Source organism: Aythya marila (assembly GCF_965140915.1).
Source record: "Aythya marila genome assembly, chromosome: 15".
Classification (NCBI taxonomy): Eukaryota; Metazoa; Chordata; class Aves; order Anseriformes; family Anatidae; genus Aythya; species Aythya marila.
The window spans coordinates 5484791-5735920 of record NC_139056.1 but is presented as its reverse complement, the minus strand read 5'-3'; the positions used below and the strand labels follow the sequence as shown (position 1 = coordinate 5735920).

At 59.2% G+C, this 251130-nt stretch overlaps 20 protein-coding genes across 26 annotated transcripts; 14 read left to right on the top strand and 6 right to left on the bottom strand.

Annotated features, from left to right (window-relative positions):
• Positions 1-15178: 15178 nt before the first annotated feature.
• Positions 15179-63074, top strand: LOC309883832 (rab11 family-interacting protein 3-like). 4 transcript variants are annotated; one of them, XM_082772225.1, is made up of 14 exons: positions 15179-15272; positions 26998-27089; positions 39897-40084; positions 43081-43254; positions 46651-46785; positions 49955-49990; positions 52494-52587; positions 54093-54196; positions 55348-55488; positions 56668-56749; positions 58351-58488; positions 59294-59449; positions 59931-60071; positions 60768-63074. In XM_082772225.1, the coding sequence occupies exons 2-14, from the start codon at positions 27021-27023 to the stop codon at positions 60879-60881; spliced, it is 1572 nt and encodes a 523-aa protein (XP_082628351.1). In that variant the 5' UTR covers positions 15179-15272; positions 26998-27020; the 3' UTR covers positions 60882-63074. The 4 variants fall into 4 exon arrangements, with proteins under 4 accessions (XP_082628351.1, XP_082628350.1, XP_082628349.1 ...); XM_082772224.1 differs by lacking the exon at positions 46651-46785 and having other exon boundaries at positions 15181-15272; XM_082772223.1 differs by lacking the exons at positions 15179-15272; positions 26998-27089 and adding an exon at positions 33261-33393.
• A 2640-nt stretch (positions 63075-65714) lies between these two features.
• On the top strand, positions 65715-76304 carry SEPTIN12 (septin 12). The gene is made up of 11 exons (XM_082772023.1): positions 65715-65833; positions 67999-68967; positions 73876-74061; positions 74370-74498; positions 74597-74678; positions 74777-74914; positions 74987-75104; positions 75192-75287; positions 75373-75469; positions 75639-75690; positions 75836-76304. The coding sequence occupies exons 1-11, from the start codon at positions 65779-65781 to the stop codon at positions 75978-75980; spliced, it is 2067 nt and encodes a 688-aa protein (XP_082628149.1). The 5' UTR covers positions 65715-65778; the 3' UTR covers positions 75981-76304.
• A 143-nt stretch (positions 76305-76447) lies between these two features.
• Positions 76448-78886, top strand: LOC309883730 (myeloid-associated differentiation marker-like). Its single transcript, XM_082772024.1, has one exon. It carries the CDS (start codon positions 76992-76994, stop codon positions 77856-77858), a length of 867 nt encoding a protein of 288 aa, XP_082628150.1. The 5' UTR covers positions 76448-76991; the 3' UTR covers positions 77859-78886.
• Positions 78838-85150, top strand: LOC309883731 (cytoplasmic phosphatidylinositol transfer protein 1-like). Its single transcript, XM_082772025.1, is given in 11 exon segments — positions 78838-78975; positions 80699-80790; positions 81519-81667; positions 82925-83025; positions 83028-83098; positions 83101-83139; positions 83246-83317; positions 83446-83541; positions 83630-83785; positions 83849-83912; positions 84295-85150. Coding segments are annotated over 10 exon segments (1062 nt in total). The 5' UTR covers positions 78838-78975; positions 80699-80742; the 3' UTR covers positions 84561-85150.
• A 35-nt stretch (positions 85151-85185) lies between these two features.
• MSS51 (MSS51 mitochondrial translational activator) lies at positions 85186-87758 on the bottom strand. The gene is made up of 6 exons (XM_082772190.1): positions 87484-87758; positions 87072-87227; positions 86808-86932; positions 86059-86622; positions 85651-85744; positions 85186-85547 (listed from the first exon to the last, which is right to left on the bottom strand). Exons 1-6 carry the CDS (start codon positions 87663-87665, stop codon positions 85337-85339), a joined length of 1332 nt encoding a protein of 443 aa, XP_082628316.1. The 5' UTR covers positions 87666-87758; the 3' UTR covers positions 85186-85336.
• A 1160-nt stretch (positions 87759-88918) lies between these two features.
• CFAP70 (cilia and flagella associated protein 70) lies at positions 88919-111631 on the top strand. The gene is made up of 28 exons (XM_082772136.1): positions 88919-88932; positions 89285-89429; positions 91441-91627; positions 91994-92092; positions 92353-92432; positions 93454-93630; positions 93850-94032; positions 94517-94608; positions 95748-95847; positions 96801-96935; positions 98388-98555; positions 98808-98891; positions 99394-99485; positions 102080-102140; positions 103197-103388; positions 104016-104147; positions 104726-104851; positions 105359-105492; positions 105585-105700; positions 105846-106028; positions 106957-107067; positions 107760-107848; positions 108520-108663; positions 109386-109547; positions 109944-110033; positions 110930-111031; positions 111347-111394; positions 111521-111631. Exons 2-28 carry the CDS (start codon positions 89304-89306, stop codon positions 111599-111601), a joined length of 3294 nt encoding a protein of 1097 aa, XP_082628262.1. The 5' UTR covers positions 88919-88932; positions 89285-89303; the 3' UTR covers positions 111602-111631.
• A 207-nt stretch (positions 111632-111838) lies between these two features.
• WDR90 (WD repeat domain 90) lies at positions 111839-142363 on the top strand (the record flags this gene model as incomplete). The annotated part of the gene is made up of 43 exons (XM_082772615.1): positions 111839-111857; positions 112409-112551; positions 112642-112818; positions 113360-113498; positions 114225-114395; positions 115369-115492; positions 116258-116325; positions 116929-117038; positions 117885-118091; positions 118655-118717; positions 119017-119085; positions 119636-119746; positions 119856-120001; positions 120295-120352; positions 121795-121913; positions 122108-122269; positions 122904-123016; positions 124151-124267; positions 124813-125048; positions 125505-125644; positions 126170-126300; positions 127432-127562; positions 128030-128191; positions 128815-128943; positions 129504-129637; positions 129716-129753; positions 130240-130359; positions 130782-130961; positions 131772-131872; positions 132799-132901; positions 133262-133383; positions 133751-133910; positions 135244-135434; positions 135720-135888; positions 136218-136329; positions 136864-137035; positions 137665-137787; positions 137984-138164; positions 138263-138393; positions 139390-139533; positions 140743-140862; positions 141436-141520; positions 141978-142363. 43 exons carry the CDS (start codon positions 111839-111841, stop codon positions 142133-142135), a joined length of 5589 nt encoding a protein of 1862 aa, XP_082628741.1. The 3' UTR covers positions 142136-142363.
• A 166-nt stretch (positions 142364-142529) lies between these two features.
• Positions 142530-154041, top strand: RHOT2 (ras homolog family member T2). The gene is made up of 19 exons (XM_082772012.1): positions 142530-142622; positions 142768-142826; positions 143454-143535; positions 143643-143686; positions 144803-144856; positions 145170-145222; positions 145752-145860; positions 146315-146416; positions 146845-146943; positions 147058-147166; positions 147395-147515; positions 148302-148386; positions 149615-149760; positions 149859-149959; positions 150034-150164; positions 150495-150575; positions 150730-150852; positions 151077-151279; positions 152513-154041. Exons 1-19 carry the CDS (start codon positions 142586-142588, stop codon positions 152628-152630), a joined length of 1857 nt encoding a protein of 618 aa, XP_082628138.1. The 5' UTR covers positions 142530-142585; the 3' UTR covers positions 152631-154041.
• A 1560-nt stretch (positions 154042-155601) lies between these two features.
• RHBDL1 (rhomboid like 1) lies at positions 155602-160178 on the top strand. Of its 2 annotated transcripts, none has more exons than XM_082772013.1 (8): positions 155602-155711; positions 157692-157853; positions 158039-158263; positions 158497-158645; positions 158757-158869; positions 158998-159098; positions 159721-159781; positions 159850-160178. In XM_082772013.1, the coding sequence occupies exons 1-8, from the start codon at positions 155673-155675 to the stop codon at positions 160119-160121; spliced, it is 1122 nt and encodes a 373-aa protein (XP_082628139.1). In that variant the 5' UTR covers positions 155602-155672; the 3' UTR covers positions 160122-160178. The 2 variants fall into 2 exon arrangements, with proteins under 2 accessions (XP_082628139.1, XP_082628140.1); XM_082772014.1 differs by having other exon boundaries at positions 155646-155711; positions 157695-157853.
• Positions 160179-161151: 973 nt separating this feature from the next.
• STUB1 (STIP1 homology and U-box containing protein 1) lies at positions 161152-164548 on the top strand. Its single transcript, XM_082772118.1, has 7 exons — positions 161152-161403; positions 161615-161813; positions 161899-162064; positions 162293-162383; positions 162933-162989; positions 163239-163355; positions 163528-164548. The coding sequence occupies exons 1-7, from the start codon at positions 161167-161169 to the stop codon at positions 163651-163653; spliced, it is 993 nt and encodes a 330-aa protein (XP_082628244.1). The 5' UTR covers positions 161152-161166; the 3' UTR covers positions 163654-164548.
• JMJD8 (jumonji domain containing 8) lies at positions 164297-167549 on the bottom strand (the record flags this gene model as incomplete). The annotated part of the gene is made up of 9 exons (XM_082772614.1): positions 164297-164851; positions 164943-165077; positions 165156-165223; positions 165309-165428; positions 165518-165586; positions 165690-165786; positions 165892-165940; positions 167313-167396; positions 167467-167549. 9 exons carry the CDS (start codon positions 167547-167549, stop codon positions 164771-164773), a joined length of 786 nt encoding a protein of 261 aa, XP_082628740.1. The 3' UTR covers positions 164297-164770.
• Positions 167550-168532: 983 nt separating this feature from the next.
• On the bottom strand, positions 168533-173907 carry WDR24 (WD repeat domain 24). The gene is made up of 9 exons (XM_082772804.1): positions 173184-173907; positions 172775-172952; positions 171730-172405; positions 171329-171444; positions 170173-170294; positions 169848-169952; positions 169420-169757; positions 169048-169232; positions 168533-168889 (listed from the first exon to the last, which is right to left on the bottom strand). The coding sequence occupies exons 1-9, from the start codon at positions 173731-173733 to the stop codon at positions 168721-168723; spliced, it is 2439 nt and encodes an 812-aa protein (XP_082628930.1). The 5' UTR covers positions 173734-173907; the 3' UTR covers positions 168533-168720.
• A 2157-nt stretch (positions 173908-176064) lies between these two features.
• FBXL16 (F-box and leucine rich repeat protein 16) lies at positions 176065-179027 on the bottom strand (the record flags this gene model as incomplete). Its single annotated transcript, XM_082772390.1, has 5 exons — positions 176065-176213; positions 176418-176481; positions 176990-177074; positions 177212-177720; positions 178323-179027. The coding sequence occupies 5 exons, from the start codon at positions 179025-179027 to the stop codon at positions 176065-176067; spliced, it is 1512 nt and encodes a 503-aa protein (XP_082628516.1).
• Positions 179028-192439: 13412 nt separating this feature from the next.
• On the top strand, positions 192440-195038 carry METRN (meteorin, glial cell differentiation regulator). The gene is made up of 4 exons (XM_082772794.1): positions 192440-192576; positions 193427-193857; positions 194053-194112; positions 194438-195038. Exons 1-4 carry the CDS (start codon positions 192491-192493, stop codon positions 194752-194754), a joined length of 894 nt encoding a protein of 297 aa, XP_082628920.1. The 5' UTR covers positions 192440-192490; the 3' UTR covers positions 194755-195038.
• Positions 195039-199578: 4540 nt separating this feature from the next.
• On the top strand, positions 199579-201646 carry ANTKMT (adenine nucleotide translocase lysine methyltransferase). Its single transcript, XM_082772135.1, has 5 exons — positions 199579-199741; positions 199852-199956; positions 200203-200343; positions 200693-200743; positions 201145-201646. The coding sequence occupies exons 1-5, from the start codon at positions 199580-199582 to the stop codon at positions 201379-201381; spliced, it is 696 nt and encodes a 231-aa protein (XP_082628261.1). The 5' UTR covers position 199579; the 3' UTR covers positions 201382-201646.
• A 678-nt stretch (positions 201647-202324) lies between these two features.
• On the bottom strand, positions 202325-215086 carry CCDC78 (coiled-coil domain containing 78; the record flags this gene model as incomplete). The annotated part of the gene is made up of 14 exons (XM_082772074.1): positions 202325-202451; positions 203187-203287; positions 204167-204258; positions 206309-206505; positions 207106-207308; positions 208313-208438; positions 208887-208965; positions 209358-209446; positions 210096-210146; positions 210235-210408; positions 213640-213819; positions 214037-214123; positions 214642-214773; positions 215009-215086. The coding sequence occupies 14 exons, from the start codon at positions 215084-215086 to the stop codon at positions 202325-202327; spliced, it is 1716 nt and encodes a 571-aa protein (XP_082628200.1).
• Positions 215087-219166: 4080 nt separating this feature from the next.
• Positions 219167-222692, top strand: IGFALS (insulin like growth factor binding protein acid labile subunit). Its single transcript, XM_082772063.1, has 2 exons — positions 219167-219722; positions 220299-222692. Exons 1-2 carry the CDS (start codon positions 219707-219709, stop codon positions 222107-222109), a joined length of 1827 nt encoding a protein of 608 aa, XP_082628189.1. The 5' UTR covers positions 219167-219706; the 3' UTR covers positions 222110-222692.
• An 857-nt stretch (positions 222693-223549) lies between these two features.
• Positions 223550-227277, bottom strand: NUBP2 (NUBP iron-sulfur cluster assembly factor 2, cytosolic). Its single transcript, XM_082772406.1, has 7 exons — positions 227239-227277; positions 226517-226635; positions 225744-225942; positions 225452-225606; positions 225097-225207; positions 224738-224807; positions 223550-224421 (listed from the first exon to the last, which is right to left on the bottom strand). Exons 1-7 carry the CDS (start codon positions 227258-227260, stop codon positions 224276-224278), a joined length of 822 nt encoding a protein of 273 aa, XP_082628532.1. The 5' UTR covers positions 227261-227277; the 3' UTR covers positions 223550-224275.
• SPSB3 (splA/ryanodine receptor domain and SOCS box containing 3) lies at positions 226630-233679 on the top strand. 3 transcript variants are annotated; one of them, XM_082772403.1, is made up of 7 exons: positions 226630-226956; positions 228096-228244; positions 229925-230102; positions 230902-231089; positions 231724-231826; positions 232359-232484; positions 232649-233679. In XM_082772403.1, exons 1-7 carry the CDS (start codon positions 226908-226910, stop codon positions 232990-232992), a joined length of 1137 nt encoding a protein of 378 aa, XP_082628529.1. In that variant the 5' UTR covers positions 226630-226907; the 3' UTR covers positions 232993-233679. The 3 variants fall into 3 exon arrangements, with proteins under 3 accessions (XP_082628529.1, XP_082628531.1, XP_082628530.1); XM_082772405.1 differs by lacking the exon at positions 226630-226956 and adding an exon at positions 227619-227637; XM_082772404.1 differs by lacking the exon at positions 226630-226956 and adding an exon at positions 227834-227970.
• Positions 233680-242331: 8652 nt separating this feature from the next.
• NME3 (NME/NM23 nucleoside diphosphate kinase 3) lies at positions 242332-245697 on the top strand. Its single transcript, XM_082772407.1, has 5 exons — positions 242332-242390; positions 243051-243181; positions 243271-243372; positions 243597-243709; positions 244577-245697. The coding sequence occupies exons 1-5, from the start codon at positions 242345-242347 to the stop codon at positions 244692-244694; spliced, it is 510 nt and encodes a 169-aa protein (XP_082628533.1). The 5' UTR covers positions 242332-242344; the 3' UTR covers positions 244695-245697.
• Positions 245698-251130: the final 5433 nt, after the last annotated feature.

The following is a 251130-nucleotide window of genomic DNA, read 5'->3' as shown; positions in this document are numbered from 1 at the left end:
GCTCACCCAGGAGCCGGGCTTTGCTCCTCTAGCCGGAGCTGCCGGGCGTGCACCGAAGTGCCATGACAAAGCAAATTATCACGTGTGAAGGAGGGCTTGGTGGCAGAGGGGCTTTTTCTTCCTCCTCGTGGTGAAAACCTCTCCCGGGAAGAGCCGGGAGGCATCTCTCTAAGGCAAGGCCTCTGCGAAGAGGGGCTGCGGAACTTCTTGGGCAGGTCCCCGCTGAGGGGCTGTGAGGGGCACGGTGCTGGCAGCCCCCCACCGTGATAACAGGCGGTGTCAGGAGCCTTATCTCGTCTTATCTCGCCTCGCTGCGGCTCCCCGCAGCCCCCGGAGCTGCTGCAGGTGGGGAAGCAGAAGCAGGCGCTGGGTTCCCGTTGGTGTGAGCTGCCTGCACCCCGTGCAGGCTCGCGGACCCCTTGTCACCGCCGCCTTTTGTCACCACCGTGGGGCACAGGGGGATGTGATGGGTGGCTTTCGGGGCACAGAGCTGCCCTCTGGCCCCGCTCGGCCTCTGGTGCTGCAGGAATTGTGCTGGCGCTTCAAAGGGGTGAAAACACGGCTGTGAAGGGCTTTGAGGTGTAGCCCGGAGGAGTGTCTGAAGCCCTTAAGGTCAGTCCCAAACCGAGCAGGGTGTCCGGGGAGGTTCCCTCTGCTGGAAGCTGCTGCCCTGGCTTAGCGGGGGTCTGGTGCTGGCTGTCCCTTTGCAGCCACTCGTTCCTTCCCCCGGAGCTATCAGCGATGCTGTCCATGGCCCAATGCTGCTGGGCCAAGGCAGCGGGCACCCCAGGGAGCACAGCCCGGCACCTTGGGCCAGGACAGAAGCAAGGAGGTGTGCTGCAGGAGCAGCCGGGGGCGGCAGTGGGGTCTGCGAGCTCCCAGGAGCTGTGTGGAGCAATGAAGGACGGGGTTCGGGGTGAGCTTCTTGACCCGTTTTGTTCCAAGGAGTTGGAGCTGAGGCCAGCGAGGGGTCCTCTGAGACACGGAGATCCAGCTCAGGTGGAAGCAAAAGGATGGGAACATCCACGGGTGGGCGAAAAGCTGTTAAGATGATGGAAAACCTGCGGGAACTATAAGAAGTCAAGGTACAAGCAAGGGCTGTGTCTATAGCTGGATCTGGGAAGCTCCTGGGGGGCTGGCGGCTCGGGAGGGTTTTGGAGGGGAGCAGCAGGAGCTGAGGAGCAGCGAATTCCCATCCGGGAGCTACCAGGAGCCCGCTGCTTCCTCCTGCTGCCCGCACGCACGGGGGGGGACGCGTGGAAGGTGCGCACGGGGCGGCGGTGGTGGAACAAGCTGCTAAATTTAAGCGCGGCAAGTCATCGCGGCCGGCTGAATCATCCGGGACTCGCGCAGGGCCGGAGGGTTACGGAGCCACACGCGCGCGGTGCCAGGAGCTGGGGAGCTGAGGGAAACACCAGGGGCATCGATGGGCCGCCGAGCTCAGTGCTGGCTGATTGCTTGGCTGGAACAATTAACAGCTAAACACCACGGAATAAATGGCCGTCGGGCTCTTTCCTTTGCAAGACGACACGGCCTGAGATTATTTTATCTCTGCCTGATGATATCTGCATAGGAAAAGTGTGCAGGGAAGGGGGTTGCTTGGTCGGTTGCTTGTTGGCTGTTGGCGAAGGCTGTTTTTGCTCTGTGGCCGTGGAACCGGCAGCATTTTGGGCTCGCCGAGATGAAGGCAGGGGAAGCTGCGGGCTGCCCTCCTCCAGGTCTGAGGGGCTGGGGCTCGGGGCAGCTCCTGGGGGTGCGTGGGGAGGGTGCTGCGGTCCCAGCACTGAGGGTGTGCCCTTGGGTGTCCGTGCCCGGGGGCTGAGAGTGAGGTGTAAAGGTCTGGAGGCCGGCTGGGCTCGCCAGCAGCGCCGTGCTTTTGTCTCCTTCCCCTCCCCGTTACCGCCGCTCGCAGCCGCTTTGTTCTCCCCGGCAGCAGGAGGGATTTCTGCTGGCTGGGACCCGGGGCAGGGCAGGGGACAGGGGACGGGTCCCACAGCCAGGCACTGGGACGTGCCGGGCATCGGGGTGTGCGTATGGGCACTGGCTTTGTCAGTGCAGGGTCGTGTAGGGGAGGAGGAGACCCGAGTGTTTGTAACGCATGGGGAGACACTGTCCTGCTGGCATCCTGGTATTTTTTATTTTTCTTTTTGGTTTTGATCTGGAAGAGGATTGGAGGTGGAGAAGCCTCCTGCACCACACGAGCCCCCCGCTTCTGCTCAATTACGAGGAGTCCCCAGGGTTTGCCCAGCTGATTTTTGCATCGCTCCCGGCACTGGGGCATCTTCGCCTTCTGTGCCCTGGCAGATCTTCGGCCTCTTTTTCTCGACGATCAGCTCAGGCTCCGTCTCAGCGTGCTCTTTTACTTTCCTTTTAATATTTACATCCTTCAGATGCCTGTCCTTGACTACCAGCCTTCCTCTGCCCCCACGCCAGCTGATCCCTAAGCCAAGCTCTCCGTGTTTAGCTTTTAACTTTAGCTTTTAACCTTCCCTGCGTGCTGCTTTCTGGAGCTTTTTGCCAGGTGTGCTGAGCTTTTCTGACCTCCCACCTCCTCGTGGTGCTCACAGCGGGCAGCACTGTGGGGTCAGGCTGTGGAGGAGCTCAGGTAAAAGCCCCCGTAGCCCTGCAGCCCTCAGGTTCTGTTTTCTCTCAAGCTGCAGGCTCCAGCACGGTGAATCCAGGCTCGCTTCCCCTGCTCCCCTCCGATGGATCCCTCGGGCATGGTGCACGGCCCCGGGTTAAGGCGCTTCGGCGCGGTGCTGTCCTGGAGGTGCTGTCAGTGCCTCTGGTCCCAAACATCCTCCCTCCATCCTCTCCCACTGTGAAATCTGCTATTTTGGAACCCCGTCGTGAGGAAACTTAAGTTTATTTTTTCCCCCCGGTCTCTGAAGTTTCTTACGCCCTTTGAGCAGAGGAAACGCTGGCTTCGCCTCTGGAGAGGCTCCTGCGAGCACCTAGCGTGGATTTGCAGAGCACAGAAGTGTGAGTGAAGCTGAGATTGCTTCCAGCTGTGCTGCTGCACCTCTCGCAGGCTGTCGTTGGGGCTCGGTTTTGGGGTCTGTGGAGTGGGAGCTGCTGCGGGTGCGGGACCGGCGTGAGCTCCCCCCGGGCGGTCACACTCACGGATGTGTGCTGAGGGAGGGAGCAGATCTCAAATACTCTGCCTGCCTTGATCAATGGCCCAGTCCTTCACCGTGGAGGTTCGTGGCCAAGCTCCCGCTCGCTGGCTCGGGTGTGAGCTCTGCTCACCTCGGGTACGGGGCCGATTTGGCCGTCCCTGCCCTGTCCCCGCTCAGAGGCAGCGGTGCTGACAGCCCGGCAGCGCCCTGCGGGACCTGAGGCCGTGAGGTTTCTCCTTCCCCATCCCAGCGGGAGAGGCTTCCAAGCCAAAATATTCCTTGCAGCGTGGCTGGGGCGAGGTGGCTCCCAGTTAGCTGAGAGTGGGATTTGCAGGTCTCTTTGATACCTGTTTCGTGCTCGCCTTTGTGGCCGTAGTGGGATTGATGCCTTCCCCGGGCTGGCGGGCCCACGAATGCTGAAAGGCGCCGTGTGGCTGTGGTGGTGACTCGAGCCCAGCTCCCAGCTTGGTTGAGAAACCTTTTCTATTCCTCCTTTCACCTTTGGGCTGAGAGCACAGCTGCTGCTGCACAGACCGTCAATTCCTCCTTTTAATTACCGCTCCTGATGAAAGCCCTCGGACGCGTTCCTCTGCCCACTGGGGGCACCTCTCCAAAAGAAGAGGTGCCGCTCCCTGAACGGATGCTGGAGGCTGACTGGGGAAAGGCTTCCTCCCCGCGGGGAGCAGCGTGTTTTGGGCTGTAACAACGTTGAATTGGGGTCATCACAACCACCCAGGCTGAGGCTGAGGCTGCAGCAGGACGCAGTCTGTGCTCTCTGAGTCACTCTGACCCGCTGCTGCTTCCAGATATAAACACTTCCCCGGCTTCAGAGTTGCTTCTCTCATTGTGTAACTCAGTGTAGCCAGTAATTGATACTCGTTACAACAATTGCCTACGTAATTTCTTTCCATTTTACTCCCGTTTTGACTTTCGCTTGCCGCTCGTCCTCAGATGAGCTTTGCTTGGAGCCCAGCAGCATCCCCTCACCCCCTGCCCCCAAACAGCTTTTGGTTTTGCAGAACAACGCCTTGTTTTCAGGCTGTGCTCGGCGGCTTCTCCCCAAAGACCATTTGGTTTCCAGCTCCGGGCTGCAGGTAGGGTGTCCCGGCTGCCCTGCGAGGAGCCGTGCCTTCCCCGTCCCTTCCTGCAGGTGGGTCCGGGCAGCTGCAGGGTGCTGGGCTGTGCTCGTGGTGTTCGGTGTGCCTGCTGACACAGTGAGTTTGGCCTCGGGGAATCGTGTAGTTTGTGCTCCCAACAGCTCCCACGTGCCGAAAGCGTTTCCTTCTCCGACTGCACCCCGTTTTGGCACAGCACTAGGTGTGCGGGGTGCTCCTGGTGCTGCTTTTCCCCCTGCAAGGCAGTGATTCCCTGTTGGGTGCTCAAGTCCCCCTGTCCAGCAGGACCCTGAAGCTCCTTTCAGTCCTCATTTGCCTTTCTGATACCTCCACATCCCTCACTCCCCTTTCACATCGATGCTCCCCGGGACGCGTACGCCCGCAGCGGAGCCACGCAGTGATGCTGCTGCTGGCAGCACGGCCCCCATGGCCCACGGGGTGCTGCCAAAGGCTGATGCTTGAGCTATTTTTGCGTCTCCAGAGGAAGGAGACGGGGCTCTAGCAGTGGGACAGAGCTGTTGGGGATGGCACACGGCGTAAAAGGTGGTTTTTTAGTGTGGGTGTGCTCCTGAGTGGTGGCGGGGAGGGACCCCTCTGGGCTGGCAGGGAGCTTGCTCTCCGTGTGAGCCGGGGAACTTTGGGTGATGTCTGTGCTGCAGCAGTGCCTGACGTGAGACTTGTTGTAGGAACCCAAAACATCCAAGTTACAGCCCCGGGGGTTAGTGTAGTGAGTGTCCCCGTGGGTGACGGGGGAGGAGGAAACGTGAGCGAGGGCAGTTTTGGAGGCTGCTTGCCCCCAGCTGCTGTTGTGGCCGGGCTGCAGCGCGTGGCACTCGCCCTGCAGGGAGGAAAGGAAAGGAAAAAGGAAAGGAAAGGAGCTCGAGAGCGAGCTGGAGCAGAACCGAAAGAAAATCACTGCGGTGTGCTCGTGGCTGCAGGTGCTTCCGCAGCAGGCTGCCCGGTGGTTTTGGGGTTTCTCTCAGAGGAGGTGAGGTCCCTGCTGGCATCGCTCTCGGGGAGCAGCCGCGCAGCCCCTCCTGCAAGCTATGGGTCCGCTGGAGAGCTTCAGGGCTGAGGCTTTGCTTGGCTGCTGCCGTCTTCAACCTTCGAGGTGACTACAGCTGGAGCGAGCGGCCGGGTGCTTGTGGTTCTCAACACAAATTTGAGCTCTTGCTTAAATGGCACCGATCCCGGTGCTAGCACCGTGGGTCCCGGCTCCGGCGCGGTGCCAGCGCTCGGGGTGCTGCTGAGCACTGTGCTGCTGGGGTGCTGGGTGCGTGGGGCAGGATGGGCACCCCGCTGAGGGGTCCCGTTTCGAGCAGCCTGGCAGTTGTCTGGTTATTAGTAGTGTTTTTAACAGCACGTTGTATCCTGCAGAGGAAGGAGCTGCTGCTCCATCCGCCCCGACGCCCCTTGGATGTGGGAGCCGTAGCGTTGAGCTGAGCTCGAGCCCTGCTGCTCCGGGAAGGGGTTTCCAGCCTGCAGGCTGCTGGCAGGGAGTCGAACCACGCGGGAGGACACGGCGCCCTGCGACCCGGTGGGGTTTGCCAGAGCTTGATAGGAAACTCAGCAAAATGTGCGAGGTGAAAGGAGCCCAGACCAACAGCTTTTAGAGAACAGAAGCTTTCAGGGGCAGGAAGCGGATGGTGTCACCACAGCAGCCTGGTACCCACACGGGCGCTCCGTGGTGCTGTGGGACCAGGGGCTGCTTGAGGAGCCCTCCTGCTCGGGAAAGGAGCACTTACAGCAGTGGATTTGCTGCTAGTTGGCAGTGAAACTCCTCACGGGCAAACGACGTTCAGTTCTGCTTTAAAGCTGATATCTGTTTAAAAATAAGAATCAGGACCTCGTGGCTTTCGCTCGTGCCTGTGGCTGCAGAGGGCTGAAGAGGCGTCTGTTGCCTCCCCTTTGCGTGGCCACGTTCCCTGTTTTTCCAGGGGGCAGCACCAGTTCTGTGCCCCGCTCGCTGGGGGGCAAATATGGATGGAGAAAAAACAAGCTGGAAATCCTTGTGGGATGTTTTTCCTACGGATTCAGCATCCAGCTCATCCCCTCCTGGTACCTGGGCTCCTGCTGAGAGCAGCGGCAGGGCTCCTGTCCCAGAAGGGCCAGGGGAGGATGCTGAGGCTGGTGGGCAGCAGGAGCATCTCCAGCTCTGCTCTGCGCCTCCTCCGGCTCTGGTGGCATCGTGGGGGCAGAGAGGTGGCCAACTGGAGAAGCATTAAGGTCACGGTGGCTCATTGCTCTTGTTGCTGTGATGCTTTTGGGGCTGGTGCTTGGGATCCCACCCTGAAGTCCTGGACCTCCCCGCGTTCCTCCTGCCCCCTGCTCCCCCCTGAGCACCCTCCTGCAGCCTGGAAGCCCCTCGGGGCTCTCCGCCCCGCCTGCCGCCTCTGCCTCCGCGCAGACTGCGCTTTCCGTAGGCTGGGCGAAGGGCTGCCAAAAGAGGGGGGGGGGTAATTTGTTGCGGTTCTGAAAAAGAAACGAGGCTTTGTGCTCTGAATCGCGCTTGTTTGTATTAAGATAAACTCGGTTTTGACAGCGTGGCAGGCGCAGCCTGGCCGGGCAGGAGGTAGCAGCCCGCATGGCTTCGCCTCCGTCGCCTGCTCGTGCCCGCGGAGCTCCAGGGTCTGTGGTTTGAGCTGCGGGATCCCCAGACCCGGGGGGCTCCACATGGTGATCCCGGTCCCATGTGCACCCCCAGTTCATGCCCAGCTCGCTGCAGGAGGGCTTCCCGGCCCCGCTCTTGTGGTTTGGTTTTGTGGGTCCGTGGGAAGAGCTCCCTCCTGTTTCCGATGCCCCTGCCTGTTTTATCGACCGCAGCACCTAACTTGGGGTTTGGAGAGGGCGGATGGACAAAAGCGAGTCCCATGCTAGCAGGAGGGCTTCTTCGGGGATACACTGTGGGTTTTTGGGTGCTGCTTGCCCTCCCTGAGGAGGGTGGAAAGGAGCCGCAGCTCAGGATGGAGCAGCCAGCTCTGCGACTGCAGCCCCAGAAGGGACCCCCAGGGGTCTTGTCCCAGGGGACTTCACACCGAGCTACACCAGGAGCTACAAAGCTGTCTCTTAAATGCTTCATCCTCGGCACGTGGCCCTGTGTGCTTAATCTGGCTCCAAAACCTGCCGGTGGGCTGTGGCCCTCCTGCCAGCACTGTGGCAGCTCCGGCTGCGCTCAGCTCTCCTCCGGGGTGGCCCCAGCCGATGTTAACGCGGACGTCTTGTGTGAGCGGTGACCGAGCACAAAACCTCTTTTTGTTTTTTCCCTTCTGGATCCAGTCCCCTGCCTCTGAGCTGTGCGTTGGGAAGGGTGAGAACAGGCTTCCTGTGTCATTAGGAGAACAAAGGCTGCAGACAAAGCCTCCCATGTCCTGGAGGGCGGAGGAAGAAGAGCCTTGCAAGTTTGCTTACACCGATGGTTGTGTTTGGAGTAGTGATGCTGCTGCTGAATCCTTTGAGTGCAGCGACAGGAAATCTGGAATGCTTGAGACAACTGTGATTAACGTGGATAAAACCATTTTGGTGTAACTTATGATCCTGTTGTTTTCACACCGCCCTTGAAGCAGTTCCTCTGAATGTTTTTATGCTTCAGCAGCAGCAAGTGATGGATGACTTAGTCCTACCTGAGTTTGGAGAATGCGTTTAAAAACACAACAAAGCCTGGCTCCTGGGGCTGTGGTGAGCACAGAGGCACTGAGGGAGGTCTTGCAGGTAAGCGTTGGAGGTGCTGGGGTTAGTCCAAAGGGTGCTGGGTGTCCAAAAACGCCTGCTGGGTGGTACGGCCCAGGGGAGCTTCTACTGGTGTGTAGGGTGAGCTCTGCCTGCACGTGCTGCCTTCTTCCCTCCCGTGAGGGTGGGCAGGAAGGGCCTGGCTCCTTGGGCTTGCTTGGCTGCAAGCTCTTTGGAGCATGTTCTTCGGCTTCTCTGCCTTCTGCCTGTTGAATTTGGAGCGTTGAAGGGGAAGCATTTCCCTCTCCATGCTCCCGATGCAGGGGAGTGCTCTGGGAGCGAAAGGCAGGAGCTGCTCATCAGCGTCAGCTCAGGGTGCCTTCTTGGCTCCCAGTTGACTTAGAAACTTCTTGCTTCCTCTCCCCAAAAGGGAAAATAATCATTTATTGGAGAGGGAGTTCTCTACAGATTGACCCTCTGCCATCTCGGGCACACGCTCCTGTTCGTTGTGTGCTCACAGCTCTGGTATGTCTGGTTTTGTGTACCCAAAATTGAAGGCAAGCCAAGCAGCTTTTATTTTCGATGAAACAGGAGGAAGGAGAACTTGTAGGTTTAAATCGAGGGTACCATCTTCCTGGGCAGGCAGGACAGGAGGGGAGGTCGTCCCGTTGGTGGACTCTCCCGGTGTGTTTCGAGGAAGCAGTTGCACTGCTGGGGCTCCTCACGCGTGGCTTGGGGATCCTCTCCTGTTCCAGTTCTTCGGGCACCTGCAGGCTGATGAAAACCTTCTGCCTTAAACAGTAGGCTTGATTATTTCTTCTGTAGCAGGAGGAGACGAGAATAAGACACACTGAATCTTTGCCTCCTTTCCAGAAGAACACCCTAATTTTGGGTTTCCAGCACGAGACCGAGAGCAGAGCCTCTAGGACTGAAGTGGCGACACGATGGCTGCACCGAGCTGTGCACAGGATTAGTGGGGTGAAAATTAGCTGCAGAAAGCACCTTCACCGAGTGCTGCTGGGGCTTGAGCTTTAATCGGGGACCTGGCCGGACAACACCCGCCTGCTGCTCTGCTCCTGGAGCTCCTGCTCAGGCCTGGGGAGCAGCGAGCTCGCAGCAGCCCTGGAGAGGTGCCACTGCTTGCAGAATAAATAATGCAGCCCTTGTGCTCCTTCCTCACAATTGACCATTGCCTCTCCCTGTAATGAGAGCTGCCCCTTGAGGGTGTTTCAGAGGTTAGTTAATTAGGTGTAATTGCAGCCGAACAGAAGCCTGCTCTGGGGTTCTGCCTGCTTTCTGTAGCGCCAGATTCTTTAACAAATGATGGAGTCGGCTCCTCTACATGTTGCTGGAACAAGTGCAATCCCGAGCCATCAGCCTTCCCCTCAGCTGGCGTGTTTATGCCGATGAAACCACAGAATTGGGCTCTGGAAAGGGGGTTTGGGTTTTGGGATCTGTGCGGCCGTGGTTGGGATCATGGCAGCACCCCGGGAAATGCCTCGCACGAAGCGACGCTGAGTTCTGCTCACACTGCTGGCACGTTGACGTGCTCTCAGCACCCCACGCAGGGGGATAGCTGCGGTCTCAGCCCGGACAAATGCTGTATTAAGAGAGCTCAGTTCATTTCAGCTGATCCACTGCAACCATTGATGCAGGGACTGCTCGGTCTGACGGGAGCGGCTGTCCGGGCACGGCGCTGTCTCTGCTGGCGGGGTCCAGCACTTCCAACACACTTGTACCTTTCCAAAGGCAAAGAACACAACTCCTAACTTCAATATAATCACATTTTAGTTTTTTTTTTCCCCTTGGAAGGATGGGTTTAGCCTCCAGAGGCCGGGTGGGTTTTCACAAATGAATGTGTTGGCTCATGCCCTGTGGATAACCGCAGCGTGGGGGTGCTGCCTCCACCTTTGCAGAAGCACAAGAGGTTCCTCAATAAATAAAAATCCCGGAGTTTGGCATGAGCAACAGGGTGGGACTCAGCTTGCTCTGTGCTGAAGTTGAGGCACTGTGACTGTTGCTATTTTTCTCCCTGGAGATAAAAGATGCCCAGAGCGGATTTGGGCTGCCTGTGGGCAGAAGGGCCCAGCGGGAGTTATGTGAGCAGTGCCTGGGGGTTTGTGTCCTGTCTCAGTGCTGCAGGTCCTACAGAGCACACCCAGATCTGGCCTGGGCCTCGTTATCCGATGGCTTGTTAAATGCCCGTTTCCCCTGTTCGGAGCAGGGCTGGCATCTAGCGTGAGGTGAGCACAGCATGACGTGATACAAAAACTGCGGGCTGTTCCTGCTTTCTGCTCCAAGACCCGGAGGCTTTTAGGATGTTTTTACTCCTTTGTTTTGCTCGCAGCTCCTGTAGGCGTGCGTGGGCAGGGCAGGGGCACGGGCACAGGCACCGTCTCCGTGGGTCTCCCTTCCCAAAACCTTGCTGGCCCTACAAGGCAGGCAGACCCAGAGTGCTGGGCACAGCAGGCTGCCTGCAGGCAGGGCCTTGTAAACCCAAATCTGGTGCAATCCGAAGGCTACAAATAAGGAGGGGTGGCCTGGAGAGGGCTTTTTAAGGCCAAGCAGGAGACCCGGGCTGGCTTTGGGCACGGTCAGCGTAGTGCCGAGCCGGGCAGAGCTCCAGCAGAGCGCGCAGGCAGTGAAGGGGAGCAGGAAACAAATGAAAAGAGGCTGATAGAAAAAAAAAATAATAAAAAATCTCAGCAGCTGGCTTAAAAGCCAAGTTTTCTTTTCTGTTGTCAGATGTTCTCTGAACATCCAGATGTGCCGGGAGCGGTGTCTGCGTGCGGTGTGACTTGCAGAGCCGATTAAGGAGCTGCGGCAATGTTTTTGGAAACCTTTCTGGCCCTGTAGCAGGGATGGTCATCTTTTTTGTGGCAGAGCAAGCTCCTATCAAGTCGGGTATAGCTGGAGAGGCAGCAACGAGCGCGTGGAGCTGACGGGGGTGCAGAGGTGCTGGGGGCACAGGGTCTGGCCCTTCTCCCCTCCTGAGGAAAGCTCTGCTCCTGCCGAGCCATATGGGATCTCCGGTGCCTCCCCCAGCTCCCTGATGGCCCCGTGTCGGTGTGGACAGGACTCCCACCAGCAGCCTGCCTCGGCCGGGCTGGCGGCTTTGGGCCAGGAGCGGGTGCCAGGAGCCGGCCGGGAGCCGTGCGTGCGGCCGCCTGTTTGCTCTGCCCACCGCAGCCTCGGCGCTGGAATGCCGGCCCGGGGCGGGGGCTCCCAGCCTGTCCTCGCTGTGAGCGGCCGCTTTCAAAGCTCCCTCTTTAGGCTAAGCCATCACCTTTCTGTAGGATTAGTTTTTAGAAGTGAAATGTCCATGGGTTTTGAACCGCTCACGGGTCGCTGCCGCTGCTTGCGGCGGTCACCGGCCGGCGCTGCCATCGCGAGCTGCTGGGCGAGGGGCTTCCTCGGGTGGCTGTGTTAACGCTGCCTCTGAGGTTTTAGGGTAAATTTAAGTCCCAGGCAGCAGCATGCTGTGTCACCCAACGCGTTCTAGACTCTTCTTACCGGTTTTGAGGGCTTTTTCACCAGGGAGCTGGTCTGTCCCTGCTGCTAGCTCAGATGTCCGGAGGGTGCTGAGCCAGGCGCCTGGCTGCTTCAGCCAGACCCTTGGGCAGCCTCCAGCGTGGTGTTCCTTGTCGTGCCAGCCCTCTCGGTGTCTTTCTCACAGCTCTCCAGTTTCTCTGTGCACATGCTCCATGTGGCAGGTCCCTTTGGGCACCCAGCAGCGTGAGCTGCCCGTTAGGCAGGACCAGCTCTTCAGCCTCACTCAGGTTCCCGTGACTTACCTCGGTGCTTGTCCTGCTGCTCGGCAGGCTGAGACCTGGCAGAACCTTCCCGAGGACAGGAGGGAGCGATTTCAGGGCAGGAACATCTCAGGCTGTGCTTATCAGCACGTGTGGGAACGCAGGCAGGCAGTCTCTGGGCATGTTGCATCGGGGGTGTCAGTACTGATTCCCTCTCCTTGTCTCTTTTGGATTTATTGGACTTATTTCTAGGGTCTGCGTGGCATAAAGCAGTGCTGAGGTGCCACCTAGTTTTTTTGGGAGCCCAGTTTAGCCTCAGTCTCTGCCAGAACATGAAGGAAAAGTGGCAGGCCTGGGGGGTGCCAGTACAGCCCTCACTTCCTCAGCAGGTCAGCGCTTTGGACACGTGCAGGGCATCTTTGCTGGACCCCTCTGCTGCCTGCTGGAGACACGGAGCGCCAACAAGGCAAAGAGAAATGCCTGGAGCTTCCTTTTCCTTTTCCTTTTCCTCCAGGGCCGCTGGAGGAATAGGGCCCCTCAGGGCTGGGGAATCCCTCACCTCCAGGAAAAACTCCCCTCGTGCAGCTGCCAAGCCTTTGTGCTGCTCCGAGTTTGGGATCGTCACCGCTGGCTTAGCTGAGCCTCAGAAGCTCTTGAGCTTCGCTGCGTTTGGGTGCCTGAGGTCTGCAGATCTGCAAGGGAGGGAAGGGTCCATAAATCAGAGAGCTGGGCTCCGGGGCAAACCCACCTCCCACAGGTCCCATAGGGGCTGGTGCCAGGAGCCCGGTTCTGCTTTGGCCCCGGGCTGTGCCTCGACCCTGGCACGGGGTGAGCAGAGCTCTGGCAGGTCTCACCACTTTGGCTCGAGGGACTTTGACTCAAAGTAGTGCAAATCTCCCCTTCAGCCGGGACTAAAGCCTGCTGTTGAAGCCTTGTCATCTCTGACTCTTTAATGCTCTGTTTCTAGCTGCTCGTGCCTCTTCAAAAGGAGCTTGTAACCGGCTACAAACACATTAAGCAAAGCCTTTATTTTGAATACTTCTCGCTGGCCAGGAGAAGGTACCTCCCTGTGGCTGTGGTTTATGTTGGCGTAGTGTGGAGCTAATAGGGACAGGTAGGAGTTAGTGCTAGGACTGTTAACTGCTTCCTAGATCAGCTCTCAGCTGAAAGCAGCAGATCTGTGACTTTTGTAGATCAGTAAATCTAGCTTTACTATTGGAGCCGTAATTCTGGTTTTTAACCATTCTGATAAGACGTTTTTTCAGCCTGTTTGCAAAGTGAAGAAATGGAGAAGATGGGTGGGTGGTTACAGCTGGAGCTGTCCCAGCCCAGGCATGAAGGAGACGGTGGCCCTTGGGATCAGGGGTCCAGGAGCACCGCGGGCTGGTCCCGCATTTCAAATATTGTGCCTGGTTCTTGTCTCTGTCTCCAAAAAGGGGCAGGGGGGCTGGAGGGGGCACAGAACCAGCGATGGAAATGGTCCAGGGGATGGAGCAACAGCTGGGACCCCGTGGGGACATCACAGTCACACCTCCCTGTGTCTCATGGTGGTGGCACTGGGAGGTGGTGGTGAAACACCAGGGAATGGCGTGGAATCGCTGAAAGCCTGTGGGAGCAGGCAGCGAGCTGCTGGGCCTCGCAGGGGCAGGGCTGGATGCCCGTGGGTGCTAACGGGGCTGGGCAGGGATGGCCCCTCTGTCCCCAGCTCCGTGGCCATGGGCACAGGGTCAGAGTGGGTGGACCAGGCAGGGTCTGCTGGTGGTTTTGTCCTCTGCATGCCCTGAGCGATGCTGAGCATCGGTGGCCACTTGTGCTCTGTCTGCTGGTGCTCATGTATGGGATCATCAAGTCCAGATGGTGTCTACAGGCACGGATAACAAATTAGAAGTTGTGGCTTTTGAACCCGAAACCTCCAGATGCTTTAACTGGAACTGCTGCATTCCCCGAGTTGTTTTTGTTAGCCTAAAACACATTTGTTTAAGGTACAAGAGGCCTGATTCACCCAGCTCAGAGAGCCACACGAGCTCAGCCCGTACCCAAAAGGCACCCGCAGGAGCGGAGGAGATGCTCAGGTTTCCTCGCCCCCAGTCCGTGACGGGGCAGGCGGGTGAGCTGGTGGGCACTGGGGCTCAGTGACTTTGTCTCCCCATGGCCCCAGGGAGGCACAGCTGAGCTCTGGGGTTCTCAGCCCCACCATCGCCTCCGTGCTAGCAGCATGCTGGGCGCTACCTGCGTCTGGGCTTGGCCTCCCCTCCCCTCCATCCCACGCAGCTCAGCTCGGAGAGCCGCAGGTGGGGCTGCAGGGGCGTCCTCCTGTGCAAACAGAGCTGGGTTTCCAGAGGGAAGCAAACCAACCAGCAAGGAAGCTCCCGCTGATGCGTGGCTGAGTCAGGAGGCTCCGAGCACCGCGGCTGCGCTCCTTCGTCCCCCTTGCCCTTGGGTGTGAGAGGCATCCGTGGACGCGAGGTGTGTGCCTCCTGCCGTGCGAGGGGAGGCTCAGCCACTCACTGCAGCCTTGCTGAGATCAGGTTGAGGTGGAGATCACCCTCTGCACCCGGCTGTGCTTGTGGGGGCTGAACGAGTCCGGCACCAGGAGCTGCACTCCCCGAGGCTCCCTCCTGCGCCTCCACCCCGGGCAATGCGCCCAGCGGGGCGAGGGCAGCCTCTGAGTGTGGAGCTGATGCTGCAGCTCCCTTCTGCGCCTCTGACAGCCTGCTTCATCCTGGGCTTGTTCCTCAGCTCGTGGCTGTGGGTCTCAAGTATTTGAAGGTCTCTTGAAATGAGGATTTGCGTTTTTCTTTTAGAGGAAAATGCCTGACTGTCACAGCAGCTTGAGAAGTGGCAGCAGTGGCAGCCTGGGAGGAAGGAACCAAAGGCGCTTTTTTCAAGTCTTTGTTTGGACCATGAGGAATGACTTCAGTGTTGCCCTCAAACTGTGTCCCACCCTGCTGGAGGTGCTGGGATCGCCCTCGGTGTGTCTTGGGAGTGTCCCTGCTCCCCGGGTGTGCCTGCCTTGCCCGCACCCCATGGGCTTCTCCCTCCCCTGCAGCCATCGCCTAATTGTGTAATGTTTCAACTGCGTAGCCTAAACTTGTAGCGTGGAGCAGTTCATTATCACCAAATCCTCTTAATTGGGCCCTCCTACTGGGCAGCCTGTTAATGAGTTTTCCCAGTTATGATAGAAGCTCTTTAAAAAACATTAGAATAAATAAATCCCTGGCAGAAAATCCCTGGACTGTGTTGAAAGAAGTAGCGCGCTCACCGATGTTTCAGGACAAAGCAATGGTTCCGTGCCAGCCAAGTGCCAGTTAACCCCTCTGTGCTGAGCACTTGTGTTTGAGGGAGAACTGCTGCAGTTTGGTGTCAGTTTAAGAAATCCACTGTCGTTAACCCCAATCTTTGTCATGTGGGAGAGGAGGGTAGGGAGGCAGAACTCGTTAGGAGGTGTTTCCCTCGTTAGGAGCTCACGTGAGCATGTGGATGATGCTCAGAGGGCTTTCTGGTAACGCTGCTCTCGTCCTGGCAGGTGAAGGACCTAACCAAGTACCTCGATCCCAGCGGACTTGGAGTCATCAGCTTCGAAGATTTCCATCGGGGGATCAGAGCTATCAGAAATGGAGGTGAGTCTGGTGCCGCGGTGCAGGTGAGGCCAGGAAGATGCCAGGCTCTGCGGTGAAACAGGAGCGAGCTGGGCTGGTGTGCTGGGAGGAGAGCGAGGGGGCGGCTGGGTGTGCTGAGTAATAGGGTTGAAAAGGGTGGCACAGGAGTTGTGGTGGTGGCTGCGTGCTGTCCTGCTCATCAGGAAAGTCCCTTCCTAAACGTGTGATGGAAACAGCAAATCCAGGGAGAGAAAATCCCTTCTGGTTTGGTGTCTGCTCTCCCCTATGGCTCTGTGGGGTTTTGCTGCCCGGGCAGAGGGGTGGCTTGGCTGACCTGCTGCTGGAGATGCCCCTCTGAGTGCTGCAGAGCACGGATCTGCTAACCTCCGGCTGCTGATGCATTTACCTCCCCTCCAGCTGTTTGGAGGATCAGCACGTACAGAGGTTTTCTGGCAAGAAGCACGTGAAAGGGGCTTTGAACTCGCTGCCTGGTAGGTAACCTTCACACAGGCCTGTGGCAGCTCTGATGCTGCTCTTGAGGGGCTTGTCACAGCTCCCAGAGCAATAGCTTGGGGAAATGCTGATATCTTCTGGCTGGCTGGTGTTTGAACCGCTTTGCTGAAGAGGGGAGGAAAAAAAAAATAAACACAGACTTTTTTTCAATATGGGATTCATCTCTAAGACGAGCGTTGGAGGTTCATTTTGGGGCAAGTGCGTTTTTAAGGACAGGGTGTGAAAAATATTGGAAACATCGTGCCGAGCAGATGTAACTTTACATGTGCAAATTGGAAGCGCCACATTTGCACATTAATCAATTCTGTTTACAGTCAGGCCTGTCTTAAATTTCAGCGTTGCTTTCATGCAGGGATGAACGTGCGCCGCGTTGTCACCCCGGCACGCCGGGCGTGCTTTTGAGCACTGATACAATCAAAGACCAATTATTCCCGTACAGACCAGGTTCGTTTCATGAGTAGAAAAGCCCTGAAAAGCAGAAGCAACTTGTCTTTTTGTTGGCCATCCATCCCTCCTCCTGCTGCCCGGGCTGATTTGTGTGCAGCTCTTCCCCGTGCGCTTGGGACTTGTGTCTCGTGGCAGCTCCAGAGCTTTGGTGGCTGCTGTAGCCTGATGGGCGGCCGAGTGCAGTTCTCATGGTGCAGGAGGCAATGCAGCACGCTATTAATTTGTAATAAATTGCCACTGGAGTAGAGCGTGTTTGTGAAAGCCACGGCTTGTATTTCTCTTCAATAATTCAGTGCTCTAGTATTGCGTTATATTAATTGGATGGAAAAAGCAGATCCGGACAAAGCTTTTAAGATGCTATTTATTAGCCTGGTAAGAGATTGCTACGTATTTATTACAGTGGTTAAGAGCAGCAGAGCTCTCTAATGTTGCACAGCACCGAGCAGCTATGAAAAAACGTGGGACAGGGCACAGAGAGTGTTTCTTCAAGCCTTACCAGCTGAGCAGTTGTTCACGTTGAAATGATCTTGAGGGTTTGTTGCTGCTGTTTAGGTGGTCGATATTGATCTTCCCTTTGTAAAGGCAGCAGAGGCTGTGCTTGCTGCTCCGAGTTCCTTTTAACAAGGCTTTATTAATTAGCTTGGCCTTTTTTTTTTTTTGAGCCAGAGAGAGCTCTGTTGCATTTCCTGGTAGATCGTAGCACTTTGGTCCATCCCTGAAGTGAGACCTGCCATAACATGTGTGGTTATTGGGGGTTTCTCACTGTCCTTAGCTCTTCCAGGCTTCCCCTGGCCATGGAGCTGCCGAGGGTGATGGCAATCACACGGTGCTGTGGCTAGAATGAAGGAGCAGGGGAGAGGGGTGGCAGCATCCCAAAACTGTGCGTGATCTAAGAGGTTTCTTCAGACTTTCCCCTTCAAGTTTAGGGCAGAAATGAGACCGGCTGCCAAGTGTGCAGCTGGGCGAAAACCCTGGGCCTGTGTGCAGGCATGGGCCTGATCTCTGCAGGCATAGGGCTGGGGAGGGATCTCCTCTGTAAGGACCGGGTACGAGGAGCTGCGTGCCAGCTGCTGGGAAGGAGTAAGGAAGGAGTAAAGAAGGAGTAAGGAGCTGATGGCAGCGAGATGGAGCCTGTTGTTGGAAGTCGATGTGCCAGGCCCAGAGCAGCTCCGGGCTGCGTTTGAGGCAGGAGCTGCTGCAGGGCCGCGTGGCTGGCAGACACGAGAAGTGGGCAGGGTCAGATGTGAACAACAAGGCTGTGTTCACAACGCTCCTTTCTTTGTCAGGATATTTAAGAACCTTTTAAGTTCAAACACCTGTTTTTCTTTTTTTTTTTTTTTTTTTTTGTTTATTTTTTTCCTTCAGAGGCCCCTTGGCATCCAGTAGGGTATTTTAAAGTCTCTCTGCAGCAGACCAACGCGCTTAAATTCAGTAGCAGAGGTGGACAAATCCTGTAATTAACGCCTGTGCTGTGATCTGAAACATCTGTAAGGCCTGCCTTAAAACCAACCCCACGCGGCCCACGGTGCAGGTTCCCCGCTGCATCCCTTCGGGCTCCGCTCCCCGAACAGAAGGAGCTCTGTGCCGACAGCGCTGAGGCACTGGGGGAGGGCCTGAGGATGGAAACAGTCAAATCCCTTTTCGAATTCTTGAACTGAAAGCTCTTTGGATTCGGGAAGATGGAAAATACCGCGCCGGAGCCAACACCCAAACCTGGAAGCTGCGGCGGAGTTCCTGCCTGCTGCAAGCGCTGGGGCACCGCCCGGGGGACACTCGGCAGCGCCGGGGTCGTCAGCGGTGCTGGGCTAACGAGCTCGGGGGGGGGAACCCTTGGGGTGAAGGAGGAGTGTGGCCAGCCTCAGGTTCCCTCGGGTTCTTGAGGGGCTGCACCACCCTCGGCTGCTGAGAGCGGCCCCGGGAGTGCTCTGGCTTCTGCAGGCAGCTTTCCGCACCCTGGGACTGTCAGTGTGGCAGCTGGGTGGCCACCCAGGAATTGCTTCCCCCAAAGAAAACCCTGTACCCAGCCCTCCTGCTGGATGCAGGCTGAGTGTTTCAGCTCAAAGCATGCAGCCAGAGAACTGCACATCAGATTAAAACCAGCTCCTGGCCCTGCAGGCACGGCCCCAGCCATCTCGGGGACCCCTCTGTGCCTGATGGCGCTGGGTGATCCCGGCGGGGAGCCCACGAGGTGCTCAGAGCCAGTGTGGGACTGCTGGCTAGCACATGGTGCCTCTGAATTTCCAAAGAGCCAGGCTGGCTGCTGCCCTGGCTCCGCAGAGCGTCTGAAGGTGTGCAGCCTGTTAGGTATCTGGCTGGCTGGCAGCGTAAGCCACTGTGCGGTTTGTGGGTAGCTTCTTTCTTTGTAGGATCTGCATTGCAGATGGCTTTTGCTCCACCAAACACAAGCTTTCCTTGCACAGAGAGAATTCCAGAAGCCAAAGCGTGCGTTCCCTTGTACGCTTCCAACCCGGTGATTATTTTATGAGGCTGCGTTTGTGTGGCAGTAGGCATGGCAGCATTGCAACAGGCCCCTGCTAGCATCGGAGCACGCTGCTGCCAGCGGGGAGCCCAGGCCCCATTCTCTATTCCAGGCACTTGCTTTTTAAAAGCAGAGCTTTCACCGACACCTAGCAGATGGGGAGGGAGCGAATGTGCACGTTTGATGGCTCGGAGGGGATCTGGCACTGCCGTGAACGCTTCCTACTTCTTGGATCTGCTGATCTCTTTATTCCTGCAGCATTGCTGCAGTCAAGACTTTTCCCGTCGGTGTTGCCTGTTCCTAACCCTGGTCGTGCTGTCCCTGGTTAGGGAGGCAGCTCGTGCGGTGGCTGGAGGTAGAACAGATGCCTCTTTGTGTACGGCTGCCATTCAGAGAACAGGGGCTGCCGTGAATGGGAAATCAAGATTGATTCATGAGCAAGAATAAAATCAAAATTGCTCTGATTAAATCTTCTGCCTTTTTTGCATCGCATCTCGTTCTGCTCTGGCATATGCTGCTTGTTGGGATAAGGAGTTTATGAAGATAAGTGTTAATTCCTCCAATGAAAGGAGCGAAGACTTAAATGTCAGATTAAAATGTATATGTATACTTGGGAGGGGAGGGAAAAAAAAAATCTCCCTGCTGTTCTTTGCAGTGAGCCTTTCTTGGAAGAACCAAACTTGGTTTTCTCTTGAAATAGCGGTGCTTGAACACTTGCCATGGAGACTGCTGAGCCTGTCGGTGGAAACCTGTGAGGGCAATCAGTCGAGTTTAACTCCTGGCCCACAGGGGTGCAGATCAGGAGCCCACATCCTCGTCTGATGGAGGTGAGCTCCTCAGTGGCTCCCCGTGGCTGCAGCAGCCTGAGGTCTCTCCATCCCTGTCCTGCAGGGGCATCGCCAGTGGCAGAGATCGGGCATTTCAGCAGGGCACTGAGATGTTCTCCTGTGGCAGGCTGGTCCCCAGGCAGACAGAGCTCCTCATCACGAGGATCTGAGCAGCTGTAAGGGCCAGCTCTCAGCCCTGGAGGCTGCTCCTGGATGGGTTGAGGACAGGGGAGAAAGCCCCAGGGCAGGTGACCCTGAGGTGTTTGCTCAGCCCACGTCATGCTGAGGAGAAGAGCCAGTCTTCTCCCAGGAGCCCAAAATGCTGCCCAGTGTGTGCAGCTGCTTGGCTGCCTTCACAGGGGGCTTCCTCAGATGCCTGTTGCCCTCCCCCTTGTTCTCAGACCTCTTGAAACAAGGGGAAAGCTGTACCTGCTTGAGCACCTACTTTCGTTCCCTGCGTGTGATTTTTAATAGCTGCCACTGAGGGAGCTGCAGGCTGTGTGGCTGGAGGGCAAGGATGCTCTGCGTGCCCGGGAGCAGCTCTGGAGCCGAGAGATGAGGTCAGTGCTGGGTGCTTCTGGTGCTCACCCTCTGCTTTGGAACACCATCGTGCCAGAAAGGATGCCTTCAAGCTGCTTCGGCTGGGAGGAAGGATATCTACTTCTGAACAGGAAAAACAGGATGAAAAGCACGACCTGCAGAGTTATTTCTCTCCAGCCTGGTGCCTCGGGCGCTCGGCGAGGCTCGCTCCGAGCACGGAGCTCCCTGCAGCAGCAGGAGCAGAGCTGTGCTGGAGCCGGGTCTGGGACGCCGCTGGGAGGGGGCGCTTCTGGCTCCCGAGGGCTCCCTGGCCCGCGTTCCTCTTCATTGATGTCAGCAATCAGGGATGTGCATTTGTTTTTTGTACCTTGGCAGCTCGGTGAAGGGTTACATCAGGGATGAAGCTGGCCTGCGCCGTGCCTTAGCGGGGAGCGTGTCTTCCCAAAAACAGCCTGGCAGATGACACGCTGCAGTGACCTACTTTCAGGGGAAGCGCAGGAGTTGTAGGAGCTGTGTCCGGAGGCCTGCTCGCAGCTCTGGAACGGGAAGGGCAGGGAGCTGCTCAAACGTGCTGCCACTAACGCTTAGCAGCCCTCAGGGACCCGGAGGATGAGAGATTTGCCCAGGAATCCCTTGCAATTTTCCGGATTCTTTCTTTATGAATGTTTTGGATGCGTACACCAGAGAAATCTTGCTGCATCCAGTCACTGCCACGGGCTGCAGGTCCCAAACCGAAACGAAATCCAAGGGAGCCCTGGTTCGTAGCAGTGCAAAGCTGTGATGCAAAATCCAGGACCAGAAGCCCAAAGCAGCACCCTGTGCGTGCACCCCCTTGCTAGGGGCAGCGTTGCTGCACAGCCACGCTTCTTGCACAGCCATCCCAAGGGGCTTGGGGGGGCTTAGCAGGGACAGCCCCGTGTCCTGGCGGAGTGGAGTGAAGCAGATTTGTGCCTGCTGCTGAAACCCTCGGACCATAACCCAAACCTGCAAATGGACGGCCTGTGTTTGGTGCCAGGAAGAACGCTTTTCTCTGGCGAAGGAGAAGGGAAAGAGCTGCGGGGCTGCTTGTTTGCTTGGGAAGGTGGTCAGTACGGGAACAGAAGGGTTTTGTTGGAGTCCTGGAGACGTGGAGATGGAGTCCTGGAGAGGTTCTCGGCGCTCACTTCTATGGAGAAGATGACTATAAAAAAAAAAAAAAGCTGCTTCTGTTAGAAAATAGACTTTTCTCGTTATCCATCTGCCATCTGAATTTCTCCATCATATTTCCCATCTCCGTGCAAAGAGCGTGCTGTTCTGCTCCACATCTTGCTGCTGGGCCCGCCTGTGGCCGGGGAGCCTGTGGCTGAGGAGAGCCAGAGCTGTGGGCACACACATTCCTTCCTCGTTAGGAATCCAGTCATTCTGGTGTCATTAATGAGCGGATAATTACTTACCTAGGACTTTTCCTTCTCGGATAGCACCGCTTGGCTCTGTCCGTGCCTCCTGGTCTGGGGTTGAAGCCTGGTGTGAGTGGCAGAGCTGCTGTGCCCCCTGCTCAAAGGCTGGAGTCCTCCTATTGCTTCTCTGCTCCCTCATCTTTGCAAACAGTTTTGTTTTGGAGTTTTATTCCTGCAGTCGGTGATCATGGAGAGCTCGGCAGGACTAACGTGACTGCTTCCACCAGAAAGGCTGCTGGTGAGCCGGTAGGATCTGGGCAGCATCACGTCTGCAACCTCTCAGCCCCTTGGATCCATCCAAGAGGTGTGACACCGCTGGATTTAAGAGGTCTGGCCCTTCCACCATGGGGTCTTCCTAAACTGCCTGCCTTCCCCCGGAGAGAGCGCTTGGATGCAAGTAACGGCGGTGGATTCTCTTCCAGCCACTAAAAAGTTACCAAAACCTTTAAAAACTGGCCCAATGAGGTTTATTAAAACTTCATCTCCCCGGTAATTAAATGAAGTGCTGGTGCTCCCTGCTGGTGCAGGCGTTGTGGGGTCTGTGGTTCCTGAGGGCTGCCTTCAGCCCCTGGGTTGTCTGCAGCGGCTCCTGCTCCTGCCCCACACCTTGGGGCATGGAAAAAGGATTAAAAACCTTAAAATCTTATGGAACCCTCCTCCCTTACCTTTTTTGTGTTTGTTTTTACAGAAGCCAGGTTGCACAAAAGCACTTTAAAAACAAACAAACCCAAGCAGCTCTCCTTCACCAACACCTGGCACAGCGCTTGGCTCGCTTTGGGGAGAATTTCTGGCAGCGTTGAGATTTGGGGGGAGGATCATGGAAGGGCTTAAGGAGGTGAGCCTTAAGGAGCATCTTCCAGTTCGGGTGGCTTTTGGGAGCCTCTGCAGGATGGGGGCTCCAAGCTGCTCCATCCACGGCCAGCTGGCCCCAGTGGGCAATGTGCTTTTTAGCGACACAGCCCTCACTCCCACCTGGGAAAAGCCACCTCGGGAAGAATTCTTGCCCGGGTCTGTGCTTGGATGCCACGAAGCCGATTCTTTCCGTTCTGTTTTCAGATGGTACGTCCAAACAAAGCCCGAGGGCCGGATCAAAAGGGATGTTTGAGAAATCCCCGTGCACGAGCAGCGACAGCCAAGGAACGCAGGGCTGCTGAGGCGCGTTAGCTGCGTGGGGCTGGGGTGAGGTTGTGTGAGCAACCTCAGTGCTGGTGCTGCTTCCTCGGGGGCCTGAGTGTGCCGCTTGGTTATTCCTTTCATGTAACTTTTGTTGTGAAATTGGTGTCCCTTTGGTGGGAGCTCTCAGCCCTGGAGGAGCTACGGGGGAAGCAGATTTGCTGCTTTACGCCCAAGTCTCGTGCGGGGAGGTCGTGCTCGGGGGGATGAGGTTGGAGGTGTCTGTGCTTCTCCTTGAGAAAGGCTGCTGGCCTTCGGTGGTGCTCCTGGTGGTGGCAGGAGATGTACGTGGAGGGCAGAGTAGCTTCTGCTGCTTTGGGCTCTGCTCAGAGCTACCATTTTGCACATGAGCATCAGGTTTGGAGCGTGCTCGTGCATAGCTTAGGTGCTCGCTGCCTCTCCTCTGCCACCTCGTTTTCAAGCAGCGTGCCTGCTAAGGGAGCTCAGGCTGTGTCGGCTGCCCTCTCATAAGGCGACCCTAACTCCAGGCTGCCTTTCTGGGGGCTGTTCTGTGCAGGTCCCTCACCTCAGTGCCGTGCTGGCTGATTCTGGTCTGCTGGCTGCACGTCGTCCAGGCTCTTGGAATCGCTTTGAGTTTGTGGCTCTGTGGCTTGCAGCAGTATGTGCAGTGTGTGTTGGCAGATGACTTAAATACTTCTGAAAGGCTCTGTTTTTCTAGGTCGTTCCTATATGAAGTCGATAAAACTGGCTCTGTTTCTGACCTGCGTGTCACTCCTGTACCCACAGCTCTTCACTCAAGGTGCCTTTTCACTGAAATGCTGCCTTTTGAAAGCAGTTTTTAGAATCTATTTCAGGAGCCCTCTGCGCCCCGTGACTTCTTTTCCTGTAGCTCCACGCTGTGCTGCATTTCTTGAAAAGCCCAGGCTATGGTTACACCTCCGAGCCTTCCCAAAGAGCACCGAGATGACGGAGAGCGCGGCTGCTGCAGGAGCTCAGCGCTCACCCAGCCCCGCGCAGAGCCCAGGACCCATCCTGCTCCCTGGCCGTGCTCACCGTGCTCTGTGCCACCTGGCTGGGGCTCTGCTGCTGGCAGAGGCTCCAGATGTGAGACAGATGCAAGACAGAGGTTGCCCTTGGCTCGTGGTCCTCGTAAAAGGCGAGAGCAAACACCCGTCAGCGGGAGAGCGCGCAGATATGTTCGGGGATGGTCCACGTTTTGCTTTGCACGAGGGTGTTAGGACAAAGATTTTTAAAACACAGGGAGGAACGAGGACATCTGAAGGCTAGAGGGAGTTGCAGGATTTAATGCAGAGCCCAGAGGCAGCGGAGCAGCACTGGGGAGAGCAGAAAAGCAAATGGGTAGGGGAAAACAAAGTGCTGGGGCTGACTGCTCTGAGCTGGGCTCACAGCAGGCTGGAGGAGGCCAGAGTGAAGGCACATCCCCATCTCCTGGCTGTGCTCATGCAGCGAGCAGGAAGGTGATCTGCAGCGGGGTTAGGGCAGTCATAGGTCAGGCAATGGGAAACATCAAGGCAGGGGTGGGAAGAGGTTTCAGAGGGGCGCTGCAGAGCTTTAATCTGCTTATTACATCTTTTTAGTCATTTATTTATTTATTTCACCGTAATTTCGCCGGATGGTACAACAAACGTCCCACAGCAACAACTTCTGTATGCTCCACACCAGCTTCGTTACCTTGGTAAAAATGCTGCCCCATTAATTTACCCAACACTTTGTGCAGGTGTCGGGCACACTGCGTGAGCAATGCGTGAGTATTCCGGTCAAGTCAATTAGTGCAATTAATTTGGGAAAAAGACACGACGTACAGTGTACAGCTCGGGCTGCTTTGTGGTGCCAGGGGCGTGGGGAAGGGGAAGTGAAGGGGAGCAGGGGATCGGCTGGGATTTGGACGTGGGCTGTGTGCTCCCTCCCGTCCCTCCTCGCCGGTGGAGCCGCAGAGCTCGGTTGGGTTTGGGGCTCTTTTGGGCAGGAATTTGGAAGCTTAATGCGGCGCATTGTGCTGGGAGGCTTGCAGGCAAGCTCTCCATGGCAACTCGCCCTATACACAAAGCACCATATGGCTTTTTAGGAGGGGGAGGGAGCGAATCGAGCAGGGAAGTCAACCTGTGCTGCTTGTTTTGTTCGGCTTTGCTCTCCAAGCGGAGCAGGGGGAGATGGAAACGTGGGGCGCTGCCCCCTGGGCATGGCTTCTGCTCCGCCAAGGCACCGTCGGGGACCTCTCAAAGGGCCTCTCCATGCTCTCAGCGATGGAGCTCGCTGTGAAAATGAGCCCTGTGTGCGCACAGACCCCTCTGCAGGCTGCTCGCTCTGCAGACAGATGGAGCAACCAGCCTCCTGCTCGCCCTGCACCAAGAAACACCCGAAGGGCTCCAGCAGCGCTCGCTTTGGGCAGGAGCCGCGATGGGGATGGCTGCAGGCAGGGAGCTGCTTGTGCCACGGCTGCCCACGCTTTATGCCTCTTCTTCCAGGGGGAACTGGAAGCCTTCTCTTGACTGTAAATCCTCCCTTTTCAAGCTCCTTAGGAAGGAAGGAGATGAATAAATACCTTTATCTGTGTCTGTAGAAAATCAGGTTTTCACGTGTCTAGTTTGAGGGGGAGGAGGAATAATTGGTAGTGGGGTAAGCAGAAAGGAGCAGCCTGTGCCTGGCTCTGCCCGCTGCAGGGCACGCGGTGGTTCTGGGGGTGCTGCAGGGTGCTGGTGGGGTGGGCTGTCCTCCAGCAGTGCCGTTGTGCTGTCCCAGGAGCGGGCAGAGGCTCCTCTGGGTGAGCCCTGCTCCCGGGGCTTCGCACCCTGAGGGTCCCTGTCCCCATCCCTGGGGGAGCTGTTGGCGGGGAGCCTCTCGCATCTGAGCAGAGGCAGGGGTAATTAGTGGGAACAGTTGATTTCAGGCTGCAGGGCGCTCTGTCCAACCTGAGGTTGCCTCCTCCCTGCCCCGGGGTGGGAGCACAGCCCCCTGGTGGCACCGCTCACCCTGGGGCTGTCAGCAGGGAAAGCAGTGGGGACAGCGAGGTTGTGCCCCACAAACCAGAGCACACAGAATCGTAGAATCACAGAATATCCCAAGTTGGAAGGGACCCCATAAGGACCATCGAGTCCAACTCCAGCACCTTTCTTCTGCTGCAGCCACCACCCCGCGGCATGCTCGCTGTAGAGCGAGTCGGCGTACCCTGGCTTCTGGAAAACTAATTTGGCTTGTTCCTCATTTTGCTTTGCAGTCCAGCCCCAAAAGCCCCATTCCCAGGCTTGGGGGCTTGCATCAGGCCCCGTGCTGGCTTCTGGCAGCCCCGAGCTGCTGGTGGCCATCAGGCCCAACCACAGATAGAAGGCTGTGTGTGCGCTCCTGTCCGTGTGGCCACGCTGCCTGGCCAAGGCACGGCTCGTAGCCACCTCCCAGCCTGCAAGGGGTCTGGCCACGCCGCCAGCCTGCTGGGAAGCCACCAGCCCAAAGGATTCAGAAGTCTCCTCCTGTCTTCTGCCTCCAGCAGCGATGCACAAAGCCTGTGTGATCGCGGAGCCTCCCCAGGAGTGCCGGCATTACGGCGCCCCTTGCCTGGCCAAGTCGATCAACATCAGACGAAGCCGGTGCCTCAGCGCTCGCAGCTCCGAGGCGTGTGGTTTGGAGCCCGCTATTTATTTTGGGACTGCAGCCTCTGAGCTCGATTTGGTGTTTCCAGGCTGTGATCTGGGTCGCCTGCTGGATCGGGCATTAGCTGTTGCTTGAGGGAGCGCGGGGAATTTGTGCGCCCTCTCTCCGGCGAAGGGCTCGGAGAAACGCCGACCCGCTCGGCTGCAGATGTGTTTGGGGGTGGGAGGAATGCGTTTTTTAAGAAATCTCCTTGAAAACCTCCTATTTTCCTGTCCTCCTGTGAGGATGGCTCCTGATGCGGCTGGTCACGGGAGGAGCAGGAGATGACAACAGCTTCGGTGCCGCCTGCCTTCTCTGCTGTTCCCATGGTAGTTGGCTGTCACACACAGAACTAATGTATTCCCTGCCCACAGCAGGATTAGAGCCTTCTGGGAGAAGAAGAAGAAGGGGATGCAGGAAACAGACATAGGGAAGAAACCAGGAAAAGAAACGGAGACCATGGCGGGGTGGGGACGAATCCAGGCGCTAGCCCCGTGGGAGCAGCAAAGGGCCTCGTAGGACCTCTGCCAGGAGCAGCCACCCAAATTGCCTTCCCCCCTCCTGGAGGTGGGGTGCCTGGAGGCAGGGCTCCTTCCCAAACACCGAAGGCACCAGTGGGTGCAGGAGGAAATTCTTGTCCTTCTGCTGCCGCGTCTCCCAAAGCTGCCCTTCGTTCGGGGGTGCGGGTTTCCTTTCGGTGATTCTGTTTTTCTTTCCCTCTGCAGACCCCGACAGCCAGCTGTATGATATGGGATATACCCCCGAGGAGGAAGCCCCGGCCTGTCCTGATGAATTTGATGACTTCGTCACGTTTGAGGCAAGTACGAACGCTGCTAACACCCGTGGGCATCAGCTTTGTGCCGGGGGAGGCAGCTCCTGGAGCAGCTCGCTGTGCCGCGGCTCGGGGATTTTAACGCTTGGTCGGGACGAAACCTTTCAGCTGTGGGTGACTGGGCCAGGGAATTGGCACCGAGCACTTGGTGCTGTTTAATTTAAAGGCGGTGTCCAAGCGAAAACCTGCTCGTTGCTAGCACTGTCTGAGCTTGCAGAGTGCCAGAGCGCGGTGCCCTGGGTGCGGGGTGTGTGCCTGCCGTGGTTGCGTTTGTGTCCTCGCTGGAGCTGCTGCCCTTGCAGAACGTGAGCCCAGTTTTGGGATGAGCCAGCTGGGAGCCTGCCCCTGAGGCCTAGCGGGCACTTGGTACCATCTGGTCAGCAGAAGACAAATTGTAGGTTTCCTCTTTGTTCTTGCGGTTGATCGAGGATGCTTACGTGCTGTACTTCCTTCCCTTTGCTGACGTTGCGGTCCCCATCCCTCCGTTCCCTCCTGCACTCCTGAGCAGAGGAGCACGCTGCAGGAGGGCCCTGTAGCCCCGGCTAGAAGGGAGGCTGCCATTCCTTGTCTGTGGGGTTGGGGCTTTGCTTTGTGAGCTTCCTCCTTGCTGCTCTGCCCCACAGCCTGGAGCAGGAGGTGCTGCAGGTGGCTTCAGAGCAGGGGCCTGCTGGTCCTCGGGTCCCCCGGGGGGACTGAATGGCTTCCTTCTGCTCGTCCTTCTTCAAGCTTTCCTCTGCGGGTTTTTGACTCTCATCTCGGTACCCTAGGTTTTATGTTTTTGTCCTGGAAACAGTGATTTGAAAAGGGCTCTTTGAGATTTGCATGTAAATGCACGTCCTTGCTTTGTGTAGTCCGTAATGTGTTACCCTGGCCTTCGTGATAACGGGGCTGAAACTATTCCTTTGACTTTCCTGACAATATATTGGGCTCTGGGCAACTTCCTTTCCCCCTGCTCACGAGAAGCACGTGTCCATTGCTTGACACGTCTCAGAGCTGTCCCTTTGCCACCCGGTGCCAGCAGCGTGCGTCCTGGCCAGGCGCGGTTTCTGCTGAGCCCTTTGGCTGCCCGGGCTCAGCGCGTCGGGCTGACACCGCCACCCGGAGCGGGTCACTTGTTCCCTTGGCCTGACGAGCTCGTGACCCTGCCTCCCTCCACCAGAAGGCTTTCCAGGGCACGTTGGATCTGAGATTATTTTTCCATAGGCTGAGGTGCTGTCGTTGTCTTCGTCTACGGCTTGTGTAGAGGGCGTAAGATAATTTTGGCGCTCTCTTTTTTTCTGGGGGGTAAGGGATAGTTACAGCTACCCAGCGACAGCGGGATAGAGAAGGGGGGCAGGAAGGCAGGACAGGACGTGGGTTTTCACATTCCTCCCTCTGTACTGCACGAGGTCACAAATGGGTTTTATTCTGTTTGCTTTTTTTTACCCACCGAGCTGAGCGCTGAGCAGTTCAGCAGCTGTGACGCCCCGAGTCGCAGTGCTCGTGCAGGCAAGGGCTTTGCTTTTTGCTCCTCAGACCTACGTCACGGGACGATCGCGCTGCGATTCAGAGCAGAGATGTTTTCGAAGGGCTAATTTAACACAGATGAGCTCCGTCAGTGCTGCAAGCTGCTCTGGGCAGGAATACCAACAAGCCGGGTGCGTGCCCCGCCGCGATGGAGCGCTTCTGCCCCTGGGCCACTGGTTCCTTGCGACGACAAGGTGAACCGAAGGAAAAAGGTGATGAATCCTGAAATTGCCTTTTCAGAAAGATGGCAATGGATTATGCTGCTGAAATCAGGGTAATCTCGAAAAGATCAGAGCTCTGTTGGTGTCTGTGTTTAATATGCTGGGGAAGAATTACCCTTGTTGTCTTGGATACGTGGTTCGAAATACTCTCCAGCCTGCAAGGATTTTGTAGAGATTTCAGCAAATGAGAACATGATCGAGAAATACCGCTCGGCGTTGCGAGTGTAAAAATAAACTGGTGTCTTGGGGCGTGTGTTTTTTTGTGCTCGTTTCGCTGAGCTCCCAACGTGCACTTTATTCCCCTTGTCCTGCGGAGCCGTGCCCTGGGCAGCGTGAGCTGTGTCGGGGAGGGTGAGAGGAGCAGTGCAGGGGGCATCCTGCTGGGAGCTGCAGCCGAGGGGTTTTCATCGCTGTGCATCGGAGTCCAGCAGGACCTGCGGCAGGCTGGGCTGGGCTGGGTGCAGCAGGGAGCTGTGGAGATGGTGAGACAACAAACAGAACAAACAGCAACGACAGCAAACGGAGCAAGTGGCCGTCCCCAGGACGTGTTCCGCCTTGCCTGGATCCACCTGGAAGAGAGGAGGGGGGAAAAAATCCTTCTGAAAGTGAAGGCGTTGCCTTTCCTCTGAACAAACCTCCCCCCACGCATCACCAAAAAGCGTTTCGCATGGGAATGGCCCCGTTTCAGACCTGGCAAGGTGGTGCACAGCGAGCGTGGGGCTTGAAAATGAGCTTCTGCGTGGGACCACCAGGCAGCAAAACCGCCTCTTGGAGGCCACCGCTTCCTTCTCAGCCTCTACACGAAGGTTTTTGGGCCACGGGTGAGCCCCTCTGGCTTTGGCAGGGTGGTGGGGCTAGGGGCACAGCCAGCTTTTGGCCTTCTGTCACGTCCATGGACCTTCTAAAGGTGACCCAGAGGAGTGGTGCTGCGCCAGGCGCTGAGAGCAGCCGCGGTTATTGTGTCTGGGGTTTCGGCCCTCGTCCCTCTTAGCCGAGGAGAATCACAAGGGCTCGAGTGCTTGGCTCTTCCGAGTGCCGAGGCCTTGACAGAGAGCTCCTCTCCTAAATGTTTGTTCAAACAAGTGTAAACAAGAGCTTTAAGCAGCCTAAATGAAAATACCTTCCCTTTGTTGATAAGGTTGCTCCTCTCGGTGACTCATCCCCTCTGCTGGTGCTCGAACATCTGCAGAAATCCCCGAGGATCCAGCACTGGCGTCTCTCAGCGAGCGTTTGCCCTGCAGAGGAAGGAGAGCCACTGCTTGCACCTTCGATTAAGGGCAGAAAAGCCTCTTGCAGGAGACGAGGTCTGAGCTTTGCCGCTTTGCACAGGGATCCAGCCCCGGTGTGATCAGCTCGGCTTGGAGAGAGGGCAGGGACAGAGAGAGAGGCGGTAGGCAAAAACTGATGTGGAGGAGAGCGCGGTGTTTTTATGTTGTATTTGGGTGAGGCTTGGACTTTCTGGAGTTAGGGGAAGTCCCCAGCAGGGCCAGCACACGTCGGAGCAGAGCGTAAGCCCTGGGGCAGCGCAGAGGCAGGCAGCGGGAGCGAAGGATTGTGCACGATGAGCACGGAGCTGCTGGCTCCTGCTGTGCCCTGCCAGCTCCAGTCCCTCTCTTAAATGGTTTCCAGAGAGGATTTCTGGTCGTGTACCTCTGCTGAGACAGCAGTTCGGAGGGGATCAGAAATGCAGGAGCCTGGCTTCCGGCAGCCACGTGGCGTTTTGCTCGGCAAGTGGTGCCTGCAGGGGCTCCCTGCCATCCCTAGCTGCGCTGCCACGCATGCCGAGGGAACCTCATCCCTTGCTCACCCAGCTCCGGGGCAGGGACAGCATCCCCTTCATCCCCTCATGGGGCCACGTGCCTGCTGGCAGCCCCACGTAGTGCCTCCCTGCCTGACCGTGGCTGCAGGCAGCTCTCTGCTCCGGCAGGGAAACGTCACCTAACAATAATCCCAGCGGCTTGGCCACCCTGCAGAGCAGTGCAAAAGGACCTTGGAGTCCGACTGGCACCCAAGTCCTTTTTGGCTTTCCCCCAGGCTGGGCTGGTGCAGCCTTGCTGCTGACTAACGGGGAGGTGGGAGTTATCCTCACCTCCCTTTGCCAGCTGGGCGGCATCAAGCTGTGCTGGTGACTCACTCCCGAGGTACGGGGGCTCCTTTGCAATGCCCTGCGAGGGGGGAAGGTGAATTTGGATTTGGCTTTCTTGATGCCTGCTGTGCCCTGCGCCCAAGACAGAGCCCTCTGCCCGACCTGCCCCGTCTCCTGGGGGCAGCTGAACCCGCCGGAGCAGTGCAGAGCATCAGACGATAACAGAACGATTCTCCCAAAATGAAAGCAAACCACAAAGATTTGGTGTGCTGCCAGAGTTACTGGGCACGGAGATTTGTAACCTTAGGTGGGTCGGAGGAGAGGCAGAGCCGGTGCAAGGCTGTGCTCTGTAAAGGCGGGCCAGGAGTGTGATAAAACAACACAAACACCCATTTCAGCCATGGCAACTCGCGATTTGGGCCAGCCTGATGGCAGGAAGGCCCTCGAGATGTGCAAAACAGGGCAGAAGAAACTGCAGGTGAGGGGTGTAGAGGAGGAGCGGGGCTGTGTGAGGGTTTGTGGGGCTGTGCACGGTGTGCAGGGCTGTGTGAGGCTGTGCAGGGTGTGCAGGGCTGTTGCCATCTGCTGGGCAGTCGCTGGGGCTCCCCGTGGTAGCAGCGAGGAAGGATGCATCGCAGCCGCCAGAGGGGTGCTGTGCGTTCTCGGGACAGCAGCGCTAAGCAGGCGAGCAGCGGCGCTCACCGGACGCGTGCACCCTGCAAGCCTTCTCCCCCAGCTTGTCCCCTGGGCTCAGTGTTCAGGAGCAACTCACGGCACAGCTGGAGTGGATCTGGGGAGGAAAGCAGTCCCCGGTGGGGTCCTGCGATCCTTTTTGGGGTCCCACGTCTAGTTTTGGGAGGGGGATGCCCCTGGGTATCCCAGCCGTGAAATTTCTGCAGTGAAATGAGCTGGCGGTTGCTGCAAACTGTTGCATCTGTTGGAGCTGGAATTTCTTTTCATGTGGAGTAATTGAATTGAATGCTTCTGGAAGGGTGTAAAAATCAGAGGGAGGCAATTTAAATCCACGCTGCGGAATTTCTCCGGCTGCCTGGGGACTGAAGGCTGGCACGACCCGAGCGGCGCGGTGGTGATGGGGGAGCTGTAGCTGAATCACAGCCTGCAAGAGCAGCTCACGGGCACAGCGGCCACCGCTCCTCTTGGCTTGTGCCTCGCAGTGGGCACATGGGGGTGGTTTTATCTCCTCCTGGGCCCTATGGACCTTCTGAGCACCCCTTCCTTAACTGCAGGCTGCCCTAGGAGCTGTTTCCCTTCCGCCACGGCTGCTGACCTCAGGCAGCATTTGAAGGACGTGGCAGCTCAGCTCAGGCTTTCCCTTCTCCTACCACTGCCTTTCCCTGTCTGGTAGGACCGGCCTCTGCAGGCTCCCGTGCATGGGAACCCCAAAAACTCATCGTGTCCGAACGGAAGGTGATCACCAAACCCTCTTCAAGTCACTTGCTGGAATTAGCGTCGCTTTGGCCGTAAAGAGCTGCTGCACTCAGAATTTCTGGGGTGGCTGCAGGAACTGCAGGAGCGTGAAACACGATGGATGCGGCTTTGTCTGCTCGTCCATCTGTCCCCTAGGGGAGCCCACGGAGCCTCCCTGCCCCGCAGGGCAGCAGCAAAGGCAGCCCCGGTCGTGCAGAGCTCTCGTGTTCACAGCAAACAAGCGAACAGCTGGTGTTATCTGCAGTGATTAGGCACAGAAAACACGGTGATTGCTAAAACTGCTGGATCAAACTCCAAAATCTGGCTCTGCTGACCACCTTGTAAGAAGCAGCTTGAAAGTACCAAGGAAACTGATGTAGTGTACGGACCTCAGCACTGCTTAGGGTAAGGGATGAGAGGTGGGAAAATCGGGCACGAGTGTCTCTGTAGTTCAGGCATGCTGTGAGAAATATCCTTGGTTGGAAGAGCTCCCAGTCGTAGTGTTTGCCTTGTGCGAGATAAGGTGGAAGGAGTTTGGAAAACAAGGACCTTGAAGCTTTATCTTGAGCCGCGAGCATGGCCGTGGGACCCGGAGAGGCAGGCGCTCGGGGCTCGGGGTGGCCAGGAGCGCATCAGGCAGCTCCAGGAGGCAAAGCTGTCTCAGTAAGAGTTCCCAAAGTAAAACTGGCAGCGCTTGGTGCCTCCCAACGAGCCTTGCATTGTGGTACAGAGGTGCTGGAAGGCCCCTGAGGTCCCACAGCGCAAGCAGGGGAGCTGAGGGAGTAAAAGGGCTGTGACCCCGCTCGGTTAAGTGGCAGATCTGGATGGAGCCAGGACAGGAGCTCGGGTTAAACCATAACTGTGCTGCTGCTGTGCTTGGTACCAGAAATCCCTGAGCACAGAGGGTCGCCTGGTTATCGAGCAAGGCGCTTCCTGCTGGTGTTGCCGGAGCAGAAGGTCCTGCTTGGGGCACCGTGCTGCAGGAAGGATGTGTCCCAGAGGGGAGCAAGAATAGCCCGGAGAAAATGAGAAAATGTGATTTGTGAAGGTAATGGGAAGAAATGCTCGTTTATGCTGGCTCCCGTGACCGAGGGAGACCAAAGTTCAACGATGGGAAGTTTCTGTAGGGGGAAGGAGCAGGGTTTTTGGTATCTCCTGCACAATGCAAGAGAGGGTGTAGCTGAAGTGGGGAGGGTTAGGATAGACACCAGGGAGCGACTTTCTGATCAGCAGCAAAGCTCGGATCCATTGCTTGGAGCAGGGGGAGAGGTAGGACCTTTGGATGGAGGTTTGGGGGACCTGTCAGATAAACTGTGCTAGAAATGGTGAGCTGTGCTCCTGATCTGGAGCAGGACAGCGAACCAGGATGGGCTGAGCTCCTCGTTCTGTGCGTTCGGAGCTGCGTGCGGGTCCCACAGAAGAGTCAGGTCCTTCAGGCCTGATGCCATTGTGCCTCTTGTGGACGTTTGGCTGAAGAAGCTCGTGTTGGTGCTCTCCTCGGTCAGGGTATCGCTGCTGTGACGGAGGGGGCAAGCTCGGGGTGCGTCGTGGGGGGTCGTGCGTTCAGTCCCCAGCCCATCAGGGAACAGTGTCTGGGCAGCGTGCGGCTGAGATGTTCCTGTCCCCATGTGCTGGCTCAGGGAGCAGTCTGAAGGAAGAGGACTTGGAGAGGCAGCTAAAATAAAGAGATGGAGAAATCAGGCCCTGTTGGGATCGCAGGTGTGGGTATACACAGAACAGCCCAAACCTCTGGGTCCAAGGGACGGGGACTTTGTCCCTATGCCCTATGCTTGGGGACAGGGGGGTCCTGGGGACCCAGAGCGCTTTCTCGGGTAGCACCGTGCCGGTGGCTCTGCTGTTTGCTGAAGCAGCAGCTTGGCTGGGGGCAAGGTGGAGCTTGGGGCGGCGTGTTTGTAGCCGGGTATCCCTGCTGAGCCAAGCAACAACCTTTTGGGGTGGCAGTCACCCACCCCACCCGCCCTGCATTGCTCTCTGAGTCACTGCGGCGGTGATCACTTATCAGCAGCAAAGCGCTCCTGGTCTCTGGAGTGAGCAAGACGGGCGTTATTTACTTTTCTATTTGTTGTTATAAGGAAGGAGATGGTTATTTAATGTTTAAATATTCACCAGGAACAGCAGGAAAGATGAGATAAGCCTGGGAAGCCTCTGTAGCAAGAATGGCCCTCCTCGAAATTAACCTTCTTAATTGGAGGAAGGTTTACATAGAAAGAAAGCACGCGCACCTGGAGCGGGGCTGGCCGTCGCGTGGGGCGTGCTTTTATTTTGGTATTCACATAGCTCGGGTGGCTGCAGTCACACGGCAGGGGAGTGTGCATTAGCTCACATATTGTTATCGCGGGGGCTGGAAGGTCAGGAACAAAAGGCACTCTGTTCCGCGACCTGCGCTCCGCTCCGTTGGTGAACCTCGCGCCGAGCCTTTCCGGGACTTCGCTTCCCTCCTCCCGCCCAGCAGGAGCTGGATTCAACGTGGGCAAAGAGGCAATGTGTCCGCAGGTGAGTTTTGTGCACTAGCATGAAATAAGGAGGGAGCTGGGGTCCTGGAGGAGGCAGATCTCTGTCCTGGGGACTGCTCCAAGCCCTGGCATCGCCAGGAAGGGGCAGGCTGTGTCTGCGTAGCTGCAGTCCGCCCAGGCAGCTGGGCTGGGAAGGACGGCGGCTGCGGGCTTTCCGGGCATGGAGGATGTGCCAGATCTTGTAATTTTTGTGTTTGATTGTTTGTTTGTTTCCTGATGGGTGTTCTCTTGCCCAGCCTGAGAGCTGGCATTGAGTGCAGGAGCCTCAAAAGCTTTTCAAGTGGCCCTGGACCTGCTTTGCTCGGGTCAACCTGATTTTGGGGCTGTGCCAGGCTGGGTGGGTCATTGTCATTGCCCCAAGCTCAGTGAGGACCCTCTGGCTTCTCTGCAAAGTGGGTATTGCCCAAATAAGCAGGAAGAGGCAAATACCAGGGCTAAGTGGTTGGTGCCTTGCTGCTGGTGATGGTCCCCAGTGTGGGGTTATTTGGTGGGTGACAGGTTCCTGCTGGCCTGTGGCCAGTGCACGGGACTGAGCTGACACAGGGCGTTTCAGGGTGGACTGCCAGCACAACTTGCCTCCTCTCTCCCCTTTACATCCGTGTAAAGCCAATTTAAACACATCGTGTGACTGGGCAGGTGCCTGTCCCCAGCACCATGAGCTGAGCTGGGCTCACTGTCAGCGGCCAGGCCACTCCTGCAGGGCAGGACACAGCACCGAGCACCTGGGGGCTCTTTTTGGTGGTCTCCTTCCCCTGGCCCCATGTCTGTGGCTCCGGACAGAGCAGTGTTCCCAGCTCGGGGGCCATGGCCACAGGATGGGAGCAGCACAGTGTGTCCTTGGAGGGTGCTGTGTGCCACCCATCCCTCTCCCCCACCTGTCCCTCAGAGCTGGCGTGAATCACAAATACGCTCACTCTTGCTGGGAAAACAGAGTTGTTTTTCCTTTTCCTCCCCCCCCCCCCGAGCTTCCTAGTCACTGTGGCCAGGGCCAGCGGCGCTGCAGGGTGGCGAGGCTGCTGGCAGGGACCGGCTGCCGCCCCACTCATGGTTTTGCTTGTATTTCGGGTGAAATTGTCCGTCACGGATCAGAGCAGCCAAACAAATGCTCCCTCGAGCCTGGGGTGTGCTGTGCTTTTTCCCAACAGCCGTGCTTGGAAGCACAGAAGCACCCCTGAGCGCGTGCCGCCGCTCCGCTCCCCGCCTGCTAAAGCTCCTCACAGGGGCTGCCAGCCCCAGAGCCCTCCTGAGCCCCATCCTCCAGGGAACAAAACGCCCTGCAAAGCTGGCAGGCGCCCTGAAGCCGGCACAGAAGCAGGAAGCTTTGCATGTTTGGCCTCGCTGGCTCGCATGTGGCTTCGGTGGTGGCCTCTGTGGTGTGGCAGAGCCCGTCCCTGTGGCTGGCTGCCGCCCGGTGCTGACTCTGGGGGTGGTGGCCGCATCTCATCACCTCAGGCCTCTCTCGAGCTGCCTTCCCCATGCCATCTTTGTGGGCTACCAGACCGGGCACGTCAGTGGTGACGGGGCTTTATGGTCCCTTAACGTGTCCCTGCCCATCCCGTGCGGGTGACTCTAACAAAATGGCCGCAGACAGGGCTTGGGCCTCGTGTGGGCGTTAGGGCACAAACCACAGTCAAGCCGTGGTTTCGGTTCAGGCTGGGGTGTGGTGTCCTGATTTTAAGGTCTGAGGTTGACCTGAAGCATCTCAGGGGGTGTTTTATTTGGTTAAAAATGAAAATAGGCCGGGGCTGGTGGTACTGGGCTGTTCTGAGCGTGCAGTGGGGATGTGCAGCCCCCCCATGGATGTGTTTGCCAAGTGGGCATTGCCTGACCTGCTGTGTTGTGATTTTTTATCTGAAAAAAAGCTCTTACTTTCTGCCTGTGAACAGAAAAACAAGCTTGGCTGGAGGAGAGAGATGTGGCAGTGGGAATTAAGGGGTCAGGATACAAATCAGCTGTTCACGAGGCCATAAAAAGAGCTTTGAGATCTGCGGCTGCACCTTTGCCCAGGGCATAGGGTTTTGGTTTTGCTTTGCTTCGCTTTATCAAGCATTCTGTAATATCTTCCCCTAGTCTGCTTGTTTGCCTATCTCCTTCTGGCATCTTTTCTTGAGGTTTAATTATTTAATCTGTGATAAAATGTAAAGCAAAGTTCTCCACGCTCGTGCTCAGGAGGAGAACTTTGTTTAAAGTTTCACCTGTCTCATAACTCATTGACCGCATGGGTTTAACTTTAATAAGGCTCTTGCATTTGAAATTGAAAAAGCATTAAAAGAGAATAATCGAGGTCCAACGTGCTAATGTACTGCCATTACATACCGGCCCTGTTGGAGGGAGGTGCAGAGCATTGTGAGTTTGGCAGAAATGGGAACATCCCTTCTGTCGCATGGTTTGTGGTACCCAGCACAGCTGGCCTAGGGACACACACAGACTGGTAAATCTCCCCTCCTTAAAGATTTAATCTTTAAGCATAGAGTAGAGGTGGTGTTTTGTTTGACTTTTTTTAATCTGTAAGAAAAAAGAATATTACTTCTGTTTTCTAAAATATCCTTTGAAAACCCACTATTTCCAGGGAAATGCAGGAGCGAGGTAGCAGTCTGTATTCTCCTAAAATTCCTTTAATAAGACAAAAACAAACTTCAGGCTCATTTCTTTTGACCTTGTGAGCGGTGATGGCACACAGCAGGGCTGTGAAACAGGCTCAGGTTGTGCCAGGGCCACTCTGGTTGTTCCTCAAGGTGCTCCTGGACCGTGGCCCTCGCTTTGGCCCTGCCTGGCTGCGTGTGATTGAAGCTGCAGCAACTTCTGTCCTGGTCTCTTCTGGTTTCTGTATGCACGCCACGTGGGATGTGGCAGGGCAAAACACATTCTTCTCCTTTGCTAAATACAGGGAATGTTTGCAGATGGTGTTCCAGGTCGTCCTTTAAGGAACAAAATTGCTGCACGTCCACGGTGTGGCTGGAGGAGGATGCGGTCTGTGCTGTTCTGGTGGCTACCTCTGGCTGCCCCCTCATCGGCCAGTCTGCACCATTTTTTCCTGTCGATAAGATTTTTGAAGCAATTTGGTAGATAAATAATTTGATTGAAGGGCATTGGGATGTTGTGATGTGCTGAGCTGTTCAGCTCCCTGTTACGCTTTGTGCTGGGAGGCCAGCGACTGTAACCTCCAGAGGGTGGGTTTTTAATCAGCGTGTGGGTTGGGAGATTTGTTTTGTTTCCATGTTTTCTTGTTTGTTTGTTTTGCGATAGTTGTCTTTGTTTTGTTCTTGAATACACTTGAATGTATGTCTGCATTTAAACCTTTCCAGGAGGAAGGTTTTTGTTCTTTTGTTTGTTTGTTTATTTTTTTTAAAAAAACAAGAGTTTACTTTGGAGTCTGCAAGCAAAGTTATTTCCAATTTGGCTTTAAATCTGTTTCAAGCAGGCAAAAAGCAGCCTTTTGAAGCAGGCAGGTAAATGTTCAGATGCTGGTGGCTGCTCTCCTCCCTTGGGCCCTCTTGGCTGCTTTGGGTTCCCATCGCTCTGCACACAGCAGAGCTGCACAAAGCATCAGTGTGAGCTGGGGATGGCTTTTGTCCCCCCAAACAGTGTCACAACACGGCATTGTCCCACATGCCAAAGCCCGACCTGCCCTAAACTTGGTGTACCCTGCAAATTGCTTTTGTTTTCACGTGGGAGGCAGGTGAAGCCACTGCCTCCCCTGTTGGTGACAGCGCTTGCTGCAGCAGCCTCTGCCGTCTGGTGGAGTTTGCTGGGCTGGCCCCGTCTTCTGCGGGTGGTGACTTTGGACTCTGGTTCTGTAAAGCTTTCCATCATGTTTAACCTGGGGGTGGTGGCTGCGAGAGGCTGTCTATCTGTCTGTGCTGAGCTGGCAAGAACTGGTGCCGCCCTCCTGGTCGTGGAGCGGGTGGCTCGAGCGCGAGCTTCCCTTCTCCCAGTTCATCTGCGTGGTGTCTGCCCAGCTGCTGGCCTTCCGTGGTGCAGGGCTCTGAGAAACGTCACAGAATCACAGAATATCCGAGTTGGAAGGGACCCACGGGGCTCATTGAGTCCCAGATCCCCAAAGGACCACCTGAAAGATGCCATTTGCTTGGATGTGTTTGCAAAAAGCCCTGGTTGCTGCCGTGTGTGCCTCTCTGGTGGAGGAAGAGGAGTTTGCTTGGGCATTAGTGCCTGCCTCCAACGTGCTGCTGCCGTGGACAGGGGACCAGCTGGAGCTCCGTGCCCCCACTGACAGATCCCAGAGGCACAACTGAGTTCATTTGTTCTGAAACCACCTGGGGAAATCCCAGCAGTGCTGGGCCACCAGCCCTCGCTGTTCTCACCAGGTTTTCCCTCGTGGCCTCACGGCTCCGCTCTGCACACGCGGGTGCGGGAGGCTCAGCGCCGCCCGTGCTCGGGGAGGAGCAGCCTGTCCTCGTGCCAGGGCTGGGAAAACCCAGCCCTTTGTGCTCGTGGTGTGGGCTCCTGAAAACCAAGTGCCCAGAGCCCGCTGGCTCGCTGCAGGTAACGGAGACGTGGCGCAAAGTATTCAAGGTGCAGTCCCAAAAAAGCATGTCCTGAAGATGCAGACTGGTGGCGCAAGCCGTGCGAACAAGAGGCTGTAGTAAAGGTTTATGAAGCAGCTGAGTTTTCTGTTGAGGGATGGGAGGTGCCTTCGTATTACCAGCGGGGTGGAAAAAGTGCTGTGAGGGCTGACTGGTGGTTTTGAGTGGTGGTTCCGTGTGGAGAACTCAAACTGATAACGTGTATTTGTAGCAGTGGGGTGGGTGAAAGGAGCGGTGATGGGAACTGCTGAGGGAGCAGCAGGTAATTCCTATGGGACTCCATAAACCCAATATAAAATCTCTCTGAGTCCCAACTGCCAAGGCACGGGGTGGCTCGGCAGAGCTCCTGGGCATGGCGTATGCCTCATGCTGGAGAACTGCTGTCCCGTACGGGCTTGGTCCTGCTCTGCAACCCAACCGCGTGGCTCCAGCACCTTACGGGGCGGCTTTTTCCCTCTTGTGTCTTGTAACAGGCAAATGAGGTGACCGACAGCGCGTACATGGGCTCGGAGAGCACCTACAGCGAGTGCGAAACCTTCACGGATGAGGACACCAGCACGCTGGTGCACCACGAGATGCACGACGAGGTGGAGACGGACAGCGCCATCGACTCCACCGTGCACTCGGAGTTCACCGACCCCATCGAGGAGCCGGAGCATGGGTCAGTGGCGGGGGGCTGCGGGGCAGGAGGGGGGACAGACAGGAGAGGACAGGGACGGGGGGAGATGCAGCCCGAGGATTTAATCGAGTGGGCTGAGCCTGCCTTGCCAAAACTGGTTGGCTTGTTCGTAGTGTTTGCCGCTTCACCGAGACCAAAATAGCTCTTCTTGAAGAATAATAACGAGGCTGCGCTGTGTGTAGGCTGGTTTGGAGCGTGGCCTGGCAATCTCTTTGAGCTAATCTTTGCTTGCCTTGGGAGAACTTCTGTACCCTCATTAGCATCTTTAACTTCTAAAATAAGTTCTCCGAACACCTGAAATACCTGCAGTTTTTAATCTATCGCTGCAGCCAGAAACGTAACGTGTAATTTTCAAGTCAGGAGGGGAACTCGCTGTACTCTTGTTTTTCCTAAACACGCGCGTGCCCTTTGATGTGCAGCCACCTCCTGTAACAACTAGTTTGAAACTTGTGCCCCGAGCACAGGGAGCTGCTTCCCCGTCTGAACCGCTGCTGGCGAAACTGCTCCCGGGCCCCCTCGCTTCCTCGATTTTGCAGGGAAAGTTGTTTTGGGGGTGAAACCAGGATGCTGGGAAGGCAGGAGGGGAGAGAATAGCTTTGTTATCAGCGGCCCAAAAGCATGGGTCTGTGCTGAATCTTCTGGAGCTGCTGTCGCTTGAGGTCTGCTAACACCTGTGGGGTGATTTTTGGCCAAAAGCGTGGCATCCAGGCTCGGTGCCGTGGCGAGCACTCACAGCTCCCTGTGCTTTTAGAAAGCGGGGGGCTCCCTGGGGCTTCCCTCCCGCCCCAAAAGCACATCTGGGGACACGCGAGCAGGCAGTGGTGCTGGGGCTGAAAGGGTGCTGGCTGGCGGAGGTGCTGCGGATCAGAGGAGAGAGGGGATTAGCCAGCCACGCGCTCCTCGCCCAAGCAGCACTTGTACCAGGGCGTAAGCGCTTTCTGAGCCCCCAGCCACCAGCAGCGTGTCCCTGGAGGGGCCATGGCAGCCTGTGTGCGCTCTCGTCCTCTTGGGAAACTGCCGTGCCTCGGATTCACCTGCCTGTAGGTACAAAACGTGTTGCTTAGTTGTTTGTTTTTTTAATTAGATTGTTGTTGAGGTTTCCCTAACCTTGGGTGTCCTCTGGGTGCTCTGTCCAAGCAGGTGGTGTCTATTGCCAGGTGTCTTAGGTGTGGGCAGACTCCAGGTACCCAAAGGTTCAAGGCAAAAGCGTTTTGGAATTTTTTGGACTCCTGCTTTAAATACTGGAAGGCTGGAGACTGAAAACTTGGCAACCTGATCCCAGGCTGCTGAGGGCTGGTTTCAGCGCCATCAGACCTGAGGTGCCTTCCAGGAGCAGTCAGTAAGTGCCATCCAGCCAGAGCAGGGCTGGATCAAAACTCCAGCCCTGCTTCCCAGCGGCTGTTCAAGCTCGACACGCGTGGGGCGGTTGGAGTGGTTATTTAGGTTGTGTGTGGTAAAGATTGGCTGGGCTCTGGATCTTGCAACTGCTGTGGTGGATCCTGTAGGTGTGCACCAACTCCCCGTGCTAGTGCCCGGGGCAGCCCTGGCTGAGGGCTCCCAGGTGCCCGATCAGATCTGCTGCAAGGTGCTCGTCAAACCACAGCCCCTGCTTAGAGAGCTGGGCTTGGCTTCTGCTTGTGAGTTAAAAAATTATAATAAAAATTTAAAAAAATCCCCTCTACTTTCTATTCCTGGAGCGGTTTCTGATGCTTTCTGGGTGTGCTGGGTGCCACCACTCTCTGGTGGGGGACTGGGCTCCTGCCACCCCCCTGCTGCAGGAGCTGTGCTGGGCTTCCTGTGGTTAAAGGGAGATCTGCTGCTGTTTTGGCTGGAGGGGTGACATGTTTTTATTAGCAGGATAAGGGAAAATCCTTGAGATGCTGCAGACATTTGTCATAAATGGCTTATCAGTAATTGTTTTTTTTAATTTGGTACAACGATCACAGTTCAATGCCCATGTCTGTTTTCCCCCTCCAAGTTAATGAAGATGGGGGTCTAGCCTGAAATATCGTTTTTTATAATCAAGCTTTTTTCCCCTTTCTTTAGCATCGAATTTTAGGGAGGCGAGCAGTGCTAGTCCCCCCAGAGCACATCCCTGTGGGGCACAGACACGCGGGCTGCTTTCAGGCTTGGTTCTCAGAAATCCCCTCCGTGTTTCCCCCAAACTTCCCTTTAAAACCTCTGCGGTCCTGGGCAGGAAATTCCGGACTGCTGGTGCGTACTGCCCTGGTGGGCTGTGTATGTAGCACTGCCCACCTGCAAAGGTACTGCCAGAAGCGACGTCTCCTGTGCCAAGCAGCGTCCCCTCCGGAGCAAGGGACATCCCTGGGCCCATGCTGGGCATGTTTTGGCTGGGTGCAGCACAGCCCTCTGGATCCGATGCTACAAACCCATTAAAAAATCCCTACAAATCGCCACAAGTGCGTGCAGTGTCCTCCCTGCAGGGGCTGAGTTAAGGTCCCTTGCCGTGCCGGGCTCGGCAGCTGCCCCTAAACCACTGGGGTTTGTGTCACCGGGGGCAGCAGCACCAAACCCCACACCAGGCTCTCAGTAGGATTACACAGCACGCAGCAGGCTCAGAGCATATAACCATATAACTCAGAGCATGTTTAGCTCGGGCTCAGGACACACCAGGCTTTGCCTCTGCCGTGCTTTTGGTTGCGTCTGTGCAGTGCCAGGGCCGGCCACCGGCCTTGGGGTTTGTCCTGCGTGTCTGGAGATCCCAGGAGCTGCCTTGCAGCTGCCAGGGGAACTTGCATGAAAAAAAAAAAAAAAAAAAAACAACAATGATTTGGTGTGAAAAAACAGGCTGCAAACTTCCTGGGGGTGCCTGGGCTGCCCCTTCGGCCCTGTTCAAGGCACAGAAAGGCAGAAGTGGCTGGGTTATGGGAGATGTGAGTTGGGAAGCAGATGTTTGGCATCTGATTGGAAAGGCTGCTGCAGTGGTCACCCCATAACATCTTTGTCTGTCCCCACAGATCCCATCCACACGACCTGCCCCTGGGCTCGGACCTCAGCCACTCCATCGTTACGGTCATTAGCGGAGAGGAGCACTTCGAGGATTATGGAGAAGGGAATGAAGCAGATTTGTTCTCGGACAGCTTGTGTAACGGGGAAAGCAGCTTTAACAGCTCCTCGTTCCTCTCTCCCAGGTAATGCTCAGCACAGCACTCGCAGTGCTTTACCCAGTTTCCCTGGCTTAGTGTCCTCGCTCAGGCTCTGTGGGTGTGAGTTTGGGTGTGCTGCAAGAGGGGATTCCTGGCAAAGCTTGGATACAGTGGGGTGACCAGCTCAGAAGTGGAAGATGAGCTGCCTCCTTCAGCCTTTCATTTTCCTGAACAGTTCCTGTCCTCCCATCCAGAGGTGCTAATGTCCAGCAGCAATTGGAAGCTCTCTGAGTTTGAGTCTGGGACAACGCCACGTTCCCTCTCTGTTGGGGATGTGGCTCCTCGCACGGCATTCTGCTAGAGAAAACTGCCATGGAGTTTTATCCCCAATCCTGTTGGATAGCTTCATTTTTTTTTCCTTTTGGCTTTGATAGGATGCTTGGTTGGATTTGCACAAGCAGCTGCAGGCTTGCTCCTCTAGGCAGCCTGAGGGATTCATGGGGCAGGAAGGAGGCCAAAGTGTTTTCTTGCACTCCTCGTGTTAGGGTCTGAAACCAGGCACATGTGGGTTTTCCAGCCCATGCAGGGTGGACTGAGGATGACGATACAAACCAGTCAATCTGTATTTTGTAAGAAAAAAAGTGAAAGCTGGAATGGTCACGCACACCTGCAGCCCCTGTGACAACAGGTGACGTGGGGACATGCTCCTCCACCAGGCAGCACAAGTCTGTGCGGGGCAGGAGTGCTCCCTGCCTGCCACACGCCCACACTGAAGACCAGAAGATGCTTTTTTTTTTCCTTTGGGGTGATGTGTGACTTTCTGCGGCAGTACAAACCTGTTACAATTTTTTTTTTTCCCTGCTTACCTGCTTTTTTGCGAGATTCCCAAAGGCCTTTGTAGAGCTTGGGCAATTCTGCTTGCACGGGGCTGAAAGGGAAGAACTGCTGTCAAATCTACACACCAGCATTTTGCTGCAAGTCAGGGCTGACTTTTTTTTTTCTTTTTGCTGGTTCAGCAGCAGTTTTGAAGATGTTACCTGAACCTGCAGTAGAAGGTGTTGCTGTAAAGCATGGCTGACCCGTTAATTTGGGAAAACAGTGCTCTTGGTGAGCTGACAACCAGCCTTGGTGTTGAGTTTCTCCTTGAGTGTAGGCCTCCAGCCCAGTCCAAAAGCCTCCTGGCAATGAAATACTCAACTAAAATAGCTTTGCACACCGCTATTTTTTTTTCTTTAATACCAGTCCTGAGCTCCCAGGTTACCTCTGCTCACGGTGCCCAGCCCTTGCTCTGTCAGGGCGCTCTCTTCCCCGTGCTGCCCTCTCTTTGGGTCCTGCCTCTGCAGCATCTCTCCTCTGCTGGAGAGGTTCAGGGGGCGCGTGGCCGTTCAGGTCTAGCCTTCACCTGGGATTATCGTTGTGTGCACGAAGGTCCTTAGCTGATGTTTCTCTAAGCAGGTGCTGTTTTTCTGAACAAAGCCCTGCCTCCCCAGTGCCTTTACACACAGCGAAACCTTACAAAGCACTACGGGATGTCACTGGCCTAGATGTGCCTTTTTTTTTTTTGCTGAGGTTTGAATAGGAGGACCAGCATCTCTTGTAAGCGGTCACATCGCCACACACCACTTCATGTTACCAGAGCCTCTGAACAGGAATAACGGTGACAAATTTTCCTGCTACAGCTCCAGACCTTCACAAGAGGACTAATGCAAGCACCAAGAGCCTTGGGGAAGGCTGTGGGGTATTGCATTTTCCTGCTTAGCCCTGGTGTGCGTGTTTCTGATCCCTGTTCTTGGGTTCCCACCTCTTTTTTGGTGCATTCAGCCGGTAGGAGCGAGGTCTCCCTGCCACGCTTGGCGAGAGAAGGACGGCGACTGGAAGTACAAGCTCCTCACGTGCTGGACGAGCTCCTTAAGTGCTGGACGAGCTGCTGAAGGCAAATGTTACCCCACGAGGCAGAGGAAGGAGGCAGCAGGGCTGCGTGTGATGCAGGAGGTGGCAGCTCGCTGCCAGCGGGAGGTGGGGATGCCCCGAGGCGTGGTGGGGTTCAGCTCTCACCCACCCGGCTGGCAAGGAACCAGCGCAGCCAGGGGCCAGCTCTACCTTTACACAGCAAATACCTGCAGATTCTCCTAATGCTTCTTGTCTGATGGCTTTCCCCACCTCGATTAGTGCCTGTCAGAGCCGGGTTTGCACCCCAGGTTTGCTCCCCGGGGTTCATCAGCGGCTCGTTCTCAGGTGCTCCCTCTGGGTACCGCAGGGCTGCTGCCAGCTTCTGCCCCCTGCAAAGCCTGAGCAACTGAAGTGACTGCTGGTGGATAAAGACTTTCCTGAGACTGAACCTGCCCTAGAGGCTAGGGGGGTGTTTTTCAACGTTTTTGCAGGAATGGGAAGAGATGAGCAATGCAGCATGCGCTGTGGTCCACTTGCCTGATCTGAGGGGACTCGGAAATACTGCACAGATGGCACAAACTCAGAAACCTGACCCCAGGGGGGCTGCTGACCCCCCCCACACCCCCAGGAAAAGTCCCTGAGAGGCTATGCAAAGGTGCTGGGGGGAACACCCCTCCTGGGGGGAGCCTCAGCATCTCCCGGGTCAGGACTTGCAAGTGTGGGTCTGCACCATGGGGTTGACTAGTCCTTTCCAGATATCTTTTGGTTTTAAGCTTGCTTGTGTTTGCTCACACCTTTACCTGTCTTTCCTATTGAACTGCTTTGTTTTTTCACTATTAACCTTGCTTTGATTAAAGTCTGTGGCTTCCAGAAGCGTGTTTGCCCGCAGAAAGGATTTGTGGCATTCATTTGGCCCCAAAGCAAGACAAAACTGATTTGCAACCACCTTTTTATGAGCTTAGCTTCAAGGGGGAAGCTCTTTGAAGTGAAAATCTGACCCCAGTGTGCGTTACCCTCAGTGTGGGTCCTCAGCAGCACAGCTGCTCTATTTTTAGGTGGTCCTGTTGGAAAGCGGTGACCGAGCGAAGGACTTGGCTCTTGGTCTTGGCACCGCGTGTGAGCCCAGTCTGCATTTCACGGGGCAAACCAGGATGATTGTAGGGCCTCTTGAGACAGGTTGCTTGGAAAATTGTGATGGAAAGTGGACTTTGTAGTCCCGTGGGTTGGCCGGTGTTCCCAGGACCCAGCTAGACCAGGCTGGCACAGGGTTTGGAACCTGGCCAGGCTCAGCTGCCATACACCTCCCTTTATTTTGGGAGGAGGACGGTGGTGGAGCTCCTGCTAACTCGTACTAACTCCAGATGCACAGAAATTGGGCTTCTGAAATGAAAGCAGGGAAGGAACCCAACCTGCCCTCAGACTTTAATTGCAAGTCTTGGATCTCCGACCAAAACCCCTGCCCAGAGATTCCCCCCTCAGCTTGTGGAAGCCACAGACGAAGCCGGATGATTCCCTTCTGTCCTGTTGAAATGACACTTGTGATTTCTCTAGCACCAATCCGCTCGCTGCGAAACTGCACAGCATTATCGCAGATGAAGCATTTGAGTTTTACTGTAGCCAGTGCCACAAACAAATCAACCGCCTTGAGGATCTTTCTGCTCGCCTGAATGATCTTGAAATGAATAGGTAATTGGTCTCGTGCATGGCAATGTCTGTCTTGGGAATGGTGCTGGGGAAGGGAAGACTCTCATTGTCTCTGCTGATGTGGGGCTGGATTCCCGTTGGCAGAAGGGGGTGAATTTCACCGAGCGGGGGGGCCAAATCTGTGCTAACATCGTGGAGGGTGAGCAGGAGTTTGCTGTAATCTGAGCCCTGGAAGCTAACAGACAATGGGAATCTTCCCTTCCGCTCTGCTCAGCCTCTTTGCATGGCCTGTGCAGTGTCAGGTGGATGCGTTACCGCGCCCCGCTGCTTACACGGGGAGCTGGAGCCCTGGGCTGGCCGGGCACGGTGTTTTGTGTCACCAGGGGAATCAGTGGCACGGTGGAGAAGCCCCTGAGGGCTGGAATCTGGAGGGGCAGCTGCTGCCCTTCCTCCCGGGGCAGTGGGGACCCGAGCACAGCGCTGTGCTCGCCGCTTGGGGCTCTCCTCTAGGCGCTCGCTTTGCGGCCCTACAAACTCATTTCACCCCCTGGTGTCACTCCTACCACCCCCAGCCCAGAAGGGGGGATAAATGCCTTTCGTAGGAGCTCCACAGGTTCTTGAGGGCACATTTGGGGGTCAGCCAGCCGGCCTTGCTGACCTGGCAGGTCGGGAGGGATGTCTGGTGGTGTTTGTTCTGGCCTGTTTGCGGTCCACGAGGGGGAAGGATTGCAGGACTGATGATAATGATAATTCTGCTCATTCCCAGCGTGCTCCTTCAAGCCTGGTTTTTGGTCGTGGTCTTGGCCTGTGTCCTCTACAGGGACAGTGTGACACGAGGGCCCTCCTGGGCTGCAGCCGTGGGAAGAGACCTGGAAAACAAACAGGAGCTTGGCCTTGAATTTTTAGTGCCAAAAGTACTTCTCTCCCCTCTTTTTCTCAGGCGAACAGTTGCTGTTAGAAATCCCCCAGGGGAAGGCTCTGAGGGTTCGTGATGTGGCTCAGGTGAAGCAGGAAAACACTCGACTTGCCCAGGTGCACCAGTGGCCCTGCTCCATTTCAGGTTTTCTCCACCAAATTCACCTGCAGGGCTGAAATACCCGCTCTGAGCCTCCTGGCGTGGAGGCTTCCCCATCCCACGGTGTCCCTATAGGAATTCTGTAGGTTTTGGTGTAGGTCTGGTTCCCCCACCTGGGCTCAGGGTTTCCCACGCACAGGTTTGCTGTTGCTGGAAGCGTTGCCCTGCTTGCCAGCGTGAGCAGCTCAGGGGCACAACGAGACTGAAGCACAAGACAGCGTTCCTGGAGGGCTACAGACCACTGGGATCACTTTCTGGAGGTGCAACGGGGATTGCACAGCAGGTCGGGAGCTCCTCGGTCACCAGGAGAGAGCCACCAGGGAACTGGGCCTGTCCTGTGGGGCGAGCGGGGGTGAGAGGTGGCCCCGTGGAGCACTCAGGAGTCGATGGGATCTGCTCCTCGCTCCCACGAGCAACGAGAAGCCCACAAATGCCAGACCTTGGGTGAAGTGAGGAGTGAGGTGTGGGCTGAGCAGCCTCGCACAGCACCCAGCAGGCTCTGGGGACTCATCCTGAGGACGGCCACGCTCCAGGGGTGCAGCCCAGCCACCCTGTAACAGCCTCTCTCCTAAAGGCTTTGGGTGCATATTGAGAGTTTGGGGTACATACGCTGAGAGTTCATCCCCTGGAAGAAGCGGGGAGCCAGGCCAGTGCTGGAAATCCCAGAGGCAGTCAGTATTTGCTGTGCTGCAGTACCCCAAATCCGACTGCAGCCTGGTCCCGGCGGCAGGGCGCTGCTGCCCGAGCCTGCAGCACAGGAGCCCGGGGCCGAAACCTGCAGGGAGCTCGGGACGAGCCAGATTCCTGCGAGCGTGTTGTCGTTGAGTGCCCTTGAAGGCAAGTTTGCACGTCTCATCCCCTCCCGAGAGACCCGCAGGTGCCGGCGCTGCTTTCCGACAAGCTGTTAGCGGAGACAAACCCCGATCCTCCCCGCGGCGCCGGGGGCGGACGTGACTTTGTGCATTTGCTGGCAAACGCGGGGGCCTGGCCTCTCCCCGGCCCCGTGTGTGCCGTGTCCTTGAGGCCTGGCCAGCGGTGCTGCTCCTGCAGCCTGCGCCAGGAGGATGCACGTCTGACACAGCCACAGGTAGCCCTGACAACAACCCGTGGCCAGTCGTTGCTTCCCAGAAGCTGTAATTTTTTTTTTTTAAATTTTTTTTTGGAAAGAAAGAAAATCGCCCTGCACTATTTTTAATTCCTCCTTCGAAGAACTCGTGTCACGGCTGCAGCTCGAGGCAGGAACGAACTCCCCGCTGGTTTTTCCTTAAACTGAGCTAAGCACCGGGGAATGCAGCTGCTGCATCCCCCCCCCTCAGCCCGAGCTCTGCTCGCTGCCACCATTGAGCAGTGATTTGGTGCCAGCACCGTGTCCTGGTGGCATCTGTTGGATAGCAGCGTGTGGCAGGAGCCTCGGCTGGAAAAGGGTCGCACGGGGCCGTGCTGCCTGCTCTGAGCTGTGCTGGGCTTCCACTAAACCCCAACCTCTGTGCGGTGGTGGCAGCTGGCTGGGGTGTGCACAGCGAGCGCTGGTCTCTGGTGGGGGTTATCCAGGCGAGGAGAGCTTGTGCCCGTCCCCGGGGACTGGGAAAATGCCTGTGCCTGAAATCCAGACAGGGCCACGATCAGCAGATCCCCGAGCTGCGAGTAGGCAGCAGTTCTGCGGTGATCCGACACCAAATATAGCTCGGCGAGAATAGTCCCGGAGCGGCACAAAACCGGCAGCGTGCAAAACGAGGGAAATGGCGATTTGGGGGCGAGAGGCGCGGCCCCTCGTGGCAGCCGGGTAGGGACCGGGAGGGCACCGGTAGGGCACCGGGGGTGCTCGGGCTCTGCGAGGGTGGCGGCGCTGGCCGAGACCCACCAAACTCCCTGCTATTCTTAGCACCTGCCCCGGGGCTCAGCTTTCAGGACGGGGATCGGGCAGCGAGAGGATGGTGTCGCTGGTGGCGGTGAGGGTCCGGCGGCGGGCTGGGCTCGGTTCGGTTCCTCGCCTGCCTCCTGGCGCGGGCGGCGGGGCCGTGCGTGCCGCTGCGAGGGCGAAGGATGTGCCCCGCAGTGTCTGCAGCTTCCTGTTTGCCTTGCCTCTCCGCTGTCAGCTTTCCTAAAACCCTTTCCTGTTTTTTGTTCGTTTTGCAGCCCAAATAAAAGACTCTCGAGCAAGAAAGTGGCAAGGTAAGCTCGTGCTCGTGCTGCTGCCTCGGTGGGAAGGGTGCCTGCGCTAGCTGCCAGGCCCGCAGAAGGAAGGCTGTCCCAATAACCTTGCCTTCTGCTCAGGGCAAGCCTCGGGGCTTGGTTTTGCTGGAGCAACCCTCCCTGCTCGGCCGGTCGGGAGCTTTGGGGCGTTGTGGGGGCAGCCGCAGGTAACCCCACTGCTGGGGTTTAATGCTGGGTTGTTCTCCCCTGCGGGGCTGCCCAGCTGCCTTCCCTGCCTGCTCAGCTTGCTCGTGTGCTGCCAGCTGCCTTCCCTGGTGGATATTTGGGTATTCTTACCCTGCCTGTGCAGGAAGAGCTGCAGCGTGCTGTGAGTCTTAGGGCAGAGGCTCCATCCCATCCCAATGAACCCTGGTGTTCCTCTCTCCTCCTGGCCTCACTGTCCCACCTGTACCCGTGTCGTCCTACTCACAGCCAGATGCTGGGGCTAACCTCCCCTGCCTGGCCTCCTGCAGTCCCTGGCTTTGCTCTTTGCTCCTTTCCAGGCAGGGCAGAGGCACTGCAGAGGAACAGGCGGCTCCTTTGGATGGAGCAGGAGCCACCGTGCTCCCTCTGGAAGCACAAATGTGGGCAGCCCCATGCCCCAGTGCTTGGGGTGCACCCAACCGAGGGGCTCAGGAGCTTCCCTGAACCCCTTTGTCCCACATTCCCCTTCCCAATTTTTCCTGTGGTCAGCAGTCTCTCCTCCCGGAAAGGAAGCGCGTCTTTGATACTAAATTTCCTCCTTCCACTCATCTCACTTTCGAGATCTTTGTGAAAAACAGGGGCAGGAAAGAAGGCTGAAGGGAGCAGCCTGTCCCCGGGTTTCCTGTTTCAGGACTAGCTTTTGTCCCCTGGCTGGCAGAAATCATTTGGGGAGGGTTTGAGTTAAACTCCTGGGAACGGGGACGCACCATCCACCCTGGCTGAGGCTTCGTGGGTCGAGCTGCAGGGCCGGGGCCAGGCTGGGTTCCCTGGGACCCGTGGGCACAGGCCAGTGGTGGTCACTTGGAGAGCAGTCAGGGTTAGGTTGTGGTAGTGACAGAGAAGAGCCAGGTCCTGAAGATCAGCCCAAAGGGTGCTTTTGGAGGCAGATACTGTAATTAAAACATAACATTTGCTCCTTGTAAATTGATTTCATTTTGGTGAGGGCTCTTTCCCTGACTTCTGTTATCCGGGTTCTGCGTGTGCCAAGAAATCTCAGCTGCTTAGGCCCTGTTGCGCTTGGCATGATTCAAATGACAAATGTGCCCGAGACTTCAGCATCTAAATATATACCAGGGTGAGGAGGCAAAATAAGCCTGGTACTCAGCTGCGGTCTCTTCTGTAAATGCCAGTTATGCTTCATGAATATTTGCATGAGCATATTGTGTAGCGGGGTGAATTTCAGAGCCCAGCTGACAAACTCATTGGATAATTTAGGTTCAGAGAGGCCTCTGTGCTTCTCTCATTCGCCTCCTGCTCAAAGCAGTGCTGGCTTCGAAGTAGCTCGGCTTGCTCATCGGGGGGTAGCGGGAGAGCAGAGCACCCGTGAGACAGGGAAACAGGGAAAGGCCCCTCTCCCTTTTCGGGGACACTGTCGGGGTCCCAGCCCCATCTCCATCACCCAGCCTGAGCGAGCTGAGCCCGTTACTGGCAGTCCTTGGGCATCCACAAGAAGCGGCCGTTCCCCGGTAGGGAACCAGTTCAGGCGTTTGCGAGCACAGACTGCGGTGTAAGGCACGTTGGTGCCAGTGTAGGAAGCTCTAGGAATGGGATTTTGCTGGGAACATGGATGGTTTTCTCCAGGCAGCCTGGTCAGGGCTCCCAGAGCTGGAATATAACGACCCCTCGCTGTGGCCATAGCTGCTGCTGGTGCCCTGGAGCTAATCAGCAGCGATAGCACGGCAATTAAAGGCAAGTCAGCCCCTCCACGCGGCATCCTGGGCAGTGTCCTTTGGGTTGGCACGAAGCCACGGACACCGGTGTCGCAAGGCCTTGCTAATGATTAGCTTGCTCTCGGCCGCAGCAGCGGTGGGCTGGGGGGGTTTTTTCCCCATTTCCCTCCCCTTCCACCCGCTGCCCCCACTCGTCCACCCTACCAGCAGCAAGAACCGAGCTCCCCGTCCTTCGCTGGGGAGCGCACGGCCTCCGTATGCTCAGAAAGAAAGAAATTGGGCCGGGGGAGCTCTTATCTCCCGTTCCAAAGAGCGAGAGCGGGTGATCGCGGTGTGAAGTCCCAGCAGCATGTGTCCACGTCTGCACGCCGCTCGCAGGGCGCGTTCCTTCGGCCGGTAAGCACCGAGGTGCTTGGGCTGCTTCGCCCCTTTAGCTTGCCGTGGTGCCGAGGGACACTGCTCTGCGAGGGCCACGGCAGGAGGTGGCAGCTGAGGAGGAGAGATTGGGGCCCGGACCCTGCGGTGTAGCGGTGGTTGTCGCCTGGACTTGCTATGTTTGCCCTAATGTTCGTGTTCCTGGGGGTCGGGGTGGCTTTTCTCTGCTACAGGCAGCTGCATCAGACCAGCGCGCTGTCCGTGGGGGCGATGGAGGAGTCGTACCGGGACACGCTGGAGTGCACGGAGGAGGACATCACGGACAAGGTAGGAGCAGGGGCGTCCGTGCCATCCCGCAGCGGGTCGGGGGTGGCTCGCTGTGCTACGAAATGCCTGGACAAGGGCTGGGGCAGAGCTCCTCTGGGTGTGTAGCTGCCCTGGGGAAGGCTGGTGGGACGTGGGCAGCCCTCTGAATCGAGAGGGTTTAAACTGAGAGGTCTCTGAGTCAAGCTGCAGAGCTCCTGTGCTGAGCGAGGAGCTCCAGCTGCTGCCTGCTCCCCGGGGACGGCGTGCCGCCCGCCCGCAGGTGGTGGTGGCACCTCCTGGTGCTGCTGTGCCCGCCGAGGGCTGGCTGTTTGCAGAGGGTTTTCGCTTCTGCTTCATGTTTTGGGATGAGGTGTCGTCCACATCTGCTTCTCCAGGACGAGCAAAGTCCCCCAGTGGGAAACGAGGGCGTCCTTCCCTTGGCCTCGTCCTGCCGCGAGGACACAAAGCCGACCTTGTGTCGGGCTGGTGGGGTCGTCCCGGGTGTTGTGAGCTGGGGATTGCGGGGCAGGAGGACAAGAAAGCTTTTGTTTGAACACCAGGAGCTAAAAATAGGTAGAGGAAGGATGGAAAGTTAGAGATGAGTGAGCTGGGGCTTGTGTAAATGTTTGCTGCAGTAATGAAACTCTTTCAAAATAGCTCCTTAATTCTGCAGCCGTGAATAGAGACCTGCGTGGAGCAGCGTGTGAAAGACAAACCTGTGTGTTTGGCTGCACTCTGGTATAATTATAATGCATAAAAGGCCTTTAAAAAACAAATTAACATTTTTCCAAGTCTGAAAGTTGAATACAACGCCGCAGACCTCACGTTCCTGAACGGTCTCCAGCCGTCTGGCTAGGAAAGCTGCCCCAGTGCTTCTAGTAAAGTCCTTGTCTCCGCGTGCTGCTGTTTTGTAATGCACTCAGGTCTCCTTGGCCCTTCTCCCCTCACTGATGGGATTCCTACAGCTCAGGTTTCGTAGACGTGAGACGTGCTCCCAGTTCCTTTGTGGTTTGGGACTCTGTGTGGCGGTGCGAGTGGGACTTGGGGACCACGAGTAAGTGGAAACACAGAGAGGGCTGAAATATGCCAGGTACAGGGAGAAAACGCTCATCTCTGCCCCCTTCCAGCAGGCAGTGTTGTTTCCCTGTGGCCTCATTTACACTTAGCTGTCCTTTCCTAAGCAGCGGGTGGTTGTTCCCAGCCTCAGGGCTGCACTCCAGCTCAGCGGTGATGCTGCAGAGATCCCGCTGGGTCTTTCCCTCTGGACATTCAGTATCTTGTTGGGAAGACAGGAAACAGTGAAGCGTTGGGCCCCGTACTTCTACTCGGGAGACACGAGACACTCAGAAACCAGAGCATAAAAGGATGTTTTGAACAAAGGCACGGCTCCCTGCTTCCAGTGGCAGCCGTCCCCGTTCAGGTGGCTCAGCCAGGTCCGAGCTCCAGCGAGGGCTCCTGCAGTGAGGGTCGCTTTGTGGGGTGGAGAGCGGGGTGTGGGCTGACCCTTGCCTCTCCCATGTCCCCAGGTTGTCTTTCTGGAGAAGCGGGTGACAGAGCTGGAAAAGGACACGGCTGCCAACGGTGAGCAGCACAGCCGCCTCAAGCAGGAGAACCTGCAGCTCGTGCACAGGTAAGGAGCCCGGTTTGTGCCACCTCTTGCTCAGCAGGAGGGGCTCTCGTGCGGGATGGTGCGGTCCCACACGCACTTTTTGGGGCCGCTGGCACATTCCCAGGAGCTCTGTTAATTGCTGGCAGCTCAGCAGGTACAAACGGCCCACCTCTGGCCACGGTGCCAGCTTGCACTCGCTCCTTCGGAGTATGCTGCTTGGGTGCATGTAAACACAGAGCTTTGTAGGTCTGTTTCCACATGTCCACCCTTAACGCTGCCTGCAGAGCCCCAGAGGCTGGCTCAGGGAGGCTCGTGGCTCCCAGCCAGCCTCAGCCCTGCTGCTTTCGGATCCTGGCTGCAGCACAGCCCCTTCGGATCCCGTTTTAAGTAATCGCTGTCCTTACGGATCTGGCAGGCTTCTCTCTTCCAGCAGTGTATTTACGCTCCCAGATAAACCCAGCAGGAGTTATCTATAGGGCTGTAAGGCTGTTAAGTAATGATTGTGTCATGGAACCGAGCGTTCAAACAAAGGTTTCTCTAAGCCGTGATAAACTTTGCGGCGAGGGGAACGCTTTCACTTCAGCGGCTTGGCCCAGAAGTGTCAGTCGGCTTTTAATCACGTAAAGCCCTCTGTGTACTCCTTGCTGCTTCAAGAACGGCTTCATCTGGCAAAAGCCTGCCTGTGCAAAGCGATTACATAAAGCAGAGCAAAGCAGCCTCCCAGCAAGCCGGGGTGAGGAGCTCCACGGAGGCTGGGACTGCCTCTGCCCGCTCCTCTGCCCGCACGAGCAAGCACAGCTGCTGCCCCAAAGCGTGCCACGATTGTGGGACTGCGTGGAAATCCCCGTTGTGCTGGCACACAGAGGTTTGACCTGCAGAGCCTGTATTTTTAGGGCTGGGGACATAAGAGTGTGAAAAGGAAGAGGGTTAAGGGACGAGGTTCCCATTCAGTAGCTTGTTCCCGGTGGTGCCGTGCCTGAGACCCGCAGGGTGTGTTACAAAATGATTGCTGTGCTTTCACCCTCATCCTCTTCTTGCTGTCTCCCCCCTTATAAAAAGGTTGTGATGCAGCCTGGAGAGGTAGAAAAATAGATGGAGACATCTACCAGCATGTGCCACCCAGTTTATTTTACTTTAATACCATGTTTAATGCCTCTCCCTCCTCTCCACAGAGCCAACGCTCTCGAGGAACAGCTGAAGGAGCAGGAGCTGAGAGCTGACCAGACGCTCCTGGAGGAGATCAAGAAGCAGAGGGAGATGCTGAGCAAAATGGAGAGGGAGAAGAGCATTGAGATCGAGAACCTGCAGGCCAGGTGGGGCTGGGGCAGGGCTGGGTGGCAGCATGTCTCCCGGACCTGCACGGCCGCTGGTGTCTGTGGGGAGACAGAGGGTGGCAGAGGTTGACCTGAGCTTGGCTAAAGGTGTGGCTAAAGTCAATATAAACCCTGAGGTTTGGCTGCTTCTCCTTCCTTACCTTTGTCCCAAAGTCAGGCCCCTCCGTGAACCTGGTCTCAGACTTATTTGGGTTTCCCTGATGCAGTTTAGTCTAGCTCATGTTCTCCCTCCTTGGGCCTGCCCCGCAGTGCACAAACGCAGATGTTGTTTGTTAGCACTTCTTCACGTGAAAGACCCGAGGAACTCTGTTTGATGCTCAGACCTGAGTCGCGTCTTGGAAACAAGCAAATGTCTGATCCTGCTCCCAGAAGCTGCAGGGGTTACGGACCTGGGCAGGCGCAGGTCGAGAGGGAAGGCAGAGCTCTCCCCGGTGAGAAAGGAGCAGGTAGTGCGGCACGAGTGGGTCGTGGCTGCAGGCTGCTTGGAGGAGCAGGAGGGTACTGGGGCAGAGCAAGACCCCATCGTGAGAAGGAAGAGTGGTGACACCGGTGGTGTCCTGGACCCCTAGGGTTCATACAGCCTTGTGGCTTCCTGAGGAAAGAGTAGCATGGGAGACAGTTCCATGTATTTGGCAGGTTTTTTCTGATGGGGCATTTTTTTCTGGTTTTCCAGAACAATTATTGCTATTGCTTGTGGTGAATGAAAAATTACTGAACTTCACTTTATTTTTTTTTTAATTGGGGTTGTGGTAGGACAGTTACCATATCACGGGGATGGGATGTTACTTTACTGGGAGAATGCAAAGCTGAAGCCCTGTCTGAGCCCCTGCTCTGACTGCCCAGGCAATATTTGCTTTCTGGTGCTCAGTGCTGAGGTTTGCCCATGGACACCGATGAAGCCTTTGGGCTAAAGAATCATATTCAACCTAGTTGAGGAGAGCACGGCACTGGACAAAAGACTTGCCTGAAATTGTGTGGATTCCCCCCATTTTTCCCTGGGCATGGCACTAGTGGGAATCTCTGGGTTTGCACTGAAGAGATAAATCACTGCTGGCTTGCCTCCAGCACGTCCTGGTTTGATATTCCTGATGTTGCAACCAAGCCTCCCGCACTTGTGCTGTCGGGGTGACTTTCTGACACATCTCCCCGTTGTTGCAGGCTGCAGCTACTGGATGATGAGAACAGCGAGCTGAGGTCCTGTGTCCCGTGTTTAAAAGCCAACATCGAGAGGCTCGAGGAGGTGAGGACGTGTGTGTGTGTGTGGAAGGAGGGTCTCTCTGCCCTCCGTGCTGGGGCTGCCAGCAGAATGTGGCAGCATCGCTCTGTGCTGGCCTCTCTGGCTAAAAACCTGGGATTAAAACCCTGCAGAGCCTCTCCTTGTGACAGCAGCAGAACCTCAGCCCTGGTGGGGCTGCTTCGGAGGGGACTCGTGCCCTCTGCTGGAGGCTCGTCCCCAGCCCTGCAGAGGGGCCGGGGCAGTCCAAGGGGGGGAAGAGGAGCTGGCATGCTTTATCTGCTTCCTGCCAGGCAGATACGCCGTCAGCAGGAGCTGTGTGCTGAGTCTTCAAAGCCCTGCCTTATCTCCCAGACCCTCGCCCCTGCTCAGGCTCAAGGCCGTGCATCTGCAGCCGGGGCGGAGGCTGCCCGAGGGGCTGCAGCCTCCCCAGGGCTGGCTTTGGGAGGGAGCCTGGGTTAGGGGTCCCACAGCAGGCCCAAAAGTCACGTCGTGTTTCTGCTCAAGTCTGTGGCGCATTTAAGATTAAAACTGAAGTGAAATCAGAGCTCTCTGCCCGGCTGAAGGCCTCCAGGATTTCATCCGTTTGCAGTCCGTGAGCCTGCAGGGCATCGCTGCGGCTCAGCCTCCACCCGAAATGGCCAAGGCGAAGCTGCCTTCGTCTGCCACGGCCGTGTAAACACGGTGCACTGAGGCCGGGGATGGGAGAACCGCCATGGGTCTGGGGATGGATTTCTTGCCTAGGTGTGTCCAGCCATGCGAGGGTTGTTTTGATCCTTAATCCCTCTGCAGAGCAGCGCGGCTTTTCTCCGCAGTTAAATGTGATTAAGCAGCGGTGAGAGGCGCAGTTGCTGCCCCTCCCTGCCGAGGAGAGAAGCCCTGCTGACGGACTGCTGTCTTGTTTGGTGCCAGAAATCCGGGTTTTGTTGTCAGTGCTGCATTCCTGCTTGCGCGCTGCCTTCGGTGCTGTGCTGCGCGGCACTGGGGCACCCCAGCCCCGAGATCAGAAAGCCAAAACCTCCCTCACGGGGAGAGCCAGGCTGGAAGCCTGGGGTGAATTGGTCACAGGAAGAGAGGAGCTGCTGTACAGGGAGGCGTCCTGCGCAGGGCTGTTGTCACCAGCAGGTGACAAACTTCCCACACCACCTCCAGCCCCAGCCGAGGCGAGCCGGGCTGCGCGTTGGTTTTACTGCCTGGTGGAATTGGTCACGTTCAGGTGTGGGTCAGTCCCCAGTTAAGTTCATTGCTGTCTGAAAAATGGAATGAAGTTCCTTTCAGTGGCATGAGATCCTGGATTTCTGGCTGTTCTGCAGTTCAGACCTAAGGAGCCCAGGGTCTCTCGTTGCCCCGTAGTCCCCGTTGAGCCGTGTCCCACCCCGGCACGGCGCTGCCCCAGCGCAGGGAGCTCACTGTGCCATGATCCTAGGAGCACTGCTTTAATCTGTGGCTCTTCTTGAAGCACTCGTGCTCTGCAGCCCTCAGACAGCAAACGAGGTGGCAGCAGGCAAGGGGAGCATCCCCGCGGGGCTGGGTGCGCCGGGCCCTGGGGCGAGCGGGACGAGCCCTGGCAGCCGGGCTCTGCCTCACGGCCCCGCGTGTCGCTGCAGGAGAAGCAGAAGCTGCTGGATGAGATCGAAGACCTCACCGTGCAGCTCACGGAGGAGCAGGAGAACAAGAGGAAGATGGGGGACAAGCTGAGCCAGGAGAGACACCAGTTTCAGAAGGAGAAGGAGTCGACCCAGGAGGTGAGTAGAGTTTCGTTGCCTGCTGCAGCCCTTCCCATTAGTCCCCCCCGAGACAGGGGGTGTTACAGGGGAGCTGGGGGTGTTACAGGGGAGCTGGGGGTGTTACAGGGGAGCTGGCTTCAGCAGCCTCTCCAGAACCATCTGTAACTATTTGTAAAGCGTTGGGTCCTGCCTGCATGGAGAAAGGTAGTGCAGCAGCTTAACTGTGTAACATTTGTCACTTTTGCCTCTGTGAAAATTCAACCGAGCATGTTTGCCTGCATCCACAAACCCGTTTGGGCTGTGCCAGGCTGATCAGTTGGCCTCCTGCACCCAGGGAGCTGTGGCAGCAGCACGTGGAACCAGCAAAGGGGAGGAGAAGGGTGCAGGGCTGCCTGGGGGAGAGCTCCCAGCTCGTCTGTGCTTGGGGGCAGAGATAGAGACCTCTCTCACCTCCGTCCAGGTATCTGCTTGGCAGTTCCAGCTGGAGGCTCCAACAGTGCTTGCTGTTCTGGTAGGAAAGGAGCTTTGGGGCTCAGAGTGGAAATTGGGGAAATTTTGGTGTTGCCGAGAGCGCTCGGGTGAGGTGGGGATTCACGGCACTGCCCGTGGCAACAGTGGGCAGCTGTCGGAGCAGCTCTGTCTCCGGCTGCAGAGCCTGAAGGGGAAGCTGAGTGCCCCCAGGCAGTCTGTTAGCCCTGCTGCAGCCGTCGGGGGGTAGCTGCAGCTGGCAGACAGCCCCTGTGTCACAGCAGCCGCATCCCGCACGAGCTGTCGGACCCGCAGAGGACGCAGCACTCAGCTGTCCCCTTCCTTTGCGCCGCAGCTCATTGAGGACCTCAGGAAGCAGCTCGAGCACTTGCAGCTCTTCAAGCTGGAAGCTGAGCAGCGGCGAGGCAGGAGCAGCAGCATGGGGCTCCAGGAGTACAACAGCAGGACGCGGGAGACGGAGCTGGAGCAAGAGATCAAGCAGCTCAAGCAGGTGCGGGCAGCTGGGCAGGGAGGGAAGCGCCTCGGCTGCGTGGTGTGCACGAGGGGATGACAGTTCCTCGACAGAGCGAGGGGTGCCCAGCTCCTCGCTTGGTGGATGCTCCCCTCTGAGGAGCTGGCCGTGGATCCAGCATCCTGCTGCTTCTTGCCCCGCTCTGGGACAGGAGAGGTGGGATCCTTCCTCTGAAGGACACCCTGTGTATGCAAGAACCCCTCTATGCTGTGTCCCCTGGGTCTGCTCAGGACATTTCATGTTTCCAAAGGTTCTCCAGGCTCTCCTGAGCCAGAGCCAGGAGACCGTGTGCTGCTCCTGGCGTTCTGGGAGCTGCTGGCTTCGAGGACAGCCCCTGCCTTCCCCAGATGTGTGGTGGGGGTCGAACGGGTCTGCTTTGGGACACCACGCGGCGTCTGATAGCTGTTCTGCTATATCAGATACCATATCAGATACCTGATCCGATGTCTGTTGCAAACAGGATAACAGGAACCTGAAGGAGCAGAACGACGAGCTGAATGGGCAGATCATTAACTTGAGCATCCAGGGAGCCAAGAACCTCTTCTCAGCCTCCTTCTCTGAATCCCTGGCAGCCGAGATCAGCTCGGTCTCCAGAGACGAGGTAGGTGCCGCCGGGAGCTGCTTTGCTCAAACTGCATCTTCCCAGGGTGGCTGGGGCTTCTCCACCCCTCTCAGCCTGGCAGGAGCCGATGTGGCGGTGCCTGTGGTTCTGCTCACTCCTCAAATCCACCTGAAAGCTGTCAGGAGCAAAGAAATACCCATGCAACAATTTAAAGAGCATTTGGGACTTGCCCTGCCTGCCAGCCCTCGTTCCTGGGAGCCGGGGAAGCTGCTCCCTTCCAATCTAACTTTGCCTTCCTCTCCTGGGACGCAGCAGCAGGCACGGGGTGTGCCTGGCTGTCTGTAGGTGTCCCAAAAGCCCAGGCAGCTGGGACATCTACCCTGGACAGCCTGGATCTTCACTTCTCCTGTGGCACATGCTGTCCCTGCTCCAGTGGCTGCACCCAGACACTGGTGGGAGAGCCCACACAAGTGCCAGAATTTAATCTTTTGAACCCCGAGCCCTGGGGGCAGCCCCAGAGAAACGAGCACGTCTGCCAGGGGCCTCTGTTTTTTTTGGCCAAGCCCCACGTGCAGGGTTTGGGGAGCCTGGGAGCATCCATCAGGGAGAATCCTTGGAGGGAGGGGTGGAAAAGAAGGGGGAAACTTCTGCCTGATGTCTGCTCCAGGGCAAGGAACCCTGCTGCTGTCCCAGGGCGGCGGTGACCGCTTCTCCCTTTCTCTCTCCCCCTCGCAGCTCATGGAAGCGATTCAAAAGCAAGAGGAGATCAACTTCCGCCTGCAGGACTACATCGACAGGATCATCGTGGCCATCATGGAGACAAACCCCTCCATCCTGGAAGTGAAGTAAGGGCGGCCGAGAGCCGCGGGCTGCGCACTCTTCGATGGGTGTGGATTTGGTGCTCTGAGAGGAGAAAGAGGGACTTGAAACGTCTTTGCTCTGGATGAAGGCACAAGGAAGCATCGCGTCGGGTCGGGGGGTGAGCCAGCCAGCGGACCGGGGAAACAGAAACCCAGCAGCAAGGCTTTGTGGTCTGACTCCGTTATTTTGAAACCCTCACGGCTTCGAGGGGTGAAAGGGAACCTGGAGAAGAAGTACAGGCAACGGACAGCCGCGAGGAGGACCTGTCCCAGCCCCGCTACCAGCAGAGCTGACCGGCGGCTGCGCCTGGTGGGAACTGTCCCGAGGGCGGTGGCAGACCCTCTGACACACGGGGCCGACACCAGGGTGTGAGGAGGGGGCTCCTCCAAACTTGCAGGGTCACGGGATGGAGAAGGAAGCGCTGGAGCTGACGTTTTCCCTTGCTGCCCTGTCCAGCCCAAGTATCTGCTTTGCCAAAGTGTCCGTGACACACTCACTCACTGGGGCAGATCTGGGAAAGAGGGAAACTTGTCCTGGACTTGTAGATTTATTTTTTTTTTTTAAATTAACTTAATGCAAATGTCCTCATCCAGCTGGCGCAGTTAATCCTTGCCCTGCTGCTTTCGCTTGGGAACGGGTTGCGTGCAGAGAGCTGGCTGCTCGCTCGCTCGCCGGTGGCAGAAAGAGGCAGGGGAGCGGCCGTCCTTGGCGCAGGGCGTGAGTGCAGCTTGTCACCTGCCTCCTTATTTATTTTTGCTGTCTGTGGCTCTCTTCCCTCTGCTCTCACGGCCCCGGCGTGCGGCCCGGCAGAGCGACCACCCTCCTCCACGTGCCCGCGTGTCCACCCCAGCTGCGGGCACGGCGGTGCTGCCTGTCCCACCTCCTGGCACCGGGGAAAGGCTGCGACCACCACGCGAGGGCTGAGCTCTCCCCGTGGCCTCCCAGGGGCCCCAGCCCGGAGCAGGGCTCTGCCAGTGACGGTCCTGGAGGGAGAGCCCGCTCCAGCCACCGCTCCTCGCCCTGGGACGAGGCGGCCGCTCCGATTTCTCAGCCCAGCCCGCTGGGTAGAAGGGGTCTCTGGCCAGAGAATAAATCAGCAGCTCCCTGGGAAACAAAAGCCATGTTTACACCGGGCAGCTCTCAGTGCGCAGGCGGCCGTGGCATGGCCGTGGGGAGCAGCCGCTCACCCCGACCTGCTCCTCGCCGCTCCCGGGAGGAGCCAGGCCAGCGGGCCGCTGAGGATCTGCCTTCTGTTAGCACATCGGGCCTGCAGCAGTGCTTGTTTCTCCTGCTCGTCAGGGTTTAGAAACACCAGAGCGGTCCGAAAACAGAAGCCACAGCAATCTCTTGGCCGCTGGTTTGGGGAGAGGGGTCTTCTCCTCCCCAAAATGCTTCCAAGCGTGACAGCGCCGAGCACGCACCGCGGCTCCTCCTGCGCTGGCGTGGTGTTAGAGCAGCCGGCGGTGGGCTTCTCCCCCGGGGCACGATGAGCCAGGAGCGGTGGCAGACGCCGCAGCCTTAGCCCGGGCCGGGTCCCCGGAGGCTTTTCTGCTCCCCAGAGCCACGTCCCCCCTGCCACCGGCCCCGCGCCGAGCCCTCCTGCGCCTCTTCGCCGAGGACACCGCGCCGTGCCCGGCCCGCGGGAGGAAGCCACGTAATGTACATTTCCAGAGAAGCTTTGGGTGTAAATCAGTGTATACTTGGAGAGGGAAATTTTTCTATCTTGTAGAGTAGGTATTTTTATAGAATGAAGGTTGATCATTTTTTTAATACTTTAAAGAAGAGAGAAATGTATCTGTGTATACACAAAAGCATTATATATATATATATGTATAAATATATAAATATCGGAGATCTGCCTTTCTCGACTTGGGATCACGGATCCCCAGTTAATACAATCGTCTTTTTTCCTGTCGCTCACAAAGAGGTACTGTAACTGTAAATAAGCACCGGGAAAAAGTTTTAAGCAAACAAAGCACTGACTTGCACATTCACCATGCTTTAAAGTCCCTATGAAAAAAAGAAAAAAAAAAAAAAAAAACACAAAAAAAACCCCTGTACTTCCCCAAAATGTTCCTCTTTCCCCGCCGGTATGTGAAGGAAGTCCCAAAAGAGGCGAAAACAGTATTGTCTTAAATGATGTATCGATTCTTGTCTGATTAAAAGCTGTTACCATTCCTGCCCCCTGCCTTTCTTTCCAGCAGCTCTGGGAGGTTTCCCTGCACCTTGGGGGGAGGCTGTGGGAGGAAGAAAGGGGCTGGGGAGGGGAAGGCTGGGCCCAAAGGGCTGCCCCAAAGGGCTCCAATGTGCAAATCCCCTCTGAGCAACTCCGGTGTTGGAAACAGCCCCGCAGTGCTGCAAACTCACCCAAGCAGCCCCGGAGCACTCGAAGCTGCTGCAAAGAGCTCCGAGTGCCTCTGGATGCTGTGAAACGCCTCCGAGCAGCCCCGGCACAGCACCCAGCTCCCTGCAAACCGCTCCATCCTGCTCCAAACTGCTCCCAGCAGCAAGAAAACGGCTCGGAGCATCCCTCAAACACCTCTGGAGAGCCACAGAGCGACCTACAACCCTGCAAACAGCTCAAATGGATGCTAGGATTTCTCTAAGCACCTCTAAAAAGTCCTTTAAATTGCCTCCAAAAAATAACTCGAGCTCAACCAGCCTGAGGCTGCTCTAGAAATCTGGTGAGTAAACAGCTCTGCACGGCATGGAGTCACTTCAAGAAGCCCTAAAATACCTGTGAACAGCCCAAAACGCTGCAAGGACAGAGCTCGGGGCAGTGCTGAAGCACTTGAATTGCTCCAAGAGCCTCCTCCAACCAGCCCCGTAAGGCACCGAGGAGCTAAAGCTGCTTGCAGCGGCTCGAAGTAGCTCTTGAGCTCCTCAAACTTTTACAACTCCTTGAAATAGCTCAAAATGCATTCAAAAAAAAAAAAAAAAAAAAAAAAAAAAAAAAAAAAACACACACAAAAACTTTAGCAGCTCTGTAGCACTCCAAGCCTCCTGTGAATGGCTCTGAGGTGTCTCAAGTGCTCTGAAGCCCTCTGTGAGGCCCCTAAATTGCCTCCAAACCCTTCTAAGATCCCTCTCAACAGCATTAAAACCTCTCAATGATGGCCATAAGCTTCTCTGAGTGGTTCGAAACCTCCCCCAAAGGGCACTGAAAAGGTGTGAGCGGCTCTGGAACAGCTCCGTGCAGCTTTGTGGAGCTGAAAGCAGCTCCAAAACTCCTCTAAAACCCTTCTTCACCAGGTGTTTGCAGTGGCTCTGAAGCACCCGAGCTCTTCTGGATGTCGGCAGCGCCTGGCGGCTGCAGGCCACCCCAGCCCACCTCGGGCAGCTTTGAAGAGCTCTTAAAAAACCAGAAGTGCGTTTAAACAAACACGCTTTCAATAGCTTTATGGCTTTGCGGGGCTGTCGCGGCTCCAAAACTCCTTGGGGCCGCTCGGCAGCTTCTGCAAGGCTCCTCGCACCGCCGCCACCGCGCTCCGGCCCTTCTGGCCCTGCCATGAGTGCGCCGCGAGCCCCGACCGTGGCCACGGTGCCGGCCCTGTGGCCACCCTGCTGCTGCCTTCCTTGGGTCGGGCACAGTGAGCCCAGTGCTGGCTCGGCTCCACGGGTGAAAATAAATCACCCCGGCCTCATGGAGCACACCGCAGCACCGCCAGACCCTTCCTTGGGGAGCCAGCGGGCACCTCCGAAAGCCCCCAAATGTGGCCGGGACTACACTGCGGTCATGTCCTGCACCCCTGGGTGAGGACACGGCACTGGGGCTGCACCCGTGGGCTCCCCGTGGGGACGGGGGCGTGGGGCTGCAGCCCCCAGCCCGGGCCCAGCGCAGGAATGCGCTGCAGCCGCCGGGTGTTTACTCTCGGCCGTGCGGCTGGAGGGTGGTGAGGAGCAGGGCTGGCGCTGCGGGACCCTGTTTGGAGAAGGGATTTCCAGCTCCTTCCCTTCCACATCTGCTGCCAATCTCCCTCGCTGGGGCTGGGGACCGGGAGGGGGCGGCTTAACCCTTGGTGCCCCCCTCGAGCACCCCACGGGGCTATCGAGGGGCAGCCCCTCGCCCATCGGTGCTGCCCCTTGGCACTCACCTTGGGCTGCACCCCAAGATGCTGGCGGGGAGCGCGGGTCCCTGCAGCTGGTGGCCGGTCCCCAGGGATGCTCCAGGATGCAGGACAGGGGACGGTAACACCCAGTGGGCACCCAAACACCTGGCGAGGAGGTGACAACGGGCGGCTTGCCTGCGCCACCAGGTTTTCCTCCTCTTGCTCCAAGCAGGAAATCCCTGGCCTGCGGCGCACAGCCCACCCGGGACCCCCAGGACCCCCGCCCACCCAGGACCCCCACATTGAGCAGCGCCAAGGCGGGTGCTGGGAGCATCCCTGGGAGGGGGCAGCGTGGGGCAGGGCCTCTGGGTGCCCCCTTTGCACGGGGGCTGCAGGGCCAGGCGGGGGGGTCCCCAGCTCTGGCCACCGCTCTGCACTCCCACCTTGTGGGTGGCGGGGGGGGTCCCGTCCTCCTCCAGCACCCACGGGTGACCCCGTCCGTGGGGGGGCGAGGGGTGCAGCATCCCAGGGCAGTCGTGGGGTGGGGCTGGCGGGGTTGGGACCACCGGAGCCCCCCAAGCCTGGCCCGGGGAAGCGGGTGGGGGGGTCCGGCCGGGGCGGGGGCGAGGGCAGCGCCTCCCCCCGCCGCCCCCGCCCCCTGCAGCCCTCCCCTCCCCTCCTCCCGCTCCTTTCCCCTCCTCCTTCGCCTGCTCGCCCGCACAGCCCGGGGCAGCCGCCGCCGTCCCGGTTCGGGCTGCGCTGCTCCGCTCCGCTCCGGTTCCGCTCCGGTTCCGCTCCGGTTCCCATGCGGTGCAGCCCCGCGGCCCCCCGCGCCCATGGCCCGGCTCTCGGTCAAGGAGCACCTGGACGGGATCCTCTCCGACTTCGAAGGTGAGGCCGGGACCCCCCCTCCCCAGCCCCCCCAAATCCTCCCCCGAGACCCCGCTGCCCCCCAGGCCCCCACGCGGGGCTGCGCTCACGGGTGGGTGCGCGGGGCTGGGCTCGGTCCGGGAAGGGGAGCGCGTGTGTTTGTGTGTGTTTGTGTGTGTTTGTGTGTGCATTTACACGTGTGTGTGCATGTGTGTGTGTGTACATACACACTCATGGGGGGGGGGTGCGTGTGCGCTCCCCCACGCGTGCACCCCGCGTCCCGCGTTGCGCTCCCACCCATCGCTGCTCAATGGGGCCGGGCACGGGGAGCCCGATAGCACCGAGAACTTCTTTTCCCTTTTATTTTCTTTCTTTTTTTTTTTTTTTTTTTAATTTTCCTTTTCTTTTCTTTTTTTTTTTTTTTCCTTTTCATTTTTTTTCTTTTTTTTTTTTTTTCCTTTCGGCCCCAAATCCTCCCTCGCTGCTCGCCGGAGGCCGCGGCGGGTCGGGGCAGGGGCTTGGGAAGGGGCAGGGTGGGGAGGAGCGGGCGGCGAAACCTGACGCTGGGGCTGCTGCTGCCCTCGCCGGGGAGGAATGCGAGCACCTACCCCGGCCCCCCCGGGGCTGCTCCGCCGCCCCCGCCCTGCCCCTGGCTCCGGGCACCGAGGCCGGGCAGAGGATGGCGAGGGTGGCTCAGGGCTGGGGAAGATTTGGGGTAAAAGGAGGCGGTTTGGGGTACCCCCGGGCTGCGGCGATGGAGAGTAGAGCAGAGTGGGGCCGCCCCCCCGTGTCCCCATCGCCCCCGTGTCCCCACCGCCCCCGGCAGCCTGGCTGCCTGGGAAATACCTGCCCGGCGGAGAGCTGTTATTAGCATCACCCCGTGCCCCGGCCTCTGACCTCTGCCCAGCCCCGGGCACGGGGCCAGTGACCTGAGGAGGGGACGGGGCAGCGAGACCCAGCCCAGCCCCATCGCCCCTGGCCAGGTCCCCTTTGCCCCCACCCCACGGCCCCCATCCCATCGCCTCCACCCCTTGGCCCCCATCCCATCACCCCACTGCCCCCAGCACCGATGGGGCCGTGGCCAAGCCAGGGGATGAGGCTGAGGAAGAGGAGGACGAGGGTGGCCTCGCGCCGGTGCACGTGGCGGCACGGCGGGGAGGACGGGGCGCCGCGTGGGGCTCCCCGCCGCAGGAAGCGCTCGGTGGGAGCTCTCCGTGGGAGCCGGCACCAAACGGTGCCGCTTTGGCAGATCTGGCAGGAACGCGGCTCCCGGGGGGCCCCGCGCTGCCGAGAGAGGGAAGGAGGGAGGAAAGGAGGGAGGGAAGGAGGGGGCGGCCACCCCGCGAAGGCGCTTCCTGCCCACGGGGGCTTCGCGGGGGTCCCGGCTGCTCAGACCCACCGCGGCGGTGCCTGGCCGGGCTGTGAGGGATCGCTGCCCCCGGGGGAGCGGGGTGCCCGGCCTGGGCCCCGGCTCGCCCCCCGCCGCTGCCAAACGCCCCGTGGCAGGAGGCTTTGCTCTGCAGCCAGCTTGCTGCGATGCCCAAAGGGCTGCGAGTGGGTGGGGGGCGCGCGGGGGAAGCGGGAGGCGCGTTTGCACTGACAGGAGCCCCGGGGACGCGGCGTGGGCTGGTGGTTGTGGTTAGATCCGTGAAGCCTCCTGCCTGCTGCTCGTGGGGAAGTGGAAGAGCCCTTGGCAGGGCTGTGGGGGTCCGCAGAGGCTGAGCACGTGCCCTGTAACGTTACCGCTGCACGTAGCGATAGCGCTGGCCCGCCTCGCCATCAGTAGGCTTCAGGGTTAACACCCTGGAACAGGGCAGGAATCCTCAGCGCTGGTGCCCACAGCTGGAGCTGTGCTCCTGAGGGATGCGGGACGAGAGGGTCCGGCGGGGATCTGGTTACGCAGGGCCGGATCCCTTACAGGGGAATAAAGCGGGCAGTGTGCTGCGCGGGGGAGCCGGGGAGGCAGCGGCACCGGCCGGCCAGCCCGCAGATAAGCCGGGGAGAACAATGCCGTGGGGCCGGCCGCAGCGATCCGGTTTCCCATCCGGGCCGGGCTCACAAACGGCTCTTTGGCACCCGGCTGCACGGGGGGGGACTCTGGGTACACGGGGCAGGGGGTGTCTGATGAGCTCCGGGCTCAGCCGTGCCGTCGGGTGCCACCCTCACACCACCTCTCTCTCACCCAGCGCTCAAGAAGTCGTTTGAGGCGGAGGACACGGAGGATGTGGACGAGGTGCCTGGCTCCCCCGCTGCGTCCCCGCTGCCCTCGGGTGCCGTCGAGAGCCACCGGTTGCTGCAGCCCAGCCCCGCGCCCCGCATGGGCAGCGGCCCCAGCCCGTCCCACAGCCCGCTGCTGCGGAGCCGGCTCAGCGCCAGCCTCGCCGCCAACCGGGGCCCCAGCGGCAGCGGCATCGCCCGCGTCGCCTCCTTCCAGACCTGCCCGGGGCCGGGCAGCGACGGCGAGAGCCTGCGCAGCTCCTCCTCCAGCCTGGAGAGCCCCGCGCCCCCCCGGCCACCGGGAGCCCCCCCGGCCACCAGCCCCGGCCTGAAGAAGGTGCCGTCCCACAGCAGCGTCTTCCCGGCGGAGCCAGAGCGTCCCCTCCACGTGGCCACCGGCCACGGCTCGCTGCCGGCGCTGGACCTGCACATCGCCGAGGAGCCGGGGGTCCCCCTGCCGGCCTCACGCCCCCCGCTGCCGTGGGGTGCCCGCAGTCCCATCACCCAGCCCCGTGCCTGCTGCCCTTCCTCCCCCTCTTCCTCCTCCTCACCCACCGAGGTGGCTCCGGGGCCGCCCCGGACGCAGCTCAGGGTCTGTCTCAGCGCCAGCCCCCGCCTGGCCCGCCCGCCCCCACGGGGCCCAGGGGATGCCACCCTTGCTGCCACCGTGGCCACCGACCCCGGGGAGGGGCTGTCCCTGCTGCCAGCCCCCCAAGCAGCCCCCTTCAAGCTGGTGTCCCAGCCACAGACGGTGCAAGTGAGCTCCCAGCCCACCTTCCTCGGGGGGCTGGTGCTGATGTCGGGGACCCCAGCAGCACCAAGGGATGGAACTGGCACCGGTCCCCTCGTGGGGAACTCCTCCAGTGCCAGCTCGGTGGGGCCACAGGGGCCCAGTGAGGCTGCGGACGGCTGCTGCACCCCAGGGACGCCGGAGCATGGTAGGAGTCGCTCCCCTCTGTCCCTCCCTCCTGTCCCCACCAGGACCCCTTTGCTGTCGGTGAGCCCCGAGGCGCGCTGTGTGCCCCGGTGCTGGTGCCACCTCGAGCCACCCCAGCTGGTGCTGGGGACGTGGCCATGGCAGTGCCAGGCTGGCCCTGAAACACCCGCTGGGGACACTGCCGCTGTCACCAGTCCCCACCTGCATCCTTCTCAGTGCCCAGCGCTGCAGGGCTGGGTGCTTCGGGGCTCAACCTGGCACGGCTCGGCACGGCGCGTGGCAGGGGGGCCGCACGGCACGGAGCCGAGCACGGTGCTGGCAGCGCTCCCGTCCCGCCCGGCCCCGGGGTGCCTGGCGAGCTTTCCACGCCGCCCCCCGGCACTGATTGTTTTCCCCGGCGTGGGGAGACAGGTTGGGACACATGTGCTGCATCCGCCACAGCGCCGAGCGCCGGGGCCGCGCTCGTGCCTCGTATCGCTGCGATCTTGTCCCGCGTCCAGCGCTTTCTTCCCTCCTCATCCCTCCTCGCCTTGGCACGGGGACAGATCCTGTTGCCTCCCTTCCCGCAGCGGCCCGGGGGCGGAGGAGGTGGCGGGGGGCCAAGGTCTGCTTTGACATGCTCGCACCACCCGCGCCCCGGGAAGGGTGGGGAGGAAGCGGGGCCGCGGGGCCCCCCCGGCAGAGCCCCAGCGAGCCCTCCTGGGGTCCCCAAGCCACCGCTCCCGTCCCCAGGCTGTCCCTGCACCGGTGGCTTCATCCGTGCCAGCGGTGTGGTGCACGATGCCCACGTGCCCAGCTGCAGCTCGTGGCTCTTGCTGTCACCCGTGGGATGTGGGACGTGCCCGTGGCCCTGTGCCACCACAGGCAGGGCCCCCCCAAGTGTCCCCTCACGGCGGTGGCACCACGGGGCCCCCGGGCGCTGGGCACGGTGCATCCCTGGCGCTGCCTCCCACCACCGCCTGCCCAGGCGTCCGGCCCTGAGCACGGCACGGCCCCGGGGATGGAGGGAGGACGCTGGGGTGGCCAGGGCACGGCCGCAGCCGCTGGGGCCGCCTGTTTACACGCCTGGGGATCATTGCCTGTCTCGCTCAGGTGCCTTGAAAGCCGCCGTCGCCGGGGCTCTAAGTACTAACGCTCGCGAAGGCATCCATACATCTGCTCCGGGCTGCAGTGAATCATCCCGCAGCAATGCCCGTGGCTGAGCCAGCCTGGCTGGACCCGAGCTGGGGGGGACACAGCAGGGTCGGGGGGGCTGGTGATGGGATGGCCGAGCCGGGCATGGCCGGGCCAGGCTGCGGAGCGGGCGCGAACCGGAGGGCAGCGCGTGGGCACCGGCACCGGGACAGAGGCTCCTGTGCCAGGAAGAGGTGGGGACGGGGCAATTCCTCTCCCAGGGGACACCAGGGCCTGAGCCAGTGGCACCCACGGGTGCACGCAGCCACAGTTCGCCCTGGGTGTTGGGGGCTGTTGGTGGTGTGCTCGGGCCCACTCTTTTGTTTTCGGGAAGCGCCGAGCTTCACTTCCACGGCCGCCGTGTTTCACTTCCACACCGAGCACCCCAATCACCCACGCAGGGCCCCGAGGCGAGGAGGAGGAGGAGGAGGAGCGGAGGAGGAGCCGTGGGCTGCAGCCTCCCTCCTGCCTTGCACCCCAGGAGCCATTCGGCCCCAGTGACCAGCTCGTGGAGCAGCCACACGGCCGGAGCCGAGGTAGGGGCGGACGGAGGCACGCGGGGAGGCCGGCGGGCACAGGGTGCCGGGGCAGGGCGAGCGCCCTGGTTCCTGTATGCTTGGTGGGCAGGGTGCTTGGTGTCATGGCAGGGTTTTGGTCCCTGTCACTGCAGCAGGGCCCCATGGTCTCACTTCCTCTTCTGCTTGTGGTGGGTGTGCGGCACCCGGCCCGGTGCAGCTCCACGGCCAGCCCGGCTCCGGGTCCGGCTGTGGATGGGGCTGGTCACTGCTGTCCCCTCGGGTCCTGCGTGGCGTTGGGAGTGGTGTTTCTGGGTCACGCTCAGCAGGGTGAGGACCGGCCGTGGCACGGTGGGCACTGTCACCACGGCGTGGCCACCACGGGCTCTTGTAAGGGGTGGGGGATCTGCACCCCAAAGCCCTCCGTCCCCACACCACAGGGGCAGGCTCACTGTGGCTGCATCCTGCGAGCCTTTCGGCCGCGCTCCCTGCACCCGGCGATGCTCAGCTCCTTTCCCATCGCTGCCTCCCTCCACCCCTGTGAGCTTATTACAGGCTTCTCCGGCCAACGTGCCGATTAACCCCGCATCAGTAATTAAACCATCCCGGGATACCACGGACCCGGGCTTACTCGTCCCTGCCTGGAAAATAAACCATCCTAAATGAGCCCTGGAACAGGTCCGGCTACAGGGAGCCATTATCCCGGGCCACATGAAGAGATAATGAAGAGCTCCCTAATGGCCCCACATGGGCCGCCCGGCCGCCGCGCTCTCGGCCGCGGTTTCTGGCGGAGGGCGGCGGGGCCGCCTGCGGCACCGGGGGGCCGTGGGCGCAGCACCCAGCGCCTCTGCGTGGCTCCACCCGCACCCCTCCGGCTGTTTGTGTCTGCTCGGCGCTGCCGCCGGCATGGCATGGCACGGCACGGCATGGGGCAGGAGGTGACAGCCGTGCTGGGAGCCCCTGCGTGGGTATCGCAGCCCCGGGAGGTGAGGGTGCAGGCGCTGCGCCCTGCCTGGGGTGGCCGGGCACCCTGGGGTGGCGGTGGTGCGGAGGTGGGGAGGCTTTGTGGGGCGCTGGGGGTGTTCCCTGCTTGGGGGAGCAGAGGTGAGGTGGGGACACGCGGGGTGCTCGGGGCTGGCCCAGCTCCTCCTGCCCGCGCTGAGCTCGGGGTGGCACTCGGGTGGTGCTCGTCCTCCTGGTTGTGGCTTGGGGACTGGGGGTGGGGGCACCGTCGGGGTGGCTGCAGGCAGTGGCTGCGTCGCTTGGTTCCGAATCTGTCCTGGCAACCTCGGGGACAGGGTGGGGGGCAGCTGGGGGTCCTGGCACCGCGTGGTGCTGAGGTGAGTGGGGAGCAGGGCAGGACGAGCCCCCCCAGCTTGCTCCAAGCTGGGCACCCACGGGAGCAGGCACTGCTGCGGGCAGCACCCTGCCGCCTGTCCCCCCCCCCCAGCCAGCTGGGTGTCACGGCTGTCACCAGGAAGTCCCGGGCTGTTTTGACATTTCCGAGGAAAGCCCCAGCCAGTGCCACCAAGGGCGCTGTGGTACCGTGGGCGGATGGGATCTGGGCCATGCCAGGTTTGGAGAGATAAAATCTCCCCCCGGGAGGGCGGCGTGCACAGCACCCTGGGGTGCTCCCAGCCGGCTGCTCGCCAGGCCATGCAGCGCTGCTGTCCCCAGCCCTGCCACCTTCCCGGTCACCTGCATTATCCTGGCAGGTGCAGTTGATCCAGCACCACCCAGCAAGGTGGGCTCGTGCCCACTGGTGGCCACGGGGCACCCGGTCGCCCCCTCCCCGGGACGCACGGCACCGAGCGCATCGCTCCGTCTGCCTCCTGGACCCTGCGGGTCCCTGTCCCCAGGACAAGTGGCACGTGGCTGCGTCGGCAGCTTGGGCCGGCGGCAAGCTGCTGCTCGAGCCTCGCCAACGCCAAGAGATGGCTGGCACATATGTGCCAGGCGGGGAGGCTGCGGCGTGGGCTGGGGGACGCAGGCGCCGTGGGGCACTGCGGCAGCGGGGTGGGCAGCGCCGGGCGTGTGGGGGTCCCCGGCGCTTCCCCCACCACCGCCCGGTGCCAGGTGGGTGCCCTGGGGTGGGGGGGACAGCCCCGGGTGCCACGGAGCTGGTGGGGGTGCTCGGGGGCCACCCACGCCATGGGTGCTCAGGGTGCCATTTGGGGATGGGGGCGTCGCCGTGCCGGGGTCCCCGTTGGTGCCGGCTGAGCTCAGAACGGGCAAACTCGGTGCATGGGCGGGGGGCGGGGGAGGCAGGGTTGTTGCCATGCTGGGCATGTGCGAGCGCAGCCGGGCGCCAGCCCGCGATTGAGCCCCGGAGGGGACGGCACCGGGCTGCGGAGCTGCAGGGACCGGGGGACGGGGACACCCGGGGTCCCCCCCCCCCCGTCCCCAGCCAGCTGCGTGGGAGCGGGGACGTCGCGTCGCAGAGGTAGGACCCGAACAATGGCCGTGCTGGGAGGGAAAAGGAGAAGGAGGAGGAGGAGGAGGGGGATGAGGGCTCGGGGGCCCCTGGAAGCCGCCACACAAAGGGCTGGGGTGGGCGGAAAGCGAGGGGCTCTGGCTGCACGCTTGGTGGCTCTGGTCCTGCTGGTACCCGGTGGCACCGTGGTGGCACTGCCACCCTTCACCCTCTTGGGGCTGGACACGCATCTCGGTGCCAGCCCCCATGGCGGTGCCACCGCCTGCGCTCCCCTCCTGGGTTACAGGTGCCTGATGCAAAGCAGGGTGCAGGGCCGTGCCCGGAGCCCCCCCGTGCACACCAGGGCTGCGCCACGAGGTGCCCGCTGGCCATGGCACGGGGTGACAATGAAGGATGCTGCTGGCTGGGACCGGGTGCCGGTGCTTGAGACTCCACCGCTTGCCGAGCTGTGGGTGGCATCGTGGAGGGCTCGGGCGGATGCAGGTGCTCGATGGCCCACATTGGGGCAGAATCACCCCAATGATGCCGCTAAGGGACTCCCACGTCCCCTCTGCCTGTGGTGCCGGGGGGGCGGCGCGCCCCGTTGCCGAGCTTTGCCTCGCCAGCTGCCAGGAATGCGCCGGGGCTGCGTGCCCGCCTGCGCGGCTGCTGCTGGGGTAACGGCGGTGAGGCGAGCAGCAGCCAGCCCGGGCGTCCCACGGGGCACGGGAGCAAGCTGGGGACGGGGTTTGGGGTTGTCCCTGCTCCCCGGCAGCTCTGGGCTCACCCCGCGTTCGCCCCCGCGCAGGGAGCAGCCTGGAGCCACAGGAGAGCAGCATGGAGGCGCCGGCCGTGCTCGAGGAGCTGCCCCCGGGCGCTGCGCCCGGCAAGGGGGCGCATGAGCTCTTTGGCTACGTGGGGATCGAAGCCGTGCTCGACCAGATGAGGGTCAAGACCATGAAGACGGGCTTCGAGTTCAACATCATGGTCGTCGGTGAGCGCTCGCGGGGCTGGTGGCTGGAAACGTGATGCCACAGTGCGGGGGGAGGATGGGAAGAAGCAGGCTTTTAACAATAAATTAAAAAAACAACAAAACAAAAAAAAACAATAAATTGGGGAAGGATGGATCCTGTAGCGTGACACAGTGGTGATGCTTCCTGCAGCACCAGGAGCTGGGAAACATCCCAAGCTTGGTCCTGCGGGACTGGGATGCTCCTAAGTGGGTACCGAGGCGTTACCATAGGGAGAGGGGTTATAAATACCATCAGAGGGGACAAAGCGGCGCTGCTGGTGTCCCCTCAGGGCAGAGCGGGCTGGGGAAGTCCACGATGGTGAACACCCTCTTCAAGTCCAAAGTGAGCCGCAAAGCCTCGCAGCCCGGCCAGGAGGAGCGCATCCCCAAGACGGTGCAGCTGCAGTCGGTCACCCACGGTAAGGCCACCGGTGCGGTCGTGTCCCTTAAGCCCCGGGGAGGAGCAGGGGAAGCCTCCTTCATGCGCGGAGCCCCCTGACCCCCACCTGCCCCGTAGTCATCGAGGAGAAGGGTGTGAAGATGAAGCTGACGGTGACGGACACGCCGGGCTTCGGGGACCAGATCAACAACGAGAACTGGTAGGGTGCGGGCGGGGGCGGGGGAGGTGGCAGCATTTTGGGAGAGGGTGACCCCCCCCTCCCCGTGGGGCTCTCTGATGCCGTCCCTGCGTCACCAGCTGGGACCCCATCATCAAGTACATCAACGAGCAGTACGAGAGGTACCTGCGCGAGGAGATCCTCATCACCCGTAAGAGGAAGATCCCAGACACCAGGGTCCATGGCTGCGTGTACTTCGTCCCCCCCACGGGCCACTGGTGAGTACCACCCACCCCTGGCACCCCTGGGTGCTGCCGGAGGGGCAGCAGGGTGACGGACGTCCCTCTCAGGCTGAGGCCCCTCGACCTGGAGTTCATGCGGAGGCTCAGCAAGATCGTCAACGTGGTGCCGGTGATCGCCAAGGCCGACACGCTCACCCTGGAGGAGCGGGCAGAGTTCAAGCAACGGGTGAGGGCACCCCCGGGGGGCTCCTGGTCCTGACACCCCCCGCCCCCAAACTCAGCCCAGCACCATCTCACACCCCGTGCCCCGCAGATCCAGCAGGACCTGAAGGCCCACGCCATCAGCGTGTACCCGCAGGAGGACTTCGACGAGGACCCTGATGACCGGTTGCTCAACAACGTGATTCGGGTGAGGGCCGGGATATGCTGGCGTTTTGGGGGCCGGGGGGAGCGCGGTGGCACCCTGGGGTGACCGTGCACCCCTGGGCCCGCAGGAGAAGATCCCGTTCGCCGTGGTGGGGGCGGACCAGGAGCACCAGGTGAACGGCAGGCGGGTGCTGGGCCGCAAAACCAAGTGGGGCATCATCGAAGGTAAGGGCAGCCAAGGGCGACCGGGGTGCCAACAGGGTGTCCTGGAGGGCAGCAGCACCCCTGGGTGCACCCTTGCCTGCTCTCCCCGTGGCGTGGGGCTGTGCCCGAGGTCCGGTGGCCCCCACCCCACCCAGGAGGTCCCCACAGCCTGCTCTGTCTTGCCTTGCAGTGGAGAACCCGATGCACTGCGAGTTCCCCATGCTGCGGGACCTGCTCATCCGGTGAGCTGGGGAACGGGGCTGGGGGTGCCCAGGACCCTGCTGGAGCACCCCAGGGTGAGGTTGGGGGGTGGGGGGCACCCCCAGACACAGGGGAGGTGTGTGACGGTGACTTGGTGCCCTTCCTCCTCGCTGCCACCCCGGGCAGGTCCCACCTGCAGGATCTGAAGGACATCACCCACAACGTGCATTATGAGAGCTACCGCGTGCGGCGGCTGAACGAGAGCAACCGGGTGGCGCTGAGCCCCGCCAACGGGCTGCCGGGCAAGGACGAGGACGACAGCAACCTCTGAGCCCTGGGACCCCGAACCCCGTGGCGGTGCCCGTCCCCTGCCCCACCAGTGACTGTGCTGCCCCGTGCCACCTCTGGCTGGCCGGCTGGGGACGGACCCACGCCCCCCGACGTCACCTTCCCCCATCCCCGGACACCTCATTGGGTGCAGAGGGACGCCTCGCACCCCCCCCCCGGCCCACGCTGGCTCAAGGATGTGAGCAGAGGGGGCTCCCAGGGTGTCCCCGTCCCCAAGTCACCCCCAGCCTCGCCACTGGGCTTCACCAGGATCCCCCGAAGCCCGCTCGGCATTAAAGGTGAAGCCGGAGCCTTCAGCATCCACCATCGTCATCCTCCCCCTGCCACCCCCTGCTGCGGTGGTGTCCCCGGGGGCTAGCAGGGCGCGGGTCCCCTCCCTGCTGTCACCCCACCGGCCCAGCCCGGTGACGGCAGCGGGCGCACCCGGACTTTGAGCCGCTTATCGGGCCCCGGCCGTGCCCGCAGGGAGCGGCAGCAGCACCCAGAGGTGTGCGGGCTACACCCTGCTGCTCCCCGCTGCGTCACCCCCGGCTGGGGACCCCGGGCCCCCTGCCTCCCCCCGGCACGGGGACATTTCCAAGGAGCCCTAGGATGTTAGGGCGCAGCACCCCGAAATCCTCACTGCAGCACCGGCAGGGCGCGGGGGCCCCCTGGGTGCTGCTGGGGTGCGGAGAGCCCCCTTGGTGCCTCCCGCCCCCGAGGCGGGGCCCGGGCTGGGTGCCAGCACCCGGCCCCCCCCCGTCGAACCGTGAACCGTCACCAGCAGCGCCGGCCCCGCGTTAATGATCCACCCGCAGCCAGCCCCGGGCCGTGCGGGGCCGTGCTGGGGACGGGGAGCGGGGTTTGTGGTTTGGGACCCCCGGGGATGTTGTGCGTGGGCCGGCGGCCGGCGGCTCCCCCCCGTGCGCTCCACCCCTCGGTGCCGGCACGCAGAAAATAGCGGAAGCAGGCGGTGGCCACTTCCCGGCGCTCAGCTTGGGAGCTCGGCGGGGCCATGGCGTTGGTGAGGATGAATCTGCGAGCCGTCACCTCCTGGGTGGGCATCGCCCGGCTCTTCGCCATCCTGCTGTCCTGCATCGCCTTCAGCCTGGTGGCCTCCACCGGGGTTTACGGGGGCCCCTACGGGACGTGGTGCATGTTCAGCTGGGGCTTCTGCTTCGCCGTCACGCTGCTGATCGTCCTGCTGGAGCTGTTTGAGCTCTACCCCAAGCTGCCCCTCTCCTGGGACGACTTCACCTCGGCCTTCTCCATGCTGGCGGCGCTGATGATCTTCACCAGCTCGGTGGTGTTCCCCTCCGTTTTCATCGGCAGCCCTTGCAGCAGCAGCATCTGCATGCGCCAGGCGGCCGCCACGGCCATATCCTGCCTCTGCTTCCTCGCCTACGCCCTCGAGGTGGGGCTCACCCGCGCCAAACCGGGGGACATCAGCAGCTTCCTCTCCACCGTGCCCGGTCTCCTCAAGGTGTTTGAAGCCTACGTGGCGTGTCTCATCTTCTCCTTGCTGGATACCTACGACTCCGTGCCCGGCCTGCAGTGGTGCGTGGCCGTCTACTCCGTCTGCTTTGTCATCACCCTCCTCATCATCATCTTCACCATCGGCCGCTGCCTCAGCTACATTCCCTGCCCGCTGGAGAAGGTGCTGGTGGCCTACAACGCGCTGGCCATGCTCATGTACCTCACCGCTGTCATCATCTGGCCCTTCTACAGCTTCAACAACAGGAGCCGGCCCAGCCCCTGCGGCGCGAACTGCTCCTGGAACAAGCACCTGGGGGTCACCTTCCTCACCATCTTCAACTTCCTCGCCTACCTTGTGGACCTGGTCTACTCCACCAAGATGGTCTTCATCAGGACCCGTTCCTGAGGGCGGCGGGGTGGCCACGGGGCCGGGCAGGGAGCTGAGGAAGAGGCCGGACGCCTCGGAGAGCTCCTTCCTCCCGGCCTCCCCCCGTGCCGGGGAGCAGCGGTGGTGCTGGGGGTGCCGGCGGGGGGGGAGCCGGGTGGGGGGGGATCCCGATGGCCTGGGGGCGGGGAGGGCTTTGGGATTAAATTTGGGTCGTTTTTCACTTGCTTCTGCTCCGCTTTCTTCCCCTTTTTTTTTTTTTTTCATGGCTGGGTGGGGCTGTTCTGAGTCACCCCCCTGGGGCTGCATGGTAGCAGGGGGACACCGGCCTTCGGCAGCTCCTCTTCTCTCCTGCTGGAGTTAAACGGGGCACGACCAGGAAAAAAAACAGCCGGGATGCTTCTGACTTGGCATCGCAGGACCCTGCAGAACGGGTTCGGGAGGAATGTGGCTGCTGGGGGGGGGCACAGTCCCCAAGCTCGGGGAGAGGTCTGTCACCGTCACCTGAGTGAGAGCCCCCGCGGTTGGAGCGGCTGCGCCCGTGCCGTGCCTGCTGTTCCACACCGTGGTGGCAGCAGGGAGTCCCCTGCCTGAGGACACGGGGGTGCCACCACGAGGCTGGTGGCACAGGAGGGTGCCACCACGCTGGGAAGAAGGGCGCAGAGCGGTGCAGGCGTGTCCTGTAGGCACGGGAGACAGGCACCCACGGGGCACGGTGTCCCCACGCTGTCCCCAACCCATGCTGCTCCCTCGGGTTTTGCCTCCCCAGACATCACCGCTGCTTTTAGCCAGGCTGCCCTCCCCCTGCTTCTTCACCAGTGCCACCTCCCTGCCACCACCGTGCCACCGCCTTGTCCCTGCCACCTCCCAGCCGGGTGCCACAACCCCACGCTGGCTGTCACCTCGCCACCGCGACCTTCGCCCTGCCGATGGGGCCCGCGCTCGGCCGTCGGAGCCTCTCGAGGCAGAAATTTTTTGAGCAAATAAAGGAAAAAAAAACCGCACGGCCCGGCGCAGCCCTGCCCAGCGCCGGAGCGGAGCTATTTTTAGTGCCTGAGTTGATTGAAATTCATAGAGGAAAGAGGCGCGGGAGCGCGCGGCGGCCGTCACCGGCGATGAGTTGCAGCGCTTGGTGCCGGTAACGGGGAACGCAGCGGGGCTGCGGCCGGGGGGCACGGGGAGGCTGGGGCGTGGGGAGGCAGCCACGGGTGGGCTGGGGGTGTGTGGGGGGTGTGTGGGGGGGCTCCCAGCCCGCTGCACCCCACGCAGGGATCTCGTGGCCCCGGGGTGTGCGGTGGTGGCACCGGGAGTGGCTGGGCGCCGGTGCCGTGCCGTGCCTTGGGGTGCCCCGGTGCCGTGCCGTGCCGTGCCGTGGGGAGCCCCGCTGCCGTGCCGTGCCGTGCCGTGCCATGGGGTACCCAAATAGCGCGCTATGGGGCGCGCCGGTGCTGTGCCATGGGGAGCCGCCGTGCCGCGCCGTGCCGTGCCGTGCCGTGCCGTGGGGAGCCCCGGTGCGGCTCGGTTGCCGGTGCAGGAGCGGTGCCGGTGCCGGTGCGCGGCGGATTCCTCCCCCTAGGGGTCGGTGTGCACCGGAGCGGCGGCGCGGGAGGCGGCAGCTCCTGCGCACGGCCCGGGGCGGCCGGGGCACGGCGGCGGCGGGGAGCGGGGAGCGGGGAGCGGGCACCGCTGCGGGCCCGGGTGAGTGCGGCCGGGGCGGGGGGCGGCGGAGCCGGGGCCGGGGGGCTCCCCCTCACGATACCCGAGCCGGCAGCCGGGGCCCCGGGATGAGCGGGGCGGGCGGTGGGGAGGGGGGTGATGGAGCAGCGGGCACCCCTCTCCGGCAGCCCCGGGCCGACTGGAGCGCACGGTTCAGCCCCAGGCTGGTTGGGGGTCCCCAGGGGGGTCCCCTCCTTCAGCTGGCTGCGCCGCATGCCAGGGCCACCTCTGTCGCTGGCGGTGGGTGAGGAGCCCGCCGAGAGGGGTTTAGCGTCTTGCAAGCCAGCACCAGCACCCGGCCCCCTTCCCCATCAGCTGGAAGCCCCTGTGACCCCCCGAGATGTCCCTGTGGCCCTCAGTGACCCTGTGGCCCTAGGGACACCTCCGTGTCCCCGTCTGGACAAGCAACTCCCAGGCAGCCCCCATCAGCTTCCCCAAAGGGGGCCAGGTCTGAGCCCCACTTGAGGTGTCTGTCTGGGGGCTTGCATCCCTGCCGTGTCCCTTCTGTGTCCCCTCTGTGTCCCCTCTGTGTCCCTTGGGGCTGCAGGCCATGGCCAGGAGCCCCCCCCAAGCTGCTGCAGCTGGAGCGGGGACCAGGGGCAAGCGGAGCAGCCTGGCAGTGCCCCTGGCTGGGTGTCACCAGGGGAGGGACCCCCACAGAGCCCCAACCTCGTGGGGACACGGCTGTGGGTGCTCCCTGGGGGCACCCAGGTGGGAGCAGGACTGGGGTCAGGGTCTGTCATGACCCCATGGGTCTTATCCCACCCATCCCGTTGTCCCCACAGCCGTCTGCGTGGCAGGATGGGGATGTGGCACCCCCAAACTGATAGCGCCGTTTTTGGGGAGGGAGGGTGGGGAGAGAACAACATACATGTGCTCCAGGACAGCTGCACCGGGCTGCGGGTGTCTGCACGGCAAGGAGGGGGTTCAGGCATGCCCTGGGGGTGTCGGGGTGCCCCGGGGTGCCGGGGTGTCCCCGTGGCCGGTGCGCCTGGGGCTGCTCCTCGCACCGGTGACCTCGCAGCACTGCCATGGCAACGCCGCGTGAAGTCACCGGTGCTCGCGGCGCGGTGCCAGCGTGGGCGTCCGCTCCCGCAGCCCGCTGCCACCCCATGTGTGTGTGTCCGTCCGTCCCCCCCCCATAGGATGAGCTGCGCCCCCGCCAGCGCCGACGCCTGACCCCGCCACCATGCTCGTCAAGGAGTACCGCATCTGCATGCCGCTCACCACCGAGGAGGTGCGGGGGTGTCCCCCCCCTGGGGAGCGTGGGGGGCACTGGGTGGTGGTCCTGGGGGATCAGATGGGCTGGGGGACACCCCAGTCCCCGCTACTGTCCCCTCGGGGTGAGGACTGTGCCTCGGTTAAGTCATTTTGGCCACAGTTGTTGGGTGCGGGATGCGCTGTGTGGTGTTTTGGGGTGCGAGCACAGGGCCCCCCGGCACATCCCATCGCTGTGCACGGTGCCCCCGGGGCAGCGCAGAGGTGGCAGGCAAAGGGCTGCGTTTTGGGTGCTGCCGGAGCGGCCCAAATCCCCTCCAGCAAGCAGCAGCAATGGCTGGGGCCGTTCTGGGGAGCAGGGGCTCGCGGCAGCTGCACCCACACCTGCGGGTTTGTGGCAGCACCTGGGGAAGGTTTGCAGTTAGGCGGAGCGGTGAGGAGACCTGCCCGGCAGCCGGGATGATGGATGGGATCTCGGGCACAACAACAATGCGGTCACTGCGCCGCCGCACCGCCGAGTACGGGCACACACGGCCGTGGGTTTTGTTTTTTTTTTTTTTTTCCTGGCCTGCCCAGGCAGGCAGGCAGGGAAATCGCTGCAGGTACCTGGGCAGTGGGAAGGGCAGGATCCGGCCCTCGCCCATGCGTGAGAGCAGGGGGACCCTGGGGAGACGCCTGCCTGCTGCACGGCTCGGGCTCTGGCACCGCTTTGCTCCGTGCCTCAGTTTCCCCTCTCGCTCACTGCAGTACCGCGTGGGGCAGCTGTACACCATCAGCAAGCACAGCCACCAGGAGAGCGAGAAGGGCGAGGGCGTGGAGGTGGTGAAGAACGAGCCCCACGAGGACCCCGTCCATGGCCCCGGCCAGTTCACCGAGAAGCGCGTCCACCTCTCCAGGTGAGGCACCCGACTGTGGTCCCGTCCTGCCCCAGCTCCGCGGGGACACTGCTGTGCTGGGGGGCACGGGCAGGGGGTGGTGTGACCCCGTCCCTGCTCCCAAAATCCTCAGGGAGCAGCCTTCCCAAAGAGGGGCTGCACCTGCCTCCGGGGATGCACCCACCTTTTGGGGGATGCACCCATCTCCCAGGGGAGCCCCCATCTCCTGGTGTGCACCCATCTTCGGGGACTGCACCCATCTTTGGGGACTTCACTCATCTCCTGGTGTTCACCCATCTTTGGGGACTGCACTCATCTTTGGGGTGCGCACATCTCTTAGGGGCTGCACCCATCTTTGGGATTGCATCCATCTCCTGAGGGCTGCACCCATCTTCAGGGACTGCACCCTTCTCATCTCCTGGGGTGTGCGCATCTCCTGGGGGCTGCACCTACCTTTGGGGACTGCACCCATCTCCTGGGGTGCACCCATCTCTTCGGGGTCTGCACCCATCTCCTGGGGTGTGTACACCCCAGGAAGCTCCTAGGGGCAGCACCTACCCTTGGGGACTGCACCCATCTCCTGGGGTGCACCCCACCCATCTTCGGGGACTGCACCCATCTTAGGGACGTGTACATCTCCTGGTGCGCACCCATGTCCTGGGGTGCCCCCATCCTTGGGGGCCTCACCCTCTCCCAGCCCACCCCTCCCCATGGGTCCCACTGCACCGCCCCGGGCTGTGCGGGGACACCCCCGGCTGCTCCCCTGCCCGTCCCGGGGTGTCCCCGTGTCCCCACACGCAGCCCCGGGTGCCTTTTGGGTGGCCGCAGGCACGCGGCGCTGCTGTCCCCGTGTCCCCGCCGCCAGCTGCGGCGCGCGGCCGAGCGTGCACCGGCGGCTCCCCCGCCGGGGAGTCGCTGGCGTTAGACGGGATATTTTTAGCTGCGGCACTCACGATTCTCCTCTCGGGGATGTTATTTATAACACCTGAAAATTAATCAAAAAACACCGCCGCTGGGAGGGAGGCAGCCGCCGTGGCGAGCGGGGCCGGATCCTGCCCGGGGAACGGGGCCAGGGGTGCCTGTGGGGGGACAGGACCGCGATGGGGACCTGGTCTTGGGGTGATGGGGAGGGTCTTGGGGTGATGGGGGGTTCTGGGGTGGTGGAGGGGTTCTGGGGAAGGGGTGAGGTCCCTGGGGAGGTGATGGGGGTCTGGGAGCTGTGCCGGCACGACAGGGCCGTGCTCCTGGGCCGTATCCTGCCTCCCTCCCCCAAAACAGCAAGCTGCCGAGCTGGGCCCGGGCGGTGACCCCCCGAATCTTCTACATCACGGAGAAGGCCTGGAACTACTACCCCTACACCATCACGGGTGAGACACGGGGACGGGGCCGCCCGGCACTGCGGGGCCAGCCGTGTCCCGGTCTCACCTCTCCCTCTCTTCCCCCACGGTGCCACCCGTGATGCTGGCGTGCCGCGCGGCCCTGCAGAGTACACGGTAAGGGCACGGGGGGGGGCCCGGTCCCTTTCCCATCATGTGGCTGGGGAGGGGGCGCCAGGGTGGGCGTCCCTCGGGGACCAGCTCCCAGGCGCTCTCCCCGCAGTGCTCCTTCCTGCCCAAGTTCTCCATCTACATCGAGACCAAATACGAGGACAACTGCGGGGACAGCGAGAACGTGAGTGGCACCGGCCGCGGCCCTCCCCGCCTCCTGAGCTGGTGGCACGGCTGAGACCCGGCAAACTCACCGAGGGGGGAGTACACGTGGCCGGTGCTGACCCCTCTCACCCTCCCTGCCCACCCCAGATCTTCCACAGCGATAAAATCCTGGGCGACCACGAGGTCTCCTTCCTGGACATCGCCTTCGACGAGATCCCCGAGCGCTACTACCGCAGCCTGGAGGTAACGGGGCTGGGGGGGGGACAGCTTCTTGGGGTGCCCCTCTCCGGGTCCCCCCATCCCCGGCTCATGGCCCCGCTCTGCGCCCCAGGACCCCCGGTTCTTCAGCTCGGCCAAGACGGGCCGGGGGCCGCTGCGGGAGGGCTGGCGCCAGCACACCAAGCCCATCATGTGCTCCTACAAGCTGGTGACCGTCAAGTTCGAGGTGTGGGGGCTGCAGACGCGCGTGGAGCAGTTCGTGCACAAGGTGAGGGCGGCCGAGGGCGGCGCGGGGTCACCTGGGTGTGGGTGCTGACGGCCGGTGTCACAGGTGATCCGGGACATCCTGCTGATCGGGCACCGGCAGGCCTTCACCTGGGTGGACGAGTGGTGCGGTGAGTCCCCGCGGCGTCCCCCAGCCCCTCTGCGCGCGGGACCCCCGATGCCACCAACCGTGTTGGCTGTTCCTCCTGCTCCCCGTGCCCCCTGCCCGCCCTGCCTGGTTCCCCTTGGGTTCCCACCTCGGCACACGTTGGTGGTCCCCGTGCACATGGAGCCCCCCTGCACCACCGCTGCGCCCCCCGGCATGGCTCAGTCCCCTCCCCGCAGGGTTTTGCTGCCACCTCGCCTTCACCCGCTGCCCCTCTGCTCCAGCCCTTGTCCCCTGCCCCACGGGGACGCCGTGCCCGGGGCTGGCACCTGATGAGGTTGGGGACACCGGGGGGTGCAGGACGAGGCCGTGCTGGAGGCGGCTGTGAGCCCGCGTGTGCTCGGCAGGCATGACGATGGAGGAGGTGCGGCGCTACGAGCGGGAGACGCAGGAGGCCACCAACGAGATCATCGGCATGGTGGCCCCCACCATTTCGGTCAGCGAGGTGGGGCAGCCCACGGCCACGCACTCGGCCCCCGCCAGCGCCCCTTCCACCCCCCTGAGCGACGAAGCCCCCGATTTCCTCGCCCCCCCCAAAGCTCGGCCCCGCAAGAAGTCGGCGCCGGAGACCCTGACGCTGCCGGCGCTGCGGGAACGCGCCAGTGCCGAGTGAGGCCGCGCCGTGCCACCGTGCCATGCCACCTGCCCGGTCGGACTGTCCTCTCCTCCGTGCCAGCCCTGCCACCTGCCCCGTCCCCTCCGACGGATGCCGACCCCGAGGGGGGAACCCGCCGGCAGGGCGCAGGGGAGCCCCGTGGGGGTGCCGGCGACCCTGAGCCGCCGCGGGTGCCCGTGTGGGACGTTGTCACCATCGCCACGCCGGACCTGCTGTCCCACAGGGAGGGGACATCCCCGCTCCTCGTGCCAGGCAGCATCGGGCCACGGCAGCATCCCAGCCCCTTCGGTCCAGCCGTGGCCGGGCTGGGCGCGTGGCCGTGCCGGGCTGGGTACCGCGGCACCCGGGGAGCGATGCTCGAGCACCGCCCTGCAAGGTAGGCACCGGGCACAGGAGGGTGGGTGTGGGGGTGTCGGTGACAGCCCAGTGCCACCTCCTGGGGCTCCCTGTGGGATGCCGGGGGCCACGCAGCCCCATGCGCTCCGGGTCTCGCAGTCGGAGGCCGTGCCAGTGCGAGGGGTGCCGGGGCAGGCTCAGACCTGTATTTTCTTTGGGAAAACGAGGTCCTTTTCGGAAATAAAACTGGAGACGTGGCGGCTGGCTCCCAGCGGTGGTTTATTGGGCTGTGCAGAGGAGAGCTGAACCTGTGGCATCGCCACGTCCCTCCTTGGCACGTGGCACGCAGCTGGGATGGGCAGCATGGGGGTCAGGGTTTGTGGGGTGGGCCAGAGGAGCTCACGGGTGCCCCTGGGGGAACACGGCTCCCTTCCCTGCTAGTCCTCATCGCTGCCACCCTCCAGCTCCCCGACAGAGGCGGCCGGCCCCAGCAGGGTGATGTAGTAGGAGCTGCAGTAGACGGGCGCCTTGTTGGGGCTGGAGTAGACCTGCTCGGGCCGCAGGGAGGCAAAGGGGTTGGCGGCGTAGCCCGTGATGTGCGTCTCCAGCTCCACCAGGATCTGCAGCGAGGCCTTCAGCTCCTGCTCACTGCCGGGAGAAGGAAAGGAGGAGTCTCTGTGACTGTGTGGCTGGGGCCTTCCCTGCGGGGACATCCCCGCAGCCAGCTCGGGGGGCACACCGGGGGGCTCACCTGTAGACGGTGAAGAGGGTGGGCAGGCGGTAGTCCCGCAGCAGCAGCAGCGTGGGCAGCCAGCCTGCCATGAGGTCAGGGCAGGCGTGGAAACCTGTGGGGACGTATCAGTGAGTGGGGGGCACGCTGCCTGTGCTCCCCACCCCGAGAAAGCCCGGCTGGCACAGCGTGAGGCTGCCAGCAAGGACGGTCCCCGCTCCCCGCCAGGCTCCGGGTCCTGGGCTGAGCCCCAGGTCCGAGATCTGGAGCCCAAATGCAGGGACCCCTTTGGGTGCTGCTGGCACCCGAGCCCCAGGGTGTCCCCCCCTGCCTGTGGTGGCCCACGGTAGCGTGGTGCACAGCCGTGGTGAGCCCTGGGCACGTCCCAAAGTCCCCAGCAGCCTCGGGTGCTGCACCCTGGGCACTCACCCGGGTGGAAGCCCACCACCAGGTCGGGGCGTGCGGCCAGCTTGGTCTCCACCTGCCCTTCCCAGAAGTCGTGGTACAGCCCCTTGAAGCTGCTGAGATAAATCCTTCCCTGCGGCCCCGGCGTGGCCAGGGGGGGCCTCATGATGGGCCCGTCCACCACGTCCACCCCCACCATCACCACCTCCATGCCCCGCTGCCCCGGGAACATCCGCGCCAGCTCGTCGTAGTCGGTCACCCGGGTGTTGAGGGTCTCCACGTGGGACGCCCCCACCACGTGGACGGTGAGGGGCTTGGCGAGGGGGTCGATGCCGAAGAGCCGCAGCCCCAGGCCGATGGTGAGCGGCCGCGAGTGGAAGTCGGTGACGAGGCGGCGGACGGACTCGCGCAGCTCTCCCTCCTCCGGCCGGGGTTTCCCCGCGTTGGCCCAGAGGAGGCTCATGTAGCGCCCGGCCAGGACAGCTCCCAGCTTCTCCTCCAGCTGCTCCTGCATGGCAAACCAGTCCTCCCAGCCCGCCACGTCCCCAGCGGGTTTTGTCCAGGTCTCCGTGGGGAAGGGAATGTCACCTGGGGGCAGAAAAGTGGATTTTCAGGGGTGGCCCTGCAGGCTAGGCTGCCCATTCCCCCTCCAGCAAGCTGCAGGGAGTGGCACTGCCAGTCCTGGGTGAGCAGAGCTGGGAGGAGGGACCCCGCACGCTCAGGGGATGGGCTGTGAGGGGGAATTTGGGGTGGAGCAGTGCCCCCCGCCCCACCTGTGAAGACGAGCCACTCCACCAGCCGGTCCAGGGCCACCAGCTTCAGCTTCTTGCAGAACTTCTTGTGCAGAGGCCAGTTGGCACGCTGGCACGCCACGCCGCAGTAGTACACGTTCTGGCACCTGGGGCGACAGAGGCAGCGTGCCCAGCCCTGGGGGTGGGCAGGATCCGTGCCTCCCCCAGCCTCACCCCCGCCACCGGGCTGAGCTCGCCCTGCTGGGAGCCCGGGGACACTCAGCCCCACACCACGTTCCCCTGTACCTCTTGCATCGGCGGAGACTTTTGGGGTCAGGGAGGGCATCGGGGAGCTTCTTGCACTCGGCGCAGAACTTGAACGTGTCCTCCATCTTCTGGAACATGTCGAAGTAGGTCCGGATGCCAAAATCACTGCCCCTCTTCCTCCCGTCCATGGCAGATCTGAAGGGAGCCCAGAAGCGTTGCGGGGGTGAGTAGGGTCCTGCCCAGCCCAGCTGGGCTCGTGCCTTCCCTCTGCGTTTGTGGGATTTCACCTCTGGCCAAGAACATCCTGAGCCGAGCTGGTCGGGGACAAGGAGCCACAGGCGTCACCTTGTCCTGGGGGGATCTGGGGGTGCACCCAGGAGCCGGGGGGGACACAAAGCTCGGGGGAAGACACACAGCACCCGCACAGCCTGCCCTGGCTGCTCTCACTCACTTGTAGTCCTCGTAGCTCTTCATGTTGAGCTTCTGGAGGATGACGTGGGACAGCCCCGGCACGTTGCTGTCCATGGCTTGGAAGCCCAGGGAATCCATGTCGGGCGCCCTTGCTGCTGCTGCTGGCTCCTTCGCCAGCTTCTTGGAGGCTTTGCGGGCTGCTCCTTGCCCCCGCTGGGCCATGCTGGCAGTGGGACGGAGGGGTCCGGACACAGGGGGTGCCCAGCTCCTGGGAGACCCCTCCAGGCGTCCCGATGCTTGTCCCCGTCCCACCAGGAGCAGGGTGGTGACCGGGGCAGCAGCCTGGCCGCACGTCCCGCTCCTGGCACGGCGGGGCTGAGCTCAAATGTCAGCCCCAAGAAGGCCAGGCCTCCCGGCCGGTCTGACACCGATAGCAAAGCTATTCCCGGCACCACCTCCCGGGCAGGGGCCAGCCCCCGTATGGGGCTCCCCAAAAAAAGGGGCCGGGGAGGGTGACGGGGTGCCTGGAGCTGTCTGAGGGAGGTGTCGGGGGGATGTGAGGGGGATTGGTGGAGGGACTATGACTCGAAGCAAATCAGCTATGAAGTAGGTATGTGGTTTATTTTGGTGCTGGGCACGTGCGGGATGGCTCCCAAAGGCATGCGCACCCTAACGGGGCAACTTGCCCTGGTGATATGCAATAAAGAGCATGAAGTTTCCCAATACACCTCTACACGTGCATAACCTGTCCCCGCTGTGTACTACAATTAGCTCCAAGCAGTCGTTTCCATAAAACTGCTCTTATCTGCCCAGTGCCTGCTGCTGGTGGTGGTGGGGCTGAAGGCCGGTAACTCCTCTCCATCACCAGCAGCTGCCCCCCGCCTTTGTGCAGACTCAGCTGCTCCTCGGCCCTCAACCAAACCACAGGGTCGGGCTCAGCTGTTTTTTTGAGGCAGGTTCCCCATTTTTGTCAGGAAAAATCCTCTGTGAGGGGCCCCGAGACTCCTCGTTTAGGTTCAGTAAGCAAAGACACTCAGCAATATGTATTTTAGTACCATTAAGCGAGCCGCTGTTATTCCATTCCTGGCTTTAATAATTACAATTGTTTTATTTAGAAATCATTAATGCAATTAAACAAGCCCCCATCCTTCTGTCCCTGGCTCCAGGCTTTGGGGACAGCCCTGCCCCATGATGGGGGCACAGCCCGCCCCCGCCTCCCCCCCCCCCCCAGGGGCCTGGCACGGGCTGCCCACACCCAACATGGCGGCCACGGCGGCTTCAAGGGCACGCGGTCCGCGGCACGTGACGTGGCGCTGAGGGTCGGGAGCTCGCGAGAGCGGCCGGGTTGCCGTGGTTACGAGAGGCGCGGCGCTCCCCCCTCCCCCGGGGTCTCTAAGGCCGCGGGTTCGAGTCCCGCCTCCGCCTCTCCCGGCTCCCGCTGTGAGTTTTCCCCTCTCGGCACCCCCGAAACTTCCTCACGGCTCCTCGGGTGAGGGTCCGGGGTCTATGGGGGCTGCAGGGCCTGGTGGGGGGGGTGTAGCACTGGGCACGGCCCTGCTGGGCGTGTGGGGTTTGGGGCTGGGCTGGGGGCGCAGCATGGGGGGAGCTTCCTTTAAGCACCAGGGAATTTGTGCTTCAGGTTCCTTCAGGTTCCTTCAAGTTCCTCTGGGTTCCTCCAAGCCCTTCACGTGTGTTCGCTGTGGTGTTTTGACGTCCAAGCCCCAACTGTCCGGGGAAGCTGCTCCTGGGGGGGGCAGAGGCCTCGTGTCACAGCTGGGTGTGATCGGGGCGGCTGCGAAGCTGGGCAGAAAGGAAAGGTGTTTTCACGTTTTTCTCCTCAGTCTTTTTCCCCGCAGAGCCATGGAGGCCCCCGAGGGGCTGTCTGCTCGGAAGGGATCCCTGCTGGAGCCTCAGGCTGTTCCCGGCGAGTCCCAGCCACTGTCAGCGAACGCGGTGCAGATCACAGTGGTGAAGGCACAGGACCTGGTAAAGCGCTTCTGGAAACGCCTCTGCTGGGTTAACAACCCCAACCCGAGGGGTTCTTTGTGCTGCCATCCAATTCTGGACCAGACATGAGACGATAAGGCTGTAGGGAACGATGCCACGCTGTGGCTTTGTCCCCTGCACCGAGGGCTCACTCACATAGACCGAAGGCTTGTGGCTCGCCTTGCTTTGGGGACACATTTCCTCAGCAGCCATCCAGGCGTGCTGTGGTGTGCTGTTGGCTTGACATGTCTCTGCCTTCCCTGCCTGGCTGTCTGTAAATCACCGGGTTTTGTTTGGTTGTGTTTTAAGCAAAACACAGTGGAAAATGGGCATCAGTGAGACAAGGAAGTCTAAGAAGAGCTGTTCTAGCATATAAAGCCAGGTTTTTGTCCCAACGACAGCGGTTTAAATTGTGTGGAAATCAATAGGGTGGCTCTAGGTTTGAAAAGGCAGTGCCTCCAGTGTGCCTATCGTACAAGACTGTGAACTAATTCAGATGAAAACACTACTAGTGTGCTTTCCATGTGCTGCGTGATACACCCAGCTGGCCTTGAAGTATTCGTGAGGATCTGGCATTTAGGAAGGAACGCGGAGGAGAATCTCAGCTACTGCTGCAAGCAGAGAAATGCAAATCCCTGCTTCAGCTCTAGCTGTAGACAAAAAGCAAACCAAAAGCATCTGCCCATATTTTTTATTTATTTTGTTAATGTTGTAGTACCTCTCACATTGATGGGTTCAGCAAACAGCACCTTAGGTGAGAATTAGAAGGCAAGAAGAGGGAAAACTGTGATGAAAATAATAGACCAGTGGTTTGATTGCATCTGCACTATTGCTTGTGATTCTGGTTGCTTTGTCTTAGAAAACGCTATGGCAAAAGGAGAGAGGCTAACAAAGGTGCAATAATAAGAACAACAATATGAAAAAAATCCATCTATAAGAAGCGTGGAATCTGTTTAATTAGAGGAGTTGTAGAGAAAGATGAGAGGAGTATAGGATAATTAATGGTACAGGGAAAGGTTAATTGGATTCTTCTGTTTAGTCTCTCACATAATACATGCTCAAGGAGACAGTCAGGAGGACTGAAAATTAAAACCAAGTGAATGAAGTCTCTTTTTGTGGAAAAGCCAATATGGAACTAATTACCCCAGTGACATGGAGAGAGGGAGCTCAGGGGCAGGCCCGAGGAGGTGAGGCACCCCTGCTGCTCAGGATGAAAGAAAAGCTTGGTTGGGGTACGGCAGCCCTTCTGTGCAGGGCTGTGGCTGCTCCTCCCTGGCTGGAGAAGGAAACCGTGTTTCTCCTGCAGCTGCCTGTCTCAGCAGTCCCTTGCACCACCAGGGAAGTGCCTGGTGCTTCCTCCCTGGATGGGGTTGCTCGTGTGTGAGGCCGTGCCTGTTCACCTGTGTTTGCAGCCCTTTGTGCGGATATTTTAAAATTAAGCCTCCTCATCTCTGTGCAAAGCAGGTGACGTGAAGCTGGTGTACCAACAAACTCCAGAGCTCCCCAAAGAGCTTGCTGGAGCCCTGGTTTGATTGCAGGGCTTGCTGCTGCTGCCATGTGATAGACACAAGCGTCCTGTGAGCTTGTGAGCTCAGCCATGCAGCTCAGGGACTACCTTCTTAGTACACAGCAAAAAAAAAAAAAAAAACTCTTTCCTGGAAGCACCGTATCTGTGGGATATTTTTGGATTTGCTTTAGATGTGCCTTTCATCCCCGTTCTTGGGATGAAGCCTGGATTTCTCCACCCCCTGCCCACACCCTTCCAGCAGCAGGTTTTAATGATCCCTGAGGCACCACGGGACGGTGGAGCAGGAAATTTCCCTCCTAAAGGCAGGTCTTGGCACAGCCAAGCTCTGTTCCTCTTCCCCATTCTTGCAGCAGAGCAGCCAAAGATTCCCACCGGTGTTCTTTGTCCTGGGTGGGGAACTGAGCTGCCTCCCAGGGGCAACTTTGGTCACGGGCCTGTTGCTGCAGAGCCAGCTGCCTCATCTGCTGTCTCTTTGTTTGACAGAAAAGCATCAGAAGTGACACCTCTTTTACTTTGGTGCGTGTGGAGTACGACGGAGTGATCCTGGGAGACTCCTCCACCACTCAGGTCTTGCCAAACGGGACAGCAAACTATAATTTCACGACCAGCTTTGAGTACAGCCCCGATGGGCCCAACTCCTTGGTCGACATTGCGCAGAAACCTGTGCTCTGTGAGTACCTGATGCTGCACCTCGCTCCTTGGAGGGGTGGAGGTGGGTGCTGTCAGCTGCTGCGCTCTGCCTTCTTGCTGCAGGAGTCACTCGGTCAAGAATAGCACTTAAGCAGCAGCAGCGGGGGGGGGTCTCAGCACTTCTGTTCTCATCTGTGCCAGCTGGAGGAATCCCCTTTCATATTGGCTTGGCTCTTTGGCTTCAGTGTTCTTGTCAGCCTTGGAGATGATATAGAAGCCTGTGCCGGAGCTGACACAGACCCTTTGCAGCCCCTGTTGGAGCTTACCACTCTGATCTGTTGATCTGAAACTATCTGAGAAACTTTGCCAGCTCCTATCTTATTATTATTATTTTTTTTCTGTCTAGTGACAGTGATAGAAGCATCGCAAAAGCAGAAGAAACAGAAGGAGGAGAAGGTCCTGCCTCTTGGCCAGGCTGTGGTGGACCTTCTGCCTCTGCTGCAAGGTACAACATCGATTTTCTCATCCTCCACAAACACTTCTTGCTCCCCAGCACTTGGTTGGTCTTTGCTCATGAACCCCTCTCTATAAGTTACCTCCTTCTGACCAAATGGGTTTCACAGAGTCTTTAGAAAGCTGGGTCTGTGGGGAGACAGGGGCAACAGCAGCTGCTCAGCTTTAGGAGTTGTAGCAGCACAGCTTTAGGCTGTGACTTCTCTGCAGAGGGTCTCAGTGGACGCTGTGCTCATTGCTTGTTCTTCTCAGGACAGTGTTCCTTTACGGTCTTGGCTCCTTTGTATGCTGTGCCTACCTCTCCATCTGAAAGCCTTCACCCAGAGGCTAAGGTATGTGGAGTTTGGAACTGTTCCTTCGCTTGTTCGGCTCTCTGCTGCTTTTTAATAGGAAGGCGAGCATGACTCAGCTGCCTCGCTCCTCGCAGGCATGTTACAGCCCTGTATGTTAGAAGCTTGGAGGCCTTTCCTGTTTCCATTGACGTCTGTCCCAGGGTGCTTATGATAGGTGAGGTCATGCTAGGAAATGCTAATGTGCGCAGCTACCAAATTGCCCTGCAAAAAAATATTCAAGATGGGAAGCACAGCGCTGAAAAATTGGGAAAAGGCAAAGGCAGGATTACTTGCCCAACATTATTAGTCCTTTCTGTGGATAAAACGTCTCACAGTCCATTATTGTACAACCTCTGACTGCCTCTCCTGCAAGGTCTTCGTTCATTCAGCAGATTGAAAAATACCCAGTGAATAAAGCAGGAAATGAAGTAGGAGACTGGGAAAGCGTGTCTGACTTGGCTTCTGATTCTCCACACACTTAGCACTCTGAGCGAATTAGGAGGATGGATATTGCATTTACTTTCCCATATTTAAGTGACATGATAAGCGAGGCATAACGAGCAAGGTGTGGGGCCACCTCTTAGGGAGGAAGGAAAATAAATGCTGAGCAGCTTTTCACTGCCCCCCATCCATCCAGGGTTGGGACAGGCAGCTGACGGCTGCACAGTGTGGAGATAGGGCAGAGTTGAAGAGTGGCTGGAGCTTTGACTTGAGCTGAATCACGAGGGCGTTGTTTTCTGTCCCTGGTGTTCTTTCTCCACGGCCTTTTTTACAAGATGCTGACAATACGTACGCCGTGCCCCCCAGTGGGCTCGGATTTAAACACACAAATATCGTAATTCAGACATAGGAAAAACTGACCGTGAAATTCCTTCCCTGTGCTGATCTGTTTTCTTTTACATCCGAAGTGAGGAATGAGATAACATCAGACGTTCTAGCCTTGGGTTTCTGCTCGCTTCTCCTTCAAGAGCAGAAAGTTATAATTGTCGGGTTATTGGCTCAATTTCTCCTTGTCCCACAGTGCGGCCTTGAAGTGACTGTGCGCACCGAGAAGCCCCTGCTTTCTGTGAGCCAGCTTTCAAGTGGCAACTTCCTGAGCGTCACGCTGGAGGCAGCTTACTCTGTCCCTGACGCCTTCGTTCCCACTGGACCCCCCCAAAACTACATGGCTTGCCTGCAAGTGCCAGCAGTCGGGGAGGTGAGGATGGGGCCTGGCACAGTGAGCTGGGTTTTAGTTGCTGCAGCACAGGTCGTTCTCCTACACTGGGGGCAAACAGCTAGATTGGGGTTGAAACTGGCAGTGTTCTTCCATGCCACGATTTGTTTTTTTCTTCCTTCCAAGCCCAGCTCTGATCAGCTGGCACTTGCTCCTGCTCATGCTGAAAACTGAAGTCCTTTTGTTCTCCTGTCTCTCTAGAAGGAAGTCCCTTTGCTCTTCCAGAATGGCATCCTGAAGCCTGCTGGTGAAAAAGAATTGTTACCCCGGCCCAAAAAATGGTCCCTTCCTAATATCATGGCCCCTGGTGCTCTGAACATACCCAACTCCTTCATCTTTGGTGGTCCCTATGAGGATGAGGATGGAGAGCTCAACAAAACAGAGGTGAGGAAAAGCTGGCAGTGTCACGGCTGGAGGAGACCCCTCAAGCCTCCCTGAAGGCACTGAGAAAGACTTGCAGAGACTCATTATGGGAGGAGGGGAGGAAGGGCACGTGGTGGGCTCCCTGCACAGTGTCCAGGCATGGAGATGGTTCTCCTGAGCCAGTGGGCATGCTAGCTCACTGCCAGCATGCTAACTCACCACAGAAGAGCTCCCTAGGTGAATGTGGCACATCTTGTCCTAACTCCTGAGCTGCTGGGCTGAGACTTTGCATTCTGTCTTTGTGAGCCAGGCTCTCAGTTCTAATGGGCTCTGGTGCCCGCAGGGATGGCTGCTAATGTACTCTGCTAGGGTGTCCTGTCTGTGGTGAGTGGGGCATGTCTCTGACTCATTTTCTCTCCCAAAGAACATTTTAGGGGGGTGTCTGGGGGTGATGCAGGCTGTAAAGTTTGGTCTCCTGGCTCTGACCATGTGCTGCTTCTCACAGGACAGGGAGTTTAGGATCCAGGCAGAAAGCATGAAGAGAATTGTATGGGACACGGAAAGACGCTGTTACCTGGATCCTGCTGCAGTACTCATGTAAGGGATATGAGAGCTTCCCTTCCAACACCGAGGGGGGGAGAAACCATCCTGGAATTCACTAGGTCGAGTGACCTGTCTCAGGCAATGAGCAGCAGTCTGTGGATTTTCATAGCCCTCTTACACGGCCACTCCATTGCCCTGCCTCACTTCTTGTGCTGTCTGCTGGCCGGAGGTGTTTGCGTTAGCAGGAGAGCAGCTTAACAGCCTTTAATTGCTGGCAGCAGCTTGGTTCTGTTACGGTGGGAGAAGATGAATTGGCTGTAGGTGCTGTCTTCAGCCTGTGAATGTTCGCTTGTGCTGCCAGCAATCGGAGCTGGTTCCTGTTCCCTCCGCAGTGCAAACACTCACTGACCAGCTGCGTTCCCTCCCATGACCCCTTCAGGGCTGTCACCTGAAGGTTTGAAGGAAGGGGCAGCAGAGTTATGGTGAGTAGACATGGGGTAGGGTGGCCCACACAGCTCTCTTCTGAGCTGCTAATTCATTTTTTTTTTTGTTTTTTTTTTCCCAATATATTAAAATCCTTTCACTCTGTGGGCACTCTTCATTTTCTTTTTATTAGGTAAACATTGCCTTTAATGGCTCTAGGTATGCTCAGACCAGGGTAAGTACTCCAATTCTCTTTGAATCCTGCAACGTTCTTGGCCTCTGCTGCATCATGGCCATGAGTTTCACAGCCAACTTATTCCTCATGTGTGCAAATACTCCCTTCTATCTTTTTTCCCCTGTACACTTTCATCAGCCTGCCTGCTGGTTTCACAGTTATCAGGCGTGTTGAATGGGAGCTCAGGGTCCGCTTTGAATTTATCCCAACATTAATCATGTTCCTTTTTATCCGCTTCATTTCTGAAGTAACCAGGGGAGAGAGGAGCACAGTGTGTTGCTCTCACAATCGTTCTGTAGCTCCTAGTGCCATAAATGCACACAGCAGTGGATGGAAAGGAAATCCACCAGGCCTGCCCCAAAGCACGTGCGTTCCAGTGGTGCAAGATGCATGCTGTGTCTCGAGGAGTGGGGCAGAGCAAAACCAGGGCAGGGGCCTTTGGGGCTGCTGGGACAATAGGGAGGGCAGCATGGCTAACCAGGGAGAGCTCTCCAGTTTGGTTTTGCATCTTCTCAGTGCCTTCTTCTGCATTCAGTCTGCAGAAGCGCATTGCAGAGTGCCAGTACTGGCCCGTGGAGGTCTGCAGGATGCCTGTGGTCTCATCCAGCAAAGGCAAAACTAGCAAAGCTGACAAGGTAAAAATGGAGGGGCTGTGTTGTTATGGCTTGTGGAGCAGCACTGTGTTATTGAGCGTTTTCTTTCAATGCCTTTGTTACACCAAAACCAGCCTTGAACCAGCCAAAGCAAGTCAGAGAGCTGGAAGCTTTGTAAAGGGATTAATCACCCTTATAGCACTACTAAATAAACAAAGGATAAGATTTCTTCCTTATAGCCTACAGATCTCTCACCGATGGTCTGTGCTAGCTTGGTGGAGAGGGGTCAGGGAGAGGTTACTTTTTGAGAAGTAATTCATTGAGCTTATCTTCAGACAATGTTTTCCTGAGCATCTTGAAGAAATTCATGCCTTCTTTCTCTGGGTGTAAATAAACTGTGTGTTTGCACCTGAACTGGGGTGGTTTCATGAAGAATGAGCTCCTTCACTAATGATCAGCTGCCAGGAACAGAGACATGTGAGAACTCCTTACGTGTTCCAGGGCAAAGTCATGTAAGCTGCTATAAATCTCAGTCAGCAGTCACTGGTGCCAGGGTTTTGCAGCTGTGACTGAGATACTTCTCCCTTACCCTCACTGGTTTTCTGCTGGTCCAGGCTCTCAGGCTTCTGCAGCTACCTAATTTCTGTCAGACCTGACATCCTCACAGCTTTGGTAGGGTAGTTTGGATTTCGAACCAGACAGCTGGCAATTTTGCAGTTGGACCTTGAAAAGACTGCCCTAAGGAGTGGCACAGTTTGGGCGCTGGAGAGAAAAGCTGCCCTGCAGGGGTTGGAATAAAATTGATATTCTACATATTGAATGAGTCCAGTGCTTTCCTCCAGGTTGTCTCGGCTGCGTGCCAGTGACAGAGAGGCCCTGGCTCATCAGGTGCATCAGTTTGCTGGGTGGCCTTTTTTAATGGGATTGCTGACCTTCTTTCCTTAAAGAGAATAACAGTCTGTTCAGTATCTCAGGGCCTCAATCTGTGTTTCCAGGGAGATGAGGACCGGCAGATTTTCTCCCACGGCGTGGCATATGTCAACATGGTGCCTTTGCTGTGCCCCGGCGTGCAGCGGATTCGAGGCGCTTTTCGTGTCTTTACCTACCAGGACAGCGAGGTGCTCGAGAAGGTGAGAACAGGCGGGACAGCCAGGCTCTGTGCCCCCTCTGCAGCTCTTTGTGCAGTGTGGGGGGCAGGAGTACGGGCAGAGTGGTATTCAAGGGCCAGCTCTGAGGCTTCACTGCCCTTCTGGTGCTGGAGGAGAACGACACCAGCTTCTAGGTGCAGTTTTCTCAAAGGCAGATGATTTCTGGGTGTGTGTGAGCAGGTTTGGGGGCTGGGGGAGGCTCAGAATCTCACTCCACTCCCTTCTCTGTCAGCAGCTGAGCAGGGAGAGCTGAGATCACTCCTCACTCCCCACTCAGGAACACGGGCAAATGAACTGCGTTGCTGGGAAGAGCAAACAGTGGCTCTAAAAGGATAGCGTTACCCCAGGCAACAACCAAAAAAGCTGTCACTGGAGCTCTTTCAGCTGTAGCTCGTGGAGGTTTATTTGTCTTTCGTTTCTCCCCCCGCCTTGGTGCTAAAAGTGACAGTTACATCTCCATTTTCCCACAGCACTCCCCAAACAGACCCGAGCTTGTTTCAGGAGGACAGATGCACAGCCTGCTTTTGCTGCCCATGTCCCCCTTGGTGCTGCTGCTGCCCAGGCCACAGAGCTGGGTGAATTACAGCCCTTCTCCGTGCCTCCCTGCCACTGCTGGGTGCCAGCTCCCACAAAGCAGGCTGTTTGCTGGCCCTTGCGTCACTGCTGGGAAAACTGGCCTCCTGGCTGCACGGTGCTGTTACTCGTCCTGTGGCATTTATCTGTCACGAGTGAGGTGACACCCTCTGCTTTTCCAATTTTCTGTTTTTCTGGGTGCTTTGGGCTGCTCCTGGGCCTTGGTGTAGACAGCTGACCTGTACGGCTGCTCCATTTTCTCCCCTGCATCCCTTTGGTTCCTGCCAGCCCAGCTCCTGTATCACTGAGAGCTGGGAGGGGAGCTGCCCATCTCAGTGGCCGAGCAGTGTGTGAACAGGTAGTGGGAAAAATCTGCTCCTCATGGGCCACCACGTGTGTCAGGGGGGCTGCGCCACGTGGGTAGGGGAGCTGGGAGCTGGGTCAGGCCAGGGCAGGCAGGGGCACCAAGAAACAAGCGCAGAGCAGACCTGGGAGGGTGTCCAGGTGCATCTGACCCTCCACACCACCAGGTCAGTCCGTAGCTGTGAGGCAGGTCCAGCATCACGCTGGACAGTGGGTCAGGATCAGGGCAGTTTGGGGCTGGGCTCCAGCATTTTTATCATGTAGCTCAGGCAAGAACCAGAGGCTGCGCAGCTGTACAGTATCAGAGCTGGCCTTGAGCACAGGCAGCTAACTGCCTAGCAGGAGAGAGTGAGGTTGCAGAGCTTCCTAATGCGTTTAGGACCCTGACAGTGTGTTTTGTGATGTGAGAGGCTAAGAAAAAAGGATGGGGAAGCCTTATTTGTCCTTTGATTCTCTCTTGTCACTTCATTATTATTTTTTCTTTCCCCTCCTCTCCAGACTAAAAAACAGCAGAGCATTTTGCGGGATCTCAGACCACAGGTCAGCCTGACTAAAGAAAGACCATGCACCCCAGGAATCAGTTCTCCTCTTTCCAGAGCTGTTCCCAGTAAAGCCCAGAGAGAAGAAAAGGAGAAGAGCACCAGAGAAAGGGAATTCAACAGAAGGGTAAGGTCGATAGAGGCACTTTGCAACATGGTCGGACTGTTTCTACGTCAGAGGCAGTTGGAAATGGGGACTGATGGTGTGTTGCTCTAGCCAACTGAGAGATTCAGCACCTTGAAATTTTAGTACATGCTGCCTGAGCAAATGTACAGTGCGGTCACGTCCTGAATTTGTGAAGGCGTGAAGACGTGAAGTTTGAATCTGAAACAAGATGTCTTTTTTTTTTTTTTTTTTTTTTTTTATATTCTTCAACAGACGTCCTGTGCACCAAAAATCCAGTTGTCAGATACTGCTCTAGAAAGTGAAAATACTGAAAAATCTCTCGGCCTTGATGGACAGGTAACTTTGCATCTCCAAAGAGCAAAAAAACTGCTAGACCACTACTGTATCAGTGTTTCGTACCTTTCACGTCATCAAATTATTCAAGAGTGAGTTGGAGCTGAGGGATATCTTACACAGATGCTGTCCTGGAGTTCCTCCAGTGACATCCTGTTGGAGTACAGTCTAGCATTGGGCTAGAAGGTCATTAATAATCAGGCATTATTTTGAAGGGTGTCTTCCTTTTTTTGTCTTCCTCTTCCAAACATCTAGAATGCATATTTATTGTCCAAGCAAATTGATTAGCTTTTTTTTTTTATTTTATTTTTTTTTCCTCTAGACTGAGTGCTTGAGCAGAATTTTGTTAGTGTAAATCACTTTGAGCATGGGTTATAAAACAAATTATACGTCTTCAGTTTAAAGAAGATTTGCTGAAGATCTGTAGCTATATGCTCAGTCTTTCATCTTGCCAGTAATGGTTCTAGGTAGTGTGACGCTGAGAGAGTAATGGTTGTGTTCCCAGCAATATGCTGAAGCAGGAACGTTCCTGGTGATGGAGATAAAGCTGGACAAGGCCTTGGTACCAAAGCGACTGCGAGAGGAGCTCACCAAAAGGTGTGTAAAGACATGCTATAACTCTGCGGCTGACAACTGAATTCTCCTGCAGGATAGAAACAGGACTGGATAGTGAGCCTGCCCTTCAGTGTGCTCTGTGAGCACCAGCTGAGTGTCTGAGCCAAAGCCCGCTGAAATCAGCAGGAGGGCTGGGCCAGACTGCTGCAGAGGTGGCATTGGGTGGGTTTGGGAAGCATTTGTGTTCATCTGAGCTGGCATCTCCCTGCCAGTCACCTCAAAAAGAGAGACACCAGAGCAGCATGACCAAATCTGTGTCCTGTCCAGGCTTTGTTTCCTATTAATCCCCTTGTGTTTGCCTCTCACATGTGATGTCTGCTGCTTGGTCAGGGCTGGCCACCAGTGGGCTGCACTCGGTAGTGCTGCTGTAACTCTCGGATGTTGTTTTTCCTTTTCTGAAGTTTTGTCACAACTTTCTACCCACTCCTGGGCTTTTCCATTAGTTTTCACATCATTCTGCTGTAGAGCTGCCCTCTCATCTCTGAGGCTTCGAGTCTTTCGCTGTCTGTCTGATTTAAGGCAGTCGCTTCCCATCCGCAGAGTGGTAGTCCTGCTGTGTTACAGTCTAGGGAAGGCCTCGTATGTATAATTTATTGGATAAAAAAAGAGAAAATACAGCAAATGAATAAACCATAACGTGCACAGGCAGTGTGTCTCTTTCAAACAGAAATGTGAGTAGAAACCACACAGCAGCAGTCGTTCTTTGAGCAGGAAGCATGTGCATTGTCTTCTGTTCTGCCTGCTGTCTGCTAGAAAAAACAGGTTTGGGGAAAGTGAGCCCCCCTTACAACAGACCTTGTCCCGACCCTTCTTGTTTGCTTCCTGCAACTTGCATGAATTCCGTGTAATTCCTCTTCACTCACCTGCCATGTGCATCTGGGGATGTGCAGCCAGGAAAATCAGCACTTCCAAATTGTGGAGAGGGCCCTGTCCTGGGGGGATCGAGCTGATGACACGTACATGTGTCCTGGCAGATGGGATCAGCAGTGCTTTTTTTTTTTTTATTTTCCCTGGAAGGCTGTTTGAATACATAGCTCGTTAGCAAACTACAGCTCTCTTTCTTGGGCTGCGTCCAAAATTCTCCATCAGCCTCCGCTCCTGCTCGCTTGCTTTGCCTGGGTGGTTGTTGTGCTTGGTTTTCTCTTTCTCATCTTGAAGAGAAACAGTTTGGTTCTCCTGTGTGCCCCTAGCAGAGGTCCTGCATCAGTGATGGGAGCTCTTCTGAGGGTGGGACTGTGAGCGTGGGTTTCCCGAGGAGTGCTGGCAGACCCGACAGCTCCTCTGGCACCTACGGCAGCCCCACGCAGAGCCAGATGATTGTCTTTGTGTCCTGTGGGGGCACGTCCTGCGTGGGGTAAGGGACTGGCAGGAATGGCAGCGAGGAGAGCAGGACGGCAGCTTTCTGAAGGGGTTTTTGGAGCTGTGCTGCACGGCCTCCCTTGACCTCATGGGAAAAGCAGCTGATGGTGGGTGGCAGGTCCCACAGGGACACGAGCAGACGCCGTGGCATCACTGTTCCCATGGGCAAGGTGCAAGGGGAGCTGAGTCTCCTGCTCAGCGCTGAAACCTTTCAGGTCTCTGAATATACAGAAGTTTTGCATGGGAGAAGTAGCCAGAGGTGAGGGCCTGGCAAAATCAGCCACTCGGAAGCTCTGTGAGCTGGCAGAATGGTTGTAGGAACGGTTTTGCTTTGGTGTGGGGGAAGCAGTGTGCTTTGCTAATTGGGCAGGGGCCAAAACAGGGATGTGACACTGCTTGGTGGGCCGGATCGCCTTCTAAGGACTGAAGGTGTTTTAGTGCCAGCAAACAGGAAATCTTGATAAAATCCCAGAGAATTTAGGCTGTCTTGACTCTAAGGCTTTCAGTAAAATCTTAATGTTACTGTAGTCCTAAGGCCTTTTAATCGGTATTTGGAAGGTCGTTGCAGCCCCAGTAGTGACACAGACGGGCATGACATGGTGTCAAGGGGTTGATGTAGGGCCAAAGAATGAGGGGCTGCAGCTGCACTTTGGGATGTCAGGAGCTGCTGGATGGGGTGGCCCAGGGTTTACAGTGATAACGTTCCTCAGAGCTTTCCTTTTCCTTTTCCTTTTGGTCCCTTTCTTACAGGTGTTCTGGCAGACCCGGGAGGCTGTGAGTTAAAGGAATAACAACTTGATAAGATGGTCTACTTCTGTGGCAGAGTGCTTTTGATTGCCAGCAATAACAAATGCTAACCTTACCTGCTGGGCTGGATTTTTACAGGAGTTTTTGTGTAATGGGTCAGTGAAGCCTGGTGAAAATAACTACATAAATCTTATCTAATCCCCACGGAGTGTAATCAGCAGCAGGGAGCGAGGCAGTAGCTAGTTCTCCCAAACATTATGACAAGCTGCAGGCGTTGAATGAAGGTGCCCTGGTCTTTACAGTTTATCCTTGGGCAGAGCCTTCACAGTTTCTCCCGTGTTGGTCCCTGCAAGGTACCTCAAGGACACGATGACAGGCTGAGCCCTCGCGCTGCAGGCTGCCTGCACCCGAGACAAGTGAGTGTCTCTGGCAGGATGTCAGGCTCATCTCTTCTGTTCTCTCATTGACAGGGTCAAGGAGATGATTCCCCCTCGCCCTCCGCTGCCTCCCCGGACTGAAGGAGCCAAGAAGGTATGTGCAAGAGCCTGTGGCCCTGCCACCACTCTGCCACTTCTTTCTGCCCTCGTCCCTCTCACATAAGGGATTTTAATTTTCAGTCTGAGCTCTGCAGCAACTTAGAGATGAGATTTGCAGAGGAAACACACCAAAAGCTTCTGGATGTGTGATCTTCGTAGCATTATGCCTTGGGAAATCTTGGGCTGTGTTACTCTCATTTGCAGCCCATAAAAAGGGGCAAGATCTAGAAAAGGCAGAGAAGAGAGCAGCAGGGTAGGAGTGTTTGGGAGTGAACTGGGTGCTGGGGAGGCACCAGAACAGTATGTGTATGGGCAGTTTCTTGTCCCAGACTAGCCCATGTGCTTCCTCAGACCCAGACAGACATGAACAGAATCAGCCTCAACCCATCACCCTGCAAAAAAAAAATCGTGAGGACTTTTGTGTGTGCAACATCCTGGCCCCAGAAACCAACCTGAGACCACTGGCTGGTCTTCGGTAGGTACAGAACAGGCGCTGCAGGAGATTGTCCTCAGATGGCCCCTGGCTGATGGGAAATTCAAAGCAACAGTGGGGGACGAAGCAGCACTTCAATAACTGACCCCAGTGCGGCTGCAGAATTGATTTGTGCTGGCCTGTCTGGAGTGCACAAAGTGCTACATTTTGATTATTGCCGTGCATGGAGGCTTTTGGCACCGGGATTACAGGCTCTGCTGAAGATGGCTCGCCCAGGGCTTTAAGGGGCACCCAGCAAATGAGATATAGTTTACTTGCAGCCAATTGTAGTGCTATAGAGAAGACAGCGACGACTGAAACACTGGGTTCTGACTGAAAAGTAACGCAGGAGCAATAAGAAATTATGAAGGAGCACTTCTGTATTTACATAGCCATGTTTCACAGCCCTCAGGTATGGGCAGGAAAAGATGTGTGATGGGCTAATTGAGACTTAGGTCAGGTGGAGTTTGGGGGGCTGGGGGTGGGCTCTGGCAAATAAGACTCATTTCAAGGCTGATGGCTTCAGTGACTTTTGAAGTTCGATTATTTATTTATTTCTTGATACTTCTTATATCCTAGGCTGTGGAGGATTATCACAGCCAGGTCACGAGCATTGCTGTTGCCATCCTAAGTGAATACCATGACCTGTTTGGGAAGCAGCTGCCTGACCAAGGAGCGATAGACCATCAGACGCTGGAGGAACAGAAGCGTCTACTCAACTTCGAGCTCAATAGCTCTGGGAAATATTTTGCTTTTAAGGAACAGCTAAAGGCAAAGACTCCATTATGTTATTTTACTTCCCTACTTGTTTTGTCCAGGCAGTTTCTCAGTGAGGAACTGCTGCTCCATGGTGGTAATTTAGTGTTACTCTGTGTTGCTCCAGAATCCCTTCGTGCCACCCAGGCTGTTGCAGAGGGCATGGGGAGGGCCAGGTTTTTCCTCTAACAGAGCAGGCAGCAGGCTGCTTTGGTCACACACTAGGAGGGACCTTCCCTGTCAACAGGGGAAGACTCCAAACCTGATCACACCCATTTGCCCTGTGTTTGTGTCCCATGGAAGGGAAAGCTGACTGTTCTTGCACTCCCACAGCCTTCCCCGGGGAGAAGGGGCTTCTCCACATGTTCCTCAAAGGGACATCTGTGTGTCAGGGAAGGTGAGGGCTGGGAGGTGGGAAAGGAATTCATCACTGCTTACTTATTTTTTTTTTCTTTTGATCAGTTTCTTCCTTAGAATTAAACTAGAGCTTCAGGCAGTTGGAGTTGGACTCACTGGTCCTTGTAGGGCCCTTCCAACTCAGCGTATTCTATGAGTCCATGAAAATGTGTGTTCTGGCTTTGTGTTATGACTGTGGAGCTTGTGGGGGAGTCTGTCTTGCCCAAGCATCACCTGTCTCCACAGTATGCTGTAGTGAAGATTGTGAGGGAGAAATACCTGAAGACCACGGCGTTTGAGACCCAGGAGCAGTTCCAGGCATTTCTCAGTGAGCTGTACGTGTACCTGGTGGATCAGATGCACGTTGCCCTGAACCAGGTAGGGAGAAACCCTGGCATGATGGCCGGCCTGGGGATCCCCATCACTGGGGATCCGGGTTAGAAGCAGCTTCTAGCGAAGGCAGGGGCACTTTTGCCTTCAGGACAGCTGCAGGTTTGAGCTTCTGTTTGCTGCAGTTATCACACGTGGGCCCCAAGCCACACACACAGACAGGATCCATTGCATCTGGATCCCACTGCTGCAAAATCCAGCTGGTGGGATGCGAGGCACCACCAGCAGCTGCTGCTGCAGCCAGCTCCTGGGGAGGGTGTCAGAGCTTGTACCATCTGCCCCCCACCCAGGCAGAGCTGGTCTTGATCTGGGGGATGCTTTTACTCACCACACTGCCAGTAAGAGATATTTCCCCCTCCCTGTCTGGTACAGGTACCTGGGAAGGATGGGGGCTCACAGGATTGCAGGGCTGTGTCCCACCCCAAAAGGGGGCTGGGGCAGTTTGCTTTTCCAACCCACCCAGCCCTAGCTGTGCCAAGGTGCTGGACTGGGCACTGCTGCTGAATGAGGAGCACAGGAACTGTTCTTACCCTCCCCAGGGCTAACTTTATCTCACTCCTTACCAGCTGCTGCACGAGGAAGCTGCTTCCCCTGCCCCTCTCACCCGCATGACTGCTGAGCAGCTCTGGCTCTTTGCTCACGAAGCTGAAGGCAACAAGGACTACAAGCTGGCAGCTCTCTACCACCAGCAGGTGAAGGAGCCCCTGTCCCCTCCTGTCTCTGTCCTGCGTGGCCGGGCTGGCAGCCAGCACACCGTGACAGCTCAGCCAGCCTCGTCTGTTGTGTGCGGAGCAGGGAGGGGAACGTGAGCGGGGTGCTTGTGCTGAACGTGTGAGAGGTTTTCTAGGGAGATGCTGCTCTCTGGAGGACGTGAGGCAGAGGCTGGCCAGGTCGCTGAGGACTTGAGCCTCGAGGCCAGGGGAAATGGGGTGAGCTGGCCCAAAAGGCACGCTGGGTCAGCACTGGGGACCTCTACCAGAGGGCTGAGAGGTCAGCTGAAGCTGGAGGGCACTGATGGGTGAGAGAGGCTTAGAGGAAGCTGGGAATGATCCCCCTTAAGGGAAACCCTAGCACGTGATAAACAAGGGCCTGATTGCTGCTAAACTCTGCCGGAGGAAAGCCGTGGCTGTTGCAGAGCTGTCTCCCCGGGGCGCTGTGTGTGCTGAGCCCTTACTGCCACAACGATCTCTCGTGTGCAGAGGATAGCTCAGGACAAGCACAACACCCAGTACTGGCTGGACTACGGGGCGTTCTGCCTCCTGCTTGAGGACAACACCAAAGCCCAGGAGTGCTTTCGGGAGGCTCTTTCTCTGCATCCACACCACGTGCCCAGGTGCTGTGTGTTCCCAGAGGGTGGGGAGGTGAGGGGCGTCCCCCACGCCACCGCTGGGGTCCTGCGAGGCTCAGCTGTCTGCCTGCCCCCAGCTTGCTGCTCTGTGGGATCGTGGCAGTCGTGCTGCAGCACTACGAAGAGGCAGAGATTTTCTTTGAGGATGCCTGCTGCTTGGAGCCATCCAACATCGTAGCCTGGACGCTTTCAGGTAGAAAAGGAAGCCAGCCTGTGTGCTCAAGGCGTTTCTGTAGAGATGAATGTTGCTTCTTACCCCACTGCTCTAATCTGAGGGCTAAGGGGAGGATTTTGCTAAGGGCTAGATTTCTTCTCATGCTGCTCTTTGTCTCCCGTAGGTTTGTTCTATGAGCTGCAGAATAATAATATTCAGGCAGAAATGGCCTTCCGCGAGGCTAAGAAGCAGCTCCAAGCACAGCTCGCCAGGGAGAGGAGCATCTCTGAGGGAAAAAGAGGGAAAAAGCACATTGCTGCTGCATATGTGAGGTCTACCAGTCCAGGCCCAGAACAGCTTTTGCCAGGTAATTCCTAGCGAAACCAGGAGGTGCCCTCATACTAGCAAGGAGGAGGCTTGAAGCTGTGTGTGAGATGGTGAGCAGTGAGACCAAAGAGGAGAAACACAAAGGGTAAAGGAAGCAGAAGTGGGCTGTGAGCTTGAACAGCCTGACCACGAACTATCCAGAGAGAGACAGTGCCCTGCTTTAAATGCTGGAGCTGAAATGCAGGTAGCACGGCCCGTGCTTTATCTTACCCAGAGCCTAGGAGAGGGACCAGCCTTGGTGTTTATTTTTCTGGCCCAGCCCAGTGCTGCTGATATCGGATGTGTGGGCAGAGGCCGGGGCAACTGGAGGAAGAGAGCGTACCTCGTGAGGCTTTGGAGGGGTAGGGCTGCTACCGAGGCAGCTGTACGACTGACCAGGTCAGCCAGGTCCAGCTCTCCTGAAAGCTGCTGCTGTGACATCCCAACACAGCTTGGAAAGCGCTGCCCAACCAGCTCACGAAGGGCAAAACAGCTGCTCAGTGGCAACTCTGAGCTGGAGGCTTCCTTTGGAGCCTCTGCGAATCCAGCCTCACCCTGAGCCAAGTCCTAAGTGTTTGGCTGGGCTGCAGAAAATATCAGCTGGCTTTATTTTTAACACTATCCCCACTCCATGCAACGTGCTTCAGGCAGGCCTACAGGGTCATATGCCTTTTTTTCACTCTCTGCAATTACAAAGGAAAGGATATTGCTTCATTTGTGCCTATTTCTAGCATTATATGGTAGTCTTGTATCAAGACTGCAGAGCCACGTATGACCTTGTGCAAGCTATTTTCATCCCAGTCAGAGAAATCTGGCAGTTCTTGTAAATTTTCTCTCTTCCTCCCCATTTCAGTGGAGTTCTGCTCCAAAGTGGCCAGAGAAAGGCAAAGCCTGCCTGCACCTAATGGTTGGTGGGGGTTTCATTCCAGAGGGGGCTCCGGATGGCTCAGCCAGCAGGCTGCCAGAGGCGCTGGAGGAGCCTGCCCTGGCCTGCCCAGAACCTGAGGAAGAGGCTCTGGCATCGGAGACAGCCCCAGAAGGTCAGGGAGTGGGGTCTGGGGTGAGAGGGAGAGCCTAGGGCTGGGAGGTGGCCTCGTGCGATCAGCAGGGAGGGAGGGAACTTGGGAGCGCTGAGCTGTGGCCGTCCTGATGCCAAAACAAGGCATTGAGTCTTGTTCTCTCTCCCTAGCAGGGGAATCTTTGGGTTCATCATGATTTTTTTCAGAGCATATCTCAGGATGGACGACTGGTGGGTGAATGCAGCCCTCTCCACGTGTGGCTGCACTCAGCTGCCTTCACTGGCTGCTCTGATGTCTCCCTCCTGAGATGCCAGCTCTCAAACTGGCATCTATAGCTCTATAGCTGTGCTCTCGTATGGGTGCCAAAGAGATGGCTGTGCTGGGGTGTTTGGGCTCCACAGGATTGTTCTGGGGAGGCAGGGGTCTTACTGCAGTTAACAAGTCTGAGTTATAAATCTCTGTTTTCTTACTCTGAGTTTGGCATGGAAAACCAGTGGGTCGGGAATATAGTTTCTTTTCACGGATCTTACAAAAATCTTAGGCCCTTCAGAAAGAAATGTTGCGCTAATCTCTGCTCCCGCCTCCCTTACCATCTCCTGGGTTTTACGCTGTGTTGCTGGGATCCCACTGTCTCCGTTAAGGTCCCAGCCCTTGCTCTTATTTCAGAAATAAAAAGCCCAGTTTGGGACTGATGAAGGCGCATTTTCTTGCAGGGCCACCCCCCATTTCGGGACTTAGCCAGCCTTCCTGCACGATCTTCATGAAGGCAGTGGAATTCCTGATGAAATTCAAGGCCATCCAGGTCAGCTCAGCACGGAGTGGAGCAGGAGGAAGGGAGGTGTGGCAATTACCAAACTGCTGGTGGCAAGCTCCAGCCAGGACCTCTGCTGGGCTTAGAGCACAAACCGAGGCTACCCCAGATGCCAAGAGAGCAAAACCAGTGGCCAGAAATGCAAAACTAAGGCCAGGCAGAGTGCTAAGACCAAAATGCTGCTTGAGGACAAAGTCATTTCAGGCAGGCAAAGCTCTCGGAGTGTCTCAGCTGCTGGCTGTGGAGGGAACAACGTGCTCGTGTACGGTCAGAGAGGAGATGCATTCTTGCCATGCTTCCCGTACACCAGCACTCCTTTCTTCTCTCAGACACTTGTGTATGTCAGAGCAATTTGTTTCACCCGTGGGATGCTCCTGTCCCCCCCAGTCATCTCGGTGAGATTTCTCTGACTGCCACATTGTGCTGTCTGCTTTCATTCTACATGGCAGAAAGAGCTGCTTAAAGCAAAACAGACCTACAAGTAATGGGAGGTAATTTTTCACGGGAGGGGGGAAGAATCTCCTGTCTGTTTCCTGTTCGTGGAACTCAAATGGGCACGAGGCATTCCTCCTGAAGTGTGTTTGCAGGGCAGGAGCAGCATCCTGGGGATGCCCGTGGTGTGCCTGCTCTGCTAACCCTGCCGGGGTGCTGTTCCCCTGCAGTTTGTTCACATGGCGCTTGCCCACGAGCTGCTGGCGGGCTCCTCTTGTGCGTACTACCTGGCGCTGGCCCGGACTTGCTTGCTGAAGGAAGACCTCTCCAAATGCGAGGAGTGTCTCTGCGAGGCTGTTAGGATCGACTTCATGGTAATCCTCTGTGTTCACAAGGGCAGGATGCTGTCCCAAAAGGGGGAGGCTGGCCAAACGCTGCAGCAGACGCTGCCTGCGTTGTGTGTTTGGACCTGGAGCCCGTGCTTCATTTCTACTTGAGCAATTCTGATGCAAGTCTGCAGCAGTTTCTGCTGGGAGGGCAATCACAGGGGGTTAACCACACCAGGCTGTGGCTGCAGCGCTGCCCTCCTTGTTCCCCAGCTTATTATTTGCTGTCCATCATCGCCTTCTGCACAGGCAGGCAGCATTTCTGACCGAGAGGTGCTCTGTCTGCATTGTCTGCCTTTCCTTTCCCTCTGAACACGTCTATCCTCATCCCTTCTCCCTGTGTTGGTGAGTCAGCTTCTGTTTCATGGGAAACAAGGTTGCTATTCAGAAGAAGGAGGCTTTTGAGAGGCAGGTTGAATGGATGGCACAGAGGGCTGTAAAGCTGACATCTCCAAATGCTACTTGTGTATTCAGTACCTGGGGGAGCCTTGCTCAGGCCAGGACAGCGTGCAGGGAAGGCTGGAGGGGGCTTTCATTGCGGGCAGCCTGCTGGCTTGATTTTTATTCTGTACATAAAATCTGGTCTGCTGTAATCAAATACCTGTCGGCTCTTCCTGGCTGCTGATTGCAGGGGTTCCTGGCCCTCCTCCAGGTCTCTCCCTCTCTCCTGTCTCCCAGCCGTGCCTCACTCTTTGGCTTTGTGTGCACAGAATCCAGATGTCTGGGCTCTGAAAGGGCACCTGTGCTACCTGAAGAGGGACTTTGCAGGGGCGAAGGAGTGCTACGAGCGAACCATCAGTTTTGTGGTGGATGCTGCAGATATGCACTTTGTCTACCTGCGCCTGGGCTCCGTCTACCTGGAAGAGAAAGAGGTGAGGAGGCAGCAGGAGTGGCAGAAAGGAATTTTCAACAAAGTGAATAGATTCCAGTTCCCAGGTATAAAACACCATTATCTGCAGCTATAGCTAAATGCCACAACCCAGCACAATCTTCACAGAGCTGCTTGCTCCTAGTCTCAGGGTGCTACTGAGATATTCTCATCCTCAGATCAGTGAGGGTGTCTTTTAGGCCACTGCATTAACTCCTGCCAGCGTACAGCCACCAGCTTTGGGGGCAGCAATCAAGCCCCCAGCCCCTCTGGCAGCAGTGGGGTCGGTGGGTGTCTGAGCCCCAGTGGAAATAGGGCACTTGGCAGAGTCCTGAGGAGAGGGACCACTGTGGAGGGACACTTTTAATGCAGAGCAACATGATAACCTCTCTCCTGGCAGTACGGCAAGGCGAAGCAGACCTACCTGCAAGCCTGCAAGAGCTCTCCTTCATGTCTCACCTGGCTGGGAGTGGGAATCGCCTGCTATAGGGTGAGTGCAGTTACGTGGGAGACCCCAACTTTATGTCACCTGGGCTGTAGCTGGGTCTGTGGCATGGTATGCAGAGTGTGCTGTTGTTGATGCCCTTCATTCAAGAAAAGCTTAACTGTCTGCCACGCCGATGCTGCTGAAGGCCGTCCTGTTGCAGTCCCAGGGTGGCACCTCAGGCTGCTTATACGGGAGGTAGAGAATAGGACAGTTACCCTCAGCAGCAGCCCAATTCCCTGCCTCGTCCTGCTGCCAGGGCCTCCCTCCCCCAGTGTGATGGCAGGCGTGTGATCTGGGCCTGGGCTCTGCTCTGCGTGCCTGCCTGCATGTGAGCTGCATGTCACCGCAAAAGAACCGAGCAGAATGTCAGCACGGAGGAATCTCGGTGCTTTCCCTGCCCAGAGGAATCCAGCGCCTCTGAAGGGCTGCCAAGGACACCCAGACACGGCCACCAGCAGCGCGGCATCTCCCAAAGGTGCACCTCCAGGGGTTCCTCCAAAGGAGTTTGGCTGAGGGAAACAAACAGGGAGGAACCCAAACTTTTATCTTCCCTTTGGCCAAACGTACACCTTCTGGGAGGCTGCAGACCCCAAAAGGCAGGGAGTGGGGACCAGGACCAGAGCCGTGGCTGCAGCACACCAGCAGGTCACCAGAGCTCCTGGTGGAGCGGGACCACTTGGTGCCTGGGGCTGGAGGTGTTGGTACCTCTCTGGTTTTCTCTGCCCCGAGTCCTGTCCCTGCAGCCCCACCAGGGGAAGCACCCAGCAGCTCAGTGCCTGCCCTTCTGCTGGTTGCTCCTGTTGTAGTGATTTTTAACAGGCACCTGCTGCAAAGACCTGGGAAGCTGTTTCTGCCTGCCCCTTGCCTTTTTTCACACCCCTCCTTCTCTCTCTCTCAAGCTGGAGCAGATGGGGGAAGCAGAGGACGCTCTCTCTGAAGCCAATGCCCTGAACAACCGCAACGCCGAGGTGTGGGCGTTTCTGTCCCTCATCTGCCTGCACGTGAGTGCCCAGCCAGACCCTAAACCCCAACCTGCTGCAGGAGGGGGGGGCTTCACCTGCACCTCTTCAGGAGCCTGGAAACCGTCTCATAGATCCCAGGGGAAAAAGCTAAGGGGAGATCACTGCGGAGGGGAAGAGCAGCACCTCTGCTTGCTGCTTGTCCCCTCCTGCTGGGGATGTGCCTGGGGGGAGCGTGCTTCTTGCTGAGCACCCTTCCGGGGCAGGGCACTGCTCGCTGCTTACCCCATAACCCCCCTATAAGCCCTCCATAATCCCCCTATAAACCCCCTATAACCCACAGTTGTGATTTCCCAGGGAGGGCGGCAGCTGGAGGCAGAGCAGTGCTACAAGTACGCCGTCAAGGTGGGTACAGAGCCGGGAGGGGGGGCACCGAGCACCGAGTTCTGCCCTCCCCCAGCCTCCAGCACCCCATTTACCCAAAAACGCTCTTTCTGAGCCCAAAACCCGGCGGCTTCCTCCTTCCCGCAGCTCGGCCTGGGGCCCACCGCCTTGCTGCAGGAGCTCCGAGCCGCCCAGCAGCGCTTCGGCTTCGGCAACCCGGCCTTCTGAGCCCCCCCCCGGTCAATACAGCCGCTAGACGCCCCCCGCGCCGCCGCGTGCTTTTTACGCGCCACCAGGGAGGGCGTGGTCGCGGAGGGGGGCGTGGCTAACCAGGGGGCGTGGCCAATGGGCGGGGTGGTTGGATGGGGGCGTGGCCACGGGGGCGTGGCCTCGGGGGGGCGTGGCCTCGGGGAGCGCGCGGATTGGCGGCGGGCGCGCGGGACGGTTGAGCCGGGGGCGCGCGTGATGGCGGCGGCAGCAGCGGGTAGGGGGGGGGGGCACCGGGAAGGGGCACCGGGAACCGGGGCTGGGGGGGGGGCCCGGTATGGGACGGGGGTGTCCTCGTGCGGGGGAGGGGGCACGGTAAGGGGGCGTCCCGGTGTGTGCCGGGGGGGCTCCGGGACGGAGGGGGTGTTCCGGTAAGGGGGGGGCTCGGTAACGGGGGTGTCAGGGTATGGGGGGGTGTCCCGGTGGGGTGGGGGGGCTCCGGTGTTGGAGAGGAGGGTGCCGGTATGGGGGTGTCCCAGTGAGTGCGTGGGGGGGGGGCCTCCGGTACGCAGGGGGTGTCCCGGTGTAGGGAGAAGGTGGTCCCGGTGCGGGAGGGGTCGTCCCGGTACGGGGGTGTCCCGGTACGGGGGTGTCCCGGTGGGGTGGGGGGGCTCCGGCCCGGGAAGGGGGGATGCCGGTACGGAGGAGGGGGGGGGGGTGTCCCGGTGTGTGCGTGGGGGACTTTGGCACGGAGGGGGCGTCCCGGTACCGGGGGGTGTCACGGTGCGGGGAGGGGGCTCGGTACGGGGGGAGGTCTCGATGTGGAAGGGGGGGGTCCCGGTACGGGGGGGTCCCGGTCACCGGCACCGCGTCCCGCAGCGTGGCAGAGCCCCTACCTGAACATCTTCAAGCATTTCCGCGTGGAGGAGTGGAAGCGCTCCGCCAAGGAGGGGGACGTCACCGCCTGCCTGGTAACGGGGGGACACCGAGAGGGACAGCCCCTGCCCCGGGTGTAAGCTCTGGGCACCCCCCCCATGCACCCACTCCCCCGGTTCCCGCAGGACAAGAGGCTGAAGGGGACCGTGTACCGCATCCGGGGCTCCGTCCCCGCCTGCAACTACCTGCAGCTGCCCCGCACGGGGACGCAGTCGCTGGGGCTGCGGGGCCGCTACCTCTACCTGCTCTTCAGGCCCCTGCCCCGCAAGCACTTCGTGGTGCACCTGGACGTGGCCACCCAGGTGCGTGAGCCCGGCCCGGCGGTGCCATCCTGCACGGGGACCCCGGAGCCGGCACTGCCAGGGGGGTGTAGGGACGCTGGGAGGGGTCTTCGGCAGTAGGTGCGGTGTGTAGGATGGAGGGGAAGGGTTTTAGGGTAAAAGGGGGAGATTTAGGTGGGGTGTTGGGAGGGAAGTGTTTACTCAGGGTGGTGAGGTCCTGGTGCAGGCTGCTCAGAGGAGCTGGGAGCCCCAAACCTGGCAGTGCAAAAGGGTGGACGGGGTCGTGCCCATGGCAGGGGTTGGGACCAGCTGGGCACCAAGGTCCCCGCTAACACAAACCCCTCTGTGATCTTCGGTGCACTCGAGTGCAGCTGGTCCTCAGCATCACAGGTGGGGTTCCCAGCCTGAGGCTTTTCCTGTCCTTGTGACAGCTCTGGGTCTCTCCTCTCAGCCTCGGAGGGGACAGGGGATGTGGCTCGTGTGCCTGGGGGATGTTCTGCTCGGCAGCACATCCCAGCCAAAGCCACCAGGGTGACCGAGCGCTGCCCGTGTCCGTTCTCAGGAGAACCAGGTGGTGCGCATCTCCTTCTCCAACCTCTTCAAGGAGTTCAAGTCCACAGCCACGTGGCTCCAGTTCCCCTTCGTGTGCGCAGCAGCCAAAGGCTCGCTGGACGAGAGCACAGCCAGGGCTTCCAGGCGAGGTAAGGAGCTGGGGTCGGGCTGGAGAGACGCAGCCGAAGGGAATGGTGAGTGCAGGAACCAGCTGGATGGGCGTGAGGAGGGCGAGCACCCTGGTGGCGTGGGCACAGTGTCCTGGCCAGGAGCCCCTCGCGCAGCATCAGGCTGGGTGTGTGGGCGCAGGGCAGCGAGGCTGTCTGTCTGTCTGTCCGTCCCAGAGCCCAGTGCTGCGTCAGCGAGCCATGAGATGAGTTCTCTGGTCTCACATCTCCGCTCATTTGGAGCAGACAGGTTGAGCCTGGTGGGAATCGCGAGCGATAACCAGCGTTTACCTGAGAGGGCTTTGGGGTTTTCTTCCTTTCCACGTGCTGCAGAGGGACCCAGGGGAGCTCAGCAGTTTGGGCTCCGAGGGCAGAAAGCGAAGCGCGCTGAGCGAGGGCTGCTTCCCCTGGCTGGGTCAGCCAGGCAAAAGCACTGAGCACCAGCAAGCCCACGGCCTGGGGGCTGCATAATCCAGACATAGCTCAGGGAGCTGCGAGGCTGCACGGGGGAAGGAGATCAGTTCCCTACAGGGAAATGACCACACATGAGGCAAAGGGGCGATGGGATGCATGCGTTACAAGGTGCTGCAGGCCAGGCGTGCACTATTCTCCTTGTGTCTTCCCTTCCATGAGGAGCACGGTTCAAGGTTTGCAGCATGGCAACCTCTTCCCTTGCTGCTTTTGCCCCGTGCCGTTTCTCTTCTCCAGATCTGGCGGGGGCAGCCCCTGCTAACGTGCGCTGGACCTGCCTGATGCTTGATCTCCACGACATCCTCTCCATGTACCTCAACCGGCGTTACAGCCACCTGAAGAGCATCAAGCTCTGCTCCAACCTGCTGGTGAGAAACGTCTGCACCAGCGACTTGGTGTTTGACCCAGGTGAGGAGTGGAGACGCAGGGGTGGCGTCCCTGTGATTTACACCAAGCCTGGATGTGCCCCGTGTTTTTTAAAGCTGCCTTTAGATGCGATTGCTGTAGGGCAATTAGCCCTGATCAGGCAGTTTAAATTAGCCTGTGAGCATGGGAGTGCATCTGTATCAAAGCTAGGCTGACTTTAGTGGTGAGAGGAAGGGGAAGGGACAAAACGCCAGGTGTGGTGTTAGCAGGTCCATGTGCACTGCCAACTGCAGCCTCACGACCTCTCTGGAGGAAAGTGTCATCTCGTTTTCCAGCTGGAAAAACGAGGGATTTGAGAAAAGCTAAATACCTTACCAAGGTTAGAATTTTTCTGGGGAAAAAAGGTGTTAGCAAGGCTTGCTTCTCCTAGGCCCATGCTTTTATCTGTCCAAAGAGCCTGTGGTTTTTGTCTCTGATATCTGGAAATCTTCCAACGCTTTTTGAATTCACCTGCTTAATGTAACAGAGTTACTTCAGTTAAAACCTTCGTATCTAACTTTTTTCTGTGCTGGAAGCCTTCCCAAACTTACTAGTCTGCTGAAAGAATTTACAGATGCTGCATGCCGTGAAAGAGGCTCTTGGAATTTCTTATGTCACGAAGACATTCTTGAAATTGCAAACTCGTCAAGGAAGCAAGACAAGAAAATCAGAACAGAGCCCTAGCACAAATCACATGAAACTATGGAAAATAATAGAAAACTAAGTGTATTTTGGGCCTGGGGGACTCATAACGGGATACTAGGTGTTAATGCTCTTATGTTGCCTTTGGAAGTTGAGAGTTTCAGGAATATTCCCACGCAAAGGCGTCTTAGTTCATTACAGACCTTGCTGCAGTTATAATCTTTGTTTTTTGAAGTCCTCAAAGAGGGCGGTCGTGTGTCCTACTGGAAACACCTCATTTTGGCCGGCTCCACAGGCCTTGGAGAATTTCATCTTCTTGTCTTCCTGCCGCTAGGTGTGACTTTCTCCGAGGCCCGACAAGCCAACCTGGCCGGCCACGGCGTCTCTCCCATGCCGCGGGAAATGGCCTTCCCAGTGCCCAAGGGGGAGAAGTGGCACGACCACTACGACTACATCAGGTACGCCCGCTGCTTGTGGCACCGCCAGAGCTTTTACACCTCTCTTCAGGGAGCACAGTTAAGGAGTGACAGATTTGTACAGACTTGGGGCTCTAGTTGAAACGTTTTGGTTGCCCCAGCTCTTGTGCTTAGAGGTTGTTAGTAAGTCTGCCCTAAATTGCTGATTGCTGATATTTTGGGGCAGGTAAAATGCCCCCACGGTGCTCCCTGAGCCCCAGGCCCACCAGAGGTTGGTGTTAACGCCAGTCCTCTCTCAGCAGTCTCTTGCTGGATCTGCCTCAGGTGAACTCAAATGTTTCTTCCGTGCGTCCTGTTCCAAAGGAGCACTTCAACTCCTGGCTAATTAAAGGGTGCTCATGGTGGCTGCTGAGCTGTGATCGGCCTCAATGCCTCGTCAGGCAGGCAGATGGAAGCATGCCTTCCTCAGCTTCAGTGCTCTGCTCCCGTCTGCACTGAGGTTTTCGCCAGAGATCTGTGTCAGTCATAAATCGCAGCTCGTTACAGGCACTGCTTAGCAGCATCGCCTAAAGCAGGCAGTGCTGAGCTTACCCCTGAAAAGGAATGGGGTGGTTTGGAGTGGGGAGATGCTGCAGTGCCTCACTGCTTGGGGGATGAAGGGGCAAAAGAAGGAATCTTGTAGGAGGCAGCCAGCTAAACTGCCCTTGTTAAAGGCTGTTGTGCCAGGCCGTAAGGTGTCACGTAAGATCTCTGTGTGCATGTGTGCAGAGGCCTGGTTACACGGTGTCTTTCTCTGATTTTGCTCAGGTTCCCATCTGAAGGGTCCAAGCTGCCGTACGACTCCATCCAGAAGAGCTGCTCCAGTCCTGCAGCAGGTGGGAATGCCGGGGGCAGCAGCTGAGGCCATGCCAGCCCCGGGTGTTTGCTCGAGCAGCGTGCTGCTGGCCTCTGGGGCTCCGTCTGTCCAGAGCCCTTTGTGGGATCCTTGCTGGGAGAACTTCTCCCAGAGGTTTAGAGGCACCTGAGCGGCCCAGCATTTCACCCTGAGAACTGGCATGGCTCAGCTGAAGCACCCACGCTTGTTTGGAAGTGCTGGGGAGTTTTAGGAGGTGGCTGGAGCAAAGATGTTTCTTGGCTGTGAAATATGGTTAATTTTAAACAAGCTTTTGTAGACTCCTCTTGCAGAGCCATTGAGAAAACAGCCCCTAGTCTCCTGGGGTTGGAGTCCTTTCCCTTCTCCCTCCCAACCTAAGGCAGCAAATTTGCAGTGTGTTTTCTGTTCAATATCTGTTGTAACAGATGTTTCAGGCAGAGTGTAATCAGGGGACTCTCAGGGATTTTTCAGTTCATCCCCACACCTTCCTAGAGCTCCAGCAGGAGCTGAGTGATGTGGCTGTTGGTTTCCTTCCTGCAGGAGCAGGTAGCTAACAGGCCAGAGGCTTTCTGAAAGAGTCCAGCCCTTTCTTCTTGTCCTCCAGGTGGCCAACCCTCGGAGGACCCCGTCTGCCAGCTGCCCCAGCCGATGACACTCACCAAAGCTGTCCGTGACCGACTGTCCCTCATCCACCAGATCACCAGTCCCAGAGCTGTAAGTGTGCCCTGGAGGGAGGGTGTGACTTCTGCCTTCCTGCCTCACGTGGAGCTTTCCCTTCGTCTTCTCTTTTAGTTCCTTTATTCAGGCTGTAGAAGCTGCTTTTTGCCTTCCACAGCCTGATCTGGGCAGGGTCTGTTGAGCACAGCCCCGCAGCGAGTGCCTCGGTGGTTCCGTGTGGTGTAGCACAGAGCAGGGACGGGATCAATGCCAAGTGCTTCATGGTCTCTAGACATCTATCCCTGCGTCAGTGGAGTGCTTTTGTCTTCAAACTGAAGATAGGAAACGAGGACTGGAGACAAAAGAGCTTGCTGGGGTGCCCCCGGGGAGCAGAGCAGCACTGGGGTCGGGATTGCTGGGCCTGCAGGCAGCTGCCCTCGCTGTGATCACACCTTCCCCACTGGTGTTCAGGCTCTCAAGCTGGTGATGGGCTTCTGGAGAGGGGAAAAGCTCCCCTTCTAACGCTGCAGGGGGGGGAAATTGATGAGTGGAGCCCTGAGCTGGGATGTGCTGAGTCAGCCAGGTGCCTTCAGCTTCCCCAGCTCCGAGGAGAGAGGGCAGCTCGTCTGCAGGCTGGTTGGAGCTGCGGCTCCTGGGGCTCTGCTGTGTTGGGAGGAGATGAAGCCTGCACAGACAGTGGCAGGTGGCTGGTACCCAGGTAGGTACCAACAGTTAGGTGGCAGGCACGCTGCCCCTCCTTATTACTCCATCATTTGTATCACTCGTGAATGTTCGGAGTTTTTACGAGTCACTCGGGAGTGACACCGGCGTCTCCCTGTCTCTGCAGTGGGTGTAAGGCGCTGGAGGAGGGCTGGTCCATGTCTGAGCCTCTGCCCTTTACAGGTGCCACACCGCTGTCCTGCAGTTACAAGAAGCATCCCCGAGGTTCACCTGGCAGCCCCAGGGCCTCTGAGAGCCGTGCGTGCTGGCGACCAGGAGGCAGAGAAGAACTCGGGGCAGTGCCCGGCAGTCAGCGATGGCAGCATCCACGTGTACGCGCACCGGAGGAGCGAGCGGGCCGCCCGCACCACCCGTGGGGGCTCAGAGGAGGTGGGCTCAGCTTCGTACTCAACCCTCTGCATCCTGTCGGTGGTTGTGGCTCTCGTTAGTGCTTCCCCCAGCTCTGCTCTGGTGGAGACTTTGCTCGCAGGATGGGTTTTGTCAAGGAGAGGGGGCTTGGGGCAAGGCTCTTGCTTGCTGTGTGTGTAAGGGCTCCTCCGCAGCCATGTCCCCAGTCAGTATCTGTCTCCCCAGCAGCAGAACTGGGTTTTACCAGATGCAGATCTGCCCCCCACTGCTTGCTCCATCTCCCAGGGCTGTGCTGAATGTGGGGACCCCCTCGGCGCCCTCCCACACCTCCTGGGGACGGTGTCCGGGCTGCTGAAGGCTCGCTTGAGGAAGTGGCGTGGGGACACTTGTGCCTGATGGTTTTGAGCCCAGCAGAGGGAACACAAGCTTCAGGCTGGAGTTGTAGTTAATGCTACAGAATACTTCTGCTGGCATTTTTTCTGACCGGCAGTTCTTTCTTCTTGGGTGTTACATGTCTTGAAAGAGGGACCCAGTGTTTGGGCGCACTGACATTAAGCTGGTTTTGTGTTTAATGATTTGCCCAGGATGCGTCCAGGAAGGGCCCCGGAGCAGATGTGCTGGCCAGCAGGAGAGCTGCTCACTGCAGGGTAAGACCAGGTGCCGTCCTGCTGCAGCAGCCTGCTTTTGGGGCATTTTGGGGACGTGGAGGGGGCTGGCTGGGACCCCCTTAGATGGAGTGGGAGAACTTTTCAAAGCTGGGAAATCCCAGTTCCTTCCTTTCTTCTGGATTTGACTTTTATGTTAAATAAAAGCCATCCACTTACTGGGGGAGAAACCAGTGCTGTGTCTGCTTTAGAGAGAACCAGTAAATGGGGTGGAGGGCTATGGCAGAGCAGTTGGCGAGCTGGCCCTGCTCTCAGGGTGACTCTGCTGTCTTGTTTTTCAGAGTTTCTTACCAGATCCAATCCTGAGGCTGAGAAAGATAATCGGCTTTGGAGGCGGCAGCACCAAATGTGTCAGTAACTTGGGCAGTTTTGCAAGTTTATCTGTAATCACGTGTTGGTTTTTCAGAGGTGTAGAGGGCAGGCAAGTGCCACGCTTTTGGTACGTTTTTGCTGGGGAGAATTGCTCTGTAACAAACGGGCACAAGCCCATGTTTGTGCATGGGAACTATTGCTACAGTGCCGAATCAGAAATCAGGGGGCCTTTCAGATCTCCTGGCTTCTGCAAGCAGGGAAGCGTTTTGGATTGTTAATGATAAAGAAAGGGTCTTTTTGGCTCGTCCAGTTCGAGGCTCTGCCAAGAACATTTTCTTCCATATATTGGCTGTGCATGTTTTAGACATGATTTGTATGGCAAATCAGCTGAATTACCTCGGCTGTCAGCTGGGCTCCTCATTTTCCTTTGCAAGATAGAAGCCTACTTGTTGCATGGCAGAGCAGTCCTCTGCCCTGCACACAGGCAGCAGATCTCCAAACCTGTGGATTTAAGAATTTTCTGGGTGCAGCCCAGGGTCACCTCCGTGCCATCTCATCAGCCCTCTTGTTCTTGTCTCGGCCCTGCAGGCGCTGTGGACTAAGGACAACTCCGCAGTGGTGTACCCGTGCCACGCTGTTATAGTAACCCTGCAGATTCAGACCGGGGAGCAGAGATTCTTCACCGGCCACACAGACAAGGTAGATGTAACTCTTTATGAAGGTGTACAGCCGTGCTGTGCCCGTGCCTGAGGTGCAGGCACCTTCCTGCTGCTCCTCTCCCAGCTCTCCAACCCGCTGCATCCCGCAGGTGTCGGCGCTGGCGTTCAACGGGAGCAGCACCTTGCTGGCTTCGGCACAGGCTGGCCCCCTGAGCCTGCTGCGCCTCTGGGACTTCCCCGGGGGCAGCTGCCTGTCGATGTTCAAAGCCCACATGCAAGTGCTCCTGTCCCTGAGGTAGGTTTCGGCCCTGGAACGGTGCATGAGGGCGGAGGAGATGCGCGCAGGGGTGCGTTCAGGTGTGCCAGGTGTCGCAGCGTGGCAGCTTTTCCGTGCTATTAGTGCGTGATAAACCAGGGGTGAATTACAGCTCTCCCTCAGCTGCCTGTGCTTGTCACTGAGACCTGCTGGCAGCTAGCCCAGCACAGCTGACGAGCTACCAGCTCCCGGGCTCATCCCTCGGGACCTACTGTCTCCTTGTTGAGATGCGTTTGGGGTGCTGCGTCTCACCTGCTGTCCTGTTCTTGCAGCTTTTCCTACAGCGGAGCCGTTCTCTGTGGTGTTGGAAAGGATGGGCATGGGAAAACGGTGAGAACTAAAACTTATTTATTTTTTTTGTGTTTTCTCTGCCCTGCCAAGCAAGTGACAGGAGAGGACTTCACCCAGATCAGATAGTTATGCTGCAGACAAACCACTGCTGGGTGCTCGCTGTCTCCCAGCCACCAGCCCAGCCAGGACAGTTCTCCTTGTGCCCTGCGGGGATCGCTGCAGTCTAATGCACGGCATCGCCTGGCATCGCTGCAGCAGTTCCAGCCCACCCAGCTGAGGGTGACGTGTGCTTGTGTGGCATTTCGAGCTGGAAGGCTTGCAAGCACGTAGTGGAGGAATGGGAGTTCAAATGGGAGATTTGGCACCGACTGGAGCCCAAAACCCGTTTTTTATAGCATCAGGAGCGAGCAGGCAGATGCGGGGTTTAATCCTTCCCTTCAGGGCTCCAGCACCGTGTGCTGGAAGGGATGCTGGGCACCGAAGCTGCCACCCACTGATGTAGCTAGGGGATGACGCAGATCCCACACATAGTAGTCAAAAATAAAATTGTTTTTTGGGACTCAGGGTTTTACTTGATCAGTGCAACTGTTTTCATCCAGTAATCCCTTATTGACAACTACCAGCAATTAGCTGTGCCATCACTAACTGCCTACAGCCTGCAGGAAAAAACAAACAGCCACAGGACTGCTCCAGTTTTTTCGCAGCATGAGGCAGAGCTCTGCGAACTGGGTGGGAGCTCGGGAGGGGAAATCAATGCGCTGAAAGCGGCACAGGGGGTGGGAAACAGGCTGGGAGGGGCTGTCGGGATGGCCAGGAGCACTTTTGGGGTGGCACATCAGTCGTTCTTAGCCTCGGAGGCCGTGCTGGGTTCATTTCTAATGCTGCTCTGAGAGCAGAGCGCTAAATCACCCGCCTGTCCTTGCTGATCATCCCCGTTCCTTTGGGGGTGACCCACCACAAGGACCGATGGAGTTGGAGAGAAGGCCTGCAGAGAGCACCCCACGAGGTGAGGGGAAGCTCTTGAGTCTACCCCAAGATCACAGGGGCATTGCCACTGCTTCTCTGCATGGCTTGGCTCTGCTGCCCCTTGTGATGGACATTGTGAGCAGAGCTGGAGCTGAGCAGTGTGCCACGAGAACGAGGAGTGCAGGCAGGCACAAGCTGCCCCCAGCATAGCTCTTACAACTCCAAAAGCAGAGCTCCCACTCTGTATTTTCTGTCCCAAACGTGAGCTGAGCTACCAGGCGGTCCTGGGGTTGTGAGCCTGTAACTGGGTGCCAGACAAATAGACTGTTGAGCACTTTGAACAGTCCCAACCCTCTGCATGTGAAGTTTGTGGGTTTTCTTCACTCCTTCAATTCCATCATCTGTACTTTGTGCACAGAGCAGTCTCCAGTATGTGTAGCTGTTTGGGATGAGGAGCCCCTTGCTGCCAAAGTTTCTGTGTTTCAGCCCAGTGCCGTGCTGTCCTCTTCCTTCAGGTGGTGGTGGTGTGGAACACAGCCCAGGTGACCTGTGGCGGAGACGTGGTCGTGCTGGCCAAAGCGCACACGGGTGTGGACATCCAGACCTTGAAGATTGCTTTTTTTGACGACACCAGGTAGGGTGCAAAGGAGCCAAAACGGATACAGCCCCGCTTCTGGCACGGCTGGGGGCGGCTCGTGGCGCTGCAGGAGCAGGGGGCTGCTGGTGCCACTCCTGCTTTTGGCCCCCGCTGTCAGCACCGACCTTTGGCACGAGTCCCCTGCCGTCCCTTAGCCCCGTTTTGCGTGACAAGGTGGTTTTGTGTGACAGGATGGTGTCGTGTGGCCGGGACAACGTGAGGCTGTGGCGGGTGCGGAGCGGAGCGCTGCGCTCGTGCCCCGTCAACCTGGGCGAGTACCATTCCCTCGAGTTCACCGACCTGGCCTTCGAGGAGGGGCACTCGGCCGAGCGGGAGCCGGAGGACCGCATGCTGTAAGGGGCTGCTGGGCTCCCCCCTCGCCCATCCTCAGGCTGCCCTGCAGGGACAGGGCTCTGTTGAGGCTCTCTGGCCATAGCACCCGCCTTTCCCTTCCCCTGTGGGACCACGGCGTTTTACTTGGCTTTCCCCTGTAGCTGTGAGAGCTTCTTCCCTTCTCAGCATGCTTTGCTTCCCAAAAGAGGTTCAGCTACTGGCAGAGTTGCCCAAAAAAAGAGTTTTCCCTCTCACGGTACTGATGTTTTGCCATGTTTAGGGACTCTCTTCCCTGTCCTGAGGCTTGGGGTTAGTGGTGTGGTATGTATCCTTTTAGATACAGATCACTTTTTTTTTTTTTGCTGTTATTTTAGTCAAGCAAGGTCTTTGTTGCTGCCACGTGCTGCTCCAGGAAGGCAGAGCTGTCAGCTCAGCCGACCCCTGCCTTCCCTGTGAGCTGCGTCCTGTGGCAGGGAGGTCTCTTGCTGAACTCAGCGCTGAGCTTTTCCTTCTTATTCTATTTGGCGTTTCAAAGTGGCAGAAAATCAGATGGGAAGCTCCAACTTGCTGTTCTGGCTACAGATTTGTGGGGCAGCTCACAGGAAGGCACCTTGGGCACCCAGGTGACCTGGGGGGGGTCTTTCTCCTTTTCAGCTTTGTCTGCAGCAAGAGCGGCCACGTCTTGGAGGTGGACTACAAGCACGTCTGCATCAGGAGCGCGCGGCGGCTCCTGCCCTCACAGCAGGACCAGCAGGGCGGAGGGGCAGGTAGGGCTCTGGCAGGGAGGAGGGGTAATGGGGCAGCTTGGGGAATTCAACCAAACCCCTGGTAAATTAAACCAGCCGCTTACCCCCTGCTAAGGATTATTTTGGGGTTGATTAGGTCACTGCTGGCTATTTTCCTCTTAAGCACTGCAAATAGTTGTACTTAGGACAGCAAAGTATCATTTTAAGAACGAATTTCAGCATTTTAAACGCTGATTGCAGTTTCAGAGAAACCCTGCTTTTAGAAGCATGAAACAAGGTCTTAATATGCTGATGGGAATCTTAATGCAGAGATGTAAAAAAAAAAAAAAAAAGTGGAGAAGATCAGTGAAAAGATGAATTTGGGGATTTTTTCATTATTCAGCCTGTATGAAGTGTTTGGGAAATCTTTGATCTTTGATGCTGTATATGAAATAGTTCTGCTTTCAGCTTGTCCATTAATTTTAACAGCAGGAAGAATTCACTTTCAAGTGTGACTGCTCGATCTTAAAACTTGGTGCATGTTTTGCTTCGGCAAATTGAGCTAATTAATCTCGAGCGTGCCCCTTTGAGAAGTATGTAACTCCAGTTCCCACTTCGTGGGTGAGAAAACAACAAAGAGGAGATGAAACCGTGTCCCTGGGTGTCTCAGTGGTGGTGGTGCTGGCTGTCTTCGGTCCTTCGACTGATAGACTTCATACCAGAATCTAAAAATCAGTTACTTTCCCAGTTTCTGTAGTTGTGTTATCCTCACTTGTTCTTCTCTCCCACTTCTCACTACCCCGCAGGGAGGATTTGAGGCACAGGAATGAAACAGTTTTGTGTCTCAGACAGTTAACCCAGGACATCCCTTACCACGAGATCCCGTTCACACCAGAAGTGTGGCAGGGTTTAAAAAGTGCTAAGGCACTTCTGTGCCTGGCAAGAATAAGCAGAGCTGCACTGGTGGTAAGGAGAAGTGCTGGAAGAGGGACAGGGGACTGAATACGTTCTGAATCCTAAGAAGAGGTGGCTGGGACCCGAGGCAGCCTCTGCAGCCATTCACAGTGGGATTTCTGGCTGCTGGAGCAAGTTGGAGCCAGCTCTTGGGTGGGGGGACCATGAGCTTGAGTTTTTGTGTTTCTGCCAGTGTACAACGTGGTGTTTTTGGGATTTCAGGCCCTGGGATTGCTATAAACAGTATCAGCATCTCCTCAGCCTTCTGTGCCACGGGTTCAGAAGACGGCTACCTGCGGCTGTGGCCGCTGGACTTCTCGGCCGTTGTCTTAGAGGCAGGTGAGTAGAGCTGGGACTGGGGCTTCTGAACTCCACACCTACATCAGCCGGCTGCTGGGAAGCAAAACCTCAGCTCTGATGTCCCCAAAAGTAACTGTCGTGAATGAGGGCATTTTTTATGCCTGCTGTCTTTAGAGAGGACTGTCTTGGGAGTATTTTACTTCAATGACAATTTATTCACGTTCATTCTTCTAACTCCTAGGCAAGAGGCAGGAGAGCCGGGGTGAGAACAGGCAGTCCATCTTGATTTCTGTGCCCTTGTACCTACAGCTCATCTGTCCGTGGAAAAATTAGGGGAGAAGTCAAGCGGTTCTTCACTCTATTTGAAATAGTCGTCATAACAGCCGAGCTCAGGGACTTCTAGAAAGGGCACAGACTAATTTGTCACTGGACTCAAACCTGCAGGCACTCAATCTTGAGGTCGTGCGGGATGTTCACTCCCGTGTGCACTTCTTTCCCATACGTGAATCTGGCTCTGTGGCTGTGCTCCAGGTGCTGCTGCTCCCTTCCTGGGGCTGTGTGCTGACTGCTGTGTCTTTCCCCAGAGCACGAGGCGCCGGTGACTTCTGTCTGCATCAGTCCAGACAGCCACAAAGTCTTGTGCACAACCACGGCTGGGAACCTGGGCTACCTGGATATAGAGTCCCGGGACTATAGCACCCTCATGCGCTCTCACGAGGACTCCATTTTGGCGTTCTCGGTGGAGGGAGTTTGGAAGCAGATGGCAACAGTGTCTCGGGATAACACCATCCGAGTCTGGGACCTCGTGTCCATGCAGCAGGTGGGTGAGATGCGAGTCGTTAGATATCTCATTTATTGACAGTCTCTTCAGTCTCTCTTTAGCTGAGTTATCAAAGTTCCACAGTTCAAGAGCCCTGAAATGTTCTCCCTGAAGTGTGGGGTGCACCTGGGGCAAGGAATCCTTCTGAAGTCTGGAGTTTGGAGAGTTTTTGCTTAATGCATAATTTGGTCTTAGACTCTGAAGGTGGTGTTAAACAAAATGGGATGATGTATTTTCTTTTCCTTCATCACATATATATTGCTTTTAACACAAAACATAACACCCGGGGGCTTTATCTAAATGACTGAAGACCCAGGACTTCACTGGGCTTTGGGAGCAACCGGGAAGGGTGAGATTTCTGTTCGCAGGACACGTGGTGGAGGTCTGAGGCTGCCTTGTGGCTGCCAGGTACAGCTTCATCCAGCTTTGTGCCTGTGTTATGTCCCTTCCCCGCAGCTGTATGACTTCGCAGCTGCAGATGAGATGCCGTGTGCTGTGGCCTTTCACCCTACCCAGCGGATCCTTGCCTGTGGCTTTGGCAGCGGGATGGTGAGGACCTTCAGCTTGGCGGCCTCCGATCTGCTGGTGGAGCACAAGTAAGTGTTTGCAGCGGGAGTTGCACTCATGCAAGAGCTAGAGCAGTATCTGTGCAGTGGGAGAAGTACTTGCCTTGGGCTTGAGTCCTCACATCCCAGCTGAGTGGCTTTCAAGCAGAGATAGCCTTTGCACGTTAGACTTCCACCACTCAAAACCTTGGCACACCAAGCTAGGAGGGCTTTGGGGGGGGAGATTTCCCAGCTGACAGGTGGCCAACAGTAGGAAAGGGGCTGTCCTAGAGATCAGCTGAACCTGGAGCTCTTGTGAGCCTTGGCATGGGAAGTAGAGGATGCTCCAAAGGGAGAGGGAGCTGGTCCCATGCAGGGACAGCTGCAGTGCTGCACTGGCTTTTTCCAAAAACTCGGAGTGCTGGTTGTTCTGCTGCAGGTGTGAACATGGTGGAGTCCTCTGCTTGTCCCTGGTTATTTTGTTCTCCTGGGTTCTTCACTCTGTTCCCATTGTTGCTGCTCTTTTTTTTTTTGTGGCTCTTCTCCACGCTTTTCAATTTTTCTGCCTTCTTGCAGGCAGCACCGCACTGTGATCACTGGACTGACTTTTTCTCCAGATGGCAACTTCATGTTCAGCTCCTGTTTGCAGGGAACTCTGGCTCTTTACAGCTCTGTGGTGCCAAAAAGCCATGTCTTGAGAGTCCTGGGTAAGACTTTGGAGTTGTGGGTTGCCTTTTTTTCCCCCCAATGTTTGTAGTAGCACAGACATCCCAGCACCAAAGTCAAGCCAGATGCAGCCTCCTGACAGAGAGGGGTTCTCTGAAGAACCTTCTGAGCTGCAGTGTTTGTGTTTACACCTTGTCTGTTAGCAAACCTTAGTTCAAACACCTTCAGCTTCCTTTGTACATACATTTTGATTGCCTGGATGGGCTGGGGCCACAGGGACCTGCTTTTTCAGGGCTGGGTTCAACACTGTGTTGCCCAGAAGTAACTCAAGTGCAGAGGCTGACCACTTACTCTCTTTCCATTTTGTGCACATGCAGCTTAATTTGTTTAAACTGCATCGTTTCCCTCGTTCTGCCCACAGCACAGCTGCACAGAGAGCTGTGCTGGTGGCGAGCAGAAAAGTTTGGGCAGGGAAAGGGAGCTCCGTTACGCAGCGCAGTGTACAAAGAGGAAGATCCTGCCCCAATGAGTGTGCAGTTGAATTAGGTGGAGAAAGAGAAGGGGCTCAGAGAGATGAGAAAATTGGACCAAAGTCACCGAAGTTTGGTGTCTGTACTGGAAATGCACCTTCTGATTTTGACTCTGCTCAGAACCCGTGCTTCTGCCTGGCCATGGGACCTACCAGGGGAATTCTGGTGGTGGAATAAATACAGATAATTCCTCTGATTTCTCTGATTTTTAAACCTTTGGGTCTATCTGCCTGCCAGACTGATATCAGTGGGGTTTGGCAGTGACTTTGTTTCACGCAAGGTTCAGACGTGCAGGCTGCAGCTGACTTCTATAGTTCCTAGTTGAAGTTTCTTGTAATGTTAAAAAACAAACAGTAAAATCAATTTTATTGCTTGCTCCACTCTCCTTGAAAGCACCACACGTTCAGTCAGGCTGAGAGCCACGTCTCTAGACCTTGCCTTTGAGGTGGTTTACTGTACGGTTTGGATTTTGCAGATAGAGTAGCTTCTTCCACAACAGAGGTTGCTCCTTTCTCAGGCCGGAGCGTTAACCCAAGGCTGATGCAGAGGCAGGAGGAGCTGCAGGCAGCAGCACCATCACGGAGCGAGCTGCCTGCAGCGTGATCTTGGCTTTTCTTATCCCTCTCTTGCTGTGGCCCTCAGGTAACGTGGTGGCCCGGGATGCTGGGAGCGGCCCGGATGCTTTGGCTGTCAGCGGGGACAGCCATCTCCTGGCCTTCGTGGGGCCCTCCAAGTACGTCGTGACCGTGATGGAGGCCTCCTCGCTCGATGAGGTACCCAGCAGGGTCCCTACCTTCCCGGAGGGTGGGTAGGGGAGGAAATTCCCCCAGACTGGATGAGATGAGCCAGGTCAGGGGCTTCGGGCAGCAGCGATGTTGGCAGGAGCCCTCCCAGCACTGCAGGTGCTTGCTCAGGGTGCTTACAATGAGGTTGGACTTCCACTCTGTGGGACACAAACAGTGAAGTCAAGATTTCTTCAACTCCACTCTGCTCTAGAAAGGCAATTTGAGGAACAGCTGCGTGGCCTGTCAGCTCCGAGCCCTCTTTGTGAGCTGCTCTCCTGGATAACGGGGACGTTGCCTGTGCCTTGCAGCCCCTCTTGAGGTGGCTGGGTGGAGCACGGGGAGCAGAGAGCCTGGGGGCCTCGGTAGCCTTGTGTTAGGAGAGCCACAAGAGCAACTCCTGAGGCTGCTCTGGGGGCTTCTCCAGGGTGTTTGTTCAATAGATCCTCGTTTCACAGCTGCTGAGGGTGGACATCAGCATCCTCGAGTTGAACAGCACAGCCTTGGACACTGCAGTGAGAGTCTGCTTTGCTCCTGTGCCACGAGGCGAGCTCCTGGTGTCCACGTCTTCCAATAAAATCCTTGTGCTTGATACAAAAACAGGACGACTGGTGCGAGAGGTAGGGCGTTATGAAATTCACGTGCTGAGGCCTCGCCTCAGGATGGGCTTTGACACTTCATGTTGCTTTGGGCGGCTCATGCTGGAGTTCACAGGCTTCCAAGAAGAGCATGAGTGGCGCGCATGTAGCTATCCTGGTGTGGTCATGCTCAGGGTGAGCCTGAGCTTGTCCTTGTTTTCCTTGCCTCTCTTGTCTTCTTCTTGGCTTCCTTGTCTCGCTCTTGCCTTCTTGCTGAACCATAAGGGCATGAACCTGCCTCTGCGCTGCAGTGGGCTGGTGCTGTGGGACTAGTTACCTGTCTCATGGGAGAGCGGGTGAAATACCCAAATGGCCCACCTGAGTTTTGGGATTGGGCTGTGTCATAGTGGATCTGTCCGGATCACGGTATGTTCAGTGGTTCTGTGATCCTCACACTCCTGGAGAAGGACCTGGAAACCAGCACACCCCTTTCTCAGGAATGTTGGGCATCTCTGTCTCCTGTTTTAAACTTCACCAGAGGCCAAAAGGATTCCTCTCATCTCCATCCAACAGACCTGAGGCTTCTCGTTGCTCAGGCGGTGTTTAACTTGCCAATAGCAAGAGCTGGCTCGGTTAATGCTGCTGGTGCTGTGTCTTGTCCTCAGGTGTCTCCTGTGCACAAGGTGTCCTGCTCTTCCTTGGCACTAAGCAAGGATGCCAGGTACCTGCTCACTGCTGGCGACAAGGTTATCAAAGTGTGGGACTATCAGATGCGCTTCGATATCAACTTCCAGGTACCGCACACACGGGGAGGGAAGCGGCTTGGCATTGCCCTGACCTGTCAAATAAAGCATTTCTCAATCCCTGGAGAAGAAAGTAGCAGGTGGCCTCTGGGTGGCTTGACCCATTGTCCCCAGTCCTAGTTTGCACAGCAGCTGAGAAACACAGCCCTGTTCCCATGTGTAAGGTAGTAGGGCCGTGCACCGAGTGCAGGCTGGGGCTGTCCAAGCACTGCACCTAGCGAGGGCCTGTGCAAAGGACAGAGGTAGGTGTAACCTCTCTGCTAGGCACAGAGCCATGCACAGAAGGAAACGGCTTGCTCAGGGTTTCAGAGGTGTTGAGAGCTGGGATGAGAGCTTGGGGGTTTTCAGCTCCTGCTCATTTCTCCGGATCAGCGCGTTTAAGCCCAATCATAGGTTTGAGCACTGCAGGTGTGGTGCTGGCCTCTGTGCTGAGCCTCTGCTGGGGAGCGTAGACAGCAGCTTCCTTCCCTGGGTGCCCAGGAACCACAGTGTGCAGCCCGGAGTCCTGCCGGCCAGGCGCGTGATGGAGCTCAGGGCGTGCTCTCTCCCAGGTGTACATCGGCCACTCGGAGCCGGTGCGCCAGGTGGCTTTCAGCCCGGACCAGCGGCACGTCATCAGCGTCGGAGATGCCATCTTCCTCTGGGATTTCATGGCTCTGCCTGTGGAGAGGTCTCCCCCAGCCCTGTAAGTGCAGCGTTGCCTCCCCTGCCTCCCCTCCTCTCCGTCCCTCGCGGTGTAACGCCGGGCTCGTTGCCTTCCCAGGGCTCGTTCCTCCGAGTCTTCTCCGCTGCCAGGAGCAGGTGAGTGAGTTTGCTCCCTCCCGTGAGTTGCTGTGGGCTGCAGCTCTTCCGTAGCTGCCGTTCATGGCACGGGGTTGGGGTTGGGCTGTGGATTTTTGGTTCCTTCCCTCAGGGGGGTAGTCAGACAGCAGGGGCTAACCAGCTAATGAGCCCCATTGGCAGTCTCCAGTTAATTGGCACCTCTCAGTGGGGGTCTGCCAAGGAGGGGACGTTCTGAGCAGGGCAGCTCTGGGTTTCCTGGTAGGTTGTTCAGCTTTTGCCTTCTGTCTTTCCTTGCCTCCTGACTCCATTTCTTCTGTCTTGCTCCCTGGCCTCACCGTTTCCTCTCTCTGTCTGTCCCTCCCTTTCTTGAATGGCAGCGGAGAAGTGGCTCCTGCGTGGGAGGAAGCTGGAGAATGAGCTTGGAGGCATCACCATCAGTCACCCTGGGAGGATGAAGGGATTTAAGTGAGGAAGGGAGTTACACAAAATGTTTTCTTTTCACAGAAAAGAGCTCTGAAAAGCTGAAGGATGTCTCTGATATACCTCGTCAGACAATTCCTCTTCCATTGTTGTCCTCCCCACCATGTCTGGATGTCAGCTCTGTCCACCTAGCAGGATGTCAAAGTAAGAGGAATTGATTATAGGAGAGGGTGAAGTTGAGCTTGTTTTAGGTCTAACTCCTTGCCTAGTTCACCAGCATCCTGTCTGTGCCCCTCATCCCCTTCCTGCAGACTGACAGACCAGTCTGCACTTTCCTTCTCCTAAGTTGGTCAAATCCAGCCAGAGGTGTTGCGGTGCAGCACTGCTTCATCCTCTGCTCTGCTCCATACACTAAGCTGCTGGCACAGCTTCTTGAAGGCTGTGGTAAACACCTTGTTGGACACAACCATCAGGAAATGTCTGCTTTGCCCTCCACCCTACCAGATGGGCTGTTACACAGAGCAAGAGAATGACACTGCCGGAAATCAAAGGCTTGCTCCCGCAAGAAGCGGTCCTGAAGGACACAGCTGGCTCTGTGCTTCCACTGCTTTGTTTTTATTCTTCAGGTATTTTCTCCGAGTCGGACAAAGAGGAGGAAGCCTGTTTGCCAGGCAGCAGCAGGCTGGTGGCAAATGGAGACAAAGACACCTCGGTCCTCGTGGTGGAACCAGTCAGGAGCGAGGAGCTTGTCGTGAGGCCCAAAGTGAGGAGGGAGAGCTCGAGCTCTCCCGGACAGTCAGCACGTGGTAAATGAGGGCTAGTCCCATCTTCTATGGGGCACAGCGTGTGCAGGCCTGCATGGCAGCTTGGGCTGTTCTTGAAAAATACAGATCACTGTAAATATGGTGCAGGCAGGCCCCAAGCAGCACTCAGCACAGCAGTGGCCAGCCAGGCTGGGTGCGTGCAGGAAGCCAGAGTCAAGGGGAGCTCCTCCTGGTCCCCAGGACCACTCGTTTTTCTGGCTCTTTCCCTGCTGCTGCTTCTAGGCAAGGCAGAAGCCCCTCTTCAGCTTGTAGCCAATATCATCTCTAAGTAGCACATTCTATTGAACCGTGCTGAAATTAAAGCTCCCGATGTCTCTATTAATAGATGCACAGCCTCGAAGCTGCAGCAGTTTGTGGCGAGCAGCCAGCAGCACGCAGCTGCCAGCGCTCAGCCCCAGGCAGGATTTGTTGGAAAGCTTCAACATAAAAATGTGCCTCTGCTACTCCGGTTAGAGAGCTCTTTCTAGCAGCGTGGCTTATGCTTTCGCAGCGATGCCCAGAACGCGCAGCGTGGATGCCTTTAGGCTGTTTGGAGCACGGCTGAGTGGGCTGATTGGGGAGATGGATTTTCTTCTTTTGCTCCTGGAAAGCTGGCGCTTTTCATACAGCCAGTCACTTGGTCACGTAGGAGCACGTGCGAGTGACTCTGCAGTCTGCTTGTTGCCTCTCCCATGTGCTTGTGTGTATGCACAAGTAGTGTGTGAACAAACAGCAAGCCGCAGCATAGCTGCTGATCCCAAAGCATTCCCTGAGCAGCGTCACATAGGCACCGTCTTCTTCTTTGTGTGGCAGAACCCAGAAAGGAGACCAAAAGTCCCCAGTCCCAATGCAACGTCCGCCCAGATTCCTACCGGCATTTCACTCCTCGCTTTAAGGCATCGGCGCTCCCCCAGGTGAGAATTGTGCCGGTGCTGGTTACCTGGGCAGGTGAAGAACCGGCATTTTGGGGCTGGGGTAGGTGGCTTTTCAAAACTGTTTCCATTTTTTGGTTCTTTGGATGAAAGCAATTTGTGAAATGCACCCCTGGGCCTGATGTCCAATTTGAAACCCTTAACATTAGTCCGCCTTTCTCCTCCACACGCAGCTCTTTCCAGACTAGCAAAAAGTGAGTTATTCTCCATTCTTTTTCTGTTCAGCAAATCTGCATAAATTTTTATTCAAAGGCAATGGAAATGGCATGTGCTATTGAAAGTGAAAGACGAGTGAGCAATGGAGTGATTCATCACGCACACATATTTGTGAGCAGATGCGTTGGCAAAGCAGGCTGGGGAAGGCAATCCATCGAGTGTAGTGAAGGTAGTTAAGGCACAGCTCTCGCTCTGTTAATAAACAGAGCAATAATAAAACAGAAACTTAACTCAACCTTTCCCTAAGCTCTGCTGTTCACAGTGGTGGGAGAAAAGCTACGTTCAGCTTGCACCATCAGTTCTCTCTCCTGTCCCCCCACCTGGCAGCGCTTTTTCCCTCATTGTCTTCCTGCTCCAACATCCACATCACCGAGTCAGCAAAACCCGTTGAACTCTTGCCCAGCAGGATTAGCAGCTGCTCATCAGATGGGCAGTTGCTGCCAGCCTGTTTTGTGTCCCATCTCAAAGCATCCGTGCCTGGTTTTGTTGCTGCGGTTTCTCTTTTGTACACGTAAGCGTGCGCTTTCTGATTGATCCCTTGATGTGTTGGACTTGAACTGTGAGCATTGGCATGAACCTGGGAGAGTTGTGTGTGTGCTTGCACGCATGCTTTTCTTATATGGGTCTTGACTGTACCTGCCCAGGCCATCCTCCCAGAGCTTAATTTAAGCCCATGTCTGGTTTTCTTGCAGAGTTTCTTATCTCCTCCAGCTGGCAACGAGCTCTTGAAGCTGAAAGCAGTGATCGGCTACAATGGGAACGGCAGAGGGAACATGGTGTGGAACCCGGACACAGGTACACGGGGAGGGGTGGGAGGGCTGTGAGCCCTCGCTGTCTGCAGGCACACGCTGAGCCCAAGTCAGGTCTAGCTGTTGGGTGAGGATCTTTGCTTTAACATAGCGCTGCTCTGTGTCTGTAAAACCCAGTAACCCTTCTGTGCTGCTAGTGACGATTAGTTGATACAGGCAGTCCCAGGCTTCTGTTGCTGAGTGGATAGAAGAGGAGGAAGGGCTGTCCCAGGGTCCATCTCAGAGGCCGTGTACCAGAGTCAGCTTTTATGTATTACTGAAAAAAATAATCTTACTGAACTGTGATGTGAGTTACGGTGGGTGAAGCCTTTACAGGAAACCATCCCGTCTCCTCATTCTCTGCTAGGCTTCTTTGCCTACACCTGCGGCTGCGTCATCGTGGTTGAGGACCTGCACTCAGGGCTGCAGAATCACTGGCTTGCCCACACAGAGGAGATCTCTACACTCGCTGTCAGCCACGATGCCCAGGTAGGAGAGGCTTCTGCTTGCCCAGGACTGTGTGTTTTTTTTTTCCCTGTGTCACTTTGGGCTAAAGGAATGTCACCGGCTAAAATCCCAGTTGCCTGTTCCTCCTTCTGAATGCTTCGCGGAGACCTGGGGTTAGGGAAATAAAATCAGTGGGTTCTGAGCCTAGCTATTCCTTGGGCTGGCTCAGCTTGACTGTGAAGGCTGCTCCCTGCCACCACTCCCTCCTCCTATCAAGTGACAGTCGTTCTTGCAGGATTTTCCATTTGCCAGCTGCATGACTTTAATTTGGGTCTAATAGTTCCTAAGACTAATGAAATGTTCTCTAATTACTTACCAAGGTCTCTATGACAACATTTTGTTCTGTTAGGTTCTCGCCTCTGCCTCGGGAAGGAGGAATGGAGACTCCCATTGTCAAATCTGCATCTGGAACATCCAGGATGGGGTCTGCACAACGAGTCTGTTCCACCACAAGACACAAGTGCAAGCCATGGCGTACTCTCGGGACGACAGGTTCCTTGCTACCCTAGGTGAGTCCGCCTGCACCCTGGAACAGACAGCTCGTGGGAGGAGGGTGCTGTAAGTGGTACCCGTGAGATGTGCACCAGGCTTGTGGGTCTGCCCAGCAGCTGCTGCTTGGTAGCCTTGGCACTGGATGGCATTTTCACAATGAAATCAACAGGATGCTTAGAAAACAGGACAGTGGATCATGTGGCATGTAAATCTGCTGGTGATCTCCCCAGGTGGCCTTGGGAGTGACCATGAGCAGAGGTGCTCTTTGCAAGTGAGCGTGTTGCCAGGGCGCTGTCAGCAGCGTTTCGAGGGCAAACACGAGCCCCGTGTGTCCCAGCCACAGGCATGAACTTGCCCCAGCTCCCGTTCAGTTCCTTCTCATTGCCCAGTAAGCTTGTTTTTCTTGAAGTTGCAGCTTTCTTCTCCCAGCTGACTAGTGCTTGCTCAGGCTGTGTAAATAGTTTGCAGCTGCTATATATAGTATCCAAAGGGAAATGCTTTCTTCTGGACTTCTTATTGTTGCTTAGCTGGAATTGCACAGAAGTAGCCAGGCTTCAAACTGTGAGCCTCCTGCCAGGCGGCGATGCCAGCACAAGATGGACGCACAAGCTGTCTGTTTTGTTTAGGCAGGGGACATTTAAAGGACAAATATGCAATTAGTAAGTTCTTGTTTTTGCAAGAGAGGACCTGTGGAGCAGGCAACACATTTGCTCTGGGCTGGTGAATCTGCCCTTGGAAAAAAAAAAAAAAAAAAAAAGCAAGGTTTGCTAAAGAGAAAGAGAGCTTTGTGCTCTCACGGAGCAGCGTGGGAGAGGAGCCCTTCTCCAGCTCCTTCCTGGGCTGTGGAGAAGGAAAAAGCTGAAAGCCTGCTCTGAGCTGTGGGGTCTGGGCAAGGCCGATGAGGCACCTGCTCTCCTGGCTGTCTGGGAGCTGGGGATGCTTGCCATCACCAAGGCTGGTGTCTTCTGCAGCCACCCAGGATGCAGAAACAGCAGAAAGCCAGCTCTGCGTGGTCAGTTCCCCACCACACCAGCCATCAGCTGGTCTGAACGTTGGCTGCAGCCCGAGCTGCAGGTCCAGATGTGCTGCAACCTCCAGCACGAAGTGTTGGGGCTGTTCTACCTCAGCTCAGGTGGTGATCCATCACGTCGTGCAGCTTTGGCTGCCCCTGAAGCACTTCCTTGGCTTTTGCTGAGCGTGCAAGGAGGAGGCTGTTTGCAGCAGTTGTCTTTGAACAACTGGATAACGGGGGGACAAAGTTGACACGAGTGTGCAGTGTGTGCTCGTGACCTTTGTGAAGAAACGCTGAGGCTGCAGAATTCCCTCCTACTGCTTTCATATTCTACCTAGGGGACTACAATGATCAAACCATTGCTCTGTGGAATGCCTACACTTACGAGCTCCTGTCGTCAACTTGTATCTCGGAGCCAGTCCACGAGGTGGCTTTTAGTCCTTTTTCTCACCGAGAAATGGCCTGTGTGGGGACAGGAGCGGTGACGTTTTGGCTGTTGGAGCAGCGGGGGGCTGACATCAATCTCAAGGTAAATCTCTTTTTTCTCTTTTTTTTTTCTTTTGCAATTGCCGTTCATTATCTCTGACGTCTTTTCCAAGCCCCAGCAAGTGAGACGGAGGCTCTGCCCCCACAGTTCTGCCAGAGCTGATGATTTCTCTTAGCAAGAGTGTGATGTTGGCTGGCCATGAGCGGCTTTCAGTTGTATTTGATGCAGCAACTGAATTAACTGAGGGTGGGAGGAGGAGTTTTGTTTTTTTCCTTGCAGGTAAGCTCTGTGCTCTCTGTGACCTTCCTGTTTTCTGTGTCCTGGCAGGTTCATCGGGCCCCTGCGCCAGCCGTGTTGGGGCCGGTGGAGCTGACCTCCCTCTGTTACGGTGCTGACACCCTCCTTTACTGTGGGACCAACTCGGGCCAGGTCTGCGTGTGGGACACGGAGACCAATCGCTGCTTCATGACGTGGGAGGCCGATGACGGCGAGATCGGTGGGTGCAAATGCCCCAGGCGTCCGTCAGGGCTGTAATAAATTTTGTGGGAATTCTGGCAATGAGCAGCAAATGAGCTCAGAGGCCTCTGATTTCAGCTCTGCTCAGAAACCCGATGTGGATACCAGCCGTGGGGGGTGGCAACGGGTCTGCTGCCCGCGTTTGTAGTAGTAACGACAGCCCTAGTCTGTCAAAACGCTGCGTGTCGGGCTGTGTTAGACCCACGCTGCCCTGCTGGGATGAAATGATGGCCTGGCCCCCAGGAGCACGCCCGGGGTGAGGGCTGAGAGCAGAGAGGGGTTACTCACGGGTGCCCCTTTCTCCCCCAGGGGTGCTGGTGTGCCGGCGCAGCAGGCTGCTGAGCGGCAGCAACACGAAGCGCATCCGCCTCTGGGCAGTGGCGGCCGTGCAGGAGCTGAGGCTGAAAGGTCCCGAGGCCAGGTAGGAGGTCGTGGCACAAACACCTCTGCTCTGCTCGCACCCACCTCGTGCCGTGCCCCTGAGGTGCTCTCCTCCTCGCCTGGCAGCTCCAGGACCTGTCTGAGAGGTGGCTTCTCAGGGACGCGTCAGCTCTGCCCGCAGCCGTGCTGCTCTCGTTGCTCTTCACCCTCAGCTTTTCCTCTCCATCCCGGCGCTGCTGATTCTTTCTGCCTGGATCTTTTTCCTGGATTCTCCTGCTGGAAGTGGATGCCTGAAGTTTGTGTCAGCAACGTGGAGAAACTTGATATTCTTTAAAACTTAAATTTTAAAATTCTTTAAAAGAATGAGTGAAAATATATCGCTTTTGTTTCTTCTCATGCTACTGCATTCCTTATTTTCTTTCTTTCCTATACTCGATGGTTTCAGTGCAGGAGCCCCTCGCTGAACAATTTAGATGCAAAGCCACGCCTGGGCTTATTAGAAAATTGCACTGAGAGGAGGCAGCGTCTGCTCCAGCAGCTGAGCTGGTCCCTCTTGGATCCTCCTTTCCTCCAGATCTCACTCGGTCATGCTAGAGCACGAAATTACCCTCGATGGGACGATCGTCAGTGCAGCCTTCGATGACTCGTTAGAAATGGGAATTGTGGGCACCACGGCAGGAACGCTCTGGTACATCAACTGGGTGGAGAGCACGAGCATCCGGCTGATCAGCGGCCACAAGAACAAGGTTGGAGGGGCTGGGAAGGGGTGGTTGGGGCTGGGAGGGGCTGGTTTGTACTGGGAGGGGCTGGTTTGGCTTTGCTCCAAGCACGCGTGTGCCACGGCAGTGCTCCCTGGTCTGGCCATGAGAGGGGTCACAGAGGGACACCACAGAAGAGCCTAGGGATAACTGCACCAGGCAGGCAAACATCAAGAAACCCGAGCTCAGATGCTCTAACCTTAGGTTTTTGATGGCCTCAGCCTGTGAGTAACTGCAGGTCGTTCTGCTGCTGTGCAAGAAGGCAGCTCCAGAGTCAATGCTTTTGAACTCTGCTGTTGCTTCGGTGTGCTTCTGTGCTACAGAAAGAAGGATTCAGATGGTAGAAGGGAAGGTGTTGTACTTAGACCTTTACTGCAGAGTGCCTGGTTCCAGCTTTGTGGTTAGGTTTGCTGCTTTCCATTGCAAGCCTCGTTGTCAGCCCAAGATTTCTTTTTAGCACGAAAATAAAGCCACCCTCCTTCCTTTATGTCTGGGGCTTCTCGCCTGGTCTTTCCTGTGAGAGGAGTCCTGGGGGATGAGAGGTGCAAGAGGAGCAGGTGTGCTTTAGGCTGCAGGGTTTTTGGGGCCCCTGTTTCCCATCTCCTTTCTTGCTGCAGGTGAACGAAGTGTCCTTCAGTCCCGATGAGACTCACTGTGCCACGTGTGGGGAGGATGGCAGCGTGAGGATTTGGTCCCTGGGCAGCATGGAGCTGGTGGTACAGTTTCAAGTGCTGAACCAGGTAATCGTTTGTGGCACGTCGATCTTTTTGTCTTGCTAGAGGGCACAGTCACCGCCTGGCATTGCAAGGACTGCTGTGTCCTCGTGGAGCAGCCTAAAGCTGGAGAAATACATGCAGGTGGAGCTTTCAGTGCATTTACTGTGTACGGTCCCACTGTTTCCCTGTCATCAGGTCTCTGCCCTGGTTTCTTTTCCAGAGCTGCCAGTGCCTGGCCTGGAAGCCTCGTTCCATCGTTGCATGGGAAGCTGAGAGCCAGCACGTGGTGGCGGGGTACAGCGATGGCACCATGCGCGTGTTCAGCATTTCCAGGACAGAGATGGAGCTGAAAATGCACCCCCATGCCACTGCGCTGACGGCGATCGCCTACTCCACAGACGGTGAGGTTCCCTATTGTAACGGTGGGGAGATGCTGCTTTGGGGAGCAGTGAAGTCTCCTACAAGACATGTCTCGTTCCCTTCCCTCCTCTGGCTGCAGGAGAAATGATCTTATCGGGGGGCAAGGACGGGCTCGTGGCTGTCAGCAGCCCTCGCACAGGAATGACCATCCGCGTCCTCGCTGACCACAAGGGCTCCCCGATCACTGTCCTCCAGTGTACCAGGAAGCAGGTGGGACCTTCCTTCCCCTCTCTGCTTACTGCTGTGCAGGAGCAAGTCCCCCATGTGGCACTGCACAGCCATGAGGAGGGGCAGCAGCACGGCTGGGTCCGTCAGCCCTTCCCTTTCCTCATTATGCCCACCACCCCCAGTAAACTTTGTTAGGTTTTTCTAGGGATAACTTCACCAGGGAGAAGCCACAAGCACTGCAGGAGCAATCCTGAGCCAGTCTGTGCCTGTGGGGGGGACCTTTGGTGGTTGTTATCGACACCCTGTGCTCAGATGTGATGTGTGTGTGCCCACACAGAGCAGCACTCCTTGGGAGCAGCTGGAGCTGGGAGCATTCAGACCCCTGCGTGTGGCCCATGCCCCCGATAACAGCCTCAGGGTGATTTCCCTGCTTCACTTCTTTGCAGCCTGACCTTGTGCACGTAGCTGGCTCTTTGTACAGTTCCTCTGTGAAGCTGGAAGGATCGGATATGCAACAGCGGGATGTTTTTAGCATCTCCTTCATCTTTCTCTTCATGGAGAGCCTTTTTTTTTTTTTCCTTTGTGCAACTTCCTGAGATGAGAATAATTTTGCCTGAGTTCTCTGGCTTTAAAATCTGGGCTGCAAAGCCGCTTTTCCTGGTAATTATATGGGTGGGAGGCCCTCTCAGTTTTAGGTGAGGGATGTGGTTAGAAGACGTACCTGCATGCAGTCCCCTGGGAGATGTGCAGGTGCAGAGGACGTCCAGAAATCCGCCGCTCGCTCCTCCTCCAGCAGCCTCTTCTGTGGGGGTGCTCAGCCCAGGGCACGCTGCTGGCTCTGGAACCACCGCTTCCTTGTCCTATTTTATTGTGATAAATGACTTTAAGCACTGCTCAAATGAGAGAATCCCGGAGGTTAATCCCGGCGTTAATCCCCTGTGTTCCCATGAACTCTTGCCCTCTGCTACTTCTTGCTGGCGGCTTTCTGTGAAGCTCCAGTGCTGCAGGAGTCGTAACGTTGCTTTTTATCTTCTGTAGTACCACGAGTTTGGGGTGGAAGGAGGTGAGCTCTGGCTGGCCACCAGCTCCGACCGTCGGGTCAGCGTCTGGGCCTCCGACTGGCTGAAGGACAAGTGTGAGCTCCTCGACTGGCTCAGCTTCCCTGCTCCTGCCAGCCCGGAGGTGAGCACGGCACTCGCCAGCTCCTGTCCCCACCTTGGCACCGTGCAGCCCCGTCCCTTTGGCATGCTCCCCGTCTGTAAACAGGGTGTGAGGCATCCTAATCCCCTCCGAATTCATGTGAGACTGTCAGCACAGTCTGATGTGTTTTACAGGTGTTGTAAAGTTTTTGGTTTCAGCCACCCCGGAGGGGAGGGATGCCTCTGAGTGGGACAGGTGCCGACAGCGAGTGTGCTTAGCAAAGTCATCTTCCTGGGTTCTCTGCTGCTGGGAGAACTTGCTAATGCACCTTCGAGGGTGTAGACAGGCCGCGTGAACCATGTGGCACTGCCTAACCCCCGGGAAGTACTGACACTAAGCACGAGGAGACAAAAAAATGCTTTTGCGAAGAGCTGATACTCCTGTGCTATGCAAAACAGAGCGCAGCCAGGAGTCGGCACAGTCAGCACAGAAGAGAGACCCAATTCTGAGCACGCTGCTGACTGATGCTCCCAACAAGCGTGAATATCCTGAGCCAGAAGCCCGGTGACTGCTAACAGAGCCAAACACACCTGCTCCAGCCCTGAGTGCCTGTGATACTGTGCAGAACGCTTTGGCTGCAGAGCAGCTGTGGGATTTGGGCAGCAGGACATCTGCTGTGTCCCAGTGCAGTGTCTGTACTGGACACGAAACAACCTCCAGTGCATGTGATATCAGCCTGCAGAAGGAAGCTGGGTCTTTTTGGGGGACGAGTGCTCGTGCCTCAGCCTGTCAGCCCCATCCCCAAGCACCAGCCGGGCTGTCAGAGGTCTCCCCACAGTGGATGTGGGAAGGAGTGATCTTGCATCCAGTGCTAAATATCTATCTTCTGGGCCCTATTTGCTTGCGCTGAAACCAATCCATAACCCAGTCCCACCTCCATGCCCATGTAGGAATAATGCCCTGGTGGAAATTCAGCCCGCTGACCCCAGTGCGTCCTGCTTCTGTGGCAGTAAACAGCCTGCTGCAGGTTTCCATGGCAGTGTGGGGTTGCTCCTTGCTTCTTTGAAGTGAGCACGGCTGAGACGGCAACGCAAGGAGGAGGAAACAGCCTCCATCACAAGAATTTCCCAGTGCTCGTACAGCTGCAGCCCGAGGGCTGCCGTCCCTCTGTGCTCTCCTTTGCTCCCCGTTGTGTTGGGTCGGGCTGGAGAAGCTGGCCTCACTGTTGTTCCTTTTGGTTTCCCCCACCAGGGTCTCAGCAGCCTCCCACCCAGCCTGGCTGCATTCTGCCCTTGGGAGCACGGTACCCTGGTCTACGTTGGCTTTGGGATGCAGAAGGAAGCCTTGTTTTACAGCCTGCACAAGAAACAGGTACTTCTGGCACCCCCACGTGCCGTGCCAGGGCAGCATAGGCACTGCTCTGCTGTTGTGTGGCCGTGTTGAATGAGACACAGGGGAGGCAGTGCTGCACTTCTCCCTCACGAGACCCACAGGCCAAGCTGGGGGCTTGGGGATGAGCCCTTATTTCCACGACGGGAGAGCAGGACCCCCTCTAAACCCAAATGTCAGCCCCAGAGCAGCATCCCCTCCTGCTAACCAGGGTGCAGAGAGGAGCACTGTGAATAAATCCAACGCTGAGGGTGTGAGGTGGGTTCGGGCAAGCAGCTGCAGGGGCAAGTCCTTGCCTCTGGGCTGGCTGCCACTCGCTGCTGCTGCTTTTGGAGGAGAGGGCGGTTGCTTCCAGGACCACTAAAGGTCTCTGAATTGCGTCTCTTGGAAAGTGGAAGTGCCTTTGGCAGGTTCTTTAGCTCCGAGAGAGGCCGTGTATCTGCCAGCATCCCCATTGAGCAGGAGCCCAGCACCCTCCTAAAGGTGTCACTCGAGCACTGTTCTGCTCCCTGCCTGTCCCTGAGGCGTTGGTGTGCTTCTCTTGCTGGAGTGCAGGTCGTCGAGAAGATCTCCTTGCCTTACTTTGCCACCTCCCTGAGCCTGTCCCCTGCAGCCCGCTTCATGGCCGTTGGCTTCAGCGGTGAGTACTGGAGGGTGCTGGGGGCTCTGCCTGTCCCCGGGTTACCTTTTGGTGTGGGGAGGGATCTCCCCTTCCTGCAACTGGGAGGAAACCAAGCGTCCTCTTGCCTTTAAATGAGACTCACACCCCCAAACCAGGACAAATCCTATGGCCCTGCTGTGGCTCCTCCACGTAAGTAACATCCCAGGCAGGGTTGTGGCAGGCAGGGAGCAAGCCCCAGCAGCGTTAACTGGGACAGGGAAGGGACCTTCCCCAGCACAGGGGCACTCAGCACCCTCAATCTGTCAAGACCACAGCTCCTGAGTGCCCCGTGAGCTCCACAGCTGAGTGCTTAAGGGGCTGAGCAGCCCTGCCCTACTCCCCTTAGCAGCATCCCCCCGTCCCCTGCTTGCTGTCCCTGTACCCTCAGCCAAGGGGGGTGTCCCCTGCCTGCTTTGACCCCCTCCTGTCCCCACAGAGCGCCTCCTCCGCCTGCAGCCCTGCCCCGCGGGCACCCCTCAGGACTACGGGGGCCACGACGACGCCGTCCACCTCTGCCGCTTCGCCCCGGCCGGCCGCCGCCTGCTCACGGCCTCGCACAGCGCCCTGCTCGTCTGGGACCTGGGGGGAGGCTGAGGGACAGCCGTGACGAGGGACAACCATGACGGGACCTGGGCGGTTGCTGAGGGACAACCACGACGAGGGACAACTGTGACAAGGGACATGTCCCATGAGGGACAACCGTGACAAGGGACAACCATGACAGGGGACAACCACCATGAGGGACAACCACGGCCCCTGGTCTCGCTTAGGGCCACCGGTGGCCATATGGGGCCCGGTACCAGCCCCAGCTCCACACCATGAGCCCCCCGCGCTGCGTTTTGGGCCGGTTTCCTCTTTATTTGTCACTTTGCCTTCCACAATAAACCACCTCCGCGCCACCTCAGCCCTCTCGGCCTGGCGGGGGGGACACCTCCGGCCGCCGGGGGGCGCCGCTCCCGGCCTGGCCTCTCGCTGCTGCGGCCCCGAGGCGGTGGCGGCGGCGGCGGCGGCCCCGGCCCCGGGAGCGGCGGCGGCGGCGCCGCCATGAAGCGGGACGTGAGGATCCTGCTGCTGGGGGAGGGTAAGGGGCGGCGGGGGGGGGGGGGGTAAAAAAGGGCGGCCGGGGCTCTCCCGGTGCCCTCCCGGTGCCCTCCCGGTGCCAACGCGTCCCCATTTCTTTCTCCCTGTTTCTTTTTCTCCTTTTCTTTTCTTTCTCCCCCCCCCAGCCCAGGTGGGGAAGACGTCTCTGATCATGGCGCTGGTGGGCGAGGAGTTCCCCGAGGAGGTGAGGCCGGGCTCGGGGCCCCCCCCCCCTCCCCGGTTTCGGTCCCTGCAGGCCGGGGCTGTGCCGGGCCTGGAGCCCCTCGCTGCCTGCATATTGCCCCGGGGGGGCTGTGCTGCCCCGAGCTGCCACCCCTGGGGGGCTCAGGGCATGGCCCTGGCTGCAGATGTTTGCCCAGTGCCTCCTGCAGCACCGCCGGTTGCTCGCTGGGGCTCGGGGGGCGGCTGGACCCCGACACCTTCCTGTGTTTCGCAGTGAATCCCATGCTACCAGCATAGCACATCTCCCAGGAGGGTGGATCAGGCTGGGGGGCACCCCAGGGCTCAGCTCTGGGGGGGCAGAATTGCCATTTCTGAACCGTAGCGCTCACTGCAGGACACGGCGCTGTGTCTCAAGGGAGGGCTCAGGCCTAGGAGGCTTTCAGAGGTTTCGCTTTACAGAGGGCACTGTAGCAAGCATCAGCTTGCCGTGCCTCACAGCCCCTTCCTCGTGGGCTGAGAGCAGTGTGTGGGCTGCAGTCACCCTGCCCACGCAGTGGCCGCATTGAGGTCTGAGCTCAGCCGCCCTCTCTGCTGCATTCGGCCTGGTCAATGTGTCCACGCGATGGCACGGAGTCTGCTCGCTTCGCAGGTGCCCCCCCGCGCCGAGGAGATCACGATCCCGGCGGACGTCACGCCCGAGAAGGTCCCCACGCACATCGTGGACTACTCAGGTGGGGCCGGCCCCCTCGCTCCCTGCCAGCCTCACCTCTCCCTGCCCACCCACGGCGAGGGGAAGGAGCATCCCCGCTGCTCAGTGACGGCTCTTTTCCCTTTCCAGAGTCGGAGCAGACAGAGGATGAGCTGCAGGAGGAGATCGCTAAGGTGAGTAGGGCTGGATGGAAGGGTTGTGGGTCAGGAGGCTGTGCTGCCGTAGCCCTGCAGCTTACAAGCGACGCGCGGCTGTTCTCCCTTCCCATTAACCACCCAGAGACGTGCGGGCAGTTGGTTATCTGCGGATTAACGCTATCGGTTTGTTTAGCAGATTGTTTAATCCTTCTCTGGGTTGTAAGCTGGCGTGTGGCTTGTCCCGGTCCTCTGGGGGGGCTCCAGAAGGAGAGCAGCGGGGGGCGGCTCGCTGCTGACCAGGGGTGGAAGGAGTCACGGAGCACACAGCGTGCTCCTGGCCCCGGGGTGTTCCAGCCTTGGAAGAGGGGTGAAGCAGTTGTTGAGCATGGGTGAGACCCCCCTGCTCCCTGTTCCTGTGGCTGCCCAGTGAAGCAGTGGCACAGAGGTGGTGGTTTGGGAGCTGGAGCCCTGGGGGACTGGGTGGAGAGGAGAAATAATCCAGCTGGATGGGCCCGGCTGCTCCTCACCACTCCAGGATGGCTTTGGCTCTGTGCTGAGGAGACTTCTTCTTGCCCATGGGGATTGACACTGCGTCTCTGCTGTGTGTTTCACTATTTAATCGCTCCTCCTCAGTGCTCAATGGATGAGGAGGTGGGACAGGGAGCACAGGGGTGCTGTACCCACCCCACAGACAGGAGAAGAGTATAGATGCTTAAAACGGCTCCAGAAAATCCTGCCTAAACCCTTGTGTGGCCCTGGGATTAGCCTGCACAGCTTGAAACAGCCTCGAGCCTTGTGGCTGGCACGGCCACACGTGTGGCACTTTCAAAAGTGCCACTTCCAGAGAGGGGACCCAGCAGAGGTGGGAGCTACCATGCACAATTCACGAGTTAGTGAAGAGAAATATCTGTGCTGGGCTGAGAGCTGGGGAGGGAGGGTCTGTGTGCGCTCACGGGGCAGATGGGGCCAGAGCTGATGCTGTCCAGCTCCTCAGGAGCCCATGGTGTCTGTGTGTGTGTGTGCTGCACGTACTCAACTGCAGCTGCTGAGTTGTAACGCAAGCACGACGGCTGCCAGGGCTCAGACCTGCCTCCCCACAGCGGTGGGAGCACCAGGACCCTCACTCACCCCCCTTTCTCTTCTCTCTTGCAGGCCAACGTGGTCTGCGTGGTGTACGATGTCACCAAGGAAGTCACGATTGAGAAGGTAACGTGCTCCCCGCCAGGCCCTGCTGCTCCTGGTTCTGTTTGGGGTCTGAGACTCCTGCTTAGAGGCAGGCTGAGCACAGCCCAGGCCTGCTCCCACACTGGTAATCGCCTCCCTGCGCTGGGGGCAACAGGCTTGTGGCATCCTTCAGCTGGCATTCAGCATCCCCGGGTGTGCTCTGCCTGCTGCTGCGGGGGAACACCGGGGAGCAGATGGCTGCAGGGCCCTGCCGACAGCTACGGCGCGCGTGCTGGGAGCTGCCTCTCCCTGCGCAGGCTGCTCTGACAGGCCTTTCCTCGTGCTCGCCTTTCAGATTCGCACGAAGTGGATCCCCATGGTGAACGGAGGAGCTGAGAAGGGAGCCAGGTACTGGGTGCGGAGCTGGGTGATCCCGGAGGCTGCAGGGCCCTCAGCGCCTTCCTGTCCTCCAGGGGCTGCTCGCATCAAGCCAGCTGTGCAGGCAGTGGCCAAACAACTTGTAGCAGAAGAATGTGGGAGCTTTTCTCCCTCAAAGTCTAGCTGAGGCAGAAGGTCATGGGAGAGGGTTCCTCCCCACCTCGATCTCTTGCCATCCAGGCAGAGAGAGGCTGCTGCCGAGGGAGTATGGGGGCAGAGGAGCCACAAGCTGTGTGGGGATCACTTAGGCAGGAGGCTGCTGTGCTGGATTAAAGGCTTCTGAGCATATTGTTGCTGGGTGAAAGCGTAAGCAGGATCAGGCAGTCTGTTTCTCCAGATGGATGCTCCCAGCCGTGGGAGGCAGGAAAGCTGTTCTGGACCTTGCAGCGGAGGGTGGGGAGGCTCCCGGCCGGCTGCCCGGCAGCACGTGCGGCTGGAGCAGGGCTGGGAGAGGGGTGGCCTTGCTTGTGCTCTCTGACACTGCCCTTTTTTTCCCCAGGATCCCCATTATTTTGGTGGGGAACAAGTCTGACCTGCAGATGGGCAGCTCCATGGATGTCATCCTGCCCATCATGAACCAGTTCTCGGAGATTGAGACCTGCGTGGAGGTGAGGCACCTGAGGGTTGCTGCAAAGCCTCCCTGAGGGGTAGGAACACTTTGTCATGGGGCAGGGGAGCCTTCGTGCTTGCAGGGAACACTGCTCTGCTGGTGTTGCTCTGTAAAAGTACCATGGTTTGGGTCTCAAGGGCCTGTGCTTTACGCCTTCTGCCCTTTGGCTTCCTCTCAGAGAGCGAGTTTCAGTGTCTGCCCTGTCTGGCTGTAAATGGTTTTGAAGCTCCACACAGCCCCGTTGGGCCTGAGGCTGTGGAAAGGACACAGCAAAGCCACAGCGTGAGCAGGAGCTTCCCTTTTGTTTTTTTCCTGCTGGTGGGCAGAGATTGCTCTGTGCTTTGATGCATTCTTTGTCTGGCTTGGAGAGCTCCAGTCATCTTCCTTCTGCCCCCATCATGAGCCCGTTGCCTGCCCCACTGACAGTCCTGTCTCTTCCTTTGCATCCTCAGTGCTCTGCCAAGAACCTCAAGAACATCTCTGAGCTCTTCTACTACGCTCAGAAAGCTGTGCTGCACCCCACCGCCCCCCTCTACGACCCGGAGGAGAAGCAGGTAGGAAGCACTGCTCCTGGTTTCTGGAGGAGCCCCTTCACGTCCGCCCTGGGGGGCTGCAGAGCCCCCTGGGAAGGAGGGAGGAGAGTTTGGGCCAAGATAGCAAGAAAGAGGGGAAAGGTGTACCCGTGGGGGGAACCAGCAGAAAAATACCTGTCTCCCTGTGCTAAGTGTAGCCAGGACAGAGAATCTGGGGGTTTGGGAAGAAGTCCTCATGCTTCAGACCCTGTGGCAGCCGTGGTGGGAAGAGTGCAGGAGAAACCTTGGCTGTGAGCTCTCCCAGCCCCGGTGTGGCTGTGGCACTGGTCTGCCTGGGCCGTGCTCCCCGCAGTGCAGGAAGGGCTCTGTGCTTCGGGCTGGGGAGGCACGAGGGGGAGCCCCTCTGAAGGCAGTGCCCTGTTTTTATCACCATGGTTGGTTCCTTGCAGCTGAGACCTGCATGTGCACGAGCACTGACCCGGATTTTCAACCTCTCGGACCAGGATAACAACCAGATCCTGAGCGATGATGAGCTCAACTACTTCCAGGTAGGGCTGGCTGTGGGGCCAGGGCACAGCCCAGTCCCTGTGGCTGCTGGGGAGCTTTGGGGTTGTGCTGTCTGCTTGCCTGCTCACGAAGGCCTTCTTCCTTTTGGGAGGTAGAAGTCCTGCTTTGGAAACCCGCTGGCTCCCCAGGCCCTGGAGGACGTGAAGATGGTTGTGTGGAAGAACACCACGGATGGGGTGCAGGACAACGGGCTGACCTTAAACGGTACCAGCACGGGGGCTCCGTGCTCCTGTCCTCAGGCTGAGCCTCTTGGCTCTCGATCCGAGCCGAATTAGTCCCTCCTGCCAAAGCAAGCCCGAGCCTGCTGCGGCTACTTAAAGCTCCCTGCCCCAGCACCCTGTTTCCTTGGAGGGAAGCGTAGTCCTGAGGTGTGGATCCCCAAGGCAGTGCCCGTCTGGCCCTGCTGGCTGAGCTGCCTGGTCTCTCCCACAGGCTTCCTCTTCCTCAACACGCTCTTCATCCAGAGGGGCCGGCACGAGACCACCTGGACCATCCTTCGCCGCTTTGGCTACGACGACGAGCTGGAGCTGACAGACGACTACCTGCACCCGCAGTGCGTGTCCTGTTGTGGATGGAGGTGACGGGGTGGGATGTCCCCAAAGGGGGCGACCCAGGCTCTTTTCTGCGCCTTGGGGGTTGCTGCCTTGCTCAGCTGAGGCTGTGCCCTGAGCTCACAGTCAAGCTCGTGCTCCTCACGTTCCCCTGTGGCCGGGAGCTGCCATGTGGGGTTGGCAGCAAATATAACGGCCTCGGAGCTGTTGACTGTGCTGCTGGCGCTGGTGTAGGCGGGCAAGGAGGGGGGGAGGCAGTGAAGGCCTGTCCCTGACATCCCTTGACATCAGCAAGGGGCTGTGAAGGCTGTTCTGCCACTGCCTGAGCTGTGAGCTGTCAGCAGAGCCCTCCCGGCTGGTTCTGCAGCTGCTGTCTCTTCTCTGCTCCCTGCCACCCCAGAGGTGCTGATCTGCCAGTAATGAAAGGCTCTGGCTGCGAGCTGCCTCGGCGTCTCCCCAGAGAGCAGGCTCCAGGGGCAGACAGCAGGGCTCCTGCTGGTGGAAAGCACTGGGGCTAACGCTGGGTGCTGAGCATGAGGCAGAGCGAGGGCCGTGGCAGCTCCTGGGCTGCTTGGGCAGCGTGGATGTGCCAAGGGGAGTCTGCTCCACAGCATTGAGGTCCTCTCCTACAGCTTTGTTTGGTTTTGTTGGGGTTTTGTTGGGCAGGGAGGGGCTGGCAAGCCACGTGCCCTGGGCGAGATGTGGCTTTGCCGAGGGCCCCCTCACGCTGCCCTGGGTTGGGGGCTCGAGGAGGCGTTGGAGCTGCTCACTGGGGTCTCTCCCGGCAGGTTCCGCCTTCCCCCTGGCTGCTCCTCGGAGCTCAACCACCTGGGCTACCAGTTCCTGCAGCGGCTGTTCGAGAAGCATGACAAGGTGGGCACCACGGTGGGGCCGTGCGGGAGCCTGGCTGCTCTCTGCCTGCCCCTGCTCCCCTTCCAGCAAAGGGCTTTCCTCTGTCACAGGGGCATGGGACCGGGGTCACCACCCTTTGCCAAAGGTGCAGACAGTAAATTGTGAGCCTTCGGGCTCTGAGCTAACATCCAAGTGCTGGACTGCCTGCAGCACGCAGGGGGCTGGGGAAAGTGGGCAGAGCTGCTGGCCTGCAGCCACGCAGCTGGCACCCCTGTGGGAGGAGAACTGGGCTAGAGAGAGGCAAAGAAAGCAGCTGGTTGTGCCATGAGCTGGCTCTGGAGAGGGAGAGAAAGGCTGTAGAGGATCTGCAGTGCATCTGGACACGCTAATTACTTAGGTGTCGGCCTGCACCTGGGTTGTGGCAGCTCGATGGGAGCTGCAGCACTGAGTTGACAGCTCTGCTACGGAGCTGGGGGAGTTCAGCCTGGAGATGAGAAGGCTCCAGGAGACCTCCCAGCGGCCTGCCAAGGCCTGCAGGGGGCTGCAGGAGAGCTGGGGAGGGACCCTCTGTCATGGGGCGTAGGGATAGGACAAGGGGAATGGCTTTAAACTAAAAGAAGGTGGGTTTAGATTAGATGTGAGGAAGAAATTCTTTGCTATGAGGGTGGTGAGGCACTGGCCCAGGCTGCCCAGAGGAGCTGTGGGTGCCCCATCCCTGGCAGTGCCCAAGACCAGGCTGGGTGGGATTTGGGCAGCCTGGGCTGGGGGAAGTGTCCTTGCCCAGAGCAGGGGGTTGGAACCAGATGGGCTTTAAGGTCCCTTCCAACCCAGACCGTGATGCTGTGTCACATCCCCAGCAGAGCCTCTGTGCCTCTGGTGGCCGGGGGCCCAGCAGCTGCACGCAGACCTTGGGTTGGTTTCCCTGCACGCAGTGGCAGCTCACGTGGACAGGTCCCTGCTGCTGGCAGGGCTGGCTGGTTCCAGCTGCAGCCACAAAGCAGAATCACCCTGCCCGTAGGCAGCGCAGTGACGGGAGCCCCTGGGGTTCGTATTCTGAGTGCATGCAGGCACCTCTGGCCTTGCTTGCAGCTGATTTCTGCCACTGGGAGCACCCCCGTGGCATCCCAAGATGGCTTCAGCGTGCCAGGGCCCCTCTCTGCACCCTGCTGGTGTTTGGGGTGGCTGTGGAGAGCCGTGGGTGCGTGTGGGCTGCGTCCTGCCTCGGCTGCTGACTCCCCGTGTGTTCCAGGACCAGGACGGTGCCCTCTCGCCCGCGGAGCTGCAGAGCTTCTTCAGCGTCTTCCCCTGCGTGCCCTGGGGCCCCGAGCTCTACAACACGGTATGCACCACTGATAAAGGCCTGCTTTCCCTGCATGGATTCCTCTGCCAGTGGACGTAAGCTCAGTCCCTCTCCCACGCCTTCGGTCGCCTCGCGTAGCGCTGGCTCGGTTGGCACTCCCCGACCGGCTCCCCGCTGCTCTCCGCCTCTCCAGGCTCGTGGCCTACCTGGACGTGCGGCACTGCCTGGAGTGCCTGGGCTACCTGGGCTACCCCATCCTGTCGGAGCAGGACTCCCAGACGCAGGCCCTCACAGGTACGGCCGTGCCCTCCCCTCCTCACCCCCCTCGGGCCCCTCCTTTGGCTCACCCGGCCCCTCTCTCCTCGCAGTGACCCGGGAGAAGAGGATTGACCTGGAGAAAGGGCAGACCCAGAGAAACGTCTTCCTCTGCAAGGTGCTGGGAGCCAGGGGCGCAGGCAAGTCCGCCTTCCTGCAGGCCTTCCTCGGCAGGAGCCTCGCGGTGAGTGGCTGCTCCCCTGCGCGGCGCAGCAGGAGGCAGAGCGCGAGGCCCGGGAGCGACCTGCGGCGTCACGGCACCTCCACGCCGCGGCTCTCGCCTCCTTCATTCCGTCTGGGGTGACGGGCCCCCTCCCTCGGCCTGTCCCCGGGACCTGCAGGGGCTGCTCCTGCCCCAGGGGTGTCCCCGACCCCACCGAGGTGACGCTGGTTTTCCCTGCTCGTTGCGAACGGCTGTTTCGCCGCGGGGACTGGAGCAGTGGGCAATCCTTTCCCTCCCCCGAGCGCTCCTCTTGCTCCCCGCTGTCTGAGACGGTGTTTTCCTCGGTGGCAGGCCCAGAGGGAGACCCCAGGAGAGCCGTCCCTCTACGCGATCAACACCGTGCAGGTCAACGGCCAGGAGAAATACCTTATAGTGAGTCGGGGAGCGGGGGCAGCGCTCGTGGGTCCACCCCGTGTTGCTGGGAAGCTGCAGCACCGTCGCAGTGCCCCTGGGCTGTGTGCTGGTGGGGCCACCCCATCTCCGTGTGGCGGCGCCGTGCCACGTGTCCTTTCCCCTCCTGCTCCAGCTGTACGAGGTCAGCGCTGACACAAAGTTCACGAAGCCGTCGGACGCCGCCTGCGACGTCGCCTGCTTGATCTATGACCTGAGCGACCCCAGATCCTTCAGCTACTGTGCCAGTATTTATAAGGTGAGTGGCAGAGGCCCTGGGGGATTCAGCCTTTGAGCGGCAGCCCCGTGTCTCCCAGGAGGGTGCTGCAGGAGCCGGCCTTCCCCAGCCCTGGTGCTGAGCTCCTTCCTCTGGGCAGCGGTGTTCCTGGCCGAGCCGTCCCTCCCGGTGCCCTCCAGCCCTTCCCAGTTGGGACCCGTCGTGATTCGCTCACCCCTCTCTGAGCCTTGTGCCCATCCCCGCAGGAACACTACATGGACAGCCAGATCCCCTGCGTCTTCGTGGCCTCCAAGACAGACCTGCCAGAAGCCAGTCAGCAGCCCGGGCTCTCCCCCGCCGAGTTCTGCTACAAGCACTGCCTCCCGCCGCCCTTCCTCTTCTCCTGCCACAGCCAGGGCCCGCCCGGCACCGCCGTCTACACCAAGCTGGCCACCGCCGCCACCTTCCCGTTAGTATCCGTCCCTCCCGGGCAGGGGGCTGTGGGCTGGGAGCAGAGTTTGGGGAGGAGGGCTGCTGGCTCTGCCTCACGTTTGGTGCTGTTTCCCTCTGGTTCTTGGCATTGTCTGCTTCAACAGGCAATGGGAGCTTCGTTCCCTGCTCCAAGAGGGCGAAGGGGACTCGGCTGCCTTCTGCCTTGGGCATCTCTCTGGCAGATTTATTAGATAAGCTCCCGGAGCAGGATTTTTATTTTAGGAGCCTGAGATAAAAAGTGCTGAAGGGGGAGTCGCCAGGCTAGTTAGGAGAGGCCTGCGGAGAGGAGGCGGTGGCTGTTTTCTCCCGATAGATGGATCAGGCAGCAAAGGAGGTCAGCGAGGCAGGACCCCTGATGGCTCTGGGAACAAATCGCTCCTGGCAGGGGCTGGGTGTCGCGCTGGGCAGTGGGGAGGAGGCTGCTGAGGAGAGAGGGGCTCTGCCCGTGGCGAGGCTCGAGGGTGGCAGGGCTGAGGGGCGGCGCAGCGCCGGGGGCAGAGCCCTTTCCGGGAGAACATGTGGGTGCGTTGGAAGACAGGATGGGATTACTAGCGAGTGGCTTTCCCTTTAGCTTCTTTTCAATAAACAACTTTATTTTTAGAGCTGACACTTTTTTTTTTTCCCCCCCCTCTGCAGTATTAAAATTTAAATATTCTTAATATATCTTAGGGTATGTGGTATAAATAAATAACGGCGTGGTGGAGGGCCGGGGATTGGCTCCTCTCCCCTGATTTAGTGGGGAATGAATAATGGATACGTCTTTGTTGCTCGGAGAGGAGCGCGTTGATGCAGGACAGCACGTGTGTAGGAAGGGGATGTGTACGCACGGGTCCCTTCCCTGCTGGCCTCGGGTTGGAACCACCGCTGGGTCCCCATCGTGCCCGCATCTCCACCTGCACCCGCTGCCGGGTCTCTCTGCTCTTGGAGCTGTAAAAGCAGCCTGACCTAGAAAGGCAGGCGCCTAGCTCCTTGCTTGTACTAATTATTTAGATGTTGGTGTGCTATTTCAGGACCACGGCAGGGTAAAGCCTGCGTCCGTTCCACCAGCAGGGCAGGAAGCCCTCGCTTGGCTCGGCGATGCTGCCGGGTGGCCGGCGCTCCGGCTCGTGGTGACCCTGGCCGGGAGCCCCCCCGGCTGTCGGGGAGCCTGGCATCGGGGCAGCCGTCCCCGTGCGCCTCCCTCACTGCCCTTTTCTCTCTTCCCTTGCAGCCACCTGAACGCCACGGAGCTGGGAGCCGCCTCCTTCTGGCTGCGGGTGGCCCTGGGGGCCGCGGTGACCGCCCTGGTAGGCTTCACGCTGTACCGCGCGCTGGCCAAGAACAAGTGAGAGCTGCTCTCCGCCCCGCCACACCAGCCTCCCCCTTCCCCTGTGTCCAGCTGGTCCCTGCTGGGAAATCCTCCTCCCCCCCAGCCTCGATTGCAGGACCAGTGAGACCAGACGTCCCAGCACCAGCAGCAGGATCGATCCTCGGCACCAGCCGGGCGGCTGGGGACCCCTCCCTGGGAGCCAAGAGGCTCACCCCCGTCTTTTATTCTGTTCACGTCTTTTTAATGTTTGTTTTTATGCTCAAACCCGAGTGCTGCAGTATCCGTGGGGCAGACACATCCCGTCCACAGCAGGCTGTGCTGGTGCCCTCAGGTCTCCATTTCCCTCTGCTGGGAAAGGCAGCCAGGGAGGGCTGGGGGTGCTCGCTGCCCAAACCCCACTTTTGGGGTCTCTCCTGGCCCCTCTTGCGGGGATGTTGTGGCTGCAGACCCCAACCCTGGGCTGTGAGGGGCAGGAGCGATACCTGAGCACTATCCCAGGCCTTTTCTGTCTCCTGTTTCTGTCCTGGAGTGCTGCAGCGGGATCTTGACCCACCTGCCCTCCTCCCCTGGCTGGCTGCGTGTCCTGTCCCCTCCCCACCCCTCCTGTATTCCTGGGGGGCTGAGGGCTGGCTCTGCTCTTTCCCCAGCTGTGCCATCGCCCAGCTGGTGCCACATGCTGGCACGTGGCCCTTGTCCTGCTGTCCCCTGCGCAGGGACCGAGGCCGGAGCAGGTGCCTCCGGGCTTTGCATCTCCTGGTACGACTGGAACCACATCTCTGCCCCGTTCCCAGCCCCATCCCTGTGCCCCGACGTGGGCAGCTGGCATCTCAGCCCAGTTTGGGGCCAGCCCTGCCCCAATGCCCCAGAAACGGAGCCCCCAGGCACCTCTGTGCCCAGCTCCCCCCTCCCCAGGCTCCCACCCTGCTTCTGCCACGCTGCGGGGAGCCCGGGGAAGCTCCTGGTCTAGAGCCGTGCCCCAGGCTCAAGGGCTACACTCAGGGTAGGCTGATTTACAGGCAGCTGCCTTTCTGTCCGTCTAGTTAAAGTTTTATCGTGGCCTGGAGCTGGCGAGGGCTTGGAGACGCCACCTCTGTCCCCATCCCAGCCCATGTGGTGTGGTGGTGGCACTGTCCCCAGTGCTCGCTGCTGGCTCGGGGGTCCTGGCACCGCCGGGGCCACCTCTTCCATTCCCGTTCCCACTCCCCGTGCCCCAGCTGGGGAATGTGTCCCATGGGGCAGAGCTCTGGGGCGTGGGGCTGTCCCCGTGCCCGTCACCGCTCCAGGTCTGGTCTTTTAGGTTTGTTCTCTATAACGAAATAAATTTTTACACGCCTTCCGCTCGCACCCGCTGTCCTGTCTCGCGTCGGGAGCAGCACCGCTGTCCCCAGCCGGAGCTCTGCAAAGCCAGGGGGACCTCGGGCTGTGGTGTGAGGGGGTCCCAGGGGAGCAAGGAGTCCCCAAGGGCTGCCCAACCCTTTGGGGACAGTGACAGGACGTCAGGGTACAACCTGAAGCCTCATTTATTTGTCTCTGCAGGCTCTGCCGCAGGCCCTGGGCACTGGGGACCGTGGTCACAGCTCTCCGGGGCCCTGCCACAGCTTGGGTTTGCCCCGGGGACTGTTAAATCCCCCAGAGCCTCAGCTCTCCCCTGGGATGAGGCCCTGGAGAGCTCCAGGGCTGGATGGGGCCGCGCTGCTCCCCTTGTGTGTGGGATCCTCTGGGCTGCCAGGGCAGAAAGGGGTCCTGGGGCGGGGGGACACAGCCCGGCCAGGCTGTGGGGTGCTCACACGGGAACAGAGCAGAGCTGGTGATGCTAAAGGGGATGGGATGCAAGGTGCTGGGCTGGGCTGTGGGTGCCCCAGCAGGGACAGAGGCAAAACTTGTGGGCACCTCTGCCAGCTGCAGCACCTGCATGGTGCTGGGACCTGTACTGGGATGCTGGGACCCATACTGGGGTGCAGGTTCCTGTAGTGGGATGTACAGAGCCATACTGGGATGCAGGTACCTGTATCAGGGTGTTGGTACCTGTGCCAGGATAAACCTGTACCAGGATGTGTGTACCCATACTGGGACGCAGGTACTCAAACTGGGATGCTGGGACCCATACTGGGATGCAGACACCATGCCAGGCTGCATGCACCTGTACCAGGGGGCAGGTTCCCATCCCGGGATGCCCGTTCCCATACTGGGATGCCCATTCCCATCCAGGAATGCTCGTTCCAAACAGGGGATGCAAGTTCCCATCCCGGGATGTCCATTCCCATACTGGGGTGCCCGTTCCCCCCAGGAAGCCAGTTCCCATACTGGGGTGCCCATTCCCATCCTAGAATGCCTGTTCCCTCCAGGATGCCTGTTTTCCCCCGGGATGCCCGTTCCCTCTGGGATGCCCATTCCTGTACTGGGATGCCCGTTCCCCCCGGGCTGCCCGTTCCCATACTGGGATGCAGTTTCCTGTACTGGGATGCCTGTTCCCATACTGAGATGCCCGTTCCCTCTGGGATGCCCGTTCCCACCCAGGGATGCTCGTTCCCATCACGGGATGCAGGTTCCCATCCTGGGATGCCCGTTCCCCCTGGGATGCCCATTTCTGTACTGGGATGCCCGTTCCCCCCGGGCTGCCCGTTCCCATCCCGGCACGCCGCCCCCCCTCTCCCCACGGGCCGCGGTGCCGGCGGGGCGGAGCGGAGCGGGGCGGGCGCCGCTTCCCCGCTTCCCCGGGCGGCGGCGGCGGCGGCGGCGGGGAGGGGGGGGACACAAGGAGAGAAGGGGGGGGGGGGGGGCGCTGCGCCGTGCGCTGCGGCGGGGGCGGCTCCGTTCGGCTCCGCTCCCGCCCCCGCCGCCGCCGCCGCCGCCGCCGCCCCGCTGCCATCGGCGGCTCCCGGCGCCGCCGCCGCTCTCAGCTCGGAGCCGGGCCCGCCGCAACGCGGGGCTGGAGGGCAGAGCCGCCCCCCCCGCCGCCGCCGCCGCCGCCGGCCCCCCCCCCGCCGCCCGCGCCGCTCCCCTGCCCGGTTCGCCGGCCCCGGGCGCGGGGGAGCGGCGGAGCCCGCACCCCGCCGGGTGCATGGACAGGAGCTCCCTGCTGCAGCTCATCCAGGAGCAGGTGAGAACCGCGGAGGGGGGGTCGGGGGGGGGCTGTGGGATGCTTTGGGGGGGGGGGGCCGCCGAGCACCGGGCAGCGCTACCGGGGGGGGCGAGCGGGCACCGGGCTGCGCGCTGGAAAGGGGAGGGAGGGGGGGGGGCACCGTGCAACGGGCAGCGCTGCGGGCGGGGGGGGGCCGGGGGGGCGTTGTGCCCGGTGCCCCCCCCAGGGTGAAACCCCCCCCGTGCCCCCTCCGTCCCCCGCGGTGCCCCCGTTGCGCCGCTGAGCCCGGGCAACTCGGCGCACTTGTGGCCTCCCCCTCCCCGCGCTGCGCGCCCCGGGCCGGATCCTGCCGAGGTGCGCCGGCAAGGACGGGGGGTGCTGAGCCCCGGGGGGGGGGGCTCCGCGATGGGGACCCCCCCGCTACCACCACACCACCACCACCACCACCACCCTCGGCCGCCCCGCTGCGCGCTCGGGCTCGGGCTCACGGCCGCGGGGGGCTGCATCGAGCCCCGTGACCTGATTGCGGGAGCAGCCCCGGGGAGCAGCCCCGGCGCTGCGCAGCGGCGGCCCCGCACCACCGGCAGGATCAGCCCCCCCCCCCCCCCCCCCCGGTACATGAACGCTCCGTGCGCCCCCGGCACCGTCCCCGCACCCCCGGCACCTCCCTCGGTGGCCTCGGCGGTGCGGCCTGACCCCGCTCCCCCCCCCGCACCCCGAGCAGAGCCAGCGACTCCGCTGTGGGGTTGGGGAGGGAATTTATTGGGAATTTATTGGGTGCCCCCCCCCGGCTGCCTCCGTGACCTTGGGCGAGTCCCCCCGGCCTCCCCGCGGGGTGCTGCGGTGCCGTCACCCCGCTGCTGGGCACCACCGGGACGGAGCGGGTCCTGGGGGAGCCCCACGGGGCTGAGGGGCCAGGAGGTGTCCCCCCCCATGGGCTGTAGGGCTGGGGGCGTGGGGAGATGTCCCCCCCCTCCCAAAGCAGACAGCGGCTCCGTGGAGCTTGGTGCGTGGGGCAGCAGCGCCCGGTCCTGGCATGGCCCCGGGGTGCTCCCCAGCCCCATGGGCTGCAAGGATGCGAGCGCACCCCCTGTCCCACATCCTATACCCTTATCCCACACCCCACATCCCACACCCCGCTCCAAAACCTGCGCCTATGTCCCCAGCTCCCCCTGAGGCTGGCGGGGAGGCCCTGCGTGCGCCTGAGCTCCCCATCATGAAATTCGCCCTGCGCTGTGGTTTTTGCCCCTCTCCCCCTGCTGAATCTCCCCCCGGAGCCTGGCGCCGTCCTGCAGCCACCAGCACCCACCTCGGGCAGGATCAGCCCCGGGATGTGGAGGGGGATCTGGGCAGCCGAACCCCCCTTGGGAAGGGATTTTGGCTTTTCCCTGGTGAAAGTGCACGTGGGGGGTGCCAGCCATGCCTGCGTGCTCGGTGCCCTGCCCGTCCCGTGGGGACATTGCCCACGAGTTTTCTCCGTGGAGAAGAAAGGAGAAAAATGACACGGGGGAACGGCCGGGAAATTGTGTTGGTGGCCCCAGAACGGGTCGCCAGCTGTGCTCCAGCCATCAGAGTGGCACCTTCTTCATCCCTGCCCTCCTGAACTCCAGGAGTGGGACGGTGGCACGGGGCGCCCGGTGGTGGCACGGGGTACCCGATGGTCACGGGGTACCCGATGGTCACAGGGTGCCCAGCGGTTTGGGGAGCCCTGAGGAGGGTGCAGGTGCCCCAGCACAGGTGCTGTGGAGCTGGGAGGTGCAGGAGGAGGAGGAGGAGGAGGATGGTGCCAGCGCCGCGCGTGTGTTTGGCTTCGTGGCTTCCCGGCTGGCAGGCTGCTGGCGGCGGGGAGCGACTGAGTGGGAGAGTGGTGGCTGCGCGGCGAGGCTGCGGCGGCTCCCACAGCGGCACGGCGTGGGGCAGGTGGTGGCGTGGGGGCACCGACTCGGGGCTTCCAGCTGCCCCGGGGATGTCCCCCGGCCATGCCCATGCCGTATCCAGCAGCTTGACCCTGAGAACACCGGCTTCATCGGTGTGGAGACGTTCGCCAGCCTCGTGCACAGCCATGAGCTGCCCCTGGACCCCGCCAAGCTGGACATGCTGGTGGCCCTGGCACAGGGCAACGACGAGGGGCAGGTCTGCTATCAGGAGCTGGTAGACCTGGTCAGTGCCGGGGCGAGGCGGGGACGGGGACGGGGACGGGGACGGGAGCGTGGGTGGGTGCCACCCCGCGTGCCGCCGGGGCCGGGCCCTCCCGCTGGGCTGGGGTGGGCGCCGGGGGCCTCCCGGTGCGAGCCGGGACCGGGCGCCCCGCAGCTCCCGGCGGCGGCCACGGGCTCTCTCCGCAGATCAGCAGCAAGCGCTCGAGCAGCTTCAAGCGAGCCATCGCCAACGGGCAGCGAGCCCTGCCCCGGGATGGGTTGCTCGATGAGACCGGCCTGGGCTTCTACAAGCGCTTCGTCCGCTACGTGGCCTACGAGATCCTGCCCTGCGAGATGGACCGGCGCTGGTACTTCTACCAGCACCGCACGTGTCCCCCGCCCGTCTTCATGGCAGCCGTCACCCTCACCCAGGTGGGGGCTCGGCGGGTGGGATGAGCCTGGCCGCGTCCTGGTGTCCTTGGGGGGCTCACACCGGGGCTGGAGGGGACGGGTGACGCTGGTTGTGGTGTCCCCGTGCCTATGGGAGGCTCCGACCTGGGGCACATCCATCCGGATGACAGCAGTTGCGATGTCCCCAGTGCCCCGCACCTGGCTGGAGGGATTTGGGCAGGGGGGGGAGGTGACAGCCCCGTGGTTCCCCGCAGATCATCGTGTTCCTGTGCTACGGCGCCCGGCTGAACAAGTGGGTGCTGCAGACCTACCACCCCGAGTACATGAAGAGCCCCCTGGTCTACCACCCCGGGCACCGCGCCCGCGCCTGGCGCTTCCTCACCTACATGTTCATGCACGTGGGGTGAGTCCCTGCCGTCAGCACGGCTCCGCCGACCCGGGGTGCCCAGGGACGCTGGCCCGAGCCAACGCATCCCCTCGTGTCCCCCGGTGTCCCCCGGTGTCCCCCCTGCAGGCTGGAGCAGCTGGGGTTCAACGCCCTCCTGCAGCTGATGATCGGGGTGCCGCTGGAGATGGTGCACGGCATCCTGCGCATCAGCTTCCTCTACCTGGCCGGCGTCCTCGCAGGTGGGCGAGCGCCCGCGACGGTCCCCAATGTCCCCGCTGTCCCCAATGTCCCCGCTGTCCCCGCAGCCGGCAGGGGTGGGGCTGGGGGGCGTCGTGGAGCCCCCCCCTGACACGGCGCCGTGCCGCAGGCTCCCTCACCGTCTCCATCACGGACATGCGGGCACCCCTGGTCGGTGGCTCGGGGGGGGTCTACGCGCTCTGCTCGGCTCACCTCGCCAACGTCGTCATGGTCAGCGCCGGGGGGGGGCATCGGGGAGTGAGATTATGGGGTCGGGCATTGCGGTGCAAGACTATGGGGCGGGTGTTTTGGGGTGGTTCTGTGATGCGAGGTTGTGGGGTGGGCGCTGTGGTGAGAGGTTGTGGGGCTGCGCCACGGGGTGGGCGCCATGGGGTGAAATTGGGGAGAGGTCATCTCGGGGTGGGCACTGTTCCCATGGGAGCCGTGGGGTGGCACTGTCATGTGGGGTGATGGGGTGGGAAGCATGGGTTGTATGACGGGGTGGGCATCATGGGGTGGGAGCTATAAAGTGAAACTGCAGCGTGGTCATTTTGGGGCGGGCACCATGGGATGGGAGCCATGGGATGGGCACCATGGTCTGAAACCGGGGGGTTGCATCGTGGGGTGGGCATTACGGTGTGGGATTTGGGGTGGGCACCATGCTGGGTCACAGGGGGCGAGCATGGTTTGGGTGCTATGGGACACTGCTGTTGTGGGGTGGCTCTGTGGGGGGAGCCCCTTGGGGTGGCATCGTGGGGTGGGTGTGGAGCAGGGACAGAGGCGCTCCATGGGGACAGGACCCTTCCACGGGGGGGCTCAGTGTCCATCTGTCTGTCCATCCATCCGTCCGCAGAACTGGGCCGGGATGCGCTGCCCCTACAAGCTGCTGCGGATGGTGCTGGCGCTGGTGTGCAGTGAGTACAGGGACGGGGACGGGGACGGGACGGGGACGCGGTGCCAGCCGCGGGGCTCTGCCTTGCAGTGAGCTCGGAGGTGGGTCGCGCCGTCTGGCTCCGCTTCTCGCCCCCGCTGCCGGCCTCGGGCCCCCAGCCCAGCTTCATGGCCCACCTGGCGGGGGCCATCGTGGGCATCAGCATGGGGCTGACCATCCTGCGCAGCTACGAGGAGAGCCTGCAGGACCAGTGCGGCTGGTGGGTGGTGCTGCTCTCCTACGGCACCTTCCTGCTCTTCGCCGTCTTCTGGAACATCTTCGCCTACGACCTGCTGGGGGCACAGATCCCCCCCCCGCCCTAACCCACCCCCCCCCCACCCCACCCCACACCCCATAACAGCGCCCCATGGGCCGGAGCCCGGTGGAGGGGGGGGGCCCCGCGCGTGATACGGGGATGGGGTCGCCCCCCCCGCCCCCCGTCCCCTCGGTGCTAGCGACCGCGCCGCCCCCCCGCGGGCACCCCGGCAGCCCCCCCCCCTTTGTACCCCCCCCCCCGCTGAACGAAGCCACCCCCCCACGGGGTGAGGGTGGGGGGGTGGGGGGGGGCACCCGCGCGACCCCCACCCAATTGGGGGGGGGTCCCCGCGTGCCTCCCCGCAGCCCCTTTCCAGGCTCCTCCGGGCCCCCCCCGCGCCCCCCCCCCCCCAGAAGGGAATTGCACTTTGACGCCGGGAGCGATTTTATTTTTCTACCCAAAGAAGCAGCGGAGGGGCGGGGGGGAGGTGGGGGGGGCAGCACGGCCCCGCTGGGACCCCCCCAGGACCCTCCCACCCCCCCCCCGCGGTGTGTGTGTGTGGGGGGGGGCTCGGGGACCCCCCCCTCCTTAACCTCCCCCCCCTCTGGTTTTTGGAGTACAAATAAATATTTTGCACACGGCCGGCGCTGTGCGGGGGGGGCGGGAATTAGGGGAGGGGGGGGGCAGCTTAATGGTGCCGCGCTGCGCTAATTAGGGACGGGTCTTATTAGGGAGGGGGGGGGAGAGGGAGGGACGCGCGGGAGGAGCGGGAGGGGGGGGGAGCGGCGCGCCAAAAGGGGCCACGCCCACAAAGCCACGCCCACAAAGCCACGCCCACACCGAGGCCACCGCCCGCTCGCTTAGCCACGCCCATCACCTCACTAGCCACGCCCACTTCCCTTAGCCACGCCCACCAATGCTAACCACGCCCACCCCGTCTGCCCCCACCCTGTCACACAGGTCACGCCCACCCACCTAAGCCCCGCCCACTCCCCGCCCCCTTTAACCCCGCCCCCGGAAGTGACGCGGGGCGGCGCTGTCGCAGTGCGCGGCCGCAGCAGGAGCGGAGCCGGCGGCCCCCGGCGGGCGGCAGGGCCGGGCCGGGCCGGGCCATGAAGGGGAAGGAGGAGCGGGGGGAGGGCGGCGCGGCGGGGCCCGGAGGAGGCGGCGGAGGCGGCGGGGGCTCCTCGGCGGCTGCGGCGGGGCCGGGAGCGACGGGGGGAGGCTGCGGCGGCGGAGGAGGAAGCCCGGAGAAGAGCTACAGCGCGCAGGAGCACAAGGAGCAGGGCAACCGCCTCTTCGGGGGCCGCAAGTACCCCGAGGCCGCCGCCGCCTACGGCCGGGCCATCGTGAGTGAGCCCCGGGACACCCCCGGCACCCCCTGACACCCCCCCGGCAGCACCGGGCCCGCCCCAGCCCCCCCCACCCCGGGGTGTCCCCCAAATGGGTGCCCCCCCCCCCATAGGGAGACGCGGGGCTGGGTGTGGGCAGCACCCTGGGGTGCCCCAAGGGTGCCCCTGGGGTGCCCCAAGGGCTGAGCGGCGTCGCCGTGCCCCGCAGAACCGCAACCCCTTGGTGGCCGTGTACTACACCAACCGGGCGCTGTGCTACCTGAAGATGCAGCAGCACGACAAGGCGCTGGCGGACTGCAAGCGGGCGCTGGAGCTGGACGGGCAGTCGGTCAAGGCGCACTTCTTCCTGGGGCAGTGCCAGATGGAGATGGAGAGCTACGACGAGGCCATCGCCAACCTACAGAGAGGTGAGCAGCGGCGGCGGGGGTGGGGGTGGCTGCAGGCACGCGGCCGGGCTCTGAGACGTGCCCGGTGTCTTCTCTGTCCTCCTAGCCTACAACCTCGCCAAGGAGCAGCGGCTGAACTTCGGGGACGACATCCCCAGCGCGCTGCGCATCGCCAAGAAGAAGCGCTGGAACAGCATCGAGGAGAAGAGGATCAACCAGGAGAACGAGCTGCACTCCTACCTGACCAAGCTGATCATGGCGGAGAAGGAGAGGTAACGACTGCCGGGGGTCCTCACCACACCCCCTCGGCTTCCTGCACGGCTGAGCCCAAAGGTGTGGATGTGACCCATGTGGTGGGAGAAGCAGCGAGCTGCTGTAAAGATCTTTTGGTGCCGTGAAGGTGTTGTGGCTCCGAGCACAGCGCCGCTGGGGCTGGGCCAGCGATGGCATCCCGTCATCGCTTCTGCTGCCTGCCCTGACTTCTCCTGCCTCTGTCCTAGGGAGCTGGCCGAGTGCCGGAAGACTCAGCAAGAAGAAAGCGTGGACGAGAGCCGGAGCCGCGTTCAGCTGGCCGGCATCGAGGCCAAGCACGTGAGTGGCCGCGCGGGCACAGAGCAGGCAGGAGGGAGCTGGGGCTTCCCCAGGTGCTGCTCCCTTCATCCTTGGCTTGACACAAGCTGCTGCTGAGGGCTTTTGTCCCCTTGCGTGTCCCCCCGTGGCAGCGGTGACGCCGCCGTGCCCTGATGGATGTGGTCCCCATGGGTCCTCGGTGGCTTCATGATGTGAGCGGCTCCTGCCCGTTGAGGCCGCGTGTGGGTCCGCGTGGTGTCCCGGAGCAGGGACTAATCCGGGGATAAAAATAGCCCCGTGAAGGAGGGTTATTTTTAAGCTGGATCACTTCTGCCACGCGGTTCAACCGCGAGGGTTGGGAAACGGGGGCTGGGATCCCAAGGGGCTGCCCCGGGACCTGTGGCCAAATCCGTGCCCCCGCTGGCAGTGGGGTCGTGCCTGCGTGGGGCAAGCTGGGTCTGCAGCACCCATGGGTGGGAGATATTGGGGCTCGCTCCTGCCTGGAGCCTCCGATGTGGGAGAGAAGGCAGCGGGCTGTGCTCCCCCTCACTGCACAGCTTCCTCTTTCAGGACAAGTTCCTGGCAGACATGGACGAGCTCTTCTCGCAGGTGGATGAGAAGAGGAAGGTGAGTGTGCCCCAGCTCCCTGCTCTCCCCAGCATGAATTGCTTGCCCTAACCCCCTTCAGTCCCTGCTGTGCTCCCCTCCTCCCAAACCAGCCCTGGGACAGCGTGCCGGGGGCAAGCCCCTGCCCGAGCCGCTAATGCAGCGTGCAGCTGCTTGCACCCTCACTCAGCGCCGCCTCTCAGCGCTTTTTAATGCCGAGGCTGCGTTTACCCGGCCCCTCCTAACCCGGCTCTGCGTCTCTCGAGCCAGAAGCGGGACATCCCCGACTACCTGTGCGGGAAGATCAGCTTCGAGCTGATGCGGGAGCCCTGCATCACGCCCAGCGGGATCACGTACGACAGGAAGGACATAGAGGAACACCTCCAGGTACTGCTGGGCTGGGCAAAACCCCAGCCCCGCGCCCTCCTCGCCCTGGCAGCAGCAGGAAGCTCTGGGCTGGGTCGCCAGGCGGGTGCCTCGCTAGCCCAAGCGGCCCTGCTGCTGGCCCCGGGGCCGGGTATGCGGCGTAACCGGTTCGTGGCCACCTCCTCCCTTGCAGCGCGTGGGTCATTTCGATCCCGTCACGCGGAGTCCCCTGACCCAGGACCAGCTGATCCCCAACCTGGCCATGAAGGAGGTGATCGACGCCTTCATCTCGGAGAACGGCTGGGTGGAAGATTACTGACGGCCCGGGGGCCGCGCCGAGCCCCCTTTTTTGGGATCTCCCCGCCGCCCTGGCCGGGCTGGCACCATGCCTTACTCCCTCCCTGCCTGTCCCCTCTCCGCTCTGGGTGCCCAGGGACCCTTCGGCAGCGCTGGGCGAGGGCACGTCGCCTTCCCCCTCCCCGGGGAACCGCGGCTGGGCCGGTCTGAAGGCTTCTGCCTGTGGGGAGCGAGGTGCTCGGAGGAGCCCTGGCCAGCAGCATGGAGGAGGGTGGCTTGTGGCCTCCTGGAAGGGTCGCCAACACCTTCATCGCCCGGAGAAGAGGGAAGGGACCCCCCCAGCGCTGACAATCTCCAAAGTTGCTCCCCCCACGGCAGGAGGCAGCGTGCTGGGGCAGGCGCCCGGTGCTCCGGCCAGGTCCCCTCCTCTCCCCCGTGTACATAGCTCCTTTCCTCCTCGTCCAGCTCCCGTGGGGCCAGCGTGGTGTCTCCCCTCTCTCCTGTAAATAGCCACGTGCTGGGGTGGGAGCTGAAGGGGTGCTCTGCCCCTACTGCCTTGCCTTTGGGCTTTTTCTGGGGAACAACGGCCCCGGGGCTGGAAGGGGCTGGGGGTGCGCCCTCCTGCTGGCCCCGGGCCCGTGGTTCTCCCTGAACAAGCACCCGGGTTCAAGTTCATCTTCCTTTTAATGAAATCCCTTTGGAAAAAAGGAAAAAAAAAGAAACCACCTCCCCCCTCCCCCATCTGACTGAGGCTCCAGCATTGTGGTCGGCGGCAGCGTCGCTGCGTGGTTGGCCTGCGGCCCGCCCGGCTTCCCAGCGCTCCGCCCGTTGGCCGATGTCAATAAAGAAAATAAAAAACCAAAACCAAACCAAACCATTCAGCAATAAAGGTGAGAAGAGCTCGCGTGGTTCCTGAAGCTCTCTGCGAGGGGCTGGGGCAGGCAGGGGCCTCTTCCCTGGAGCTGGTTGGGGGGGGGGTGCAGTTTGTCCCCAATCCTTTTGTGGCAGTTTTGATGTCAGCGCTGGAGCCATGACACCAAAATTTTACTCCAAGGGGGAGTAAAAAAACTGCAGGTGCTTGGTCCTGATACCGGTGGGGTTTTTTTTTTTTTGGGGGGGGGGATCCAGTGCCCTTGGAGCTACCCCAGGAAGGTGGAGATGAAGACGCTGGTGTCCAGGTTGAGCGTGGCGTGCCACCAGCGGTCGGGGAAGTACAGGATCTGCGGGCAGAGCGCGGTGGGGGGGGTGCTCCTTGGGGGTTTCCACCCCAAAATCAGGAGCTGCCGCCCCCCCTCTCCCCGCGGCCCTCACCTCCCCGGGGCGCAGGGTGCACTCCAGCGGCCGCTCGGCCGGGGGCAGCGTGGGGTAGGTGTGCTGCAGCCAGGCCAGCGTCGTCTCGTTGGGGTGGAAGTGCGGGGTTTTATCCGGCGGGTAGAGAAACCAGCGCTGGGAGACACCGCAAAGCCTCAGCTCCCCCTCCCCAAATCCCCCTGGGGGGGGGTTTCCAGCCCTCCCCTCACTCACCTTCCTGCCGAAAATCACCTCGGAGTAACCGGGGCCGTGCCAGTGGAAGGGGACTCCTGAACCTGAGCCTAGGGAGGGAGCGGGTGCTGGGTGGCCCCGGGGCTGCCTGCGCCCCCCCCCAGCTGAGCCCGCAGCCCCCCGTGTGGCCCCCACCTGCGATCCCAAAGCTGTAGGCGCCGCTGGTGCCGGGGATGCGGAACGGCGGAGGGACGTACTGCTGGAAGAGGGGACCCCACTCGGTGAAGTTGTTGTCCCCGAAGAAATAGAGGGTGTCTGCGGGCAGAGACGGGTGCCGAGTTTTAGGGTTAGGGTTTTGGGTTAGGGTTTGGGATGGATTGGGGGGGGGGGGTCACGCTGCCCACCGCTGCCCAGCGCCGTCGGGTCCTGCGGCTTCAGGAGCTGCTCCACGTACTCCTGGAAGGGGACGTCCACTGCGGGGAAGGGGCAGAGCTGAGCGAGGAACCTGCCCGGGACCACCGGGGTGGGGGCGGTGGTAATGGGGGCGAGCACCCCGCAGAGCCCCCAGCCCCTCACCTTTGCGGTAGGAGTAGGTGTTGGCCGTGCTGAGGCGCACCAGGCGCTGCCCGTAGGCGGCCAGCAGCTTGTCGCGGGTGCACAGCGCCCGGAACGCCTGCGGGGTGGGATGGGGGGGGGGACAGCGGGACGGGTGCTGCTGCCACCCCGCTGCCCCCCATGGTGTCCCCCCCCCCACCCCGTCCCGGTGCCCGGCACTCACCGAGTTGTCCGTGACCCCGCGCAGGATGACGGGCCGCGAGAAGGCGAACCTGGGGGAGGGGGGGGCACAAACGGGGGGGGGAGGTCCCAGGGGGAACCACGGGGCTGGCACCGGGACACCCCCACACGGGGAACCCCTGAGACCCCCATCCAGGACCCCCCAGAGACTCCTCACCCCAGGATTCCCCCCAGTCTTGGACCCTTCCCCAAGGTGTCCCCCCCCCCAAAGACCCCTATCCCAGGGCACCCCCGGGACCCCCCCACCCTGGGACCCTCCCTGGGGTCTGTGCCCCCCCTGGTTCCCCTCCCCATGACCCCCCCTGAAACCCCCATTCCAGGATCCCCCTGGGACCCTCCCCAGGACTCCCCCTGAGACTCCTCCCTAGGATCCCACCCCCCTGAGACCCCCTCCCCGAACCCCCTCCTCCGGGACCCCCTGGGACCCTCCCCCCGGGGTCCCCTCCCCAATACGCCCCCCCCGAGACCCCCTCCTTAGGGTCCCACCCCCACGAGACACTCCCCAGGACCCCTCCCTTGAGACCCTCCCCAGGTGCCCCCCCCCCCCCCCAGGACCCCCCTAAACCCCCCTCCTTAGGGTCCCCTCCCCAATACCCCCCCCAGACCTCTCCCTAAGGTCCCACCCCCACGAGACCCCTCCCCTCAAGACCCTCCCCGGGGTCTCCTCCCCAGGGGTCCCCTCCCCACGACCCCCCCAAGACCCCTCCCCGGGGTCCCGCCCTCCCCTCTGTGCCCCCCCCAAGGCCCCCAGCCCCGAGACCCCCAACCCGGGACCCCCCTGGGACCCTCCCCCCGGGGTCCCCTCCCCAATACCCCCCCCGAGACCCCCTCCTTAGGGTCCCACCCCCACGAGACCCTCCCCGGGACCCCTCCCTTGAGACCCTCCCCAGGTGCCCCCCCCCCCCCCCCCCAGGACCCCCCTAAACCCCCCTCCTTAGGGTCCCCTCCCCAATACCCCCCCCTGAGACCCCCTCCTTAGGTCCCCACCCCCCCGAGACCCCCCCCGGGACCCCTCTCTCGAGACCCTCCCCAGATGACCCCCCCCATGTCCCCCTCCCCAATACCCCCCCAAGACCCCCAGGATCCCCCCCCACCGTACTCCCCCCTCCACGCTCCCCCATCCCAGACCCCTCCCCAGGACCCCCCCAGGACCCCCCAGAACCCCCCAAGACCCCCCCCCAGGACCCCCTAAACCCCCCCTCCCCCAGTGCCCCCTCCCCAGGACCCCCCAAGACTCCCCCCCAGGACCCCCTAACCCCCCCCTCCCCCAGTGTTCCCTCCCCAGGACCCCCCCAGACCCTCCCCAGGACCCCCCAGAACCCCCCAAGACCCCCCCCAGGACCCCCTAAACCCCCCCTCCCCCAGTGCCCCCTCCCCAATACCCCCCCGGGACCCCCCCGGTACCGCCTCAGGAACAGCTCCGCGCTCAGCGCCGCGTCCGCGCCCTCCACCGTGCACCGCGGCTCCTCCGGCACCGCCCCCGCCTGCCTGCAACGGGACCCCCCGCTCGGTGCCGTTCCCGTTCCCCCGTTCCCCGCCCCCCGGCCCCGCTCCTCACCAGCCGCCCTCCCCCGGCCCCTCGCCGCCCCCCGGCCGGGCCCAGGCCAGCGGGGCCAGCAGGGCCAGCAGCCAGCGCGCCATGGGCCGCCCGCCGGACTACAACTCCCAGCATGCACCGCGGCTCCCGGCGGGGAGGGCTTAAAAGGGCGACAGGCAGCGGAGAAAAGGTGGGGCCCACAATGTGATCCCGCTACGGACCCCAATAGGGACCCCAATAGGGACGCCCCCCCCATCATGTTCGGCTGGTTGGTGTCAGTGTGGAGCGGTGCTAGGGCCGCATGGGGTGATGGATGGGACCTTCTGGCTTACAGACCCGTGGATAAGCACACGGCTAAGAAAACACAGAGTGGTTAATGTATATAATGTATGTAATACATATAATTCACGTGTCTTGCAAAGGAATGGTCCAGCAATTCGGGTCAATTCATTCCCTTGAAGGGAAATGTATTTGTAGGTTTTTTCCTTGGAGTCTCTGATATCTGTTGGGGTTTCAGAATAACTGCTAACTATTATGACTTGCATGGGACGCTATGCAAGTCTCTGATATCTGGCCAGGAGATTAAGGAGACGGGGAGAGCTGAAGAACAACTAAAAAACAACAAAAACAACTAAAAGACAAAGCTTGCAGGGGATGCTGCACAAGTCTCTGACATCCAGCCAAGTTGAACAAAGGAGAAGGACAAGAGGGAGGAAGACTATGAGCCTTCAGCACGAGAGACCCCCAGAGTCCCTCAGAGGGGCCATCGGAGACTGATACGCATGCTCCAGTAGGAGGGTTTGGATTCTGGAAACTAATTATAATAATCCTATTTTTTTTAGTAGTAATGAATATGTATCAGCCTAGGAGCATAAAAATCAGATGCTTGATGTAACTGGTGTGTGTCTTGGTGGAGCAGAGACTCCTGGCGCACCCAGCGCTGTTTGCTTACCTCTATTCCTTTAATAAATTGTAAACTTTGATTATAGTCCTATTTTGAAGACTGAGCCATTTATTACAGGGCCACCCCGAGGGGGTTGAGCGAGGTGCCGCGATCCCCCAGCACAGCCCCTGAGGCCCCCATGCAGCTGCAAAGCAATAACAGGAGGCTCGAGGCTGGTTTGGTTTAATTCAGTACAAAACGGCACGCGCAGGGGGACGGGCAGCCCCCCAAATAAATAGGATCCTGTACGCAGGACCCCCCCAAAAATAAATACACACACACGCAGGGAGTTGTTCCCCAACCCGCTGCGGCACCGGTGGTGGCGGCGGGGCTCAGGTGTACTCGCAGAGGTGGCCGCAGCCCGCGGGGCAGTGGGAGCTGGTCTCCAGCCACTTCATGATGTGCTGCAGGTGGCCACCATGGCTGCAGCCCTGGCACCAGACGAAGAGCCCCTTCACCACGTGGTGGCACACGGCGCACATGCTGGCGCACTGCCGGCACCTGCGGCGGAGATAAGGGGTGAGAAAGAGTAAGGAAAGGCTCCCGGGGGGACACAGAGAGGGAATGGGGTGCGGGGACAGCCCCATCCTACTGGGTGCTGCTGCCCCGGAGAGGGACCCCGGCGAGGGACCCCATCAGGACCCAGCTCCTGCCCTCACCGGTCGCAGATCCAGCCCCTGTTGCTCATGGGCCGCTTGCAGTTGCTGCAGTTGATGTGGAGGGTGGTGGAGGCCTGGTTGAGGCAGTTGATGGCGCGGCAGGTGCTCAGCTTGATAACCTCGTTGGAGATGTTCCAGAGCTGGAAGCGCTGCAGCAGGTCGATGTAGGAGGTGTACCAGTGCTCCTGGGGAACGGCACGGCACAGCTCAGCCCCAGCTTGAGCTGCTCTCCCCACAGCCCACACGGCGCTGGGCCAGCCCCAAAAACGGGGTCGATCCTTGCCCAGCCCTCCAGGACCGCACACCCGGGGGGGAAAAGCAGCGAGGAAGAGGCCGTGGGTTTGGGTTTGGCCGCGGGCTTGCCCCGTGTACCTGGGTCTGCTCGTCGATCTCCTTGCGGATGCGGTCGCCCAGCACGATGAGCACGGACACGGCCGTCTGCACGTCCCCCTGCTCGGCGTAGAAGAGCAGCGTGTCCCGCACGATGGGGTTGAAGAAGTCGGAGGGCAGGCGGTTCTCGTAGAGCGAGTGGGAGATGGAGATGAGGGAGAAGGACTCCACGGGCGTCAGCGACACCGTCTCGGCCTCGTTGCCGCTGACGTGAGGGGAGTCGGCCTTGTCCTGCAGGTGGTCCAGGGCTGAGGGGTTGTCCACGATTTCGTGGCGCAGAGGGAAGGCCTCCTGGGGGAGGCTGTATTCCTGCTCCTCGGCTGAAAGGAAAGACATCTGCGAGGTCAGGAACGAGTGCACAAGGCTGGGAGAAGATCCGGGCAGGTGGCCGGGACCAGCACCACGCTCACCGTGCGGGTTCTCGTGGTCCATCATGTACAGGTCATCCTCATCCGCTTCCACGTCTCCCAGCAGGTAGTCCGCAGGGACATCGCTGCCCTCCGTCTCCTCGTTGTCTGTGTGCCCAGGGAGAGGGGAGTCAGCACAGCCCCCCCGGGGGGGGGTCACAGGGGTAAATCGCCCGTCTGCTGCCCCCTGGAATGAGCACAGCCTCGTTTACAGGACAGATGTACCCCCTTAGCATGTACCAGAGCCACTTGTGTCTGGGACTGTGCCACCAGGGATCAGCTGAGGACAGCCGCAGGACTGTGCCAAACCCCCCCAAAAAAATGCTACCTTCGTTGTTGATCAGCGTGGAGGAGGAATCCAGCAGGATGTTTTCCGTGCGGCTTTCCCCCTTGCTGCGATCCAGTCTCGAGTCGCTGCCCAAGCCGGAGGGGATGTCCTTCAGGTTGAAGCTGGAAAAGAAGCCGTGCGCTCAGCTTAAAGGTCGTAAAAGCTTAAAGCTCCTGCTCTAGCCAGCAGGCAGGCTGGATGCAGCTCTCCAGTTATGATGTGAATGGTGAAACGAGACTTAATTTTCCTGAGAGCAAAGGAGTCAGCTGTCCCCACCCTGTAACTTAAAAAATAAATAGATAATAATACGCTGCATTTGTTGGCACAGCCCTTTCTCTCAGCCTGGCATCTCCGGGCACCCACCAGCCACCTGCAGAGGTTTCCCCGAGCGGTTTCAGAGCTGAGCACAGCCTCTTGACTCCATTTCTTGCTGTTTACGTTCAGCTTCGAAGAGGGTAAACAGGAGCAGCTCCTCTGCGAGACGCTTGGCTATTTGTTATGCGTCGCTGCTCGCGGGCTCCTCCGAGACAGGAGAGGAGCTGAATGGAGCTGACGCAGAGCCGCCGTCTCCAGCTCTTGTGCTCGTGGTTTTGAGCTGGTGACAGGCAGTGACCCGGCTGGCTGCGGAGCTCGGTCGATGGCAGGGCTTTGTTTGATGTTATTTGAGTCTCTGCCACTCATCCCCGGAGGGAACCCAGCCCTGCAAGGTCTGAGAACTCATCTGGAGCCCTCGCTCCTCGCTTTCATGTGTCATTCGGAAGAGGAAAAGCAAGTTTTCCTGCCTCATCAGCCCACGGCTGGGTTCTCCACACCAGCGAGCCACCGGCAGAGTGGAGCTGCCCTCTCCCTCTTCGCACCAGCCCCGTGGCAGCTCCAGCAGCCAGACAGGGGCTCTGCGTCCCCAAAGCAGGGTCACAGCCACGGTTAGGCGACTGCAGACACCACACCAGCCTCAGGCCCACCACAGCCAGCTTCAAACGCCGCTCCAGGGAGGGGAAGGAGCAGCACGGACGCCTGCAAGGCTCAGGGCCAAGCTGCCCGCTCGCTCCTCACACCCACGCAGAAAATGCCCACACTCAGATGATGCCAACCTGCAAACCAGGGCGAGCTGAGGCCGGGGCTCTGACGCTCCAGGAGCTGCCCTGGCATCTCTTACCTGTTCATGAGCGGCAGGGCGGCGCTGCCTTTCCCCATGCTGTGGTTGAGGTTAGCGGACGACACGGTGCCGAGGCTGGAGTAGATGATGCGGAGCATCGTCCACGTCTGAGCCACCTGCGGGACAGCCACGGTCAGACCTCACCTGCTCCACGCAGCTGCAGATCTACCACGTCACCTGCCCATCTACCCAGCTCTGGGGGATGCTGAGTGTCTGAGCACACCAGATTTGTGCTTGATGGAGGCCACAGCGCTGTGGGTGAAGGGAAACCTCCCAGGGACAGCCGTAGGGCAGAGGGGAAGGGACAGAGGGACGGGATATCACAGCCAGAGCACCACTGCCAGCCAGACCTCCTCCCCCTGACAGCACCCTCCAGCCTCACGCCTGCGCCGTGCCCTCACCTGGTTGCGGTCCAAGCCCTTGGCCACCTTGGCGTTGTGGTCGCACAGCTCGGCCAGCGGCCGGCCGGCCAGCGCGTACTGCTTGGCGGTGTGCACGAACCAGTCCATGCTGCCGCTCTCCACGTCCGTTTCGAAGACGCTGAGGGCGCTGGAGGAGGAGATGTACTCGAACTGCTCCGTGGGGTCCAGCTTGCGCTTGAAGAAGATGGGGTGGCGGCGGTCCCCGATGTAGGGCTTGCGGTTGGAGTCGGAGGAGATGAGGCTCTCCTTGGCCGCGAAGGCCAGGTCTCCGTAGAGGCTGTAGCACAGCCCCTCGGGGTTGGCCCGGTCGATGGGCTGGCTGGCGTCCTTGAAGATGTGCTGGTAGAGGGTGCTGTCCTTGGAGCCGGACAGGAGGAAGTAGGGGTCGTGGAGGTGGCGCCACACGATGCCCGTGGTGACGTCCTTGTGCTCCTCGAACATGGCCGAGGGGATGAAGGGGCGCCGCACGTCCCAGACGTAGATGTTGTGGTCCACCATCATGGAGCAGGTGGCGATGTGGTGCTTGCACTCTGGCCGCCACTTCACGCGGGCCACGGAGGCGATGGTCTGCACGCAGTAGATCTCCTTCGCCCGCGTGGTGTTCATGTCCCACACCTTCACCATCTTATCCCGGCCGCCCGTGGCCAGCCAGCCCCTAAGAGAAGGACGGGGAAAGAGGCTGAGACACCGGGAGGAGTCACAGCGGGACGCGGGGAAGGTGCCACAGCACTGGCTGCGCCCAGCTCCGTGGACACAACTATTTACAGACACCCCCGAACCGCCCCCAGGGAAAGGCAGGAGGGAAACCTGCACCAGACTGGGCATACCCAGGCATTAACAGTGCTCAGGAAGCCCTGGCACGTCAAAAACACAAACAAAACCCACGCCTCCCTCTCCATCTTCAAGAAAAAGTAACTGCCACCATCTTCGAGCAACAGCACAGAGGCTGGGGTGTCAGAGACCCTGCTTCCCTTGGGAACCCAATTTTTGGGCTGTCTGCCCTCTGTGGAGACCGAGCACCCACCGGTCCTCGGGGTGCCAGTCGCAGCAGAAGACGGGGCCGTTGTGGGCCGTGAACATCCTCTCGTAGCGGTCGGGCCGGCGGATGTCCCACAGCTGCACGTTGCCGTTCTCAAAGGTGGCGGCGAAGGTGAAGTAGTCGCGGATGCTGAACTGGACGTCGCGCACGCTCTCCGACTGGCCTGGGCGGGGAGAGAAGGGGAGAAGCGATGGGACAGAGCCCTGGGAGAGGTCCCCAAGCAGGGACAAATGTGCTTGGCTTCAAACCAGCCCCAAGGAGCCCTCCTGAGCCCACTCTGAGTGGCAAAAGCCCCTTGGCTCCCTCCCTGCCCTCTCCAAGCACCTCACCCTCCTCCTGGGTGCGGGGCGAGGGCAAGGACCCCGGCAGGGGCAGCGAGGGGCCGGGCTCGTACCGGAGAAGGTGCTGACGGAGTCCTTCTTGCGCAGGTCGAAGCACTTCATGTAGCCGTCCTGCGAGCCGCTGAGCAGCATGTAGACCTCGGTGGGGTGGAAGCAGACCTTGTTGACCGTGCGCTTGTGCTCGGTGAAGAGCTGGTCCTGCTTGTTGCGCGAGGGCTTGCCCAGGTTCCAGGTGACCACCACGCCGTTGGTGGCGGCCGTGGCCAGCAGGTTCTCGTCCATCTGGTGCCACACCACGTCGGCGCAGCTGAAGTTGAGCGAGGGCTTGCGGCCCACCCGCAGGTTCAGCTTCTCCACGAACTGCTCCTCCTCGATGCCGTAGATCTTGAAGATGTTGCGGCCGGCCACCACCACCTGGGCGGCGTCGCGGCAGACGCTGATGGCGTTGGCGGGGGCGTCCAGGTGGCAGAACATGGTGCGCCCCGACAGCGCCGCGCCGCCCAGTGCCGCGCCCGACCGCGACATCTTCTCCATGGCCGGCCGGGACGCGGGGACCCCTCGGCGGGACACGGGCTCCGAGCCTGGTGGCACCGCCGGTGGCATTCAGGCCCCGCAGGCCGCCCTAAGCCGCCTCGGCCCGGTCGCAACGAGCCCCGCGGGGCCCTCCCGGGGCCCTCCTGGGGTCTCCCCGGGGTCTCCTCGGTTGCCCCCCGGGGTCCCCCCGGCCCCGTTCAGCCCCCGCAGGCCGCAGCCAGGCCCCAGCAGCCCGGGCGCGGAAACGGCCGCCGCGCCCCGCCTCTCCCGCCAAGGCGCGCCACGCCCCTTTCCCGCCAAGCCACGCCCACTCCCGCCACGCCAAGACACGCCCCCTCCCCGCCAAGCCACGTCCTCTCCCGCCAAGCCACACGCGAGACCACGCCCCCTTCAGCCAGACCACGCCCCCTACGCCAAGACCACCCGCGAGTCGGGCCACGCCCCCGCCCCACCAAGTCCCCGCCTCCAGCACCAGGCCACGCCCCCGAAACGCCCAGACCCCGCCCCCTGCGCCAGGCCACGCCCCCCCGGCCCGGAGCGCGCGTTCCCGGGGATATGGGGAGGGGGCGCTGGGGTAGGGGGCGGGGGGTGCACGGGGGCTATGGGGGGGCTATGGGGAGGGGCTGGGGGGTGTAGGGTGGGGTGTGGGGGGGCACCAGGGGATGTGGGGGGCTCTGAGGGTTAATGGGGGTCTGGGGGTGCCCTGGGGGGTTTGGGGGGGCGCTGGGGGGGCGCTGGGGGCACGGGGGGGTACGTGGGGAGGTTGGGGGGCAGCGGGGGTTATGGGGGGGTGGGGAGGGCTGGGGGGCACTGGGGGTTATGGGGAGGGCTGGGGGGGCGCTGGGGGGAGTGAGGGGGGTGGGGGGGGTGGAGGTGCAGTGGGGTGGATGGGGGGGGGCTGTGGGTTATGGGGGATACGGGGGTGCCCTGGGGGTGTCGGGGGGTTGGGGGTGCAGACGGAGACGCCCCCACCCCATGCTGACATGGGGCTCACCCCCTCACCCAGCCCGGGGCACCCCGAGACACCCCCCCCCCCCGCTCCCACCTTGCCCTAGGACCTCCCCCCCCCACCTCCAGCTTCCTCCCGGGGGGCTGCGCCCAGCACCCCCCTGCCCCGACACCCCGGGGTGCCCCGGTGCGCCCCTGTCCCACCACGATGTCCCCGGTACTTTTTGGGGTCAGCCCCCAGCGGTGCCAGCAGCGCACCCCAGCCCCATTCCAGGGCCTGAACCTCGGGGCTGTTTTGGGGCCAGAAACGGGCGGTTTGGACAAAGGAGCGAGCGGAGGCGGCGGGTGGTGCAGCAGTTCCTTCCCGGCCCTTACAAAGGCAAAACAACCCGAAAGCGTGTCCGTGTCCGTGTCCGTGTCCGTGCCCGTGCCCGTGCCCGGTGCCCGGCTCAGCCCTGCACCCCCCCGGCCCCCCCCGCAGCACCTGGGGCACCCCGGGGTGCTGGTGGCACCCGGGCGATGGCTTTAGGTCTGGAAGAAGCGGTGGCGCGTCCCGAAGGTGACGTCCCCTGCCTTGGCGTGGCGTCACCGCCGTCCCCCCACCACCCGGGAGCCGCAGCAGGGCAAGGGGACGGTCCCCAAGCCCCCCCCCCTCCCTGGGGACCCCCCTGGGACGTGCCCATCCCAGCCGGACGGGTCACACCGCTGGGCACCGAGTGCCACGTCCCATGGGTGCGCGCACAACGGCGGTGGCCCCTCGGCCCCCCCCGGCTCTCCCCAGGCAGTAACGGGGTGACGGCCCCAAAACTGGGGGGGGGGCATCACCCCACCGACCCCGGTGGAAATTGGGGTGCAGCGGCGGCGTCCTGGGGACTTGGAGGGGGCCAAACGGGGTCACGGCCTGGCTGGCAGAGCCGTATGGAGGGGGGGGGCCGGGGGGCGGCAGGGTGGCGGGTGCCACTTGTCACTGTGCCCCCCCCGCCGTGCCACGAGACTGAAGCAAGCGAGAGCATGCGAGGGCGGAGGGAAGCATCCTATGGACGGGCAGGGCTGGGGGGTCCGGGGGCAGGAAAGGGGGGGGGGCGCACAGCACGGGGGGGGTTGGCTCGTCTCTCGGATCCGGGGGTGCCTGTGGCTCTGTGCGGGGGTCCCGGGCACCCGTCCGTCCAAGCACCCATGGGTGCCAAAAAGAAGCCTCCTCCTCCTCCTCCTCTCGCCGGGCCCAGGGCCCCTCGTCAGCAGCTGCGGTGGTGTTGGGTTGGGGGGGGGGATGCTGGCATCCGGGGGCGTCAAAGGAGGGTGGAGGGCAGGGGGTCTTTACACGTGGGTCGGTCGAATCGGCAGCGTCTCTTGCGTGTCCCCCCCCTCCCCAAATCCCGCAGAAATCGGCCGGGTGACGTCGGCCGGCGGCGCGGCTGGGTCTGGGGGGGGCCGGTCCCCGGCGGGCGGGCGCTACTCGATGACCATGCAGCAGGGCAGGTGCTGGGAGAAGTACTTGAAGAGCTCGGGGGTGGCTCCGGGGCAGTTGGTGAGCTCCAGCTCCTCCAGCTCCTGCAGCTGCACCAGCCCCGACAGGCCCGTGGTGGTCAGCAAGGGGCAACCTGCAAGGGGACAGGGCCACCGTCACCGCCCCGGCCACTCCCATGTGGGTGCCAAGGGGTTTGGGGGCATCCCTGGGCTGTAGGAGCCCCACGGTGCTGGGGAGGGGGGTGCTGGGGGTCCCCAAGGGCTGGTCCCGTCCCCGTCCCCGTGCCCGGCCTCTCCATCCCCTCCCCGGCATCCCCAACCTCGTGCTCGGGTCTCACCGGCGAGGGACAGGAGGCGCAGGCTGCCCATGCCCAGGAGGTGCTTCAGGCCGAAATCCTGCACCTGGAAGAGAAACGGGAGTGGGACCGGGATGGGGGCAGGCAGAGGTGCCAGAAATGGGGTACAGCATCCACGGCACCGGGGGCTGAGCCGGGGCTGGGTGATGGGATGGGGTGGTGGGATGGGGTGGTGGGACAGGGTGCTGGGATGTGGCAGTGGGGCAGGGCAATGGGTTGGGGTGGTGGGACAGGGTGATGGGACAGGACAGTGGGACATTGTGGTGGGTCAGGGTGATGGAATGGGCTGATGGGACACTGGTGGGACACTGGTGGGACACTGGTGGGACTGGGTGCTGAGGCAGGGTGATGGAGCTGAGTCCCGCTCAGCCCACAGGTGCCCCCCACCCCTCCCCGTGTTCCCAGCCCCACATCACCCTTCCTGCCCAGGGCTCTCCAACAGCCCCAGGACGCCCACCCCATGGAGCTCCCGCCCCATCCCTATGCCAGTGCCACCTCCCTCCTGTCCCCTGCACCGGGCACGGCCGCGGGCTCCCAGCCCCGTCCTCCCGTACCTGGCAGCACCAGCGCAGGTAGAGGCTCCGCAGGGACGACATGGTGGACAGGTAGCTGAGCCCGGTGTCGGTGATCCGCACACACCTGTGGGGACACGGGACAAGGAGGTGGTGGGACACGGGACAAGGACGTGACAGGGACACGGGACAAGGAGGTGACGGGGACACGGGACACAGAGGTGATGCATCCCCGGACCACGGCCACCAGGCACGGCCCCGTACCTGTCGAGCACCAGCTCCTCCAGCTTGTGCAGGTCGCAGGCGATGTACTCCAGGGCCATGTCGGTGATGCGAGGGCACCAGGACAGGTCGAGGCTGCGCAGCTTGCGCAGGTTCTCAGCCACCAGCTCCACACCATCATCCGTCACCTTGGAGCAGCCCGAGAGGCTGAGGACGCTCAGGTTGGGCAGGCTGTGCACCATGTTGACCACGCCGTGGTTGGTGATCTCCCAGCAGGAGTTGAGGCGCAGGGTGTGGGTGGTGTAGCCCTGCTTGGCGGTGAAGTAGGCGAGCGCCGTGTCCGTCACGTGGTAGGCCTGCAGGTTGAGCTCGGCGAGGTTGGGCAGGAGCTGCGAGATGGCGGCGATGGCGTCGTCGGCCACGTTGATGCAGTCGCTGACGCTCAGCGCCGTGATGCGGGCGTTGAGGCTCGACCACAGCCCGGCCTCCGTGAAGTCGTTGCAGCCCGACAGCTCCAGCCGCACCACGCCCTGCATCTGCTCCAGCATCACCTGGTGAGGGGTGGGCGGTCAGGGCACCCCGCGTCTCCTCGGAGCCCCCCCCGGCTCTTCCCCCTGCCCCAGCCCCAGCCGCACCGTCAGCCTTCACAGCGGGGATGGGTAAAGGCTGTAGGAGCGCCCGTGGGTGGTGGGGGTGAACAACTCCCCCCCAAAATCTTGGGAGAGCAGCCCTGCACCCACCCAGCGCCCAGACCGTGGGCAGGGGTCCAGGGCCCGGCAGCGTGGTGATGCCACCTGCCTGCTGGATGAGGTGGGTGCTGGCACCACGTAGCTGGGTACACCCATGGGTGGTCTGCACCCTTGGTGGGGCTGGAGAAAGCCCTCGCTGGTGCAGGCTGTAGCAGGCGTGTTCCCGGGTGCCACCGTGGTGGCAGGAAGGTTGGACCCGTTGTGTCACCGGGGTCCATCACCACATGGAGGGGAACCAAGCCTTGTACCCCCGAAACCTTGCCCCCCTTTGGGTGCAGTGGTTTGCAGGGCCAAGCACTGGGGACATCCATGGGGACATCCCATCAGGGCAATCCACGGTGCCACTGGCCCACATCTTGCCCACCCCTGTCCCCGGGCACCTCTCCGTCACCGAGGTCACCTACCTCCAGCCCCGCGTCCGTGATGGTCGACCTCTTAAGGCTCATGGACTTGACCCCCTTCTTGGACAGGGGGTAGTTGTCAATGAACTCACAAATGTCCAGGTCAGAGACGCCCACGAGGCAGAAGCCGTCGAAGCCCCGCACGGCGAAGCCCTGCAGGCTGACGAACTCCTTCTCGCCCCCGGGCAGGACGTTGTAGAGCTCTTTGGTGTGCAGGACGGGCGTCAGGCCCACCCAGAACTTGGGCTGGTAGAGCACCCGCCGCCACGCCTTGCACACCTGTGCCAGCACGCACTTCTCGCACGCCGAAAAGTACCAGAAGAGGCGGTTGAGGATCTTCTCGTCCACCGCCAGCTGCCTCTCCGAGGGCGAGCCGGGCAGCCGCTCCGGCGAGGGGTGCTCCGCGCCCGGGGCGGCCTCGCTCGAGTTCAGTCCCACCAGGGAGGCGCTGGGAGGGGACGAGACGCCGGCCAGAGTGGCCAGGGAGAGCGGTGAGGCCAGGCTGGGGATGGGCAGGTCGCTGCGGGGGGCTAAGGCCGGGCTGAGGATGGCAGGCACGGAGGAAGGCTGGCACAGGCGGTTTTTCACGGCGGGGGTGCCTTTGGTGATGCTGGCGGAGCCGAGGCCGTTGGGCTGCGTGGGGATCTTCACCAGTCCATTGCGGGGCAAACATGGGGGCTTGGTGTCGCCGTTTCTCGGGTTCGACATCTTCCACGGGTCTCTCTGCAACACAGGGTGGCTGTGAGCGGTCGCTGGCCAGCACCGGGCTCCCCGGGAAGCATGGAAGACATGGCCAGGGCCGGGATGGGGCTGGGGCCATGCAGAGCCCGCGCGTGCTGTGCTGGCAAGCCCGTGCCGGCCAGGCGCCGCGTCTCGCGGTGGCACCGCAGCAAACAGCCCGATAAATATTTCAGCTGCAGCAAGGCAGGCTTTCAAACGGCCCCGCCGCACCCCGCCATGCATTATTAAACATATTTCCCTCTATAAACACGGAGGTGAATAATTGATGGGGGCTCAGCCTCCTCCTCCTTCCCCCCCCCGCCCCTGGCCAGTGCCTGGCGTGGGGTCCCACCGGTGCCATGCCCGTCGTGCTGGCACCCTGCGCACCGCGCTCGCCGGGGCCAAGCCCTGCCAAAGGACCGGGTCCTGTTCCCCCTGCAGGGCCCAGCTGGGGCTGAGGCTGGAGGGGACTGAGCCCCGGCAGACCGGGAGGAGCTGGAGCCCGAGGAAGGGACATTGTTGCCCCCAGGAACCAAGGGGTAAAAGCCTTCATCTGGCTGGTGACCGACGGCACCGAGTGAGCAGCGTCCTGGCCGGTGAGCGTGGTGCTGATGGCCTGGGGCTGTCCCACCCTGGGGACAGCATCCAGCTGAGACAGCCTCTGTGCTGCACTCTGACAGCCCCAGAGCACAAATAACCTCCCCTGCTGCCCCCAGCCCATCACCGTGAGCCTCACAGCATCTCCGTGCCCTGCTGGACCCGGCGGAGGGGAGCAGCCCCCCAAAACGAGCCCAGCAGCACGGGCAACTGCAAGCGGCATGGCTAGGGTGTGCAGCACCCCCAGCAGGATGGCAAGGCCGAGCTCCAGGCTTTGTCCCACACTTTAAGGGGCAGTTTTCTGCCCGTTTGCCCCACCGAGCTGCTGGCTGGGTGGAGGGGAGGCAGGATGGCAGTGGCAGTGAAGGCGCGAGCAGCCCGTGTCCGCAGGCAGGCCGGCGCAGCAGCGGTGGCATCGGCACCGCCAGAGCCTGTCCTCCGGGGACGGAGCCGGCCCTGTGCAGACAGCCTGGCGCCGCTCCCCTCTCGGATGCAGCCTCCGCTGCCTCCACTTACTCTGCCCTACGGAGGGTTTGGGGCTCTGATGCTTGGACATGTGCTAAATTTGCTTGAAAGCAGGAGAAGAGGAGGGGAAAAGGGAAAGAAACTTAAAACCAGTGGCTCCGAGCTTGGCAGCAATTAGGGAAGCAAACAGAACATGCACCAGGGTGTCTAACACAGCGCTACAACACAAATCAAAACAGATAATTACCACGTGGCACAGAAAGGCTGTCGCTCCGGCACAGAGCCCACAGCGAGAGCAATTCGCCATGCCGGCTGCCTCCGGGGAGAGGCCAGGTGGTGGGAGAGGGGCAGCACGGGGCCTCCAGACATGGGAGAGCAAGCCAGGGGCAGGGGCTCCCGCAGGGGACAGTCACGGGAGGAGACAGATGCTGACAGCCCTTGGACTGAAATTCAGCCACAAGGAGGTGTTGGCCACAGTTACAACCAGCTCAGACCGAGGTTTGTCCCCAGGGCAGGGCTCCGGGGGCTGGAATCAGTGGCGTTCACAGTCCTGCTTTGGAAAGCTGAGCCAGGTCCCCCTGCCCCCGGCACCGAGGCTGCCTGTCTGGCTCACAGATATCGCAAACCGTGAATGAGCTGGGAAGTCACTTCAAATAGAAACACGGCCGGCGATGTAGGCCCTCTGGGCACACGCAGGCTCCAGGCATGGTCAGCGGGAGGCTGGGCAGGCAGGGAGATGGCTGCGTCCAGCCAGGCTCTGTATGTGAACACATCTCTCCAGGGAAGGGGATAGCCCAGGATCTGAGGGCTCCTGCCACCCTGAAAGGAGCAGGGCCATGCCTGGTGAGGACACCATCCTGGAGGAGATGGGCAGGGAGCACAGACTGGGGAGGTGTGTTGGTCTGATCACCACTCTCCTCTGTCTCTGGCACCACGGGGCAGTGCTGGGATCTTCCCCCCCCCACCTGCAGGGAAGCCCCTGGATGTGGTCGAGCGATGCAGCAGCCCCCCAGGCTTCTCTGTCTGTGCTGCTCCACTGTACAAAGTGCAGGCATCCCATCCTGCAGAGATCAGAGCTTCCATGTGCTTGGACACACAGAGCACGCCCTACCCCAGGCCCCTAACCCACTGGGACAACCTCGGAGAAGTCAATACAGAGCCCTGAACTCTCAAGCCATGGTTTGACTCCTTTGTGCCTTCTGATGTTCCAAAAGCTCTTCAGGCATCTTCAGATGCTTTTTGGCCACACCAAAGCAGCAGAAGAGCATAGATCTGGCCTTTCCTCCTCTCTCAGGAGATTTCAATACCTGGTACAACCATCCTTACTGTGGGCTCTCGCAGGAAGGACCCAGCCTCAGAGCCCCTCACAGCAACCCCCCTCTGCTCTCGCAGACCTCCCGGGGGTGGTGTCTACCAGCAGTGCAAAACCAGCTCCCAATCCACAGTGGGAGGAAGCATGACAAAAGCAAAGGGCAAAGTCTTTTAGTCCCCTGAATTCATTCCAGGGTGCACATTTCACAGGAAATGTCATTGCCAGAGAAATCATTTCATTCATGAGGGTTTTCTCATCCACAATGAGCAATGATGCAGTGGTGGGGGGCGGATTTGACGCAGGAAGAGAGAAGAAAGAAGAGGGCCTAAGAGCCTGTCACTACAAACATTACATGGGTGATGAGGAAGCTGGGATGGACAGAATAAAAGCAACCAGGGTTTGCCCAAGCCGTTGGAGAGTTTACTGTCTCCATGTGGTAGTGAGGAGGGATTAGGGCCTCGAGAGAGGGGCAGGATGATCAGTCACCCTGTTAGTGCCACCCTCATGTGGGTGCTCACTGGGACGCTGCAGGCTGTGGCAGAGACTCACTGGATCACGCTGCTGTCCCGCAGGGAAGGCCACGGTGGACTCTGGATCCGTGGGCTCAGAGGCTACGGGGCTGTCTCCAGGTGACCCCGGGCTGGCTAGGTTTGGGGTCCCTAGGGAAGGGGCCGGGCTGGGCAGTTCAACACCATGGACAGATCGGGGGCTCAGCACCACGGACAGAGCCCGGGGGGGGGGGCTCGTTCAGCACCACGGACAGCGGCCAGACCCCGCTCACCTCTCCCATCCAGTTCAGCACCACGGATAGCTCCCGGCCCCTTTCAGCACCATGGACAGCTCCGGGCTCCTTTCAGCACCGCGGACAGCTCCCGGCCCCCCTGCCCCCCAAATATCCCCCTCGAGGTCCCGATCTCTTCACCACCCCCCCAGAACCTCCCCCGCTGCCCTGCCAGCCTCCCCCGAAGCCCTGTTATTGCCCTGCTGGAATCCAAGGCTGATGCGAAATTGTTATTGGTAGAGGCGCTGCTCCAGTGACAGAGAGCTGCTCGGCAGCGAGCAGCCATCGCTCACGGCTTCCTGCACACACACACACACACACACACATGCACAAACAGACATGCATGGACACACACGCACACACACACACCCCATCGGAGCCTCAGGGTCTGGTAGATGCACCTTGCATGAGCCTTGACATTCAGCCGCACATACACACGCACACACACACACACAAACAGATAAGCGCATGCATGCACACACACACGCGCGCGCAGGGTTGCATCAGCTGAATTCATTAGCCCATCTATTTTTACTAATGCAGCAAATCAAGTTGCTCTACAGGCGGAGAAAACACACCCGAGACTGAGTGCTGTGGCAGAGCACGCAGCCAAAGCTTTTGTCCGGCAGTCCCGAGGGTAACAGCTCCCCGGGACTGTCAGCTGTACGCTACAGCCCCAGCCAGCAGCAGTGCCAGGCAGGCTCTTGCTCTGGGGGCTGAACCTGTCGACCAGAGCACATGGCAGTAATAAAGACATCCCACTACAAAGATCTCCCTCCCCAGCAGTGCTCGGCAGTGTGCAAGCTGTTTCCTGCTCTGACTGCATCAGGTCAGAGCACTGCCTGTGCTGTGTGTATCAGGGGGGTGTCTGTCCATCCCCGCCGAGCGCCTAGAGCACCCTGGCAATGCAGAGGAGCCACAGAAGGCCCTGGGGGAGCCCCTGCTCCCCTAGGAATGGAGGGACAGCAGGGGTGCGGAGATGGAGACAGGCTGCCTGTGCACGTGCTTGTGTGTGTGCACACAGATCAGCCCTCCCAGGCCTGGACTCACACACGTCAGCTGGGAGAGAGGCTCAGAGCACGGCTCCAAACTCAGCACCATGCATTCCCATACTGCACAAGCCAGGAGTTCACAGTGGGGAAGAGCCTCCGCTTCCCTCCACTCTGCTTGGCCCAGAGACCTGCTGATTGTGTGATGGGAGCTGGGAAACTCCTTCCTAAGATTACCCTGAGAGCTCCCTGGGAGGCCAGGAGCTCCCCTACCAGCACCCAACAACGCCACAGGGCGCATCCCACCTTGCAGCAGGCAAAGAGGCTCTGGAGGCCCTGGGAAAACAACAGAAGGCAAAACTTCCCAGCAGCAGGCAGCGGGGGCCCCTCTGGCTGTTGTGCTGTCTGCCTGTGGCAGGGTTCATCCCTTCGGTGCCCCAGGGGGTGTGGAGTGGTGCTGGCCCCAGCCTTGGCTGCTCCCCATAATGATTTAGCCCCAGGAATGTGGATGTGCCTGGTCAAGCTGGAGAGCTGAGCATGGCCTGGAGCACGCAGTTCTCCAGTGATGTGCCACTGCTGAGGCCCAAAGCTCCCTAATACGTCAAGCCCTGTCCTCCTCCCTATCCCAGGCAGCTCCATGTCCCACGAGGACAGGGGGGAGGAATCATGGGATGGCCGAGAGCAAACACCTACACACAGAGCAGGGCAGAGCTGGACCATGACTGTGGCTGACCTGGGCCAACCTTCTCCAGCCCCCTCTGGAGTTACAGGACCTCACTGCCACAGGGAGGATGCTCACGCTTCCCTGTCCCTCAGCCGAGCCTTTCCCTGCTCTCTGGTGACCACAGCATGGTGAAGGGGGAGCAGCTCCTCTTGTGCCACAGCCACAACGCGCCCGGCATGGTGCAGCCCTACTCTTTGCCCCTTTTGGCCCTGGGAACAGGCAAGAAATAGAGCAAGGCCCATCTGTGGTCATCGAGGAGAGAGGATCCAGGAGGCTGCACCTGACTTGTGGCTGTCCCTGAGACAGTCCCAGGGACACTGCTGTCTTCCCTGGGTACCTCTGGGACAGGGGCCTCCCCCAGGGCCTTCAGACACCCTCATCCCTCTGGACGTGGCAATGGCCACGCAGCAGTGAGGTCGCTCTGCTCAGCTCCATCCCATCGATGCCCGGAGTGGGTCCTGGCCCCAGGTGCCTGTGCTGGCAGGGACCAGCACCACGGAGCGTGCTGCCACCGCCACCAAACCCTGCGCCTTGCCATGCCATCGGTGTGGCAGCACCAGCTTAAAGAGGCCACCAGCACGGCCTGAGCCCTGCCCCAGACCCAGTGCCCATGAGGATGTGCACAATGGGGGGGTCCCGAGGTGTTCAGCCACAGGACTTCTTGCTGCAGGGTGCTGTGTGGCTGCTCAGTGCTGCCACAGGCTCAGAAAGCTGCTGGGTACCGTCCTGTGACCGAGGCCATGGCCCTGTGACAGGTGGCAGTGCCACCCTGCTGCTCCGTGCCCTCTAACCACATCCTCAATTTCCCCACCAACGCTGACCCCATGCAATGGGGACTGCTGGGGCGCCGTGGGTCAGTGTGATGTCCTGAGCCTGCTTGTGGGGCAGCCCCACAGCCTCCTGCTCATCCAGGAGCTGGAGCTGGGCACGGTCACACCTCCAGCAGGGAGAAACCCCGAGCAATGCCTTCTGCCCACCTGCCCCTTCCCCAAAAGCTCTTCTGTCCCCGGAGCACCTGGGCGAGCGTGCCTATCCCCGTGCTGGTGGGCAGAGGTTTGGCGGGGGTGGGATGCTGCCAAAGGGGCCCCATCCTGCTCCCAGCACAGCATGAACACAGCCTCCAGCCCCCAAAACCAGCAGGTTCCTGAGGGAGGCTCCAGCTGGACCATGGCCGTGTCCCCATGGGATGGGCAAGACGCAGGTGACCCCACTGGAGGGGACAGGGGACCCTCTCCCCCCACCTGCCTCCCCACGCGTGCCACCCAGCCCAAGCAAGGGCCCTGCACCCCAGGAGCAGGATTTAGGGGGCCAGGAGGTTCCCAGCACCGGGAGGCTCCAGCGCCGCATCCCTGCCACCACGGGGAGGAAAACAGACCCGGAGGATGGGAGAGGGATCGATGTGGGGGAAGCCAGCTCGGGGAAAAATAGATATCTATCTCATTAAAAATGGATGCTGAAGCGAGTCCTCCCCACTCCAAAGCCACCTCCCTCCCTCTTCCTGGTAGCCGGAGTGAAATCAGCTCCGAGCTTCCAGAGGAGGGGAAATGCCAGCACCACACAGCTCCCGCTCTGCACCCACCGAGCCCCCCCCCGGCCACCACGGCTCGGCCCCCAGCCCGGGACCACTGCCAGAGTGTCCCCACCACAGGGACGCTGTCACCAGCCGCTGTCACCCGGACGCTGCCACCTCCTGCCAGTGCCACCAGACCCGGCGCTGGGGCACAGTGGGGCCGAGCGATCCCCCACAACACTGCCAGGCTCCCCCACCTTTGGGGCCATAAGGACTGACTGGATACAGCCCCAGCTCGCAAACCCGTGCCTCAGTTTCCCAGCCTGCCCCACCACGGGGTCTGTCCTCAGCTTCCTGAGCCTCTATAGGGTGCCCCACACAGAGCTGGGGCCCTGCTGCCAGCACCAGCCCCGTGGGCTCCATCCCTGTCCGGGGCCTGTCCCTGTGTGCCCCTGGCCCCTGGGAGTGACGGTGATGGGAGGGGGCTGCCCCCAGTCCCCATGGCTTCTGTCACCCCACAGCAGAGGATAACCCCACTGGGGTGTCAGGGTGATGGGGTGCCATGGTGTCAGGGTGCTGGGGTGTTGGGGTGATGGGGCATCAGGATGCTGGGTACCAGGGTGATGGGGTGCCAGGGTGTTGGGGTTTTAGGGTGACAGGGTACCAGGGTGATGGGGTGCTATGGTGTCAGGGTGTTTGGGTAATGGGATGTTGGGTGCCAGGGATGGAGCTCCAGGGTGATGGGGTTTTGGGACTTTAGGGTATCGGGATAGCAGGGTGCTGGGATCCCCTAGTGTGCTGGGATGCTGGGGAGACAGAGTGCCAAGGGTGCCAAGGGTGCCAGGGTGCTGGGGTGCCAAGGGTGTCAGGGTGTTGGGGTTTTAGGGTTGGGGTTTGCCAGGGTACCAGGGTGCTGGGTTGTCGGGATGCTGGGATGTTGGCATGCCAGGGTGTTGGGGTGACAGGGTGCCTGGGCACCTGGGTGATGGGGTGACGGGGTGACAGGCTGTTGGGGTTTTAGGGTGACAAGCTACTGGTGTCTCATGGTGGGGGTGTTGCTTGGATGCTGGGGTGCAGCAGGGTGAAGGGCTGTTGGGATTTTAGGGTAACGGGGTGATGGGGCTGATGCCACCGGGGTGGGTGAGGAGCCTGAGGGTGCTTCAGGGACCGGGGGGGGGGGGGGAGGAGAGCCAGCACCCCCACCGCGGGGGCTGCCCCCTCCCCACACCAACAACCACGCTCATCCCAAGACATCCCCCTCCCCGCTGCCGTGCTGCCCCCAACCCTTGGGTACCCCATGCTCCGGTGCGCGCCCCCCTCTCCCCATTTCTCTCCGCGTGTCCCCCCCCCCCCCTCCCCTTTTTCCCCAACGCCGAGCCGGGAGCGCGGGGCCCGCTCCGCCGCCGTTATATAACGGGGCTGCGGGATCCTGCACCGGGGGCTGCGGCCCCAGCGCCCCCTCCCCGCCCGGCGGGGCCGTGCCGAGCCGCTGGCGGTGGCGGTGCGGGCTTTGTGTCGCAATGGTCGCCCGAGAACGAAGGGAGCCGAGCGGCGGAGGCCGGGGATGGGGAGGGGAGGGGGTGAGGAAGGACGAGAACCGAGGGGGGGTGGGGGGGCTGCTTACCTCCAGCTCGCCTAGCTCATGCCATGCCGTGCGCCGACAGCCGCTCCTTTCATGTGCGGGGAGACATCGGGAGGAGAAGCGGGGAAGAAGGAGAGGAGGAGGAGGAGGAGGAGGAAGAGGTGGGGGAGGAGGAAGAGGAGGAGGAGGAGGAGGAGGAGGAAGATGGGGGCTCGCTGCCTGCCCAACCTCACCGCTCGGCCGAGGGGCCGCCGGGCCTGAAGGCGATAAAAAAAAAAAAAAAAAAAGAGCAGCGGGGAGGGGAGAAAGGAGCCGGAGCCGGATCCGGATCGGTGCCGGGCAGCCCGGGCTGGAGGCTGCGAGAGGCTCGCACACGCCGCGCACACGCACACGCGCGGCTGCACGCCCGCACCCGCACCCGCACCCTCCCGGCCCGTTAAAGAGCCCCGGAGCCGCCGGGAGCGGTAACGGCACCGCCGCAGCCCGGCCCCCGCCGCACCGGAGGGGAGCGCCCAGGTGAGGGTGCAGGAGCCGGCCCCGGGGGGAGAACGGGCAGGGCCCGGGGGGGCTGGAGGGAAGGGTGGGAGGGGGAGGGAGGGAGGAGAGATGGAGGGATGGATGCAGGACAGATGGGAGATGGAGAGAGGGAGGGAGGGAAGGAAGGAAAAAGGAGGGAGGGAGGGATGGATGGAAGGAAGGAGGGAGGGAGGGAGGGAGGGAGGGAGGGAGGGAGAGAGGGATGGATGGATGGATGGATGGATGGATGGATGGATGGATGGATGGATGGATGATGAATGGATGGATGGGTGGATGATGGATGGATGGATGAAGAAAGGAAGGAAAGAAGGAGGAATGGATGGATGGAAAGAGGGATGTACGGATGGATGGACGGATGGACGGATGGAAAGATGGACGGATAGATGAATGGACAGATGCAGGGACAGCTGGATGGATGGAGGAAAGGATGGAGGGATGGGTATAGGGAGAGATGGAGGTGTAGGTGGATGGATAGACGGAAGGACAGATGGAGGGGTTGGTGGTTTGCCCCAGGACAGACGGATGGAGGAGGTGGTGGAGGGGTGGACAGAAGGACACAGGGATGGAAGGATGGAGGGGTGAATGGAGGGATGGAGGAAATGATGGAGGGATGGACGCAGGGATGGAGGGATGGATGCAGGGATGGATGCAGGGATGGATGCAGGGACAGTTGGAGGGTTGGGGGGATAGATGAAGGGATGGTTGCAGGGACAGATGGATGGAGGCAGAGATGGATGGATGGACAGATGGAGGGCTAGATGGAGGGACAGACGCAGGGGTGGATGGACAAAAGGACGGATGCACATATGGACGTTTGCTCTCCTTCCCCACCAGGGCACTGGCAGACCAGCGATCCCGGAGCTGAACCTTCCTGCCTGGCAGCCCCTGCTTCAACGAGGCAACCTGGGGACCACCCAGCACCCCAGGGTGCTGTGGGGGCCTGTGCCAGCCGCCCCCATCGAGGGAAGGGTGCTGAGCAGGTCTGGCCCCATCCTGCTGCTGGCAGCAGGACCCACAGATGGGGGGTGCCCCATCACTGCCCCACTCATTCCCAGTGCTGCACCCACCCAGCACCCCAGTGTGGGGCCTGGCTGCACCAGTGCTCCCCAGACTGGGAGGAACTGGTTAGTTGCCACGTTTAACCCCTTCCTCTCTCCCTTCCCATCTCACAGCCCCATAGGAGCCAGTGGGACTGGCTCGGCTGCCTGCCACCCGGCCGGGCCCTGGGGAGGCTGATGTAACTGCCCGGATCTGGCTGCCTCCATTATTTATAAGGCAGGTCGGGTTTCGGGTTTCCAGCTGGCAGCAGGAGGGTGTTTGGGGGGAGGAGAGGTGCGTGCACACACACACACCACCTCATCCCACCCCACAGCAGGGCTGGAGGTGCCGTGTCCCCACGGTGTGCCACTGCCCCTGTCCCTCGTGCAAAGAAGGGACAGTGTCCAGAGGGGGAGCTGGTCGGGGTGGGGGCTGCTGGCACTCAGATGTCCCCTTGTACAGGGACAGGGCAGCCCTGGTCACCCCCACCCTGTCCAGTGGGTGACAACTGCAGGAGAAGGTGCTGTGACAGGGGACCTGTGGGTCTGTGGCCTCGTCCCAAGGCCACACATCTTTATCCCAGTGGCACCAGTGAGGACCTGGGGGTCTTTCCTCTGTCCTGTCCCTACAGGGGTGTCCCCAGGGTGGCTGTCACCCAGCCCTGGTGGCCGTATCAGCCCTGGACACCCTGGGGTGGTGACAGGAGTGAGCCCGCTCCCAGCCACACTGGCAGGAGACCCCTTTTGTCCCCTTGTCCAGGTGCAGTGTCCTGGCACGGCCCCATTCACACTAACCAAGGAGGATGAGCTGGGGTGGCCACATATCCTGGGGACATTTTGGTGCCCAGAAGTGTCACAGCCAAGGGAGGAGACCCTGAGCAGGGGCACTCCCTGGTGGAGGGGACGCAGATGGGGCTGACCCCCTGTATGGCCACCCAAAGGGGGAACCGGCCCCCCTGGCTCTGCAGCACCCAGGATGTCCTACTGTGACCAGTGTCCCACTGTGACCAGCCCCTGTGACTTCCCCGGGGTGTCCAATGGTCCCGGGGGTGTAGAGCTGCCCCGGCTCACCCCACAGCCCCATCAGACCACACCTCACAAGTGCATCGGGACCGTCCCTACAGCCATGCCACACACCTGGTGGCACCACATCCCCCCCTGGCCGAGCACCCCTCCTCTGCGGCTCATCCTTATGCAAACTGCCAGCATCCCATTGGCCTTGGCTGGGCTCCCATCCCCGCCACCCTTAGCCCTGGCCGGTGACACCGGGCACCGCTGGGCCACCACGGGGGGGACCACGGGTGCCAAGGCTGGACCGCAGTGCGCAGGGCGCCGTCGCCGCAGCAACCGCCGTCGCCTAGCGATGGCTGTCTCCCGGTAACCCGTCGCCTAGCGATGGGGGATTTTTCACAGCTCTGGATGCAGGGCTGAGAGTTATTTTTAGCCCGCCTGCAAATCAATAGGCAGCTCCATTCGCAGCCCGCGAGGATGCACGCGCCGGGGCCGCCGCCGTGCCGGGCCCTGCTTCGGTGGTGGCGGGGGCTGCCGGTGGCGTGGGGACAGCCCGGTGCCACCAGCACGGTGCCATCAGCATGGTGTGTGGCCCCTCTGGGTCTCCTGGGGTTCAGCACCCTGCGGACCCCATCCAGGGCTCGGCACCCTCCAGGCCATGTGCTCCTTGAGGGTGGGCGAGGGCAAGAGGCAGCTGTGGGGACCCTCACCCTGTCCCTGGGACCCTCACCCTGTCCCTGGGGGCTTTGCCTGGCCATGGAGACTGTGCTGCTGCTGCAGGGTGCTTTATTTTGCTTTGGGGACACTCGCCCTGCTGTGGGGACACTCACCCTGCTGTGGGGACCCTCCTCCACCCGCATTCACCCTGACCTGGCCGTGGAGACCCTCATCATGCTGCAGGGACCCTCACCCACTGCTGGGACCCTCATCCTGCCGCGGGGACCTTCTCCCACCAGTGGGGACCTCTGCCCTGCCACGGTGACACTTGTCCTGCTGCAGGGCTCCTCACCTGGCTGCGGGGACCCTACCCTACCACGGAGCCCCATGGGGACCCTACCCCACATTTCCCCTCCGGACAGCCCCCAGGTGCTTGGGGGCACCAGCAGAGGACAGGGACCCCATGCAGGGCTGGGGCACCGGGTCCTTGGGGACTGGGGGGCCAGGGCACGGTTCTGGGATGCTCGGGAACCAGCTCAGCTGGGAGCTGATGCGAGGCCTCCGGAGCTATTTTTTAGGGACTCTGTGGGTGCCTGGCACAGCCCCGTCTCCTGCAGGCGTGCTGGGATCGGCAGCAGCAGCTCCCCACGCAGCCCCAGGGGGCCGGGAAGGGGATGGGGATGGGGATGTGGATGTAGACGGGGATGGGGAGCCCCATGTTCCCTAGGGTCAGCCCCCAGCCCCTCCGAGCACCCCCCCGGGAGCCCCAGCCCTGCTCCACGGCCCCCTTTTGCCTGTCCAGGAGGGTTTTGCCCCCCGGTACCGCGCCCCAGTCCCCAGCAAACCGGAGCCGAGGCAGGATCCGGCCCGGGGCTGCCGATGCTGGAGGCCGGGCCGGGGGCACAAGGCGTGGGGGGGGGGGGTGAGACGAGGCCGGGGGGGCGTCGGGAGGCTCTGCCGAGCCGTGCCCGCGGTCACCAGAGGGCACTGCGAGCCCGCGGCATCCCGGCCCCGGGGCTCCGAGCATCGCGGGGACCCCGCTCGTCCCCGGGCATCCCGGCCGGATCCTGCCGGGGCTCCGCGCCCCCAGCCCCGGGGGGGGCTCCGCGGGTGCCAGCAGCTCCCCGCTTGTCCCCGGCTCGGCCACGGGAGGGGCGGCTGCGCCTTGGCCCCCCCCAAGGGAAGAGGGAGCCGGGGGTGTGGGTGGGCGTGCGTTTTTTCCCCCCCGCTTTCCCCAGTTCAGCCCAGTTCGGCCCCAGCCCGGGCTCGACCCCTCCGGAATCGACCGCTCGGTGCCCGCTGCACCCACCCTCTCCCGACCCTCATTTTCCACGGATTCCAGCAAATTGACTTCTTTCAGCGTCATTTCATGGCCGGAGGGCTCTGAATCCCGCTCCCCCCGCCGCGCCGGGCCCCCTCCCCTGGCCCTCCCCTCTCTTTCTTCCCTGCCACCCGAATTTACAATCCCTCATTTCCATTCCGCTCCACCCTCCGCCCGGGGACTTTGTTCTCCGCCTGTATCAGCGCATCGCAATTGTTCCGTCTTTATTTCAAACATTTTGGCGGGCTGTCACCCGGCGGAAACTTAATTAATTGGGGGGTCTGCGGGCCCGGCACTGCGCCGTCTGAAGGGGGAAAAGAAAAAAAATAAATCATAAATAATTAATAATAATTAGGGGCCGGCCAAGGGAGGAGGGGAGATGGGGGCGTGCGGATGCGCAAGCGGCGCAGGCCGGGCGCTGGTGCCGGCTGGCCGCGTTTGGGGGAAAATCCTTCGAAAAAGGCCAATTTGGGGAGCTGGGGAAGGGATTGGGGGTACGGGGAGGGGGGGGCAGGACCCACGCGCGCCCCACGCGCCAGGCCCGGCAACCCCACGCAGCATCGTGGGGAATTCCCCCCGCGGGGTGGGAGGCACCGAGGGGGTCCCCAGGGTTTTGGGGGGGTTCGGGGGCCGGGACAGCCCCCCCCGACCCCTGGGGACCCCCGGAGGTCGCGGCCGGGCCCCCACGCCCCGCGTGGGGTACTCGGGGAGGAGAAGGGGGGGGAGGGAAACGGCCCCGCCCCTCCCCCCCGATTGGCCCAAAGTTTGGGGGCGCGGCGCTGATTGGCCCCCCCGGTTCCCACGCCCTCCCTCCCCCCCCCCCCCCTCCCTCCCCACCTCCCCAATTCCCCCCCGCGCTGCGCTCCGCGGCCACGGCCGGGGCCGCCCCGGGGCCGCCGCCGCCGCCACCGGGAGCCCGGAGCGAGCGATGCGGGCGCTGTGGGCGCTCTGCCTCGCCGGGCTGGCCGCGGCCCTCGGCAGCTTCTCGGCGGATCAGTGCAGCTGGAGGGGCAGGTAGGGGCCGGGGGGGGGCCTCAGCCCGCTTTGGAGGGGAGGGGGGAGCTCCGAGCATCCCCGCGGTGGGGCCCCGGGGATGCCGCCTGCCTCAGTTTCCCCGCTCGGGAGAGGCCCCCAAAGATGCTCACGGCCCGGGGGGGGTCGCAGGGCTCCGAGATGCTTCTCCAGAGCCCCCCCTCCGTCCTCCTTCATCTTCCTCCCCGTGCAGGTGCGCGCTGCCGGCCCCGACCCCCCCTTCCCTCTCCTTGGCCCCGCCGTTTCTCGGGTGGCTGCTGGGGCCCCCAGACCCTTCCCGGGGCCCTTTCCCACCGGGGGAAGGCGCCGAGCTCGGGAACAAAGAGCGGGGGCCCGGCAGGAGGGGCTGCGGCGGGGCCACGGGGCCGCGCAGCCGCCAGCGGCGCGGCCCGGACAAAGCGGCCGCCTCCGCTCCCCCCCCACCCCCCCACAACCGGCCCCGCTCCCCCCGGTGGGTGCCAGCCCCGCGGCCAGAAATGCCCAAATGTCACCACGGGGCGCTGGGGATGCCGGAATCCCAGTCCCGCAAGTGCAAGGGGTCAGGGTGACCCCCCCCCCAGCACTCAAAGGTCCCCCCCGAAAGGGCAAGGGAAGGGGTTTGGGGGGGGGGGCAGGAGGGCAAAGCCCCTCCGTGATGATGTGGCTGCAGCAAGCACCAGCCCCATCCCAAAATCATGAGACCGCACCCCAAGTTGAGGTTCCCAGCGGGCTGGTGCATCTCCTCGGGGTCTCCGTGCCCCTCACACCCCCCTCTGTGCCCTCCCTGGGGGTCGGGGGGTCTCTATCCGGGAGGGGGGGGCACCCCGCTGACGGGTGCTGCGGTGCCTTGCAGCGGCTTGTCGCAGGAGGCGGGCAGCGTGGAGCAGCTGACCCTGCGCTGCGCCGAGGGCTCCCTGGAATGGCTGTACCCCACGGGGGCCCTGCGCCTCCGCCTGGCCCCCCGCCTGCCCCCCGCCACCGGCACCGGCAAGGGCAGGAGCCCCCGGCACGTCACCGCCTGCATCAAACCCGCCGGCACCTTCCGGGGGGCTCAGCTCTACCTGGAGCGGGACGGGGAGCTGGAGCTGCTGCTGCCCGAAACGGAGGCTGCCCCCCGGCCCCGCGTGCGCTGCTTCAGCTGGCTGCCCCGCGAGAAGGTGGCCCTGTTCCTGCAGGCCACCCCGCACCGCGACATCAGCCGCCGCATCGCCGCCTTCCGCTACGAGCTGCGGGGGGACTGGCTCGCCCGCCTGGCGCTGCCCGCCGCCAGCCTGCCCGCCGAAGGTGAGCCAGCTCGCCTCCCTTGGACCCTGGTTCAAGTGGGAAACCTCCCCAAAAGGGGGCTTCTCTCGCCACGCAGGCAGGCGGAGGGTGACGGGGGGGGGGGGCTCAGCCCTGGGGAGCTGTCTCCTGGCCCCCAAGGGGCACTTGTGTCCCCCCCCGGGGCGCGGAGGTGACGGCTGTGCTTGGCCATTGCAGGGGCGTGCCGGCCGTGCAACGACACCGAGCTCCTGATGGCCATTTGCACTAGTGACTTTGGTGAGTGGCTCCTTGGGCTCAAGGGGAGGGAAAGGAACTAAAATTGGGATGCTGGGAGTGGGGGGAGTGCTGGGAACAGCGTGTGCCTGGCTGATCTGAGAGCCCTGTCCCAGCCCCAGGATGGTGACAGTGCCCAGAGGTGCCCACCCATCGTGGCCCCATTTGGCACCCACATGGAGCAAAGCCCTGGGAGTGTTCCCCACTGCTCTGCTGCTCCTTCAGCCTGCAAGGAGCTCGTTTGCTCCCCGAGGCTGCTGTGGGATGGGGACGGGGATGGTGCTGGGGACGGGACCACGCTCACGCCTCTCCCTGCCTTCCCCCGCAGTGGTCCGTGGCAGCATCCGCAGCGTCTCCAACGACGCGGAGCTGCAGGAATCCATCATCGGGGTGAGCGCCATCCGCATCCACCGCCAGAAATTCCCCCTCTTCCAGGCCGGGGGGAGGCCGGGGCGGGCGGCGGGCAGCATCCGCACCCCCCTGCGCTGCGGTGTCCGGCCAGGCCCCGGCACCTTCCTCTTCACGGGGTGGCTGCATTTCGGCGAGGCTTGGCTCAGCTGCGCGCCCCGCTACAAGGACTTCCAGCGCATCTACGAGGGCGCCCGGCGCAGGCGGCAGAACCCCTGCGAGTTCCCCGTGGACTGAGCATCTCGGGGAGGGGGCAGCCCCCGGTTTTGGGGCTGGGAGCATCCCTGCTCGAGAACCCCTGGAAAATGGTTCGTCTCGGCACTGTCCCCCCGCTCGCCCCGGGGGCATCGCCACGTGGAGGGGACCTCTCACCGTCCCCGGGGACGATGGATTTGCCAGCAAGGATGGGCACGTAGGGACACGGGAGCACAGGAGCAGGGTGCTTTGGTCTTTGCCTCATCCTCGGGGCAGTCCCGTGAAAATCCTGCAGGAAGGGGAGGGATTTTCCCAGATGCATTCAGGTGGGCCTGGCCCTGGGGGGGCTGGGGGCTCCCTGTGGACGAGGGCACATGGGGACCCGCGCCCCGGGGATGCTGTGGTCTTGGGGGTTGTGGGGACGTGGTGGGGCACGGCGGGTGGTGCAGGGGGGGCAGCTGTCCCCTGGGGGGGCTCTGCGGGTGGCAGGAGGAGAGCGGTGGCGTGGCTGGGGCACGGCGGTGAGAGCAGAGTGTGGAAGGGGATTGGCAACGTTGAGGGTGGAAGGGGGAGTGGGGTGATGGCGATGGAGAGCTTTGCCCTGGCCCTGCTGGTGATGCAGGGCATGGGCGGGAGGGGGAGAGGAAGAGGAGCGAGGCTGAAGGAGTGAATGCGATGGTGAGGAGGGAGCAGAGGCAGCACGGAAGGGACTCTGGCATGGCCACGGCTGAAGCAAAGTGTGGAGCAGAGGAGGGGTCACGGGGATGGAAGCAGGGAGAGGTGGGGCTGTGCCACCGCCAGCGCGGGGACGTGGGGACGCGGGGATGTGACCTCGTGGCAGCTCGCCACCCCGCCGTGCCAGGGCGCACCAGGAGGGATTTGGGACCGTGGGGGCGCGGGGGGCATTGTATGTGCACTAAAGTGATAACGATACCAAATTTGTGATTTTGTTTTCTATAAACTAAGCTGTATTTGTGGCGCGTGTGGCCTCTTTTCAGCAAGCGGCGGCGGACGGTGACCGAGACACGAGGGGCGAGCGGGTGGGCGAGCGTGGCTGCAGACATCTGCATTACAGCGTCTCTGTAGGTCTCTCTTCCCAGATTGCTGCCTCCCTGCTTTTCCCCGGGGTCAGCTGGGTTTCCTCCAGCAGGGCCGGGGGCCGCGGGGCCCCCCCGGTGGTGCCGCTGTCAGCGCCGATCTCGTCAGCGCCCGCTGGCCACAAGGCCTCATTGTGCCGAGCTGCCCCGCGCCCAGCCCGGTGCTGGCCGAAATCTGCTTCTCCTCGTCAGGAAACCGTTCCCAAAGAACGCTGCCGGCTTCGGAGCTTAATTAAAAGATGCGCGTGGTCTGTTCCTGGGGAGATCCTGCCCCTGCGAGCCTCACCAGGGGATCGCTGCAGAGCGCACGGTGCCCGTGTTCCTCCTCGGTGCTGGCTCCCTGCCTCGCTGCCCAAATGCCGCTGACTATTTTGGGGCTGTGCTGGGAGCAAGGGGGCTGCGAGGGCAGGATACGGCCCTGGGGGAGAGGGGGGTCTGGAGGAAGCCGTCAGCCCGGGGTTTTGGCAGCGTTAGTGAGGAGGCAGAAAAGGGGAAGGAGTGGGAAACCCAGAGGAGGAGGAAAAACGACACTGGAAAAGCAATAAACGAGGCGTGGACAAAGGGACCCGCGCTGCCCACGCAGCCCTCTGTAGGCGCCGGAGCGAAATCCTGGCTTCTCTGACCCCAGCGCATTCCTCGGGGTGAAATTATTGCATTTAATGCGCCGAGCATCCGGTGGGGTGCTGTCCAGCCGCAGAAAATCTTGTTTTTCTTCCAAAATGTTTATTTGGCCAAATCAGATCGTTCTGCCGCGGCGGAAAAGGCTGTTATTCTGCTCTTTGGCCAACGCGGAGTTTTCGGCGGTGTTTTTGGTGCCCTCTGCCCTCGGCCGGGTTCGGCCGCCTGCCCCCGCTTCCCGCGGCGCCTGGGCTGTGGCCAGGGCTCCAACGCTTCCTACGGGAGGTGCTGGGGAAGGAGCTGGTGCTGGGGGGGCACCACGGCTGGAGGGGGGGGGGGGACAATGACAACGGCGCTGCTCAGGGATGCTGCGGCACCAGGCAGCCCCATCCTGGTGTCTCCCCAAAATCCCAGCCCAATTCCCGAGGGGCAGCCCGGCCCCCGCTGCCTCTTGGCACAGGGCGCAGGGCACCATGAGGCGGGCTCCGTCCCGGTTAATGTTTCCTCTGCGGGATGGAAAACAAGGTGGGAGCCACCACAGCGGCGCAGAGGGAGGACGAGGGGACGGCGGCGTGGCGAGGGGGGGCTTTGTGCAAACAAGATAAGGGACGGGGGGGGGTCTGGAGGGGTCAGGGGCGATGGCCGTCCCCGTTGTCCCCAGGGATGGTCCAGCTGGGGGCACCTGGGGACAAACCAGAAGCCAGCCCCGGGGCTGGTTCAAGCTGGACCCCCTCCAGCTCGATCCAACCCCCCCGGCAGCCCCATCCGTGACCCCGATGTCCCAGCCCAGGGGACCCTCTGGGTGTGCTGGGTGCTGGGTGGCCGTGCCGGCACGGCGCAGCGCTGCACCATGGCACCGTCAGGGCGTCCCCGGCGCCCCCGTCCCTGTCCCCGCTCACAATGGGAGCCGCCGTTTCCCGCCACTTCCCCCCCCCACCCCAGCCCTTTTATTCCCTCCCGCAGCCCCCCTTTTCCTTCCCCCTTGCCCGGCCGCCAGATAAAAGCCTGGACGTGTGAATCGCGGGGCACAAAGGCGACGCACAAAGGCGGCCGGCCGCGCGCAGCCCTCCTCGCTGCCCGCCCCGAGCAGGGGGATGGAGACCTCGCGCCCAGCCCGGGGCTGTCCCAGTCCCCCTGTCCCCTCCTGTCCCCTCCTGTCCCCTCTGTCCGCACCACCCTGGGGCCCAGGAGCTGCCGTGGGGAATGCTTCTGGGAAAAGGGGTGTTCTGTGGGGTCAGGATGATGTCCCTGGGGCTGGGGTCAGGATATGGTCAGGATAACACCTCTGGGGTCAGGGGGTGCCCTGTAGGGTTAGATAATGTTCCTGGGGTTGGGGAAGTCCCGTAGGGTCAGTAAGGATAACACCCCTGGGGGCAGGGGATGCCCCATAGGTTTAGGATGATGTTCCTGGTGTTAGGGATGCCCCATAGGGTCAGGATAATGCCCCTGGGGTCAGGGGATGCCCTGTAGGTTTGGATAATGTCCCTAGGATCAGGGATGCCCCATAGGGTCAGGATGATGTTCCTGGGGTCAGGGGATGTGCTGTAGGTTTGGATAACACCCCTGGGGTCAGAGGATGCCCCATAGGATCAGGATGATGTTCCTGGGGTTAGGGATGCCCCATAAGGTCAGGATAATGCCCCTGGGGTTAGAGATGCCCCATAGGATCAGGATGACGCCCCCATGGGCCGGGGGCAACAGGCAGCACAGGGCAGTTTGGGTAGGCCAGCCCCAGCCCCGAGCAGGATGGAGCGAGCGGGTGAGCCCAGTGACCCCAAGGAAGCCCTGACCACCACATACCCCCCCCAAAAAAAAAACCCCACAACCTGGGCTGAGGGCCCTGCTCGGAGCCCCCTGGCTTGGGCCGAGCCACAGCCGAGCCCCCTGGGACCCCTGGCCCCCCGATCTCGCGGCGGCGCTGCCGACAGCTGGTGGGAAGGAGCTTTCCCAGCGCATGGCGACAAATTCCTGGCGCTCGGAGCCGCTTTGCAGCCGCCGCGGCCCCAGCGGGGGGAGCTGCCCGGGGTGGAGGCAGATTAAAGGCGCTGGGGCTCCCAACTGCTCCCCGCGCACGGCCACCTGCTCGGCCCCGCACACCGGGACACGGCCCCCCCCGACCTCCCCGGGCCGTGCACGGGGGGGCTCAGCCCTGCGTGGGAATTGCTTCGTTAATTAATGCTCCCCGGCATCCCTGGGACCATCCTCCTCCTCCTCCTCGCCGTGCTGCTGCCGCCCCCGGCCCCTCGCTCCCGGCTCCTGTTTCCCCCGATTTTCTGCTTGCTCCCAGACTAATTGGCCCCACCTGCCAGCAAGCCGCAGAAAATCGGTGAAATCCCCGTGGCCCCCACTTGGCCACAGCCACGGGGGCCATCTCACAGCATTGGGAGGGGGGGCACCGGTGTTGGGAGGGGAGACACAGCCCTGGGAGAATTTTTCCAGGGTATAGCAGTGTGTAGGGACAGCGTTGGTCCCGGTGCTGCGCCCTGTCCCCATCACTGCTCTAGTGCACGGGTTTAATGGGGTGAGCATCACTGGGCACCCAGACCTGCATTTTTAAGGTGTGCTTGTGCAATCACCCCCTGCACCTGCAGTCACACCGGGGGTGGTCTGGGTGCATGGCGAGCACAGGCACCCCGTCACAGGGACACCGGGCTGTCCCCAAGCTCCCGGGTCCTGCTGGAGGAGCTGCGCAAACCTCAGCCCCCGGGGGAGAAGGGGAGGAAACCACGGGCTGCGGGAAGCCGCCTGCCCTCTGTGTGCCGCCGGGTTCCCCTAATTGATTCATTATTGTTCCCATTTTTTTTTTAATTGCGGGTGGGCACCGACCCCGGAGGCAGCACCGGGATTTTCCCACAGCCCAGCAGCAGCAGGAGAAGCCACGGGCGGGCACGCGGGCGTGCGAGGCGCACCAAGTGTGCGCGGGCGTGCAAAGCGCACGGGGCTGCCACGGCTGCTGCCGTTTCCAGCAGCCCCAGCCACGAGGAGCCGGGGGGCCAGCAGCCAGACCCCCCCCCCAAAACACACACACACACACACACACACACACAGACTCCGGGCACTCCGCTGCCCATGGCACGGCGCCCAGCGTGCCCGCGGCACACGCCGGGTGGCGGAAGGCCTCGGCGGGTGCGGGGCCGCCCCTTCCGGCAGCCATGGACACCGAGGCGCTGGACGAGCTGGCCGGGCAGCTGCGGGGGGAGGCCCTGGGGGGGCGCGGGCTGCTGCAGCTGGCGGCGGCCACCGGCTTGGCCGCCTACGCCGTCTGGGCCGCCGTGCTCATGCCCGGGTTCCGCCGGGTGCCGCTGCACCTGCAGGTACCCCCAGGACCCCCCCCCCATGCCTGGGACACCCCCCCTCCATTCGCTTTGCAGTGCTGACCGAGCCCCCCCACCCTGCTCTTTGTGTGTGTGTCCCCCCCCTCCAGGTGCCCTACTTGCCGTCCAGTGCCCAGCAAGTGGCCAACGTGATGGCGCTGCTGCGGGGCCGCTCGGGGAAGACGGCGGATTTGGGATCGGGGGACGGACGGCTCGTAAGGGGGGGCCCGGCGAGGGCAGCGGGCAGGGAGGGGAGCACAAAGGCACCCCCGGTGCGGGGATCCCCAGGAGCAGGGTGCTGGCAGCACCCACAGGGGGTGGCCCTGGGGGCGTCCAGCAGGGTGGGACAACCCGGGGGGAAACCCTGAGAGCACAGCGGGAGCCTCAGCACCCATGGGTGCTGTGCCCTGCGAGGGGCTCCTGCTCCCGGGCTCCTCTCAGCCCCGACTCTCTCTCTGCAGGTGCTGGAGGCTCATAAGCAAGGGCTCAGGCCAGCCGTGGGCTACGAGCTCAACCCCTGGCTGCTGTGGCTCGCCAAGTACCGGGCTCGGAAGGCAGGGTGCCACGGGCAGGTCTCCTTCCTGAAGCAGGACCTGTGGAAGGTAACGGCCTCGGGGGCTGAGCGCTGGCCGTAGGCAGGGCGAGAGCTCTGAGGAGAGGCCTGGGCGCTGCTGGCCCTGATGGACACGCTGCTAGAGCTGCCTGCAGGTACCCCCAGCACAGTCGGGCAAAATCCACAAGGGAATGTGGTGTGGGGACACCGAGACGATGCTGAAGGCAGGTCCCGGCTGTCCCAGCACAGCCCGCTGTCCCACACGCTGCGTGGCATCCTTGCTTCCCCCGAGGTTCACAGGACCGCTTGCAAAATGCTTGGCCACTCAGGCAGCTCCCCCACGCTTCCCCCCTAGGAGCCTTTTGCTTCTTTCATTCCCCTTTTCCTTCTTTTTAAAGGCAAATCTTTCTGATTGCTACAACGTGACCGTGTTCCTGGCTCCCAGCGTGGTAAGTCCCTCTGCGCTGAGGTGCTGCTGTCTTGTCCTCAGCAGGCTTAGGAGGGAGATTTTTAGAAAACAGAGCAAATCTGGAATATTGGCAAAGATTTTTTTTTTTTTAATAAGACCAAAAATTAGAGACTGGAGGTAAGGAAAAATCACAGAGTCACTCAGGTTGGAATAAAATTTGCATTTAGTCCTGGCCCCAGCGATGCACGGGGCCAGCCTCAGCCCTGCTTTTTGGAAGGGCCTTCAGCTGCTGCTGCTTTTTGGGACCCACCAGCCCTGCTGAGAAGCTCCCCCACGTCCCCCGGTGGCACTGCCCCGAGGCATTCACGTGGGACAGGGTCCCCAGGCAGGGCTGCTCCATCCAGCCACATCTCAGGCCCTCGGCTGTCTGTCTCTCCCCAGAAGCCTCCCCTAGCTGCCAAGCTCCTTGCAGAACTCCCCGACGAGGCTCGCGTGGTGGCCGGACGCTTCCCCTTCCCGTCGTGGACCCCGAGCAGCACCCTGGGGCAGGGGCTGGAGCAAGCCTGGGCCTATGACATGAAGGAGGTGCGGCGCATGGCACGGTGCGGAGGGACACCCGGTGTAACGGCACCTCCTGGAGCCTCTCCCACCGGTGGTCTCAGCCCAGGAGAGCAGTGAGAGGGAGGGTGAGAGCGGTGCTTGGCCAGGCTTTTTCCACAACCCCCCCAAAAAAAAGGGGGGACTTGGTCCCTCCGTATCTTTCAGAGTGGTCAGCTTGGGGGAAGCAAGGGGGAGGGAAAATCAGATCCAGAATGATCACGCGATTTAAGGGCTACATCTCCAGTGCCTCTTTCTGTCCGATTGGTGATTTTGGATCATTTTTCCAAATAAACATTTGGACAGTTCTTCCCTCGAGACTTTTGCTGTGCCTTTGAGCCGCAGGGGGGGCTTCTTCTGCCTGGAGCCAGGGCAGCCTCAGGCTGTGCCCCGATGTCCCTTTGAAGCTGGAACAGGATGGCCGTCTGTCCGGCCTGCCTCCCACTGCAGGATTTGGGTTGGCCCTGCTCACATTACGTGGCATTCTTTCTTTCACTCAAACACAGAGAAAAAAGTTTTTCTTCCCACCGTGAAAGAGCAGCTCATCCCCTTTGTGCAACCTCTTAGAGCCCAAGTGCACCTTGAACCATCCCTGGCCTCTTACAGCTCAGCAGGGAGCAGAGGCAGGAGCAGAGTTCGCCTTTAAAGCGAGGCTGACCCGGGAGAAACGCTGTGGCAGCGCTCTCAAGGGCAGGAGCAGGGACCTGTCCCTGCAGTCACGCAGCAAAACGCTGCCCAGGAGGCTGCCCCCGTGTCCCTCGTCGTGGTGTGCTCAGGGAGCGGCAGAACTCTTCCTACAGCTGAGGGGTCAGGGGCCAGGCACGGCGCAGTTGCCCTGTCCCATTTTAGTAGCGTTAATTTGAGACTGAGAACACCCACGTGGGTCCCTGCGCTGCACGTCCCAGCTCTTGGCCAGGAAAGGAGCCTCAGCCAGCCTGCAGAACAGAAAGCCCCCTTCTTTTAAACTGTTTCTTTTTTTTTTTTTCCCTACAATCGTGCTGCTTTGTGGAGCCGCGGGGAAGAGCTACAGTCCCTGGCTGGGGGTCCGTCTGGATCTGGGCAGCAGGGGAGCGTCGGCCGCCCCCGCGCTGAGCGTGCGGGGTTCCTTGCTGCCAGCGAGCGTCCTCAGCCGGAGGATCTCCTGCTTGTACCTGCAGCAGGGGAGCAGCAGCGTCATCCCCTCCTGGTCAGGGCCCTGCGCACAGCTCATGCACAGAGGTGGTCAGCTCACACCGACACTTTCTGCCCTGTGCTTGTCGTGCGCTGAAAACACGCTTCATCAGTTAGCGATGCCGGGCAGCACAGGTGCTGAGCCGCACTGGGATATGAGCAGCCACAGAGGGAAAAAACACGGCTTTTTCCCTGGGAAAAGCTGCTTGTCACCTCTGCCAGGTAGCAGTGACAGCAACAAGCCCATGAGCTTGATCGAAGCTCCAGCTGGGCCGACTTGCGCCTCGCGTGGGGCGCAGAGCCGGAGCACGGCTCCAACAGATGTGCTCTGGTTGTCCTCGCCCTCCCCTGCCCCAGCAGCTGTTCCTTCCCCCTGCTGCAGGGCACGATAAGCCAGTGGGAAAGCTCAGCAGATCAGGGCTTGCTGGAAGGCTTTGGATTTTAGGCAACCCCTCTCTTCACCTCCTCCAAAGGATGGGCTTAGGCTCACGGGCCAGATGCGCCCCCCAGCACGCAGAGCGAGGCACGGAGCCAGCTGCCCGCACAGCTGGATGAGCTGTGTGACACCGGCTGTGCCGGGCAGTGCTGTGGGAAGGTGGCAGCAAGGTCAGGCCCTGGCAGGGTGCTGGGCACCGCCGTGTCTCTGGCAATTAGCCGGGGAGGCAAACTTGGAGCAGGAAGCAGAGAGCGCGTGAAGGGGGACCCCGCTGCCTCACCTTGCAAGATGCTTCTCTACGTACTCCTGCAGCTCTGCCACCTGCTCTTCTGCCACGATGGCCCGAGTCAGCAGCTGGCTTCTCTCCTTCTCCAAATCCTCCTGGAGGGGCAAGGAAAGCGTGGAGAAATTGGGGAGTGCTGTGAGATGGGAGGGAAGTCGCTCGGCCCCTCTCTGCCGGGAGGGACTGAACGCTCTGGCTCTGGCACAGCTTGGCACGAAGCTGCAGAGGCAGGCAGGAGACTGACGTGCTCTGAGAAAAGAGCCTGGTGACAAGAGCCCAGCCTCCAGCAGGCTCAGCCACTCTTGGCCACCGGCTATGCTGACCAGTTGAGCTCTCCTTGAGCAGACCACAGGCACGAGGGCCTGGGCCACCCCAGGACACACAATAACCATCCCCTGCCAATCTAGTTTTGCCTCCCAAGAGCTCTGCTCTGTTTCCAAAGCCCTTCCTCTACTGCCCCAGGTGTGGCAGTCTGTGCCAGCGATCCCCTTTCTCCCCAGCAGCCCCACTGCTGTGATCAGGGCTGGACAGCAAAGCCCACCTGTGCCAAGCCAGCTCACAGAGAGCATCTCCAAGCTCCTGGCTGCTGCCGAGCAATGCTGTGGGTGAAGAGAGCTCGGGGCCACCCCATTCCTGAGTGCAGTGCAGATAACTTTGCACCCCAAAGGAACCAGACTGTGAAGCTGATTCAGATTCAAACCAGACTTCTCGTTTGAACCAGGTTGAAAACCTGTTTGTTACACAGATACCTAAATCCTTGTGCTGAAACAAGACATGGAACAGTACAGGCCAACAACCTGCAGCCGTAAGGGCTGGCCTGCTTCCTTCAGGAGCTGTGAAAGCATAGCCTCGGTACGCAGCATCACTTGGTCAAGCACTGGTCAAGGTTACAGCTGTGGCCAGAGAAGGACCCAGCACCTCTTTGACACGTGAGCAAAGGCTGAGCTTATTTCAGGTGGGCTGCTCCGGCCCTTTACCTGGGTGCTGTGCGTGAACTCCCGGAGCTGCTTCCTGACCTCTGCCCAGCCCTCCTCATCCAGCTTCCTAGGAGAGAAAAGCAGATTTTGGTCTTGCACGGACATCCAAAGCCAGCCCATCTGCAAGCTGCACGGCTCTGTTCGGAGTCTGGAAGCGTTTCGTGTCCAGCAGAGCATAAAGCACAGAGCGCCAAACCTTTTCTATCCCTGTGGCCCCAACTTCGGGGCGCGCAGCGCTGTCCCTGTGCCCAGGCGTGAGAGTCACAGCCCCTCTGCCAACCTGGGTTTCCCGCTGTGATGGCTGGATTCGTGCCAAGCTCACATCAACACTCATACATCAGAGGACTCCAAGCAGAAAGAGTCATTAACCTGACACTGCAAGGCTGAACTTTATGGAAATGGAGAGCGGGGTATGATCAATGCCAAGCGCTGGCGCTTTTCATGTGTGCGAGCGCAGACCCGCTCGCCCTGAGCGCTGGGTGCGATAGGTGAGCTGTCTGCTCAGCCCAGCCGTGGGAAAGTCCTTCCCATTCTGTCCCAGTCTGAACGAGCAAAATACAGGTCACATCTGATGCTCGGGGAATTTTGGTTGTATGAACTGAGGAATGCATTGTGCTCAAGCACGGCAGCCTGCAGACCCGAGACCGCTCCGCTGCAGCCGCGCGAGTTCCCTCTGGTGGCTGCAGTCACCCAGCCCGGGCACACGGAAAATCGTGGCTGAAAGAAGTTTCATGGGAGCAGAAGTTAAGGGAACAATAAACAGTGAAGCCACACATCTGAGAAAGACGAGGAACACGGTGATAGTTACAGGACTGTGGTTACAGCGGGCTTTGTGTCTCTGCTTAGAGCAGCAGGATAACCTGGTAGCTCTGGTAAAAACCATCAGCACACAGAAGTGTTTTCTGTGTGTTTTCAGGTTCTGGTACTTCTCTGTCCTGCTCCTGTGCTGAGTCTGTCAAAATTAATGTCTCTCTTTAAGCATTACTGTTATTTGTCAGCATCTAAACCAGTGGTAGGCTCTGGTAACTCTTCTCCAAGAGACTGCGCTGGAATCCAGTGGCTCAGGCACTGACCAGCTCCTTGGCACTGTTACTGCAATACCTGGCATGTTTTCTAGGCTACCACATTTTAAAAGGCAGAAAAATCCCAGCCTGGATTTCTCTTAACACTTTGTTCTCCCACTCCATAGTTACAGCTGGTAGAGCTTCAGCAGAAGAATGGAGCATGGGGGGAGAGATTGATCAAAAGGAGAAAATAAATGGTATGTCAGGAAACCAGGGTGGTGTCAGGACAGGATCACTGAGGGTTCCTGTCCAGCTTCTGTGCTGGGAGGGAGGAGAAACAAGACTGTCCCAAGCTGGTGTAGTTTCTCTGGCCTTTCTCGGGTTGTGATCCACCAACGCCCTCAGCCGTACACTTAACTTCAGCTTCCGAAGAGATCAGTGGGACTAACAACGTGATTAAATCAAACATGTGCTTAAGAGCTTTCTTGGATCAAGGCCCAAATGACCAACTCATTTCACCACAGGAAATGCTGCACTGAGACGACAGCTGGCTTTTCTTCTCAGATGAGTTCCTATCAGCTCTCTTTCTCCCTATTTATTACTGTCTCCAAGTAATGCAGAGAAGACCCCTCAGTCCATACAGCAAGGAGAATTCAGCATTTTGAATATCCCAAGAAACAGACAGGACTTACTGCTCAGATGGCAGCTGAAGGTCAGAGGCTTCTTTCATTTTTTTCTGAAGGCAAAGGAAGAACAGTACCTCTGTAAGCATTAGAACATTGCAATCTCACCACAGTCCCCACCGCTTTGAAGAAAGTGCCACAACTGTCCCAGCACTCTAACGCTAAGAGTATGAGCAGGACAGCCCTAAGGTTTAGGTCTTCCACTCCATTAATGTTTAAATAAATGCATCTCACACAAATCAAGAAAGATGTCCCTGCCCAGGCAGAACCAGTGGGAGGACATGGAGCTCACTGGTATGCTTCTGAGCGTGGTCTCCTGCTTGGACAGCCCCGAGTGAGAACGGGAGCAAGCACTAGTCTGTGTCACAGAGACACGGCAAACCCTTAGGGGACGCACTCAGAAATGGGTAGAGCTATCCTACTGCTCTGTCTGTTGCCGGTGAGACTCCCCCCACCCAGTTTCACTGCTGCAGCCACTACCTGCTGCAATTCCTGTAGCTGCAGCTCCAGTTTCGCTTTGTGCTCCCGCAGCCGGTTTAGCTCCTGGGTTGTGTTTGTCAGCAGCTCCGGGTCCGTGATGGCAAAGTGGAGCTCAGCGGGGCCGGAATCCATATCGCTGCTGCCCAAGGAGCGGATCTGCTCTCGCTGCATGCTGTAACAACATGCCAAGAGGCGTTAGACTTTACCTTTGGTGAAGTAACAGCGCTGAGCATTGATGCTGCTGGCAGTGCCATTTGCTTGGGACCTGCTGGCTTCTGGCCACCTGGAAAGGGTAGGTGGGAGAGCCCAGCAGCACGTGCAATATTCCTGGGCGTGCTGAGGGCAGCTCATCCTGTTTGTGGCCTTTAAGCCACAGATTTCTGCTGCTTCCCACAGCCCAAGCTGCTGAGAGAGCCGTGGAGCAGAGCTGGAAACACTGCAGGGATGCAGGACATGTTGGTGGCACCTCTCCATTTCCACACCATCCAACATGGATTCAGTCTCTTGCCCTAAATTTTGCACAAGAGGAACTTGTGCACAGAGCAGCTCCAGTGCATGCAGAGCACCTGGTGTGTAGCTGGAGATACCTTGCTCCTGGCGTGTCAGGAGTACGGAGATAAGCATGCACTCCAGGACCTCAGCTCCACATGGGAGCCCCGTTTGCCTCCCTTGCAGCAAGGGGACTGGGTGCTAGCACCATGGGGCACTTCCACTAGGTCCCTAGCAATGACCTGAAGAGGCAGAGGTAGCCCAGGCCCTGTTTTAGCCCTGCCTGTACGCAATCAGCAGGTTCTCATGCTTCTTGACCAAGTTTTTCATGCGTTTCTTGTAGGCACGTGCTGCTCCAGCTAGCTGCTCCTCCCGAGACTTGTAGGAAGCCCTGATGTCCTGCAGCATGCTGTCCACAAAGTGCTTCATGTGAGCTGGGGCTTTGCTGGGCTCTGTCCAGTCACTGGATTTGCTGTCCATGTAATCCTTTAAACATACAGAGAAGGAAATGGAAGTGATCAAGTCTTTCCCTGTACGAGTAACCCATTTCCCACACTGAAGGTCCAGAAATATTTGTGATGACAGCACTCAGAACAGGGCATATCTTCCATTTTTTAAGAGCAGGGAAGACTAATTAATTTTCATCAAACCCCTTTCGAGGCAGAGAAGGCACACTGCTGTCAGTGACCCTGTATCACGGATCCATCTAGGGGAACATGAGTGCGTCAGGAGCCAACGTCTCTAGTCCTGTATTCTTTCTGTTGTGCCCTGCTCCTTCTGTTGGGAGATACCCTGTCAGAAATTAAGCTCTTCTTCACAGTAAAAAATGCTTCTGCATTGTTAACCTCTTGGCACAGCAGTTCCTGCCAAAAACTGCTTACCTATGGGGGTAGAATCAGTTTTCTTCCCAGCCACTGATGGATGCAAGCAGGTACCCATGCCTGAACCTGCCTGAATCTCCTGCTTTGTGCTGAGTCCTCACCGTGCTCTGTGGGCCCTACTCTGCATCAGAGGTGCTTGTTTGTTCCCAGAGCAGGTCTGCAGGTCCCAGGTACTTGTGTTACACAGGTCTGTGCTGACCACAGAGGCTGGCAAAGCTTCCCCTGAGGACAGCAGCAGGGGCACCGTGGAGGCAGCAAACCGAGGAGGCAATAAAGCCCTCAGTGGCACCGCCAGGCCTGCCGAGGGAAGTTGTCAGGGCAATGGGGATTAGGAGCCAACTGGAAGGCAGCCATAGTAAATAAGAAGATCTTTCTGTCCAAGTAATCTGACCAAGGAAGATCGTCCCAGCAGAAACTCAGACAGTTTCGCGTGGTCACACGGGAAATCTGGGCTAGGAGAGAGACCAATTCCTGCTGCAAGCACAGCTCCCCAAGCCCCAGCGCCCCTCTGCCCAGCAGCCCAGCGAGGAGGGGATGGAGCAGACACGTTCTAGAAGCAGGCAGTCAGCAAGGAGAGCCCTCCGCAGGCTGGGGTCTGGGCGTACCCACCGCCAAGTCCTTGACGTGCTGCGCGAGCCGGGAGCGGTACTGCTCGGTGAGCTCCTTCAGACGCAGCTGCAGCCGGGAGTTCTCCGCCTCCACCTCTTGCAGCTGGCTCCGGGAGGTGAGCAGCACCTAGGCACAGCCAGCGTTCACACCGCTGCTCTCAGCCTCCAGCCAAATGAGGGGCACTAAAGTGCTCGATAGGGAACGGGGACTTCAGTTTCCCTACAGCAGGGAGGTTGGGAAGGGCCTGGGTTTTCCCGCAGGAGCTTACCATTAATGTTTACTCTATATCCCTCTGCTACCTTTTATCATTTGCAATCCCCTGCAAGTGGCTTCTCCAGCTCTTTTGAAACATCAGTGAACAAAATTCCTCCCACCCCAAGCAAGCAGCACATCCCAGCAGGTGTGTTGCACGCCCTGTGCAGGGAGGAGCACCTTGGTGCGACGAACTCCCCGGAGAGGGAGAGATGCCAGAGCACCTCTGTGCCAGCCACCCGCCCCACCGCTAGCTCCGGGTTACGCTCACTGCTCCTCGTGTCCCAGCCACGGGAGGGGAAGGGAAGGAGCCTGCCCTTACTGCTGACTGCTCCGCCAGTTTGCGCTGGGTGTCCCGAATTGCTCGCTTCGCCTCCTGCAGCTCCTTCCCCACGGCGATCCTGTGCACACAGGGAGAAGGCATGTTTATTTCAAACCCCCAAACGTCTCTGCAGGCCCGATACCTCCAGCTTTGAGAAGGAAACCACTACTAATGACAGAAATCTCTAAGCAGCTGCTTACACATTGAGCAGCTCTGCCACACATCGACCACGGATTTTCAAGGCTAGTTGTGTACCTAAACAGACTTTTAAGGAGACATCTAACGCTCTTAAGATCCTCAAAAACATCAGCTTTTACTTCCAGGCCTCACTTATAACAGTCATTTGCCACCCTGTACCCCACCAAAGGGAGGCTGCCTCCACTCCTGTTCGCCAGGATCACATCCAGCTGCAGTGAGACCCCAAAATGCCCAGCTGGGTAAGAGAAGGATGCGTGTGCCTCAAACACTCACACTTGCTCTTCCAGCTTCTGCTGCTGCGAATCATAGGTTTTCTTCAGATTTTCAATCTCCACTTTTATGCGATCCTGGTTTCCAAGCAACTGAGGGACAAGCGAACAGGAAGATGAGATCGAGGGCTGACATAAACAGAAGGATTCTTCAACAGGGAGAAGGTGAGGAGAGCCTCCAGCTAGCCCAAATCCAGCCGGTATGGGAAACACAGGGGAAAGGATGGGTTTAGTGACCAGTGCTCTGCAGCACGCCAGAAATGACATTTGATCTGGAGAAAGGGCACGTGGAGGGGCACATGTGTCGCTCCTCCAAGTGAGATTCTCACTCTGACAGTCAGATTCTCATCAGGAGCTGGTGGTGGAGCCCAAGCTGGTACCACACAGGCTGCAGATGGAAACAAGGCAGGAAATATCTCTTGTGCTCTCATTTTTGGGTGCTTGTCACCCTCATCTATTTCAAGCATCAGCAAGAAGAAAATAACCAAGCATCCCCTGCACTTGTTGATTTTAAACTCCTGCCTCTTCTCTCCAGTGGGCACTGACTGAGGGAACCACATGTTGCCCTGCACGAGGCAGGAGTTATTCTGATCTCAACTGCATGGCTTAAAGAAAAGAAAATAAACCAAGGCACTAACCCATCCACAAAACGCAAGTTAGTACCAGGAGCTGCCAGCCACACTCCAAATAAATTCTCCCCTCTGCTTCCCCAAGGGCCCCACAGCAGAACCCACACACTCACATTTTTTTCCAGGTTTTGCTGCTTGTGTTCAGAGGCAAGTGCATCTTCTGGCTGATTTGAAGAAGAGACAGAAGAAGGTACCTTTAGACCCCTGTTCTCCAAGAAGCTCAGACTGGGGACGGGGCAGAGAGGTCCTTACCTTCACCTTCTGAGCAGAGACACGGCGCGCCACTGCTCGCACTCTTCCAGGCTCAGCAGAGGGCTCATCAGCTGCGGCGTGAGAGAGGTGGTGGTAGCTCCCTGTGCCAGGAAGGGTGCTCTTGGCATTGGCCAGGTTGAGCAGCTCTAGGCTGAGCTCTTCATTCTTCAAGACCTGCCAGGTCAAGCAAGAAGGAAAGAGCATCTGAAATCCTGCCTCTCCAGCTCCGCGCGCTGTTTGTTCAGCACGTACCCACTGCTCCTGGTGTGTACACAAAGCAGGCACTCACATCCCCTCCTGAAAGCAAGTTTTATTTTTAGTTCCCTCTCATATGTCCAGGGATATCAGTGATTTTCTGATTCTTGAGGAGATGCAGGGCGAGCATCACCGCCAGGCGCCAGGCACGGCACGCAGCGTCATCCACACGTAACCTCACTCCCCCTGCCCGTCTCGCCCTCACGCTCACGTTCAGATAGGGATCGTGGTGACAGTACACCCTGATGCCAGCCCGGCCCTGGGCACAGCTCTGCCAACACCGCTCCATCCTGACCTACAGCTCCCTCCTTACCCCGACTCTACTCTCTGCACAGCTTCCCAACATGTTAGGCATGTCTTTCCCCAAACAATGCCTCCGGACTACATAATGTAAGGGAGAATGGCCAAATATCCATCCATCTCGGCTGACGCCACCCAGCTAATTCCAGTTTTGTCTGAATGCATACCTCCAGAAGCAGCCAGCCCACAGCACCGTGTAGGCAGCGAGATTCAAAGCAGCACTGGTGTGAAGTGACACATTTCCAAAAGATAAAGAGGATCTGAATGAGAAAGGCTCTGTTACAGGTGATCTGGAAGGAACACTGGGGGAATTCATGTCTCACGGGAGGGTTTCTATGTAGATAACAAAGCTTTGATGGAGTTTATGACTGGGGACAAGCTTGAGTAATTGTTACCATGGCAGTGAATCGGGAGGATGGGAGGCAGAGGTCATCTGAGTCATCCGTGTAGAGAATAGCTTATCAAAAGATAGCACAGGGTGGGCTGAGGGAGAGAGGAGAGGAGAAAAGAGGCTGACAAAGAGGTGAGATATACAGCTGTGAAAACTGACAGCTACGCAGAGACAGGCTGCTCGTTCCCCAACCGAAACCGATCCATCTGCAGCTGTCAGCGCCGACAATTTGATCAGAGGGGGTCACACAAGCGCAGAAGTACCAGCTTTTGCTTTTTCTTTTTTTTTTTTTCTTTTTTTTTTTTTTTGGCCAGCCAAAGAAAGAGGCAGTCCCAGGTTTGTGATGGGCTTCTCTGCCTCCCATGTGCTCCGAGTCCTGGCCCCGCTCCAGGGAAAACCCCGGCATGGGACTGGTCCGGGGCTGCTCGGGTTCCCCGCGCTGGCCTCGCTTTGTAGCACCGCTGTGGGCCCTGCGAGCCCCCCGAACAAAAGAGCAGGAGGAAACGGAGAGTTGAGGAAAGGTCAGGGTCCTGAAAAGGAAGAATTTACAGCGTGTTAGAAAACAGGCACAAAGTGTCGGGCTGGCATCTCCTGCAAGGCACTTCCCCAGGGACGGGAAAGGCCAACGCGGCCGCTCTCCTGCGCCTGGGACAGACCCAGGGCGATTTGTGAATCACGGCGTACAATGGGGGCTGTAACAATTCAGAGACTCTAACTGTTCCCTACAAGGGACCATGAATGAGCTCGCGGAGCTGCTTCTGCGCCAAGCAGCCATGACAACATATTGGCAAGGTCACAAGTAGCACTTGTAATTGGGAATGTGTAAAAGGTTCATTGTGTCCCGCGAAGAGCTCCGGGGAAGGGGAGGGGGCAGAACCGCAGGCTGCTTTTGCCATTTCCTTTGGGAAAGTCCGCACTGGGAAAATAATGAGCAAGAGGCCCATGCCGCCACAAGCCCCAGGCTGCCAAGTTGGAGTCTCTTTCGCTTCAGGCAGGGATATTCAGCAGTCAGAGCCAAGACACCGGGGTAAAGTCCTCACCCTACCAATTACACCCGAGGATTTCACCCTTGGCTTCTGATCCCTGCTCCACCGCTCCAGGCTGCTATCTGAGCGTGTACCTTACTCCACGTGCCTCGCTTTTCTCTGAAACGCTCCAGGATCCACGTGAAAACAGCGCGTTATTACCGCTAACCCCTTAAAACCATCATTCCGGGATGTCAGCAGCCTGAAAATCCGATTTTTGACTAACACACTGCACCCCCTTGGGGACGAGAAGCCACAGAGATGGCTGAACGCTGAGCTACTCCTCCGTGAGCCGAGGAGCTCCGTGAGCTCTGTCTCGGCAGCGTGCTGGCAGGCAGTGGCATGCGCTCTGCCTCGTGCTCCCGGGGCAGCAGGGGCTGGAGGGTGGGTTTGCACCCTGCGAGCAGCCGAGCTGGCTTCCTCATGAGCAGTTTCTCAGCTTATGACAAATAATAGCACGTGCGTGCACCCTGTGTGCATCCCAGCTGCAAGGTGCCACAGAGGAGTTGAAACTGGCTTTTCACTTCCCAGCTGGAGCCGGTTGGGAGCCATACCCCACTCACTGCCACGTCCGTGTGAATGGGTCACTTCACAAGTCCCTAATTCATTGATTGGCAACCGGATGGCTGTGACCTTGTATCCTCCTCTACTTGAGCTCTACCTGATGCTCATCATACAGACAGACTGGACAGACAGGGACAAACGCACTTGGTGGGGCTTTGCCAGTTGTGAGGTGACATTTCGTGTCAATCCTGTATAAACTAGTGTGCCCCACATCCTCCCATCACAGGGCCAGCACGGTAAACTAGGTCACTTGGCTGAACCAGCTGAAATATCTGCCGAGGAGGGAGGCAGGAGTGTGTCAGTCATCCGATCCAATTCAAAGAGAAGGAGAAGTGGGAGGGGGGAGAGGGAGGGAAGTGGGGAAGGTCTATTACAGTAGCTATTCTTGCCAAAGCAATGCACAATTCTGGGATGCAAAAGACTTTAGTTAATCATCACTAATTTAATAGTCACCAGGAAAATCACTATATTTTAAGGGACAATCAGAAACTTGATTATATTTTGTGGTTTTATAAACTTGTCAACTTCAAAAACTTCTAGGCCCCTAACTGCCACCAAGTGAGATGAGACAGACTACAAATCCGTTCCTGTGCAGCCCGTGCAAGCCATGCAGAAAAAAAAGGGAAACAAAGTGTGCTGGCAGTCCAGAGGGACCTGAAACGTGCACCCAGACCAGACCTGCAACGCCCTTCTCTTTGCATGGCTAGGGATGGGGATGTGGGGTAAGGGGAAAAGGGAAGACTCCGCTAACAGGAGCGCAGTCACGGGGCAGCATGGGCACAGCGCTGCTACTGGCTTGGTAAGCAACCCAAAGACAGCCTTAGATTGGGAAGTTGTGGGGTGGAGTGGGGAACACCAAAGCTGTCTCACCTCCTGGTCGAGCTCTTTGCCCAGGGCCAGGTAATTGCTCTTCAGAATGATGTACTCGTCCGCCAGCTCCTTACGGCCGGTCTCCAGCGTGCGCAGCCGGTCCCGCAAGGCGTCCCGCTCCCCGGTGACTTTCTCACTGCGGAGCTCCAGCTCCAGCACACGGTTCTCCAGGGACAAGATCTGCAGAGGGGGGGCAGCAGAATTAGACCAGCAGCTATAATAAAGCATTTATTTGTTCAAACAGGCTCTAGCATGAAGGGAGATGAGTTTCAGATAAATTTCTCAAGTATCTGGGCAATGGGGGTAATTCACTACTCTAGCTAAAGAAAAGCGAGTGTGCCAAACAAGAAAAGATCCTGAATAAAGGTATCTGGCAGAGCTGAAACCTTTTGCATACCATATTTTTCAGTTCAAAGTTCTCTGTCTCATACTGCTCCTTCATTTTGTTTGTCTCAATCTGGAGATCAATGAGTTCTTTGGAAATCTAGGGAGAGAAAGGACATTATAAAAAGGTCATGGACTGACACTGAGGCCAGCACATTATCTCAACAGGTTGCAGCAGGGAATTAGAGCCCAGAGGTGCTGAAAGAACTCACAGTTGCACCTTTTACCTGAGCACTAGCAGAAGAGGAACACTGCTGAGAGCCGAGATCAGCTCCCAGCACTGCGTTTTTTTGCCACTGAAGCATCCTGTCCCACAGACACACCAAATAAAAAGGTAAAGACACAACCCTCAAAGAGGAAAAGCTAAGGAGAATCAATCCTGAGGTCCTGGCCTCTTTCAGAAGGAAGAGGTGTGGGAAGCCAGTGAGACCACAGTCAATCTGAGCTTATTCCAGCCTAAACACCGCCAGGGAGCAAACGGAGGAGACTGGGTTTGGAAACACATACACCTCTGGAAAGAGGCCCCAGCATTTCCCACCAGATTTTTCACTGCAGATCTATTGGGCTCATACAGCTTCACGGCTCAGTTCTCTCCAACTCCCCAAGTATCTCTTTTACCTTCAGTTTTTCCTCTTCACTGAAGACCATTCTGGCTGACAAATCTGGTTTGGAGCCAGCCAGCGTCCCCATCCTCTCCTGCGGGTCTCCAGGCCCCATGTACAGCCTCTCATTCCTATCCTGCAGCTGCACCTAGAGACACAAAACAGCTCCAACAGCCAGTGCCAGAGAGCAGAGCTCTCCTCTCCTGTCACTGTGCTGATGGAAGAGAAGAGCACAGCATATCCAGCAAGGAAATGCAGCTTCTCAGAGCTTTAACAGATAGCAGATGGGATTTTCAGCTGCCATTTTCCTCCTGTGGTTAGGATTTCATTTGCAGAGCACTGGTCCAGTGACCCAGGAAGGGGCCGCAGACCTTCATACTCACATTTTTGTTAGTGAGATGCTGCACCTGCTCTGTCAGAGCATTTACACTCTCCTTCTCTGCAACGCTTCCAAAATCCATGTGCAGGAGGCTCAGTGCTCACAGGCTAGGTTCTTTGCACCGTACCAGGCAAGCAGAGACTGAAGAGCAAAGGCAGGGCCTAAAGATCTCTGCGGCAGCGACTTTCCCCTCTAGGTCCAGCACAAGCGATGTTGCTATCAACTTTGGTTGCTAGAGGGTGCAGCATCCACCTCGATCTGAGGTGGAGCCAAGTATTGCAGCCAGCCCCGGGGCTGTTAGAGCAGAAGAAATGACAGGGGTCAGGAGGTATCTGTGTTCCTAAGACAGCACGGGTCAGATACTCAAGTGAGGAGCTTAGCAGACACCACCAGCAAGGTAATGCTGCCAGTGAGGAGATGCTGCTTTGTTTGTATTCACTCCAAAGCCACTCTGCAGGGATGGCTTCCGTCTCTACCATAGGGATCTTAACAGGATTTCAGATCTGGATCTCAGTTTCACAACTCAGGCCTTTAAGCCAGCCATCTGTCCGGAGACTGTCCTGTAGCATCCAGCATCAGCTTGCTTCCCTGCATTTTTTTCTTATCTCTACACTACTTGTCTCTCTCGTATCACCTAGGAAGGACAGCACACAATTATGAAAGGCCAATGAACTGCCCAAAGGGGATCAGGATTTTTCAGCTCTGACCGAGCTACAGCTGGTGACAGGGAAGACCTTCCCAAATTTATCAGCAAGATGGAATGCTGAAAAATGCAAATTTTAAAGCAAAACACACACTGAAAGAAACTGCTACAAAAGCTATCTGTGTGCTGAGAACGACAGCCCAGGACACAGGAAGAAGCTCCCTAAATCGAGCAGTGTTAGCAGCTCCCTGAGGAGGAGCTGCTTCCCTTACAGCCGCAGCTGAACTTTGACTTGCTGCAGACTCGGAGGAATTTGCAGCAGCCCATTTGTCAACGTTCGCTCATGGTTAAAGGCGCGCTGAACCCTGATGGGCCCAGACAGGGCTAAACCTGGACTGTGCCGGTCCGCACTGCATCGCCAAATCCAGCTGGCAACCTTCCAGGCACAACTGGGATATCTCCCAAGGGTGCATGAAGCTACAAGTGCTTGAACAGAGCCCCTGACACACAAGCGAGGGTTACAGAAAGTGTAAGGCACAGTGGTAATGCTGGAAAAACTTGGGGAATGGCAGTCAGGGGGTAAAACAAATGCTGTTTTTTCATCTAATTTCAGGCTTATTATCTCTATTTCTGTAGAGCAGGCGAGTTTAGGTAAGAATTTGTCTCTTAAGAAAAGCGTTGATGATACAACATTCATAAAGACCACAGCTCTGAATAACTTGTTAGTAGCTAAGCTAAATTTATGGCCGAGGGAGAGGGCCCATCCTGATACAAGCACGATGCCAAGCATCGTTCACCAGCTCCTCACCAGTGGCATCTGGTCCTGGCTGCTGTCGAAGATCCTCTAGCACCTCAAAGTGGATTTCATGAATGGCCACAGATGTGTGACCCAGTGGCAGAGCTCTCTGGGGGCTTAGGGGAAGGAGAAACTAATGAAACATGCAGCTAATATCTTATTTTTCTGCAAAAGAACAGAATAGCCCCGAAGTAATTTTATTAAGGTAATGAAAGCGGGGATGAGAATTCACAGTCTCTTCACACCCACTGCTGAGCAGAAAGCCAAATTCACACACGCCCACAGCGCCAGAGCGCTGGGAAGCAGGCAGCGGGCGCTTGGGCATGCCGGGGAGAGGAGCGGGGCCGCAATGCCCCGGCACAGGCAGGGGCCCACGTGTGGCCAGGGCCCACGCTGGCGCAGGGACACGCAGCAGGCTGGCTCCCGAGGGGCGCCTGCTCCACCTGCCAGCCTTCGCTTGGCTCGTCACGGCACGGTGAGGATAATTAAATAACACACGGTGTTATTTATGGACCTACGCTGGCTGGCGGGCCCAGCTCGGAGCAAAGCCACCTCAGTGCTGGGTGCTGTGCCCACACCAGACACAGCTGTGATGTTTTTTCCCCTGGTTTGGAAAGATGAAGGACAGACGCTGTCCTCACAGCACCGGTGGCAGAGGGGCAGGCACGGCTGGCTTCAGTCTGTCATTGCGACCCAAAGCCTGTGTCCAGTGAAAACCAACCACCAAATAAAGAATGACAACAAACCCATATAACCCAGACGTGCTTTATTAACCCACAAAGGGCACACATGGTAACTCTGTGCCGAGTTTTCCCTTTGCTCCAGAGTGCGGGCACGCACAGGAGGTGGTGGCTGGGTCACCAGCAAGCCTGCACCTGGACACAGCTCTAAAACAGCTCAAAGGGGAACTGGGGCAGGCCTCGGACACCACACCGCCGGTCCCCACCCCGGCCGGCCCTGGCAGCACGGGGTGCGCCGGGAGGGCTCCGGGCACCGAGCACCGGGCACCGGGCTCGGGGCCTCCCGCGGCCTCCTCCCGCCGGGCAGGGCCGGGCCTGGCCAGGCCGCGCCGCGTCTCCATAGCAACGGGCGCGGGCACTTCCGGGTGGAGGCGGTGTTGTTGTTGCGCCCCCTGGCGGCCGGAGGCCGGAGGGGTGGCGGTGGCAGGGGGGTCGCGCAGCCCCTCCTGTGCCCCCAGCACCTCCCAGTGCCCCCAGTGCCCCAACAGTGCCACCAGTATGGGCCTGTACGCCCCAGGCTGCAGCGTCCCACCCCAGGGGACCCCAGGCTGGGACGCCAGGGTGGGCAGGGAAGGGGGCTGGGGGTGGGCAATGACTCCCAAGAGCTGAAATAGGTCCGAAAGTGTTTTTTTGGTGATTTTGCTGCTCTCCCTAATACCCTTACAGCCCTCTCCATGGCAACCAGGGCAGGACTTTGGTCCTGCCCGAGCACACCAAGAGCCACGGTGCCGGCAGGAGGAGGCTGTGGCAGCGGGGACCCCTGGCCAAATCCCCGCGGAAGGACCGAGCCCCTCTGGTCCTGGGGTCCCGAGCATCCCGAGAGGATTTGGGAGACGAGGGCCTGAGGACAGCGTGGGAAAGGGGCTGCTGCTTTCCCCATCGCCATTTGTTTGCTGTTTGCCCAGCGAGAGGCTCTCTGTGCGCGGCGTCACCTTCCGAGCGGCTGTGGGTCGCTTGCTTTTAAAATTTACCCCGTGGGTTTTGTGGGTTTTGGCCGGCGGGGCCGTGCTGGTTCAGCTGTTTGTGGCTCCCCCATTGATTACGCCCTGTGTCAATATGTGCTTAGCGCCTGGCGGTGGGGGCGCTGGTCTCCATCGCCCGCTTCTCCCTTCGGATCTATAATTTCCCAGAATAGAAGATTAAAATAGAGGGGGAGGAGAGCGCTGCTGCGGGCCAAAAAGAAACTGGAAAAACATTTCTCATTGAGCCGGGCTGCAAAGTTCGATCGCGTTGAGCAAAGAACCGCCGGCATCCCTCGCTTGCTCACCCTGACACTTGTTCCCATGGGCACGCTCCCCGGTTTTCCACCATTTCAAACCTCTGCCAAAATTAAAGAACGGGGACCTGAGAAGTCCCCTGCGAGCCAGGGGAGGACAAGGTGTGCTCTGTGGGGATGGAGACATGGCAGCAGGGACAGACCCCCCGCCAGCCCGGCTGCACAGCATCACTGTCCCCGTATCATCCCCATCCTCGTCCCCAGGGACTGGCACGAGGCGAGCTGCAGGAGCTGAAGGGCAAGCGGGGGCTTTTCCCTGGGTTCATCGGGTGGCTGATACCGGGGAGCCAACGGGGCTCCTCCAGCCTGGGCACCAGCGACCTTTTTTTTTTTTTTCCTGGAAATTGGTAAAGAATTCTTCGGAAGCCACATTGGACGCAGGCAGGTGGGGAAAATGACCTGGGATACAGGACAGGGTCAGAGCTTCCCCACGGACCTGGGGAGCTGCCAGGCGGCTCCAGCAGGGGAGCGCTGCCACCAGCGCCCACGGGGACCTTGCGGGCTCGGGGCTGTCTTTGCTTCCCGCTGCCAGCCCTCAGCTCTCCGCACGGACACACAGAGCTGTGAAGCTTGGGCATCATGGGGATGCAAACCAGGACCCTGTCAAGGAGAAAAGCTCACACTGGAGCATTTTCCGTTCCCTCCAGCACTATGGGGAAGGGACATTGATGGGAAACCCCCAGCACGAAACCCCCTACGTGAAGGAAGGAGCGAGCCCTTCTGGTGGCTTCTGCATACGCTGCACCACACCGCAGTGCCCGGGCTGTGGGGACAGCCCACGCTGAGTGCCCTTTGTGCCCCCAGCACGGCCACCGGGACACGGGTCTGGCGCCGTGCTCACCCCACCAGCACCCTCAGCAAAGGGCCGGTGCCACCCGGTGGGGACCCTACAGGAGCCTGGGGCACAGCTGCAGCCACCCCACGAGGTGCCCTCATCCTTCTGCCTCTCCTCATTGCCCACCAAACCCCATCCCCAGCAGGAGCATCGTCCTCCAGGACCATCTCCCGGCGTTTCACCTCGACTCCTGTGCTCGGCGCTCCCGCAGACGTCTCCGTGTGCCCCTGCAGCTGGGACAAACACCGCCAGGGAGCAGGGGGAGAAGCCCTGTGCCTGTCCCTTCTCTCTCCGGCTGTGGCCGAGCCCAGCAGCGGCAGGGTTAAGGCCAGCGGCGGGCGCTGGACGGGCGTCAAGGTGGTTGCTCCATCCCTGCGCGGGGCCGGGAGCGCGCACGGAGCCGCCCGCCACCATGAGCGCAGGCAGAGGTAAGGCACAGGGAGCCGGGCAGGGCGAGGGGGCGCCAGGGGGGGGGGAGAGGCCAAACCCTGCCGGGACTTTGCCGGGTGGCTGCCGGTAACTTTTTTATCCCCCCTCGCTTTCTGCTGCTCAATACTCAGGCGGGGAGCTCCTGCGCCTTCTGGGGCGCAGTGACGCAGAGCCCTCTCTGTGAATTTGGGGAGGAAGGAGGCGAGGGGACGAGGAGCGCTGTTGCTGGCATTTCTGGGGGAAGGAAGAAGCCACTGCTGTGACATAGGGACAGAGACCCAGGAGGGCATGGGGGGGGACTCGGGACACAGCACTGCGCACGCATGGGCTGGGACCAGCCAGCCCCTGGGCAGGGGGACACCAGAGGCCGCCGTCCCCTGCGGGACACCGGTGCCAGCAGGCATCCCTGCCCCGTGGTGCTGCTAGGTGACGTGTGCCACACCACGGTGGCACAGCCCAAGGCTCTCAGGTCCCCCAGCCCTGCATCGTCCCCTCTGGCAGCCATCGCCCTGCACACGGGGTCTCCACCCCACGCTCGCCCTGCTCACGGTTTCCCTTCCCTCCGTGCCCCGCAGCGGGCAGGGCCCCGCTCCTGCTGCCCCTGGCCCTGCTGTTGGCCGCCGCGTCCCAGCCCCACGATGGGGACGTCCCCAAGGAGCCCGCGGAGCCCCTGCGCTGCCCCAGCCCCTGCGCCTGCAGCCTGGACGACTACAGCGAGGAGCTCAACGTCTTCTGCAGCGGCCGCAACCTGACGCAGCTCCCCGAGGACGTCCCCGCCAACGCCAAAGCCCTCTGGCTGGACGGCAACAACTTCACCCAGCTGCCGGCCGCGGCCTTCAGGAACCTCTCGGGGCTGGACTTCCTGGACCTGCAGAGCAGCCAGCTGGCCGCCGTGGAGCAGCACGCCTTCCACGGGCTGCGCAGCCTCTACCACCTCCACCTCGAGCGCAACCGCCTCAAGCACTTGGCGCCCCACACCTTCCTGCACACCCAGAACCTCGTCTCCCTCAGCCTCAACAACAACTTCTTCAGCAAGGTGGAGGAAGGGCTGTTTGCCGGGCTCTCCAACCTGTGGTACCTGAACCTGGGCTGGAACTCGCTGGTTGTGCTGCCCGACAAGGTTTTCCACGACCTGCCCAACCTGAGGGAGCTGATCCTGGCGGGGAACAAGCTCCCCTACCTGCAGCACCAGCTCTTCTGCAGCCTTACGGAGCTGAAGGAGCTGGACCTGAGCGGGAACGCGCTCAAGGGCATCAAAATCAACATCTTCGTCAAGCTGCAGAAGCTGCAGAAGCTTTACCTGAACCACAACCAGATCAACGCCATCGCACCCCGCGCCTTCATGGGCATGAAGTCCCTCCGGTGGCTGGATCTGTCCCACAACCGCCTCGTCTCGCTCTTTGAGGACACGTTTCTGGGCCTCCTGAGCCTGCACGTCCTACGCTTGTCCACCAACTCCATCAGCAGCCTGCGGCCCAGGACTTTCAAAGACCTCCAGTTCCTGGAGGAGCTGCAGCTGGGCCACAACAGGATCCGGAGCCTGGCCGAAAGGACCTTCGAGGGGCTGGGCCAGCTGGAGGTGCTGAGCCTCAACAACAACCAGCTGCAGGACATCAGGGTCGGGGCCTTCCTGGGGCTGTACAACGTGGCGGTGATGCACCTGTCTGCCAACTGCATCAAGGCCCTGCCCGACTTCGTCTTCAAGGGGGTCACCAAGCTGCACAGCCTCCACCTGGAGCACAGCTGCCTCGGCAGGATCAGGGCCGGCACCTTCTCCGGCCTCTCCAGCCTGCGGCGCCTCTTCCTGCAGCACAACGCCGTCGCCGTCATCGAGGACCGGAGCTTCAGCGAACTGCACGAGCTCCTGGAGCTCGACCTGAAGCACAACAGGCTGAGCCACCTCTCCTCCCAGCTCTTTGTGGGTCTGAGCAACCTGGAGTACCTCTTCCTCTCCTCCAACCAGCTCCTGGACGTCTCCCAGGACGCCTTCAGCCCTCTCCAGAGACTTTTCTGGCTCGACCTCTCCCATAACCAGCTGGAGACGCTGGACAACGCCGTCATCTCCCCCCTGGCCAACCTGCGGTACCTCAGCCTGAGCAACAACTCCCTGGAGACCTTCTCGGTGGGCTTCCTCTGCCCTTCCTTCGCCCTGGAGCAGCTGTGGCTGGGGGGGAACAACTGGCACTGCAACTGCTCGCTGAAGGGGCTGCGGGACTTCTCCCTGCGGCACCCCGCGGTGGTCCCGCGCTTCGTGCAGTCCGTGGCCGAGGGGGACGACTCCCACGTCCCCGTCTACACCTACAACAACCTCACCTGCCGCCACCCCCCTGGCCTCGCAGGCCTGGACCTCCGCGACACCAGTGAGGACAGCTTTGCCCACTGCTGACACGCGCCCGTCCCCGCCGTGCCGGGCTCACCGGGGCAGTGCCGGGAGCGACGGCTCCACCGCTGCCCGCGGTCAGCCCGGCCCCGTCCGTGTGTCCTGGACCTGGGGAAGGCGAGGGGGGGGGACAGGCACCGGCTCCACGAACCAAAGTCTTTGAGTCTGGAGGTGTTTAGAGACCAGCACCCATCGCCAGGACAGAGCAAAGCACGCTCCTGACACAAAGCGGGAGGTTGGGTGGCTTCACCCTGTCCCCACCGGTGGGCAGCACCCAACCTCCCCAAGCCCCCACACCTCACCCAGGGCCCCCAGCATCTCCCCCTCCAGCCCCATCCAGCAGCAGGACCCCGTGTGTCAGAAAATCAGCACTAGAACCCAGCCCACGGGGTCACCTCCGCCCCGTAGGGTAGGTTTGAGGGTAAAACAGAAATCCCAAATTCCCCGTTGAGCTCCCCTGTCGGCTTGGGGAAGGGGGCGGAGGGCTCGCTTTGAGAGCCCCTTGCCACGGCCGATGCAGGCGGGGTACAGAAAGCCACACACACGCGTCACTTACCTGATAAATCGCAAGCAGACAAATAAACCTTTGGAGCTATCGCAACCCGTCTTGTAAGTATGTTTTTTCCAAAGCACGTGCCGCACCCAGCCAGGGCTTCTTATCAGAGCCTCTCGGGGCTTGCAGGCAGCCCAGCTAAGCCCGGGAGCTGCAGGCTCCCCACATCCCCAGAGCCCAGCAGGGCTTGCAGCGAGCTTTCTGCAGGATGAGCGGCCGTGAAGGAAGGACTGGGACCGGGCTCAGTGGCCCAAAATCCCCAACTGCGTGCGCAGCCAACAGCCACGGTCCCAGTCCCTTCCATGCAGCGTTGCTGCAGAGCAGGATTTGCACTGCAGGCTCCTCCTGCGCTGTGAGGATCACTGCCACCAGCTCCCTGCATGCTGAGAGCCACGAGGACGCAGTGGGTTTAGTGCAGGACGGGGCAGGGGCACACGGGTGTCACGGGCCAGGAGGTGCCCGGCCGAGGGAACAGCCCCGCTCTCCAAATCCCGGATCAGCGAGCAAAGGTCAGGCAAGGCTTCCAGGAAAGGTGCAACTGGGGAAGCCTAACCCGGTGCGAGTCCTAACGGTGGGTGCAGCACGAGCGGGGACAGATGCTCGGGAGACAGCATGGCCAGAGCAGTGAGCCAGGAGCCACCAGGAGCTGGAGGAGCCCCACATGTGCCAGGGGTGTAGAGAACGGCTGTGGCAAGGATGCTGCAGAGGACTGCATGGGCCGGTTTTCAACCAGACCAGGGACTGGCAGGATCCAGAAGCTGGCATGGAGGAGGAAAGACACAGCTGAACCCCACCAAGGAAACGCAGGAGATACCTAGGTCTACCTGAAGTGCTCTTAACACCAAGACTCGGCTATGGCGAGGCACAAAGCCGTAGAAAAACAGAAGTCACAGACTTGAATTTTAAGAAAACTGTTTACTGTCTGGAACTTTTAAAAATATTCCTGAGTCACGATAAACCCAAAAAAGACTTTGTTTCCAGTACGGTAGGATGCAGGCTTCAGAAGGGTACCAGATCTCCTAAGGATGCCTCCTCACGTGAAGCACATCCCGTGCCCTCAGAGGCACTTCACGTACCAACAGGGAGGTTTCAGAGCGGGCTGGCTGGGCTTGGGCCCTCAGCACAGCGTCCAACACTGACTGGCCAGCCACTGAACCAAGTACCGTGGTGTGTCACGCGAGGAAAGCAGAAGGCAGCAGCACGAGGAGCTACGACGCAGATTATTTTTGCCATTTGGGCTCAGCAAGGGAGCAGCCACCCCAGCTGATGATGCTCGCCACTGGAGCTGCGTTCAGTCATCGTCAACAGCACTGCAGTGAGTGAGGTGCTGCGGGAAGAGGCTCCACAAGTACCTGGACAACAGCTGATCGCAGAGGAAGGCGGCGTGTGAGCTCAAACACCCAAGCAGGGGCTCTTCGGACAGGGGGAGGTGGAGCATCACTTCCCTTTTTGGGTTGCCATAAGCGGCACCGATGCTGTGAGCCCCCCTCCCTCCATCATCCCCCACTGACAGAGCCTCATGGTTAATTAAACAGCTCCTGCAGCCTCTTTTCTTCCCCACCAGCACCGGCTGCTGATGGCGCTGCCGGGCCAGGCGAGAGTCCAGCCCCAAACCCTCCTCAGGAGCTCGGCTGCGATGCGCTGTCCAAGACCTGCTGGGCAATGTGGACCAAGGCGGGGAAGGCGGAGCTCTTGGGAAACTCCCGGATGAAGTCTCGGCCTTCCTCCAAGCTCTGGCTAAGTTGGGGGTCCAGGGGAACGGAGCCTGTGGGAGAGAAGGAAAGGGGAGAGTGACTGCTGGCTCATCCCAGGGCAAAGGATGGAGTCGGGGTGAAGAAATAGCCCTGCCAGAGGCATCTCCGGGGCAGCAGGAAGGACAGGCACTGCCTGCACCAAGCCCTTCAGCAGCTGCTTCTCACCTCCCTCTGCTCCGTGGATTGCAGAGGAGAAAACCAAGAACTGCACCTCATCTCTGACCAGCCCCAGGGGCTCCCAGGCCCAGCCCACCCGCCCCAGTACCCCCACAGCACCACGCGGGCGTCACCCCCGATGAGAAGGGCTCTGCTCCAGGGGCCACTCACCCAGAAAGGGGACTCCGGCGTACTTGGCCAGCTCCTCGCCTCCCCCTTTGGAAAAGACGTTTGTGCACTCCTGCAGGAGGAGAAACAGCAGCGAGTCACGCACCCAGCACAGAGCCCTGCGCAGCACCAGCTCCCCTCCACCTTCCTGCCGCAGGGCGCTGCCCTCGCCCCTGCCCTCCCCCAGCTTTTTGTAGGACAGCAGAGCCCGTGGCTTCTTTTCCACAGCTCCCCCAGCAGCTTTTTGTCCCCCAGGCTCACAGCACCACCCCCGTGGCGTTTCACTGATCCCATCACCGCGGCGTGCGATGCCCCCAAACACCCAGGAGCCCCCAAGGGCCCGGCAGCACCAACAAACCCACCGAGCAGTGCGGGCAGACGAAGCCGCTCATGTTCTCCACGATGCCCAGCACTCGCAGGCCCGTCTTCTTACAGAAGGTCAGCTCTCGCCTCACGTCCCCCACAGCCACCTCCTGTGGGGACAGCAGGGATGGTTAGAGGTGTCTGTCCCTCCAGAGGTGGCTCTGGAACAGGCACGTGCGTGGTTTGTGGCACAGGCGAGGAGGGAATTTGGAGATGTTGCTGGCCATAACTCGGGCCAAGCCCTTCACTACAGGAGCTGCACACAGGGGCTGTGCTGGAGGACGGGTGACGGTGTTATTTGGGGTGCAAACCCCACCATCAGCCGTGCCCGGGGGCTCCAGCGGGTTGTCCTACCTGGGGTGTTGTGACTAGGATTGCTCCAAGGGGCTTGTAGGGCCGCAGGGCCTCCACCGTGGAGATGTGCTCGTCAGAGGTGCCTGGCGGCGTGTCCACGATGAGGAAATCCAGGTCCCCCCAGGCCACGTCGGCAACAAACTGCTTTATCAAAGCTGCAGGAATAAAGGGCGCCCTGCCTGAGAGATGGAACTCACCTGGGGAGACAGCCCTGCAGAGCAGGAGCCAGCAGCACCCCTGAGAGGCTTTACTGACCTCCCCGAGCTCTGGAGGCAGCAAGAGCTGACCGTACCGTTTTTCTTGGGGCCTCTCCACACCACGGCGTCGTCTGGCTTCTCCAGCAGGAAGCCGATGGACATGAGCGAGATGCTCTTCTCCTGGTCCACGAAGACCGGCACCCAGCCGCTGTCGCACTGGTGCACGGCGCTGTCCTGCACCCTGAACATGCGGGGTATGCTGGGGCCGCACAGGTCCACGTCCAGGATCCCCACCTGCGGGCGACAAGGCAGAGCCCTTCAGACAGACCTGAGCACGGCCCCAGCTCAGCAGCAGGTTTGAAGCAAAGTTTCAAAGGGCTGCTTTGCGTTCTGACTGCCCTCCCAGTCTCTTTCCCTCCAAGGAAGCACCTCCTGGATATTTACAGGCACTTTGGGGATGTATTTATGGCAGGGACCTGCCAGAAGCTAACAGGCAGTGGCTCCTCGCAGCCTTTAAGGAGCCCTCCTGGAACTCAGCTGCCTTGTGCTCGCAGCTCCCCTTTGTCCTTGCTGTGCTGACAGCCAGCCCGCCTCATTCCACAAGGGGCTGTGTCACAGCACAAACAAGGAAATCATTTCCCAGTACCCCAGTTTGGAAAACAACACTGGGGAAAAAAAAAAAAAAAAAAAAGCCTTGGATCCTGTCAGCCTCTTGGACAAAGGAGGAAAAGAAAAACCTCTGCTGGGCGTTTTAGGATCAGGAAAACCCAGATCCTTAGCAGAGCATCCTTGTGCTGCTCACATAGAGTACGGAAAGGACGAGGATGGATGTTGGGAAGGAGAAGTCAGAGCCCAGCCACTCGCTCACCTTCTTGCCAGCCTGCCGCAGCGCCAGGGCCAGCTGCGTGGCCACGGTGCTCTTCCCCACGCCGCCCTTCCCGGAGAGCACCAGCACGACGTGCCGCACGCCGGACAGGTTGCTTTGCTCTGGGAGAGGGGGAAAAAAGAAAGGACCGAGGGGTCAGGGGCGGCAGCGCGGAGCCGTCCCCACGGTGCTGCAGGGGCAGGGGCCGGGTTTGGAGAGGGCCCGGCCCGGCCCCGATGACCTCAGCGCTGCGGCAGCGCGGCCACGAGCAGCCGCGGGGCCCCGGGGTGAGCTCAGCCCCTCGGCGCTTCCTGCCGGGGGCCGGGCACCGGGAGGGGCCGGGCGGGGAACGCAGCTCCGGTACCGCGGGCAGCGCTGCTGAGGGGCCGCCAGCATGGAGCCCGCGGGGAGCACGGCGGAGCTCATCCGGGCCTGCACACGGGGTAACAGCGTGGGGGGAACGGGGGGCACCGGGGGGACCTGGAGGGGACCGGAGGAAACCGGGGGGGGCCCGAAGGGGACCGGGAAGGGAACGGGGGGGGGACGTGGGGGGCTCGGGAGGGGACCGGGGGCAACCGGGGAGGGCCCGAAGGGGACCGGGGGGGCACCGGGAGAGGCGGCGCGGGGCCGGGTGCCAGCGGCAGCCCCGCACCGGGGCCCGCCAGGCTCCGGTACGCGGGGAGCCAAGGCCCGGTCCCGGTCCCGGTCCCGGTCTCGGCGCTCACCGCCCGCCGCCGCCCCCTCCATGCTGCTGCTGCCGTGCAGCGCCGCCCGCTTCCGTCTTCCGCCGCGGAAGCCCCGCCTCCCCCCGACTGGCAGGCGCCGCCCCCAATAGCGTGCCGCGCACTCAGTCCCACCCCGCCCCTCAGCCTGTCGCCCGACCAATAGGCTCCGCGCTTTCCCCTCGCCGGCCTCCACCCAATAGCTCTCCTCCGCGATGATTGACGCGCGGTACAGCCAGTAACATCGAGCTCCGTGCGGGCTCCTCCCACCTTTCCCTTACCCAGCGCCTTGAGCGACAGCTCTACGAACCAACCGCAGGGCGGCGAGGCGAGGGGATGAACCAATGGGCGCGGGGGAGGGGCGGGCCCGGGAGCGGATTGTTTATGTGCCGGGAGGGGAAAGTAGGTCGGGGCTGGGGGCGGCGGGGGGGGCCCGGGGGGCTGCGGGAGCGGGGCCCGGTGGCGGCCGCCCCCCCGCTGGGGGAGCCCCGGGGGCGCCGGAGCGGGCCCCGAGGCCTCGGCCAGGCCCCAGGCGCTGAGGCCCAGCGGCTGCGGGGGGCTGGGGGGGGCCCGGCCTAGACCTGGGCCTGGGGCAGGGCCTGGGCCTGGGCCTGGGGCAGGGCCTGAGGCAGGCGCCGGGCCTGGGGCAGGGCCGGGCCGGGCCGTGCGGTTCCCCCCCCGCCTCCCTCAGCGGCCTCATCCGTGCTTGGGAGCCGTCAGCGGGGGCTGGGCGAGGTGGGAGCCCTGGGGCTGTGCCCCTGGGGGAGGCCAGGCAAAGGGCCGGGTGCTGTGGGGTGGCAGAGGGGCGCTGGCACCGCGCCTATCCTCATGGCCCCTTTTTTCTCCTCCGTCCCCTGCAGCCTATCTGTCCCGGAACGCCATGGCTCGCCGCACGCGGAGCAGCCGGGCCTGGCACTTCGTGCTGAGCGGGGTGCGCCACGAGGCCGACAGCCGGGCGGTGGCTTTGGCCAGCGGAGCGCGAGGCTGGGGCTACGACTCGGATGGGCAGGTAGGAGGGCGCTGGGGCCGCGGCACGGCACGCCAAGGGGAGCTTCCCTCTCCCTCCATCCCGACACCCGAGGGCCGTGTAAGCGGGCAGCCGGTGCTGCAGCACGCAGCTGGCCAAAATCAGGAGATACTCCTAATAAATTATACCAGCAGGCTGGTGAGATGGAGGTGGTTGCTGCCTCCAAGCTGTAGTGTGGGGCTCCCAGCGCCTCTCCCCAAAGCAGCGCTCAGGGAACTTCATGATTGTGCACCACAGCTCTGTGTTTTCTGGCTGGTCAGGCCAGGAAACCGACTCATACTGAATTAAACAGTTTTTAAAAGCACGTAAAGCATGCATATGTAGGGAAATAAAGAATATATACAATACTTTTAAAATATTCATTTAGTGATCTCAACACGCGTTTAAACTGCACCTGTTCTCCAGTGTGGCTCCCTGTACGGCTGTTCTAACTTCTGGTTGTTGTGCAGCTGCTGTTGGGGGACTGCTTCAGTCTGTGCAATTACAGTCTCAAAGTGAGGTGGATTTGCCTCAGCCATCCTTCACGGTTTTCCCCAGTCCTTCCTGCTTTTCCCCAGTTCTTGAGGGTGTGAGCTGAGCTCCCTGCACAGCCTGTGCAGCACTGGGAATACAGGGAGCTGGAAGCCCGGCTGAAGCACTGCAAGGCCACTGCTAGAGCATGGGGCCCAAATCCAGGCACTGCACTCCCAGAAAATGTCAGCACAGCTTTGTGTTTCTGCAGTCAGGCTTCTAGGTAGCTGAGTCAGGAAAGGCCAATGAAAAACAAATCAAGCAAGCCGGGGAAGGAGGGGGTGAGCAGCAGATAATTAAACTCGAGTCATTTCAAGCCCCACTGTCTTATGCAGCTACAACACCCTGAGTTTAAGGGACTGTTGTCTTTAAATACTGATGACAAAATCCACCGTGGGTTTTGCCAGCTGCTGAGGGAGTGACTAACGAGCAGGGATGTCTGACAAGTTAGTAAGCCTGGAGTAATTCACTGAGATCTGTAGTAAGAGACCCCGTTAGGAAACACCAAGCCTCTTGTAACCTGCGGGGCGAGGTGGGGCCCTTCCTCTTATGTTGTCTGGTGCCGGGACGCTCCGGAGTCTCTTGGCGTGGAGGAATGGTACATCAGGATTTTGTGTTTGTGTCTGAAAGTAAACAAAAACCTTTCAATCCTTCACCAGGTTCCCCGTGGGCCTGTCCGCAGCACTGGCGTGAGGAGCTGCAGCCTCACTGCCTGCCTGCTGCTCCTCTCTTCTGCCCTGTCCCCTTCCCTCCTCTCTCTGGGGCAGCAGTTCCCAGCAGCCTGGCTCTTCCCTGGTTTGGCAGCGAGGTGCAGAGCCCTGTGGAGATGTACAGGTTCTCTGCCCAGCTGTGTGTTATGCATCTGCTCTTTTTTGGGGTTTATTGGCTGGCAATTTGCTCAAAAATGTGTGTTTGGACTGTGGTGCTGCTCGCCTCCCTGCCCCTGGAAGCTGCGGGGGCGCAAACCAGCAGGTCCTGAAGCAGTGTGATCAGGGTGGCTCAGCCCCTTTGCCTTCCTACACGGCAGGGGCACGATGCAGCCGTGCTGCCACTGCCACGAGCCCGGGGACGTCCCCAGGGAGCCCTCTCCGAGCAGCCTGGCTCCGACCCCGGGGACGCGGGGCAGTGACGTTCCTCTGCCTGTCCCTGCAGCACAGCGACTCGGATTCGGAGCCGGAGTTCTCCTCCCTCTCGCCCTCCATCCCGAGCGCCATCCCCGTGACGGGGGAGTCCTACTGCAACTGCGAGAACCAGAGCGAGGCTCCCTACTGCTCCAGCCTGCACGCCCTGCACCGCGTCAAGGACTGCCAGTGCGGCGAGGAGGATGAGTGTAAGGGAAGGGGGTCCCAGACCACCCGCTGGAGTCCTTTGGGGTTCGAGGTGGGTGCGGTCCTGGCCTGGGGGCACGGACTGCGCCTCTGCGTGGATCTTTGCTTCTCCACGGGGCCCTTATCTGTGTTCCAGCACCCGCTGCTCCTTTGTTTACATCTCAAGGCCACGTAGGCTTTAGGAAGATTACAGGCACGTGCGTCCTGTGGTGTTCCAAGAGCTGGGCGCTCAACTTGTTAACGCATCAGGGTTCACCTCTGGAGACTTTCAAATCCAGCCGAGGCCGCCAGTGGAGTCAGCTCCTGTGGTTCCAGCCCCGTTAATGCTGATCCCTGGTAGAGCTGGCAGGGCGCCCGGGTGCACAGTGGGGCTTTCTCAGAGCAGGCAGAAAGGTAGAGAGAGAGAAGGTGGGCCTGGGCTGGCTGAGAAAATCCATGGCACAGCAGAACCGCTGTGGTACTCACGCTTTGACCCTAGCCCTGTGAGCCATCGAGAAGTGAGTGTGATTCCCTCAGAGGAAAGGAGGTCTGTGGAGCTTTGTGTTAGCCAGAACAGGAACTGGCGGTGTCAGGCAGGAGAGAGCACTGAACTGTCCCCACTGGGGCAATGCAGAACAGTTCAGCCCTCAAATAATTCTCCCGTGTGCACAGCTTAGGATTTAGCCTCTTAAACGGTTTAAAAAAAAAAAAAAAAGTAAATCTTGACAGGCCCTCAAAACAACTGTCCATCTGTGCTTTGGCTGGGAAATAGCTCCCTGCAGGCCTTTGCCCATCCTTGTCCCCTCTGTCCTTCCCGAACAGATTTTGACTGGGTGTGGGATGACCTGAACAAGTCGACGGCCACGCTGCTGACCTGCGACAACCGCAAGGTGAACTTCCACATGGAGTACAGCTGCGGCACCGCGGCCATCCGGGGCAACAAGGAGCTGGCAGACGGGCAGCACTTCTGGGAGATCAAGATGACCTCTCCGGTCTATGGCACGGACATGGTACGTGGAGCCAGGCTGCTCACAGGCGTGCAGAAAAGCCCGCTGTGCGCTGAGCAGGGCAGCAGGCTTCCTCCAGCAGCTCACCTGGGCGTCCTCGCTTAGCAGTAAGGAAATTGAGGCTGGGAGGGTAAATGGTTTTAGGTGAGACCACAGTAATTAGGACCAGAACCTGATTTTCTTGCTTCCCTTTCACACCACTGGTCAATCACCACTGATAAACTCAGTGAAGACGAAGGTCAGGCCTCAGCACGGGGCAGTGTCTGGGCAGGCTGCGGTTAGCAGCAGGGCTCTGCTGGGTGCTGCTGAGTCGTTTCCTGCCCCTGGGCCTGGAACTTGCCTCCTGCGGGGCTGGGCTGGGTGCCCTGCTGTGACCACTGCTCGTGTGGCTTGTGACCAGGGCCCGACCTCGCTCCCCACCATTAATGCAGGGGCCACGGCCCCGTTAGCTCCCCTAGCACTGCTCAGGCTGCTCCTCGTGCTGGCCCCCGAGCACTGAGCACCAGCCAAACCCTTCAGGGGAGATCTGACACCCCTGGCCTGGCTTCACCCAAATTCCCAACCTGTGGGGCTGTGCCAATAAAGGAGGGGAGACCTGGTGCCCCTGCAGGTGCTAAGCCTGTGCTCTTCCTCCCAGATGGTGGGAATTGGGACGTCGGATGTGAACCTGGACAAGTACCGCCACACCTTCTGCAGCCTGCTGGGCAAGGACGAGGACAGCTGGGGACTCTCCTACACAGGTGACACGGGCAGGGCAGCCGGGAAGCCAGCAACAGGTTCAGGAATTCAGTGGCCTGAATGGGATTGCAGCCAAAAGGGCCACCTGGCCTGTGAATCACGTAGTTACCTATAATGAGCTGCTGCCTGTTCACTTCCCCAGTGCTGCTGCACACCTGTGGGGCTTGCCTAAGCATCGCATTGCGTGGGACAGGCTGCTTCCTGCTCCCAGCTCTTGGGGCAGCAAACTGTACCTGAGTTTTGCAGACCCCTTAGAGCCAGTGTGTGAATTTCCAGGGCCTCTGGCTGCAGGTTGAATATCACTGAGGCAGGTTTCAGTGCTGCTGCCCGGGCTCTGGTATTCCAGAAGCTCAGCTTCCCTCTTCCCATCACACACCCTGAGGTGGAGGGCAGTCAGTGAGTGGTTAGGGGACGGAAGGCTTTGGTGGGCACTGACAGGCTGTGCCAGAGGGAGCTTGCAGTGAAGCGTGTGAGAATTGGGGCGAATCTGCGGAGTGCAGACTTTCTATTGACTGCAAGGTGTGTCGTTTTAAGGACTGCTGCATCACAAGGGTGACAAGACAAACTTCTCCTCGAGGTTTGGCCAGGGCTCTATCATCGGGGTGCATTTGGACACGTGGCACGGGACACTCACGTTCTTCAAAAACCGCAAGTGCATAGGTAAGAGCAAGGGCAGCCGTGGTGGCCTTCAGGCGCAGAGGGGAATTGGGGAGTGCTGCAGCTTTAGCTGAACTCAAAGTTTGGCTGCAGCTGGGCTGCAAGGGAAAATACTGGCAAAGCAAGTCAAAACTAACGTGAAGCCTCCCTGACGCTGTCCCCTGCAGGGGTTGCAGCTACGAAGCTGCAGAACAAGAAGTTTTACCCCATGGTGTGCTCGACGGCAGCCAAGAGCAGCATGAAGGTGATCCGCTCCTGCGCCAGCTGCACGTCTCTCCAGTACCTCTGCTGTTACCGCCTGCGCCAGCTCCTGCCCAACTACGTGGACACGCTGGAGGTGCTGCCGTTGCCACCAGGACTCAAGCAAGTGCTACACAACAAACTGGGGTGGGTCTTAAGCATGAACTATAGCACATCAAAGCCTTCCTCCTCATCGTCAGGAAGCGACTCAGATAGCTCCTGTGGCTCGGATGCAGAGGCCTGCCAAAGGAAGAGGTGCAGGAGGACATAGTGTTTCTTCAGACGAACTGCTCTGAGGGAGTCGGGTGGCGTTTTGTTCCGCCGCCTGCAAGGGCAGGCCAGGCCTGACGCACCTCATTCTTCACGGGGACATCCGTTTCTACTTGTTTGTGAAGATTTCTCTTACTCTGGTTGAAATCTTTAGCCTAAACATCCGTCACTTGCGTTGAAAATACCTGCTGACTAAGAGGTCTCAGCTCTGTGGAACAGGTAAACTGCAGCCAAGTACCTGGGGTTAATCTCCTGGATCGGCATCAAAGCCATCACCTCGTCCTGAAGGAAGCCTCCTCGCTGCAGGCTGTCAGCAGAGACAAGATTTAAGGTGGCCTCCCGGTCTCAAAGCATACTTCTAGCAAACCCTAGTCAAATAACTGACTTGATTCATCAAAAGACGAAATCAAAGAGCAGTCCCCCTCCTCCTAACCGTTGTGTGTTGGTTTGGTATCCGCCATGAATTCATCACACTGTGGGGCATGATCGAACGGCAGCACTTAGGGAAGCGGGCTCCTAGGGATGAATCTGTGCCACTTGTGAAAGAGCAATTACTTAAAAGAGTTGAGCTGTTAGTGATCATTCTTGAGCCCCCCCCATGACTTTATTTGCTTTGCATGTTGGCTACTGCTGCTTCTCCTGTATCAAAGACTGTATTAAACTGTAATAAAAAAAAGTATAAACTGCCTTTCATTCCTCTGATGGCCCTTAAAGGCACGATTCTGAATGTGGTTGACAAAAATAGCCATGCTAGCAAAGCCAATAGCCTGGAGGGGATATTTTAAATACAACACTTGTTTGTGAGGTCTAGATGAGGTGAAGGAGGTGGAGATTACCTTGCCTCTGCCTTGCTGAGGGTTCTTGCACTTCTCACTGGACCACCACAGCCTGGCCTCGATGGAGCTCCAGCAGAGTCATGCTGACGCCTGTGGCTGCAGACAGGAAGGGAGGGCTGCAGCGTTTGGTAAGAAGTGTGTTCTGACAGATTATGGCCAGAAAACCCCAAATGCCCACCCCAGAGCCTGAAAGTCAGAGCAGCTTGTGTGTGCAGGGCAGGCGCTGACCAAGACCTGCGTGCTGCCTGCAGCAGGCCCCTTCTCCTACGTGCTGGAGAGAAATGCTGGATCGGAGCCTGGAACAGAAATAATCCAGTACTGGCCTGGTACTGCTGCCAGCAAGTGGCACGCAGCAGAGCCTTCCTGCTTTTTTTTTTTTGCATTTCAGCTGCTCTAAGATTTTAGACAGGAAAGAGGAGGGAAAAGTGCTTTAGTGGCTCCTTGCAGATTAGGCCACGAGCACTGGGAGCGAGCAGCACGGTGAGGGGTCAGGTACTCGAGCACTTCTTGCCAGGTTTCTGCCACGCTGTCAGGACAGCCGGGCTCCAGGGACTTTATCAGTCAGCAGCCTCCCAGCATTGCTGCTGTGAACACAAGTAGCCACCTGCAGCCTTTTCTCCTGGTTGTTGTAGACCTGCAAAAGCCTCGTGCAAAGCCTTTTTCTCCGCCTGCATTTATTCCCCACGACCATGCCTTTCCTTCCCGCATCATGAATCTTTAAACAAAGATGGCTCTGGCATCTCTGGTTACAGGCTTTGAACGCGAGCTGTAATTAAGCAGGGCAGGCTCTCTGTCAATCCATCTGTAGTCGTGCTCCAGCCAGAAAAAACTGCCTTGCTGGATTTCTCCTCGCAGGAACTAATTCAAGCCTTAGCAGATGGAGACAGAAGAATCACTGGCACAGAGGAACTTTCTTCTGAGGGTGCCCTCCCACTTTCACAGCACCGGTTGCTGCTGGTTTGAGCTGGCGAGCTGTGCTGCACGGGAAGAAGCTCGGAGGGTTCCATGTCACTATGGAAGGCCCCAGTCAGCATTACCAAAACCTCAGTTTGGGGTCCCCCATCTCAGCTGCAGCTATTTCCGAGTGAGAAGCAGAATTTTTGCTTTGGGAAAGGAGAATCCCATCGTAGCTCACCAGTCTGTGTGGAGTTTTCTGGAGCTTATGTGGTATTTCCTTGTGTTGGGAGCTCAGCCAACAAACTCCCCTGCCCCGCTTCAAGCTCCGTGTTACCCTAGGATGTGGTTCCTCTCTGGCCAGCTGGCTCTGATGGCTGGTGGACATCTTCCTAAAAGCAAGTCCAGCAGGATCCACCTGCCCGAGGAGGCCACAAGAAGGACCTAGAGTAACAGGAGGTCCGACCTTGATAAGGAACAGCAGGGAGCAGGGCATTAAAGATCAGGAGACAAGGGCACAAAATATTGAACTCGTTCAGCACCACACCTGACAGGCAGCATGGGACAGACTTACCCCATGGCTGTCTTGGCAGAAGAGCTGACCCTGTGCTGCTCAGGGACAGCTCACCACCACTTTCAGACCCAGCTCCTGCTCCAAACACACCTCAACTCTCAAAGGAGCCAGCCTGCTTTCCAGCCAGAGGGATATTAAAGCTAGGGCAGCTAAAAGAGGAAAGGAGAGCCAAGAGGCTGAAGAAAGCATCTGTAACAAGACATTTATTGATGTGCAAGTCGCTGTTCTGAAACAGAATCAGCTGCTTCCACTGGCCGGGCTCCCAGCTGCACGGCCATGCCAGCAGCAGCTCCGCGACTGCTGAGTTTTGGCAGATAAAAAGGACGGGGCTGTCCAAGGCAGCCCACGGTCCCACTGTGCCATCAGGTCCAGGACAAGGTCGGGGTCAGTGGAAGAGGTAGATGTGGTGGGTAAGTCTGTCCCAAGGCGGCGGTCCTGCACACCGACGTCCAATTTCACTGGGATGTCCCTCAGCAGAAGTAGCCTCTCATCATCGCTGCACTCTTTGTAGGCCTTCAAGTGCAGAAGAGAAGGAAGCAGTTAACGAGGATGTTCTGAGAGAACACTCCCATCTCCACCGCAAGGCTCAAGCCCATCACTGCACTGAGGAGCCCCGACTGAGCCTTCAGCCAGACACACAAGGGTCAGGGGATGAAACTCAGAAGAATCGAGACCTGCAAACAGGCCTCACGCACACCGAGTTGTGTGTTGCCCCTCTGTTGTACAATGAGATTGCTGTAAAGCCACTTCTGAAGAGGGTATGCTAGGGACAGAGATCAAAGGGGAAGTAGAAGAGGATATTTGACTATGTGAGACTTAAAAAAAAAGTTCTGTCACAGTTCCTGATCTGATGGAAAGAGCTTAAGTGATTAATGCTCACACAAAATGGAAATGAGCATGTGTTGACAAAACAAATGTCTTTATAAATGGGCTAAGTTGCCGTTGGAAGGGTCACACAACACCCTTGTCCAATCCTGCTCCCCCAGCACCTCACTGACAGCTAGCTCACAAACCAGCAGGAAGCTAAGGGCAGGAGGGAGAGGGAGAATTGAGTGAGCTAAATCAGCTCCCTGAAGGATGAGACGAACAGAAGAGCAAGGGAAGTGTGGGCATGCTGCTGGTGACAGCTCAGGTGCCTTGTGGTCTGTAGGGGCAACACACATGTTCTGCTAGGAGGGATTTGGAGCTGTCCAGCTAACAGCAGCCACCTGTGACAGTGCCCATTTCAAATAAAAGCAAGAAAAGCTGATGGACAGACTGCTGGGCAAGGGCGATGGGATGTATACAGCAGACGCTCGGCTGCATTTGCTGGGATATGCAGCCAAATAGATAGCCAAGCAAAAATGCAAAGAAAGATGCATGAAACTGGTTCTTCTAGGGAAGATGAAGGCAGAAAGAGGCCTGGAAGGGCTAACGAGCAGCTGAAACGTAGCTGTTGTTTCAGCTACTGCTGCAACAAAACCATGGCTTAAGTTGAACACTGTCTGGACACAATCCTCTCTTTTCTGGAGAGCTGGTTACAAACTCAGGACTTGCTTGCTCCATCCACAAGGACCTTCAAACAAGGAAACCTGTGGCACCCCTCCCTACCATCACCTTCCATGCAGCAAGCTTTAACAGGACACCAAGGGGTTTGAGGGCTTACCTGTACCAGGAGGCTTGGGGAGGGATGTGCTTCTGCTACCGCTGCTGCTGTTGCAGGGCTGACCCTATTACACTGCTGGATTTGTCTCTCCCACACCTGCCACAGTCCCGTGCCATCCTCCTCCACTCGCACCCTGCTGCCTGAGGTCCTGCAGTGCAGAAAGGCAACTCGTGCATCTCCTGCTGCCTCCTGCAGACAGACAGAGTGCTGAGAGCAGGACCAGGGGACAGTGTGTGCTCAGAATGCGCCTGCAGATCCCAGATCCTAGCAGTAGGCAGTTGGCTTCCTTCTGAACCCTCCCTGTGTTCAGGACTAATATTTATTCCTCACCATTTCCTTCCTTCACTGGAAAGCTTCAGAACACTTGGGTGAAAAGGTTTTCCTGAGGCTCTTCTTTTCCCTCTATTCTTAGTGCTGAATCACAACAACACTCACCGTGACAGCTGGGTGATTTTCATCAGCACAGAGGACTGAAAATGATCTAGTCCAAGCCCTTACCCTGACCAGGACACACTGGCAGTCACAGGTAAGCGTTTCTGTAGCTTCTGCTGACATTTTCCAAAGCTCCGGGCCTGGGACTCAACCAAATCCAGCAACACGACTCACTCGTACGGGCGTTTCGCTATCACCTTCATCAGTGCAGAAACGTGTTTGCCAAATTCCTGCCACGTGCCTAGGAAGAGTACATCAGTGTTACCCCACAGCTGGAGCACCACCAGTGCCTGGAGGAGAAGCGATGCCGTAAGACCAGGCAATGGGAAAAAGGCTCAGGTGGGTCAGGACAACCTGAGACCCTCAGCCTCCTTCAAATGCACACTGAAACTTCACCCAGCAGTGCTGGCATGGCCCTGGCCACCAAAGGGACCCAGAGGCAGAAACAAGGGAAGCCCAGGGTAGTACCACGTCCCTCAGCAGGGCTGGAAGGGGAGGGAGGCAGCGCTGAGTGTTTGGTTGAGCCCTGTTTACACAGCACAGCAAAGCCTGCTCATCCTTCTTAGCTCTCAGTAAGCCAGCGGGTCATCGCCCCTTTTGGGGCAGTCAGGCAGGGCAGGAATTTAGCTCAAGGGATATCGAGCAAGAGTTAGATCTCATCTGACCTAGTTTGTGACTGCTGCGGCATCACGAGGAGCGCTTCTGCTCTGCTGCGGGACACAAGTTTTGCAAGGCAGGGACCTGAGTGAGAACCCACAGCGAACCTGGCAGCTGCTGGTGGGACTGGGGAGGGGAGGCTGGGTCAGCTCCGAACCAGGATCCCAGGAACAACAGGCTCTGAGGGTGCACGTGGAGGCAACTTGATCCAAGCCAGCCCCCACCTCCCCTGGCAGAGCATTCCTTACACAGAAGGGCACCCCAGTGGGAGCCTTTTCCATACAGTTCAACCACGAGGAAGACAAAACATCAAGGAGCATGAGAAGTTTTACCTCCAGTACCTCCCGTTGAGTCACGGACAGCTCATGGCTGGGCTGGGATCCGGGATGTTGCTTTGCAGGGCTCCGTGCCTGCTGCCTGCCCCGCTCCCGGTTACACCGGTAAGCAAGACACACAGCTCCCAGCCACGTGCTGGGGATTCACGCCTCAGGCTGCTGACTGATGAAGAGGAAGAGGCCAGACTTAACGCGCTCACGTTTGCCACCTCCCAGCCTGACTTACAGGTGGAGACAAAGCTCCCCTGAGAGGCAGCGCTGCTCCTGCAGGCACACGGACACGGCTCTGCAGACTGTGCACAGCCCCTCCGGCTGTGAGCTGGAAGGATGTGGCTACGAGAGGAGAAGGTGAGACCCAAAAGCAGGGTGAGCACTGCTTGGTTCCTTCGGTGGCAGAACTCAACAGGCCACAGCTGATTTTTTTTTTATTTTTATTTTTTTTTAAGAAATAACACTCTTGGTTAAATTTATCCTCACTGGCTTAAGTGAGAAAGAGTCCAGGAGGTGGTGAGGCAAGAGCTCTCCCTGGGAAATACTCCCTGGGGAAGAGGACAGGGCAGACCTAGCTACTGTGGCTGCATCGATGTGGGCAAGCTCTGGGTGATCACAGTCTCACCACAGAGAGGGGATTCCTCTGCTGTGCATGCACACAGACAGGAAGGGCTCAGGCACTGGGAGCAACAAACAAATGAGACATTCAAGGTACAAGAAAAGAGCTCCAGGCACTGAACCTCCCTCTGCATGAGCTGCACAGCATGCTGAGAACAGAAGGGCCCCGTGCACCAAGAGGGGCTGTGGTGTAATTCAGCAAGAGCTGTATCACTGCAACCCTCCACCTGGTACGGAGTAGCCTTACCTGCAAACACCTTCTCACTACGAGATCCTCAGAGTCCGCTGTGGATGTGGACGGATTTACAAGACTACAAAACCCAAGCCCCAGCCCCCCTGAGCACGAACTTTGCTCTGGCCAAAGGCAATGCTTGGTTCAGATCAGGCTGACTCCCTGCTGGGGCATCGACAAAACTCTGAAGCAAGACAAATCACACCCGAGTGTGCAGCAGCCTTCCTCTCTCAAATAAGCCCTGAAATAAGCCCTCCCCGTCTCTAGCAGGGGACTCCTCAGGAGCAAATCCTCACTGGGAGCGTTGCCTGTGGGCACAGGCTGCACACCACATCTGCCAGTATTCTGCTCACCTCTCTCCTGGGGCGTTAGCGCTGACCTCCTCTCAGACACCGCCTAGTCTAGCCTTTCCTTTCCTTCCCTGGTCTTGGCCTGGGCTGGACGGCTGCTCAACTTCTCAGGGCAGAAGCACAGGCTGCCTGGGCAGACACACCAAATGCCGTGTGACTGCACGTGAATGAGAACCCACCACGAGCCTCCCTGCTTCAAAACGCAAGCGGTTCCAGGGGCTGTGTACTTGGATTGATTCCTTCAAGCGCATCTTCTATGAGCACCATGATGATGGAAAAGCTAAATACAAGGAAAGACAAGTCTGGCCTGCCCAGTCTTCCTCTAAAGAAAGCAGCATCCTGGCTTGGGTTTAAAGGACTGCACATCATCCCTAAAGACCTACTGCTGCACTCAGATACCGCTTCTCCCCCAGGTTCTCTCATTCCAAACCACTGCATCTCTAACACAGCTTTGTTTCAGGGTGGAGCAATGGCAGTTTTGGGTGAGTGCTCCCTCCCCTTACGTGGTTCTTTGGCCAAATGGCTGCTGCAGAGTGCTTTGTATAGGTCTGGCTCAGAGATCTGGATCACCTGGGTTAGGGAAAAGTGGCGCTTTAGAAAATCTTCCAGCTCCACTAACACCAGCATCTCCTTCTCCTCTTCAGTCTTCACCATGGAGTCATCCTAAAGAAGAAGAAATCATTTCCAACACAAGCAGGTGTCCAGAGAGAAGGCAGGCAGCAAGTTTCCACCCAGGCAGTGCCCATGCTGTGTCAGTACTACACTGGTGGAAGACCATGGCTGAACCGAAAAGTAAAAAACCTCCCCACACAAGCAGATCACTGAAGGTGCAATAACCACCTGGGGAGGAAAGCAGTGACAGCTGCAGAAACTGCCATGAAGCTAAAGAGACAAAATGGGCTCTGTCTGCACCACGTGCAGTTATGTGACTACAGATAACGTAGGTACAGATATTGTGATCTATTGTATGACCACAGCATCTGCAATGTTTTATCAAGAAACAGCCAAAATACAATTCTGCCTCTGCCTGAAATTCTTGTGGTGGGGGTGAGGACAAGAACAGCCTACCTCTGCCTCTGCTGCTGCCACGCAGATACTGTTTACACAGTACCTGCCAAAACCAAGCTGAAACGGGCACTGTAATTGGTACCAGCAGGCACCTGCCAGCTTCCAGGTTCCCAGCGAGCAGGATTCAGGGAACAGTCACAAGGCTTTCTAAACTGGGGGCCCTAGAGCAAATTTGCCCAGCCTTTTCCAGCCATGCAGCTGCTGCCTGTGGCAGCACGCCATGCACAGCATCTGCTCTGGAAAAGCTGCTGCCCTCCTAAATAAACCTCCGTATGAATGACTTGTGGAGGACTCATTTTTGCTTGCTACAGATTCCCCAGACCTGCCTGAAACAATCAGGTGTAGATGTTGAAAAGCCGTTGGCTTTGGAATAACCTGAATGAGAATCAGTCCCATCTCCGCTCCCCAAGCTAACTGTGGTCACCAGCAATCAGCATTTCTGAGGCTGACGACGCCAGTATCCTGCCTAGGAAGCCAAGTCAAAGCCTTTTCCCCACAGCACATCTGTTGCCAGATTGCATTTACCATGGAGAAGACGAGAGAGACTCACCGGAGCAGACAGAGTGCTTGCTGTGTTTCTTCTCCAGGTTATGCTGCAGGGAATGGCCTGAGGCTCAGAAGAATATTTACAGTCCAAGGAACTTAAAACCTTGATCCAAATGTCTGAGCCAGGATCTTTGAGGAGACCTGTGGAGAAGGAAAGAACAATCAACAACCCTGACATGAGAAAAAGAGAGAGTTCATGAGCATGGAGAACGTGCTCTTAATTACCAGCTCTGTGATGAGCATCAGATGTAGCTAACGTGAGTGGACACCACCCACTGCCTGCCTTCCTTACAGCTGCCTGTAAACTTATCACACTAACTGCTTGCACTGTTTCCTTGGACAGGTGCCTGTCCTAGACTGAATTTGAGATGTTTCAAGAAAATAGCACAACTGTTTCTAAGAGTGCAAGGGAAGGGTCAAGAACATGCTGTTTGGAGGGAGGTTAATAATGCAAAAAAACAAAACCAAAAACAAAACAAACCAACCAACCAAACAAACAACAACAAAAAAATAAACAAAAACAAAACAACAACAACAAAAAAACAACGACCCCCAAACCATCAAAGACCATGAATGGGCTGCCCAGGGAAGTGGCTGAGTCACCATCCCTGGAGGTCTTTAACAGACACTTAGAGCTCAGTGATATGGTTTAGTGGAGGACTGGTTAGTGGTAGCTCAGAGGTTGGACTGGGTGATCTTGGAGGTCATTCCAACCTCGGTGATTCTGCGATTTTGGGATTTTAAAAGCAAAGATCCCGCAGCATTTCCCCTCGGGGGCTGTGCGTTACGCCAGGGGCCTCTCCCCGGGGAAAAAGGCCACAAAAACGCCCTCCTGGAGCACGGGGAGCAGCGCAGCCCCCCCAGCAGCGGCTGCATCCCCCACAACCCAGGACATTTTGTACACGAGCACATTTTGTACAGCCCGAGCACAGCCCAACGGCACTGCAGGAGCACGGGGCGGGGGGGGGAGGCTGCCATCCTCGGGTAAGAACCACGGATCTCGAGGCAAAACCCCAGGAATTGCTGCAAACCCACAAAACCCGGCAAAAAAAAAATAAAAAAAATAAAAAAAATAAAAATCCCGCAGCCGCAGCACGATCGTTCCGCGGGGGCAGCGGCGGGGACGGGGCGGGACCGGCCCCGGGAGGGGGGCGGCGGGGAGCGGAGCCGGCGCCATGATCTGCCTGCTGCTAGCCCTGCTCGCCAGCCTCCTGCACGGCGGTGGGCACCGGGACGGGGTGGGACCGGGACCGGGACGGGGATGGGGACCGGGACGGGGACCGGATGGGACTGGGAGGGCGACGGGGATCGGGATAGGGACGGGGATCAGGACGGGGAGCGGGGACGTGGCCGGAACAGGGACCGGGGGACGGGGATGGAACCGGGATGGGGATGAGGACGGGTGTGGGGACAGGGATGGGGACCAGGACCGGGACGAGATAGGGACGGGGGAGGGGGACGGGGGATGGGGACGGGGACGGGACTGGGGTCGGGGCCGGAACAGGGACCGGGACCGGAACGGGGACCGGGATGGGACGGGGACGGAGACGGTGACCGGGACCAGGACGGGGACGGGACCGGGATGAGGACCGGAACGGGACGGGGACCGGAACGCGAGGACAAGGACAGGGACAGGGTTGGGGACCGGGACCTGGGATGGCAACAGGGATGGGGACCAGGGGGATGAGGAGAGGGAGGGGAGGGGAAAGGGAAAAGGAAGAGAGTGAGGAGAGGAAGGGTGAACGGAGGGGAAGGGGGTGGTGAGGGGAAAGGAAGGGAAGAGGATGGCGAAGGGAAGGGTGAGGGGAAGGGAAGGGGCTGGGTCGCGGTCCCGGTCCCAGTCTCCATCCCGGTCCCAGCTGACCCCCCGGCCACCCGCAGCCCGTCCCGGTGTCACGGAGCGCACCTTCGTGGCCATCAAGCCGGACGGCGTCCAGCGGCAGCTGGTCGGGGAAATCATCCGGCGCTTCGAGAGGAAGGGCTTCAGGCTGCTGGGGCTGAAGCTGCTGCAGGTGAGCGCTGCCCCGGTGCCCCATGGTGTGCCCCGCTCACCCCGAGCCCTGCTCACGCTGGGTGCTGACCGCGGGCTCCCCGTGCCCAGGCCTCGGAGGAGCTGCTGAAGGAGCACTATGTGGCCCTGCGGGACCGACCCTTCTACGGGCGGCTGGTGAAGTACATGAGCTCGGGGCCCGTGGTCGCGATGGTGAGTGCTGGCGGATGGAGCCGTGCTGATCCTGATGGGGTGTCCTCTGCGGCGAACTGAACCCACAAGGCAACGCCGGTGGTCTTCAAGAAGTGATTTGGGAAGGCAGCTCGCTGAGAGACCCCCGGTGGGCTGTCCCCTCGGGGGTCAGACGGCAGATTTCGGGAGCGGGTGGTCGGAGGTGCCAGGGGAGCTGTGTGAGCTGGCTGTGTGCTGTCACGTAGGTCTGGCAGGGCCTGGATGTGGTCAAGATGGCTCGAATGATGATCGGGGAGACTAACCCGGCTGAATCCCTGCCCGGCACCATCCGAGGAGACTTCTGCGTTGATGTTGGGAGGTGAGCCTGGCTTCTTGTGCCCTGGGTGTTTTGGTGCACTCCGGGACAGCGCTCCCCCTTCTGTGCTCAGATCACCACCGTCACCGCCGTGACTGCTTGCAGAGGGACAGCAGCCAGGACACGCTGACCTCTGCCTCCCAGGCTGGCTCTGCCAGAAGGGAGGAGTCTGGGTTTGGGTCCTTCGTGCTTCCTGAGGCCTCATCTGTCTGCACGAGGAGGGGTTTGCTCGGCGTCTGCTCCAGCACCCAGGACTGTCAGGCTGCGAAGAGGAAGGGAGGAGCGCTCTTGGTCATCTCCTGGGGAGCAGGGCAAGCCTGAGGGCACTCTGCTCTGCCAGGCACATGAGTCTGAACCCAAAGCCGAGCAGGGGTTTTGCAGGCGTGTTTTCATCACCGGAAAGTCACCAGTGGTGACCTCTGGTGGCTGTAGCCGAGCCTGGCCTATGGTAGATGAAGTTTTTATCTCGCCCTCCTGTTAGGTTCCTGCTCCCCGGTGTCCGATTCCAAACCTGCTTCACAGGACCTATCCCCCTGAAAGAAGGGGGAAGCCTGGAGGCAGAATTTCAATTGCTAACGTAAAAACAAGGTGAACCCCAGACTGACAGCCACTTGCAGCACATAAATAATTTATTACGGAAGAGAGGGCTGCCGGAAACTGGCAGCTCCTACACGTAGGTGGCCTGACCCACCTCACGAGCAGCCGCGGAGCTGGAAGGAGGAGGGCTGCGGGGTGGCACGGAGCACTGTGTGACGTGAGCGGCTCAGCAGGCTGGGTTAAATTGGTCAGGGTGAAACCTTCCCCCCTGCAGCTCCCCTCCCCAGCCTCTCTCTGCGTGGTGCTGCCTGAGCCCTTTCTCTTCCCACACAGGAACGTGATTCACGGCAGCGACTCGGTCGAGAGTGCCCGGCAGGAGATCTCGCTCTGGTTCCGCCCTGAGGAGCTGACGTGCTGGGAGGACGCGGCCGAGCGCTGGATCTACGAGTGATGAGGGAGCCCGAGGGAAGCAGGGGTCTACCTCACTCGGGCACAGGATGTTTCCGTGTTTCCTTCTGGCCCTGGGGCTGACTGGGGGCTCTGCTGTGGTGTCGCTGTGGGGTTTCTCTTCTGTGTGTGTGGAGGGTTCTGGGAGCTGCTCTCTGACTGGAACTCAGTACTTCAGCTGACTGTAATAGCACCTATTTTTTTTTTTTTGACTCCTATCTGCTGCACTAAGTAGTTAGTGTAGCTGCTCTGCTTGCTATGGCATCCTAAAACCCCAGGCTCAAGGTGATTTTCTGATGGAAAGCAGAAGCTGGGCCCCGTTCCTCTCCCTGCCTGGTGCAGGATGCACTCTTCTGGCCACGGGGAGAGGTGTGCTGGTCACTGAGGGGTGATGTGATTCCTGTCCCCATCTGCAAGGTTCCTCACCAAAGGGTTTTAAAGAACTGAGCTGCCGTGGGATCAGTGCAGGGGCTGCTGACCCCGCTCGGCAACCCTCCTCACTTCACGCATCCCCTGCCTGCAGGGCACAAGTGGCCTCTGGAGGAGGAAGAGGCTCTGAGGACTCAGCCAGGCTCCTGTGAGTGTCAGGAGGCGATGTTAGGACCTGCTGCAGGAGAGCCTCAGAGCCACCCACATGAATGTGTTCCTCTGTCCCATCTTTTCTCACTGTTCCTTTTGTTTTTCACACCACTGCCTGTTTCTTTACTCTCTGAGCCCCCTGAGCCTCCTTCCAGAGCATAAGGGCAGGGACACTGTTGGTGTGTTGTGCTGCAGAACAGCCGTGGTGAAACCTGAAGGAGCGAGGCTCCCGGGGCTTTGCTGCATGTGGGCTGAGACATTCTGAGCTCAGCTCTGCTCTGGCAGAGCTCCTTGTGCCTTCAGGGCCTTCTCCAAGCAGTTGTTTGCAGCTCTAAACATCTTAGAGATCGTTTGTTCCCTTAAGTCATCCACATGTTCTGCTTTTTTTTTTTTTTTTTTTTTTAAATAATAAACTCTGGAGAATCCCATCATCTCTTCCACTAGTTGTTTCCCAGGGGACTTGGAGGGTGGAGGGGGAGGCTCTAGGCTGGTGCCAGCATGGATGTGAGCTTGTTCCCTGTGCCACACAGCTTCATGAAACATGCTGCTAGGGGCAATTCTGTGCCCTGGAGATGCACAGGTGGAACAGCTAATGGGGAAGCAGCCACGGTTTGTCAAGATACTGAAATCATTTAGGAAGGTGATTGAGTTAAGGTGCTGGAATTAACCTGTGTGATGGAGTTAAACACCTTTGGGAGCAGGACAAACAGCTGCTCTGGTACCTGATGGGACGGAGACCCTGTGATGATGGCTGCAGTCAGGCAGCAGGTGAGAGGACTCTGCACCTTCTCTCTTTCCAAACCACCCTAAATGTAACCCTAACTATAACACCAAGCCTAACCCTATTTAGGACTCTAAAAAACACATATGGTGCCACTTTCTCTCATCAAAAAGTGCTTCCAACAGAAGTCTTTGTGTGCCTCTCTCACTGAAGTTAACCAATGACATCTGCAACAAGGCCAAAAAGATTGTCTCAAAAGCATTAATTTAGACCCATCCATCTGTGGTACTAATCACAGGGCAGTCTTTATTCTTTCTCTGCTTATCAGGTGTTACAATCCACTAGTTTTTGTTCTTTAAGAAATGCCTTTGGAGGCCAAGACTTGAAGAATGACTGAATTAACCACTAATGCTGTATGGCTGAGTAACTCTGACCTTCCTGACACACAAGCAAAAAGTCATCTTGCCTCTGAAAAAACTACCCACATAAAAGTAAATACAATGTAGTATAAATTGAGACAAGTCATTTGTAGGAATGTGCCAAATTGGGTTCAGTCCAACATCTTTCCAATTAGTTGCGGAAAGCTTGCAAAGTAGGAAACAATTGAGCATGTCTTACGTAAACTGCATCAGCACATACCAGGCTTGGACATGGAACAGTACCTTATAACTTTGAGGAAGTTGCCTTTTTTTAAAACACAAACAAACAAACAAAAAAAAAAACAAGAAAAACACCCACACAATTTTCTTCCAGTGCAGAGATAACTTAAATCCCATCATTAACATCAAGCTTTTCTGTCCTGGAAAATACAGACTTGTACTGCTGTACAAAAATGCTGTGTTGACCAGCTGTGCCCATTCGCCCCTGATCTTAGGACTCTGCAGGTGCTTTGAACTAACTTTGCTGCATAACATCTACTGAATACACTCTTGCAATCTGATGCTGTAATTGCTGCCTTGCTTCTCTTGCCCCAGCATTAGCAATAATGACAGGATTAGAAAAAATTACCAGCCATTCAAAGACAGAAGAAGCAAGCAAAGTGCAAAGATCCGAGTATTTGAGCCTACACAGGAGGGGTGCAGTAGGTGTGCAATTGACAGAAGAAGAAAGTAAAAGACAAAAGAAGATAGATCAGTGATTTTCTACATCCATGACAGTGAATGTAAGGAGCCTGGAAAGAAACAAAGTACAGTTTGATTTGAATCACCAAGCAAAACGAAAAAAAAACAACAGGTCAAGTTAAGATATTTTCTATCTTCCACCTTTTATTTTTTCCCTTTTTGCTGACTGCTCAGAGTTATTTGATTGTAAAATAATACATCAACTACTTGCACAGGCCAAACACATCTATCTGGACAAGAAAACTTATCTTATTGAGCAGTGGAGAAAAGCTCACTTCTGTGTACACCAGGATCCAAATTGAGCCTTGTTCACAGCAGCACCCAGACAATGGAGAATGAGAGGTATGTTCACAAGAGTAAAGATGATAGAAGTTTTTCATTAGCAACTCTGCCTGGTGAGGTAATTACTACTGGACTTATTTGGGTATAAATTTACTACATTTTTCTCTGAAGGCACCACTGTTCTGAGTGAGAATGCCTTTACAACATTCAGTGCAGCTGGACCTTCTGTGTAACTCACTCTGTTGCTGACTGATATACTAATATATTCAGAAAGGATATTACAACTCTTCTGAACTTCAGTACACAAATGAAAGGTAATATACACAAACTGCAAGAGTTCATACTGCTTGTTGCAAGTCCTGAATGCAATGATCAGAATTCTACCCAAGTGACCTTCCAGTTGCTCAGCACCTTGGCACATTTGAGACTGGCAGAACAGTCTCTTCCAAGAGAAAAGCAAGGTAAAGCACAAGCCAGTTGTAAACCAAATTGTAAATCTAAAAATAAACCCTCAGAAAAGTCTGCAAGGTTCATGGAGATAACTTCCTGCATACAGTGTACACGTAAGAAGTTCAGCTAGCACTTAAGTTATCTTGTAGGCTGGAAATTGAGTAAGGCTATTTCAATACCACAGAACACACCCATTTGCAACTACTGTGACTTACTCAGCAACATAACTGGCTGTAAGACACACACATGCAGAGGTCTCTTCGCTAAGCTTTTATTAAGGCTACCTACTGTAACGGACCAAGATTTCATTGGTCCATTGCTCCCAGCGGGCTTTTCCCCCTCTTGTTTCTGAAAAAGAGATAATGCAATCACCTTCTGGATTGGTATCCTCACTTTCCTTTTTCGTTGTTCTTTCAAAATCATTATTTCAAATAGCACATATACCTGTCATAAAACTAGTCATCTCCTACCTATGGTTGCTATGCCCTTGATTTTCAGGAGGTTTGCAGTCAAACTACTTTTAAAAGTAAACTGCAAATAAGACTTAGTTACCTCTCCCCTATTAAAAAATAAACTCCCTAGGTGAGGAAAACATTCCCACCTCAGACAGTGTTTGCGTACTTGCAGTAAAGAAGCACCTGAGTTCACAGTACTGGACGGCACAAAATTCACATTTTATACTAATAATCTCATCTTAAGAATCTTCATATTTGATTGGGTACTTTTCTTCCCAGTAAGTTGCCAGTGTTTTTCCAGCTTTAATTAAATGTCTTTTGGTTTAAAATCAGCCAGTGATAGACACTTTTGAGATGCAACATTTGCAATCAACATATACCTTTAAAAAGTAATTACGAATTCATCACACTTCTTGGTTCAATCCCAGCAATGCTTAATTTTTGGGCTGATGACGTTTTCTAACCAAGTCCCCACAGAAAAAGTCAGCAGAGGTATCAGCATGCACCAGCAGAGCTCTTCATCTCTCCCACCAGGTACGCAAGACTAGCGGACTGTTCATCTGACTGAGAAAAGCTCGGGATGTCAGGTTTGTGGAGATCATTCCGACTACCTGTGGGGAGACCCCTACCTTTTCTGTTTGACTGTGATGCCCTTCTGCTGCAAAGCCTTCTCGTTGGCCATCTGCAGCAGCTGGATCTCCTTCCGTGAGAAAAGGCGGATAGCAAAGGCTTTTTCCAGAAGCCTCTCTGGAGACACTGACTTCATGATGTCTCTCACAAAAGCCCGAATATCCTGCTGTACGCTGTCAGACTCCATGGGCTGCCCAGCTTTGACTTTGTGAAATAATTTCAGAATAGCCAGCGCAACACGATAGAGAACGTTGTAGCCCTCCACCAGAAACACATTGAAGACCCAAGCAATGTATACCATGGGCAGCTCTCCGAAGAGCCACCGCTGCCAGTCAGAGTACACCTCTAACACGTCCTCAGACACTGCCACCATCAGCTTGTGTGCTGCCTGACAGTACTTGTTAACCAGGTCCCCGAAAGTCATGCACGAGGATTCAAAGGCTAGGAATGTCTGATTGATGAGCCAGAAGCAAAGACCTTTAAATTAACTTCTCACTTACAGAAGAGAAACATCCCACTCAGAAATATCCACAGCTTGTCCAGTTTGCAGTCTCTATTCCTAACTCTCTGGGGAAGTAACTGTTATTTATCCTGAAATTGTGCAGTTTAAAGAGCAGCATAAACTGTTCCAAGACTGTGCAGCCAGTAAAAAGAGACGCTGACCTCCTGCTAGACACAACCATGTGCTCCTAGTTGCTCCTTTATGCTGGCACTGGCTCTCATGTGGTCACACAGTCACAGAGACTGGTTTGTTGATGTGGTACAATTCTTCCTTTCCATTTGGTAAGTAAGACGTGCAGCCGTAGTGTCAACTAGGTCAACGTTAGTGCCAGTGCAAAGATGACAAGGCAGAACCGCCCTTTCTGATGACAATATGGGCTCACATCAGCTTAAAACAGCTTCATGAAAGCGATTCTTAATCCTCTTGAGCACTGCACTGGACTTCTGGTTCTGATTTTGCATCCCTTTCTATGATCAAATCACCCTCTAGAGGGCCTGCTATCACCAACATTAGACCATTTTAAAAACACACCAGACTCTAAGAGCAGTGAGAACTGAAAGATCAGGTTCTAGCCTCTGGTTCCTCAAACCACATGTTAACATGATCTACCAGCTGACTCCAGCTTCAAAGCACACCTGTGTCCCAGCAGACGGCATGACTGCAACCATTAATGCCCATACGTGAATAAGCTTTCATTTACTGCCTCTCCCCCTTTAGTTTTCCACTGAAACACACCAGTGACAGCAGACAACAAGGTAGTCCACTGCAGGAACATCTCTGTCAATGCGCCCTCAGTGCTGGGTTAAAGCTAGGGAGCACACCCCCACTGACACTGCAGACTCTGCAAAGGCAGCTGAGCCCTATAAAATGCAACAGGCCTGTGAAACTGATTTGTACAATTATGGCCTTATGTGCAAAGGTCAAAGCAACAAAAACAGTTACTGAAATGCTTCCAGAAAACCTTTAGTCATTCCTGTATCAACAGACTGGACAATGCATAGAACTTGACATTTACTAGCACAGACCATGGGCTTTTTTTTTTTTTTTTTTTTTTTTTTAATAACAGGTGTATTAAAAGGATTTGAAACTCAAGGCAGACACACCGTTAAGACAGATGACTCATCCTTCCTACTTTGCTACAGAAAAATAAAACAAAAGTTTTGGTTCAAGTTCAGAGAAGTTCAGAAACATACAATGAGCTTTAGCTTGGACAGCCATACATTTAATTCAAATAGTGTTAAATTATGGCTAAAAATTAACTTTTTTTTCTGAACCACATGGTGGAACTCCAAAATTACATTTCTCTTTAATAAGGTTGTGAGCACATCTTCAGGATCTGCAAAGAAGTAACAGTGGGATACCAGTCCACCACAGAGTTGATGTAGCTCTGTTAACATTTTTTTTCTATCATTCTATACCTGAGAGACACAGGGAAACTTATCTTTAATTGAAATTCTACAGTAATACCCTTGTGGAGAAAAAATACATTTCTATTTAGGAAGGAATGAAGTGCAGGAAGTTGAACCATACAATTCATGGTCACTTCAGCATGGAAACCATTACGATCCTGTACTTGCTGGAGTCTCCACTATGAAACAGCTTCCCCTTTCTGCCATCACTTTTTGGGAACCACTTACATTTACAATAGGGAGGGTTAATTAAAATGTCTATCTTATGGAAGAACTTACAAGATACTCAGA

What these genes read in the sequence shown, in the direction of transcription:
- NME3 (XM_082772407.1), top strand. Translation starts at nt 242,345, where the DNA reads ATGATCTGCCTGCTGCTAGCCCTGCTCGCCAGCCTCCTGCACGGCG. An exon ending in CGCCAGCCTCCTGCACGGCG is followed by an intron (nt 242,391 to 243,050) that starts GTGGGCACCGGG and finishes GGCCACCCGCAG; the next exon opens with CCCGTCCCGGTGTCACGGAG. An exon ending in CGGGGCCCGTGGTCGCGATG is followed by an intron (nt 243,373 to 243,596) that starts GTGAGTGCTGGC and finishes GCTGTCACGTAG; the next exon opens with GTCTGGCAGGGCCTGGATGT.
- SEPTIN12 (XM_082772023.1), top strand. Translation starts at nt 65,779, where the DNA reads ATGGCCCGGCTCTCGGTCAAGGAGCACCTGGACGGGATCCTCTCCGAC. An exon ending in GTTCAACATCATGGTCGTCG is followed by an intron (nt 74,062 to 74,369) that starts GTGAGCGCTCGC and finishes GTGTCCCCTCAG; the next exon opens with GGCAGAGCGGGCTGGGGAAG. An exon ending in CAAGTGGGGCATCATCGAAG is followed by an intron (nt 75,470 to 75,638) that starts GTAAGGGCAGCC and finishes CTTGCCTTGCAG; the next exon opens with TGGAGAACCCGATGCACTGC.
- ANTKMT (XM_082772135.1), top strand. Translation starts at nt 199,580, where the DNA reads ATGGACACCGAGGCGCTGGACGAGCTGGCCGGGCAGCTGCGGGGGGAG. An exon ending in GATCGGGGGACGGACGGCTC is followed by an intron (nt 199,957 to 200,202) that starts GTAAGGGGGGGC and finishes CTCTCTCTGCAG; the next exon opens with GTGCTGGAGGCTCATAAGCA. An exon ending in TGAAGCAGGACCTGTGGAAG is followed by an intron (nt 200,344 to 200,692) that starts GTAACGGCCTCG and finishes TTCTTTTTAAAG; the next exon opens with GCAAATCTTTCTGATTGCTA.
- LOC309883832 (XM_082772225.1), top strand. Translation starts at nt 27,021, where the DNA reads ATGGGATATACCCCCGAGGAGGAAGCCCCGGCCTGTCCTGATGAATTT. An exon ending in ATGACTTCGTCACGTTTGAG is followed by an intron (nt 27,090 to 39,896) that starts GCAAGTACGAAC and finishes GTCTTGTAACAG; the next exon opens with GCAAATGAGGTGACCGACAG. An exon ending in AACCTGCAGCTCGTGCACAG is followed by an intron (nt 54,197 to 55,347) that starts GTAAGGAGCCCG and finishes TCCTCTCCACAG; the next exon opens with AGCCAACGCTCTCGAGGAAC.
- METRN (XM_082772794.1), top strand. Translation starts at nt 192,491, where the DNA reads ATGCGGGCGCTGTGGGCGCTCTGCCTCGCCGGGCTGGCCGCGGCCCTC. An exon ending in CAGTGCAGCTGGAGGGGCAG is followed by an intron (nt 192,577 to 193,426) that starts GTAGGGGCCGGG and finishes GGTGCCTTGCAG; the next exon opens with CGGCTTGTCGCAGGAGGCGG. An exon ending in CATTTGCACTAGTGACTTTG is followed by an intron (nt 194,113 to 194,437) that starts GTGAGTGGCTCC and finishes CTTCCCCCGCAG; the next exon opens with TGGTCCGTGGCAGCATCCGC.
- SPSB3 (XM_082772403.1), top strand. Translation starts at nt 226,908, where the DNA reads ATGGAGCCCGCGGGGAGCACGGCGGAGCTCATCCGGGCCTGCACACGG. An exon ending in GCTACGACTCGGATGGGCAG is followed by an intron (nt 228,245 to 229,924) that starts GTAGGAGGGCGC and finishes CTGTCCCTGCAG; the next exon opens with CACAGCGACTCGGATTCGGA. An exon ending in CAAAAACCGCAAGTGCATAG is followed by an intron (nt 232,485 to 232,648) that starts GTAAGAGCAAGG and finishes TGTCCCCTGCAG; the next exon opens with GGGTTGCAGCTACGAAGCTG.
- LOC309883730 (XM_082772024.1), top strand. Translation starts at nt 76,992, where the DNA reads ATGGCGTTGGTGAGGATGAATCTGCGAGCCGTCACCTCCTGGGTGGGC.
- STUB1 (XM_082772118.1), top strand. Translation starts at nt 161,167, where the DNA reads ATGAAGGGGAAGGAGGAGCGGGGGGAGGGCGGCGCGGCGGGGCCCGGA. An exon ending in CCGCCTACGGCCGGGCCATC is followed by an intron (nt 161,404 to 161,614) that starts GTGAGTGAGCCC and finishes CGTGCCCCGCAG; the next exon opens with AACCGCAACCCCTTGGTGGC. An exon ending in CCGGCATCGAGGCCAAGCAC is followed by an intron (nt 162,384 to 162,932) that starts GTGAGTGGCCGC and finishes TTCCTCTTTCAG; the next exon opens with GACAAGTTCCTGGCAGACAT.
- CFAP70 (XM_082772136.1), top strand. Translation starts at nt 89,304, where the DNA reads ATGGAGGCCCCCGAGGGGCTGTCTGCTCGGAAGGGATCCCTGCTGGAG. An exon ending in CTTTTAAGGAACAGCTAAAG is followed by an intron (nt 103,389 to 104,015) that starts GCAAAGACTCCA and finishes CTGTCTCCACAG; the next exon opens with TATGCTGTAGTGAAGATTGT. An exon ending in TCTACCTGGAAGAGAAAGAG is followed by an intron (nt 109,548 to 109,943) that starts GTGAGGAGGCAG and finishes CTCTCCTGGCAG; the next exon opens with TACGGCAAGGCGAAGCAGAC.
- RHBDL1 (XM_082772013.1), top strand. Translation starts at nt 155,673, where the DNA reads ATGGACAGGAGCTCCCTGCTGCAGCTCATCCAGGAGCAG. An exon ending in TACATGTTCATGCACGTGGG is followed by an intron (nt 158,646 to 158,756) that starts GTGAGTCCCTGC and finishes TCCCCCCTGCAG; the next exon opens with GCTGGAGCAGCTGGGGTTCA. An exon ending in ACCTCGCCAACGTCGTCATG is followed by an intron (nt 159,099 to 159,720) that starts GTCAGCGCCGGG and finishes ATCCGTCCGCAG; the next exon opens with AACTGGGCCGGGATGCGCTG.
- WDR24 (XM_082772804.1), bottom strand. Translation starts at nt 173,733, where the DNA reads ATGCCACCGGCGGTGCCACCAGGCTCGGAGCCCGTGTCCCGCCGAGGG. An exon ending in GACTGGCACCCCGAGGACCG is followed by an intron (nt 172,406 to 172,774) that starts GTGGGTGCTCGG and finishes TCCTTCTCTTAG; the next exon opens with GGGCTGGCTGGCCACGGGCG. An exon ending in AGGGCTTGGACCGCAACCAG is followed by an intron (nt 171,445 to 171,729) that starts GTGAGGGCACGG and finishes GCTGTCCCGCAG; the next exon opens with GTGGCTCAGACGTGGACGAT.
- NUBP2 (XM_082772406.1), bottom strand. Translation starts at nt 227,260, where the DNA reads ATGGAGGGGGCGGCGGCGGGCG. An exon ending in TGCGGCAGGCTGGCAAGAAG is followed by an intron (nt 225,943 to 226,516) that starts GTGAGCGAGTGG and finishes TGTCGCCCGCAG; the next exon opens with GTGGGGATCCTGGACGTGGA. An exon ending in TCGTCTGCCCGCACTGCTCG is followed by an intron (nt 224,808 to 225,096) that starts GTGGGTTTGTTG and finishes CTCCTCCTGCAG; the next exon opens with GAGTGCACAAACGTCTTTTC.
- MSS51 (XM_082772190.1), bottom strand. Translation starts at nt 87,665, where the DNA reads ATGGCCCAGCGGGGGCAAGGAGCAGCCCGCAAAGCCTCCAAGAAGCTG. An exon ending in AGTCTCCGCCGATGCAAGAG is followed by an intron (nt 86,933 to 87,071) that starts GTACAGGGGAAC and finishes CTGTCGCCCCAG; the next exon opens with GTGCCAGAACGTGTACTACT. An exon ending in ACCCTCTTCACCGTCTACAG is followed by an intron (nt 85,548 to 85,650) that starts GTGAGCCCCCCG and finishes TTCTCCCGGCAG; the next exon opens with TGAGCAGGAGCTGAAGGCCT.
- RHOT2 (XM_082772012.1), top strand. Translation starts at nt 142,586, where the DNA reads ATGAAGCGGGACGTGAGGATCCTGCTGCTGGGGGAGG. An exon ending in CAACGGGCTGACCTTAAACG is followed by an intron (nt 147,167 to 147,394) that starts GTACCAGCACGG and finishes TCTCTCCCACAG; the next exon opens with GCTTCCTCTTCCTCAACACG. An exon ending in ACTGTGCCAGTATTTATAAG is followed by an intron (nt 150,853 to 151,076) that starts GTGAGTGGCAGA and finishes CCATCCCCGCAG; the next exon opens with GAACACTACATGGACAGCCA.